The 288,358-nt window shown below is 37.0% G+C and overlaps 2 protein-coding genes across 3 annotated transcripts; one reads left to right on the top strand and one right to left on the bottom strand.

Moving 5' to 3' along the window:
* Positions 1-32,709: 32,709 nt before the first annotated feature.
* LOC150106835 (leucine zipper putative tumor suppressor 2 homolog) lies at positions 32,710-75,529 on the top strand. Of its 2 annotated transcripts, XM_090392746.1 has the most exons (4): positions 32,710-33,034; positions 64,727-64,947; positions 68,081-68,593; positions 73,093-75,529. In XM_090392746.1, the coding sequence occupies exons 2-4, from the start codon at positions 64,732-64,734 to the stop codon at positions 73,777-73,779; spliced, it is 1,416 nt and encodes a 471-aa protein (XP_090248872.1). In that variant the 5' UTR covers positions 32,710-33,034; positions 64,727-64,731; the 3' UTR covers positions 73,780-75,529. The 2 variants fall into 2 exon arrangements, with proteins under 2 accessions (XP_090248872.1, XP_090248873.1); XM_090392747.1 differs by lacking the exons at positions 32,710-33,034; positions 64,727-64,947 and adding an exon at positions 66,334-66,693.
* Positions 75,530-128,477: 52,948 nt separating this feature from the next.
* On the bottom strand, positions 128,478-254,691 carry LOC150106834 (uncharacterized protein CG3556-like). Its single transcript, XM_090392745.1, has 8 exons — positions 254,425-254,691; positions 236,342-236,552; positions 219,055-219,302; positions 197,074-197,231; positions 186,197-186,392; positions 173,850-174,045; positions 162,858-162,994; positions 128,478-128,718 (listed from the first exon to the last, which is right to left on the bottom strand). Exons 1-8 carry the CDS (start codon positions 254,501-254,503, stop codon positions 128,630-128,632), a joined length of 1,314 nt encoding a protein of 437 aa, XP_090248871.1. The 5' UTR covers positions 254,504-254,691; the 3' UTR covers positions 128,478-128,629.
* Positions 254,692-288,358: the final 33,667 nt, after the last annotated feature.

Genomic DNA, 288,358 nt, shown 5'->3' with positions numbered 1-288,358 from the left:
AGAAATAAAACAGCGGAGAGAGTTTTTTGGATAAAAACAAAAGCTGTGAAGAACATTGCCGATATTATTTTAAAAAGTTTTTTTTTTTGTTCATTAATTTCTGCACAAAATATTTAACACTGCAGTGTAAATAACACGATATGGCATTGTAAACGATCAACATAGAAAGGGAGATAATGTTTCGACTACTTTTTAAAGTTATTATTTGGTACCTGACCTAATCTTTAATTATTAAGGTTACTATCGATCGGATAGCCTATTCAATTTTTCCCAGTATCAATGACGCTTCTTCAGCTTAGGTGTCAGCCGAAAGGTGGCGTCGAACTGGTTGGTTGTCACGCTACAACGAGTTCACAACATCTGCACAGCGTTCAGATGCACAATCCCCCCCCCCCCTTTTTCCCTAACCTTTCTGGCCAAACACCAAATTTAACCGAGAATGTTGTTACCATGAAGCATTGAAGAACAGACACCCTCCTGTGTGTGTGTTTGACGTCATCATCAACCACACCTGTACACACGGTTTGCCGTCAGGGCATGCAACAGGTGTATAGTGAAGCCATGAAGCAGACGCACACGTCACGATACACTGAATACATCATTTCATTAAAGAGTTTAAGCTACACTGAACATTACCACAAGGGATCAGCTGGCGTACATTGTTTTACGGGGCTGTTAAGACACAACGTGCACGTGCTGATTTTTATCTCGTTAGGGACGGGGAAGGGTTCACTGCTCAAGCAGAGAGTGCCGTCTGACGTTTCATGTGGTTTATCTGACATACGGGCAACCGTTCGACACGCCCTCCGTTGTCCTGTCTCACTGAGCCGTGTTAACAGAGGAATTGCAGCTATGGCAACAAGATTTATTGGTGAATTACAACCAAATTAGCGATTGGATGGTGCATTTCAAAAACATTGAGGATTAAACTTGGATGATATCCCCGTTTATACAAGGAAATTGCTCACCTACAGTTTTTCAAGCGTGAATGCAATTGCAGACATTTCTTTTTTATTCTATTAGGAAACTTTCACCTATTTTTGCGACTTATCAGAGTCGCAAAACTTACTAGAATACAAAAAATAGGGCATTAGCCACTTCTTAAAGTTTAACAATTAAAGGTTTAGCAGGCTTAAAAAGAGCACACTATATACTTCCTTTCAAATTATCGCAACTTCCTGCTCATACAATTTTAAGCTCTTCAAAAATCTCCGAGAACAATGGATAAATGCTTAGTATTATGCAAAAATTCATTCCAGCTAATGATTTATCAATCTCTCCTTCCTTCCTTCAGGAAGAAACGGGAAAACTTCGTATTTTAAAATTTTAAAAGCTAGCACAATGCAATTCTTGGGTCCTCTTTCTCTCGTTTACAAAAAAAAAAAAAAAAAAAAAAAAAAAAAAAAAAAAAAAAAGAAAGAAAAAAGCTGATATTTCCACACACGACAACCAAACTATTAATTATACAGCAAACATTTGAAGCGTAGCTTCTTCATATACAAGCGAAGTGTTGACATTAGAAAAAAAAATTAGATTTCAAAACACTAAAATGCAGAATTATAAAAGTAATATAATAAATTGCATTCAAAATTCCTTAAACTAAAAAACACACTATAAGTACTTATTTCTAAAACTGTATATTTATTTTAAATAATCTACACATTCTTATAATTTATTCGAGTGTTTCCCATATTTATCCAAACGCAGCTGAAAAAAATAAATAAATAAAATAAATGAAGCAGACGAACGGAACGATTTCTGCAGACGAAATGTTACCTTCAGGTAGCTTATTCATCAACACGTCACTTTTAAGGAAAATGAGATTTACTTATCCACAAAAAACAAAACCGGTTGTCAGACAAGAGATAAATTTTGTTACTTTTATATCCATGATGTAATATTAGAAATTTCGTCACTTCTGTAGAAGGTGTATATACAATGTATGTCATGTCTTTTACAGAATGATAACTGCATTTTCTTTTTATGATTGTGTGTTAGTTTAGAAGGGAAAAAAATTTTTTTTTTCCTCTCTCCCTTTCTTCTGGATTGGTTATATCTGAGTTGTACCATGATGTTGTTTGCTTGATAATTTTGTAGTCGATAAAATAAATCCAGCAGCATATAGGATAAATATAAAAAAAATAAACATTCCCGTAGTGTTCGCCACGATTGATGGCATGCGTCTATTTAAAATACAAAAGTAAATACTGTTGCCTGTATATATAGATAAAAACGCACAAGAACGTTAATCCCTTATCAATTTATATCAGCAAACACATTCTTGAGTCAAAGTGTTAAAATGTCAGAAAAACAAAAGCGAAAATAGGAGTACACCACATTCGCAGCGGAACGAGAAACTAGTAGTTCTCAAGAACTGCAGACATGCTTCGAATAGCCATTTTAGGAATGCGTATCCGTTGCTTCATCATTGGCAACGCTTAACTGTCTAAAGAATTGCATTTCCTAGTGAACACATTCCAAAACAATATTTATTAAGCAAGAATACTGTACAGCTTCAGAAAAAGAAGATCTGCAAGACATCTGCCTTCCATATATTGGAAGGGTCACATGATTATGAACCAAGCGGTATATGTATTATATACAGGGGCGCGCCGGCAATATGTGCAATGTGTGCGACGCACACAGGCGCCAGGATAGTAATGGCGCCAAAGATTTCAGGCGAGGAGGAAATACTTTAAAAAAATATTATTTATTAATTATATCAAAATAAATTAAATTTTTGTTTAAATTTAAATTATATTTTATAGATTTGTCTTAAACAGATTATTTATAATCACTAATTTGTTATCATTCCTTAAGATCTTATTTTATTCTGATCCTAGTTCTAACAAGTAAAAACTTGAACTTGCGTGAGTTTACTGTTTATAGGATAACGCGCATTTGAATTTGTTTCATCTTGTTCACACTCGCATTTGCTCTAAACATATATAAGAAAATCTGCTGCAGTTTTTAACTTTATTCTCTATTCTGCTGTTATCAGCAGAATAGAGAATAAAGAAAAGCAGAGTATAGGCAACATCTTGCAATGCACCTGAATCGTCATGAGAAAAATTTAAATCATTTGAACAATTACAAAAAAATGGACAGAATTAATTACATCCTTAAAAAATAAAACTTGTATTGATCATTTGCAACAAACATTTTTAGATAATGAAAGGAAACGTTGGTATGAAGTTATAAAAAGAATAATTTTCGTAGTACAGCTTTTAGGCAAACAAAATCTAGCTCTTCGTGGTAAAAGTATATCGATCGTAATAAACTTTACGATCTCAACAATGGCAATTTTTTAAAATGCATTGAAATGTTAGAAAAGTTTGATCCTTTTATATCTGAACACACGCGACGTGTAGCTAATGATCCTGACTTTAAAAATATGCCCTCCTATTTAGGAGAGAAAATTCAAAATGAAATACAGTAATCCCTCGATTAGTGCGTCCCCGATTAGTGCGTTTTCGATTAGTGTGTCATTTTTTTTCGATACCGAAATTCGATTAATGCGCCTCTGAGATTCGATTAGTGCGCCTATATACATCTCAAAAATAAATGTTACAGATTTTAAAAATTTTCTATCTATACATTTTTATGGCTAACTATTTTAAAAATCACTCACCACAATGAAATAATTTAGTTACCAATTTAAAACATTTTACAAAGTTATTTTTAATGGCATACTACACTACTTCCATGTACACTATGTTACAAATTTTTACCGCCAAAATTTATGTCGTCTGCTATAGTACGCCCACAGATTCGAGACCCTTCGATACTTCTGCGCATGTCACAAAAAGGAGAATCCATTCCGATAATAGGGATCAATCTGTCTTCTGGGATGATTTGTGTATTATTACACGTCGGAAAATTAACTTCTCTTTTAGGCTCATTGTAGTTTTTAAAGTGGTAACTATTTTGCTTGTATAACAGTTTGAAAATTTTATCTATAAAGCACGTGATTTCGCGTGTTGGCGACCAATTCGTACGTCCTTCATTTCTTTCTCCCCTTCGATGATAACGTCCAAGAGTTAATTAAATCTCATTCTGAAGAATTGAGTGATTCCGACCTACTAAATTTAGATGCACAGCGAGAAGATCCCGAAGAATATGAAGAAAATTTAACCACTGATAGTCAGCCAAAAGAGATTTCACAGAAACAATTTGAAAATATTTTTCGTACAATCGAAGTTTTTAAGCAGCAATGCTTAGAGGCTGACTCTGATGAAGAGAGAAGCAGTAAAATTTGCAGAAGAGTAGAAGAGGCAATAAGGCCATACCGTCGGTTGTATGAAAAAAAGAAACAAATGCCCGCCAAACTATACGTTAGCTCAATTCTTTGTTAAGAAGCAGAATAATTAAATTTATATTCTGAATATGTTTTATTGTCTTTCAGCTTCATGGTTTTCCTTTAACTAGGCCCTGAGACATACATTAATTTTTTTATAAAAAAAAAAAAATTAAGGTTCAAAAAAGAAATTTGAGGAACGAATTATACATTTTCCGATAGGTTTTGTATTCGATTAGTGCATTTTCGATTAGTGCGCCTGTTTTAAAGAACGCACTAGGCGCACTAATCGAGGGATTGCTGAACTCACTTTATTGGCATCAAATATTCAAAATAACGTTTTTATAAAGTGTTTTTTTTTATTGGGGGGGATATAGGGCGCCAACTAAAGTTTTGCATACTGGCGCGCCCCTGTATATATGTAATTAATTTTTTTAACTTGGGGATACTGTATATTAGGATAACCAAGTAATTTTATATGCTTGGTTATTTAACTCCTAATCTCAAGTAAGCAAACAGTTAAGTTTGCACCTGAAACATAGTTCAAGTCTAAAGATGGTACAACACCAGATATATGTATATGTATATATATATACCGAGCTCAAAACTATTAGTGAACCAAACAGTATATATATATATATATATATATATATATATATATTACATTTTCCGATAGGTTTTGTATTCGAGTCCAAGAAAGTAGGTCCGTATAACACACTATTTCGGAAAGTAACACCAGTAAAATTTGGAACATGAGATGGCAGCAGTTGTCGGCATACTGGCGTTACTCTAAATCACTTTTTCTCATCAGGGACGATATCCTTCCACTAAGGGCAAAAATGAGTTTTGGGTGCGAATCATGTCAGCCAGCAATGCTGCCAGACGAAAGACAATGGAATTATATATACACTGCTTGGAAAGAAGTCACAGACACCATAGTATGAGGAACAAACAGCCATGGCGCCAAGCTTAATAAGATGTAGACCCTCTTTTCGCTGCAAAGAATGCAGCAATCCTACGGGACATACTTTCCACAAGCATATGATAGCGATTAATGGGAATTTTAGACCATTATTCTTCTAGGCATGTAATGAGATCCTAGACTATTATGGGGCGGACGTCCCTTGACCTCACCCGACGCTCCAGTTCATCCCGCAGATGTTCACTAAGGTTGAGATCAGGGCTCTGTGGAAGCCAGTCCAGTGTAGTGACGCACTTACAGTAGCCTTATGACAGAATACATTGTCTTACTGAAAGAGACAACTGTCAGTTCTGTAGAAAAGCTACACAGTCCAAAATGTTCAGATAACTCTCAGAATTCAATGTTTGTGGTACCACAAACAGAGGTCTGAGGACAAACCAGGAAAAATAAGACCATACTATCACTGCCACCCCTGAATTTCAAAGTTGGGGTTATGCACTCTTGTAAGAGACGTTTACTGGGCATCCGCCACACCCACATCCATCCATCTGCTCGGTAAAGGGTGTAGCGTGATCCGTCGTTCCATAGCAGGGCTTTCCAAGCTTCCACGTCCCATTGTACACGCTCTTTGTACCACTGAAGATGACGCTGCATGTTCGTCTGGGTAATGTAGAACATGCATATTGCCGTCCTACTATTGTTGTCAAACCTGTGTAGTGGACCCTCGGTTCCGAATGTTTTTGTAAAGATTCGTGTTTAAGTCAATGGAACACCGAATTCAGCGTATCGGCCGACGAATGGCGGCTTTTTACATATTATCATTCGTAGCACTCTACGGTCACTTTCGGTGAGTGTGGTGCGTCGTCCACTGCGGCAGCACTTGCAGTTGACTCCCCGCGCTTCCATCTCAACATGGTATCACTGATCACAACGCCTTTTTTTTTTTTCTTCTTTTTTTTTTTTAATATGATACTTAGTTCTGTAATGAGGAACATATAAAGTTTGGTTTCCTTGTTCATCGGAAGAGGGGAAAAAAAGGACTAACATCTCATCGATGAAGATTGGAATTTGTAAAGCCTTGTCTACATTTATCTAGATCTGTTGCGCAAGGGACAGTCATAAATGGAATGCCTGATCGTTTCTATAGAAATACATATCCAGCAGATGGATTTGTTTGCTTTCGTATGCTTCCATTGAACTTGTTTTTTTTCCCATGACCACTTCTCCAAGACAGGTCTTGTCTAGATGGATAACAACGCATTCTAGCCAGAATTTCGAAGAAAAGATCCGCGTTAGCTCCTAGATCTGGCGGTTGATGATGATGATGATGATGATGATGATGATCAAAAATGATTCAGTATACCCGGACACAGTTGCGCTGACTTGTGAGCAGTACCGGATTTACGTATAAGCTAAAAAAGCCACAGTTTAGGGCGCAATCTGCTGGGTCCTCAAATAAAAAAAAAAAAAAACCAGCTGATGTAATTTAAAACAGTAGGGGGCCTCTGGGTTTCGTATAGCTTAGGGCCTCAGCAAGTCTAAACCCGGCCCTGCTTGTGAGCATCATATTTCATTTATATCTGCTACAAACACGTGATTCGTTACATGGCACGATGCATCTTGCCCACCCATGGGGGGAGGGGGAAGTTCGTTGATTTCTTTACAAAGAATGTATATATATATATATATATATATATATATAAAACGATAAGCCGAAATTTGAAACGTTTTTATGTCACGTTTTTTGTCTCTTCATTGTTTTGAAACGGGTTAAGTCGAAATTTGAAACGTTTCACGTCCAAAAATGTGTTTGCCTTCATGAGACAACAATTTGTTGGACGTTTCAAAACAATGGAGAACCGCTTACCAGCCCGGAACTCGGGGGAGGTAGGTTCCGGGGGGGGGGGCAGAGCCCCCTAGTATATATATATATATATATAACCAAGTTTATAAAATAACTTGGTTATCCTAATATACAATATCCCCAAGTTAAAAAATTTATTACATATATATATATATATATATATATATATATATATATATATATATATATATATATATATATATATATATATATATATATATATATATATATATATATATATATATACTGCACTGTGTATGTGTGTATATATATATATATGTTAAAGATACCAAGCAATTTTAAACCTGGTTTTACTCCATTTCCCAAGTAAGCAAACAGACTAAAAGTCAAGTTTGCGCCTGCAATTGATGCAAGTCTAACTGATCCCACAGGTAGTGCAGGGCAACTCGTGGCAAAGGTGGAACAAGCTATACCATATACCATCGGAGATTAGCTGTGATCATACATTCTTGAATGTATGATCACAGGTTAGCGGATACGCTAACCACGCCAGGTGGTTAGTATATCCGATCTCTAGCCAAAAGGCTGCGGATTCGAATCCGGCAGTAGGCATGGATGTTTGTGATTGTCTGTGAAAGTGGTGGTGGTGGTGGGCGGTAGATGGCGTTGGTGTAGATGATGGTTGTAGTTGGTGGATTGTGAGTGGTGGAGGTGGAGAGGCACCTCCAAGCAGGAGACTGCTTGGAGGCGCCACATAACAATAATAATAATAATAATGCTAACAATGAAAATTTTTCTTTTTTAATATCGCCATTTTTAATATGATTCTGCTATCGATACCATCTATTCACTCCCTAATTTTTTTAGAGAACTGTCATTCATAGCTTTAGGCTACTCGAAGAAAAACATTTATACTCGTCATTTCAATTGGATTTACGAACTAGAGGAACTTCTTCTGAGCATTTCTTCGACCGGTTTCCGAGTTGATCGATCTGTGGTACTGGCAAGTAGGTGCTTTTCTCCGAGGAACCAGGGGTTTTAATCCCGTAGCTCAAGAAAATCAATATACTATTTCATACAATAATATAGTGGCAATAATATATTATACCTTGAGCCAGTTATCCGTAATTGGCTAAGGGTGGAGTTGACTGCTTACCAGTCTTCAAAAGTTAGTTAGCTAAACGGCCTAGCCTACTCCATGATTACTTAACCATCTACTTTAGAAATGAGCAAACGATGACGAAAGGAAAAGGTAAAGTAGCAAAGCATAATAATGAAAGATAAATAATGGTTGGAGTGCAGGAAATATTTAATGCGGATATTCACACGGAATTTTCCACTATGGAGGAAGCTAAGAAAATTATTTACACATATATACAAAGCGTAAAGAAATAGAAGGGGAAGTGACATATAAAGAAATAGTTTTTGCTTTGATAGGAGAAGCAATCACAGACCTGTCGATAATCAATTTAACAATAACTAGGAGTGACAAATTAATATTAACTGGCGACTCTCTGATAAGAGAAGCTGGAAATATAATATGCACAGAAAATATATGGGGCATGGATTAAGAATGTGATAGACTGAATTCCTTGCAAGGTACAAGAATGTATATAGTGATGTGTATATTGAGGTAAATGGTCGCCAACAAAGAATCTGAGTATTAAATGGTTTGCATCTCAAACCATCAAATATTCTGCCTAAGTATGATAGCAGGAAAAAAAAAAATATTATTACATAACACCTCCAGGGAGTTCAAAGACTCATCGAGGGAGGGTACCTACTCTACAACTCTGTGTCTCCACCAACTACACCAACGCCACCTACCGTCCACCACCATTAGTATTTTCACAGACAATCACAAACATCCATGCCCGCGGCGGGATTCGAACCCGCAGTCCTTTGGCTGGAGAGCGGATACGCTAACCATTCGGCCAACCAGGCCAAAAATGACAGCAGTTCTGTCAATTACTGTAGTTTAAGAGTGGAAAAACTGTTTAAAGAATTATGTAGAAACTGCTGCAAGTATGGGATTTATTTTGCGGAAGAAAGACAGCATGATACGAGCCTCTATTACGAGAGGAGGGAGGGGGGGGGGAAGTAAGCAAGCGGAAAGGGATAACACTATTTAAAAACTCAGTAACATCTCTATAGTACAGACAACAAAGGCGAGCGGGAGGATGTTTTGTTACTGATTAGTAAAAAGCTTGATTTTGATAATTGATAATTCTGATTCTATTATTGAACTTTATATGAGATAATAAATTAAAAAATTCAACTTTAAGAGTGGGGAATTTGCTTTAAGTAACCAACATTTTCGAACAGATCAAATGGGACAGAAAAAATAAATGTCTAATAACGGGATTTCAATTTCCCTGATAATGATATAAGATTATGAAATTCGTATTAGCAAGCTTTTTTCTGAATCTATCAGACGCATGTGTGTTTTGCATCACCATGCTACATACTGGATTCAGTATCACTCCTGAACTTTCTGATGTGATGAATTTCATACATTTCAGCACTGTCTTATATACTGTTCACTTGTCATTTTGCTTGACTTCTAAAGAAAAGCAGTCAAGTCAGCCAATATTTTTATTTTATACAAAATGTTTTACTTTTCTATCGTGGGGAAGGGGAGAGTTTCTGGCGTTGCTGAATGTCAAAAGGACATCAGTTTACAAAAAAAAAAAAACATAATAATAATAAAATAAAATAAAATAATAAAATAAAAATAAAAAAACTGACAGATTTAAATTAAAGAAGATTTAATTAAAACGAATTAATTAGACAGAAATAATAAAGAGACGCCAGAATAGTTTTGCCATAGGTATTACAAACTATAGCAGGTCCTCAGTTAAGGGGATAAAAATCCCTTATTGTTTTTCAGCCAGTAAGCGAAACAAAGATCGAAAACTACGATCTGAACGTTTCATGCCGACGAACTGTCAGCGTATCCAAGCGTAAGTGACCACTTGGTAGTGCTACACCACGGCAACTCGTTGCAAAGGTGGAGCAAGATTCCTCACTGTTCTTGATATTTTCTCATAATGTAAAACACACAGCTCTTAGGAGATGTAGTACTGTTTTACATTATGAGGAGAGGTCACTACCCAGACCGGTTTCAACCTTTTTTGAGGTCTCATCAGTGAGTAGCTAGACCTAGAATATCAGAGTTTAAGTGAAAAGAACTTACATACTTTTGCTATGCGATTGCCAGAAAAGTGTGTCACTATATTATATATTATAACATAGTATAACTAAGATGAAAAGCCAAACGGCTATTTACTAAAAACTTAGTTCCATTAATATAGCTGCGAGCCTCTACTGCGCAGTCGCAAGAATAATAGTGCATGAATATTATATATGTGTGCCGCTCTACTCTGTATAATGCAGTTCGTTCCTTCATTGTACAGTATAGTTGACCTACCTAAAATGGAGTCATGTTTACCGTTGACTGATTCTTTTTATTGTCAGTGCTATAGTCTAGAAATAAATAACAAATAAATAAGGTATTTAAAAACAAAAGGAGTAAAACAGTTAAAGAGGCTCATTTACTTTGATCATTATAATCTTATCGAGGGTCTTAAATTTTCAAAGTTCGATGAAACGGGATTGTGTTTTAAAATTTAATATGCCTGTTTTAAAATTCATCGCTGAAAATGCAGTTTCTATTTTCTGACTATTTTCATAGTTTTTTTTTTTTTTTTTTTTTTTTTTTTTTTTACGAATTTGTTACAGCAGTTGTATTTTATGTTTATTTGGATTAAAGTCTTGAAGACGTAGTGGATTTATTAAAAAGATACACAGATAAAATAAACAACAAACAAGCATAATCTTGAATGCGAAACGGTGACAGCCGGCCTCTAGTTTTCGATTTGTTCGGTTTCATGTGAGAAAAAGTTGCTCGCGTATCTATGACAATAATGCCATAGAAATTACAACTAAAACAGAAGTGGTTTTAGGTGGCAGACGATTTTCGTGAGCCAGTGTGAGATCACCACCGATACTATACGAACTTGTCTTATACCTGATTTAATACAGACCATCTTCTTGAGCATTCTAGTTCTAACTACTAGCTTACCGCCTAACCAATAATAGTATGACACCATTTAGATTTAGTACTGTGAATATTTAACTTCCGATTCTTGTTATATTCCCAAGATTTTTCAGTTATTTGTGTTAAAGCAAACATGGTCCTTACAACTGTATCCTAGGATGATCCTTGAGAAAGGAACGTTCTCTAATTCTGACGTTCCGTTTTATTTCCTTTTGGATACTACAAGAGATTTATTCCAATCATCTTCCGACAAAACTATTTGAATTTTGCAGTACACTCTCTGTAAAAGTTTTATACTTTCATATTTGAGAACTTCTATTCGAATATCATGTATTTCAGTAGCCTTTCCATATTCCAGGTTTGTGATGACTTTACCATCTCCTACCGAAATGTGCTTATAAGAATCTTGTAAAGTTTTAAGTAGTCTTCTATTACTGAATAGTTATCTGAGAATAGTCTGGATATCGTGAATATCCAGACTATTTTCCTATGTTCAGTTTTTTAATTATATTATTAAGCAGCACGTTAAAATGGTGGGGTTGAATGTTACATAATCCGGATATGATGAGACCAAATATGGTATTTTAAAGGTAATTTAGAAGTACAATAGCAGGGTAGGTGATGATTTTTTTATGCCTGCACTTTGTGTATATAATAATAATAATAATAATAATACATCTCAGGATGCAGAACATATAAGGAACTTTTTCGAACAGCAAGGAATAGAGAAGACTGGAAGATTCTGCTCAAGAGAAGACTCAACCCGTCTTAGACGGAAGAGAAGAAGAAGAAGAATTATTATTATTACGTCCTCCATGGAGTCGGCAGACTCTTCGTGGGAGATTCTCATTCACCTAACAACATATTTATCATACTGAATTAAAACCCTTAACACTCCTTGCAACAACATATTCTGGTAATGTGTTACATTCACTGACAATTCTCCATGTAAAAAATCTACTCCTCACACCCTCTTCACCACAATCTTACATAACTTCAAGGGATGGTCTCTCGTCTTCTACTCTTTTTATAATCCCTTTGGGATTAGTTCAATAAAATCCCCTCACTAACTTAAATAACAAATCGCGAATCTCATCGACCTCCTGCAGTACGGCACCGTCAATATAGTACACAGCCTTATATTTCTACACTCCAAAATGCAACACCTCGCACCTATCCTATCCTATTCTCTCAGCCACACGGCTGGTGGGTGTAGCTATATACAAGGGAGATGGTTATGAGCAAGGTGATTTCCCGTTGCTTTCCTTGCCGTAGTATATTTATGACTGTAGCGGTATGTGTTCAAGGGACCGGTTTGCCTGTTTGAGGGATGAAAAACCCGAGTTACAGGGAGGAAAAACCCTCCAGCTCCGTATGAGACCTGTTAACTCACCTTAATTTTATATTTTATCTGGTCGAAAGAGACCAGATAAAAGTTCCTCACGTCATAGACGGGAATCGAACCCAGGTCGTTCCGATTGAGCTCCACCTTCCACTTATTAATATTAAAACTAGAACCCCACTCCTTTGTCCGAGTTAAAAATGTATTCAAATCTTTCTCAAAATAATTAACATCAGCAGTGCTACTTATAATTCTCCCCAACTTTTCATCATCAGCAAACAGCGGAAGATCCCCAATCAGTCCAGATGATATCATTTACAAACAAGTTAAACAGCAGGGGGGGGAGCCTACCGGAGGGGTGAAGTGGCTTGAAAAGTGTCATATCTTGTCTCTAGTGAAGAATTTCCAGATTACCTAATCAATAGCAGATGGTTCTAATGTATTATAAGTTTCCGGTCTTTAGCAGAGATCATAAAAAAAGCACTATTATAGTATCTTCGTACTTACCTCTTGAAAGTACGTGGGAATTGAGGTGAACATAATCAGAGATGGAATAACTTATATACAAACACTGATATTTTAGTCTCATATTTATTACAATTTTTAAGGTAAACTTTAAAGACTAAATAAATAACAGAAGACACATTTACCAATACAGTTGATAAAGATATAGAGCAAACTTGAATAGGGTGAATGTCAACAAGTCTTGTGATCTTGATAGCATTTTTTACCTCCGATCCAAATGGATCCAAAATTTGCAGTCCAGAATTAACACCCATCTCATATGGTCTTTATCATTTTTGATACTCAAAACTCATCCAGCATTTACCTTAACAGCATGAAATCTCTCTCTCTCTCTCTCTCTCTATATATATATATATATATATATATATCTGCTTAAAATAATTTTTCCCTGAAAAATGAAAATCACTCCACAAGGGTAATTACTGTTCTTTTCTACGCTGTCTAATTCGTGCCTTTCTTCAGTTTCTACTCATCGAGACATTTTGACCTATCCAGAGACATCACGATCGATATATCCCCCACCCCAAATTTTTAAAAAAATTAATATTTGAATTTTCTTAAGCAATAATAGGTAAAATTCAGTATAGTATTAATATTTAGAAAATATTTTTTCAAGACTGTTATGTATCATTCCTATCCTATTCCTCTCATCCGTCTAGGACAGGTTGAGTCCCCTCCTAATGAGGGGTTACTGGCGTATTAATGCAGCCGGTTCATCATTCCTCTGCTGCATTCCCTAAGGGCGATATTCATGACTGTATCCGTGTGTGTGTGTGTGTGTGTGTGTGTTCACGGAGCCAGTTTGCGGGATGAAAAACCCCAGATAAACTCAGGGGGAAAACCCTGCTTTCCACGCCCAAGACCGGCTAACTTGGCTATGGCTGAGGAAGATCCTTAAGCTTCTCACCTCGTCGACGGGAATCGAACCTAGGACACTCCTTCCCCAGGTATATGGTTGCGAAGCGCATAGCCAATAGGCTAACCGCGCGGACATGTATCATTACGCCATAAAATTGTAAGTTACCAGCGAAGGGTGGGGAGAGGATTTAGTAGGGCGTGAAGATGAATAAAATCTCTTAGTGCTCCGGCACAACTTTAACTTTTATGTCGCCTTTATAATTTCTGATTCCTTTTATGGCACTCTTTGCGACTATTTCTCATATTTTTCAAGAGCTTCCAGAACAATTTGCCATCTTCATCACAAATTATACATGCACTCCTCCCAAATTTTTTCCATGACTTTGGTTCAGCTGCTTTGCTTTTTCCTTCCAGTTATCTAGTTCCGGTTATCTGGAACTAGGTAAGTCTTAAGAAGAGATCTTAAAAATATTTCGTAAGTGTATTGCACCAACGACATATTTTTATTTGTGAATTTTTACTTCTTTGTACTGCTCTCAAGTTTGTATTTGGAGCGATAATTTCTCACAACAAACTGATTGACAAGTTTTTTCTGGATGCAAAGGTCAGGTTAAGGATTCGAAGTAAAGCATTTTTAGGTTATATTTGTTTCTGTAATGAAGAAAACTATGCGGAGACTGTAGACACCACAATAAGAAGTCATAGGTGAACGATTCATGAAAGTAGAAAAAATGAGTTGATAAAGTTACCTGTTGATAAGTCTCGGGAGACCATCATTATAAATGCGAAGAATGGGCAGTCAATTGTACAGGCTTACTCAACCATGCTTGCTATGGCGCAGTTCTAGTGGGATCTTTAAACTTTTTTTTTTTTTTGACAGGCGGGTTGAATGAGAAATGTCTGCTTAGTTTTTTACAGGGGAGCAGATAAACACAACAAAAATTAACTGTTAATAAAATAAAAAATAGAACACCTTTAAACGTTTTCGAAGGCACCAAATATATAATAATATTCTCCTCCGAAACAATCTTAAAAAAAGTATCCGTATCTCCATCACGAAGAGTATCCCCCATATTGGCAAATCTTTATGAAAACCCTTGCAGTGCGACTAACCGATTTATACCATAATAATCTTTCTTCAAACCTTCATTGCTTTTTCAACCTCACAACAAGAGCTTATAGTCAAAAAACAAGGACATCTGATTGACCTCTTCTTTTCAATTCTTCATCAGTATGAAGAGAGGCTTTCAAGATTTCTCCAGTGTCTTTCTGTTACATCCCCCCCCCCAGATTTCTATCCTTCTTCCCACGCAGTTTCCATTTCTTTCCTTCCTCACGAGTTACTCTTGAGTAAATGATAAATATCTCTAACCTGAAACAACCAAGCTAAGCCTCCTTTATTTCAAATGGATTTCTTCTAAATTAAATTCTTGGATTCGGGCAGGCCTCCGAAACCATTAGCTTTGTTCTTCTTAAACCATTCAAAGCACAGTTTTTATTTATTTATTTATAAATGGTCACATTTTATAAACGTTTCTAGAAGAGTCTCCAGTGGTTGCCAAGCATCTTTGATTTACAGATCTCTAAATATCTACGCCAAGAAATATTGGGCTGAACACGCACACATGAAATTGTTTCATCCACTGATTGGGTTTCTGGAGAAAGCATTCTATCGATTGACGCCCACGTGCGAATTAAAGTCGTTGGACACGAGTGTACATGTCTGTTGGCACCATTACAGTGTAATCTGAGCGAGAAGTTGGAACTATGACTTACCTTTTCTCAATCCAGGAAATTTTCCGATATCCACTTAAAATTATATGCATCATCGAAATAGAAAAAGAAAATAAATAAATCCTCAAACTTAACATTTATCTAAAATGTAACTAAAATATTCTTTGAAAGTAGTTTTTTTTTAATTTATTTATAGTTTGTATATTAACGCTATCAATATAATAAAACTGTAAAATGTAAGTGAGTAAATAATGAAATATGTTCATATTTTTATATGAAAATAAAAACCAAAGTTAGAAATATAGATTGCCACCAAATCTAGAATGCAATGGAAATTAAGCTTTAATCAGTATTTCTTTATCATTATATCATGTATAAGGGTTTAGCAATTGTCTGCCGTTCTCTCTCTCTTCCCTGAAACGTCTCGATTCATTGATAACTTAGTTTCACAATTAGTGAAGGCTTAAAACTGTCTGGCAACCTTACCTCCAAACCGTTAATTAGGACTAAAGGAGCTCCGTCTACTTCCTTCGAGCAAGAAAAGGTTAGAGGATTTACTATTTATTTTATTTGTTCATTATACTTTTTATCGTTTGACTGTATGAAGATTTCCAGTTATAGTACAGTCAATAACTGTTTGATTTCAATTCATCTACTTATAATAGCTTGTAAGAAAACATCAGTTGTGAAAACTGTGATCATCGAATGATGCATGTAATTTTGCTATGAATAAACAGCAGCAATAGCAGCATAGAAACCTGTTTATGCTGCAGTTGAAATTAAGAGGGATAGAAAAGAAAAATAGCATAAAAAAGTTTTGAACTATCTTTAAGCTTGAAGAGAAGCTAAAATCTTTAATTACTTTATATTTCTTAGTAACAGCCTAGTATGATATGCAGAAAGCATTGACCTTAAATTTGAAGCCTATCCCGACGTTAGAATACGACAAATGAAACAATTCACGGCCAAGGATAGGAAAGGGATACTCATTTATCAAGAACTAATTGATTCCATTCAGAGCATATAAGCAAACTGTCGAGAAACTAAATCGAGCTCCCATATAAAAAATAAAAAAATTCAGGATCTTATCTTAGGGTAATTTAGATAATATTCAACTAGAATCTCAAGTTTTGTCACAAATCATAAAATACTTATTCTTAAATGTAAAATCTGCGAAACGTAATACTGTTTGACGCACTACTAACTATAGTGATATTTTTTATTGTCGTATCCGAAAAAGCAGCCAATTATAAGTCAAATCACACACGGGCACTAACATGTAATAAATGAAAATACATTATCAAAAATTGTAGTACTGTAAGTTAAATTTATGTGAGTGTTAAAGCGGTCAACAAATGCTACTATTATAGAATTTTGTGTACAGGTTGTTGTCATGATTTTCTTCAAAACTTATTTTGTTATGAACATGTATACTGATGATCAATAAAATGTGCTACTAGCTGCGATTCTTCGAAGGCCACAGAGCAGTGATTCTACTATTTATCTCCGCGTCCTTTTCATCACCTCTGCATGTCAGGAACTAATGTTTCGTGCCATATGTCAGAAAAAAAAATATTTCGCAATTTTTGTCCGAAATGTTCGTATTTAATAACATAACATATTTCTAAAATCATGAAATCTAATTAAGAGCGCCTGTGCAGGTCATTTTTAGATGAATTACATTCACAAAGCGAAGAAAAATAGCAAAAAAAAAAAAAGTGAATTGAAAATTTTAGTATTAAACTGAGAACATCGGCATCCTTCATGATTTCTGCATGCCCAACTTAACATAAAATGAAGACAGATTCAAAGAGTTGTTCGTTCTGATATGCAGCAACTTTTCCTCTAAGTATGCAAATGACTGAAAAGACAGTGAAACCAAATTTATCCTGGTTTCACTGTCTTTCGGACACCCAAAGTGGACTTGGTCCAATCTGACTTCTGTCGAAACTAACTATAATACAGTAATTTAAATAAACGTTGAATGGGGATAGAACAGAATCAGTTAGCTAGCGCTAACTGATTCTGTTCTTGAGCTCTGTTGCGATGAGCTCAAGGGATACGCTTTTGTATCCTTATTATAGGTAAGGACTATGAACTCTTACTCTTCCCTATGATAAGAGCTAACGATACGAATCCTCCCCCTTCTCTGTGAATTGAATATCACTTTTTTGTCTTTCTCATGTCATGTCACGAGAGAATTTTTTTTTCTTTCGAAGACTCAAACTAAGCCACTCTAATTAACTATGATGTCGGAAACGAAATCCTCCTTCACTCAACTCCTTGTCAATTAGCAGACCTGAAACGAATCTCATTTTAAGAACCGTGTCTCCTAGTTGCCTGGCAACGCACTTATATCCGCGATCTATTGGCAAGAGCTGTAACATAGTTGGTCACGCTTCACTGCTGTGACCTTTCGCTTGGCTAGTACGGCCTTGCATGCACGAAGAAGGCATGGAAATAACGTCGTGTAATTTCCTCGGAAACAAGAAGTGATGTAGCTGAACAAAGAAATTGCTGTGCAGATGGGGCCAACCCGAGTTGCTACAAATGTTGCGGTGATAAGTGTGTGGGTGTAGTAGATGTGTTACGCACCGTCACTATGATGATTAGGTACGTGAGAAGACGGGTTTTAGATCTATGACCAGAGTTCGAATCCTGTTATTATCGGAAACCTTGTTCTTTAGAAGAAATTGGGTGGATTGATGTAGTGTCCTGCCCTCGAATTCGGAATTCTTTTGCATCGATATCTTTGTATTTGTTGCAAACGGTCTTCTTACTGTCGTCAGTTTTGGTCGAAACTTGTTTTATACACAGTACCATATTTAAATTGAGGACTCTTATAAGGCAGTCTCTTACGAAAAGACAGCCTGTTTTTATGGGATCCTTAGTAAGATATGCTTATATTTACATATTTCTGTCATCCTTTAGATTAAATGTATGTAAGGATTATAACCTTTCATGGATGTCAGTCACATAAAAAATAAAAAAAATACTAGCCTAGTTGGTTGATTGAAGAGCATCTCAGCTTTCCAGTCCACAAGGGAAGGGTTCGAATCGCAGGATGGCGTAGATGTTTGTTAATGTCTTTAGATAATTGATGAATTCATCACCAGGTGCGATACTACCGAAGAGCTTTTATACAAGAGGCCTGAAGTGGTTCGTAAAAGTTCGATGATTAGTCCCGAGAGCAAGGTTTCTGGGTTATCTAACTTTTAGTCCACTCAGGATACTCATGTACTGTAGGCTGTAAAGCCTCTCGTGGGTTGAAGTATCATTAAAAGAGAGAGAGCTATCCCATATACACGTATAAAGAGAAGTTGGACTGATTGTTATTTTAAAATGTAATTTTTCTTTAATTTCCTTATCCTTATATTATCAATAATCAATACATATTTTTGCGAGCCACCGCAGTTCAGGGAGTAATGATGATGCTTTTTAGTTGGTTCATCTCCCGTCTAGAACGCAAAGAATCTTTACAAGGACTTTTCAACTGAGGATGAGTTATCCAGTCTTATGCGGAGGTGACAAGATTTTTCCTCTAAATTAGGGTTTTTTTCATCCAGAAAAAAAACAGCCAGAAGAACATACTCAATTAATTTATACAATACACTGGCCTTATGTTAGTTTCTTAGACCGTAATTTAGAATAATCCAACGTTATTTTTGGAGGATTCTGCAATTTACAGCGCATAAATTAAAAATCAAATTCATGATTTTAGGTTTAGTTATCTGTTTGAAGTTTAATTACGAAATTTAAGAGTTACTAAATGACCAAAAATAATTCTTTCTAATAATTTCATTATATGTTTTCAGTACGCTTTCTCGCAATTACAAAATGAATACAGATTATATAGACAGCAAGTCGAACTAAATAGACACAAGAGTTATTTGGCACATACAGGTAATGATTGGTCGATTAGCACAGCCTGTCCTGAAATATCAAAATATTACGTAGCTTAAAACAAATTACATTGACAAACTGCCTCTGTGCAGATGCAATTTATGACTAGAGGAATGTATAAATATGCAAATTATCCAGTTATGATTCCCACTTTGTAAATATGCAAATTCAGTTTGTTTAATTATTAGTATTTTATTTCTCACTTTTGTCTTTAAATTTACTTTTTTTTTCTCGCGTTTAAAAACAAATTTGCTAAAACATGCATGAATGAAGGGGAAAGGAGCTCCATATTCTTTCCAAGTACTCAAGGGACAGGGGAAAGTCAATCGGAAGTAAGGAAGAAGAAGAATTGGGTAATACTTGCATGTGCAACTCGACTCTAATAATCAGATAGATTGCACAAGTAGGAAAACAAGAGTTTGTTTTAGTTCAATTTTTTGATAGATTATTATTAAGTCAAAAGGGAACACAGACCTTATAGCCTAGGTCTGGTTATAATTGGTGCTCACTGAACAACAAATCAGTCTTTATATTGACTTTTTTTTTTCATAGCAAAACCTAAAATAAAAATAAAAATACGATATCATATTTTGCTCTGTTTGCAAGGTGACGTTTTAAGTACTAACTTTATCTCTATTAAGTGAATTATAAAACATAAACGATGTATTGTTAGTAATCAACTAGATTGCTCTAGTTACTAGAGCAATACTGACTAGCATAGTTGGCAGTACGGAGAAAGAAGCTTCAGTTAATATTACTGAAATCTGCTGAAACTTTTTAACTTACCTTGGCATTGAGTGTAGAAAGTTAAAAGAACAATTAAGAAACTTAATGACATAAGATCTCGAGTGCAGATGGAATTCAGGCAGAATTAATTAAGGCCGCATGAGATGGAGTGATAAGATTGTTTCCTGTACTGACTGAAAGTCTATGGAATTAGGAGCATGATCCAGAAACAAGAGGTCAGTTGCATAATGCTGTACAAGAAGAGTGATGAGGGCTACAAGAACTATTAAACCATTACTTTAAACTCTCACACAAGCAGGATTCTATTCAAGATTATTCTAAATCGAAGTGCGGCATGTCTAGGCTGAGATGGCTGAAGAAGTAGCAAGTTTAAGAAAGAGCAAGGCACCAGAGATCAGATCCTTTGCTTCAAGTAGATAAATCTAAAAAAGTATTGAGAAAATTCAGACTTCCTCTGGCGACATGCTTTATAGACCACTCAAAAGCTTTTAAAATGTAAGTCGATGAGAAACTGGGACTAAGGAAAGAAATGTACTTTCCTCAACAGATTATTAGGCTGATAGCTAACTTGTACAGCGAGGACAGATGCATAGTTAACTGATGCGATCAAGGTAGTGAAAGAGTCAGGCAAGTATGCTTATTTTCTCCCCAGATGTTCAGCATCTACGTTGAGGATATCATATCTATTATTGTTGACCCTTCTCTAGTTTCTGTTTTCAAGGTACCTGAAATATGATGATGAAACGATGAGATCAGTGATAGCAGATGACTTAAATTCGATCCTATTAAGCCTATGATTGCGGTTCTTGAAGGAAGAGCCAGAGAAGGCCCAGTGAAACAGGTGTATTCTAGTAGGGAAATGGGAAATATACGAGGAGATCAACAAATCTAATATCTAGGATCCATTACCAAGTGAAAGAATTGCTGTTCAGAAAAGGAAGAAAGAGGGAGACTAAGAATGGTCTAGATACCAGTCAGAGACGTAGTTAAAAATCTTGAAGGACACATTCATCGCTCAGGAATAAAAGTGAGAATTCTGGATGTAACTTTTTATAGCACTTTATCGATGCGAAAGTTGGAATCTAAGAAAATCTGATGGGAAAAATAATGCTGCCTTTGAGAACTGGCGTTAGAATAGAAAGTGTTACGTTAGAAACTGCTGAGGGTTTCATCCAATCAGACACAGTCTTAGACAATGGTGCACCCAGGGGGAAGGGACCCTGTTTCCCCCCCTCCCCCAAAGAAAAAGGAAAAAACACTAGAAAATTTTACAAAAATCTTTTCCTAATTAAAATTCATTTTTTTTTTTTTTATGTTGTGTCGTGTCTTCTATTTCTATACTACTTTTATGAATTAGCGATCATTGCAGATGCTCAGTCATAGGTCGTATGCGATGCGTAGTGTGTATTCTCAAATCGTCTACTCAACTCGCTCCCCCCCCCACAAAGATTAAATCCTGAGTGCGCTACTGGTGGTCTTAGAAAGGACTGGGAGGTCTTTGACACTCTTTAAGAAAAGTGATCAAAGAAAATTGAAGTATTTGGGGTACATAGAACAATGGAAGAGGACTTTTCAAAGCGAAAGAAGAGGACACAGTGTTGTGAAAAACGGGAAGGCAAAATTTCAGTGAGACGGATGATAATAAAATCGGGTTTTATGAGAGTTGGAGTTCCAAGACTGTTAAATAGGGTCACACACTGCGAGATTCGCGTGGCATTCAAATATCTGAACAAATTGTGGTATTTTATCCTTTGGTAGATACAATGCTGATAGTGCGGCATATCTTTCGTTATGTTATATCCGGTTATATCTTTAGTTGTTAATAATTGAACTAACCTGGCAGCCATATATTAACAACAAATAGCACTACGACCATAACACTGAATGAAAAATTACAAGATTAATATATATACTGATAATATTGTAAATGATTCGAAGGCAGGAGAATCTCTAGCATCTATTGATAATGCCAAAGAGAAGATGTAAGCTATGGCTGTATTCAAGAATACGTAATAGGACTGGATTGTGGACGGATGATAATGGTTATCCGTTGGATTCCACATTATCCAATGTTAGATTTTGTTAGTTCTGGATCAGATTTTATATTTGAAAATAAAGAATTGCAGGTCATATATCACAATGAGAATTCACTGCAAGAAATGGAGAAGCAAGAGACAATAATAAGAGGTTCTTGAATAATTTAAATAAGGAAGTTACTGTTCCTTTTTATAAGGTCTTGATATCCAGTGGCACATTGTTGCAAAACATCAAAATTGGGGGGGGGGGATTCAAATAAAGCGCTAATGGGACTGTACAAAATTCCTTTGATAGCCCCTCAAAAGAGGGAGCCCATCTAAAGTTTTCAAGAGCCACTGAAAACTCTGTGAGACGGTGGAAAATGGAAACAAAAAATCGTAGTTATGACATTATTTTGATGTTGTCACAACTGTACTGCTGGATACTGGTCGCCGGAATTTCGGGTAGAATGGAGAAAATTCAGGAGCTGATCAAAACTATGGAAATGTAACCACCAGGACAGATACAAGAAACGTGTTATAGGCAGAAAGGAGGGTGGAACATGAAAGAGATATACTCTGGTGAAGGGATCTTATAGGATTGATTCCAGGAGCAATTTTTGACAAGGTGGCAAAAGAGGTAATCTATAGAAGTTGAGTAAGATCATATAGCACTAGACTTACCATTTTTTTTTTCTTTTCGCGAAGATGTAATTTCCTTGATTATGAATGAATTTAAGGAGTCATTAGAGGAGCATATACAGATTTTATTTATGACTCCCTGCGAAAACCTATAGTGCATTAGTACCGAAGGATTTTATTTCTATTTTTTTTTTACTTTATATATATATATATATATATATATATATATATATAACTTGTGACTTTTACAGTGGTATGCAAGTGACAGTTAAAGAAAAGAAACTTCATGAGGGACTTCTTTTTTTTTTTTTTAATCGAGAACTGATCTCTCGTCCAGGAAAAATTCTTTACCTCTAATGATGAAGCAGCGGCATTTCTCTATTATTACAAGTGTACATGCCGTTACGATGAAAGCACAAGGACATCATTTAATGAAGTTGGCCTTTCCTCAGGGAGGAGCCAATCTTCAGCCATCAACATACAAAGAAAAGTTTAACTGAAAATAACAGAAACAGACAACACTCAAGGAAGAATGCCAAATTAAAATAACTATCATTATGTAATTAATATTGTATAATGAAATATTTGTAATAAATATCTCCGGCTATCTATCAATAAAGGATCACGTTAGAATTATATTATACATTTCGCTAAAACTATGCTATCCTGAGTGAGGGGGGGAGGGATATTAAGATCGAGTTGTTGATTTTCAGGCATATTAAACATTATAATCTCGTCCATCTTACTAAGCAAAAACAAACCTAATGTGACGCTGCTGTTATTTTTCATATTTCTTTTCTTTCTTTCTTTTTTTTTTTTTTAGGATATATTCTGGTTTGAAATTTTTGGAGACCGCTAATAATGGATGCTTTCAAGTGATTTTTATGCAACAGTTATGATTTCTTTTATACTACAAACAAAATCTGTGCAAAGGCAATAAGGAAGACATAACTGCTACCGGTATGCCAATTATCTGCTAGCTATACATTTAATGAATACAAATAATGACCGTTATGGGTTTTTGTACTGTGTAGAAACTAGCCCCAAGAAGGAACTTGGAGGTTTAGTGTGACATATAAACAAACTAACAACTTTTGCTTTTGGCTTCGTAGGTTGCTTAATATCTAAAGATATCAAGCTGTGTTATTATGTGAACAGTATGACTTAACTTCCGTGAGAAGGAAATTGTCTTATTACAGAGAGATCGTTTATATGTCGCTATAAAAGCATTTTTTTAAGCTTCACGAAGGTCACTCTTGTAACCTTGTAGTTCCAATCATCTGAAGGGAGTGACTATGATTAACCAGATAGTTTAGCTGAAATCCTGCTGTGAGGACAAGGATTCTTTTGTTAGCTTATTGCTGGAAAACTAGTAAAATCATGAAATTCCTCAAGAACAGTAACTAATCTCTAAAAGAATTGATCGTTGCTTTAAATAGGCAGCTTATGCAGATAAATCATTTCTGATCTCTAATCACCGTATTAGCGATGATATTATGCATACTGATGGCACTTTTTTTTTTTTTTAATTTCCCAGAACCATGATTCAATAACGAATTGGTATGTCTCTGAAGTGACTTATAATAATAGAACACCGTTTCTATGACGATGTTTGTTTCAAAATTTTGTCTCCATAATGAATAACGTCAGTTGATCTAATCTTGCAACGATGTTGGAGAGTGTATGGTGTCGGCTGCACTGAGTTTTTTCCAGTTCATATTTTTGCAAATACAGTACTCGCTGTACGGATCAAACCACTGGCCAGACCATGGAAAATGTCTACTGATTACAGATCATGTTGCGTTTTTTTCCCTAGAAAGAATTCAGAAGTTTAGCATACCCATGCTACAGCTTTGGTATAGGAATTTTGTTTTACCACTATAATCAGCAATATTCACGCAAACATGAACACAGTAGCATATGTTTTACTTTTCAATTAAGAAACAGAGAATGATAGCAAAACATCTGTCCAGTGGGCTTTTGTATTTTTAACGACTGCTTCATTCTGTATGATTCTCAAATTTTAGTCTTCCATCTCTGTAGAAAAACTTCAAGAAAAATGAAGTTATAGTTGTTGGATAAAAAGAAAGGAGATCGTTCTGTTCAGCTTCTAAAAACATATTTGACTGTTTCCCAGATTTATCTGTGCACATCGAGTTTAGATCTTAATTCTAGCTGCCCAAAATTCTGAGAAAGCGCATAAACCGAAAAAGAAACCAACGCTGTTTCCTTTTTCTTTTTTTTTTTTTTTTTGATATATGTGATTTTATACTATCATCTTCGGAGGCCATGCTTTGTTGAGAGTTTTCTCTTTACTCGTGGTTACAAATTCCAATCATTATATTTATACGAGTAAGCAAATTTATAATAGTTTAACTGACGAGTCAGAAAAAGGTGTTCATATATTTTGCTCACAGGGTTTAATTCTCAACATACTCAATAAATATCACTGGGTTTTTGAAAACAGCACTCATTCCATTTTTGTATATAATTCTAGCTGCATGTTTTAAAAGTCTATTAGAAATTTGATAGTGAAATTCGATTGAATGTTTCTCGGTTCAGTCAATATTCAGACAATATTAATTGTCAGCCTGATGGGATGAAACGCATTGATCCTGATTTTTAAACCAAAACTGATACCTTGGAAGAAATAATCAAAATTTTGAATAAAAATATGAATCAATTTTGGAAGTACGTGATTGCAAAATGAACTTTTGATACAAACTTCCTTCACAGTGTCATAGCATTCTACCACTGATGTTTTTCTTCTCACTCAAATCCAGCTGTTCTTTGTAAATTGCGAGGCATAAAATGTCTAGTACAGGCAACGGATTGGCTAGTTGCTGAAACTACTCCTGTCGTCTAGCAATTGTTTTGTTATAACGATCGAACGGAGTTGGGCCTACATTCCTAAACTTCCTGTTCATAGATTTAATTCATCCTGTTTGGTAATGTAACTTCCTGTTTGGTAATGTAAGTGTGAACAGTAGCAGAAATGCAATGGCCGGACAGATAGGAAGGCCGAAAGATGTCAACTTCCCGTTCGTTAATTGTTTCAATAAGGGAAGTGTACCGCTTCACACTTCACCGGTTGAAAACTTCTAGCTCATTATCTTGGCTGGTGGTGTTACTTTTTTTTGCCTCACTTTAATATCAAATCATTTCTTGAAAGCTTCTGTCTAGTTAGTAACAAGCTTGGCTCTCACAGGAAGCGTATAACCACACACTTGCGTGTTTATTTCTTGATGTTGCGTCCTCCACACATTTCATCTCCAGAAAAAATAAAAATAAAACAAAACATTAAGCCATCCGGGTGTCAGACAAAACTATTTGTAGTTAACATTCTGATACTATCGCTATTACTTTACATCATATATAATTTATGCCTTTTCAACGACTTAGTACTGCAGTGTGAAAAAAAAAAAAAAATCAGTATCAGAATCATAAATGAGGTAACTAAGGCCTAAGGCTAAACTCTCGATTGCTTGTATTTTCTAGCTGTTTGTTTTATTTTATTTATTTTGCGAAAGTTTCTGGAATATGAAAAGGGCATAAGTATCGTCAGTAACAGAGCAGGGGTGGATGGAGGGGAACACTGGATTCTCCAGTATCCTATCTTTTTCTTTTGGAATTATAACTTAAATATTTTAAATAAATTATATTAGCGAAATACATAAATAAATTATATTAATAAAATAGGAAATATTAAAAACCTATACAAAATTGAAGTCCAATCTCCACAGACTGGTTTTCATTTGTTCTTAGCATACTAAATCATTGCAAGATAGAGATAGCATGGCTTTTTTTCATATCGAAGAAAAGTCAGTATGGCGAAGCTTCTTCAACAAGGGACTATAATGACTGCAGTATGATACAAAACTGCTGGTATGTGTAAACCACTGTTGGACTTCAGGCGACTAGCTGATACAATTTGAACACAATTTATCCATCGTTCATTGCAGTTTTCTCCCCCCCCCCCCACACACACACACAAGTAAAGACTCACTCAAGGTTTCGAATTTTTGTTGGAAGAAGAAATTTAAGTATTATTTTTGATAATCGCACGCATGAAAGGTTCCATAGTACATATTAGTTTCTTGGATGGGCTAGAAAGAGACCAAACACGATTTTCAAGCAATTTCGCGTGGTGATAATCTAACATCGGCCGATGAAATTCATCTAATGCTTAAACAACTATGCATTAAATTATTATTAATTCAAATACAATTTCAGCGTTACCTTAAAGTTTCTTTTAAAAGTTAAAGAAAAACAAATTAAGACCTAAAGAATATGGAAACTGTTTCTACAAGAAACAGCTTCTCATAGCGTCAAATACAAGAGTTATGTTTTTTATTAATATTATTATTATCTTTTCCTTTCTTTAAGAGACAGAGGAGATGAAAAAAAAATGCAATTATAGATAAACCAGTTACACATGATTTGACATATTCGTATATGTCAAATATACGAATATGTCAAAAACAACTGCAAGTCTATAAACTACAACTAAAAAAAGAAAGAACGAACTAGAAGTTACAAGTAGAATTATTCGTATTTCACAGAATTCGATTAATTCTGCTTGTAAATTCTTTTTTGAACGGAGTTTTTGATTGAATGCAGTTATATGAATAAATACTTCATACTCTTTGGCTTTCTTGTACAGATAATAAACCTTTCCATTATGAAACTACCATTGTAGTCAATAAGGGACCAGAATTCCGTGGAAAGAAAATTTATAGTATTTAAGTAGCAATTTTCATTGTTAATATGATAGATGCGTGTTAGAAATGTTTCGAGAACTTCAGCTTGCTTAATGACAGCCATTAAGTCACGTAATATAGAAAGGGGCAGAGGATGGGGGGGGGGAATTACTGGTACTCATTACTTTTTACATCAGTAATCTTCCTTCTAGTAAAGGTAACCCGCAATTAATTTCATTTTGCTGGTAGCTACAACTCATTAACAATTACGTCCATTCTCCCCCCCCCTCGTTTTTAACATTTGCATATTATTCTATCTTTGCACGCCGCGGGCAGTTTGAAATCATTACCGAGTAAGCCTTCAGCTGTTTCCAAGCGCGCGCATTCTTCGGTCTTCTTTCCTTCCGCTTGTCCCGGAGATGCCAGGTGGTTCACATTATGATGTGTTGGGATCTCTTACGCACTTCCTCCCCGAACACTGTAACAGTTGCGACGTCCCCCGCTAACCGAATTCAAGCCAAGAACAACGAGAGAACACGACGCTTACCTGCTTGCTATTTTACCTGCGAAAATGTAAATGTATAGCGGCATATACTGCTCTGCGCATAAGTTGAATAGAGTTGTTGAACTGAATTTTCAACTAATGAAAATTCAGATGAACTGAATGTTGAACTAATTTTGCACACGTGGAGATTTCTCCAGGTGTGCAAAATTAGACCTTGATTCCTATTAAGGATTCCACATAAGCAGTTCCATTCCTCATTACACTGTTTAAAACGTCGTGTTGAGGTCTCTATCATTTTTGAAAGGTCATAACATATTTTTACAACTCTCACCCTTTTTACTGTCACCAATCACTCGTTCTCCTAAGAGTGGGCTGCATTTTATGGTTTCCCATGCGCTTTTTGGAACAAAACTGGGAAAAAAAAAATAATAAAATAAATATATATACAGGGTGTTCGGGATAAATTTGACAGTTTCGTAAGGAAAAAGAAAATCTTCTTTGTATCTATTAAATTTAATGAACTGACAAAAAAAACATTACAGGCAGAGTTAATTACAATACTATCAACAAGATTTACTCAAAATAACCACCATTAGCATCGATCACAGCTTCAATTCTGCTTCGGAACCTCGAACAAGCTGATGCTACAGTCTCCCTGGGAAGGGCCGCAAAAACTGTTTTAATTTTATCCATTAACTGGGCTTTTGTATTACTGGAAGTGCGATTGGTGTCTTTTTCAACTGCGCCCCATACAAAATAATCCATGGGGTTAAGGTCTGGGGAGTTTGGAGGCCAAACATTTGGACTGGTGAAGTCGTAGAAATTTTCAGACAACCATTTTTGACTTTTCCCAGAGGTGTGGCAAGGGGCCGAATCCTGCTGCCATACATACGGCCTACCATTGGCTACCCTTGTTATCCAGGGCTTGACTACAGTTAGCAACTCCACGAACAAAGCCCGAATTCCAATGCCAGGGTTCTTCAACACCTGTTCCTGCAGATTTGCGAGGAATTCTGCTGTACGAACGCAATCAGATCGTCTGCTAGGGATCTTTCTTCTTGCTACATCCTCGTAGTCACCATTGCAAGTCTCTAGTTCATGCCTGATTGTTTTTACTGTATTCAGGGAGCATTGGGCAGCAGTCGTAATATCCTTATTTTGATGGCGGGCACGAATCATCATGATACAAGTTATTCTCTTCCATGATTCAGGTGGGTTCCAGCTATCCATCCTTTCTGACATCTTGTATATGAATGAAGAAGGGTCCAAACTTTTAAATGAAGAGAAGTGTGTGTTAATACATGTAACTTACGGAAAAATATAATTAATTATAAATATGTCAAATTTATCCCGAACACCCTGTATATATATATATATATATATATATATATATATATATAAACAGAGCACTCTGGTTCAAATCCTGCCTAGGAAAAGATGTTAGAAAAGTTTCTAACATCTTTTCAATTTAAAATGAGTTAGCAGTCTCACACGGCAAGTTTTTCTCCCGGTCACTAGGGTGTTTCATCCTGTACAACAGGAGACTGACCAGAGAACCCATGCAATTTACAGGCATAATATACTGACCTCATAGCCTTAGATGCTTCAACCGTAATTTCCTAAAAATAAAAGAGAAAAATAGCCTAGTAGGATATGGTTGTCTAAGTTGCCAGAATTTTCGGCATCGTGACGCGAAATTTGTCCTTCGGTTCGAAATACCCTCGTTCGAATTCTATCTACGATGCCAAGGATTTATAAAGGGGTATTCCAATGAAGGCGAGATAGCCGTCTTCTCATACGAAAATGGAAGGGTTCCCCTGTAAACTTGGGGTTTTTCTTTCATTTAAATGCGTAACTAATAGATATAAATGCAATCAATCACCTTAGTTATTTTGGCATAACAACTTCCACACCGAGCCAAGTAGCTTAATTACGATATCGCGAAACCTAAAAATGTAGAAAGATGGGAGTTTAGTGAAAACTCAAATAAGCAGTTTTATTTTATATAATTCTCAAAAATCTAAGACATTAACTCTATTCAGCAAACACGAAGGCTGGATTCACCCTTGTAGACAGATCAAATTTTACTCTAACATTTTTCCACTAAAAGTATATGAAATTTTCTACTAAATTTATGTTCCATCCCTTACCATAAGTTTCACTTCATTTGATTCAAAAGAAGCTTGAACGAAATCTCGCCATATCTTTCAGTATAACAACAAGTATTCAGTATAACTATTTTCACACTGACCCGCCTAAAGGTGGGTCAGTGTGAAAATAGTCAGTCATCTTTTAAACATGTGCACAGGTGTGATTATCAGATAAAAATCACTAAATTTCTATGGATTTCAGCCTCCCGGAGAAGCACTATTGATAGCCAAGAAGGAAAACCTCAGAAATCCGAGAGAGAAAGTACCTATTTATATTTATGACATCACAGAAATGTTCTTAGTATCACTGCAACTTTGTTAGCATAGCTAAAGGACTCAACTGATAGTTTATACATTAGTAAAATAAAAGCAGCTGATTGGGAGTACAAATTATTTGGCAACGTAGTATACTTTAATATTAAGTACTAGCTCGATCACAATTAGAATGATCTTATTAGCGCAGACAGACGTCTCCATTGGCCATCTGCTAATCTACCTAGTGCGGTGCGAACAACAATAGACAGGAAGTTGTCCCCATTAGTGTGTCCTTCCACGAACGGCGTCTCTACCAAACGGCACGCGTAGCTTGTCACGAAGGTAAATGTGCAGAAGATCATGTGACCATGAACCTCCTCGTGAGCCGACCTGTACACCGAGATTGACATAAATGATCCCACGTGTCTCTCATGGACCTTAGTGATGCGTGTAGGTCGCGTCACGAGGATAATGCAGGGTGAGAACAGATGACGTGTGAAAATGCAAATGAAGCGGTAGTAACATTTTTTTTGGATCCAGTTCTTATAGTTGATCACATGTTATTTTTAACATCGAAGTGTGTTTCATTACGTATTCAAATTTAACAACTTTGCAATTTAACAATTTATTGCTTCATTATACTTTATAATGCACTGCACTTTTAAAAAAAAATTCCTTGATCTTATTCTCAAAAAGAGTATTTCAGGTCTGCGGCCTTTAACAGTACATACAGTAATATCCATTAGAAGTGTATATATGTGGTTGTTATTGAGCAGGACTTCTGGTTTTTGAATCCATATTATGTTGCATATCCTGTTTCACAAGTCAGGTCAGCACTGTCTTTTGGAGCGTGCACAAAAAATTCCTTAAAAATTAAATTTTTGAAAATCAAGCACCTGTCATCCATCCTACTGCCAATCCTCTTCGCTGAAGCAAATTTTATTTCAGGAAATAAAAAGAAAACATAGCAAATATCACTTATTTCCTTAGAGAATTAATTCCTAAATAAAATCTAGAAAGCTACAAAAGGTTTAAAATCCCATCTGAGATCCTGAGTAATTGGGTAACTATGACTTTTCGTACCCGCCTCCATGCAACTAATTCTAAAATTTCTATTGAACGCTTTCATTGTGCGGCGCCCACTAAACTCTCGACTTCTCTCGTTTGCTGCTTCTGAAAAGTGTTTAATTTTTAATAAAATAATGAACGATAAACAACATAATGATATCTACTAATATATCTACACACTGATTTTTGAAGTAATATATTATATTATATTTGTGAAGTATCGACAAATTACCTTTCTGATCTTCCTTTTCTTAATAATGATTATTATTTATCTACAAATTAAACTGCACAAAAATCGTTTGGTTGGTATCTTGGCGCATGAGTAGATGAGCTCAAAATAACACTCTAGCGGTAGAAATCTAAAAGAACACTGCGAAATAGGCAAACCATATACAAAACTTTTCATATTTGCGATAAACATAGAAAATATAAGAACCCGAGCAAAGAATTATAACCCAATCATTTATTATATGAAATTCGTGCTAGTTATAATACAGCACAGCAGAGACAATCGATACGAAAGAAAACAAACAAAACTTTTACAACTTAAAATGAAGTAGATCATGTGATACAGTAACTGCTGGAGTTTGAACTAGTTTTAAGATGTGGTCTTGCGCCATCGTCTATAAATTGCCGCACAATTAATATTACAACTGCGTATGTTGTCGGCATTGACGACTGAAGTACTGTCATCTTTTTTTATATTCAGTCAGAAAAACTTTTCATATTAAATAAACATCATACATAGTATTAGGGAATGTGTCTGCAACTAATATAATATATACTCAGTATTCATTTTACTTTATGTATTAAATATGAATACTGATTAAAATAAACTCATCCTTCTGATACACGAGTAGTAGCTGGAACAATTCTCATAAACTAGCAGTCAGTGAACTATAGATAGACAAACTAAATCCCTGTATATCACTAAACAAGCTACTATTGTTGAAAGACGCGCTTATCTCACGAACTCCAGAACTGTCAACAACAAACCACCATATGTGTCCCTTTGAAAATTAACCCGGTATTCTGGTTACATCCTGTTGAAACATGTAGACTTCTATCTCTGCACTCCGTCCGTTTGCAGGTTTTCCCCAGACGTCGTTAGAGGTCAGGCATGCAAGCCATTTCACTCAATTTACCCATCCCTTCCAAAGCAGTAATGGACTCGACCAAACGACCTTATCCGCGCTCTGCAACACCGCGAGCGACAGTAGCAGACGAATTTTCTCCGTTAGCTGGTAGCCTAGTTTTGTTGTGTGCAAGGTAGATGAACTAACGTCGGCTGGAAGATGGTGTTTCGGGACTAAGCCGGTTTATGAAGTGTAATGAAAAGGAAATTAGTTCTGATGGTGAAGTGAAGCCAAGAAAAATCTTTCATTTTCTTAATAACTGTCTATGAAAATAGAGTGAAGCGAAGTTCGGAATCGCTACAGTGTGTATGTGCGTGCGTGTAGGAAGTTAGCACTCAATATTTGATCAGGTAAGTTTGCACGGGGTGGTATATATATATTATATATAATTCATAGAAGTCGTATAAGTTTTAAACTTACTTGAAATCTTTTGTATAATACACCTTTCATATACTTTTTTTTAAAGATTCGAAAGAGACTAAACTTTTTTACAGTAGCGAATTACCACTCTTGTTTTCAATTTAAGGACATTTGGATTTTCTTTAAGAAAACTTTCCGCAGAGCCTCTGATATAGTTCTTTTTAGGCGGATGTGCTCTTAAATAATCAACTAAACGTTATAATTAAAAACTGCATGTTAATCAACTTTAGCCATCACTGAATAAACTTATACATTCCTAGCAAGGTTAGGCTTAAATGTTATACGTATATTCTACCGCACTGCGCACCAAGTTTTTCCTTTGGAAAGAAGTAGTTTTTGACTTCTCCATACATACACACATCAGATATTTTTGGGAAGAGTCCAATTCATTTACCCACCTTCTTTGAGTGTTTCTCTGTCAACAGATAGTCTTTTGAAAAGGTGACACTACACTGAAACATAGCATATCAGCATGATATGCTATGTTTCAGTGTAGTATCACCCCAGATGATAACACAATCGAATGTTTTAAAATATCAAGTTTATATAGCCTACTTTTGTCTCTTGGAAACTGTTACCAGCGTTGTAATTAGATGCAACATCCTGTTCATTGCGGTTTGTTATCTGTGTGGAATATTCCTAGCACTTTTCCTCATGTTTCGATGTTTGTTTGCATGGTATCACGTCTTCATGTTCTGTGTTAACTAGTCCAATTAAGAGATCTCTAGCAATATTTTTCTTTATTTAAAAGAGGGAAAAATATTATGACGAATCATATATATAGTATGATTTAGTGTCATATTCTTTCAGTCGAAGATTTTTTCGTCCCTTCATTATAAGTAAATGGTGGTGTCACATAATAATAATGATGACAAAATCTAATTGCTATTCTAAATGTAACAGCAGCTTGCTGTTGTGAGCTAGATTTCACGAATTACTATTGGCGTATATTTGCGTATCGACAGCAACACCCATATTTACTAGCAAGTGCATATACCAAGTGTTGGCGTAGCAGGTGTTTTCACGTGTAACAACAGCAAACTCATCGTGAATTGCAACTGTTGTAATGATAATAAAATACACAGATCAACTCATTATTTTGCACTGAATAATATACAGTTCGAATAAGATGAATTTATAACGCTAGCGCTCACGGGGCGAGAAAAACCACATGATAAATGGCTGCGTTTTTGAAATGAAAATAGAAAATATTATTTTTTTTTTTTGTAGAAAAAAAATTAACGATTAGACACAGTGGGTGGCGTGCAAGAAGTTAAGAATTTAATGCTACACTGTATCCAACACTAGACAGGTCAAGGTCCGTTCTGCAATGCCCAGCTTGTTGGTCGTCTGCAAACAAGCTATTTTGTAGATCAAGTCGCCTTCGTCACTTGGCCGACTGTGAATTGCTGGGAACAGCATGTTTGTACGTGTAACATTATGTAGTCGTACTAAACAGTGTTGACTGATATCTGATATAGCCAAAGCGCGTGTGTGTATATTATGGCTATAAAATGCACCAGAAAACATTTACTAGTACCAACGATTTAATAGCAATTCTGTGAAGTTTTACTTTAGCTCGAAAGATTCTCCTTACTGCCACGCTCCATTGATTAATATGTATTTACAAGAAAGATGAAAGCAGTAATATTTCATTTATATTAACAGAGTGGCTGATGAGACAGGAATTGATGTGGTTTGAGGTAGACGAACTGCAGGTGGTTTGGATACTGCAAAATCTTAATGTGAATTTTTCCATGGGATTATATGGGATTTCAGCACGTGTGTTGCGTGACTGGGAAGGGAATTGGCTTTATCCTTAACCAGGCTATTTAAGTCTTAGCATCGGCAGAGTTCTAAGAGAGTGGAAGGAAGGTAGAATAGGTTCACTGAATAAAGGTGGGGCTGAAACAGGTGAAAATTACACACCTGAAGGTCAGAATTCAATAATGAGTGGATAATAATTTGATACTTTTTTAGAGGACATATGTCTTTGTTAAGGGGACTTTTTGCCTTAGCAGTTTCTATAATAGTGACACTAGACTTGGATTAAAGCAATGTTTAAAAGCATTGGACAGAATACTACATGGGAATTTGTTAAGTAAGCTGAAGTGAATGGGGATGGATATTGGATTGCGAGATGGATAAGTGGGTAGTTGTCAGACGGGCATCAAAGAGTAGTGCATGGTGGAGTGGGGTCAAAGATCAGAAAGGTGTGCCACATTTGCCAGGTGGTATCTAGTTTTGCTGGCTGATGATGCTAAGATGAGAACAGCAATAGTAAATGAAAGTGATGTAGCGATCTTGCAAGATGACTTGAATAAAACAACATTGTGGACAACGAATAATGGCTTTCTTTTAATGAGCAAAATGTCAAGTCATGTACTTTGGATGGAAAAAGTTTCAATCAATGAAAATTGATTGAAACTGAAGTTTAGAGGCCATTTTGCAAAAATTGGCAAATCAGCACAGAAAATCGCTTGGATGCTTAGAAATAATATGCTGACAAAAAAAAAAAAAAAAAAAAAAAAAAAAACCTCTTTATAAGGCTCCGATATGTCCAAATCTGGACTATTGTGCTCAGATTTGCTTGATTGGGTTTCCTGGGGATGTGGAGGTGGTTGAGAGAATTCACAACCAAGTTGGTTTCGGGAATGTAATGAGGATAAACTGAAGATTTCTGGGTTATAAAATTTAGCAGATACACGGAAGAGAGGAGATGTGACAGAAACAAAAGTTGTGGAAAGGAATTTATAGAATGGAGGTGGGGAGGGGAATATTTTCATTATATGGCAGGGGGAGAAAGATCACGAGATCATCATTGGAAGTTGTACCTAGTCTAGCCATAAATACTGTTACAACTTGAACAGCGCATAAATCTTCAATCTATCAGTAAAATGATTTACTGATAGTTTTCAGCACATGTAAACCACATGTATAATGTGCGTCCCCCGTTTGCCTTCATGCACGCCTGAAGTCTGTGAGGCCACATATCGATGGCGGGACGCACAACATCCAACGGAAACGCTGCCACTGCTTGCTCCAAATCCACCTTCAGGCTGGCGTGTTGTTTCTTGCAGGCTACTCGCTCTGACAACAATTTGAAGTATAACGGATTCAGATCAGGACTTCCAGATGGTGATATGTGGTCGGCAGGGGCCGAGTCCTGTTGGAAGGTCCATTGCCTACCGTGAAATAGGGTGTTGTTTGGGGACCGTACCACAGGTTCCAGCACAGCGTCTTGATACACTTTGGCGGAGGTTTTGATACCTTTCTCGGAAATTCAATTTGGATACTCTCTGATACGTCACCCCCCCCCCCCCATCAAACCATCACAGACGCAGGTGATGACTTCTCTGAATCCTGGGTGCTATATCACGTGTTGTGCGATCATCCTTCATATACCCAATCGTTTTGGCGATTAAACGATTCTTCAGTGAAGAAAACCTGCTCATCTGTGAACAGGATATCTCTGCGCATGTTGTTCGCGTACCGCTGGAGAAATGCCTTTGATTTTATTATCCTCTGCCGCATAAGTTGTGGCATTAGGAAGTGTCCAGTAGAACGACGATAGGCTCTCACCCCCAGGTCATCAGTTAGTACACGCAACATCGTTCTCTGCGCAACGTTCATCTCTCGCGGCATCACTTTCTGCGTTCTCACACGATCACGGCGGAGGCGTGCTTTCACAGCCCTCACAAGCTGTTGCGTCCTAACGCAGCGTGCTCGACCTGTTCTTTGGAGGTTAGATTCTTCTGTATTGTTATAGCGGATAATAGTCCGATACACAAACATCCTACTGATCCTTTCAACACGCTACTTTTTAGCGTGTTGAAAATAACAGGTACCTGCATTCCAACCTTGTGAAGTGCTATTACAGCTACACGGTTCTCATAATCTTCCCGCTGCATGTTAATCCGTACAGCTGGCAAATGAGTGGAATGGACTGCCTGAAGTGGATGTCGGTGCCTCGTTGATGAATTAGTTTAAGGAGAGGTATGATAGTATTGTGTGTATAATGGTTAGTTTGTGCCTCCTGTGATGAGATTTTGGATGCGTTGTGGGAGGCATAGAAGTGTTGTGAATAATATTTGTGAGACTATCCGCGATAAGTGTTTGGATTTCATAGAGGTACCTTTTAATAATAACCACCGCCACGATAATAATAATTTGTTTTAGTTTATCGAATCTCTTGAGACTTGTCACTGGTGTTGCTCTCAAACGTAAATTGAATATGCGGTCTAAAACGATGGGTTTTTTTTTTAAACATTTTTAACGAAATCCCACACGTGAAAGTTGGAAACATGTAACACATTACTATTATTAGATGGGCTAAGGATCAGATAACAATTAACTACAAAACAACATTTAACTTGTATTTATTGATTTGCATTTAGGTTTTTATATCTGTGATAAATGATTTTCATTGTCAAATGTGAATATCGCATAGACATCAGGAAGAAAGTACTTTACAGAGGAGTAGGAGAATCGAGAAGAAGGCATGTGAATAGCCTTGGGCCACAGGCTTCTATATACTAGGGCCACTGCTTGAACTTGTATATTAATGATATAGGAAATGACCTGAGGGGGAGTATTTACTTGGTGTTGCTGGTAATGTAAAATTGAGTAGAGCAATTAATAGGATGATGAAGAGATCTTGCAGGATGGTTTAAAGAAACTGACAGTGTGGGCAAAGAAGAATAGCTATCAGTTTAATGTGGTAAAGTGTAAGGATTATGCATTTTGGGATGAAAAGATTAGCAACTTGGCTTCAGGAAATAAATGAGGATAGGGTTTTGGAGGTGATGATGAATCGCCTTTTTTTTTTTTTTTTTTTGCATATTGCAAAAGTCTTTAAAATAGCTCATAAGATTACCTGGTTACTGAAGAATGTTATACTACATATTACTGCTTACCAACATAAGCAGTAATATGTAGCATAACAGGCATGGAGGCTGTTGTTCTATTCTATAAGGATTTGATGCAATCCCATCCGTTGTGTGCATCGATCTGGATTTCTTGGGGGATGTGGAAGAAGTGGAGAGAATTCAGAGGTGAGTGACCAAGATGGTGGCAGATCTATGGAATGTGTCTTCTAAGGATAGATTTATGAATTACAGAAATTAGTTGAGAGGCGGAAGAGTCGGGGGGGGGGGGGGAATGATGGAGACATAAGTTATTTAAACGGTTTTTAGGATTGATGCAGAAGAAATTTTTCAGTATATGACTAGTATGATGAGAGAACAAGGTGTCATCTCTGGATATTGAGTAAGAAAGTAGTTAGCAAGAGTGTAAGGACTAGATTTTTTGCTTGAAAAGCGGTAAATGAAGTTGTGAATGCTGTCAGTGAATGAGTTCAAAGGGAAGTATGATAGTTATTGTAAGAATAATGGTCAGAAATATTAGCGTGCCGCCTGCGATGAGTCTGAGGATTCCGTGGACCTTCCCGTATAATAATAATAATAATATTCATTTATCATTGAATAATAGTGATTTCGTATTAGTGAACTGCGATACGACATGACAGTAAAACACAGCATTTGGAATGGAGTAAGCGCACAGTTTGCTGGCCACAAAACTATTTTAGGTTTATTTATTGGATCATGAGATGCTAACCCTTGGACTAATTAAGGCTAGTCGCAGATTCACCGCAGGGTTCCTGTCAAGTTTGCTTGACAGGAAGACCCATATCTTTATTTTTTTTTTTCCACTTAAGGACTTCACAGCTTGAGTTTCCCCTTTCGTTTCGTACGCCTATTTCGCTGTGTTTATACAGCTACTAAGATTGACCACTTGGAAAGATATGGTCGTTTAGAAATGCCAAGTAACTTTTTGTGTACCATTCTGGCAGTTAATATTTAGAGTTTGTATATCCTATTAAGCATACGCAAGTTAAGGAAAGACAACTGTGGGTTACCACTGCTCAGGGATCTTGACCTGCAATGAACAAATACCTCTCAGACTTAAGTGCGGAGAACAAGCATAAGAGATAACAAAATATGAACTGTTGACCTAATAAGATACCCCACGACTCTTAATACGATGTCAAGTGCTTTGCATTATGTGGAGGTTTTTTTGGAAGAAATGAAGTGGTGGATACCGGAAGCTTTTTAGAACGAAGAAAGTTGAGTCATTTAATTTACTTTCCTCATTGGGTAAAAGTATACATCTGTGCCGAAGATGGATTACTTCTTTCAGACATTAAAGGGGTATTGATATTCCATTTTTGAAAATGTTGCTGTAGGTAGTTACAGCGTGTATATATTACCTCGATATTTGTCAATATTTTTCATCTGTGAAGTAAAGAGGTCAGTCACTTCACTCATATAACAAACCAGATCTCTAATTTGCTTAAGTGTTGTCTCACATATTGCAAACAAATCTTCCTCAATGTTATGCAAACAGTTTTCGGAACAGAATATCTTTGTTTCTTAAGCTGCTTCACTTCTCCACCCTTTGATGATCTATGGGAATCTAACCTCAGCAGATCCAATCGTATAAATCACAGGCACGTACATTCTACCAGCACAGTTTTCTTCTGGGGACGGTTGGAAAGTTTAAATTGAGACGTGGGCGTCTGTTTGTAGTTAAACATGGACATTGAAGAATGATTGTGTGCTTGCGTATCTCAAACAATACCCCCTCTTGTCTCCGAAGTAAGTCGAAGATGACCTTTAACTGCACCAGTAGTGGGAGCCGTCAACGAAAACTAATTAATTGCGCATGATCCCGACAGCCAGTTCTGTGGGCAGGGCGGAAGAAACCCCGTAGTGCAAGGTGGAGAACCTAGGTCTGGTCACGAAATTACCTAGCAGTCCGCTTCGAGAATAGATATCAGGTCTGTCTTCCCATTATGTGGTAGCGTCGGTGTGTGGTGTAGGCCATCCGGTTTTGTGTGGGGGTGGTAATTTCAGCGGTCACCTTGTAAACTTGGACAGCTAGGCTTGCTGGGTTAATAAGCACGCGGTACTCTTTGGCGGGTAGACGCAATATCGGACATTCATTGCCCATTTAGCGGGACTAAAAAAAAAAAAAAAGAAGCTAATTCCTTTTATAAAAAAATGATTCATCATGCAATTTTTTGTATCGTAAACATATTCATGATAATAATGAATTCTCATCATTAGCAGAAACTTGAAGATGACATTTACACGTGATTATGCTGACTCTTTGCGATGGGAAAGGTCATCCGAATGCTTACAGATCTGGTAGCAAGAGTGTCGTACACATCCTGGTTAATATGCAGACAGACCTGTATTTTGTCGATAATTACAACCGTTAGCGAACGTTCGGGTATTTAATGGAGGCCAAACAGGGAAGTGCCCGTAACCAGGTGCCATAAGGTTTGTTTCCATAGTGAACATTAAGAACAAAAGTGGTGAACCGAATGCTTATAACCTGTAATCAAACAGGAAGTAGAGCAAGTCTGAAAAAAAAAAAAAATTAGGACATTAAGAAAACAACCCTTGTGATCTGAGTTGGTCAGCTCGGGGAGCACTTTTCGCCATTCTCAAAATGGGGAAAATCTTATTTTCAAAACAATAAATTCACCAAGCGAATCTGTGTGTGTGTGTCATGCTTCCGTAGTGTTGTGTAATCAGTGAAAATAATGGCTTGCAGCTATCCCTAACCCTTTTTTAGTAAATTGCGAGCTTACAAACCCGTGTTTCCTGTATGTGAAACTGTAAAGGACTCATGCTGTGATTATCAGAGCCCAACATTTACTTAGCCTTCCTGAGGCAAAGCACTTTTTTTTACCAAGTAAAAATAATACATAAGAGACATGTAGCAAACAAAAACATTTCCTAGTACCACGGGGAGGATGCAAAATGGAAGCTTTGTCGTATCCTGTTTTTGTCATGGTTAAATATTTTAAACTTGGATTTGTACAATGATCTTGGATTTCAGTTAGTAAGGCTCAATATAATTTTATCAATAATTTTTGTGATATTTATTTAGCTTCCATTGAAAACGAAATATTTAAATTATCAGTAAATATATGGAAATTTTCTATTTTATCAGATTTCCTCCATGCCTCGTTTTGGATTCGGATTCAAATTCCTCATAAAAATAATAACGGAAACATTCACTTAAAAATAATTTAACGGCATTCGACATAATATAATGCCAAACCAAACAATAACAACAACAACAAGAAAAAGTGTTTTGTTATTAGTTCAGTAAATCAAAACTGAATGTTAATCTGTTACTAATGAAGGCAACACATATAAATAAAGGGAAATGTAGCTTATCCAAAATTCTGGAGAGCAGTCCAGGAACGAGCTCTAGAAATGTGAGATTTTTTTTTTTTTTTTTTATCGAAACCTTAAAGTTATCACAGTAAAAAAAAAAAAAAAAAAAAAAAAAAAAAAAAAAAACTTTTTTTTTTGCTGTGATATCTTCTTATCTTAAAAATATCTTAGCAAGAAAAAAAAATTATTTTGTATTTTATTTTTTTTTTAATTTTTATTTTTAATGTGTGTGCTCTATTTTGAAAATGTTATTTTGTAGATGTGTTAAGTAATTGTTAACATCAACATTTGGATTGTCTGTTTTTAGACACGGATACAAAACTGCTACAGGTTCGAAATTTTCTCAAATTTATTTATCACCGTTTTCATTACTTTGGTTTATAGAATTTTCGTTGTAACATATTGGCAGAAAGTTAGCCTCCCCACCTTAAGAAAATGAAAACACATCACATTTTTTCATTGCAGGTTAGGCACAATGGCCTGCGGCCAAGTAAAGTGACATTGAGTTTCAATTTAAAACACTACTACTACTACTACTACTACACAATTTTTCCCAATTTTTTTTTTTTCACGCCATATTTGCTTTGTTTTTCTTTTGGTGAATAGTGCTTTATAAAAACGTGTCACTTCTTAAAAAAATGGCAAAAATAAATTCAAATAGTGATAGCCCTCTTTTCTCTTTTGCTAAAAGATCTAGTGTAGAAGTGCTACACGACACTGTGTAGTTCAGGCATGGTTTCAATGTTCCGTGGGCCGAATTCGGCCAGTGGTGCAATCCTGTCTGGTTTGAAGAAACATCAGCGCATTTTTCTAGTGTTTCTCAATATGTTTTTATTCACACACACACACACACACACACACACACACACACACACACACACACACACACACACACACACACACACACACACACACACACACACACACACACACACACACTGTCGTTCATTGGTGACCTGACTTGTGTGCTATATGGAGGAAAGTTTTGTGAAATAAAGTTTTCTTTATGAAAATAATATATATATATATAATATACATTTCAATCTCCTCCTCCTTCCCAATGTAATGTTTCTAATTTCAGGAAATTAAAATGCAAGAAATGTGGATTCTAAATACACATAAGTTGGTCATCACTGGTGGACACATCCCTTTCTTCAGATGTTTACTAATTGAAATTCTTTTCATCACTTTATTCTGTACAACACAGTATCACTTTATTTTTTTTATCTAGTGAATAATAAACTGTCAAGTATATCCTCTCTCTCTCTTTACCTTTTTAGTTCATACACAACTAGAATACGTTATGCATAGTGTTTCAGCTTCCTGTTTTTTTTTTTTTTTTTTTTATGTACTTCCATGTGACACGCCAATTTGTTTCCAGTTTGTTTAGGGATGCATACGGAGAAGCCCCCCCCCAAAAAAAAATTACTTGTTTATCTAACTTTTTTTCTTTATTTTATTTTAATACGAAGAAACTACCGGAACGCTTCTTATCTCTGACATTGCCCGTATCAGAAAAACATTTAATAAGTAGAGATATTAATCCGATTGTTGTGCAGGTGTCTCTAGAAATGCTAATTTAAATGCTTTACGAGTAAGATTCATGCGTTAAATAATATTTTTGCATGTGTAACCTCCAAAGCAAGAGTGTGTTAAAAAAAAAATAATAATAATAATAAAAGCTACTTTCTCTATTAGCTCGATTTCATCAGACCGCACATACTTTCAAGGTCATGCACATGAACTTACTTACGCTTCAGTAATTGTTGTCACTTGTCTACTGAAAATAATTTCTTTTATCAAAATGTAAGGTGCTTGATTTTCCATTTCTCAGTTTTAGAATTTTCCAGCCAACGTTTGAAATACAGTTTATTTATTTATTATCCTTTCGTTGAAAAGTTTCGTTTGAAGCTATGCTGAAACCGTTTTAAGTGTTATAAGTTTTAAGCCTTTCATTCAATAATTATAGATTAAAACTCAACGCTATTTCTTCTCGAAATCGAAAACTAAATGCTAACGTGCTTTACAGTGATCATGCATATAATATGATCATATACATTTATCATTCAATATATTTGCATGCAGACCGCTAAGCGACTATGAGATGACTCATGAAATATTTATCCAATATCAAGAAGTGGAAATTGTGCATAAAGGTAGCATAAATCCGAACAGTGGAAATTTTGAGTTTAAAATTGAGATGGGATTTTTTTCCATTCATTTCCATCTTCTACTCTTTCAGGTGTAAAAGAGTAATTGAATTTAAAAGAATATTGCGAGGATTATATATATATCCCGCCGTGGGCATGGATGTTTGTGGAAATACTATGTGGTGTTGGGCAGCAGATGGCGTTGGTGTAGTTGAGTAGGTGTCCCTCGATGAGTCTTTGGACTCCCTGGAGGTGTCACGTAATAATATATAATAAAATAAAAATCCTCTAACGCCTTTCATTCCCCAAAAGGAGTACATAGTCTAGCACTAGCTTTGAGGATGACGGACAGCCAGATTTCAGCCATCGCAAATTGACAACTGAGCTCAAGACTATTAGCGAATCAAAACTATCAAGGGAGAGGGTACTGCATATAACTGCTGCCATCTCCTAAACGGGAACGGGTGTAATTTCTAAAATGGCATGTTTTATGACCTATGGAGTTAAAACCCGATCTCCTGGAAAAACCGTACTTGCCTGTACTAAAGATCGAATTAATTAAAAATAAATAAATAAATAAATGTATGTCAGCCGGCTAGATTGGCCAAGTTATAAAATGAAACTTCGATTGAAATAATGGTATAACAAATGTATATATTGTATATAGAATTCATTATGATGTAAATAATTGCAAAAGTTTATGATAAAGTTGTTTAAACTGAAAAAAAAAAAAAAAAATTGGCCAAGTGGTTAGAGTATCCACACTCCAAACCAAAGGCTGCGGGTTCGAATCCCGCCTTGGAATCATTCGCATAAAATATGTGGTTGCTTTTGAGATATACATTCTCCCAAGATGGACTGGGTCACCACGGAAGATACACCAAATTCTGCTAAGGGAAAGGGGTTTTCTTCAACGATGAATAAAGATCAGAATTTATATCATTAAAACGAATGGGAGAACTTAAAGTTTAAAACATCGCAAACTGTTATAACTGCGCACGATTTGAAGAATACTTCAAGGATGGATGCGTTTTTATTGCACTTTACAACGGGGGTCAGAGACTGAAGACCACAGTTTCTAGTACTATCGTAGGAATAGATAACGAGATAAAAAATAGGCATTGCTTTGAATTGACGTTTCTTTCATCACTTGAGCAATTCATGCGTAGAAGCAGCACAAGTGAGGTAATATTTGGGATGATTTCTAGTTTTATGTTTTCATTCATATAAGATATCTGGTTGCTTTTTGAGTGATGAAAAATTACACAGGGTACATAGTACAGTACACTAAATGTTCCGACCTGCCGAATAAAGTTTCTATGGCAACTTTATTACGAAAAAGGATCATGATATTTATATTTTCATCTTTTACAAATCCAGAATCGTTCATATCAGTGATTCTGGATTTATTATATATAATCGTTAAATCATTTAATTTTTTCATGTGAACAGCTGTTGTAACATTGCCCCCCTCCACACATACACTTCTTTGTAAGTAGTAGTAACTGTGTTAGTTGCTTTTGACACATGGCAGCTAAAGTTTCGTTCCCAGCAACCCCTTTGAAAATTGATATATAGTGGCAAGTGTGCTTATATCGTAGCAGGTCTCTGGGGGGAATTGACGCAACCTTCATTTCACAAAATCAGTCAACCGTGTCAATAGTGGATCGCTCACACAAGTCTCTCACGCGTGCACAGCCCCTTACTCTTTGTTCATGTGGCTTGTTTTTACACCATGCTGTCCAAAACTTGCTCGGTTTTCGTACAGGAGACGACATATGACGGGAAGAGAACCATCCGATCACAGATTTGGTCTTCAGTGTACTTCTTGATGTAGGGGTGACTCACTTTTTTCCCCTCTCTCCTAAACCTTTTTTTTTTTTTAAATACATTTTTAATTTGCAGCCACACGAAGGCTTTTTTCTTTAGTATTAATTTTATAAGCGTTCATACATATACGCTCGGCTATGATTTGGTGCTACGAAAGTTTGGTATTATTACTTTTTAATATTATTAATATTATTTAAAATGAATTTCACAGCTTAGATCTTTAGAACAGAAATACGCCTAATGAAGAGAGTTTTCTTCTGCTTACTTGAGTAGACGCTTGCCTGCCTTAGTGAAGAATCAATAAAGAGCGATAACAAACAAGTGGTTAAAACATGCACTCTTCTTTCAGCTATTTTATTTTTTGGTCACTTAATTCGTCACTTGATATATAACCCCATCCATTTCAAACAGACGACACTGTTTTTTTTTTCCTGTTTTCAACGAGGAATTATATTTTACAATGTTAAAAAATCTCAGTAGATGGCGCGACAAAACGTATTTGGTGTTTATTCTCAAATGCACTAACTTAGCAAGAGTGATAATCGACTCACGATAATGTTCCCTAATGAGGTTCTACCAGTATTCTAATTACAAATCCTGCTTCCTGTTTTATTCTCTCTCTCTCTCTCTCTCTCTCTTTCACATACATACTGATCAACATCCGAGAAACGTCTGTTGTTAGAAGCAGTTAAAAGTCACTGGGAGGCCCAATCAAGAAAGAAGGGAAATATATTATGACACCCTCCTCCCACGAAACTCATTTATCACCAGATGCAAATATTCACTTGCGACAGGAAATTGCAGAAGGGAGAGGGAGGGTACTAAGTATTTTACACTTTGCAAGTGTGCCGTCTGTGACTTTCAGCTGTTAATGAAGGCTCCTGTAGTGGATGAGTTTGCCGCAACGATACAAAAACTATCACACTGTGCACTTCTCTAATTTGCGAATTAGAACAAAATAAACCTCAATGCAAACATTTTGCACATAATTCAATTTCATGGTTTTTTTAGTATATAGTTTGAATAATTACGTTAATACTCACATATTATTATTAACAATGCCAAAAACTGGATATACTGTATGTTGAAGTTGTTTTCAAAATTGAAAATATTAACAGTCGAATAATAAAATATTATTATATTTAATTAAATAAAATATACACGTGTGATATCATTTCTCGTCTCTGATAAGAGTGAAAAAATTCTGTTAAGAATTTATTTTTTATTAAGTATATCTAGAACCCATTAACAGATTCCTTCCTTCCTTTCTCGTTAATCATTTCTCCACACAGAGCGCTATTGTATTATAGGTCTTATGATATTTCATGTGAGTGGTTGATATAAAAAAAATGAACCGATAAAAGGTTGGCTTCAGCTGTGCCTATTCATATTCGTTAGAATAAAAGGTCACGTTCGCAGACTCGACTGTGGGCTCATGCTTCAAGACATTTTCATATTTGAATAAAGTTAGTTACTTATAATAATATACAGAGACCAGCTTTTCTTTAGGTTAGTTTACGTGACGTGTGAATCTCGTATATATTATGCCCGAGATTTTACTTCAGATAATCGATACCGTACTGTATTAATTTGCATTCGCTTTCTTCAAGCGTACGTGGTTTGCCGTCTTTTTAATCTTAAAAAAAAAAAAAAAAGTAACGCAAGCAAATGACAAACCATGCTTCATACGTTGAATCGTTTTTGTAGATGCACTATGAAATATTTACCGTCTGAAGGCTGATTATTAATCAGTAATGGTGTAGGTGGGACTGAATAATTGAGTTTCATATTCTGCTTGCTTGGAACATCTTTACGTTGGTGTAACATCACCAGGTGGGAGACTAACAGAGGCAAATTGATGTTTGTGTGAACGAATTACTAATGAGGAAAGATGAATTAATTTCGGACAAGACATCTACAGAATAGAAATTAGCACAGACGATATAAATTTCGTTTCTTTAGTGATGACTGCAGATTTATGAACCTTGAGTGCTTTTCTAGTAAATTAAATGTCCATAACTAGAATATCTTTATCTGGAAATATGGTTTTTTTTCGTTCGATCTCAGACAAGTAACAAGATCTTTTTTACTTTGTTTAGCAAAAAAAACTGAAATTAATACACGCAATTTACATACATAATTCACTAAACGAATTCGCAACCCTACTGTCTTGTGCTAATACAGGACTATTCAAAATTAATCAACCATGTGGGCTTTTCTTTTTTTTAAGTCTCGGAATGGCATCAATCAACCAGCCCACTACTGAACAGTGGCTTTATGTGCCAATAGAAATTGAAATAACTTCAATAACACGCAAACTTTTTAAGGCATGCGTAGTGGCTAATAATTGCAATCTGTGGTAAATAGATCTTAGTGGCAAAAAAATGAAAGGTTCTTTATTTATTATGGGAAGTCTGAATTGTAAAAGCTAGGCAAGTAATTGTAAGGGTAAAGGGTTAACACAAGTATTGCATTCTTTCAAGTACCGCTGTTAAGATACTTGAATTCAGTTTTTTTTGCTTTAAGCTATACAAACCAGATAAAAAATCGTTTAATCTGAAAATAACTTCGTCAAACTGAAAATAATTACAGGCCATAATTTGAGCTGTAATTTACCGAAGATCTGTTAAAAGACGTCATGCCACGTTACTCTCGTCTCATAACACCTGTTCCTCAGAGTTTGGCGACAGACGGACGTTCTTTCATGACGGTTCCTCTTTATTTCTGGACCACCCAGACATGGACCGAGTGGGTGGTACGAGCGGTGTGCAAGATGGACGCCCCTAACTAAAGTGGTCAGTGATAAAGGCATTTCTAGGTGAGGTGAACAGCAGTAGATTCACCTTGACAACAGGAGCTAATACTGCAACATGTCTGGAGGGGGACAACAAGAATTGACTTCCAGATCACAGCTCTGCCATAAGTCACCAATTGAGAACATAAATAATATTGCTTTTATAAGATCATAATATGGATATAGAGTTTAATTTCGTGAATTAAACACTTATTTCATGGTTTAAGTAAATTTAATCAGCAGATTTTCCCCTTTTTTTTAATTTTTACTCGGCACACAGCTCTATAGAATACCTGCATATTAGGATGACTCCGTGTTAAAGGTAGAGGATAGGTATCTTTGACATTTCCACATATAGTTAGTTAATTTTGTGAATCTTAATAAGTTTCAAATTTATAAAAGTGGATATATTTTGAAGGCACAGTTCGAGCAACGTGTGATACTCTGAATAATAAAATCAAGGATGCATCTAATTAGGTGCTAAATGCTTTTGAGCATGACACGAAATTTCGCGTACTGCCAGATGATACAATGAGCCAGCATGTAGAACATTTATAAATGGAGCGAGGAAACAACAGGATGATGTTGAGGACAAGGACGGTTGCATCCTTTGTTATCGGGAGGAGCTTATTATTGCCGGCCAGTATAAAACTAATTGGAGAGGTTACATGAAATTAACCTAATTGGTAAGTGGGGAACGCACACCTTTCTGTAGTTTTGAAACGGGTTCCTCCCACAAAGGTCAGAAGCTGTACAGAATCATTTAGTATGTGTAGGGAAAAGGGAGGAAATGATTTGTTGGTCTTTTAGATAAGGTCAAATAACTAAGGTTGTGAGGTATGTGTTATATGTGTGTGTGTGTGTGTGTGTGTGTGTGTATATATATATATATATATATATATATATATATATATATATATATATATATATATATATATATATATATATACACACACACACCATATATAACACACTGAGTTGTGTTCTGGCCGGTTTGCATGTTATGCAAAATGAAAACTCGATCATCTCCGTTTGCCACTGGTTAACTCATCTTCACTTTGGAAACTTGAAAGAAACCTGACGGGAATCAAAACTAGATCTTTCCATTCAAAGACAGTCATCACTAATGAAGACGTGGCTGGGAGGAGGATTTTTGCGATGTGTGACAGAACTGAAATGTCTCACTGAATATAGTTCGCCCACCGTTTGTAGATCTCTCCTTGGCATTTTGCCAAGAATAGTCGATTCATGCTGAAGGGGAGAAAGAAATGAAGGATGTACGAATTGGTCGCCAACACGAAATCACGTGCTTTCTTGTCTGTCGCTGTACTAGCTTGATTTTTGTTGTCGCTTTTTTGCATTATTTTTTTATTATTAATTTGCATGATGGATCCAGTACAGTCAACAAGTTCTGTTGTTAAACGTTTCAGTAGCTCTTGCAAAAGAATATTCAATAATGTGCTGACATTCTGCGAAAAAGAATCGTCTCCTTGTTCCCCTTTCTCAAGTCATAAAAGGTGCAAGTGCAATTGCGGGCGTATCGAGGTCGACTGTTAAAAGAATTCGTAGGAAATCAAAAGGTGAAGGTAAGCCAAAATTTAAATCTCCTAAAAAAAAAAAAGCGCCAGAGTAAAGAAAACCATCGAAACCGTAGCTTTGAATGATTTTGATGTAGACGTTATAAGAACTATTCACGAAATTTACGTGGTCGAGAAAAGAGTGTCAACTATTCCGAAATTGATTCCTGTGCTTAAAGAAAAAACTGATTTTCCTTGGAAAAGAGAAACTTTAAGGAAAATACTTTATGAAATCGGATTTTGTTTTAAAAAGTCCCAGAATTAAAGGAAACTTATCATGGAGCGAAGTGACATTGTTTTATCTAGAACGCAGTATTTGAGAGCAATAAGACGTTTTTAATTTAACTTATGGAAAATGTTGGCAGTCTAAAGAAGAATGTGGAGTGCTACAAACCGGAAATGCCTCGCGGCGCATAATAATTTTGTGTGCGGGTGGAGAAATGGTTTTTTTTTTTATCGAATTCGAACTTACTATACAAAGCCAATTACCATAGGCAAATGAATTCTACGATGTTCGAAAAGTGGGCAGAAGAAAAACTGATTCCAAGCCTTCCTAAAAATGCTGCTGTTATAATTGATAACGCTTCATATTCGATTCGATTAAACTCTATTCGATTAAACAAAGTTCCAAATTGGTCTAATAAGAAGTAAGTTCTTATGGATTGGCTCTCTGCAAATAACATTTCTCATTCTCCAGATATGCGAAAAATTGAATTGCTTAATTTGGTCAAAAGAAACTTGCCCATAACTAAACTATTTAAATTCGACACGATGCTCAAAGAGCATTGATTTCTAGCTTTGAGGCTACCACCATATCATTGCGATATTAATGCTATTGAGTATGTTTGGGCAGAAGTGAAAAGTTTCATTCGCCATCGCAACGTAAATGGAGATATTGACATGTCGAAACTTTTTAAGCTTTCAGAACAGGCGATTGAAAGTATTACAGTTCAAAGCTGGGGAAAATATTGCTTTCATGTCACCTCATTGCAAAATATGTATTGGGACAGAGACTGAATTATCGAAGAATTATGCGAACCTTTGGTGATCAGATTAAGTGAAAGTGATGGCGATTCGGACACCGATTCAGATGACTATGAAGATTAAAAGGATTTGATAATGGTATTTTTTCCAACCTTTTTTTGCATGGGTTTGTTAAAAGAGTCGCAACAAGTCATAAATAATTAATCGGTTTAAGGACATTAAAGTGTCTCACAGTTCTCTCAACTGGAAGTTTAAAATATCTAAGTTCATATGAAAAAAATTTCTGTTTTTCTATATAATTATTTTTATTTTATAGAATACTTTCTTAAAAATAAACTTAGTTAAATTTTTATTTTATGCTATACCTTTTTTAATTTTGTTAATATTCTACGTACATTTTTCCAACTGTTATACAAGCAAAATAGTTACACTTTAAAAACTACAATGTTCGTAAAAGAAAAGCTAAATTTTCTGATCTGTAATAATAAACAAACACATCCCAGGGTAATAGGGTAATCACAAATTGATTACCCTATTATCGGAATGGATTCTCCTTTTTCTGACATGCGCAGAAGTGTCGAGGGACCTCTAATCGGTGGCGAACTATACAAGGTGGTAACTTTTTTTTATTGAGTTTATAACTTTAAATATGAATATTATTTATACTAGCATCGAAGAATGAAAATATAAATTTATTCCGATGAAAGAGGTGTACTAGTTTTAAAACATTCTCTTTCATGCCTCCTTAAAGCAAGCATATCTTATCGAGGGGTGTGTGGATCATTAACTTTCGGGGGGAGAGGGAGAAGGAAGATAGTAGCTTTTTTTCCCAATTGTTAATCGAAACTAATAAAGAAACTAAAAGTATTTTCTTAACGATGAAAACATGTCGCTGTGCATTTATGACATATAGAGCGTGTTCTGTCTTGTCTGTAACACGTGCGACTTTTCAAGGTTACTTGGAGTGCAACCTTGATCACAAACCTTTAGCGACGTACGAGTGGTCATCCTCACTTTCTGTGACTTGTTCCATTGTCTTCACATAAATCATTTATCAATTTGACAGCACCAACTGAATGCAGTTAATCGCTTTCTGAGCCATCTGTGTAAATTTACTGCTTCCTGCAATAAAGAGTTGGATGAGTCGCTTACTCGTTAATTGGCGAACAAGGATTAACCTTTTAGTCGCGGTAACCTTTGGCCTGTAGGCAACGTGCACCGTTTCCTATTTGTCTGGAATAGAAGATGAGTCATCAGTTCGAATAAAAGTTTCAAGGTGGGAGAAGGGATATTCATAGTATAAAGATGCAGCACAACAGTTCTGAATGATAGCTCTTTTGGATATTTGTTTTAAATGTATGTAAGTACTTCTGTTGGTTGTTATATTCTCTGTGAGATGAATATTTACATATTATTACAACAGACATTTATTTCCCACTTCAAATGAACTAGAAATAGTTATCCATGTTGTGTTTGGAATAGTTGTATATATGCTGCTGTGTTAAGTTCTCGAAGTGCACTTTTTTTGTTCACTAATAGACAGATATACATAGAGTTCTGTTTAATTTCCTTTTAATATATAATAATTATTAGGAATATTATATATTCCTATATGGTTGTTGTAAACCTGTATAGTACATTAGTATTAAAATTACCGTGGGTTGATTGAAGATTCGATTATCCGGACACCTTTCTCTCAAGACCAAACAGAATTTTTTCAAGTCTTCCAGTAACTAGGATTTAAATATGTAAAACCAAAAATAAACTAATTTATTTCTATTTTTTATTTATTTATTTTACTGCATTGTATAAATCGTTGCACTGTTCTTAAATTTATTACTACGCGTGGGGAGAATCCTTACTCCCAGTAATGGCACTTGAACACATATGAATAGATAAATCTCCCAAATTCAACGTTAATTATAAAGTGTTAAGTATGCAAAAAACTGTTCGCTCATAGAGAATAATTTGATATTTTTCATTAGTTTGCTATCACAAGACAAATTAGCATTAGTTTGCTTGCAATAATACCAGTAATATGGTAGATGCACAATGAATACTAAATTGCAAATTATATTACTTAGACTATTTCATACGATGAACTTTTCATTTAATTCGATATCGAATTGTCCATTTGCATCAAAGTTAAAATCTGTGGTAAGTAATTTAAGACTGTATTTTAAACTTTTTTTTTTTTTTTTTTTTTTTTTTTTTTTTACGGCGATCCACTCGCTAACGCAAATCTAAAATATATTTTTGCAAGCGCAGTATCAATTTGTGTTTTATAGCCAGATTTGAACACTTGCACAAAATCATGTGTTTTAAAAAGCTACGAGATCTACTCTATTTTCTATTCTATTTCATCAAAAAATTCTGGTCGCCAGGGCCGGCTGTACCGACGGTGCAAGACGCGAATTTGTACGGGGAGACAAAATTGGCATAAACTATACGAAAAATAAGGGGGAAGTAGCAAAATATGCTACTGCACAGGGCGACAAAATTCCTAAGGACGGCCCTGCTGGTCGCGATCTGCTGTTTGAAAAACATTGGTTTAAGAGAAAGCAAACTATTCCCCTCTCCTTCTCCCCCAAAAAGTTGTTCTTCCTTCATCAAGGTTCGTTGGCAAAACGTATCTCGAAATAACTTCTGCTGCATGACAGTTACCGAGGAAAAGCAAAGGCAATAACTAAATTTCCCATTTTGCACACAATATACAGCATTCTCTGTTCGAATAAAAACGACATCCAGGTCTTTAGTTGGAAAAACCTAAACTGGAATTCCATCAGAATATGAGGTACATATTTCTATGTATTTACAACCGAAGATGAATTAGCATGTGTTTAGACAAAGATTTGTCAAACATTTACACCTCCTCCCCAATTGTATACACAAATTGACCGTAATAAAGTTGATTAGGCTTAACTCGCTTTACGACCTTAAGTGCCTCGGTAACAGTTCTAAATAATCCAACGACAGTTTCAGAGATGTTCAAATTTATTTACTGCTTAGTTCATGATCACATCTGAGTTGACCTGTTCAGCTCATAACCTGTTGCAAGTCGCGCTTGAAGAAATTTTGTTTGACCTGTTCAAGAACCTGCCCAGAAGCTCAATTTGCTATTTACTGTTCACTGCCACTTACGACTGGGGAAAAGTGTCGAAAAACAAACAAATCATGAGAAAGCAAGGCACTTAAGTTTCACTAGGCAATCTTAGATATTGGGTAAACATTTGCGATCCACTAGGCCCATGTGAACTTTAGTCGTGCTGGATATAATAAAGTTGCTCTATCACAATGTTAAGCGTCTTCGACAGCGAGTTTTCACCCCCCCCCCGCTTCCCCGAAAACGTTTGGACATTATTTTCAACGCCTCCCCCCCCCCCCCCCCCAAGAAAATCATTATAGGCAAAGACAATTGCCAGGAGCTTAAACAAATGAGCACTACATTAATTTAAGAAAACGAATTTCTGATCACTGGGGTGTTCCTTATCTGGAGAAAACGCCCATCTTCCATCATTTAGATCGGAATTGAGAAGCTTCGTTCAGAAAAAAAACACCTGAGATCTTGTGCCGTAGATCACCAATTATAAAATCTGCGACTGCATATTGATGGAGAACTTAAATTTCATGGAAATTGAAGTTGCGCATTCTTTGCTTCAGTGCCAAAGGAATTTTATAAACCATGGAATTTGAAGTACTTATACAAAAGAGCGAATAAACATCGTTTTCATTTGGAGAAGTGAGCCCTATATATTCACGAATTAAGTCAAATAAGTTTATTTGTGTGTACTGGTAGGAAATACATTCCATTGTTTTATAACGAAAGCACCTGCAATTGGTATATAAGTTTTTTGCTTCCACAAAATTGGGGATGTTGGTTTCTTTAATATCCCCCCCAATCCCCTCCGAATTTGTTAGCTCCCGTTAAATTTGGATCAACATTCTACAGAATGATGAATTAGACGAGCCTAGTTGGATTTATTAGTGCACCATTCTTTAGACCTTATTGTGATGGACTTGTTCGTGTACGGACTCAAGGATGCAGTTTATCAGCTACCATTAGTGGGTGTGGCTTGAAATTGCTGTGGTTGTATAATCGGACCATTAAAACTGTTTCTAGTTAGTTTGTTTTATCTATACTTTGCACTACGGAGCCGTTTAATAATGTTATCAACCTTAGAAGCTGTCAAGCTGCTACGAACTAGCCTTGCATAACTTGTACTGATATGTTTTATAAAGTATTATTGGATCAGAAACAGCGAGCTGTACACTATACTGAGGATGGAGAAAAGAACGAGGCAAGAAACGGAGTTCAATTTTTTTTTTATCGGAATAGTAATTTCGTCTTCTTTACGAGCACCTTCCAAACCATATAAAACTCGGGAGGGGAGGTACTGGGTTAATTCATCTCTGGCATGTGATATTTCAGCATCGTGCTTAATAGTTCAAATAAACAGAATGTATAAAAATCACTATTCAGTTAACTCCGTTTATCTCTTCTTTTATAATGATCCAGATTAACTTAAAACAACAACAACAACTTACGCCTTTTATTATCGAAGGGAGGTTGCCGATCTACGCCCTAAGTCGTCGCTGGCAGCTGAACAAAAAGCTATCAGTGATTTCATAGCCATCATGGATGAACGTGCGGCAGGACCATAGTCATTTTGTGGTCCTAAACCCTAATAAATATGTATTCTTGTCTGAAAGAGTGCGAGTTCTGTGGTCTATTTTCAATTAGGGATTCAAAAGCCGAGTTTTTGGAAGCAAAAAATCATTTTATCTTTTTCAAAGATTATTAGTCATCGGGTCATTCAGAAGACGTAATTGAATGGTGGTATCAGATCATAAAATATACACAACAATGCAATAAGCTTTATCCGTCTTGTTATTAAGATAATACGTCAGGCTAGCATTATCTTCCTTCTGTCAGAGGAAACAATTTGTGTTTTAGATTTTTGTTCCATCGGTTTAGTAGAGCAAAGAATATGTAACGGATATAGAGCTTTAGGGGCCCGACCAGTAGAAGCAAGAGCAATATAATATAATCTCGCAAAACTATTATATATGCGTGTTCTTTTGTTTCCAGCATAATTTTAAATGAAACCAAGATTCATTTGCAAAAAAGGTATATTTTTATTTTTTAACCTAATACATGTGTATTACAACTAATATCCATATTGATTAGCATTTAGCTGGCATTCACTGTAACTTGCTCGCCTTCCCTGATTAACGTTGACAAGCAGGGTGTAATATCATCGTATTTGATTTATGGATAGAAATATGAGATGCGATGCGATGAAACATTTCATTCATGTTTTATCTAACCTGCTACAAATATTGCGGACAGCCTTTTTTAATATCTGACGCACCCAACTCACGGAATATCTCAAGACCTATAGCATATCAGTGTCGTGTGCGAGCAAATACAATAACAAATAAGACGTCACTGCTATATCTGGTCGCCAAATATTTTGTGGGAAGGGGTCAGAACCGTTAGGCAATTTTAGGTAAATCGGTAAATTATGTAATGTTGTTTTTCTTAATTTTATACGTCCCAAGTCAGTGTGAGTGCCATCCATATGCGAATGTTTATTTTCCCATTATAAAAACTGTCATCACTATTATTACGTGACCCCCCCCCCCCCCCTAGGAATTCTTCGACTCACTGGCTATCGAGGAATTGCCATAATGACCGACTTGTATATATTTTTCCCCTATCGAGTTTTCCGGGAGGGAAAAAAAAACTGTTACATTGAATAAGACTTGTCACTTTCAGTTGAAAATGTCCATGACGATTTCGTCAGACTTGTACTGGATTCATTTAAGAGTATACTACTTAAAGAGCTGAGATTAACATCTCTAATTTTGATGTAGACCTAATTGCCACTTTCTTTCATAATATGATCCATATAGATGACAGATAGCGGATATAGTGTGCAGCCTTGTCTTATACTTAACATTACATAAAACCATCATTCTGTACATATTTAAGATTTAATTTAGCAGTTAAAATTTAGACTGTACTGCTTGTTACAAGGTCGAGTTTATATCACATAATTATAGCATTTTGAGTAGCTTTTCTCTGGGCACTTTACCATATGCCTTTTCCAGATCTGCAAAATTTTAATACAGATCATTTGTATATATATTCCCATGATTTCTCAACTATTTATATTTAAAGTGAAAATCTGATCTCGGCAAGTTCTCTGTATTCTTTCAGAGCATACGCTGATCTTCTTGGGTCCATTGTGAAGTTCTGATTTTTCTGTCTTTGCAGACAACTTCACTATATGCCTCCCTAGTTGAATCAGTTTTTTTCTGGATCTGCCACTGAGTCTCCAAGGTTCTTGTTTTCAAACTTTCATTTTGTTTTGAATAATATTTGTATATTTGAGTCTGTGGTTCACAAAAAGTATTGAGTTCTGAAAAAGAATCAAAGTTTTCATCTTTTGGTTCTTTTTAGAACTCAAAATATTTTTCGTTTCAATATGAAATTCATTATTATATTGCTCAAAACTAAATGGTAATCACTTCCTATTTCAAATCCTCTGTCTTTTCTTTTCTTGAACCAGCATGAAGATATCACTATCAACAGTAACATAGTTAGTGAGACTTTTGTTATTTCTTGTGTCTTTTCTTCTTGTGTATATCTTTATGCTGGAACATGGTGTTAATAATTACTAGTCATTGTCCTGAACAGATACAGCAGGTACTTACCATTATTATTAGCTTTGCTGTTTTCTTCAAATTTCCCAAAATATTTCTGTATGTCTGTTCATTTCCTAGCTTGTGCTGTTTAGATCAACAAAGTTCATTTCCTAGCTTGTGCTGTTTAGATCAACAAGGACCAATTTTTCCTTTACTTTATCAGCCTTCTCTAATGAATCGAAAAATTTCTTCTTCCTTATTAGAATTTTTATGGCACAAAGTTTTCGTCTTCTGTGTTTCAGTAACACCATTTATGCCATGTGCCACTTCTCTAATTGTTCTGCCCGTTCCAATTATTTTCGGTTGATAGTGCCTATCGCGAATACTTGCTGAGCTTGAGTACGAGTTTATTCCAACAGCTGACTTTGCCCTGCTTCCCTGACGAAAACATGACGACCCACGAGTATGAAATTTTATGAAAATCATACTGTATCATCATGTTGTTTGATTTAAGCCAATACCGAATACAGCCCACCATCGTTCGTTCATTTCCCAGATACTTACTCACGGAGAGTACGAATAATTGAACATTAAGTAAGAAGCTCAGGTCGATTCTTCGCATTCCTTAATATATAATATATAAAGAAAATTATGCAATTGATCTGCCATCCCAAACATTTTTATTGCCTCTTATTTGACTATAAGAAGAAGAAATCGTATCTATGTCTGTACGACTTGGAAAATATATTTTGAAACAGTGATGGAAAATCCCATTGCGTCAAGTACCCGAGCAGTGCTGGATCATTCCCCCCCCCCCCCCAGTATTTATTACTAAAGGACCTACTGTTTTTTCGAAAATTGTGATTTTCGAAAATGAACAACAATACCTTTTTTAGAATTCACATATTTATTTTGTAAAATTTTGGTTTGGACTTTCCGCGTGAATTTTTTAAGAGCCGCGTTTTAATATAATTTTTTAATATAAGCCGTGTACTTATATATTGGTTGTGTAGAATAATATTTATTTGAGCCAAAGGAACTCTGAAAGGAAAACAAAATTCTCTACATAACCCTGTTTTACACATTTACAAGGGCTGTTGACGATGTGTTGATTGTACATTATTAATATAAAAAGGATTGAATTTATCCAACTTTAATTCCATAATCCGATTATAGCCGGTATAATCCGAGTGGAGAGTGTCAACGCCCCCCCCCACCCAATGCGAACCCATAGCCAATAGACTATGGCAGTAGTGACGAACCTATGACACGCGTGCCAGAGGTGGCACGCCCGAGAAATTTGCTGGCACGTCAACGATTTACATGTGATATCCTTTTATATGTTTATAAATTATTCAGCCTTTTTTTTAAATTGTTACAATACATACAAGTTAAATTTTGTTTTACAGGAGAGAGCAGCTATGAAGACATGAATTTGATTGGTGCGGTATTAACAAAAGATCACGCGACCCAAAGACAAATGGAACCGACGATTTTTGAGTTGAAATATTAATTCTCTTCAACCGAATTCCATAATATCTACAACTGTCATAACAACATTCACTATATATTTCTTAGTTTTAAGACATTCACGACGGGGTGCCGTTTATTGTTCCCACAGAACTTCTCATTACCGGCGGGCTCAACTCACACAAAGTTTCAACCCATGATTGGTTTTTATTGCCTTGTTTGCGTTTGAGCTGGAAGGGGGAACTCACACAAGCATTATATGGCATGTTTCAATTCGTGGTAGAATTTTATTTGAAGTTAGCCTCTGATCTGTCATAATGACATCGAGAATTTCAAATGCAATCAAAGAAATACTTATTTCATGTAATTGAAAAATTGGACAATCCTTTTAGTTAGATACTGTGTTTCCGGTGCAACATATGGTTTTGCTTGCCTATACAGCGTAGTTTCTGTGAGAGGGTACATGTGATTCATTAGTTAGACGCCGTTTTTATTCCAGCTGTCTCTAATTGCACTATTTGTTGAGAAATATATTACACAGACTGCAAAAGTCTCTTCAGGGATACAATAAAACTTACCAGAAGTTAATTTAATGATGTTGGCCCGAGGAAACTACAATATTGTAGCATTAGTTCTGTGACTGATAACTAATTTAAATGCGTACTTTTATATTTGTCGACATGCTACACCGTTACATTAAGGGTATTAATACTCTTTATGATTATGCCATAATTAATTATTAATACTTATTTCGTAAAATAAATAGCCAGAAGGCTTCACATCGGCGATACAAAATTATATAAATTAAGTGGATATTAAATCCAACATTATTTCAAAGCCGACTACAGAAGCTATAGACGTTTCTTGCGAAATCTGACCAGACATCTTACGGGAATACAAATTTCCCACGAAAATTCTATAGTTACTGTAGTCGGCTTTGAAATAATGTTGGATTTAATATCCACTTAATTTATATAATATTAATACTTATGTTAGTTTAATGTATGAACTTTAAAAAAATGGGAATAGTATTTACGAGTAAGTTTGTTGGGACTTAGCCCTCTAATACAGTAAGAATAAATAAAAATACAGTCTATTGAAAAACAATTGAATTGAAACAATTGAGAACGACTGATCCTTAGGATTCCCTGACTTTTCCCTTTTCTAATCGTACGTGCGTTCATTATGCATTTCGCACCGCGCATCTGCCAGTAGGCAGAAATATGCAGCGGCAAGTGGGAATTATAAAGATAATTTAATTTAGGCATATAATAAAATGTTGATTTTTTTGAAACTATAAAAAATGCATTTGATTTAAGTTGTGAATTATTTTGCTACAGTTCTACCGAACATGGCTCGAGAAAATAAAAAACGAAAATTATCACAGTCAAGCATCAGAGAGTTCCAATGATGGTGGACTGAAGAGTATGGCATGATTAATAAAGACAATAAAGCAATATGCGTTTTATGTTCCGGGACAGTTGTGTGCAGAACGTTGTCTGTAAAACGGCATTATGAGACAAACCATAAATCGCTCCTTGAGAAAAGCAAGGACGAACAGAAAGAATTTATTGCTCGGGCAATTAAAAATAGGAATATCCAGTCAACAACCCTAATGAAATTTATCGGCAGTCGTTCAAATATAACTGCTGCTAGTTTTTTTTTTCCTCAAATGTAATTGCTAAACACGGGAAACCTTTTAGTGATGGGGAATATATAAAAGAAGCATGGTTAAAATGCGCACCAGTTCTCTTTGAAGATTTTGAAAACAAGGGAAAAATTATTCAAAGAATAAAAGATATGCCTTTGGCTAGAAACACGGTGAAAGATAGAATCATAGAAATGGCTAAAAATATAACTCATTAGCAAAAAACAGATATACAATCTTCTGGTTTAATTTCTCTTTGTCTTGAGAGTACTGACATAACTGGATCAGCTCGTTTAGCAATTTTTATTCGTTATTGTGTTGGGAATAACATCAAAGAAGAATTGATAAACATAATTGATAAGAAAAGGAATAGATATTTGCAACGCAGTTGTAAATGCACTTGCTGAAAGAGATATAGATCCCTCTAAAATTGTATCAGTAACTACTGATGGTGCTCGCAGTATGACTGGAGTGGAAAATGGGTTCGTCAATTTATTTACCAAATATATTGGACATTAAGTTCTGGGTTTTCATTGTATTATAGATCAGCAGGTTTTATGCGCAAAGGCTAGTTTCAAGAAGATATTCTAAGCATTATAACAAAATTGGTCAATTTTATATCGGCACGCGCTTTAAATAAACGAAAATTTATAGAATTATTAAGTGAGGTAAACTCGGTGTACAATGGTTTACTTATGTACAACAACTTCCGATGGTTAAGTCGTGGGAAAGTTCTTCAAATATTTGTTGAGTGTTTAGATGAAGTCAGACTTTTTTTTACATAATGAGAAAATCATTGAAAATACAATCAATTAATGAACGTCGACTGGCTTTCGAAATGAATGTTTTTTACTGATTTGTGTTTACATTTAAATAAATTAAATGTTAAACTGCAAGGTGTTAACAAGACAATCTTTCAACAAGACAGTTATTGTTAACAATAATTGTCTTGTTGAAAGAGATATTTTAAAATTACTAAACACATACTTCGAAGCTTGTTTCTCGCAACTGTACCTATGACGTAAGCCTGTACATACATATCGTTCAGGTGACCTTCACTGCTGCTAAGAACATCTAATCAAAGCATTCGAAGCTAAATTACCAATTTTTAATCGTGACGTCATTTCCAGTACCTTCCGATATTTACCAAATACAAAAAAAAAAAAAAAAGTCTGCAGATCTAGAATCCCATGAAAAAACTGATCAAGTTAACATCTATCGTTTACATCTAACAGTATTACTAAGGAGCAGTAAGACTGAATTTTATTATAGCATGGCGATAGAAGCTGTTCTGCGTTCTCTCAAAGGACAAACACGTCGTTTCATTTGCTTTCTTTTAGGAGAAGACTAGCTTAAAAACAGTTAATTTTGGGTTATACCATGAATGGTAATTTTCACAAAAGGAACAGGAACATTCGAAATTTATGAGTCTTCAATCCGATGAAGGAAGCAAAAGTTATCAGCAGCTGTCAACTTCATATCAATCGACAATTTCGTGTTGCTTTTCGTAAACAGAATATACATCTTAAAACAATCTCTTCCCCCCCCCCTTTTCCTTCCTCTCAGTTTTCTTTGTGTGTGAGAGAGAGAACCATGTGAGGGTTAGGGGCGCTGACCACCCCTGCGCAGTCGAAAATCCGGATATAACTTTTGACTCCTCAAAAACATTTACAATGCTGCATGTATTTATCGATACCGTGATTTTACGTCGTCTGTATACAAGATGAATCATCTGTTTGTCAGTACCTACATCAATATTGTTTTATATGATAGAAAACACTGTGGATGTTATACGTATTACTAACACTTGACATTAAAGATGAAAAGATAATGCGAAAAAGAAATTCGTATTTATTTACAGGTGTAATGATTCATGCATTGATAACGAAGAATCATCATATGATTGCTTTATGGTGGCCTAGCCTATACACTAATGAATGAATCGTTATAAAATTTTAATTGTATGCTAATTAATTAAATTTAACTAATTAATAACAGTTATTTTTATGCAATTGTGATTTAATACTGCATCTTTACGTTTGTTTATATTTTTCTCGACTGCGAATGGTGCCATGTACGGTCTGTGTAAGTTTTGATAAATTTTTATATAAAGTTTTTATAATAGATTTGTGTATATTTTAGTAAATTATAAAATAGACTAGTATCTACACATATTTTATGCATTAATGACATACCTAACTTTTTCGGTATTTCTAAGCTACGCGGTTCGTCTGAGTTTTTCAAATTGTAAATCTCCAAAATTTTTTCCAATATATTTATTGAAACAAATTCACGTATAAGTGGACCCGCGCAGTTCAAACCAGTGTTTCAAGGGTCCACTCTACTTAAGTATTACAAATTTAGCATTCATTCTAACTTCTATTAATGCTTGCGGATTTTTCGAGCTATGTTGACCATGAACTACTTGCTCAGTGGCCACATCGTATCGTATCGCAGAATCTAGAGGTGCGGGAGAGTTGATCTTTGTAAACACATACTTCGAAGCTTGTTTCTCGCAACTGTACTTATGACGTAAGCCAGTACATACATATCGTTCAGGTGGCCTTCACTGCTGCTAAGAATATCGGCTAATTCAGTGTCTAATTGCATTGGCTTTCTGACTGCACTGACAACAAAATTCTAAAAACAGCAGTTTGCACTAGAATGAGGGTATATTAGCACCCTACTGGATATCAGAATTGGCTCTTTTCTTCCATTTTTTTTTTCTTTTTCAGTCATGCGAGTTGTTTAAAAAGTTCTTGGCGTGCAAGGAATGCAATATTATATTTTTAAATTTATTTATTTAAACAGTGCTTTTCATAGTGATATCCTCCCAATGTGCCTGCAACTTTCTACAGAGATTTTGGAAAAGTGCCAGTCTAGGATTACGGCAGAACACAGTGCTACATTGCCTTGATTCTGAAAGAGGAACTAAGCAGTACTTCTTTTTGGAACCGAGAAAAAAAAAAAAGTAACAGAACAAAACGGATCTTCTTTCTGATCACTTGTCGACACATGACACTTTCATGTTGTAAGCGTTCAGACCTCTCGCGTGTGGAGTTAATATTAAACTTGATAAATCCTTGGAGGTATCATGTAATAATAGGCCTAATAAAGACTAAAGCTATAGAAATCAGAATGATTACTTAGTTTCGGTTCCTCAGCCGTTTTTATTTTTATCAGTTCGAATAAGAGTGATTGTAGAACTTGTGTCATCTTTTCCGACGTAGTTTTGGCACTGCTAAATGGGGGGGGGGGGGGGGAATTTCCTATGATTTCTGATCCTCGTAAGAGAATTTAACAGACATAATATACTATAGGTTCAGTTACTTGTAATTAACCCAATATATCATTATTTCTATCAGTCTGAAGGACTACAGATATTCCTAGCATTTATTATATTATATTATTTATTTATTTTTTATTATTATTTGTAAAAGCAATGTAAAATCTTTAGCCTTTCGAGGGCTTATTTCAGTAGAAGAAATAGTTATAAGAAAGCACGATCAGTGAACATGGAGGCATTTCACTTGCGAGATAATGAGTTTAACCAAAACTGTAGCTTAAGTTCGTATTTAAGTATCGTCTTCAGTCGCTGCTCATTAAATTACATATATTAAAGAGGTGGCAATGTTTGTTATTACGCATAGCAGGCAGATCGGCAGAAGAACACCCGCAGTTAAAAGACATAATATAATGACCTGCAGTCTTAGCCGTAATCCTAGTCATCCTAATAGTGTGAAGAGATCCAGGATACTCGTCATTTTCGATGGATGATCGTCGTTCTTTTTAAACCAGCTTACTACATCATCACCAAATTCATTTGCATTAATACATTTTATGATGATCAAGAAACATCTGGTGAAGTTCCATGTGTTGCCATTTTATCAATGTTTGCACACACGTTCCCAATTCTCCGACATCACGAAATGCGACTCGTGCTAAAATACTGACTCTACTGGTGGACGTGGACCATTCTGACGCAACACTAAACGCAGCACACTGAGTTCACAAGAGTTATGGTTTTCAGAGAAAGAAAGTTAGTTCCGGTACTGTTTTGATCAGACCTTCAACAATTAACTCCCCCTCCCCTCTTTAAAACCTGAAGCACAGATTGTTAGTAATCCTTGGGCCAATTTGGTGTGCATCTGGAGAAGTGCTTCAAAGCTAATTCTGTATACCGTATTTATTATTATTATCATTATTATTAGGATTTCTTACTGTCTACTAGTGTGAACTTAAAAACTATTTTTATCTCTTTAATAGCAATAATGCGTCAGCCGGTAATGGTAGAGACTGGCTGTAACAAACCATCAAATACAGATGACTCATCGAAAACACATCGCTCACCATCCACATGTTTGTCAAATATATGTGTTACGAGTAACCATGGCAATACGAATGATGAAGCCCACGTCTATGAGGAAATGGATGTTCACAACAGTCCGCCCAAGTTAGCTCCCGTTAGCGGAGTGTTTGGAGCACAGGTACGTACGTATTTTTACCCCCTCTTCCCTGTTGATAGTAGTGGGGGGGTCGGATGATTGGGGGGACATACCGGACCTCATTAAAGCAGGCACGCCAAAACTCTCGCGAACGAGTTATTATATAATCAACTAGACAAACCCGTATTTATAATTAACTATGATAAGTATTTTTTTTTCTTTTTGTGGTGACTTTAAGGGTCGAACACTCGAGTGACCTTCTGATGAATTAAAAAAAAAAAAAACGTATTAATTCGTCGGAGAAATTGGAAAATTTCTAAACTTACGAACTTCAAATGCAACAAATAATTGTAAAGAGATGAGATTACTGCAGGCAAGTTAAGGCAACCTTTACCACAGAGTTCATTAGAGGAACTTTCAGAATTAAACTAACTTGGTTTCCACTATTTCAGGGTTTGTGGGAGTACGTGAAGTTACACCTAGGAAGATTATAATAGGAAGAATAATGTATTTAATCTATTTATCTATGTAAGTAATCTATTTAACAGTCCTATCCTCTGTTGCATGAGAGATAGTGTATGATCGTTTATAACAATTGCTACTTCGTTTAATTTTAATGATCTATATTATACGTTATTGTGAAGAATTGGTTGAGCGTTTTTACGTAAAAAAGTAAATAATAAATAAAGAGTGAACTAGATTCCTAATTGGCTACTTATAGAAAAAAAACTGGAGTAATCAGGAACTGCTTATTTTATTATTTATTAAATAGTCTTTATTATGCATGGTAATCGTCGCCCGGTGTGAGACTTCCATTGCTTATTGGAGGCATGAAATGGCTTGAAAAAAGTCGCATATTTAGTTTCTGGATCATGGTAGCCGGGTTGTCTAACCCTTAGCCTATCTCATACTAAGACTACCTAAAAGCTAAAAAAGTCTTTTGTAGGTGGGAGTCATAAAAAAATAAAATAAAATACATAAATCGATTCACCGAACCGACTACAGCTGCAATGACTGATGAAAAGCGGGAAGAAACAGACTTGTCAGAGCTCGTCCTGAGCAGTTAAGTCATGTTTAAAAACAGTCACCAAATAGGAAGTTGTTGACAGTGTTTCGCGGTCAAACTCTCCCACGTGAGCAAGCAAAACCTTCTGCGATGCGGCCCAGCCAGCAAGCAGGTAGAGGAAGATAACGGACGACCTTCGCCATAAGTAGCTACTGTGGCTGCGGGCGCAAAGCGGCGAGAGTCCGTTCACGTGGTATTCGGTCCGACTTTCACACGGCCCTTTTCGTTCGCCCCTCGAGCCGACTGACGGGCCCAAAGGGCTGAATCTTCTCTCTCCACTGTGGGCTGTCACTTCCGCGGCCACTCCGTACTGCCTCCGGCCACGGCTGGCTTGAACACGGCGTTTGGCCGGCAGGCGCTGCGTGCGGAAGGGGAGGTTACTGCTGCGTTCCAGCTCTACAGGTTCCGGAACGCGACGTAAGAACAGTTCAGCTGGCGATACGGCACTACGTGGATGCTAGGGCAGGAGGCTAACGATAGGGAACCGCGCAAAGGAAACAGCCGATGTCGTTCTCTCGAGGTGTCGATGACCTCGGATATGGCTCACATCTGCGTTGGAGGACGAACGCACCGCAACTTCGTCTTTTCCCGTGGAGGGATGCCGGGGACTGATGTGGGCAGTTTCTTCAGTGTCGGAGTTGAGGACATTTGGAATTAGGCAGCGCAAGTGACACATCATGGAGGTGACAGTGTTGGCTTCGCTTAGGTTCCTGGCCGATCAGGTGAGGTGCTTTAGCTACGAAAGGTTGATGCATGTGTTTTAACACAATTTATACTTTGATGTTTGAATCGAAAATATCAGTTACAGGCCATCTATTCTTATTAACAGATCTGCTGTGGAAGTTTAAAATTTAAACTTTCTATTTTATTTAACTCCTACAAGCATTTAAATCGTTCCACTACTTGTGCTTTTTATATATCCGTTATCGTTCTATCGAACGAGAGAGAGAAAATAATTCTTCACGATGCAGTTTTACGTTATCTTTTCGTTTGCGCTAGCAATTACGTGTATTTTTCTAGTTGTACTCATTGTACTGAAATTTCTGTTGTAACGAATTCCCAGAATGCTCCATCTGCAGATAAGTGATTTCCCAGAAAAGTGCAAACCGGTTTGTGAAATCGTTTGCCATGTTTCAAGCTTGAAAGCAGAAAATAACGCAATTTTCAATCCCACGTAATAATTCCTGCCTCAGTTTTAATTTTTTTCTCTTCTCTCTAATTTCGTAATTTTAATTAATATTTAATTGCATAAGGTTTTAAAATTGTACTAGAATTTATCCCTGAATTCAGAAATGGTTCGCGGGCGCATTATTACTAAACTACTCTTAGCAATGTAGGTGGGAGCCGCCTAGAACAAGGGTCTTCCAACTGAATAGAGCAAGTCATACCTTCTCGATTAGGGAGGAAAAATAAATAATTATATTTATGTATTTGTTCTATGTTTTCATTATAAATTATAATTCAACTAGCGTTACACACGAACTAGTATTTGTCCATTCGGCCTATGAAAAAAAAAAACCCTTCTTATCCTTAAAAGTTCAGTGTATTAAATACTAGCGTTTTCACATACATCCTTGAGCTATACTTTAAGACAGAATACAATAATTTCAAAAGTTAGGGCTTAAAAAAGTCTCGCCTATATTCCCTTTTGAAAATAATAAAATGTGTTAGGAATTTGGTTATTTAATATAAAATTTATACTTACTTTCAGGTAGAATAAGGTTTAAGCATTGAAGTTCCCATTTCCTTCGACTGAATGCAAACACAATGTAAATTAAAGCATATTTGCGTAAATTCCATTTCTAAATCTGTTTCGTTTGCTCACACACATAGCACAAGCGCCACCTGGAATATTAAGACTTATGGAATAATTGCTTATATAATATTATATTGCTCTACATACTTTAATTAACAGAATTGTATAAAGAGACATGTACTCATTTCTTTATTTTAATTTACAAGTTTTTCATGTTTTATTGTAAGCTCAATTTAATTTTTAAAGATAAATAATATAATTTTTTGTGTCGAATACAATACTTACATAATAATATTCCTACTATTGCATAAAGCAATTGCTGAAAATTTTCTCTTTTTTTTTTTTTTTTCTAGAACAAAAGTGTAATTCGGCCAATTGCTTGCAAGCCTATGATGGCTTCGGTTATAACACACAGTTATTCCAGTCCTTCCTCCGTTACATCCCGCACCTCAACCCATCCCAGTCCATATTCTTCGGAGTCGGAAGCTCGGTCAGGTAGTTCATATAATTTACCCAGTCTGCTGGACGACGATCGCCCTTCCATGACCTATTCGGTAGATAGCTGCTTAAAGCTGTCGCACATGGGTTCTTCTCTTCAACTGGATCATTTCCCCGACACTCCTTCACTTAGCGATAGTGGTTTGGCCGATCTGGAAGCCATGCTGCGTGAAAAAGATTCCGAAATATCCTACTTGAGGGAAACGCTAGAACAAAACGAACAGGTCATCTTCAAAGTGTACGAAGAAAAAGAACAGAGTTGGCATCGTGAGATTCGCCGGCTGCGAGGTCAGTATGAAGCCAAACTAAGGAACAATCAGCAGAAGTTAGCCAAGGCGGAACACATGCTGGCAGTACAAAGCTATCAGGTGAGTCTATTCGATTGCGCATTAGCTGTGAAAATGGGCTGTTTTTAGGGGATTTCTTCCAGTTCACGATTCACTAATTCTGAATTGTAACATGTTTATCTCCAGGGCCGATTTGGATTTAAGCTAAGTAAGCCCACCTTAAGACTTTTAATATCCAGTAGTAGTTGACTTGACTGTTTTCTTCTCTTCTCATAGAAGGAAGGGGGGGGGGTCTCTTAAGTAGAACATAGCTTAGACTTTCTCAATTTATCTTAATCCGATCTTTATTGCAGCATACAACGATTTTGTCCCAGCGCTCAATTGCTCAATAAAAGTATACAATAGGTATTCTGTTTGCATTCATTTAAAAGAAAAATAATGCACACGTTCGACGTATAAGTCTATAAAGAACATGAAGTATTTCAATATTTCTTTTAGCACTGATTGCCATATCAAACTTTTGATGGCACATTTCCCATCATCCGTATGCCTCTGTCATTGATTCCAAAAAAAAAAAAAAAAAAAAAAAAAAAAAAAACCGTATCTAGGAGAACTGAATTTAAATTTGGCTCTTTATGGGAGGGAAGAAGGCAAGTACATTTTTTCTCCTTTCTTTTTTTTTTTTTTAACTCTCCTCTTTCTACTTACGGGAATGCATTCATCTTATCGGTATATACTAGCTCAGTAATGAATGTCACCTTATGCCTTCCTAATCTATATTTTTCTTTTTGCGATTTTAACGAACTCGTGAGCTACATACCAGAGGGGGTTATTTATAGTAGCTTATATGCAATGTAACCGCTGCTTTGAATGTTTTCATTTATTTTGACAGATTGTGCACATTCCTTGGGCCTGTTCTTAAATATTTATGGTCTTAAAAACGTTGATTTTGGATACTATGAGAGCAGAAAATTATTTTACATGAAAGAGAAATATTTTTAGACAGTGACTAGTTTAAATAAATAAATAAATTCTCCTTTACTTAGGTTCCAAAATAAGCTTAAAGTAGAAGTTGGCTAACTAAGGAGTGGGTGGTGACGGAAAACAGTTCGTGTCAAACTTCTTTACGTTTTACCTTTTGGGCTTTCCAAGTTTTTAAAGGCAATTTTTAACATTCTAATTCGAATCCTCGCTAGCATATCAGAGTATTTCTTCTTTTTTTCTTACTGTTTCAAGAATATACATTCTAAGTCACTCATCGCCATAAAGACGGTCGTGTGTTGAACTTAGCGAGAGATTTTTATATCGGATACATTGTATGCAGCCGAAATTCGCAATGGATGAATAGATTCATTAAACATTAATACAAGGCTTACCAGTGTGAGAAACCCCATTGATTTTATGAATTAACTTTGTCAAGCGTAGTACGAGATTTTTTTTTTTTTTTTTTTTGAGAGAGAGAGAGAGATGCTAATTGCTTATTAAATTGGTACGTTTTTGGAGTGTGAATAGAAACGTTCAACAGCCAGCCACTTCAATAACGCTCTCATTTCAAAATAGTACGTACCACGATGTAAGCTTTAGATTGTGTCTTACTATAGAATAGGCAGAATTTAGTTGATGCTGTCGTATCCTATATCTCTGACATGACGGTGATTGAATTGTTTTGCATTACAGTGACTAAGACTACGGAAGTCACCATTTGTCTGTTTTGTGGAATGAAAAAACCAGTTTATTGAAGGGAAAAATCCTGCCACCTCCTTATGAGACCAACTATCACTTTTGTTTGAAAGTCCTTAAAGTTTCTCACAGCCTAGATGGATTCGAACCCGGGTCTTTTGATTGCAAGATCTGTATCGTCAATATATAGGATTTGTTTATATTTTAAATTCAAATTTTATGTTAAATTGGTAAAACAAAAAATCTTTCAGCTTTTTTTTTTTTTTTTGTTATTACAAATTAGAGGTCATCCTTAAATGATATACGCTTTGTGTGTGTTATTGAGGAAGGGGTGGTATTCAAGAAAGTGTAGCACTCTGATAAGGAACAAATTTTAAACTACTTATTTGTTGGCCTTTCTGCGACTCTTCCGGTTTTCTCCTTAAAAACATAAAACCAAAGTTAAACACATTTTACATCTTTGTTACGTTTTCGGTGAACAAAAGGAACTGGACAAATTGTAGAATCCATTCTAATAAAAGCTAAATAAATAAGTATAATATTAATCAGCCTTCAAGGCTTTGTAAGTATCTGTTATGACCTACGATCTGCCCAAACTGATTTTCTTAAGCATAACATTTAGTATTACGTCACTAGTATTATGCTTAAAAATATTTTTGCGTGTGCTTCTGAATTGTTTTCCTTGTTTGCGGGATGAAAAATCCAAATTCCCCTGGTGGAAAAACCTTCCACCTTCGAATGAGACTGGCTAACTAACCCTTCCAGCAAAGATTCTTGGCGTCCTAGAGGATTCAAACGTAGTTCTTTTCAACCAAAGGATTCTCTCTAACCGAGCTACGGAGGCTCGGAGAGTTCATTATAACAATAATATTACAATTATTTAAGTGATATCACGTATTAGATTTTTTTAAAATTCATGTTTTCATTATTTAAAATTAGAATTACGCCTTCTAAGAGTTTTTTTTAGTAGTTTTTGTCTTTGTGGTTGTGGACAGAATATCTAAATGGTCTCTTTAGCCCAATGGTGTGAAATCATGTTATATTCACAGTCTAATGATTTTGAAATGTCCAGGTTACAAACACAAGAAACTGTCAACTTAAAATTGCTTCAAATCATTAAAAAAATCGGTTTATTATATATATTTGATTTATCTGATGTCAAAGTAGAAATAAATCATTTCTACTTTGAAATTATTTCTTCAGACACCAATCATAAAAAATAGCAATTTTTTATGATTGGTTTCTGAAAGTTAAAAAAAAAAAAAAAAAAGAACATTTATGGACATCATTAACACGGCACTCAGTCAAGAAATTATGAACCATGCAATTGTAGTATGGTGAATTGTTATATTTTTGATTACAGAATGTAACCGTTACTATAGAAACTTCGTGAAAACAACAACAAAAAAAAGCAGGAAGTCGAGGACCGTTGCTTACAAAATATGACATTCGGTTTACGGAAGGCAAAGTCAGCAAAATAATTGTAGGCGTAGTCATGGGGCAATGTTCAGTGGCCCAACATACATATGTTGGCTCTTGTGAACCTGACTGAGAATCATCCAAACCAGTTTCTGTTACTGGCCCGGGGGAAAGTTGTACCTGTTGGCACACAAACCCTGCATGGTCTTCTTTTGCTGTTCAGAAACATGGTGAAACTTAATCTCTAGAAATAATGTGCTATATTCTCGAAGAATGACTGCCAATCCACTGTGCCGCATTCTTGTATGGTTAGCAAATGACAGTCATTTGGCAAGCAATGTTATCCCAACTTTTTTTTTTTTTTTCCCCTGGTAAATAACACTGAGATTTCAGTGTTATTTACAATTGGTAGGTTAATGTTTCTGGTTTTGGTCATTACTATAAGCGGATTTTTTTAAAAAAACAGTGATCAAGACTCTCTTCCTCCCCCTTCTCCATATAACCTTTAGTAAATTCAGAATATTTTATTTTTTTCTATAAATTTTTAAAATTTTACGAGAGAGAAATGTTAAAAAAAAATAATATTTGAAAGCGACGAACGAATTGCTATACAGAAAATTAATTACTTCTTTTCAATCTATCGTTTATTTTCACTCTAAAAAGATTTTTAATAGCATACCGTTAAATGCAAGCGTTTCTGTTTATATGAACCATGACGGGCATAAAATGGACAGATGTAGTGAGGGGATTGTAAAGTAAACGTCCTCAAGGACGTGAGATAAACATTTTAGATCGATCTAGACGTAGTCCGTTTTTCTAGTCAGACTGGATAGGCATATAAAACTGGGAAGTCCAAATTTAGATGTTTATATATAGGATATACAAACAAAGAGTCATCTTTATTTGTATTTAATATATTTTATTTAAATCCGATTACGTACGTAAATTTAAAAATAAAATAATAAATACAGGTCTGTATAGTTCAGTGACGCTTGCATCCTCTGCGCTAGGCCGCACGAAGATAGACTTGTAAGTTCGAGTCTAGTCACCGACTTGAACTTTTTCTAAGCTTTTCTTCGACCGGTTCGTTAGTCGATCTCTGGTACGGGCAATCAGGTTTTTTTCTCCAGGAAAACTCGGGTTTTTCATCCCACAAACTCAAGAAAATAGACCGTAGAACCCACATTATTTCACAGTAACATATCCTGTGAGGGTTAAGTACCAAGAGATGGCAGCACTTGTTTGCTGGTATCTTCATCGGTGGCTGCCTATAATTAGTGATAGACACGAGCTAGTTATTTCTGATTGGCTACCGGTGGCAATTGAACTGCTCACTCAGTCGCAAAAAAGCTGGATAGGGTTTAAAGGCCTCGCTTACTCCCTATGAGGAAATAAATAAAAGGCGTTAGCTTATGCTTATTGTTATTATTTATAATAATAATTTTTTTTTCTAATTTGTCTAATTTTCAATTTTATTTTAGATGCAGCAAGAGAAGAAGAAATTACAGACAGAATTGGAACAAACTCGCCAGGAAAAATCTGCGGCTGATGTGTTAGTACAACGGTTACAAGAAGAACTGGTCTTAGCTCGTTCCCAACTCGAAGAAACGGAATGGGCGCTGTGTCACAAATCGGGAGAGATATCATTGTTGAAGTCTCAACTGAAGGACTCTCAAGGGGGCGAAACATCTCGCGTCAATGAAATGTTATCTCTTAGAGCTCAGCTGAAGGAATGTCGGCAATTGGCCGAAGAAAAGGACAACAAAGTCGTCGAGCTTCAAGAACGAATGACCAAAATACAACAGGATGCTTATCATACCAAACAAGAACTAGAAGGCTTAGTGCAAAACTTACAATCACAAGGGCGAGAATATCTTGTCGAAAGAGATGACAGAAACAATTTAATCATCCATCTGAAACAAGAAGGAGAAAGGATGCGTCTGGACCTTGCCAGCGCACGCAGAGAATTGGAGATGACTCGTGAAGACATCGAAGAAGAAAGAGTTCAGTGGCTAGAAGAGAAAGAAAAAGTGATTCGCTATCAGAAACAACTACAGCTCAATTACGTACAGATGTACCGTAGGAACCGTGCATTGGAAGCCCAGATTCAGCAACTGACCCAGGGAACCACAACACCAGAAAAGAAAAATACCGAATTTCACTGCTAAACATCTAACAATGAAAACGGCAAAATAGTGAGCTGTGATGGAATGGATAAAGGGACTATTTAAAAAAAAAAAATGTCGTCAGGTGCTTATAATTTAGTCATATTATGTGTTAAAATATTGTGATGTCATCGTTGTGATTTTACTGGAGGTACAAAACATTCTTTTTTTCTAATTACTATAATAACTTCATAAATAAGTAGCTTATTCGTTTTTTTATAATACAAACATACTGGATAATTTCCTCCTTTCTAGGTAAATATAATTTGCATGATCGAGATCTTAACCGCTTTTGTAATCTAAACTTCAGTTTTAATATCTATTCTCTTCAATTGAAATGAGATACAATGTGGTGCCAAAAATTTTGAGGGCTTAAAGATTTATATTTTGACCTTGTTACTAAGTGCTTACTATTTTTTAAAATAGATATCAGATTATCCTTCGTTTACAAAGAATTTTAAAATTAGATTTAGAATTTGCAAACCGGTGAACGTATTTTTGCGTATTTTCTGCTTGTTAACCTAGTTTTGTAATTTTAAAATAGGAAATAAATTTCGGTCAATTAATTCAGATGTAAATTGGCTATTGTATTTTCTTTCGTGACTATTGTTTTAAAAAAAAAAAGTGGTTGGAATATGGGATCAATTGCTGTTGTCACTATTACACGGTGGATAGTTTATAAATGCTATTGTACACTTGGAGTGATAGTGGTGCCATCTGCTGGAACTCTAAAAGACTAATATTTACACAATACTTGCTTGATAGTTCATAGATTCTTGAATTTCCCCCACCCCTCCATTCTGTATTATTTTATTACATAATTCTGTGAATTTCTGCTTCTTACAAACCATTTTTACTACTTAAAATTTTAACTCTTGGACGTCTGCATACTTAGAATAACTAGCTTATCAAGTGTATAAAATGGTAGCCAAAACTTAGAAAAAAAATTATTTCTGAAATTCACTTACTAGTGCTATTTTTTATTTTTATTTCATTTATTTTTTTCGATGACTGATAAGTAGCAATATCTAAAATCCTACAATTCAACTATTTGTAAATATCAGTAATTTTCTGAAATATAGGTAAAATCATTATTCAACCATAATTACGAGTATTTGTATAATTTTCTCCTCTAGAGGCTTTGTATTTATTTGCTCATGTATGTACATATTTACTGAAGATCTATTAGTGTTCTAAAATATCTAATGTGAAATGTATGCTGCTTTGTTGGTATATTTGATGGTGTTTGTCATGTCATGTTTTAATGACCTGTCATCATATTACATTGTATATATATAGTTACAACACTGCTTCAGCAATAGTGTTTTTCACTGAAACAGGAAATACCTGTTTGAATAATTGAAAAAAAAAAAAACATTTTGGATGTGATTGTTATTTTATTTTTATTTTTTTAAAATCAATCGGAGGTCAGACTTTTGCAACTATAATTCTGGGGATTTACACTATATAAGCATATGAATTAAAAATGATAATAAAAAATATTGAATAAGTTTGATTAACTATGGCAGTCAGATGAATGTGAAGTATTTACACAAGTATGTGAATGTCTATTTAAAAAAAAAAAAGCATTTGAAGCTTATTGTGGTCTGAAAATATTATATATATGTGTGTATATATATATGTATATATATATATATACTTGCCATGTATTAAGCTATCAATTCAAATAGCCCTTACAGACAAAATGGATGTTTAAATGTAAAACAACAAGCTACCTCTGAATAAATTTAGTTTATTACAAGTACTGTATTTAATGGTTTTTAAAAACAAAAAAATTGTAGTTAAAGCCTCTGGGTTCATGTGCCAATACTAATAATGTAAAGATGCCAAGAAATTATATTCTTGGTTTAATCTTTTATTCAAGTTTAAGCAAACAAAATTTGCATGTGAAGTAACTTCATGACTCAGTAACTAGTACATAGAGGCTGATGACTTCACATCACTTGCCTTAATTATAAAGGATTAACCACGCTACCAGCCAAGACTTCTATAGACATCAAGGTTATCATGGATGCGAAGTGCATATTAAAATTGTAATACCATTGATATTACATTGAAATATATGATGGATACGAAGTGTACGAGGATGCGTATTTGATCCATAATGGCCAGTAAGGTGATTAAACCAAGAATATAATTTCTTGGCATCTTTAATTTATAGTATAACCAAGTGGAAAAACTTTCAAAATACTATAACATATTTGACTGAACAACTGCAGTGCATACTAAATATGCTATATATCATTGTTATTGCAAATTTGACTGAACAACTGCAGTGCATACTAAATATGTTATATATCATTGTTATTGCAAACATAAATGTAACACTTAAAATTTAGTCAACATAGAAAATATTAAACAAATTTCACTTGACTACTTAAAGGATACAGGTATTCTTCTAAAATTAAAGATGCAAATATTTCTTGTAAGAGAAAGTAAATTTAGTGTTGGTAATGTAGTATAACAGATAAACTTGGATATTTAATGAACTATTCTCGTGCCTATAGACGAGGAGGGTGGAGAAGAGCGATCGACCGTGAGATACGGTGATTAATACCCTTGGAGGGTAATGGATGTCAATGAAGTTCTAACTGAGGCTCGATTTGCTGTTACCCTCCTGCCATGATCAGAGCTTTAATAGCTCAATAACATCTTATTCTTACACTGTCCTGTACAGATAATGGGGAAGATGAAAAGCATTCTTGCTTCGCCCCTTTAAGCCAATCCTTATAAGGACTATAAGGTATCTGAATGGTTTGTAGATTGAGTGAACTGCAGTACGGATGTGCGTGATGATGGTAGCTCGCGTATATTAGTTTCACGTTTTGATTAGTGATATTTTTGGATTTTTGAATGATATATAGAGGTAAGCGTTCTTCGTTTTGTAAAATTTAATTTGCTATTGCTTCGCGCATTTAGCTAATCGCTCGATATTGCTGGCAGTCCTTTGCATCTGTGATATCCTCTACAGAATTTCTGCTGGCAGGTCTCTAGACCTGCGGGATTTCTACTTGCACTCCTATGCAAAATTCCCCAATCACCACCCACTAGATTTAACAACGAACAGAATAGACATGGATAACTTTAATGATCTTCTGAAGCATCTAAACAAAGATCAAGTACTAAAACTATTTAAATTATTACTTAAAAAATTCGGTATGGAATGGCCAGGTTTCCTAAACCTGTACACACAACCAGATGAACCCGAAGAAACCAGATGAACCCGAAGATATCGAGGATGAAGTTGAAGAGATCAACAACACGACCATCTCCCTACCTGAGAACCACAGTCAGGCAGACCTCACAGAAGAACACACGAATAAAAGACGCAGAATAAAAGATGATCATATGGAAAACGAAACACCCTCATAAACAGTGCCGGAAAAAAAGGAAAAGGTCCCCCCGGTAATTCTTCGTGAAAAAGAAAAATGGACCACAGTTGCACGAAACCTGAGAGAACATAACATCGATTACTCCTAGGCCAGAAACACCGATGAAGGAGTAAAAATTCAACAGTCGCAGACTACAGAGGGATAACAAAAATAATGGACAACAACAAGCTACAGTACCACACTTTTACACTAAGCAGCGAAAGAAATCTCAAGGTTGTACTCAGAGGTGTCACTGAAGGCATTACCTCCAAGGAGATCGCGGCAGACCTCACCCAGCAGGGTCTAACACCAATAACACCAATCAAAGTCAGCCAGATGCTCAGATCCAATAAACGACCGATGCCATTAGTATTAGTTGAGATCCAGAACATACAAAGACGAATTTACGACATAACCGCGGTCTGTGGACTTAAGATAACAACAGAACCACTCAGGAAAAGGGCATCAGCAGGGCAATGCCATCGTTGCCAAAAGTTTGGCCATGCCCAAAGACTATGCAAAGCTGAGTTCAGATGCCTGAAGTGTGGTAAGAAACATCGAACCATTACATGCATAAAACCAAGAATCACACTAGCCAACTGTGGAGGTCCCCACCCAGCAAACTACAAAGGATGCAACCACCACCCCAGAAATCACGGAACTACAAGACCCATCCAACCTCCCCCAATCTGGACCACTCAAAGCATCTCAGCTGCAAAGTTATCAAACCAACAAAACCCTATCCATAAAAGTCAGGAAAGGGCTCAACCTCCCACCAAGATCTATGCAGAAGCAGCCCACCCAATACAGAGAAATCAAATAGGCTCCAACATCACAGCAATACTGACTGCCTTGCTAGTCACAATGCTGCAGGAATTCAGCAGAACAAACCCAACTCCATCATCCTCCACAAAGAGATTCCCGCAAGGAATCCATTCCATACTGACAGCACTCAACAGTGAATAAAACAAAAGTAAAACCCAACTCACTTCTGATTGCAGCCTGGAATGCCAACGGCTTCTCCAGCAAAACACTAGAACTACAGTAATTTGCACTCAGATACAACCCTGACATAATAATAATCAACGAGACCCACCTGAGACCCTCTAACAACCCAAAAGTGAGAGGATACACAATGTATACCGAACCCATAGACTCAGCACCAGAGGGAGAGGCACTGCCATCTATATCAAACCGTACCTCCACCATAATGCCATATCCAACCCCAGACTACCAACCTGGAAATTACAGGAATAAGAGTCCACACAAGCAATGCAGGAAGCCTCAAGATCAAGATATATGCTGCCTACAACTCACCAAGCAAGCCTTTACTGACAGCAGACCTGGATGCTGTCCTTGGCACCACAGACCCCACCATCATAGCAGGAGACTTAAACGCCAAGCAAGCACACAGCCTGGTTCAGCATCACCAACAACAGAAGTAGATGCATGCTACTCAACACTTAACTCAGTTGTGGTAGCAGGACCCACTAAGCACACTCATTACAGCCCTCATGGCACATCAGATGTACTTGACATAGCTATCCTTAGAAACAGTTATCAATACCAACTAGAGACGATCAATGAACTATCATCTGACCACAACCCAATCCTGATCAAACTTGGCACGCAAGACCAACTGCCCCCCCCCCAGCACACCTTCATATCATGGGATAGGCTATCCAAAATCCTACCAGAATACATTGGCCCTGTACCCATCATCCACAAAAAAGAAGAAATAGATGAAGCAGTAAGCAATCTAACAAACCAAATCAAAAAAGCACTAGAAGCAGTCACCAAAACCAACCACCCAACCAGACAACTCCCAGAAAACATCATGGACCTCATCAGAACAAAAAACAAAGCCAGGAAAAGATACCGCAACACAAGAGCCCCACAGGGCAAGAAAACACTGAACAACTTGAACAACCAAGTCAGAAAAGCACTTCAAAACCACAGGAATCAGGATTGGGACAATAAACTGTAATCACTCAACCCAGAAGATCAAACAATATGGAAATTTCTGAAGATCCTGCACACCAAACACAACCCTCTACCCCCCATGCAAACTGCACATGGAAAACGGTGCACACTGATACAGACAACTCAGAAGCATAGCAGAAATAGAAAAACAATGCAGCCCATCATATGACAACATAAACATCACCCACATATATATAAAGTCCACCAGCAGGTCAAGCGTACCTTAAGACAGACCACAGACAAACCAGACAGCATCAACCCACTACTCCAATGGAAATAACCAACATCATAAAACATCTAAACAACAAAAAAGCTCCAGGTCCAGATGGAATTACAAACAGAATCATCAAACTACTTCCTCGAAAGGCTATTGTGCACCTGGTTAACATCACCAAAGCAATACTGAGGATACAACACTTGCCCACTGCATGGAAAACAGCCGACATCATATCAATAAAAAAGCCAGGAAACAATCCGCAACTACCACAAAGCTACTGTCCGATAAGCCTGCTTTCCAACCTAGGAAAGATTGCTGAAAAAAATTATCCTCTCGAGACTACAAGAAAAATCAGACCAATTAGGAATAATTCCAAACAAACAATTTGGCTTCCACCATGTACACAGCACAGTGCAACAAATACACAGACTAGTGGAGCATATCACTCAAGGATACAACTGGAACCTTCACACAGCTACAGTCTTTCTGGATATTGCCAAGGCCTTTGACAAGGTATGGCATCAAGGATTACTCTACAAACTCATTCAGGCCAACATTCCAACAAACCTTACCCATCTAATAAAATCATACCTCACTGACAGATCCATGCAGATAAAAATAAATGGCACCATCTCAACTAGGTGCCAAATCCTGGCAGGAGTACCACAGGGATCCATGTTGGCTCCTTTTCACAATCTACATGGCCGACATTCCACAGAACCTGAGGACTACCATCACAGTCCTATATGCTGATTACACGACCATAATGACAAGATCTCTCCGTCCACACATGGCGATCTGTTGTCTCCAGGACATCATCACAAAGCTAGAGAAATGGTTCTCAGACTGGAGGATACAAGTAAGCCCCGTCAAAAACTCAGCTATACTATTCACCAGACACAAAGCCTTCATCCAAGATGACATTCAACCCCTCAGAAAAAAGATACCATGGCAGACAGAAACCAAATACCTTGGAGTACAGCTAGACAAAAAGCTAAATTTCAACAGCCACATCAAGCTCATAGGCACAAGGACATCCAGAACCATAGCCCAACTCTATCCCCTGAACTGCAACAGCAAATTGGATACATGCAACAAGCTGTTACTATATCAGATGGTAATACGACCAGTAATCACATATGCATCCCCCAGCATGGAGTCGCACATCCAAATCTAACATCCTGAAACTACAGAGGATACAAAACAAATGCCTGTGGATGATCTTGGACGCTCCATGGTTTGTCAGAAACACGCAGATCCACAGAGAAACCGGAACCCCAGACATCTATTCTCTCCTTCATGACCATGCGGAAAAGTTCTTCAGCAAGGCACACTCTCATCCCAACCCACTAATCAGACAAGCTTCCAGTTATAGTGAACATGACTATCACAAACATCACAAACATAAAAGACCCAAGGCAATCCTGCTCTCAGCAGAACAGAGCTAACTCCATAGTTCACATAGTGCGAATATAATGCTCCCCCCCCATCAAGCTTCTTGACACAAAGGGGAAAACAAAAAGCATTTTATGCTTCACCCAGCAAGCTAGTAACGTTGCTGTTGGTATCACTTTCGGGGTCTGGCTCTCACTGATGCACCCTAGCATGGAAGGGAACCCTTTCCCTCAGATATGAGCGACTCTAGTTGGAGACAGGTCTCTGAGTGGTGGTGGTGGTGGGGGGGTGGAGTCTGCCATTGGGCAGAGCCACTGCTAAGGGTTCCTCTTTGTGGCAGGGTGGGCATGTCACTGAGTGGAATCACATATGAGTAGAATAATCCTTTGGATTGTTTGCATCTGCTGAGATTAGAGTGATCTGGGAGATTGCCTGAGATTTTGGAGACTTCCCTTTACTTATATAGTGAAACTGGTCTGGGTAATAGCCCTTCCCATAATGCATAGTATTATACATGTCTGTATTGATATGTGCTTTGCATTATGGGATACTAAGGCAAGGGACGTGAAGTCATTAGCTTCTATATACGAATTGCCCAGTCCTGATTTTATTTCAGGTGCAAACTTTGCTTACACTTGGATAGAGGATTAAACCAAGAATATAATTTCTTGGCATCTTTAATTTATGGTTCCAGAGTAGTCAATCCCATAAACTCAAGAAAACTGACTGCAGAACCCACATTATTTCAGACAGTAACATATCCTCTTAGGGTTAGGTACCAAGAGATGGCAGCACTTGCTTGCTTGCCTCTTCATCGGTGCATCTATAATTAGTGATAGACATGGGCCAGCTATCTCTGATTGGCTACCAGTGGAGACTGAACTGGATAGGGTTTAAAGATCTCACCTACTCCCGACAAAGGAATAAAAGGCATTAGCTTATTAAAGAGTAGTCAATCTCATAGCTATATTAAAAGATGTTTATAAGAATGCAGTTGCAGCAGTTAGAATAGGTGATGATTTGGGGAAATGGTTTAAAACTAGCAGAGGTACTAGACGGGGGGGGGGGGGACCCAATATCACCATGAATTTTCATCACACATTTAGAAAGAGCAATGGATAAAATGAAGGAAGATGCAAAAGGAATATCAGTGCATGGGATGAGAATTAACAATCTGAGGTTTGCAGATGATATTGTTATTATTGAAAAAGGCAAAAGAGAACTACAAAAAACATTGAAACTGTTAAATTAGGAAGGGAAAAGATTTGGACTTGTCATGAACTTGGAAAAAACAAAGACAATGGTAAACATACAAACTTATTGTTTTAATACTGACCATATTGTAATGCGTACAAACATCTTACATTCTTTGCATACCAGTTTCGCTAGCAAACTGTCTAGCTTTTCTTTTTCAAGGTGTTGATGGAAAAGCATAAAAATACTAGTAAATGCAAATTGAAAGGAACGTAAAAACATTGTAAACAATCTAGTAGCTAAGGTTACACGTCGCGTGACAGATGAGAAGACTTATTGTTCTTATTCATTATCACGCATGAGTGCTTGTTGTAAATGCATAATGTGATTACTGGCTAGCTGTAGTTCAGATGGATTTAGGGAAAGGATCAGGTTTTTCCACAAACTGTTCAGAATAGTACCTTGATTTCTGTTGAGGTTTCCGCCAGTTATTAACACTATTGTGGCTTCTTTGAATAAACGATGTCTGTAGTCATCATCCAAATATGGCATGGAACTGTTTTGCCACTCTATTGTGTGGTTAGATGTAAAGAAATGATGTGCTAAGCCAGAAGAAAACTTCTGTTGTGGTTTACATTACCATGTTCTTTTTGTCTGATCTCAAAATACCGTGAAGTTTGTCCAATGTAGGCAAGACCACAGGAGCAAGGAATGTAATATACTCCTAGATATTTGTAGAATGGTACCTTATTTTTTGGGGATCCTAAAACCTATCTGATGCTAGTGGTTGGTTTGAAGACAAACATTTAGAGATCAGACAAAAAGAACATGTTGGTGATGTAAACCACAACAGAAGTATTTCTTCCAGCTTAGCATATCATTTTGTTCATGATGATGATCTCTGGCATGGGCAAGTGGTTTTTTCCTCCAATAAACTTGGATTATTGGAGGAAAATCCAATAAACTTGGATTTTTCATCCCCTAAACTCAAGAAAATCAACCATATAGCTCACACTATTTCAGACAATAAATATAGTGCGAGGATTAGGGACTACGAGATGGCAGCCCTTGTCATCCCAACTCTCTTCACTGGATGCTATGTATAATAAGTGATAGCATTAGGCTATCTCTGATTGGCTACCAGTGGAGACTGAACTGTCCCCTAATTCTCCAAAGTTAGATATGACTAAAAATGGCCTCGTCTACTCCCTATAGGGAAATTAAAGGTATCAGCAGATTTAAATAGTAGTTCTAGTTGAAAGCCCTGATGCACCTTCATTTTCATTGAGTTGATGAAATAAATAAGAAAAAATAATATGCAAATAAAAATAATAAATTCTGGCTGTAGTTGGTGGGTTGAGTGGTGAAGGAGTTGTAGAGTAGGTGCTCTCCCTCGATGAGTCTTTGGACTCCCTGGAGGTGTCAAGTAGTAATAATAATAATAGATGGCATTGGTGTAGATGATGATGATGGCAGTTGCAGTTCGTTGTAGTTGATGGATTAGGTGGTGGCTTAATCCATCAATCTATGGAAACAGAGAGCTGTAGAGTAAGTACCCTCCCTCGATGAGGCTTTGGACTCCCTGAAGGTGTCATGTAATAATAATAATAAGAATGAAAGGATAGAATTCCTTTAACTAATCTTTTTTTTTTTTTTTTTCTTTTGAAGAGAGCTGGTAACCAGTCTCCATTTTCAGCCTTTGCTGGTAGTGAGCCCAAGCTATCATAATCTTTTCTGAAGGAGTATAGTACATATAGTACATATGGTGTATATTTTGGTTATACAGCTAATAATAATAATAATAAAATAAGTCACACTGCTCATAAAATATGTTGTAGTGCCTCCATAGCACAATTAGCAATTAACAGAAGGTAGGGACAACCTTTTGATGATGATGAGAGGAATCTTTATGTGAATTTTCTCCTGATAACTCAGGTTTTTTTTCAGCCTGCATATAGAGAAAACAGCCAGAGAACACATGCAGTTAACAAACAAAAATACAATTCTGGAGCATTAGATGGCATAGTAAGTAGATAGTTGATTAGTGTGCACATAGTGCACACTAATCAATTACATGGAGTCCTTGGACTCCATGTAGTTGCAATGGAGTCCAACTACATGGCAATGGAGTCCAAGTACATTACTACATTAGTTGGCAATGGAGTCCAACTACATGGAGTCCTTGGACTCCATGTAGTGCCACATAACGATAAAATAAATATAAATAAATCCACTAACAGCTTTTATTTTCCAAAGGGAGTAGGAAAGGAATAATAATAATAATAACAACAGAAGCCTGTGGATATCTGGTTAGTAGTATGATGACTAATCTGATGGTTGTAATAAAAGCAGTGAATGTGTCATAACTGACAAAGCTGAATGTGAAAAAGCTTTGGAACAGTACTGTTTAAAGAAATAATGGACTATAGACCATACATAACAACTAAATGGCACTGGCTCTTAGAGAAAGTGTAGGAATTATTATTGACAAATTAATGAGGATTAAAATTTAATTTATACTTTTTTTTTTTTTTGCATTTACATTCAGACAAGATGCTAATCATTCAGGCTGTGGAATTACAGCAGAAGAAACTAAGGCTTACAGTTGGAATTGCAGCCAAAACAACTAAGGCTTACAGTTAGAAATGCAGTCGAAGCAATCCAGTGTAAGACTCATTACTCCTGAAATGTCTTGAAAACATTTCATGTTTTGTTTCTAGTGCAAGGTTTCTGGAGTATGATGCCCATGTATTATGGCTGTTGCTTGTGTTCTAGCCAGTTTGACTGTTTTGTCAGATGAAAAAGCTCAACTTCTTAGGCTGGGAAACTTTGCCACCTTGTATGGACCTCTAAGGTTATGGAAAATAACTTTGGAGGGAGACTCAAAGTGTGACTGTTATCTGGAAATGATATGAGTTTTAAGCTTTTTTTTTTTTTTGGACTTTCAGTTTCAAATAAGTTGATAATTTGAATGCTACCATTTCTAGCTGTAGCATAGACAGAAAATGAAGTAGAAGATTTCAATGAGAGTTCTTTAAACCATACACTTTATTTTGAATTAGAAGAGCAGTGACACAATTCTTGTCAAAGGCTTAGATAAGAGGTAATAATTTGAAGAGTGAAATTGGAAATACATTCTTAAGTGCCTAGAAGTATTTTAGTGATTTGTTCAGCACAGATGCAAATAATAATCCATCTAAGAAAAGGAAGTAGAGTTATCACAGTTATCACTTGGCACTCCTATAATGCCAGGACAACCAAAAGACAAGCATGGATGAGACAAGTATTGTCAGGTGAGAGAAGAAATTGTTATATTCTTGTTTTATATTTTATATATTGTTTGTGGTCTGTGTGACTATGTGACTGCCTTATTGTTATATCTCTAACTGTCTTTACTTTAACTTTACAGTTAACATAAATTTTTTTGTATCAATTAATATCAGATATTCGTTTTTGCCGACAAATTTGTATTGATTAAAGACTGTGCCAGCCGGCAACTAAATTTTGATACATTATCCAAGAATACTTAAAGAAAATGTAGGGATCATGAGGCATGCAGTCGTGGTCCCGATTCTCATACCACTATTGGTTTTCCCCTTAATGCACGGTACGTAAGTTTTCAAACGGTAGCTCAATCCACAGAAAGGATGACAAATTCATTTGATTGTATATAAAGAAACACATTCATTATGGCACAAAGACAAGTATACATGTTAATCAAATCCTTAATCTTAAAAGAGTCTGGGTTCCCTTTACTCAATTAATCACATCCAAAGCTTCTATGTTATAGTCCCTTACTTGACATAAATTTCTCACTTCTATACGTACATCTATTCTCAGACTCTTATAACTAAGTTACCTAATATTATCACACATGTAATATTGCATATATACACAAGACAACTCAATAATTCTGACATGAACTTCTCTAGGGTAATACTTCTTATTCTTACTTAATCCTCCCTTCAAAAATTTTAGCTAACATTTAATTACATTCTGACCATATAATATTACTGTTCCTAAATCACACAAACAGTTCGGGCCTCGGCCTCCTGTTCGCCTGGAGCGTAATATGCTTTCTTCTCAACCGCAGACAAAAGTGTCCAAATCGCAGACTGTTCTTATAGCACCACACGGAAATAGCACGTTTCCTTAACTTCTTCTTCCTTACTCCACAGTTACTTTAATCCAACATTTAACATAAGAAAATCTTACACTTATCGTTCTTGCCTTGCTATTCCTTTGTTTCCATACGAACCAAAAACACTCATACACAGATTTGAACACTGACGTTGATCTCATCAGTGGGTCTTTCTTCTTATGGATCTGAATACATTGTAGTTGCAGCCTTGGCCCACGTAGCATACATAGCAAGGGGGGGGATTCTTGCTGCACGTGGTGGCAAGCTCTACACAGCTCTCCGACAGGAACTTAGGTGCCGACGAAACCCAGAGACAAGAGACAAGAGAGCGATTCGAATCCCTGCCGAAACCTTTATACCTCAAAACAGCTCCCTCACTTGGCGGTGTTGTCACGCATACGGCAACTGCCGATTGGACGCCGTGGCCACGGACTGTTTTTACATGGCTTAAAACATGCTCTAGCTTATACATATTTACTTGGCAATTTATACATGATTATATATTCTTATTCATTTACAACTATTCTCTATTAAACTCATGGGTTATTTTAACACTGTTCAGAGCTTACACACTTGGATATTTACATGTTCTTGGGACATTAGTCGGTACATTTCCTCCGGAGGCATAAGCATGTCCTTATCCACTCCTTCTGAGATAACTTAATGGGTGGGGAAAAAAAAAGGCGACTCATCATTTTTTTCCGACACAACAAAATCAACACTAAGGTGTGATATGAACTGCACTGGGATCAAACAACATTAACAGAATACAGAAATAACAGAAAGATCCCTCATGAGGAAGAGATGAAGAATGTTTGAGGGTGGTTAAGATTATATGCCATTCTGGTATGGATATGAACAACTGATGAGAGACTGTTGGTGATAGCAGATTTTCCGACATCTCTACCTGCTGGATTGGTGTTATTTCAAAAGGAATGTCTGTTGGAGTTGTGAAAATTCAAATCTCCAAGGAATATGAGTTCATTAAGAAAGATGGACTGGGAGAAATTAACATTTAAAGAAAGGAAATAAAAAAAAAGTTTAGAATGGTTGGCAGTATTGAGCAAAAGACAATGAATTTGAGAGAATGCAGCAGGGAGCTTCTCATTCAAAGATTGCAAACAAGAGACTCTAAGTTGGACACTACCTCGAACATGGAATAATTAACAAACATATGCACAAATGTCATCTTTGAGATGAAAACAGACAAAGGGTGTATAATTAATTTGTCCAGCTTGGCTGACCAAGTAGTTATCATACTTGCTCTTCAACCCTTAAGGTTCGAATCCTGCTCTGGGCAAGGATATTTGCAGATGTCTTTAGGTGTGAGATTAATTTTATTGTAAGACTACCACTTGCCTCATTAGTGTGGGCCTGAAATGTCTTGAAAATAATGTTCCATGTTTTGTATCTAGTGAAAGGTTTATGGATTATTAAACTGCAGTTCAGCATACTCCCAACTATGGTAGCTTAAATATTGGTTCGAGCATTTTATACTTCAAATGTTTATACTAGTTAGTTGCAAATCATGCCTTCTTTCTTGGCCATCACTTTTAGACCAGACTTTTCGTGACAAAGTGGAATATGAATATCTTTGCGATGCTTGAGAAAATTTGTATAATGACTTACACTTGTCATTCCCCCTCTCCATTCTTTTTTTTTAAATACATTATAGCATATACATTTTACTACAATTATTGTTTTCATTATTAAGTGCACACAAACAATATAGCAGCACCTGTTTTAAGAAAACATTATAACTAGGTAGTGTATATATTTTGATTTTAGTTTTTAACTAAATAAAGGTATGTCTAAACCCAAGAATATTTCACAATTGAAATTCTATTATTATTAACATCTGACCCATGGAGTTGGAGCTCATTGTGGGGGGTACACACACACTATTGCACACAGTGCTTATCCAACTGTGCCTTAAACTGATTCAATGTGTCTACATTCACAACACACTCAGTCAATGCATTCCACTCACCAACCCCTCTCCATGCAAAGAACCTGCTCCTCGCTCCTCTACTCACACTCTCTTTATACAGTTTCCAGCGATGGCTTCTTGTTCTACCCCCTCTCCCATTCTATGAAAAATCTCTTTCATGTCCACCTGATAACAACTCCTGATTAGCTTATATGTCTCAATCATTCTCTCAAAATTCTATGATTTTGCAAAATATGTTTCTCCATTAAGATATACACCATTCCAATGAAACCAGAGGTTTCAGGCGATCGGTGAGACTCTGTTAAATATGATATAGTCATATGGTTTTTTTATTTGATACCAGCCTGTTCAGAACAATTTTTTAATTCAGCCTAAAAAAATATAAATAGCACAATACCTAGAGGTATACAAACATACAAAACTTCAGTGATGCAAAGTTTTGGGGTATGCTATAAGTGCAGCTGATGGTATAGCTCTTCAGCAGGATTTCAATAGGCATGTAATTCAGTTTGTTAAGCATCAAGTTTTTGAATTTGGAGGTAACAATGGAATGCTGTGTATTTGAATGCAGAAATAAACAGATAATTGTTCTTCTATATAGGACCTGCATTCAGCTACTGTGTACAGATTTGGTTACCAAACTCGAGGTTACTCCTCACTGCTTATAAGGCAATTCCTTGATTCTGGAGAATCAAGGAATTGGTTGTGGAACTGCAGACTTGTAAATTTTGTTGCCTCAAAGAAGCTAAGTCTACAAGGCCAGTGCATTGTTTTAGTTTGTTCTTAGTTTGCCTGTTTTATGGATGATTGCCAGGAGGATACCTCTTCACCTCCATATTAGTTGAAAAAAAAAACTTTATAAAGGTTCTTTGCATTAGCATTGAGTGAAGGATGACTTAAGATAGCATCAGGTGTTTGGAATGTTGAGATAGAAAGAATGTTCATCATCATGATCAAATTCCTGACATGTACCCTCAAGGGGTGTACAGGATATGATAGTACTACATGAAAAACTTACATCATTACTAACTTCCTATCTACAATTTTCCTCCAAATCAATCTCTTACTTGTCAAGACTCCAATATTATCAGATCTTATATTTCTATCTTCTAAGGTACTTTTTACTGTATCAATCCACCTATATATTGGTCTTCCTCTGGATCGTTTTTCTTCCGATCTCACAGAGAACACTTGTTTTGCTAATCTTTCCTCTCCTATTCTGTTTAAGTGACCATACCACCTGAGATTAACTCTGCTAACACATTCCTCAATGCTAATAATGTCAAGTTCTTTCATAATATCCTCATTTTTAATATGATATTGCCATTGATGCCATCTGTTCATGCTCCTATCTTTCTCAGGACTCTCATATCTGCAGTATCTAGTCTTTGGTCAAGTGTTTTATTTCTAACCCAGCTCTCAGATCCATAATTTAAAATGGGTTTGAACACTGTCTTGTATTCAGCTAATTTAGTGTTTTGACTAATTTCTCTCTTATTCCATATAAATTTCTTCAGTTGACTTCCTACCATACCAGCTTTGTTGATTCTGTTGTCTATTTCCATATTTAATTTACCATCTTCACTAAAAATCGTGCCTAAGTAGCTGAAATGTTTTACTTGTTCTATAGGTTCTCCATTCACAATGCAGTTGATATTTTTAATGTTTCTGCCTATTTTTATTGTCTTTGTCTTGTTATTGCTGACCTTCATACCATACCTATTACAATAGTTATTCAATTTAGTAAGAGAATCTTGCAGACTTGTAGTAGATTTATTTAGAAGTATAACATTATCTGCATAAAGCAAAGAGCTGACATTAACATCTGCAATTTTGATATCAGGTTTAATACCACTTTCCCTCATAATATAGATAATGAATAACAGAGGGGATAATGTACATCCTTGTCTGACACCAGATTTAACATTAAGCCATCTTACTGTACTTCCTTCAATTCTAACTGCTGACTTACAACTCAAATAAAGACTAAGTATTGCCTGATATAATGCCCCAGTGACACCATATAACTGTAGGGTTTTGAATAGCTTCTCTCTCTCTCTCTCTTGGTACCTTGTCATATGCCTTTTCCAGATCTACAAAACTTAAATACAGATCTTTGTTATATTCCCATGACATCTCAACTATTTGTCATTAAGTGAAAATCTGATCCTGACAGCCTCTATTTGGCCTGAATACAGCTTGTTCTTCACCAAGCTTCCCTTCCACAATCTTCCTCCCAAAGAACTCAAATAAAGAATGTTTGGACGGACACACACACACACACACACACACACACACACACACACACACACACACACACACACACACACACACACACACACACACACACACACACACACACACACACACACACACACACACACACACACACACACACACACACACACACACACACACACACACACACACACACACACACACACACACACACACACACACACACACACACACACACACACACACACACACACACACAGAGAGAGAGAGAGAGAGAGAGAGAGAGAGAGAGAGAGAGGGAAAGTCAAACAAACGTACATGATAGAAATAATTTGGCAAAGAGTTTATATTAGGTTAATTCAAGACAGAATATTCATTGAAGAAGAAGCAGTAGTTTTTTGTTTGTTTGTTTGGAAATAAGCAATTGAAATGCATTGCTAGTGAGAGTGAATGAGTTAAAGGTATAGTATAATGCACTTGCAATAGATAGTGGTTTCTCTCTATGATGAATCTCGAATCTCCTCACTTTGAGGAGATTCAAGATAATGCTATACTATAATACTATAATTACAACTTCATAAAAATTATCATTATGGCTTTAATTCCTCATTTGATCTGCATTGTTTGAAATAGGGGCAGAAAGTTTTTTCACTTGGTTACAAAGTAACCAAATGTTCAAGTGTAGATAAAATTCCTCAAAAGAATAACAACAATAAAAATATATGGTGCACTGCAATAAAAACTGCAGGCCATATAAAAGTACTTTATTATATCTTTTAAAAACACTCATAAGAGTATATCTATCCGACTCTGATGAATAAGATGTTGTTTGATCAGCTATTCTTTGATGATCGTTTGTGGTATTGGAGATATTCTGTAGCATATTTCCCAAGATTTGCTACCTGGATACAATAAGCTATATATAAACTGGTGTTCATCTGTCTTCATTGATGAAGATATTTAAAAGTGGTCAAATTATCATGCAAGAACTGTAGACTAATCATTTATCATTCACGTTCATTTATACCCCACCCTTCTGAAATCTGTTTTTGTATGCAAAATTAAATTAACTTTACATAGGGAAGAGAAGAATTATCTCAACCATATTCAATTTGAACATGTTTGGAATAATTCTTCTCTTCCCTGATTCAGTGATGATGTGATGTACTAGAAATTAATTATTTATACCTCCACGTGCGACATGCCAACCAAAGGGCATTGTTACCTTACTACACTATAGTGGTAATACAAACTCATACTAAGATTTCTGAAATCAGTCGGTGTGATGAAATCATTTGGTAATAGCAAACTAAGTACTAAATTCCTTATCTCTGATGTGATACGAGGGGGGGGGACTTAAAAGTTCTGATAAACACCTAGAACAAAAATGATATTAAAGCTACTTATATAACCACAAGAAAGAACATATCTTAAAGCCCTTTAACTCCCATGTTTCATCAAATTGTAATAATTTGTTCTTTTTCTTTTAGGATATATAAGAAGACATGTCAGAGGTTTTGAAGAAATTTGAAGACACAGAGGTGCGGGAAAGAAAAGTCCATAACTGAGATTCACCAAACTTTGTGTGACTGTGCCCCAGCATATCCTACAGTTGCCAGATGGGTGGCCAAGTTTAAAACTGAGACAACAGATGCCTCTCAAAACAGGAAGACCTCCCATAGTGATCACAATTGGAAACATCAATGCAGTGCATACCATGATCCTTGATGATAGACGATGACAGATGTTGTAAATGATCCCTCACTAATTTCTCCAAGATCTCAACAACTACTGATGGAATGTCCACAGTTTGACACTTGCAGTCTGCTACCACTCACTCTTATGCAATGGAAGAATATGCCTTTTTCTCTACCTCCAGGATACTGCTGTATCAAGAAGGTAGAGGGAAATAACTATCTTACCTTCTTTCTGTTCCTTGGGTACCTTTCCCAGGGCCAGACTTTCATTGAAAAGCTAGGTCAATGGAGCTGTCAGTTCTCTAGCACATATTCTCAAAACCTATGGCAAAATTCCATCCAGTACCATTGCTTTATTGACAACCAGAGTAATCTGTTAAAACTAGGGTTTATGGAGCACTAAAAATTCACAAACAAGGTACAGCCTTACACCCAATTGTGGACAGTATAAATAGTCCTACATACAAACTGGCTAGATATTTAGCTAAGCTACTAGCCACTCTCACAAACAATCCTCCCTCCTATGTCAAAAATTCAGCCCACCTAAAATGCATCTTACAACACCATACCCTACAAAGCTCAGACTTAATAGTAAGCTTTGATATCACCTCACTATTCACAAATGTACCACTAATAGAAACCCTCAATCTACTGAAGTCACACTTCCCCCCCTGATATATTTGAACTATTCAAATTCACAATACATGCAGGATATTTCACATGGAAAGGAAAAATATACAAACAAATAGATGGGACAGCCATGGTGGGACACCCCCCCCACCCAGCCAACTTTTACATAGAACACCTGGAAAAACTAGCAATCAATACAGCCACTCTCAAACCAACACTTTGACAACGCTATGTTGACGATGTGCTTGCTATTTGGCCACATGGCCTAGAGACATTGGAAACATTCTTAGCGCATTTAAATAGCCAACATCCAAAAATCCACTTTACAATGGAACTGGAAGCTAATAACTGTCTGACCTTCCTGGATACACTTATCACACGTCTTCCTTATCATTTGGAAAGATAAAGGAGAATAGTGTGACAGGAAGGGTGGTCAGTGTGTTGCCTAGGTATGATTGTGGTGAAATGAGGCGGAGAGCAAGGATTATGAATGATATTCTGGCTGAAATGTGTGAGGAGATGGGAGTACAGTTTGCTAATGTGTGGAATGAGTTTGAGGGACGAAGTGAGCTGTATGGGAGCGATGGACTGCATTTGAGTGGTTATGGTGTGAGTCGCTTGGAGAGACTGCTGCTGGAAAGTGGAGAAGTGAATAGAGAGAATGAATCAGATCGAGAGGGGAGTGATATGGAAGAGCAGGAGAGTAAGACAGGAGAGATTGAAGGAGTGGAAATGAATGGGGAAGTGAGTGGCATGAGTATAGAAAATGAGAGAATGGGTGTGCAAGAGGAGCAGGGAAAGGGGGAGGCTCAGGGTGGACAGGGATACACAGCGTGAGAAAGGTGGATGCTCCAAGAGGAGGTGAGAGCATGTGTAGGCAGGAAAGTAATGGGATGATCAGGGATCAAAAGGAAACAGATGGAATTGCAAAGGGTTCTAAAATGAAGAAGCAGAAAGAGAAATGGCCCCAGTCCAGCATGGAGAGATCACATCGAGTGAGTGGTATCAGTGGAACTAGCTGTAGATCCAGAAATGAGTTGTTGTGTTTGTATACCAATGCTAGAAGTATAAGAAACAAGGCAGATGAAATGGTTGCACTAATTGTGTCTGTGCACCCAGAGATTGTCGGAATAAGTGAGACATGGTTAGATGAGGATGACATCCTGACAGGAATAGAGATGGAAAGGTATGATGTGTTTCGTGAGGATAGAAGGGGTAAAAAGGGAGGGGGAGTGCTATTGATGATAGAGAAAGAGTTATGTCCATACAAGGTAGAGATGCAAGAGGGAAATGGGGCCAGTGGTTTTGAGGCAGTATGGTGTGAGATAGAGGTGAATAGAATCAAATACTTGGTGGGATGTTGTTATAGACCTGGTAATGTGGATGGTGGTGATAGTGAAATGTATAGTCAAATAAGCCAAGCAAATAAGAAAAGGGTGATCATTATGGGTGATTTTAATTATGGCAATATAGACTGGAATGAAGAGATAGCAACTGGAAGTAAAGAAAATGAGTTTCTTGAGTTTTTGAGGGATAACTACCTCAGACAGTATGTAACAGAGGGCACAAGAGGATTAAATGTCTTGGATTTGGTCATCTCATCGGAGGATGTAATTATCAATGAGGTATCAAATCATCCACCAATTGGTGAAAGTGACCATGAGGTGATTACTTGGGTGGTTGCCAGCAGTGCAAGGACCCCTGTGAAAAAAGGGTATATGTGGAACTACAAGGGGGATGATTATGAAGAGCTCAGGAGACAGCTTGCAGATGTAGCATGGAATGAGGAGTTAGCTGGAAAAGAGATCAATGCAGCTTGGGGGATTTTCAAAAAATATTTAGTGGATGCAATGTCTAAATGTATACCACGGAGAAGGTTAAATAAGGTAGGTGTGAGATGGATGAATAAAGAGATTAAGCATGCAATACAGAGAAAAAGGGCATTGTGGAGGCAGCATAAGAGAAGTGGAAGTAACCAATTTCATGAGGTCTACAAAGACCAGGCAAGGAGGGTGACTTGGTTGGTGAGAGTAGCTAAACAGAGGTATGAACAGCAGTTAGCTAATGAAGCTAAAAAGAATCCTAGGGAGTTCTTTCGATATGTAGCCAGCAAAAGAAAGAATAATTATGGAAGGATGACATTGATTGGAGGAAATGGTATAAAGACAGCTGTTGCAGAATGTGTGGTGGAGATACTTAATGAGCAGTTCATAAAGATCTTTCAATCTTGTGAATGTGACTTCATGGAGAGATTAAGAGCAGTTGATGATGGGGAGGAGAGACTGACTGTACGTGAGCAAGAGGTGTTTGGGGAGTTGAGTAAACTAGATGTAAATAAGGCTGTGGGACTTGATAATATATCACCGCGTATTCTGAAGGAATGTGCCAGAGAGTTGACACCTGCCTTGACATATTTTTTTAATACAAATCTTGCACTTGGTCAAGTCCCTAAAGAATGGAAGGAGGGCAAGATTGTGCCACTTCATAAAGGAGGTGATCGAACTCAAGCATCGAACTATAGGCCTATCTGTGTGTCAGGTGTTATGGTTAAGTTGTTGGAGAAGCTTGTGAGAACTAGGATCCAGAGTTCGGTTGCCAACAATGGTATAATCTTTGATGGACAGCATGGATTTGCTAAAGGGAGGTCGTGTTTTAGTAATCTACTTACTTATTACAATAAAGTGACTGCTTCCTTGAACAGAGGAGAAGGATACACAGTAATATACTTGGATTTCGCAAAAGCTTTTGATAGAGTACCTCATGATAAGTTGACAGTCAAACTAGAGCAGATGGGGTTGTATATTAGATTAGTGCATTGGATTGGAGACTGGCTATCTGATAGGTATCAACAAGTTGTGTATGGGGGTGCAATATCCAGGAAAAGGAAAGTCACTAGTGGAGTGCCTCAGGGATCTGTTTTAGGGCCATTACTATTTAACTTGTATATTAATGATATTGGCAAAGATTTGGATGGAGATATTCAGTTGTTTGCAGATGATGCAAAGTTGGGACGAACCATAAAGAGTAGTGAAGATGTTGTGGCCTTGCAAGAAGACTTGAATAAATTGAGTGATTGGGCAAGCAAATGGGGATGTGAGTTCAATGTTGCAAAATGTAAGGTTTTAAAATTTGGAAAACAAAGATGGGATGCAGAATTTATGCTTGGTGAGAATAAATTTTTGGAAGTAGAGGAAATAAGAGATCTGGGAGTGATAGTGGATAAGGATCTAAAATTTAGGGGACACATCGCCAAAATTGTGAAGACAACACAAAGACTTCTGGGAATGATGAGGAGGACACTGACGTGTAGAAGTAGGGAGATTCTTGTTCCATTGTATAAGGCTTTGATTAGGCCACACATGAACTATTGTGCCCAGATTTGGTCACCTGGTTTTCAGAAGAATGAAGAGATGTTGGAAAGGGTCCAAAGGCGACTGACTAAGGTAGTTTCTGACCTCTGGAATGTCGAGTATGAGGAAAGATTGAAAAGATGTAATTTGCAGAGTCTAGTGGAGAGAAGGAAGAGGGGAGATATGATAGAAACCTACAAGTTGGTAAGGGGTTGTTATAGAATCAATGGTGGAGAAGTTCTACAGAGAATAGTGGGAGATCAGGGGAGAACCAGAGGTCTTCCCTGGAAACTGTATAAAGAGGGTGTGAGTAGGGGAGTGAGAGGCAGGTTTTTTTCGTGCAGAGTTGTGAATGATTGGAATGCCTTGCCTGAGAGTGTGGTGTCTGCAAGGAGTTTGAATGTGTTTAAGACCCAGTATGATGAGATGTGTGTGAGATAAAAGGACCTCCTAGATGAGTCTTTGACTCCATGAGGTCTTGTTTAATAATAATAATAATAATAATAATAATAATTTTCAGTTTTTAGAAAACTCACATATACAGGGAGATATTTACACAAACAATCACACCATCACCCTTCTCAACAATATGGCATTTTAAAAACGCTAACCCACAGAGCAAGAGCAATCTGTTCCAATGACAATGCTCTTGCTTTTGAACTGGCTCTCTTACACCACACCTTCTTGGCCAATGGCTGTAATCCCCATAAGATAAACAAAATACTAAATGCCCCTAAGAAACCCCCCCCCACTATCCACCACAGAGAACTACAACAAAACAGTCACCATCCCATACATTAAAGGCACATCCGAAAAGATTGCAAGAATTCTTAATAAACATGAACTACGCACCACATTCAAACCGTGTGGCAAATTAGCAACCCTTATCCGCTCACCCAAGGACAGCATTCTTCCTCTATCACATCCAGGAGTCTACGAAGTACCCTGCTCATGTAATCAAGTCTACTACAGTCAAACAGGAAGAACTGTGAACATCCGCATCAGCGAACACAAAAGATACGTCCAGCATTATCACTATGGCAAGTCGGGCCTAACAGACCATGCTCTGGATACCCCTGCACAGAAACTCTTACAAGTCAGAGAGATTGTTCTTAGAGGCAACAGAAGCCCTGAAACACACTCCAAATCTCAACAAATATGGCTGCTTAAATTTGCCTAAAATCTGGGAGACAGTCATCTTAAGAAAAAACTAGTACCGGTTTTTTCTCTGTTTAGGACTCTAGTCTTATGTGATAGCTGCAATTTTTTTTTTTTTCAGATAGAGGGCACCAAAATCAGGACTCTAGTCTTTGTGTTGCTGCTACAATTTTGTTTAACTAGTCCGTTGATTACACCATGTTGTTACAGTCTCGCGTATTGTGAAAAACTGTGTTTTGTGCTCTGAAGATACTGGTTATATCACCAGCGAAATATCAGCAATAAGTTAATAAAGTAATTATTTACTTATTTTTTGTTCTAATATATACCGTTAAGAAATAAAAACGGAGTACTCTGTATTTGAAACACACTCTCTTCTTGCATTTCTAAACCTTGAACCTATCCTATCCCTCTAGTATTAAAACCTACTTCTTCAGGGTTGAACTACTCCAATAAAGTGTTCACGAATAACTCCACTATGTCCTTTGCATCAGTCATTCTATTCCTATTTTTATACAACAATGTCGTTCTTCCACAATCATTTCTCCTTCCTGGCTACAGTGAAAAAAATTCCTTACAATTTTCTTTGGATCTCAGGTCCAATCTCTTCTCATATTCCAGTTTTGCCTTCATTACCATACTAATCACTCTCCTGACCTGTCTTATGGTCTTCATGCATCTGCATTCCACCCCTCTCGTTATATTTCTTTCATAACCACTTTTTTACCAGCAGTTCCTCTTTGATATTGTTTGTCATTCACTTTACACAAAATTGTGTTCTCTTCGTCACAGCAATAGCACGTTGTTCATACAACGTGCTATTGCTGCTAATAAATATTATTATTATTATTATTATTCAGGCCTCCATGGAGTCAAAAGACTCATCGTGGGAAGTCCTTCCTAAGAAACATAAAGTCTACTAAGACTCATCGAGGGGAGGCCCCCCCTGAGAAACACAAAATCTATCATACCACTCCTTAAATCATTGACCATTCTCACTTTCACCACTCCATCAGGCAATGCATTCCATGGTTCAACCACCCTCCATGCAAAGAAACCACTCCTCACCCTCTTGCAAACAGTTTCCTTTCGTAACTTCCAGGGATGGCCTCTTCTCATCACTCCTTCCCATTGTTCAACCAAGCAAAAGAACTCCCCAGTGTCAACCCTGTAACCACCTCTCAACAGTTTAAAAGTCTCAATCATATCAATCAACCACCAAACTCTGCAGTACACATTCCCTCATAACTAACATGGTATAGTCCTGAAACCATCTTTGTTATCTGCCTTTGTACCCTTTCCACACTTAATTTATTCCCTTCAAATCCTGGGGACCAAATCTGAGAACAATAGTCTTGGTGTGGTCTGATCAGAGACTTATACAACGGAATGATAACCCTTTTATCTCTGCAGGTCAGTGTCCTTCTCATTATTGCAGCAATCCTCTGTGTTACCTTCACCACCTTTGCAATATGACCTCTAAATTTCAGGTTTCTATCAATCATCAACTCCAGATCTCTTGTCTCCCCTACTTCCTCCAGTATAACTTCTCCCATAGAGTATGCAGCTTCCCTTCGATGTTTCCCAAACCTCAAGACCTTACATTTTGCTGTATTAAACCGATAGCCCCATTCATTTGTCCATCTATCTAGCTTATTCAAATCCTCTTGCAGGGCTACCACATCTGCACTATTACTAATAATCCTTCCCAGCTTTGCATCATTCACAAACAACTGAATATCCTCTTGCAATCCACTCACAATGTCATTGATATAAAGGTTAAACAATATAGGTCCCAGTACTGAGCCCTGTGGGACCCCACTTGTAACCCTCTGCCTCCTTGAAACTGTCCCACCATACACAACATATTCCTTCACAAGTTCTGAAGCACTGATGATATCTCACCCTTCCAATTCCTCCCTCCATGGAACTGCCCCAAGTTGATATCTGAGACTATTATAATCACTTGCTTTATAATTCCGCATACATTCCTTTCTCTTTGATACTCCTGCATGTCTATTCATCTTCCAAGATGAATAGACATTCAGGAGAGAGTGACACATGGTCACTCTCTCAAATTAGGGGCAGAGATGCCATCTCAGTTATAATCAGCTCTTCTGATGCTGTGACCAAATCTAAATTTCTTGAACCTTGTGTTCCTTCTACTACATGTTGCCTAAGACATTTGTCCTGCAAGAATTCCAAAATTCCATTCCTTTATTACTGCATGCAGTTCCTCTTCCCAATTGATATTGATGTAGTTAAAATCTCCAATAACAACCATTCGTCTTTCACTTACCAAGCTCAACTGCCTAAACATCTCCTGCTGTTCATCCTCTATGTTCCCTGGTTTGTAGCAATGGCCCAATAAATATCTTGTCCTGCTCATCTCTACCTTATACTTTCAAAACCATTAGTGCTACTGTCTTCCAAACCCTCCACTCTGAGAGGACATAAATCATCACTTATCATAAGCAGTACTTTGCTACTGCGTTTTCCCTTCCTATCATTTCGAAAAATACTGTACCCTGTTACTAACAGAAAATCATCTTCTGATATACTAACAGAAAATCATCTTCTGTCAACCATGTCTAAGAGATTCTTATAATCTTTGGATAGTCTGATGCTATCAGGGCCACCAGTTCATCTCCTTTATTCTGGATACTTCTGGAATTAGTATTCTGGAATTAGTATATATCTCTCACCTGCCACATAAAGAATCAAGGCATTGTCACCGTTTCTATACCTATCATTATCTCCTCCATACTACACTGGATTCAGCATTACTCAATGTATTCCCCCTTCTCTCAATCACCTATTTCCACAAGAATCCACCCTGATAATTCTAGTTTACCCTGCATTGACACACTGTCTTATTCAGAGAACTGCATTCTTTCCTATGTCCTTTCTCATTCAAATGCAAGTCATCTCTCACATACAGTTCCTCTCTGTCCTCAAAGGCCTTCAAAGTATCCATGTATTCCTAGCCTCTCTTTTGACACATTCTGGCTATTATACCATTCATTACTGATGCTCTTCTTTACAGTTCTGCATTATCATACCTGAGCAGCACGCACGCACGCGCGCGCGCACACACACACACACACACACACACACACACACACACACACACACACACACACACACACACACACACACACACACACACACTATCCTTCCTCTCTCAGTGTTCTTCTATACAAGCTCAAGCATGAACCTCAGCTCCCTTGACATCTGATTCACACTGCCTCGCAAGTCATTTGTGCCCACCATCACAATAATCTCATTCATCCTTTCACTTTGCTTAATTGCCATAGTCACACTATCTATTGTTCTTCCAGGCAAACACTTCTCAGGCATTCTATCTTGCACACCATGGATCATCGAGCCTCCATACATTACCACTATGTTTCTTCTCTGCATCCCTCACACTCTCTCTCTCCTCTAACATTTTTTTTTGTTCCCCTACTTACCTGTTGTCCTGTCAGCTCTCCATCTCTGGTTCCAGTACTCTCTTGCATTTTTCTCATTCCTTCTCTTTTACTGGTTCTCCTAGTCTTCTCTTCTATCATTCCCATAACTCTCTAACTCCTACTTGGATTCACTTTGCATTTATTGTTTCCATTCACCTAATCTCTTCTTTCACACTTCTCAACTCATTCCCAAGACATTCCTCTTTCAGCGAATCTATCTTACTCTGCAAGCTACCTATTCTTGCTCACCATTCATCCTCCCATGTAAGACCATCTTCAAAAATTTCACAATGTTTCAAACTTACCATACTTCCTACTTTTATTTTTTCATCCACATTCTGCTTATTATCCTCACCCTTGATCACGCTACTTGTCTCTCTCTCGGTCAATATTCTCCCATTTCTGATGTAACGCTGCCGAGGTCTGTTACACTAATATCTAAATCACAAAGTTCTTCCCAATATATGCACTTCCCAATCTCTCACCTGCCACATATCTAACTGTTGGGATGTATACATACTGCAAGCACCACATACCACAAAATCCTGTAGTATGCATGTCTAATGTAATTATTATTAATATTATTATTATGGTATAGTATTGTTATTAGTAGCAATTATTATGTTATATTTAAGGTAGAGCTTGGGGAAGTTACCATAACAAGAAGTATCATACCATATCATAGGAGTCTCTTTTGCCTTGATTAGAAAATCTTTGAAAAATTCAGAAATATTGCAGCATTATGATACACTAACCACTGGGCCGACCTGGTTGGTCAAGTGGTTAGTGTATCTACTCACCAGCCAAAAGCCTGCAAGTTCAAATCCCGCTATGCGCTTGGATGTATGCGATTGTCTGTGAAAATACTAGTGGTAGTGGTGGTGGGCAGTAGATGGCGTTGGAATACATACCTATACTTCAAGTATAGGTATGTATTCCTGACTGCATGCCTGGCCAGTGTTTTTTACCATTGTACTGTCATCACTGCTTGTTTCATTTAGCAATTTTTCAAAGTAATTACTCCACACTTCAAGGATATCTTTTTCTCTGTTTTCATGCCACTTTCTCATCTCTAACTCCTTTAGCACTCTTTCCTACATTTCTAAGCTTCTTCAACAATCTCCAGAATATTTTGCCACCTTCTTGATATTTATTTTCTATGTTCTTGCCAAAGTCCTCCCATGACTTTTGTTTAGCTAGTTTTACACAGTGTCTAGCTTTCTTACATTTGTCTCTGTATTCTCTAAGAGCACAAGCTGGCTTATTTGCCAGGAACTTTTGACATGCTTTCTTCTTTTTCATCACTGCCTCCTTAACTTCCTGTGTCTACCATGGAGTTCTGATTTTTTTTATCCTCGAAGACAACCTCACCACATGCCTCTCTGGCTGAATCAATCAGGGTTTTCTTCAAGGTTTGCCACTGAATCTCCAAGGTTTGATTGCTGTTCTCAAACTCTCATTTTTTCTTCAATAATCTTTGTATATTTTAGTCTACAGTTCCCATCTGAGAGCTGCTCAACTTTTATTCGCTTTAAAACTTTCTTACATGTCATTCTTTTCAATATGAAATTCAATTTTATCCTGCTCAAGACTAAATAGTGATCACTTCCAATTTCAAGTCCTCTGTACATTCTGGTGTCCTGCACCAGGGAGAAAACATCACTATCAACAATAACATAGTCAATGAGACTTTCTTATTCCTTGCCTCTTCTCTCCATGTGTATTTGCACACAGTTTTATGTTGAAACATGGTGTTAGTAATAACCAGTCCATGTCCTGAGCAGAAATCCAATAGGTATTTGCCATTATTATTAGCTTTGCTCTTTTCTCCAAATTTTCCCAAAACATTTTTGTATGTCTGACAATCATTTCCTACTCTGCTATTTAGATCAACAACAAGAACCAACTTTTCCCTTTTCATTGTATCAGTTGCTTTTCTAAAGTCTCAAAAAATTCCTCCACTTCTACCTTAGTAGAACCTTCTGTGGGACCATAGGCACAAATAAGTCTCATTGTCCAGTTCCCCATTCTCATATTTACCCACATCACTCTACTAGAGACTGCCTGCCATTCAGGAAGATTAGCCTCATATTTAGTGTTGAATACTATGGCTACTCCTTCTTTTCCTTGATTGTCATTGCCTGAATATAACATTTTGTTTATTGCTCAGAAAGATATCACCAGTTTTTGTCTTTTTTGTTTCAGTCACCCCTATTATGTTGATCTGGTACTTATCTAATTCCTCCGCTAGATCCATTTCTTTGCCATGCAGGCTTCTTATGTTGATAGTACCGATCTTTAACTCTGGTGATGTTGAGTTGGGGTATGTTTTCAGATTTGTTCCAGTAGCTGACTTTTCGCTGTTAGCCCTGGTTCCCTGGCGAAAACAATGGGGGCCTTGTTTAACCGGGCAACGCTCCCAACCGGCACAAAATTTTGTCATGTTGTACCATCATTTTGTATTTTGGTTTAAGCCAATAAGAATACAATTTGGTCGGCTAAATTCCAAATTGACAGCTCATCCTCGTTTGTTCAGCTCATATTCCAACTTATTATTATTATTATTATTGTTATTATTATGCAACTATTTAACTATTTAAATAACGTTCCTAGACTTTTATAAACCTTATTTAAAATGAGAAAAAATGAAATTATTGCATCAAAACGTAATTAAATTAATATCAAAATAATATTATGAGGTAATATTGACCACGCATAATCTACGTCTTGGCTATGGGTTAGTCACAAGGGGATGGGGGGAGGGGAAAATGGTTCCATTGTAAAGGTGGCTTGAAGACTGATGTAGTTAATTACCGACTGATCAGCATTAGTGTTGCCAATTTAGCTCCTTTGGAGCTAGATCTGGCTCTTTTTTTCTTCCCTAGCTCCAAAAATTTTAATCTAGCACCTCGCTCCTTCAGAACTAGTTTCAGCTCTTTTTAGTTGTTTTTATAACTTACTGTTAAAGAAATTGTTTTCTTTAACAGTAGTTTTCCAGATGTTCACATTTGATAAAGAATTGCATTGTACGTTTGATACGAGCATCATACACGTTTCAAATTCATGATGACGTCAGTCAGTCACGTGGCCCAACAGTCTGCCATTTTGTCGATTTAAAGTTGATAGAACCGCTACAAGTTAGTCTTTGCACAGTGTTCTGGTTGGTAGTTACGATAGCGAGTGGGAAGTTTTCAAAGACTGATCGTAATTCGTTGCAGTAAAAAGTTGTAAACCCTTCTTCAAAAATGAACAAAGAGAAAAATAAAGCTTACAAGCAAAAATTTAGGAGGGAGTGGTTGCAAATGGGAATGTTTAGTAAATGGATTTGTGAAGTTCCTGGTGACGCTACAAAAGGCCACTATAAGTTTTGCAGATGTGATATAGCTGCTAAATATTGCCAGCTTGTAAAGTATAGCGAAACTAAGAAATATCTTGCTGCAGTTCCATATAAGGCTGTTCCTATTACAAATATGCTTGTGAAAAAGTCTGATGAGACTGCGAACTTTGAAGGTAGGTTAGCATTATTTCTTTGTTGTCACTCATCATTCAACAGTTGCGATCGTCTAGTAGATCTTTGCAAAAATATCATCCCAGACAGTCAAATTACCAAAGGTAAAAATGCTCCGAACTAAGTGCTCTGCAATTGTGAAGAATATTCTAAGTGAGCATTTTGAAGAAGGTCTAATTGCGGACATTGGAGATGAAAATTTCAGCTTGCTAATAGACGAATCGAATGATATCACAGTGAATAAGATTTTAGGAATGGCCATCATTTATTATAACAGGAAATTCAACAAAATTATGCATACATTTCTGAGCATGGTGGTTCTAGAAAAGTGTAAAGCTAGTGGTATTTGTGGCTGCACTGAAAAAAGCTCTCTTCACCAAGAAACTGGACATTAAAAATCTCATTGCAATTGGTACAGACAATGCCAGTGTTATAGTTAGTGTCAATAATGGCATTTATGAACAACTGAAGGCATATATTCCCTCCTTAAATTTAATTAGATGTGTATGGCATTCATTACAACCAGCTATGTCTCACACCTGTGGAGAATCTCTCCCAAGAAAATTAGAATTTTTAGTTGATGAAACATAAGTGGTTTTCACATTCTTCTTCAAGACAAGCAGCATACAAAGAGCTATATCAAGCTATCAACGAAAAATATGCTCCTCTGAAAATTGTAAGTAATTGTGCAACAAGGTGACTCTCCATTGAACCTGCAGTAGACAGAATTCTCAGCCAGTGATTGGAGTTAAAAACTCACTTCGAAGTCGTGAGTGTGACTGAGAAATATTACAAAGCTCAAATTTTGTGGGAGATGTACAAAGATGAAAGGAATCTGTTGTACCTTTTATTTTTGCATCCTGTTCTAGTTCAAGTTCAGCAAGTTAACAAAATTTTCACATCTAACAGTGCAAATAAGATGAGATTATTTGAAGACCTTTCTCGTTTGATTCGCTCTATTGCTAATATGTTAGTGCTACCATCATCCACAGTCGACTCTCTAGAGTCAGAGATTGATGGCTATTTGGATGTCAGTCCAAATCTTGGTTACAGATTTGAAAGAAAAATTTCAGAGTTGATGATATAAAAGAAAATAACGCAAAATGATGAGCGAAATCTTAGAAGTAGAGCAAGACAGTTTCTTCTTGGTCTCTTCAAACAGCTTAAGCAAAGGTTGCCTGAAAACTTGAATATTTTAAGAATGATGTCTTCTTTTTCTGTTGACAATATCCTGAAACATATAAAAGAACCTGCTACTCCCATCTTAGAAATAATGCTGAAAACAGAAAAAGATGTTGCTGCTGCTGCTGAATACAATACCATCCACTTAAATAAAGGGACAAATATAGAAAGCTATTCTCGACTGAAGTACAAGAATATAAAGATGCATCTGGAATGGATCCATTTAAAGAAATTGATCAGTGTGCAATAAATTTATTAATACTGCCAAATTCTAATGCGGAAATTGAACGAAATTTTTTAGTTCCATGAATGTAGTTCAAACTAAGTTAAGAAATAAGATGGAATTGCCAATGCTGATAGCTATTTTGTCAGTCAAGTATGGCCTCAGGCATAACAACAAGTGATGTACATGCTATCATTCACCAGCATCTACACTGAGTAATATTGGAACGATGGCCACATATAATATAATAAAGCTGAAAATCTAAGTGAAAACGTGGGTGAATTAAGCGCAGAAGACCACGTGGAAGATGTATTTAGCCACTTATATGCAAGTATCACTTCAACTTAAATACAGTAAGTAACTTAAAAGTATCAGCTACTACTTTTAAAAATTTAGCTTCAAATTTTTTTTTTAACTCTTTTTTAGCTTTTTTTTAAAGATTTAGCTGTTTTTAGTAATTTTCATTTGGCAACACCATTCAGCATATTAGAACACACGCAATTTACAGACATAGAATACTAGTTGTAGTGGTGGTGAAGGTGGGTGGTAGAATGGCGTTGATGGAGATTATTCGTATTAGAGGCTCGGTGTACTGTTTGAGACAGTTGTAAGTATCCCTCCCGCGATGAGTCTTCGGACTCCTTGGAGGTGTCAGGAATAATAATAATAATAATATCAGGAATCGTAGTCACGGTACTGGAGAAATTGGTGAAGAGCAAAATACAGGATTGGATAGACAGAAATGGGATACTATATGGGAGGGAAACATAGTTTTGTGAAGAGTAGGTCGTACCTCAGTAACTTGTTCACGTTTTATACTATAATGACAGCTGAGTTGGGTAAAGGTAATGGGTTTACAGTGATACTGCTGGATTTTGCAAAAACATTTGACAGGATGGAATTCTAATCGGTAAATTACAGCAAATGGGGATGGATATAAAGTTCGTCAAGTGGATAAGGGATGGTTGATGTAGAAATACCAGAGAGAAGTCTATCGAGACTAGAGTTCGGTAGCAGGCCTGTGACTAGTGGTATGCAGCAGGGCTCTGTTCTTGAGGCCACTGCTGTTTAATTTCTTTATTAACGATATAGGACCTGAAAGGAACTATTCAGATGTTTGCCAATTGGATATAAAGTTCGTCAAGTGGATAAGGGACGATTGATGGAGAAATACCAACGATGAATCTATTCAGGACTAGAGTTCGGTAGAAGGCCTGTGACTAATGGTATGCAGCAGAGCTCTGTTCTTGAGACCACTGCTATTTAATTTGTTTATTAACGATATAGGAAAGGATCTGAAAGGAACTATTCAGATGTTTGCCAATTATGCAAAATTGGGTAGAGCAATAGTTAAAATACAGATAATATTAAAATTTTGCAAGATGATTTGGATAAACTGGCGGTCTGGGAAAAGGATAATGGATGTCAGTTTAATGTGTCAAAGTGTAAGGCTATGCATTTTGGGTGGAAAAGGTTACCAGCTTTCTACTATATTGATGGAACTACTCCAGGAAATTGATGAAGCCAGGATTTGGGTGTGTTAGTGGATAGGGAGTTAAGGTTTAAAGGACATATTGTAAAAGTGGCTAAAGTAGCTCAGGATACTGACAGGCAGAGATCAGCAGGTTATTATACTTCTTTATAGAGCCACTAACTACTGCTCACAGATCTGGTCACCTGGATTTCTTGGGGATGAGGAAAAGGTGGGGAGGATCCAGAGAAGAGTGACCAAGTTGGTATCACGTCTATAGAATTTTATGAGGACAGGTTGAAGACTGTCAGTTTACAAAAATTGGTTGACAGAAAAGCAGTAATATGATGGTTTTATAGATTAATACAGAGGAAATTTTTCAAAATAATTCTGGAGGTTGGAGAACTAGGGGCAATCCTTGAAAATCGAGTAAGAGTGTAGTTAGAAGGGCTGTCAGAAATAGATTTTTGTCCTTGGAGATGGGGAATGAGTGGAATAAGGTGCCAGTCTGTTGTGTGTGTACCATGATTATGAATGAGTTCAAAGCAAAGTATGATAGATATTACACAAATGTTGGATACAACTTGTGTCTAGGACCTCAGAGTCTAAGGACTCTATGGAGCAGCCCACAATTTTTTTTTAGTTTTAAAGTCGTTCCAACTCCTGTTTTAAGTTGAAAGTGTTCCAAAGTAACCCTACTTATCACGCCGAAGACAGTGATATAAAATTCAACGAGATCGGTTAAGAAGAAACCAAATTTTGAAGTGTTGAAAAGTGAACAGAGAGGACCATGGTCAACAACGAGCAAAGAACAAAGGACGTCGCCATCTTTACAGTCAGGCAGTGTATAAAATGCCTGGAGGATTTATCGTCCGACGGAAATAATATAACTTCCACGAAATGCAGTAGGATTCTACACTTAAAATGTGCCGGCTTTTCAGAAACAACCGGGCAACATAAATACATGTGTATAAATCCGATGTAACACGCGAGGAATGGAAGTGTGTACTCTGTAGGATGAGCAAAGAAATGCACTTAAAGCAGCCACCGATTATTCTGGGGGCAAAATCAGATGACGAATTGAACAGACAAAAAAATGCAGGTGAGTCCTATAATTTTAACTCTTTAAATATACTAATAGAAAACGGTCTAGAGACCATAAAAGCCAGCTTAGTAGATCTCGTGCAAGAACTCTTTAATAAACAGAACGAACAAATAACAAAGAAATCTAGCGAATATGAAGATTTGGTAAAACATAATATATTAGCAGTGATAGAAGTGTTGCAAACGGTAAAAGACATTAAAATGAACATTAACGCACTAAATGACAGATGAAAGAGACATCCGAACTCTGTCAAGAACTTCATTCTCTAAAACTACAATACGAACGTTTAAATCAGCAACAACATAAAGATCTTGTCATAAACGGTCTTCCTGAAACGGCACCTACAGAAAATCTCAGAGACGTGGTTTTAAAATTAGGCCATGCAATTGATATCCCCTCTGAGGCTTAACGACATAAAAAAAAAAAAAATCAGCTAACGCCTTTTTATTCCCGTATATACGGGAGTAGGCAAGGCCATTTAGCCCTATCTAACTTTTGGAGACTGAGTGGGCAGTTCAATCTCCACTGGTACCCAATCAGAGACAGATGGCCCAAGGCTATCACTAATTAAGCGGTACGCAGTGAAGAGAGACGGCTCAAATGTGCCGCCATCTCGTGGTCTCTAACCCTAACACAATATATTTAATGTCTGAAATAATGTGGGTTCTACGGTCGATTTTCTTGAGTTTACAGGACGAAAAACCCGAGTTTCCGGGAGGAAAAACCTGCTTGCCCGTGCCAGAGATCGACTAACTCGGGAACCGGTCGAAAAAAGGCTTAGAAAAATTTCCTCTAGTCGCCGACTAGACTCGAAACCAAGACTTCCTTCGTGCGGCCTAGCGCGGTGGTGTGCAAACGCCACATCCACTGAGCTACACAGGCTCTGGCTTAACGACATTCAGACCGTAAATCGGATTCCTAGGAAGAGCAAAAACCAAGGCTTGCACACGACCTGCACCAGTCATAATTCCTCTTATGAGCAAGTCCACAAGAGACAATCTCATAAAAGTCAGCAGGAAGAAAAAACCAGTTGCCAAGGACTTGAACGCACAGCAAGACAATACACCAATCTTCCTATCCGAATATTTAACACAAAATATAATAATAACACGAATAATAATAATAATAATAATAATGCAATCGTAATATAATATATGAATATTACAATGCAATAATAAAACATTTTATTATTAAAACCTATTATTATTGTTAAAGATGCCAAGCTATTTTAAACCTGGTTTTACTCCATTTTCCAAGTAAGCAAACAGACAAATAAGTCAAGTTTGCACCTGCATGTATTGCAAGTCTAGGTGACCAGTAAAGTAGTACGTCTAGGCAACTCGTGGTAAAGGTGAAATAAGCTCTGATCACTATTCTTAATATTTACCCTTAATGCAAAGCCCATCTCCTTGAGGAGATGTATGATGCTATGTATTAAAGTAAAACCAGGTTTAAAATAGCTTGGCATCTTTAACATATATTATACCCAAGATAAAAAATTTCTGCATCTATCTCTCATCCTGAGATTTTTATTTAAGGTCAAAGCATCTTATGGTAACTTGATTTGGTAAAATACTTATAAGCTCTGTATTACTGAACCTTGGTATTTCTAAGCCTGGCTCCCACTGATGAGACCCCAATAAAATTAATTAATTTTTCAAGGAAAATTAATTTTTTCTTTAAGCACAGGAATCAATTTTGGAACAGTTGGCACTCTTTTCTCGACCACGTAAAATTCGTGAATAGTTCTTCTTATAACGTCTACATCAAAATCATTCAAAGCTACGGTTTCGATGGTTTTCTTTACTCTGGCGCTTTTTTTTTAGGAATTTAAATTTTGGCTTACCTTCACCTTTTGATTCCCTACGAATTCTTTCAACAGTCGACCCCGATACGCCCGCAATTGCACTTGCACCTTTTATGACTTGAGAAAGGGGAACAAGGAGACGATTCTTTTTTGTAGAATGTCAGCACATTATTGAATATTCTTTTGCAAGAGCTACTGAAACGTTTAACACGTTTAACAACAGAACTTGTTGGCTGTACTGGATCCATCATACAAATTATTAATAAAAAATAATGCATAAAAGCGACGACAAAAATCAAGTACTAGTACAGCGACAGACAAGAAAGCACGTGATTTCGCATGTTGGCGACCAATTTGTACATCCTTCATTTCTTTCTCCCCTTCGGCATGAATCGACTATTCTTGGCAAAATGCCAAGGAGAAATCTACAAACGGTGGGCGAACTATAGTAAAGTAAGTCAAAGTGACATCAGTGAGTCTGACTCCATGAAGTAGCCCACAATAATAATAATAATATATAAAGCAATCGTAATATAATATATGAATATCGCAATGTAATAATAAAAACATTTTATTATTAAAAACGTTTATTATTATTATTATTATTATTATTATTATTAAGAGGAGTGTGCTGAGGGTTGAGCAGAGTTCACCGTGGTCACTAATGAGCATAGAACAAAGGACGTCGCAAAATCTTTACAGTTGTCCAAGGGAAGAAAGGTGAGCTATGAAGTGCAATAAGTGCTTGAAGGAATTATCGTCCGAACGGAAGTCATATAACCTGCAGGAAATGCCTTAGGAATCTTCACTTTACATGTTGAGTCTCAGAAACAACATGGCAACACAAATCCAATGCCCAGCGAGAGGAATGGAAATGCCTATACTGCAGAGAGAACAAAGAAATGACGCGACCCACGACGCAACTGATTACGCCGGAGGCAGAATCGGACGATGAACTGAACAGACAAAAAAATACCGGTGAGTCTTATAATTTGAGTTCTGTAAATTTATTACTAGAAAAAGGTTTAGAAAATATAAAAGCTAGCTTAGTAGATCTTGTCCAAGAACTATTTGATAAACAGAATAAACAAATAACCCCCCAAAAAATTAGCGAATATGAAGAGTTTGTTAAATTTAATAATTTAAAAGTCGAAGAAGTCTTATAAACGGTAAAAGACATTAAAACCAGCATTAATGCACTAACTGACAAGCAGCACAAATTGATAAAAGACACATCGGAACTCCATCAAGAATTCCCTGAAACTATAAACGAAGTTTTAAACCAACAACAACATAAAGAAGACCTTGTCATGAACGGTCTTCCAGAAACTGAATCCACAGAAAATCTCAGAGAAGCAGTTTTAAAGTTAGGACATGCAATTGACATCCCCCCTACAGCATAATGATATTCAGACCATAAATCGGATTCCCAAGAAGAACAAAAATCAAGGCTTGCCACGACCCGCACCGGTAATAATCTGTCTGACAAGCAAGGCTACAAGAGACAATCTCATAAAAGCCAGAATGACTGAAAAAAACCAGTTGTCAAGGATTTAAATGCATCGCAAGACAATACGCCAATCATTTTTTTTTGAGTATTTAACACCTTTCGATCAGAATCTTTTGAACTAAGCAAGAAACGAAAAAACAGAAAACAAGTATCAATTTTTATGGATCAAAGACGGCAAAATATTCTTGAGAAAGTCGCAGACTTCAAAGTCTATACAAATAAAAAGCTCGGAAGATATAGATAGGTTGCCAGAGTGAAAAAAAAAAAGACTCCAACTTAGTTCAATAAGATCTCAACACAACAAAAATGAATGTGAACCATCAGATAGATGTAATTACACCAGAATACATCAGTAATTGTACTTTCGAATTGCTTGATGGAAACAACACACAGTACAAGCAAGAGGTCTCTCAATCTTGCATATTAACATCAGGAGCATCCGAAAACATTGGTTATTGTTACAGGCTTATCTGAGGAATTACAGTGATATTATTGATTCTAACAGAAGTATCCATAACTAGTGACGAAGCGACTGCTTTCCAAATTCCAGGCTTCCAACAACATAGATCATGCCGCCAAACAAAAAGATGGGATGGAATATTAATATTTATCAAACAAAAATTAATAGCAAAAGAAACGGAATCAGTTTGAGCACGCTGAAACCCTTTGCCTCGAAATCACTAATACCACCAATAGACAGCACCCCATAATACTAAATGCTATTTACAGGCCACCAAACCTAAACATTATAAAATTCTTGTACGAACTCAATTGCTGGCTTTCATGCCAAGAAATATGCTCAACCAAATACCTAATGATAATTGGCGATATATACATAAATATTGCAAACGAAAACCAGAACAACACTGTACAATACCTAGACATGCTATCCATGTATAATCTAATACCAACAATAACATCATGTACTAGAGAAGAAATATTCGGAAATACTATCACTGCCTCCTGTCAAGATCATATAAATGTCCAAGCACCACCAAACGGTTACACTGCATCAGTCATAAAGTGCAAAGTAGCAGACCATTACTTCACCGCTCTAAACCTGCACACCAAGACAATATCCGTGCAATATCCCACAGAAGAAAAGCGATAGAAAACAATAATAGACGAAGAAATAGTCAACCACGAAATAAGAAAAACAGACTGGGAACACCTGGCATCAGATTCAGCAGATGTCTTATACAACAACATTAAACTCACACTGGAGGAAATATATAAAGCTACAAAGCAAGTCAGAATTCATTCAAAAACACAAAATCTTTGGATAACACAAAACGTAATCCTAGAAATACACAGAAAGGACGCTTTATGGAAAGAATTAAAGTGATATCCAAATAACACAGCTTTAACAAGGAATCGTCTTTAACACAAATCGGAAATGCAAAAAGAAGCTACTACGGAGACAAAATAACCTCTGCACAAAACAACATGAAACAAACCTGGCATCTGATCAACGAGATGCTAGATTGTGTTCCCAACACCACCGCCTCTGAAACCATGAAACACAGCTTCATGAAAGACGCAAAACCTATCCAACAACTAGCAAATGACTATAACCAATTCTTTGCAGATTCCATCCAAGAATTGCACAGAAATATTCCCCCAATCACAAAATGTGGCCCTCCACTTGGACCACAATCAAATCAGACATTATGGTTTCCAACCATAAAAGAAGCAGAACTTCTCTCTGCAATACATCAAATCAAACCAAACAAAGGCCCAGGAATTGATGGTATAAGACCTAAAGATATAAAGCAACATGCAAATAGTTTAAGTCCTATCCTACTAAAATTAATAAATAAAATATTTAAAACAGGACAGATACCAAGTATGCTAAAGACCGCCATAATCACACCCATATACAAAGATGGAAAAAGAAATTTAATCAGCAATTACAGACCACCTATAGCAACATTACCAATTATTAATCAAATTATGGAGCGGATCATACTGAAGAAACTCACAGCATACACAGAGACCTTTCATATTATCCCCAAAACACAATATGGTTTTCAGAAAAATAAGGAAACAACATCTCTCTTGGAAGACTTCGCAGACGTAATTAATACCGCCTTAGACAAAAACAAAATTGCCATGGTAGTATTTATTGATCTAACTAAAGCATTCGATACACTTACACATCGAACCTTGTTAGAAAAGCTGAGGATGTTGGAATAGACGGGCCTCTTCACAAGTAGTTTACAAACTACCTTCAAAATAGAAAGCATATCACACGTATTGGATTAAACCGAAGCAGAGCCCTACCAGTAACCTGCGGAGTACCACAGGGAGCTGTACTCTCCCCAACTCTATTCAACATTTACATGCACGATATTAATCAGCTACCACTCAAAGGTAAGATATTCCAATATGCAGACGATACAGCAATAATATCCATCCACAATAACGCAAGCATAGCCCAAACAAATATGCAACATGACATAAATCTGATCATAGACTGGCTCATGAAAAACTCCATACACCTAAACTCAGAAAAGACAAAATTGATGATATTCTGAAATCCACTGACGCGACCAGTTGATAACAAATATATAACCATCCAAAATCCACTTTCCAACATAAAAAAACACACAGAACAGCAAAACCACTACAATCACTCAGGTTGAAACAATACGATACCTTGGAATTTACTTCGATGCAGATATTAACTGGAATAGTCACATAAACCATCTACACAACAAACTCTAAACAATAACCGGCAAACTCTACAGGTTAAAAGACATAGTTCCCATACGCCTAAAAACATTAATATACAAAGCACTATGCCAAAATATACTAAGATACGCTATAACAACGCATGCTTTCTGTGCACCCTACAAATTAAATAGATTAATGTCGCTACAGTACAAAATGACAAAACTGATCTTTTTGGAAAAAAAGAGAAAATAACGACCTTATATATATTGCAATGTCAGAACACAAAATACTGACAGCAAAACATTTATATCACTATGCAGCTTTGCTAAAACATTATTTCGATGCCAACTACAGGACAGTCAGAAATACATACCGTATAACAAGACCTCAAACAACTAATTATATCACATATAAATACAATAATCACTACGGAAAGGCCACGCGAAACTTTTACATCCCAGACATGATAAACAAATTACCTTTTGAATACAGAAACCTTGCAAACTACAATAGCCTGAATAAAGCTCTAAGGAAATACTATGAACAAGAAACACGCCCCCAAATATCATACAAATTTACAAACTTAATGAAACACAATATATTCGTTCAGGTTTTACATTCCAAGTTATTGTGTGTGTGTGTGTGTGTGTGTGTGTGTGTGTGTGTGTGTGTGTGTGTGTGTGTGTGTGTGTGTGTGTGTGTGTGTGCGCGAATTTCTCAATCATAGAAATTTCGTAGCTTCCCAACACAGCAAAAAAAAAAAAAAACAATAAATAATAACCAACTGGCGTCATCCTCAGATAAGCTTCGAGGATGAAAGCAGAGAAATTAGTTCTCATCCAAGATGTATCATATGTAACCAAATGCATGTAATGTACGTATCACATGTAAACCAATGTATGTATTATATGTAAACAAATATAAGTAATGTATCATATGTTATGTATGTAATGTATGTAATAACTGTAACAAAAGTAGGCAATATAGAGTGATTATATCCATTGATATTGTATATATAGAGTGTAAAATTGCAAAGAAACATCTGTAATAATCATCATTAGGAATATTATAATAATATACGTTGTAAACAGTTACTGTTATTATACATACATACATACATCTTCAAGGCCCACTCTTCCTAATTGGGTTGTGGGGGCAAAAGCTGCAAGAGGAACTTCCAATGGTCACGATCCCCTGCCACCAAGCTCAGGTGTGTTCTGGTGGGATTCCCAAACGTGTCCACCCAAGGTTTTGGATATAGTCTATCCAGCGAGTCCTTGGCCTTCCACGTGGCCTCCCACCCTCTGGCTTGGCAAAGCGGGCCTGCTGAGGGAGCCTCTCTTGTGGCATTCTGACCAGGTGCCCGTACTAGCGTAACTGTGATCTCTCAACACAGAGAAGCAGCAGTTGAGTATTGAGGGTTTCCCGAATTGCAGAGCTTCTGACTCTGTCGAGTTTTGTCAGCCCCGCAATTCCTCGAAGGAACCTCATTTCAGCTGCTTGGATTTGTGTCCACATTCTTTCGGTCATTACCCAACTCTCATGACCATAGGTGAGGATGGGGACATAGACTGTATTGAAGACAGCCAGCTTTGCCTTCTGGCTTAACTTCCGCTTCAATACTACCGAATGGCCAAGCTCCCACAATATTGAGCTTGCTAATCATTGCCATCAAGTCCCTGTATGAATGCCCAGAACTCTGGGCATTCATACAGGGACTTGATGGCAGCTAATAGTTGACCATCCACTCAATACTCCTGTACTACTTGCCAAAGCTTATCCCGAGGAACCCGGTCATATGCCTTCTCCAAGTCCACAAAACATGTGTAGACATTCTTGGCATATTCCCAAGATTTCTCAAAGACTTGCCTTAAAGTGAAGATTTGGTCAGTTGTGCTTCTACCAGGACGAAAGCCACATTGTTCTTCCTGGAACTTTGACTCAACTATGCTCCTGCACCGTCTTTCCAAGCACTTAGCATACACTTTCCCGGGCAAGCTGAGCAGAGAGATGCCACGATAGTTACTGCAATCCTTCTGGTCTCCCTTCTTAAAGACTGGTATTATTATGCCTGTCTGCCATTGCTTTGGTGCTCGCCCAGATATCCAAGCAGCCTGACACACTCAAGTCAGCCAGAGAACACCATCTCGATTTAAGGCTTTTAGCATTTCGGGCCGAATTTCATCATCGCCAGCAGCCTTGCCCGATTTTAGTGATTTTATTGCTAAATGGACCTCTTCTGCTGTGAGACTAGTCATTGCCCTGATCTGCACCTCTTGGATGTCCACAACTGCTGGGCCACCCGGGTTAAGAAGGCTCTCAAAGTATTCCCTCCATCTGTGAAGGATATCCTTCTCGGTTGTTAAAAGTGCGCCATCAGAGGCCTTAATTGCCCTTGCTGTGCACGATTTCCTCTCTCGAAGGCGGCGGATGGTCTGCCAGAATACTTTGTTCGCATTTGCATAGGATGAATCTAATCTTTCTCCAAAGGATTCCCAAGCCTTCTGCTTTGCAGTCTTTACTGCCTTAGCAGCAGCTTTTCGTGCCTCAGCATACCGCAAACGCATCTCAGGTAACCTGACTCTAAGCCATGTTAGGTAGGACTCCTTTTTTGCCCGGACAGTTTTTTGGACTTCTTGGTTCCACCAAGGTGTCCTTTTCTCACTGCCCGTTGCCAAGCTGAGCCGCTTTCTGCCACACCATGAGAGTGCAGAGGCAGTGACAGCTGTTCTGAACAGCTTCCATTCCTCCTCTACATCTGCAGTATGCTTGGGAATCTCTTTGAACCTGCAGGAAATGTCATCTGCAATATTCTTCCTCACAGTCTCATTTTCCAATGTCTCCCATTTCACGTGGTATAGCTGCTTAGGCCTACCAGCATTGACGGTAGCATCTGGTTTCTGAAGCCGTAGAGTGCACACAACAAGGTGGTGGTCAGTTGACAATTCTGCCCCTCTTCTCACACGAACGTCCAACACCGAGGAAAATAGGTCTGCTGAGACTATAAAGAAGTCAATCAGAGACCTTTGTTCTAGTGTATCCCTGTACCAGGTATACTTATGGACTTCTCGGTGCTGGAAGAAGGTATTCATTATGGACAAGCTGTTAGTACAGCAGAAGTCCAATAATTTCAACCCATTCACGTTAAGGTCAGGGGCACCGTTCCTCCTAACCACACCCCTCCATGTCTGGTCATCTGTTCCAACATGTGCACTGAAGTCGCCCATTAGCAGGACTGATTCCATGTCTGCCACCCTGTCAAAAGCAGCATCCACTTCCTCTAGGAAGGCAGAGTATTCTGACTCCAGATTAGGTGCATAGGCTTGCACCACAGCCAAATCATGGTTTTTCATCTGAAGCCTTAACACACATACCCATCCCCCCAATGGGATCCACTCAGCAACAGTCTGACAGCTGGGGGCTTGTGAGTATCCCCACACCCGCCTGAGCAGACATTGTCGGGCTCACACCAGAGTAGTAGAGCTTCCACCCCTTATCCAGGTCGACAGTTCCAGAGCCTCTCCTCTTGGTTGAAGAAAGCCCGACTAAGTCTAGCCGGTAGCGCTTGGCTTCCTCGACCAGTTCCAACTCCTTCCCTGTCAGAGAGATGTTCCAGTTGCCTAAAGCCATAGTCTGGTGCCATTGTCATTGCCATTTCCGTCCTTTTGCAGAACCATTTCTTTGCACTTCCCCTAAACACCTCCCGAAACGGGTAGCGGGCCCATTGATGAAGTTCTCTAGCAGAGTGCTGAGGAGTGGTGTCTAAGGGAGACTGTAACATATTTTTCGAACGGGTCCCTCTGCCTAAAACCTGAATGTGTCCCTTAGTAACCCGTGCAACGGACGATGCGGTATGAACATTTTTTGATGGCCTGATCATGTTACAGTGTTTGATAATGTCCTGTTAGCACAAGACGAAACGACATAGAAAAATAGGAAAGATTCCCCTCGAATACTCTAATAGCATTCGGGGGAAGGAGCAAGAAGAGAAGAAAGAAAGAATCAAGGGAGGAAGAGGAGGGACCAGTCTACAGATAATATAACAGATGTATATTACATGAAGTAAGGCATGGTCCAGCATCAGGTACCTCGGGTTTGCCACACCCATACTCACTAAAGTGAACCCCCGAGGATACTGTTATTATTATTATTTAAAAAAACCTTTATGTACGAGAAAGTATTTGTTATGCATAATTGTGTTCCTATAATGTATGTAATTTATCTGAGAAATAATAAAAAATGTTAAGAGTAGTAGTAGTAGTAGTAAGGTAAGTCAAAGTGACATCAGTGAGTCTATGGACTCCATGAAGTAGCCCACAATAATAATAATAATAATATATAAAGCAATCGTAATATAATATATGAATATTGCAATGTAATAATAAAAACTATTATTATTATTATTATAATTAGTAGTAGTAGTATTACAGTGGTGCCTCAATGGAGTGGAAGACTCATCATGGGGAGTCCACTCTATACATAACATCAATATATTTACATCATAACATTAAAATCTAAAACACTATGCAGGTATAATCAAAGCCTTTTGATTATACCTGTTGAAATTTCAAATTCATTCATGTATCTTGCACTTCTTATTCTCTCTCTCTCTCTCTCTCTGGCAAAATATTCCATTTGCTTGCCACTTGCCACAAGATAACTCAGCTCTTCACAGAAATCTTGTTTAACTTTCATGACCTCTTTTTCTCTTCCATCATACCATGAAGTGAAACATTTCTCCTGCAAAACTCTCTCATAAATTGGTCTTTATGATGTTGAACTATCCCAACCTGTCAGAGACCCTACAACCCAATGGTTACTTAATGTTGTCTCCTAGTTAGGATCCAACAGTCTTGAGATCATCTATTCACATATTATTATTATTAGCAGTAGTATTACTATTAGTATTAGTATTATTGAATGGGCACCTCCATGGAGAATGAAGACATTGTATGAGACCCAAACTCCCCATTAACAAACAAAGCATTCACAACGCTGGCAACCCATTTCACTCATTGACAACTCTCCAAGTAAAAAATCTAGCCCTCATGTTTCTACTAACCACACCTTTATTCAACTTCCAGGGATAACCCCTTATTTTGAACCCACTAGCCAAGTGATGAAATATTTCCCCGGGATCAATCCTATCAATCCCATTAAGCTACCTAAATGTTTCTATCATATCCCTTTTTCTCTTCTATCAACAAACTTCTGCAATTCACACCCACCCGCAATCTATCCTCATAGGTCACATTCCACAGAACGCTCACGATCTTGGTCACTCGCATCTGAATCTTCTCCACTGCTTCTTCATCCTTAAGAAACCCATGAGACCACATCTGAGTACAGTAATCCAGGTGTGGACTTATCACGGCCTTATAAACAGGAATAACAACTTCTTCATATCTACTTGTTAATGTGTTCTTCAATAGCCAAGTAATCTTATTGGCAACCTTAACAACTTTAGCCATATATCCACTAAACTTTAACTCTGTCTTCTAGTAGCAAGGCTTATACGTTGGTTAGACATAACTGGTAATTAGTTTACGGAATTAACAACGCAAATGAAGTATATTAATTAAAGGTAACTTTAATGAATCACTTCTATATTTTGGCAACGTCACATTGCCATCTTCAGGAACATAAAGATATGGTATTTGCACTCAGGAACTAACACTCTGTCTATCACCACCGCTAAATCTCTTGCCTCATCTATTTCCTGGAGTACAGTTCCATCAATGTGGTACACATCTTGTAATCTATTTATCGCAAAATGTAAATTTACATTTCTCAAAATTAAACTGACACCCATTATGTTTTGTGTATATGAATTATTTGTCTGTTTTAAATCGCCCTGCAAGCTCTCCATATCAACTATTACTTTATTTAATTAAATATTATTCTACTAAATTTCTCATAATCAGCAAACTATTGAATATTTCCTTTCCTTTCAGATTATTTCAGTATTATATAATAATTATAATATATATTATTATATTATAATATATATTATTATATTATTATAATATATATATTAATATATTATAATATATAATACTGAAATGGATATAATTATATCCATCACAATGGATATAACACTGGTTATGTGGATAAGATATTCAAGGATCAGTCCTTGGTCCATTGTTATTCGATCTGCATATTAATGACATTGGGAAGAATTTGACTTGTGACATACAATTGTTTGTTGATGATACAACGATGGGTAGTGGAATCAGGAGTGCTTCTGATATTCAGTACTTACAGAATAATTTGAATTGGCTGGAATTGTAGGCATGTGAAAATGGTTGTCATTTCAATGTTAATAAATGTAAAGTTATTCACTTTGGTGTGATTAGATATCCAATGTCGTATTATATTGGTGGGTATAATAAATTTAGTTTAATCCTTTATCCAAGTGTGAGCAAACAAAGTTTGCACCTGAAAGTACCTTCAGGACTGGGGTAAGGTGGTACAACACCAGGGAACTCATTGCAAAGGTGGAGCAAGCTACCAACACTCCTATCCTGGTAGCTTGCTCCACCTTTGCAACGAGTTGCCCTGGTGTTGTACCACCTTACCCCAGTCCTGAAGGTACTTTCAGGTGCAAACTTTGTTTGCTCACACTTGGATAAAGGATTAAACTAAATTTATTATATTCTACCCAAGTGAAAAATAAACTTTCAATATATTGGTGGGATTATGTTTGAAGAAACTGATAACTAGGGATTTTGGAGTTTTAGTAGACAGGAAGTTGAAGTTCAAGGGTCATCTAGCAAAAATTGTAAATACAACTCTGAGAATAATGGCATTGCTGAAACAAACCTTGATATGTAAGGATAAGAATGTCATTTTGCCTCTTTAGAAGGCCTCAATAAGACCTAACTTGGACTATTGCATGCAGGTCTGGTCTCCTAGTTTCCGTGTCTATTCTGATACAGTAGAGAGAGAGAGAGAGAGAGAGAGAGAGAGAGAGAGAGAGAGAGAGAAGAGAGAGAGAGAGAAAGAGAGAGAGAGAGAGAGAGAGAGTTTCCAGGAGATTATAATCTCCTGGAAACTCCGCTTTATTAAGGGTCGAAAATCCTTAGTTTTCTGGAGAAAAAAAAACACACTTTCCATGCCTAAGTAGACACTTTCAAGGAATGGCTAAGAAAAAAGGTTTGTCTATTCAGCAACTACATTTAATTTCAGAATGCCTTTCTTCAGGCGGCCTAAATTTACGGTTATGCATTTTCAAAACTATGGGTTAGGGGTAAGTGTTATAAGCTTGTATTGCTTGAGTCCAAAGCGTGACTGAGGTTATTGGTTATGGGAGAAAGGCTGATATGTCCTTGTTTTTGCTGTTATCAGTTTTCAATGGGGTGGTCTACTATAGGCTTAAAATTTTCTAATTTCCTAGATTGATAAATGGAAAAGTATGAAGTATAAAAGTATTTGCCTTTTAAATGGACATGAATGGGATGTCACTGTTCTCGGAAAAGTAAGAGAAGAGACTTTACATAGTTTAAACAGAGAGTTGGTTTAGGACATTGTTAATGAGGTAAAATGAAGTAGGGATAAGAAAATGAATTGAGAGCGTACAAAAAAAATGGAATTAATAGAAGTAGAAAGAAAATTTAAAAATAAGATATAAAATAAGAGTAAAAAATGAAAAAAAAAACAAGTATAAATAAAACTAAATAAATAATGAAATTAAATAAATCCTCTAACACCTTTTATTCCCTAAATTAAAAATAAAAATAAAGTAAAACTAAAAATAAAATAAATAAATAAATAAAAAGAATAAAAATTCTGAAATGCTGAGAAACTTATGATATGAGAGGGATAAAAAAAGATAAAACAGGAAAACTTATTGTGATATTAAGCACTTATGATTTTTTATTAATACTATTCTCAATTATGGATTAACTCTGGCACAGTTGAACAAGTTTCCTGTTCTTGCAGGATACAAAATATTGAGAAACAACAAATGAAATTAAACAGGGAATCCTCTGTTTAATTCACGATCAGTTGAGAACCAATTGTACAGAGTCCTCATATATCATTCATCTAGAAATGGCTATAAGGGTTTGGTGCAGATGATTTATACTCACAATTAGGTTTACTGGAATGAATACAGCACAGAGAAATAATAAATACACGGGTTTAATCATTCAAGTATTTCGTATCTGTCACAGAGACATCTTCTGGAAACAACATAAAAATTGTAATAATACACATATTTTGTATTACGAAATTGTAATAATACACACAAAAATACAAAAACAGCAAGTGGAAGATGTTGTACTAGAGGCCTAAAGTCACATGAGGGATCGCCTATGAGTGTGAGTGATGATGGGTAGCCCTGTTGGTTGAATTGAGAGATATAAGAATTAATCTTTCCCAAATCAGTGTAAACCTAGCAAAACCACACGTATTGATTAGGTTGTTTTAAAGTCTGCTGCTGATTATACAATGGTCTTTCAAGTTTATATCCGCTGTGGTGAAGAGTAGTAGTTTTTTTTTTAATTCATTTGATTCTGTGTAAGGTGTCTATGGTCAGCTAGACCTGATTGACCATAGTTATGGCAGCGAATGTATTTCTTGTGTTCCGCAAGGTGGATGTTGACAGATCTCCCAGTCTGTCCGTTATATGACTAATTGCAAAACAATTTGTAAACACATGGAACAGAGAGGGGGAGGGAGGAGTCAGTTTTTAGAAGAGTGGATAAGATCAGCCAACTTCAAATGAAATTTACAAGCAGTGCTGAGATTATATTTCTTTAAAGTTCTGACTTTTTTTCTGAAGTGAATTCTAATTGCATTACTATAATCGATATGTTGGGAGGGATGTAATGGAAGTGATGGGAGCAATAACTACTTTGTTAATCTTATTGGCAGTATAGCCATTGAATAGGAAAGCACAGGCTCTTCTAACTTCTAGCGAAGTTAGAAACGCTTGGAGGCTCTGAATACAAGGGTTTTATACCATATTGTTGGGAGGGGATGATAGGAAAATGTATGTATGCATTTACAGAAAACCTACCCATATGAATAGGTCTTCTGTAAACTGCAAAAGAAAAAGTACCATTGGGAAGATGTCTAATTAGAGTGTCTAGAAAAAGGCAGGCTATTGTTTTCTTTTTTCTATAGTGAACTAGATTCTGCGGGTGCTGACTGTTGAGATGGAGGAGAAAAGTGTCTAATGTGGTTGAGCCATGTGCACCATGAATGTATTTTAGCCAGAAAGAATGTTTAAAAATGGTAGTAGTAAAAGTATATTTTTCAAACTGCTACATATAGAAATGGAGAGAAACTGGCTAGAGGAGAGAATCGATTACTGTGCCCTCTATCTGTTTATATATGATGTCCTTCCAAGTGAATTACTCAGTATGGATGACTAAACTAAAGAGGTCAGTCATGTCAGGGGAAAAAGATTTTTGTCTGAAATGGGCATATTGGTAAATAAAGAAGAGGCATCGAAAATAACCATGATATCAGTATTGTTTAATTTAAGGATTAAAGAGACGTTTAGTCTAAAAAAAAAAATCTAAACTTAGAATAAAAAAAGTAAACGAATCTCACAGTTTACTATTACTTCATATTCTGATGATATCTTCTGTCGTGCAGCTCACGAACTGAACCGTAGAGCTTTCGAAACGCAGTGGGTATGTACGATGTATTTTGGTTGGAAAGACCTTGGTTTGAATCTCATCTAGCACATGAATAACTTATAAGGGGTTTTCAATTGAAATTGCCGGCCTGGTTGGCGTATCTCCAGCCAAAAGGCTGCGGGTTCGAATCCCGATGTGGGCATGGATGTTTGTAATTGTCTGTGAAAATACTAGTGGTGATGGTGGGGGGAAGATGGTGTTGGTGTAGATGATGACAGTACTTGCAATTTTTTGTAGTTGTTGGAGAAAAAAGAGTTGGAGTAGGTGCTCTCCCTCAATGAGTCTTTGGACTCCCTGGAGGTGTGATATAATAATAACAAACGTTGAGTTAGCATGTCTCATACCAGGTAGAAGGGTTTTTCTTCCCATAAATTTGGATTTCAATTATTTCAGCAAGCCTTTTTAGTTCCAAATGTTAATATATATTTAAATAACTGAAATTTGTGGATTTCGCGAACTTCTAGTTACTAATGATCTCATGGTACTGTCTACTGCACTCATTTTCATTCCATTAAAGACTTTCATAAATCTTTGTGTAGAAACCGATAGAAATAAAATAATTAAACTTATTGAATTTTTAAATTATTACGCATTTATTTATTTTTTGAATAAGATTTCTTTCCTTGAGGTCTCCATCTACTGAAAACATACACTGGTGTCCAAACCCAAATGACGAACTACATTTTTACCTGTATCTGAAAATATTTTCATGATTACAGCCAAACGTGGGCATAAATTTATTGCCAGCATATTAATAAATTATATTACACAAAAATGTGTTATAAACTTCGTACAAATTAAATTGCAATACATTATTGGCAAAACTTACAAATTTCATAAGGACATAATTAAGGAATTAATGTACAGTGCTTACAGAAAACTATGCAAAAACACGTTTCAGTATGGAACATGTTTGCTCCTAACTGCGATGCAGCTCTCACAACCTCGTACCATGCTTAGCACCAAAGTGATTCAGGAGTTCTTGAAGCAAACTGGCCCACACCTCCTGCAGAGCAAGGATAGTTTGTTTGTTTGTTCGATTAAATTAATATCCTCGGTCTCCAGAAATGTGTCCACTGCTCATGTACGATGTGGTGTGGAATTGTCTTCCATAAAAATGAATTCATCGCCTACAGCACTGCGTAACAATCAAACATGACATCGATAGAACCTTCGTTGCAATATCGTTCATCAGTCATAGTCCTTTTTTTCCAGCACTTGTAGTTCAGTGCGTCCATTAAGTATAATGGCTCCCCACACCATGACCCCAACACCACCGTATCTATCCCTTTCAAGAACATTCTCGAGATGGTAAGCAGTACCACTTTCAAGAATAAGGAAAGACTAAAACGACTTTAATCTGCAAAGAGTGCATTAGCCGATTGGTGTCTTGTACAATTTTTATGGATACAACACCAATGAAAATATGATCTACAATGATCAGGGATAAAGGAATGGAGACTACAGGCCTTCGGCGCATAGGCCTACTTGTCGCAGATATCTTGGTACAGTTTGTCGAGATATCTGCATACCTTCACTTGAATGGAGTCGACTTGCAAGCTGACCTGCCATGGTCCATCGATGACATTTTGCTGTTATAACCAAAAATAGGTCTTCATGCTCTGTCGTAGAGTGAGGGAAACTGCTTAGTAAACGTCTGGAACATATTCCATCGGTTTGAAAAGGTGTCCAGAGCCTCTATACAACAGTGTGTGTGAGATTTCAAACTTTCTGGCAATATCAGTAATTCTGGCCTTCTTCAAGCTTTCCAATAATTCTTCCCTGTGTGAAATCATCTAGATGATGTCTGTGAGACATTACAAATCATTCAAGATTGCAACTTTATTCCTTCAAGCAAAGATCTTCCTTCAAACACACCACATGACCTCTTTGCGCACGATTCGAAAATTTGAACCTGTACTCGCTTTCCACTCAAAATCATAAGCTATAGAAATTACCACAAGCTGATTCATGTGAATTTGCTTGTAATCTTTAGAAATAGTGTTCGTCCTTAAGTTTTGGATAGCAGTGTAAAACACAATAAATAACAATAACGGATTTCGTTAATAATAATAAGTGCAGACGCTAGTGAAAGAAAACTAATGTAAACTGAAATATAAAGTTTTAAATTCTTTTCTTAATTTTTGTTACTGAAAATCGCTTTTATTTATTTATTTTTTCATAGTAAAATATTTCTATATTCTTCCTTTTTTGAGTTTTGGAGTTCACCATGGAGTTCTAATTTTTCTAACCATGCAAACAACCTCACCAAATGCCTGGTTGACTGAATCAGTCAATGTTTTTTTCACTTTTGACAGTGGGTCACCATAGGTTGGTTTTGTTTTGAATCTCTGTTTCCCTTCAGTAAAATTTGTGTGTTGCTATCTACAGTTCACCACTAAACCATCTTAATTTTGATTCTTTTTAAAGCTTTCATAGATAATTTTCTTTGGAATATGATACTCATGGTTTATATATATATATATATATATATATATATATATATATATATATATATATATATATATATATATATATATATATATATATATATTCACCCAGAATTGTTTCAAAATTCACTGCCAGAGGCGCTGTACCAAATGTAAATATAGTAATTTTTCTATGCGTGTAAGGAGAAAAGTGACACAAACAACACATTTTTATTCACTTCCAATGGCAGAACTTCAATCTTAATTTTTGTTACTAAAAATCGCTTTTATTTATTTTTTTTTTCATAGTAAAATATTTCTATATTCTTCCTTTTTTGATTTTTGGGGTTCACCACAGAGTTCTAATTTTTCTAACCATGCAAACAACCTCACCAAATGCCTGGTTGACTGAATCAGTCAATGTTTTTTTCCATTTTGACAGTGGGTCACCATAGGTTGGTTTTTGTTTTGAATCTCTGTTTCCCTTCAGTAAAATTTGTGTGTTGCTATCTACAGTTCACCACTAAACCATCTTAATTTTGATTCTTTTTAAAGCTTTCATAGATAATTTTCTTTGGAATATGATATTCATGGTTTATATATATATATTTATTCACTGCCAGAGGTGCTGTATGCTGTACCAAATGTAAATATAGTAATTTTTCTATGTGTGTAAGGAGAAAAGTGACACAAACAACACATTTTTATTCACTTCCAATGGCAGAACGCAGCTGGTCAGAATTTATGTATTACACATGTTTTGAGTTACACCGTTTTTCAGAGATGGCAAATTATTAGGATATATCTAGATAAACCCAGTCTTTGAGAAATACCCAGAGCCAGAAGTCACAGGGAGACAGAACAGGTGAACAGGGCAGCCATGCAGTGAGAAACACACAGGAGGGGCTTCATTCTGCATGAAAATGACTGAATTCATGTTTCTGGGGCACAACAAAATTGTTTATCATATCGTGATACTGCTTGACAGTAACTCAGCAAGTCACAGGACCTGAATCGCAAATGTCTTCAAAGAGGAATAATCCAATGATAAACGAAACTATTATTATTATTAACCAAGACATCATGGAGTCAAAGACTCATCTGGGAGGTCCTTTTATCATACATGGCTCACTGAAATGTTCTGCAGACACCACACTCTTAGGCCAGGTATTTTAATCATTCACAACTCTGCATGAAAAAACCTGCTTCTCACCCAACCCCCCATCTTATACAGTTTCCAGGGATGACCTCTGGTTCTCTCCTGATCTCCCACTTTTTCTGTAGAACCACTCCAACATTGATCCTATAACAATCCCTATCATATCTCTCATCTTCCTCCTGTCCGCCAGCCTCTGCATGCAAATTGCATCTTCTCAATCTTTCCTCATAGCCAATATTCCAGAGGTTAGAAACTACCTTAGTCAGTCGCCTCTGGAACTTTTCCAACATCTCTTCGTCCTTCTGAAAACCAGGTACACCAGACAGTATTTTGGGTGAATGTAAAGAAATTTGTTGGATTGCATGCAGATTTTGTATAGCCCATACCTAGTAAATGCAGGTATTCACAGCTCCATTCAGTGAAAGTGAGCCTCATCTCCTCACAAAATCCCACGGCCACACAGTGTCCAGTTCCACTCGAGCATGAAATGTTAAAGTGAATGTCAGTCGACTTTCAAAGTCCTGCTGGCACAACTCCTGTGTCAGGGTTATCTTGAATGAGTAGAAATCCAGAATATTCCATAGGATTTTCCAGACAGTTGTGTAAGGCATATTCATGTGTCTTGATACAGAACCATAAAAATAAAGTACATAAAATATGAGAATATTGAGAATTCATATATTGCATTGCAGTAATAAGCAGATAAAATAGCACATAATGCATTATGTGCTATTTTATCTGGTTTAACATTAAGATTGTGAATGAAATGGTGAAATAATTGACTAAATAACATATTATTGATTAGGACCTCCATGGTGTTGTGTGACTTCATGGATAGACAAGTCTGACAACACAAAGTCTCTCATACTCACCTTAAAATTGTTCATTATTCGTGCTCACACCATCCTTTACCCATATTACCATATAATAGATCTCTCCAGTGTCAATTCTATAACTACTTTATTTTTTAGGCCATCCTTTTCATCTTCTATCCATCAAACTCTGCATGCTACTTCTCTTAAGTCTATCCTCATAACATTGTACAGTACATTGTAAAGAAATGTAAATACTTACAATAAATGTTAAATAAGTACATTGGATTTTTACGTAATGTATCCATCTTAGTGTGCTTGCATGTTACATTTGGTCATTTTCTTCAAAATAATCATTCATTCATTTATTCAGTTTATTACAGTATCTTACTTTTTATAAAGTGTAGTACATAAAATTTCAACTCCAGCAAAAAGAGCACAAGTTTTCTAAATTTTAAAGAGGAATTTTTGCCCATTGTTTTAAACTATATCTATTAACATATCAGAGATGATCCATTGTACCTGAGTCTGATAGAGATTTATACCAAAAGATAATGTGATCATTATTTTTGGGTATCAGTTGAGAAACACCTGTAAAGTAACCAAATATAAAATTAAACATTTTGGTTGTAATGCTGTATTAATATCTGTGGAGATTTTAAATATAAACTGCTCAAATTTAAAATACAAAATATAGCTGTATCCAGAATTATATACAATGATACACTGACATATGCAATTTTACAGTTTTGCTTTGCTTTTTGCTGTTTTGTGTAGTTTGCTATACATTATTGTTTTCTGGTTCATTCGCTTGTCTCAAACATATACACTTAAAAAAAATGGTATGCTTTGGAATTCAAATTCACGCTCAGTGTGATACCTTCACCAAAGATCAATCCAGCGATCTGTGTGTGTGCGTGCGCATGTGCATGCACGCACGCACACATATGCTTGCTTTCTTCTTATTGTTATTATCATGTGACATCTCAAGGAATCCAAAGACTCATCATGGGAGGCTACTTCACTACTAAATCTTTCAACTACATGACACTACCACCATCAACACAGCATCACTCACTGCCCACCACTAGTATATATATTGTGAGAGCGTATGTGTTCTCATGGCCGATTTGCTGGTATTGGAATGAAAACCGGAGTCTCTGGGAGAAAAAATTCTGCTACCTCTGAATGAGATCATCTAACTTTTCAAATGAAAAAGCCCATATAAATATTTCTATCATCATTATAAGAATCGAACTTAGTTCTTTCCAGTTGAAGGGTGCAACGTACTGTCATTCTTCCAATTGAACTACGGAGGCACCAGAAAAAGTCAGCGACTAGAATTGAACCAAGGTCATTCTTCAGGGAGCCTAGCACTGAGAGTGCAAATGCCACTTCCACTGAGCTATACGGGTTTTGATTTAAATATGCATTCCTTCTAATTTAGACTAGTCCTGATTCATTATCAAGATACATAATATCAAAGAAAATGGAAGGCTAAAGTGATCCTAATGGAGGATTTTATTTATGCAAATTTTTTTTAATACCAGTCCTACACATGAGAGGTCACAAACTATAACACAAGAGTGCTGTATGTAACAAAATAATTACCAAGAAGGTATGTTTTGTGAAAATTTTGTGAATCCATACCAGGACAGGTTTTATCATTAGGTGAACCTAGGCAATCGCCTAGCGGTGCTAAGACTTCAGGGCACCAGATTTTGCTTCATAGTTCGGGGAAAAATTACAACCTTCGAAAAAAATTAGTAAAACCTTGATTAATAATAAAAAAATGAAATAAGTCAAGCCGTCCTAGTGCTCGCTGATGAGCCTACATTATTTTCACCTTTCTCTATTTCTTCCACTCCCCTGCTCTTTGTATACTTAACCTCAAGTGCAGAGATTTTTCCTCCTGGAAAATAAATAACATTAAAAAAATAATTTTTTTTAATGCTCATAATGATATTATTTTTATAAATATCCACATGTGTAGGTGTACGTGTGCTTGTGTGAATATGACAAAATATATATAGAGAGAGACAATGTATAGGGGCACCTAAATTTTCTTTGCCTAGGGGCATCAGATACCCTCACACCGGCCATGGGTCATACAGTATTCAATGGAGAAAACAGGATGAGCAAGATTGTTCTAAAGAATAGAAATAGATGAGATGAAACAAGAGGAAGAGCATTTGGTTTGGCAAATATGTAGCTCAATTGTGTACAGATGGCAACTTGCAGCTACTCTTGCTTTTGTATATTTAGAGGAAAGTGGAAGAATGATGGTGTCTCTTTTGGAACAACAAAAATACCTGGCAAAAACAGAATGTCTATGAGAAAGTCACTGGATTGAGTCTGTGCACACTACCATCTGCTCTCTATTAAGCAGATGTCATCCTCTGGATAGCATTGAGCATTATTAGGGAGGTTTTTCATATGCTATCCTTTGAGAACAGTATTCTAAGACTTTGGGAATTATACAGTGTTATGAGGTGTACTGGTATGAATTAGTAATGCCTTGAACCAAAGTTTATTATTATTTTCCTAAGATCCCCATGGAGTCAAGGACTCATCTAGGAGGTCCTTTTATTATACCCACAGTTCATCATACTGCACCTTAAACACACACTCAAATTCTCTGCAGACACCATCCTCCCAGGCAAGGTATTCCAATCATTCAGAACTCTGCATGCAAGAAACCTACTTCTCACACCCTCCTTATATAGCTTCCAGGATGACCTCTGGTTCTCCCATGAAATCTCACCATATTCTGTAAAATCTCTTCTTACCAACTCGTAGGTCTCTGTCATACACCCCTCTTCCTCCTATCCACTGGAATCTGTAAATTGCATCTTCTCAACCTTTCCTCATATTCAACATTCCAGAGATCACTGACTAAGATAATTTCTAAAGTCTTAGAAATTATCTTAGTCAGTTGTCTCTGGACCCTTTCCAACATCTCTCCATCCTTCTGGAAACCAGGTGATCAAATTTGTGCACAGTAATCCATGTGTAACCTAATCAGAGCCTTATACAATGGAACAAGAATCTCCTTATTTCTACAACTCAGTGTTTTTTGCATCATTTCCAGAATTTTGAAAATGTGTCCCCTAAATTTCATATCCTTATCGACTATCACCCCAAGATCTCTTATTTCCTCCACCTCCAACAATATATCCACCAAGCATAAATTCTACATCCTATCATTATCTTGAGATGCTGAGAAGGCTATAGATGTGATGCATTTGTGTCAGGAAATGTAAGTCAGCCCGAAAAGAGACATCTGATTTTGAATGGTGATGTGAGTATTATTAAAGGCAAGGAATAGTTAGACTGAGTTGGGTTGTTTGGAACTACAGTCAAAACAAATAAGGCTGTTAGGTCAATATATTGTGTTTGTTCCTCTGGCCTGTTGTGCCTATTCAACAGTATGCAAAAACTTGAGTTTATAGAAGGAAAATACTGCCATCTCCATATGAAGCCAATTAACTTATCTTCAATGGAAAAACTCATAGAGAAGTTCCTTATAGGATTCAAATCTAGGTCTTTAAAACCAAACAAAAGCCCTGGATCATCAAATGTGCATAAGGGAAACTGAGGTGAGATCTGTGTAGAAAATTTTTTCAAATGGTTATAAGTTAAATTAAACTTGCCAAGAAATTATATTGAAAGTTTATTTTTCACTTGGTTAGAGTATAATAAATTTAGTTTAATCCTTTATCCAAGTGTGAGCAAACAAAGTTTGTGCCTGAAAGTATCTTCAGGACTGGGTTAAGGTGGTACATCCTTAACCCAGTCCTGAAGATACTTTCAGGTGCAAACTTTGTTTGCTCACACTTGGATAAAGGATTAAACTAAATTTATTATACTCTAACCAAGTGAAAAATAAACTTTCAACATCTTTCTCTAAATCCAGAGTAAATTATTAAAAAACGGTGGCACACCAATTGGCAATTCCTATAGGTAGAGATGACCTGCTAATGCTTCAGCCTGATATCTACACTTGGGCCTGGCTCCCACTGAAGAGACCCGTTTTCAGCGGCCCCGAGAGAAAGCTCCATGTTCCAGTCTTCTTTTGGATTCCAGTTACCAGATCCCGAGAGAGAGAGCTCCTACTCCAGTATTGTTTGGTAAGAACCCTTCTAGTTTTTTCTTTTGTTGGTTTTTATTTTTTGCGGCCTCGTTCCAATCGGTGCAGGTCCGTTTTAGGGTATTTCCTTTCGGGGACTGAAATTTGCTTTTAAACAATGTCGAAAGAATTCGACAATGTCGACATTGTTTAAAAGCAAATTTGCTTTTAAACAATGTCGAAATTCTTGCCAAGAGTTCGTACTCTCGGGATCGAAATTGACCCAAACATCGACAAAGCGACGTTTGTGAGCGCTCTTCTCAAAGTCGTCAAAGCAGAAAGTATTTACGGGCTTACCCCTTATGGGGAGGGGGGGGAGTAGATTCCAAATAGTAACAAACAACATAGAAACAAGAGAAATGCTCCTTAAAGGCGTAGAATGTGAAGGGAAAAAATACCTACCCTTCCTAGTCGGGAGTATTTTAAAATCCGTAAAAATTGACAGGTTTCCACTCGAATATCTAGAGAAAGGGGAGGAAATCATTAAAACCATTTTCTTCAAGTGGGGGACTGTCCGAAACGTAACAATCGGACAAGACGCGGATATCCCAGAGTGGAAATCAGGGGAAGTGAGCATTTCAATCGAGATGAAAACCGAGGTTCCCAACTTGATTTTTTTAGGCTCAGCAAGAGTAATAGTCAATTATCCAGGCGTAAGAAAACAATGTTTTCGGTGCACCGCTTTGGGTCACCTTAGCGCTCACTGCCCGAAAAACAACACATGCCGCAACTGCTTATCGACAGAACACACATTGAATCAATGTGAGTCACCATGCCGTAAATGTGGGAACACATCCCATAAAATAGACATTTGTCCTAATAGGACCCTTGCAGAAAGAGCAGGAGGCGCCATAACACCTGCGGCAGTAGCCATTCCTAAGCTCACAACACAGGACTCTCGAGCTACCGGCCAAACAGTAAACGAACCACAAACAACTGAACCAGAAGAGTTTCCAACCGCCAGCTATCGCAACGACTACATTAGGAAATCGGGCAATAACTGGGAGGAACGCAGAAGGGAGAATTAGGAAGAAAAAGAAACAGAACACTAAGAAATCGGAAGGCAACAATGACAGCACAGAAACAGGAAATGGAAATCAACACCAGTACAACTAAACGACCCATCACGCCGGAAGAAGAAGGAGAAATGAAACGAAATAAACAGGACACTGAAAGCCAAAAAGAAGCCTCAAGTTCAGATGAGGATGAGGAAGGAAATGAGATAATGTCGCGAAACAAAACAGAAAATGAGGAAGAAACCTCATCAGAAGAAGAAGACAGAGAGCAAGGAAACAATCCAGAAACTAAGGAAGGAACAGACTTTGTTAAAAGCAATACTCCAAACGGCTCTGTCATTCTGAAGAACTTTAAAGGATCTCCTAAAACGACAGAAAAACTATTTCAGATAATGACCACAAAAGGAGAGCCAACTTTCTTGTTCTTTAAAAGGAGCAATAGACTCATATGGGGAGAACTCTATGTAAAGGATATAGCCAAGGTCGAGCCCCAGCAACTGGACGGTCACCTGGACTTAACAGAGGAAGAAAAACAACACCTATGCGACACATTGAAGTCGCTGACACGAGTAGATCTGGAAAAGAGATACCCAGGGATAATGAAGGAATTTGAAAAAAGAACTTTACCAGTAGATACAAACACCGGTTCTTCTCACCCCATTACAAAACCGGTAAAAAGAAAAGAACCCCTATATGAATATTCGAATGTAACAAAACGAATCCTATTCTATCTTAGGAATAAACCCGAGATAAAAAACAAAGTCCACACAGCTGTACAGGAAAAGGGAGACGTGGCCTTGCAATGTGAAGGTAAGCTAGAGAGTCTTAGAATATGGCTGAAGTTTGGAAAAGTCACTTACGACCGAGCGGAATGGAATGAATGCTTGAAGAGAATATGGCAACTTAATGATGAAGAGTCAGTACACGTACTCACAGTGATGGAAAACGTGATAAAAGACTATGAGGAAGCGGTAAGAGATAGCAGGGCAAATATGACTTAAAAAAAAAAAAAGCCCCTTCTAAGTTTCTTGGTTCTGTTTCTGTATGTTCACGCTTAATCCACATAGGAGGGGGCAGACCTGAGAACCCGAGCGGCGAAGGCTTACAGCGAGGCGGTGCAGCTCCTTGCGGGCTGCATCACTCGGGCCAGGCTCTTCCCCCGTTCTTGCAGTACTTTTCTGTTAATTCACCGACTTTTGTTGTTTCTGTTTATGTGTGTCCTAGTTCTTTTGATTTTCAATTTATGTGTGTCTTCCTGCATTTGTTTTTTTTTTCACTTCTTTCATCTGCCAGACATCTGAAGAGGTGGCTGGCCGGAGAACGCGGAGGAGAACGGATGGAGGGAGATAATGTCGGAGATCTGCTTGGTGTTGGCATTTAAGTCAGGCCAAGTAGATCGACTGAGGCCTCCTTTAACTATCTACTACTATCCACTCTATCTTTCCTCTCCTCTCTCACTATCAAGCTGACTCTCAGCACAACTTTTTTTTAAATCTAAAGAGGCCAGTGATAGTGATGAAAGGCATGAACTCCCATTCTACCTCAATAAAGGTCGAAACTAGTCTGGGTAGTGGCCCTTCCCTTAATGCATAACATTAGACATATCCGCAAGGAGATGTGTTTTGCATTATAGGAGATACTGAGATAGGAGTGTTGGTAACTTGCTCCACCTTTGCAACGAGTTGCCCTGGTGTTGTACCACCTTAACCCAGTCCTGAAGATACTTTCATGCGCAAACTTTGTTTGCTCACACTTGGATAAAGGATTAAATTAAATTTATTATAAGAAATTATATTGTTTAATCCTTTATCCAAGTGTAAGCAAACAAAGTTTGTGGGTGAAGTATTTTCATGAGCAGGCCACTTGTATATAGAGGTTAATGACTTCACATTAATTGCATTAGTGTCTCAGAATGCAAAGCACATACCCTTTCAGGTGTATATAATGCTGTGCATTATGGGAAGTCACTACACAGACCAGTTTCAACCTTTATTGAGGTCTCATCAGTGGGAGTCAGATCCAGAAGAGATACCAAGGATGAAGTAATGCAGAAGTCATATATTTCACATATATACAAGTAGTGAAAAGACACCGTAGGTGTCTTACCTATAAGGGGAGACACCTACTGTGTTATATACATATGAGACACACCGTTATGTGCATAATATGAGGGTGGTCTGAAAAGTTCTTGGCCTAACAATGAAACGATGAATTTATAATTCATTTTTTCATTGTATGGTAAGCTGAAACTGAAGCTTTGCAGATAGCTGAACACATTAGCCCTCCTAAAACACTTCTGGAATAATAATATCATCCCAAATTGTGTTAATTTAAAGCACTGCTTCTAATCCCAAAAGGCTCTCCACATATACAGATGCACTAGCTTCACTCTTCTACCTGAACAAATTGCTGCTCTACTACCTGACACCAATGAAGCTATCTGCACACTAGAAGAGGAGTTCATTGCTTTACTGTTCGCTAACCTTTGGATGATCCTTACAGATGTCTCCAACACTTCAGCGGCCAAAAAAATTTCAGAAAATAAAGTGCTGGTACCTCAACAAGTTTGCCAGCCTATTATTATTATTATGTTACACTTCTAAGGAGTTCAAGGACTAACTGCAGAAGGGCACCATGCTCTGCTATATGCAACCATCATCTCCTTTACTTAATCCACCATTTACAACAATGACACTACTACCACCAATAACAGTTTTTTTTTTTTTTTTTTTTAATATTACCACACAAAAAATGTCAGAAGACCTATATGCAGATTAGTGCTGTGTCTGGGTAAAAGGATAAGTAGAAAGGAGGAATCTGTTCATTTTGTGAGTTTTGAAATGGACTGTAAAAGGATGTTGGTTAGCAGTTGCTCTTGTTCTAATGAGTTGGAGGAGAATGGAGGAATAATAGTGGCAAATTCAGCAGAGCATTTTCCACGAAAGTATCTGTGGAAAAGCCATAGGGTAGAAACTGAACGTCTCCGAGAGAGAGATTATTGAAGTGGGTATGTGAAAGAAGGATCATTAATTAGCCAGAATGCCCTTTCCTGGATAGAATCGAGCAATTTTAAACAGGATTTTGGCTAACCACCCACTGAAATATGGAAGCAATATTCCATGGCTGGATGAATTTGGGATTTGTATACAGTTAGCAACTGTGAAGGTGTGAAGCAGGGTATCTGGAGAGTTCAAGAAAAAATAGTTAATCAAAAGCGAATTCATCGAAAAGGCAATTAATCGAATGAACAATTCATCGAACGACAATTCGTCGAAAATGCAATTCTTAGAAAAAATAATTCACCGAAAATTTTAACTTTTCGAAAATGTTATGATCAAAGTGATCCACTTAGAACAAAAACTGAACCCTGCAGAGTGAGATAGCAATGCTACTTTGATATGGAATAATTATAGAACAATATGATTTCTTATTGTCTTTCTTGTCCGATAACTGTTTCATGTCTGTTCATGGGACTAATTTGCATGTTTCCGGGAGGAAAAGCCCAGCCTACGCAGGCTCCATTATTATTATTGTTACTCGTAGTAATATGCGACTTCAATATAGCAATTATTATGGGATGAATTTCACTCAGATTCGCTATTACAAGAAAATGTCGAACCAGTGTTCGACATTTTCTTGTAATAGCTATATTCAGGACAACAAAGAAATAACGTGTCCAAATTATGTATTACAATAATTCTCTGATTTAGTGGAATTAGTAGAAGTTGTTGGTACAAGAAGAGTACCGACACAGTGGCATAGCCAGGGCTTTTGCCGCCCGGGGTGGTCCCCGAGTTTGTCGTCCTTCTCAATACACACCAAAAATGTCAAAAAAACGTATAGTATTTCTGACAATCTGAGGCTTAGTCACCGTCATCACCACTGGTCAGACTGGCCGGCGTTTTCGACGCAGCTCCCTAATCGCCATAAACTCCCAAACGTGCAACAGTATGATAGATTTGAGGGGGATAGTAAATCCCGTATTATTTTACAGCCGGGTACGAAACTGGGAGATCGAAATCTAAGAGTTTCATGCCGAAGAACTATCGGCGAGTCCAAGCGTAAGTCATCACTTGGGTAGTACAACACTATGGCAACTCGTGTCAAAGGTGGAGCAAGCTCTGTCACTATCCTTAATATTTTCTCATAATGTAAAACGCAGCTCCTAGAAGATGTATTACTGCTTTACATTATGAGGAGAGGTCACTACCCATACTGGTTTCGACCCTTATTGAGGTCTCATCAGTGAGCAGGTAGAATGGGAGTTCATGTCTTTCATCATCGGCGTGTCAAAGGTGGAGCAAGCTTCGTCACTAATACATCTCCTAGGAGCTGCGTTTTACATTATGAGAAAATATTAAAGATAGTGACGGAGCTTGCTCCACCTCTGACACGAGTTTAGTGTTGTACTACCCAAGCGATGACTTACGCTTGGACTCGCCGATAGTTCTTCGGCATGAAACTCTTAGATTTCGATCTCCGAGTTTTGTACCCGGCTGTAAAATAATACGGGATTTACTATCCCCTCAACTTAATTTATGTTGCCGGAAAAATAGCCTCTTGGCTCTTTATAGTATGATAGATTTGTTTAAATCTAGACTCTAGACCAGGGATGGGCACTTTTTTAAGTGTGCGTGCCAAAATCGCCAAATCGTTGATACAAAATTTTCTCAAGTGCCAACTGAAATTATGGGGAACATATTATTATTTGGTGTCTTTTAAGTATTGGGAAGATCTTTTCAAATAATGAAAAATCACAGTAGAATGGTAAAATCAAAGAATATTGTAAGAGTGATTATTGTAAGTCATGTAAGATTGAATGAATGTAGAAATTAGTGACGGAATTTTTATTTAAAAGTCCTTCTACCCTGTTGATAGCGTGAATATTTTTTATTTGCATTTAAGTGTAATTCAAGCTGCCATATAAAGCCGCACTTTTTAAAGACGAAATTTTTAACATCGCCAAGAGTAAACAATAATTCTGAATTTTTTTTTTTATAAAGATCAATCAGACATAAGTTTTTTCAAGTTTTTCCAATATATTACAGTGCACAATCTCATAATCGTTTTATTTGACTAAAGCACAGTAAAAGAAAATAAAATTAAAGATATAATTTTATTACTTCTTAATCCCTTACGAGTAATGCATAAAAATTACAGACAAAATAAATTGTTATTTTACCTACACCATATATTAAATAGAATATATAAATTAAATCTTTACCATTTTTAGCAGAAAACATCAAATCAAAACTATAAATAAAAAAAAAAAAAAAAAAAGAAAAATAATGGACATTTTGTTTATTTAGCATCACTAATGCCTAGGGTGACCATACGTATCGTTTGGTCACCCTACGGTCCAACGGGACAGTATCATTTTTTTTTTTTCATATTTCCCGGCCGTCCCGTCGTTTTAACAAAAATGTCAGTTTTGTCCAGTTTTTAATAAAAACTATAAATATACTTTAATATTGGTCAATCGTAAATTATTATTCATAACCTATAATCGTATATCAATATCAAGGATATCAGTAATTTGTATAACCATGGAATCGCAGAACGTCTCAGACGCGGCGTCTGTTCTGCTGTAGCATAGCTTTTGTTTTGCCTGTATGCTAACCGGTGACTTTGTTATTCAATGCTAGTGGTTTAAATTTCATATTTTTTTAAAGGTTTTAAGCAGAAGCGGCGCTAGGGTCTTTGGCGCCCGCATGCAATTTCTATCTAAGCGCCCCTGTAACGATCCGGGCGTGTGTAGTTCTGCAGGCACGAAGGGGGGTCTCCCGGACGGCAGCGCCCCCTTCGTAGCGGCGCCCACATGCACCGCATGCTCTGAATGCCCCACTTCCTCCGGCTCTGGTTTTAAGTCTTAATTTTTAAAGCTTTAAGTCTCTCCTTGCAATGTCAAAGAGGCGAAACTGCAGTTTTAAAGACGATCCCCAGAAAGAATTGAAATTTATTAAACTGGACAAGCTGTGCAGTGATAGAACAAAAGCAGTATGCCAATATTGTAATGTCCATTTTTCCATTTCTCATGGAGGCAGAAGCAACATCAAACAACATCCACGTAGCCAGAAACATAAGGATGCTGAAAAGACTCTGGCTTCAGCTAAAAACATCAGCTCATTCATGGTGAGACATGATAGTGAAAGCAATAAAATTGCAGGAAGTGAAGCTCTTATTGCTTATTATACTGTGCGTCAAGGCCAAAGTTTTTGAGCAAATGATTGCTTGTTGACATTGATAAACGTTTTATCACCATACATATTAGGTGACGTAATAGAGGATTTGAATACAACAAAAAGCATTATAGTCAGTTTAGATGCATCAAACAAAAAAAGACCATTGACCATTGACGTTACTGACAGGATGGGTGAAGCACAAGTGCTTTTCATATTCCCCTTTATCTGTAATGAGAGTTATTTGGGAATGGGAGATTTGTGAGCAATTAAGCTCGCCCTCTGAGGGCAGTAGTGTTAGCTATGATCAGTTGAGAGAAGAATAGCCTTCGGTCTTTTGTGTTTGTAGTAATCAGTGTCATTGTAATTGACAGCTTGCACGATTAGTGGGTTTGAATGTGAACTTGACTTCACGAAGAATTTTTCTGCAAGATCACGAAGAAGAGAGATGTATGGAGTGCCGGTTTCTCGGTGAATTTCTGATGAACCACGGTGCATCCAGGATTATCCTAAGGCATTTGTTTTGGATTCTCTGTAATTTTGAAATGTTTGATCTTGAAGTGTGACTCCATGCTGGTGAGGCGTAGGTAATGACTGGATGTATTACCATCCAGTAAAGAAGCAATTTATTATGTAGGTTCAATTTGCTTCTGCGGTTGATCAATGGGTAGAGCTGAGCTATGACTTTGGAAGATTTGGAGCAAACGAGATTGATGTGTTTGTTGAAAAGGAGTTTCTTATCCATCAATACCCCAAGATATTTGGTCTCTGAATGCCATGGGATCTTTTGACCAGAGAGCAGGATGTCTTCTTTGTTGCAGATCTTTCTTCTTGAAAACATCATGGCTGAGCTTTTGAGGGGGTTTACTTGAATTCTCCAGTTGGTGAACCAGTTTGCTAGCTCATTGATACTTCCTTGGAGTCTAGTGATTGCTAGGTGAGGGCTGAGCGATCTAGCTAGAATAGCGGTGTCGTCGGCATAAAGAGCTGTAGTAGTTTTTGGGTTGAGAGGAATATCTGCCATGTAAGTTGTGAAAAGTATTGGGGCCAGAAGAGAACCTTGAGGTACTCCCGACAGGATTTTGCGCCTTGAAGAAATTCCGTTGAGTTTTACTTGCATGTATCTTTCATTGATATATGAATATGAGTTTCACTAGTTTAATTGGGATATTGTTTTCAATTAGTTTGAAGATAAGGCCTTGATGCCAGACCTTATCAAAGGCCTTGGCAACATCCAAAAATACAGCAGCAGTATGAAGGTGCCAGTTAAAGGCATGAGTGATATGTTCTGTTAGTCGGTGAATTTGTTGCACCGTGTTGTGAGCTTTGCGAAACCCAAATTGCTCATTTGGGATTATTTTCTGTTGGTCCACTGCTGATTGTAGTCTTGATAGGATGACCTTTTCTGTTACTTTGCCAAGACAGGAAAGAAGACTGATGGGCCTGTAGCTTTGGGGAAGTTGTGGGTTATTACCAGGTTTTTTCAGAAGTATAATGTCCGCGATTTTCCAATCAGAGGGAAAGTATTGGAATCTTAAAATGGAATTGGTAATATTAACTAGATGAATTATGGCTTTCCGTGGGAGTAGCTTTATTATTCTATTGGTAATGCCGTCAGGGCCGGGGGCCTTTTTATTCTTCAGATGGGAAATGATATTTATTATTTCTGTTGGAGATGTGGGGGTGATGGTTTCTAAATCATCCTTAGGCTGACTTAGTGCATTTCTAACTTTACAATGAACTTTGTAAATAAGATTGATATTTAAGTTTGCATAAGATGGGCTGCATTGATTTTCCAGATTGTCAATTAGGGCTTCTGCTTTTTCTTCATCTGTGTGTGCAACTCCAAGATTAGTCTTTAAAGGGGGAAGTGGTTGTCTTTTGGTATGAAGAGATTTTACAAACTTCCACATGGAGTTATCTTCTGGGTTGAAACAAAAGACATCAAACTTTTTCCAATTGTTGTGTGGTACTTTTTGCCAAATTGTGGTGTTCAAGACAAAATTATACTTTATTTCCTTACCTGGTAAAACATTCGACCTACAGTGTTGAAGGAAGTGCCAAATTTGCCTTACAAAACAAAATTGTTGTTTTGTGTGCAGATAACAAGAGCACCAATTTTGGTAGTTGTAAAAGACTTGGCAAAAATAACGTGTGGTAAAAACTTGAAACTGAACTGAAGAGACAGTTATTGGTATTGGTTGTGAGACACACATTATACACAATTGTCTCCAATGTGCTATCGACTGTTTATCAATATATACAGTCAGAGTTGAAGAACTGAAAAAACTTTTGACTTTACAGGAAACAATTACGCTAAATTGTTAGAGCATGTAAATAAAAGATTTTTGTCCCTCGATCCATCAATTGACAGAATTTTAAGCACATCTGATGGGCTTCGTTTTTATTTTCTTTCTCAAGAAAAATGCCCTGTTATGTTGCGAAAATTGTTTGAAGATCCCTGTTTGAAATTGTTGTCATTTGCAAGAGATCAAGTGTCTACGTTCCAAACATACAGTAGCTTAATTGAAAAAGATAATATTTCAGCTACAAAAGTGGCCATGAACAATGAAAATCTTGTAAATAATTTACAGTCCGGAACATAACCCCCGTCCTGTTTTTGTCATTCCAATATCCCGTTTTGGTCTCAAGGAAATATGGTCAGCCTACTAATGACAGATACTTTATATCAGGTTTATATTTTTTAACCTGTAGAGATATGCATGCGCTACTAGTTTCATCTGTAAGACTACTCCTGTTATGAGACTTAACAAAGTTCATCACTGACAACAATGATTCAGAAGAATATGTAGATTCGAAAATGGATAATAATGCTGTTGCAAGGGTTTTTAAGCATACAAAAGTTTCAGGAAAAGCATTCCAAGTTCTTAGTACTTCTTTTTCCACACTTCTCTCTGTTACTCCCGTCTCTAATCGACCCTTTTCGATATTTTCCAAGTCAACTCTCAGGTCAACAAATTTCTGCCTCCAAATTGAGCTACTTTGAAAACCAATCAACTGCATTTCAAAATCATCCATATTTATCCACGAAAACATCTGCAAGTTTATTTGAAGATGTTTTCGTGTCCTGTAGTTTAAGGTTCAAGTCATTTAAATGTTCGTAAAAATCTGCAAAAAACATCACTTTACAAACCCACACGATGTCATACATTTCTTTATAACACATTTGTTGATTAGTCAAAAAGAGATTTATCTCATCCGGGCATTCAACAAATTGTTTTTGAACAAGACCTCCACTAAGCCAAAGAACATTGTTGTACATTATTAGTCCTTTGTACACTGTATCCACCTCATTCAATAGATTCTGAAATTCTTTTATTCAAAGCACGTGCAGAAATGTAATTAACAACCTTGGTTACTGTTTGCATCACTTCTTGAAGTTCCTTTAGGCCAGCGTTTGCACATAAAATTCTCCTCATGTAGGATGCAATGAAAACCTCTCAGTGGATGACCAACATATTTTGCAAACAGATTCACAAATCCTGCTTCCTTACCAATCGTGCTGGGCGCACCATCTGTTGTGACGGATACCACTTTTGAAATATCAGTTTGTCGAATAGATATTTCGTTCATAACTGCTTTAGATATTTCAACCTCACTGATATGCTCAGTAGTGTTACAAGGTTAATCCTCTCTTCGCATACTTTGTCACCCCTACAAAATCAAGCAAAGATTGCCAGCCTAGCTGATGATGTAATGTCTGTGCGCTCATCAACACAAATAGAAAAGAACTTACATGAAGCCAAATCTTTCGTTAATTGTTCTGCTGTATTCCTTTCCAACTTAATTATTCTATCCTTAATTGTTTTTCTACTCACAGACAATTCTTTAATGCGCTGAATAATTTTTACCTTTTCTGAAAGAATGTCCAAAAGGAAAGGAGCACATTCTAGCCATGCTCCTTTAATATACTCCCTCATCACTGAGTAGTTTTTCCATGTTGGGCAATAACTTTTGAAACCTCAAAACTAGCAGCAACTAAGTTGGAACCAAACTGAAATAAATTTCATCAATATCGGACTGTTTTTTTAACATTCCGATATTGATGTCCCCTTTTCGTCTTGTTCAGTTCACGAGAAATTAATTCTGTTTATTCTTGCTCACTTTTATTACTTAATTTCTTATGAACAGTTTTAAAATGTCTCTTTACAGAAAAAGTCTTACAACAACTGATTCGGAACATAAAATGCATACTGCTTTATTATCTTTCTTAATCATGCCAAATTTTTCAGTCCAGACTCGGAAAATCTCATCATAATCACTCTCTGCATATACCAACCAAGTTTAAGCAAACCAAAAATGAGTACAATTATAAGCTGACCTACATACATGCAAATGAAAGTGAAGGATACGCATGCAATCTAATCACGTGCAGATAACACTTCATAATCCTGAATATCGATAATACATTTCACATAGCTTTAAAAATAACTTACTGTAATTACTCGAATATAACTCGCACCCCTGATTTTACTTTACGAAAAAAGAAATTGAAAAGTTTCGGGTATACCTCGCACAGGAGAAAAAGATAAACACGTTTAAACACGTTTCAGGGCGATAGTAACTTGCTTCCTGTGGTAAATCACACGCCCTCTCCAGTAGCCAATAGTGACTGCAGACCCCAAACAAAAGCAGGTCGTTTTATTGTATCACTGAATAAGGTACAGCATGGCTCCCTCCCCACCAGGATAGGGGTGACAGGGCTCTAGCCTGGGGGCCCGGAATTAGGGGGCCGTCTTGTTGGGTCGGCCAGTTAATTGAGACTAACAAAAGACAAAAAGAAACTTTATAAAATAAGAATGAATATGTGCTGAGAGGGACTACTAGATTTTGCAATCGTTTCCAACCCATTATCCATCTTTTCATACTTATGGTTAGGCTTCTGAACTTCCCATTCGAAAGGATTTACTTTAGTTTTCGTTTTTTGTTCGCTCGTCTCCCTTTCTATGCACGCCGTCGTTTCAATGCCGACGCTGCCCCGATGTCATCAGCACACTACCCTACTGGTGCGCATGATACGGATGATGAGAGAATTTTATTTTATTCATAAAAGAGAAACTTTATTTGATAGTTTTAGTTGGCTAAGTTGATCTCAAGAAACTGAAAATTTTCTACAATTTTTTTTTATTTGAGAAGAATTTGTCTTATTTGAATTAAAATTTTGCTAGTTAGTAAGTAAAAGAAAATATAAAGCTTTTTTAGTTATGCTTTTTTTGTATGAAACAAACTTAATTTTTTTCCCCAGATCATACAAAATTGAGATATTAAAAATATTTAAATAAATTGCTCTCAAGCAAGCAAAGGCGGGCTAGTTAAAATAAATAAAATCCAAATGTCTGATTCAAAGTACAAACATAAGTCCGGAGCTCAGAAGAGGAAACTTAAATCCGAGAGAGAGAGAATCGAAAGCATCACGAGGTCATCAATTCATAACTAAATTTTTAAAATCTGAAAATGAAAAGGACATAGTTCCCAGTACTGATCATAGTGAAGTTGGTGATAATGTTTGTGACACTAAAATCCAAACAGAATATCAGTGTCAAATCGAAACTCATAAAGCAGTCGAAAGTCAAGCGACTGTTACATGTGAACCTCTTGCAACGGAAGAAAAGGCTGCAAGTGAAAAACCTGCAGGAGTGACTATGGAAGAATATGATACAGTTGATGTTTCAGTTGCAGGCCCTATTGAAAAATCTGATATAAAATATGATGACCCTAGTATTTGGCTTAGAGTAATCTCAAACAACATGCGGCAAGAGACAGTACGAACTATCAGCTTTCAAGTAGTCCAAAAGATCTTAATGGTATGAAATTTCAAGATTTTTTGCTCTAAATGAAAACGAAAGATGAAAGAACAAGAACATTTTCCAAGAGAATGGTTAACATTGTGTGTATCGAAAGAAAATTTTTATTGTCTACCATGTCGTATTTTTTGTGACTCTAATAACAAAAACTTAAGCAGTTTAGCCCAAGAAGGATTTTCGTCTAGAAATAAGCATTAGAAAAAGTTGTATGGTACGTTGCCTCTTCACGAAAATAGTGCCAAACACAGAAAACAATATATGGCTTGGAAATCCCTTTTGCAGTCATTGAAAGGACATGGAATCGATAAAGACTTACAACTACAAATTCAGTATGAAACAAATAAGTGGAGAGCACTTCTGCAATGTATTGTAGATGTAACGTTATTTTTATCATCCAAAGGTTTGGCATTTCAAGGAGAGAACACGAAGATTGGAGACGTTCATAATGGGAATTTCTTAGGTATATTAGATATAGCCAAGAACGACTTAATCTCCTAGCAATTTTGTGCATCAAAAATGATTTGGCTAAGCTTTTGTGTTATCATTTAAACCAATTGATCCTAAACCCTGTAGAGCAAAGTTGTCCTTTGCTCTACAGGGAGTTTCTATAGGGAGGGGGACATGTGATTCATTAGTTAGTGCCATTTTTATCCCAGTTGTCTCTAATTGCACTATTTGTTGAGAAATATATTACACAGACTGCAAATGTCTCTGTACCTCAGGGGCCCCACATCCTGAAGTGGTCCCCCAGGCCAGGATTTCTGGCTGAGCAACAGGTAGGGAGTCAGCCAGAAATCCTGGCCTGGGGGACCACTTCAGGATGTGGGGCCCCTGAGGTACAGAGACATTTGCAGTCTGTGTAATATATTTCTCAACAAATAGTGCAATTAGAGACAACTGGGATAAAAATGGCACTAACTAATGAATCACATGTCCCCCTCCCTATAGAAACTATGCCATTTAGGCTCAAGCAAAACCATATGTTGCACCGGCAAACATGTGGGAGTCTATCCCCCCAGCTCAAATGCAAGGCAGCAATAAATATAAACTCAAAGTGTTAAAATTCGTAAACATGTTAAAACTAAGAAATATATCGTGAATATTTTAATGGCAGTTTCAGATATTGAATTCAGTTGAAGAGAATTAACATTTCAATTCAAAAATTGTCGGCCTGCTTTTATGTTTGACTCGCATGATATTTTGTAAATACCGCACCAATCATATGCACATCTTCATAGCTGCTCTATCTTTACTGGCCTAGTACCAAAGATGTCTGTTCGTTAGTCATTCGTGATGGATTGTTCATTAAGTATCTCAAGTCTTGTAAATTACTGGTAATTTTTGCTTGGAATAATGGGAAAGAAGATGGCACTATTTGGGTAGGATGCACACAAGGAAACTGCTCTCTAGGCAGGAAATAGCAAACGCGGTGCGAGATATATGCGGGGATTTTATGAAAAAAAAACTGAAAACTTTAGTTTCCGAAAATCCCCACATATATCTCATACCAAAATTTTTAGCTTTAATTTTGGGGAAAAAAAGTACGAGTTATATTCGAGTAAATATGGTATGTTTATTGCAATGTAAAGGAAATTTGCTTTTATATCTAATAAGTTAAACATATTAATTGACAATAAATACTTCCAATCCATATTTTAATGACTTATGATTTAATAAAATCCAAATCCACATATATACACACTTTAGAAAATGGACACGTTCTTTGCGAAACATGAAAAGATATATCAAATGATGGTAAAGAAGACACGCTACGTCTGGCTGCCTGACGAATGATGCAACAACTGAACTGTACGAAAATTGTACATTAGTATATCGTAGAGATAGTTGGCTTGGAAATAGGACCTTTGTTTCTTATTACTTATTATTACTAAAACAGTTGGTAGGGTTTGCTTCTTTATTGTGCTTTATCTAACATCAACGAAGATGGTGGATATGTATTTATTTATTTAATTATTTTTTAAGGTAAGCCCTGGGTTGCGTGCTGGCAAAAAGTCATTGGTGTGCCACGTTTGGCATGCATGCCAAGGGTTGCCCACCCCTGCTCTAGACTACCATAGATAAAGAATACAATAAATATGTTTTCAACGGTTTCGATAACGCCCCAAATGATATAAACGTGTAACGGATTAAAAAAAAAACTAATGATGAATCAGGCATTTTAGCATTTTTAGGGTAAAAACGAAATTATGCTTGTTAATTGTTATACACGCATCAAAAGGGTTAAGCAAAAACCCTAATATAATATGGAACCGCAGAATTATTATTATTACCGTGACCCTAAAACCTTGTCGATGGCGTTAGTTATACGCAAAATTAGAAGAAGGAAAAAAAAAAAAAACACGTTTTCGCAAATGTGTACTGACTGTGTGATACCTGCTGCTGAGACGCAGTCACCACAGTATAAGCCATAAAGCAATCGCCTTACCATGCGTTTTATTGTTTTATTTTTAAGAATTTAATTATCTTATGATAGGGAAATGTAACGGTTTTTGTTATATTTATATTTTGTTTATTTTAGTTGTAAGTATAGTTTTTAAAAACTAATTATTAATTAAGTAATAAAAATTAGTAATTTAACATAATTTGATAGCTAATTTGACATACTAATTTGACAGCTTCTTGCTGTCTGCACGGTTCAGTTCTAAATGAATCACTTTTATCATAACATTTTCGAAAAAAAAATTAAAAAAATGATATAAATTAAGTGGATATTAAATCGAACATAATTTCAGAGCCGAATACAAAAACTATAAAAGTTTCGTATTTGAAAGTTGACCAGTGAGCTTGTGGGAATACATTCGCCGCCATATTACGAGTTTCCCTAGCTGAACCTAATAACAAGCACCCCACCACTGAGCAGAACCGCTTATATTCCAGGGAAAAGCACCCACTGATAAGTCCCCTCTCACTGGCCACGCTGGAAGCTCAAAATGCTCTCGCAAGGCAAACTGCCCGAAATCTAACCCTCTTCACCAGGAACCAGATTCGGAAGAAACCTAAGAGAGCAAAAACTCTTAGTACTAAGGGGGGGGGGGGGAGGGGGAAGCTGTTAACTTTTGTGGCTGGATGGATCTCAATCCCGTGGATTATAATCCCTTCATCTCTAAGAGGCAGGTTTAAATTAAGAGATTATTGAGCACCTGGCTGACCCAATTTAGGGTGGTGTGTGAATGCTTGTACCGATGAGCAGAGTTGCTTTCGGGCATTTCTGTTTCCACCTGTCGTTTTCATCGTAGTTAGAAGATTCTTGAATGAGTTGATTGGGGTGAATAGCTGCTTTGATGAAATATGTAGAGACAGTTTCACGGAAAAACGTGGGAATATCCTGGATGTTAGAATCTCGATGGAGGAGAGCATTCCTGACAAACCATGGAGCATCAAATATCATACGGAGACACTTGTTTTGGATAACTTGTAATTTTTTGATGTTGCTGGGGGGAAGTGTGACCCCCAAGCCGGTGATCCGTTTGTTAAAGGGGATCTGATAATTGTTTTGTAGATCCTTAGCTTGTTTTCGATGCTGACTTGGCTTCTTCGGTTGAAAAGAGAGTAGAGCTGTGCTATTGCAGAATTTGATTTGTTGCGGTATACGATGTGAGGGTTAAAACTGAGGCGGTTATCTATTTGTATGCCTAGATATTTGGATTTCCATAGAATAGTTGTATTGAACAGTTTGACTTCTACCTAGTGGGATGCTTTCCGTCTTGTAAAAAGTATGGCGGTGCTTTTTGTCAGCACTGACATATATCCTCCATTTCTTAAACCATTTTTCCAGGTTAGTTGCTGCGTTCTGTAATCTCTGCATAGCTAAGTGCGACCTGAGAGATCTGTCAAAATTGCCATATTGTCCACATAGTAAGCCATGGTGGTGGTTGATGCCGTGCTTGCAACGTAGATGTTGAAAGGCAGCGGAGATAGTAGTGAGCCTTGGGGTACACCGGCTGTGATTCTTTTCATAGTGGATTTGAGTCCACGTCGCTTAACTTGGAATTTCCAATTTTTTAGGAAAGAGTCAGTGAGTTTAGTAAAGTATAGTGGGATATTAGCTGTTATTAATTTGTAGATAAGGCCTTTGTGCCATACCTTATCTAAAGCTTTGGCGATATCGAGAAAGATAGCTCCTGTGTTTTGCCTCCAGCTAAATCCAGTTGTTATAAACTCTACTAATCTGTGGATTTGTTGAGTTATGCTGTGACCAGCATGGAATCCGAACTGCTCTTTCGGGATAAGGCTGCTATTGTTCACCTCATCTTGCAGACGGTTGAGAATAGTTTTTTCCGCAATTTTCCCTACGCAAGACAAGCGGCTGATGGGCCTATAATTCTGTGGGAACAGTGGTGGTTTATGAAAGAGAATTATATCTGCTTGTTTCCATCGAGTGGGAAAGTAACCGAGTCTGAGCATTGCGTTTATGATGGCTACCAGATGCATAACTGCTTTATGTGGAAGCGCTTTTATAGTTTTGTAGGTAATCTCGTTGGGTTCTGGAGCCTTTTTTGTTGTTGAGTTTCTTTATGATGGTATAAACTTCCTTAGGTGAAGTGAAACTAAGATTTTCACGGCTGTAGGGATGACGTAAAGTGCAGCGAACATGCCGGTGGATTTTCTCGATGAAAAGCAAATTCGCATATGTGTGTAGTTAGGCCTACATTGAAGCTCCAGGGCATCCGCAAAAGCTTCAGCCTTCTCATCATCTCTGTAAACTATGCTTCTTTCGCCGTGGATAGGCTGTGTGTTGGAACGATCCGTGCGGAGAGCTTTAGCCAATTTCCACAACGAGTTATCCTCAGCTTTTAAGGAACACAGCTTTCTTTCCCACTGTTGAATCATCGTCTTTGAGAGTATAGCAGACTAAATTGGTTGCCCTATTTAGTTCTTGGCGATCTTTGGGAGATAATGTATTGTGATAATTATCTCAATAGGTTTGTTTGACAGCTCGAACACGTAATGGTGGAGGCAGTAGCCAAGCCAGCATGAATTGTATTTTCTAGATTTTTAACTGCTGCATCGATTTCTTCGCAGGAGATAGTTGGTACGGGGCCTATAAGAGTGCAGAGTGAGACATTGAGTTTGGTGAAGTTTGTGCAGGTTCGATTGGGGATGAGTTCTGGATCCCCTCCTAGGCTTAGTAGTATTGGGTTGTGATCTGAGCTAAGGTCGTTAATCACATGTAGCTGAAAATGATGAGAGGTGTTCTTGAAAATGGCTATATCCAGCACATCAGGACTGCCTCGCGGTCCGTAGTGCGTCGATTCGATTGGTCCTGCAACAATGATGTTTCTTAGCAAAGAAAAGTTGTAAAGAATCATCCCATTATTATTGAAACTTTTACTGTTCCATAAGGGATGTTTAGAGTTGAGATCTCCCACCACAATTGTTGCTTCATTAGTATCAAGCAGTTGGGAGAGATTGGAGGTTAGGAGATGTTTGCCTGAAGCTTTATAAACTGAGTATAGCTTTAGGGTACCTGCGTTATTGGTGTGGATTTCAATGCCAGTTTCTTCCATTTGTTGTAGTCGTTTTCTTTATTTCATTATAACGGATGTTTTTCTTGACAAAGATAGCTGTGACACCGCCTCTGGCATTAAGCCTATCATTTCTGAGAAGAGAATAATATCTGAGTTTAGGGTGTCGCAGGACCGAAGATGTGTCTCACTAATTAATAGGATATCAATTCTAAAGTGGTCTGCAAACTCCTGTAGCTCTAGGAGTTTGTTACTAAGACCGTTGGCATTCCAGAATGCGATCTGTATGGAGTTAGTTGGGATAGTTGGATTATCCATTAAGCATTGAGAATAAGACTTGGGTATTTTTCAGGAACTTGATTGTATCATTCTGATTGGGGTTAGTTTTGCTGAAAGCAGTTAGCATCTCCCCTAAGGTAGCAATTAGAGTAGCTGTAGAATTTCGATTGCTTGGAGCGGGTTTTACCGGTTTTGTGCACAAGGTAACTGCTTCGGCGTTAGATCTTTCGGTTGTAGTCTGCAAAGGGTTTCCTGCTGCAGTAGGTGTTGTACATTTTTGTGATTTTGGAGCTCCTGATTCTCTAGCTTTCAGAAGGTTGGCTGGGTGGCATGTGCAGCCTTTTGTAGTTCACCGGATGCGGGCCGCCACAATTTGCGCTCTTAGCAGGAGTAGTACGTGGTTTAGAACATGTGTGAGTGGAATGTTTATCTCCGCATTTGATACATCTGTACTCGGCTCTACAAAGTTTCAGCGGTGGCATTGTCCAGCAGTTGTTTTCCTTCTAAGTGGTTCAGTCTTGATTACTAGATTACATACGGTCTTGAGATCATAGATCTCGCTCTCTGATCTTTGGTGCTATCCTATCTTTCGGCTGAGCCTCTGTTTCTGTCATTGTTTCAGCTTCTGTAGCTGGAAACTCCTTCTTATGCTTCTTTCTGCTGATCACATGATAGTCTGTAGAGTCATCTGAGTCCACTAGGGGGGCTGGCCGATAGCTGTCGACATAATCTCCCTGGTGTTGTCTTGAGAAGCGCTGGAGAGAGGGTCAGTAGTCCTCTGATTCGACTTCAGTAATCTGGTGGATCTCTACTCTACCCAGCCATTTGGTGTGAAGTAGATTTCCAACATGCTTGAAAACTGTAAAGAGTTCCTTAAAGATTAGGTCATCATATGGGGTGCTCATGGTTAAGCCTAATCTGTAGCTCGGTGGGCGTTTCACGTGGAACAGGACCTACCTTGTCCCTTCCTACCACCAAGTGTAGACCGACAGTGGAAATCTCTTTCTTAAAGGCGGAAGTCTACAGCTGGGCACAGGAGTGGGCCTGAGAATATTTCAGTGAAATAAAATCTTACCTTGCATAAAACTGAAAAAATGCTGTGGTGAAGATCAATCACTATCACGCTCAAATCCAACTAAATTTTCTTCATAATCACTCAGTCAATCTCTAAAATTTTGGCTCCAAAGTCATTTTGTACTCCACAATATTAACCCCTGGTTGACTCAAATCAGCAAAAAGGCTCGAAGCATCCGAGAGGCGTATTTTCCATAAGCGAACTCTCAGTCGGTGCGTAAAGTATTTACTAAAATACAGAGCCAAAAGGCTTCAATTTGGCGATGCAAAATTATATAAATTAAGCGGGTATTAAATCCAACATAATTTCAGAGCCAAATACAGAAAATATAAAAGTTTCGTATTTGAAAGTTGACCAGAGAGCTTGCGGGAATACATTCTCTGCCATACTATGAGTTACCCTAGTCGAACCTAATAGCAAGCGCGCACGTATATTCACCTACTGTTGGTCGATTTTGATTGGTATGGCAGTGAATGTATTGCCGCAAGCTCTTTGGTCAACTTTCAAATACAAAACTTTTATAGTTTTTGTATTTGGCTTTGAAATTATGTTGGATTTAACATCCACTTAATTTATATAATTTTGCATCGTTGAATTGAAGCCTTTTGGCTCTTTAGGATTTTGGATTGTTTTTTCGATGAACTGTCTTTCGATTAACTGAATCATGGAATAAATTTGTTTCTAATTTAGAACATGATTTATATAAAATAAGACCCAATGTATATAAGACTTTGAAACACCTAAATGCAGATACCAAAGAAAACATAAAATTAAACACTGAATTGAAATTAGAAGAATTTCTAAATTACTACACAGAACTGTGGACAGACAAATATTTTAAAAAAGACAACTGGCAAACAATTAACGAAAATGAAAAGGAAATAACTGAAGAAGAATTAGAAATCAGCCTGAAAGAAACAAGAAACGGAAAATCACCTGGAGAAGATAAGCTAGGTTCAGAACTATATAAATACGCAGGAACAAGATTCAAAGGAAGACTCTTATTATTTTTAAATAAAATTTACTCAACTGGTATCCCCCAATAGAATGGAAAAAAGCAATTGTGATTCCTATCTTTAAGAAAGGTAATAGAGATGACCCTAAAAACTATAGAGGTATCAGTATACTAAATTCATGTTACAAAATATACAGCAGAATCTTAAATAACAAACTAATGAAATATTCCGAAAACTTTATTCTAGAGGTACAAAATGGATTTAGAAAAGGACGATCATGTATAGACCCAGCCTTCTGCCTAAAATTAATATAGAGAAAAGAAGAGAATATAATTTAGAAACACATATTGCATTTATTGACTTTGAAAAAGCATTTGACAAAGTTAAAAGAAACATATTATTTAACATATTAAAAGAAAGACAAATACCAAATAATATCCTAAAAGCTGTCACAAGTATATATGAAAATAATCAAATACAAATAAGATTAAATCATGAGCTATCATATACAAGAGAGATAAACCAAGGGGTCCGACAGGGATGTCCCCTCTCAGCAACTCTTTTTAATATCTACTTAAATAAAATAATAATAAAATGGAGTAAAAATTTACATCAAGGAATTAAACTTTCACCTACAGTTAACTTAAACACTCTCCTCTTTGCAGACGACCAAATAATAATTACAAATTCTGAAGATAACTTACAGAAAGCTATTTTAAATCTAAATGAGATATCCAAAGATTATGGTATGATAATATCAACGGAAAAATCAAAAACTATGGCCTTTAAAGGACAAGATCCAGCAAGAACTAAAATAGTATTAGATAACAAGATCTTAGAACAGGTGAATTCATTTAACTACCTAAGATGTATGATCACTTATGAAAATGAAAAAGATATAAACATAAAAATTGCAAAATATTTAAAAATAACAGGAGTAGTTAACTCTATATTTAAACCAAACCTAGTTCAAAAACAAACCAGGCTAAAAGTATACAATACATTAGCCCTACCAGTCTTAATGTATGGAAGCGAAATCTGAACAATAAAACAAAAGGATAAACAAAGATTAACAACAGCAGAAATGAAGTTTATGAGAAAAACTGCAAAGTATACCCTATTTGATCACAAAAGAAATGAAGAAATTATGAAAGAATTAAACCAAGAACCAGTAATAGAAAAAATTAAAAAATATAAACATAAATGGATGGAACATGTTCAAAGAATGAAAACAGAAAGATTACCAAAACAAGCCATTAGGAAAAAGAAAACCAGGAAGTCCTCTTAAACGATGACTTCTAAGGCGGCAGGCCATACTAGGCCTAAATCCTTGATATGTATGATGATGATGATGTCTTTCGATTAACTGTAGTTCGATGAATTTTCCTCAACCTTTTCCTTGAATTCACCCAAGCAGTGTCTTGGGTGAAAAAAATACACCAAGTTTGTTGGTAGCTACAGAAGTGGGTATGTAGCTGCCAAAAAGTGTCAGGAGAGATCAGAGGTAGGTCAGTCCAAGAAGGGAAATCTGATGGTATTTGGATATCTGGGTATTGGGGGTTCGACCGTGAGATGTGGTGATTAATACCCTTGGAAGGTAATGCTGTACCAATGAAGTTTAACTGAGGTTCGGCTGTTGCTGTTACCCCCTGGGGCGCTGAGATTCGAGAGTTATGAGTATGCTCTCTTAAGGTTTTTGCCTTAAGGGAGCAATTTGAGTCTTTTTTTTTTTCGTGATATTTTTGTCAAACTTCAGAATGAAGAAAATAGGGATATGACAATAAACAGCGAGGTTGTACCAGAGAATCGTGAGAGTGTGAATGATAGTATTAATGGTTTTACAGAGAATAAAAAAGATGAGATAGATGCAATGAGTGAGATTGTGTTGTTGAATGGTGTGATACAAAGGGCAAAACAGCAGCTAGAGCGTATGAGCAAAAGTCGACTGAACGAACGAACCAATAATAAAAAGTATAACAGGAAAAATAGGCGTATGAGTGTAAACATGAACAAAATGAAGGATAGAGTGCTGTATGGAGACGCGTTAGTACGAGGTGTGTTAGTAGAGGATTTGACAAAATCGTACCAACCTGGTGCGACCATAAAGGATGTAACTGAGTCTATTAGAGAGCAAAAGGAAAGGGTGAAAGAAATGATTGTTGTGGCAGGTACGAATGATTTGAAAGGAGATAAAATGGAAATGATAGAAGACCTGAATGAATTGTTTGAGGTAGCAAAAGAAAAGAGTGAGAGAGTTAGAATGACTAGTCTTTTGCCACGGTATGACAGTGAAATGTTTAAAAGGAGGGCCATAATTGCGAATGACTTTATGCATGTGTTATGTATGACGAGTGGTGTGGAATTTGTGGATGTGTGGAGTAAGTTTGATGGGCGAAAGGATCTATATAAGATGGATGGCTTGCATTTGAATGGTTACGGTGTAAGGAGACTTGAGAAAGTGTTGCTGAATGTAATGGATGTGCAAATTCAGGGAAACTAGATTTATTAAGAGTGGGGGGAGTAGATATACAGTCCTTAGGGAGTCAGTTGAATGTATGAATGAATATAATATGACTGAGCGAATAAGGACAGCAAATCAGAGTGGGATAGTTAATATAAGGCATCAAGGTAGGGTTGGGGCTAATGGTCTTAAATTCATGTACACTAATGCTAGGAGTATTAGGAACAAGAAGGAAGAGTTTTTGGCCATGGTTGGCACTTCCAGACCACAGGTTATTGGTATTAGTGAATCATGGCTGACTGTAGATGATATAGCTAGTGGGATTGAATGTGATGGGTATAGTGTGTTCAGGAATGATAGGGAGAATAAAATGGGGGGGGGGGGGAGGAGTATTGTTGATGATAGCTGATGAGCTCCAGCCAAGGAGAATAGAAGTTGAATTGCAGGATAGAGAAAAGAGCACATTTGAGGCCATTTGGTGTGAGATTGTGGCTAGCAGAACTAAATATACAATTGGGTGCTGCTATAGACTAGGTGATGGAAAAGATGGTGGTGACAGTATGCACAAGCAAATAGAAGAAATGAGTGGAAGGAGGGTAATTATTATGGGAGATTTCAACTATGGTCGCATTGATTGGAGTGAGGAGAGGACACACAGGAGGAAGGAATTGGATTTTATGTGGTTATTAAGGGATAACTATCTGCGACAGCATGTAATGGAAAATACTAGGGGTCAGAGAGTGCTTGACCTAGTAATTACATCTGAGGATTTGGCTGTAACAAATATGACCACATTGCCACCAACTGGTGAGAGTGGTCATAGGGTCTTGACTTGGGAGGTGGCTAAAGGTGTGGAATTTTCAATTAAGACAAGGTACATGTGGAATTATTGGGCTGGAAAGTATGACAAGCTTAGGAGTTTGATTGGTTCAGTGCCATGACATGTACAACTGCAAGGACTAGAAGTTGATAGTGCATGGAAGGCAGTTAAGAAGTGTTTGCATGAAGCAATGGCTGACTGTATACCTAGAGTCCGAATAATAAATCAAGTAGGGGTTAAATGGATGAATAACACCATTAAGCTTGAGCTGCAAAAAAAGAAACAACTATGGAGGGAATTTAAGGAGAAAGGTGACCGGCAGGCACATGAATGGTATAAAGCGCAGGCCAGAAGGGTAACGAGTGTGGTAAGAAAAGCAAAAATGGATTACGAAAGAACATTGGCCATGCAGGCTAAAGAGAATCCTAAACAGTTTTTTAGATATGTAGCAAGTAAAAGGAAAAACGTACATGGCAGAATGATTTTAAAGAATGCCGATGGTAGGGAGGTAACTGAATCAGTTGATATAGTTGAGTTACTGAGTGAGCACTTTGCAAGTATATATCATCCAGGTGGTGACATTGCAGAAACGAATAAACCAGTAGATTATACGGGAACTGTGGTGAATGAAGTGGAGGTGAGTAGTCTATTGCATAACCTCAATGTCAAATACATCCGTGAGATTGGACGGTATACCAGCTCGTGTCATACAAGAAGCAGCTAAAGAATTGTCAGTACCCTTGACCATTTTGTTTAATTTGAGTCTCGGGTCTGGGTTAGTCCCGAGGTGGTGGAAAGAGGGGAAAATAGTTCCACTACATAAAGATGGTTCCAAGACTGCTGTTGTAAATTACTGACCGATTAGCATATCAGGAATCATTGTCACGGTCTTAGAGAAATTAGTTAAGAAAAGAATACAGGATTGGATAGATGAAAATGGGATATTGTATGGGGGACAAAATGGTTTTGTGAAGGGTAGATCATGCCTCAGTAACTTGCTCATTTTATAACGCGGTGACGGCTGAACTGGATAGGGGTAATCGGTTTATAGTGATACTACTGGACCTTGCCAAGGCCTTTGACAGGATACTACATGGAACCCCAATCAGTAAACTGGAGCAGATGGGGATAGATATAGGGTTGGTGAGATGGATAGGAGGGTGGTTGAAGGAGAGATACCAGAGAGTGGTTTATGCAGGAGTGGAGTCTAAAAGACGGCTTGTGACTAGTGGTGTGCTGCGGGGCTCTGTTCTTGGATCACTGCTTTTCAATTTGTTCATCAATGATATAGGAAAGGATTTGAGAGGAAGTGTTCACTTGTTTGCTGATGATGCAAAGTTGGGTAGAGCAATTGTGAGTGCACAGGATGTCAAAATTTTACAGGATAATTTGGATAGTTTGGAGGACTGGGCTAGGAAAAATGGATGTCAATTTAATGTGGCAAAGTGTAAGGTTATGTACTTTGGGGTGAAAAGAATAGCAGCAGTATATCGCATTGGTGGAACCATACTGCAGGAGATTGATGAGGCCAGGGATTTGGGAGTGTTGGTGGATAGGGAATTGAAGTTTAGGGGGCACATTGCAAAAGTGACTAAATCAGCTCATCAAATCACTTGGCTTCTGAAAAATACTTTAACATGCAGAGACGAACAAGTTGTTCCTCTATATCGAGCCTTGATAAGACCCCATCTGGACTAACGTGCCCAGTTATGGGCACCAGGGTTTCTTCGTGATGGGGAGAAAGTGGAGAGGATCCGGAGACGTGACCAAGATGATAGAAGCTCTGTAGAATGAACCTTATGAGAATAGGTTGAAGATTTGTGGGTTGCAGAGATTGGACGATAGGCGAAGGAGGGGTGATAGGAGACATTCAAATTACTGAAGAGTTTCTATAAGATTGATCCAGAAGATATTTTTGAAAATATGACTGGTGGTGGGAGGACTAGGGGCCATGCATGGAAGCTGGGCAAGAGCGTGGTTGTCAAGGGAGTTAGAGCTAGGTTTTTTACTTGGAGAGTGGAATAAGCTTCCAGAGTCTGTTGTGGGTGCTACGACCGTTAATGAGTTCAAGGCAAGGTATGATAGATACTGTGTCAAAGTCGAATAGTTGTTCTTGACATGATGTTAGGGCCTCCCTCGATGAGTTTGTCGACTCCTTGGAGTTGCCCGGAACAATAATAATAATAATAATAATAATAATAATATTGTTGAAGGTAAGGGGGAGGGATGCAATTTCTTTCTTTGGGGAGATATGACATGACTGAATTTTGGTGGCATTGAAGTCTACAGAGTTGTCCTTTCCCCATTGGGATATAGCTGGGAGATTGGAGTTCAAGCCATTAGTGTTCTAATACTTGAACACTACAAGATGTGTCCAATGAAATGAAGGAATGGAGTATACCGTCTTCAGCAAAACTATGATATGATTGGAAGTCTGTAAGAGCAGATCATTTATATTATTATTATTATTTGAAACTTCCAATGAGTCCAAAGACTCATCGAGGGAGAGTGTGCCAACAGCATCGAACGATTAACCCCTTCCAACTACTAACCACGCTCAAACTTGCTTAACTTTTACCATGAGCCATTAGCAGCAGAGGCGCTACCAATCGACCAACCTTTGCTACAAGAGGAAGAGAGTGGGCAAAATAATGGAACAGTAGGATACTCTTGCAGTGATGGGGAAATCTCAGGAGAGGAAACAGTTCACCATGACTTGTAGTGAGCAACCAGTGAGAAAGTTGGTGATCCAGTTACAGAGTGTGGAAGGCAGACCATAGGATGGCAGTTTGCTAAGTAGGCCTCAGTGCCAAGAGGTTTCCCAAATGTTTCCATGGCTTGAGTTCAGAGGTGATGGTGAAAGCTAGATCAGCTGTAGATCATAAATGGCAGAATCCATACTACCAGTCACTGATTAGTGAGTAGGTCTCTAGGTGGTGCAAGAGTTGGTTGTTGATGACCTTCTCAAGAACTTTAGAAAGACAGAAGTGAAAGCAATTGGTTGGTAATTCATTGGTTGACTTTTATCATCTTTCATTGGGTTGGACTGGATGTGGGCCTGTTTCCATATTGCAGGGTTGAATAAGATATTTTGAATAAGATAGATTGAAGAGGCAATACAGAACAGGCATTAGTTCTGGTGTACAAATTTATAACCCAATAAGTGGGATATCATCAAGACCAGATGCCTTATTTGTGTTCAGGTTATTAAGGATTGTTTGGATTTCTTTCTGGCAGAAGCTATGGATGGCATGGAGAGAGACAGAGAGCAGTTCTTGATGGAGTGAAGGGAACTTTGTCATCAAAGTAGGAAATGGAAGAGAAGACTGATTCCAGTAAGCTGTCCTTGTCTTTAAGTGAGGTAACTACCGTACCATCTGGACGTGAGAGTGGTGGAAACCTGGGTGGGTAAAAGTTGTACCTAATGGCCTTGGCAAGAGACCAGAAGGAGGGACTACCATTTGGGCAGGAGGTTAGTGTATAGCATTTTGCCCTTTCAAAGTCTGATTTGGATTTGGTGATGATTCTTTTATAGCTATTGTGAGCTGCTGCATAGGCAGAGTGAGCAGCTGAAGTTTTCATCTTGAGCCATTCATGGTATGCAGTTTTTTCTTTTACTGTGTTGGTGCACTATTTTGACCATGGCTTGGATGGTGGTTGTAAATTTGGAGTGGAATACGGGATGAGGATGAAGGTATTCATTCCCATGAGAATTATTTGTGTTATTTGGTCTGAGCAGGTGTCTGAGTTAGAAGAACTGAAGCAGTATTCAGACCATGCAAAGAAGGAATAGAAGTCACAGAGATAATCCCACTTGACACCGGTGTAGTGTCAAAGGACACAAGACTGAGAACTGACATCCACAGTATATCTGGAAGGGAAGCTTGTTAGGAAGAGGTCAAGTGTATTGGCAAATTGGGGGAGAGGAGTGTCAGGTATTCTGGTAGGGAGATTGATGATCTGTGATAGGTCATTGCTAATGACAAATACCTCGGCATCCCTGCCTGTTTGATTGGTGAAACTGGAGAAGGGAAGCCAGTGTAGACTGTGGATGTTGGTCCCCAAGAAGGATGACCTCAATATTAGGGTATTTCGACTATAGAAAGTCCAGCTTTAGTGAGACAGTTTAAGAGGTCAAAGTGGTTAATGGAGTTTGGAGAGTGAATGAGAAAACATAAAAAAAGGGCAGGTTGGTTTGGGAGGGAAATATCTTTGGCATGGTATGTCATTTCTGGTGAATGCACAAGTGCCACCCTTGTGACAGAAAGAACTGTATAATGTGAATTTTAGGCAGCTGAGGTGGAAGTTGTTAAGGCTGCAGTTGGAGTTCTGATATGAATAGTAATTCTAGTTTAGAGACTCTAGGCGACAGTACACATAGTTTATATTGCTGTTGAGGCCACAAATTTTTGTGAAGTGGATGCACATTTTTTTTTTTTTGGTAAGAATTAATGATAATGGGTTGTGTGAAGGATTTTTTTTGGATGAATTTTTGTTGTTTTTTATGTTTTTTTGGATGGATTTGTTTTATGATTTTTTAATACTATTTTTTATAGAAGAATTATTGTGGTCTGCAGTAAAGTTGCATTTTTTTGAGTTGTGATCCATTGTATGTGGTGAGAAAGAGATTAAAAGGAAATGGGGCATGCAGTGAGAGATTACTGACTCACAAACAATATACCACCCATGCAAAAAGAACTCAGTCTCCTGTCCACACACATGGCCTCGACAGTTACCCCTGAAGCCACTGTATTTGGTCTCCCTCCAGTCATGAACTAGCAAAGTAAGAGGCTGTAGGAGGTGATGCTAGCTGATCAGGAGGCCTCCATATTTTACTAACTGGTTCAGTCCCATGCACTAACACTAGTTGCCAGTCAGCCTGCAGAACCATTTCACTGCTGTATCCTCACATGGGAGAGGGATCTGAGCCCCCTATAGTATGATTGGCATGTCATTGAGAGTATCACTCTCACTGCATGTGGGAAGAGAGGGGGGGGCACAGAAACCAGAACCCTTGCTCTAGTGACCAAACATGGCTGCAGCCACTTCAGGTCTTTAATAAGCAAGGTAATGTCTTTCAGTGTCTGGTATTTCACTGAGCGATGAAAAACATCTACCACATAGAAGTCTGCAAACCGTGTGCATTCTCCTGGCCAATTTACCTGTATGTGCAGGATGAAAAACCTAGTTTCCAGGAGAAAAACCTTGCTACCTCTGTATCAGATTAGCTAACTCATCTTCAATTGAAAAAGCCTGTATAAAGATACCTCCAGTCACAAGAATTGAAGTCAGGTCTTTTTTCAAATTGAAGATTTGCAATGTTCCATTGTTCTTCCAATTGTGCTATAGATGCACTTAAAAACTATTAAAAATCTCGGACGTCAAGCTTCAACAACCTCAAGAAAACACCATAGTTAACCTATCTTTCATTATCCTCAAGCCAGACATCAGTGTAACATGTGGCAGAAGAACAAAATCTCAGCTAGTAACTAGTAATGGGCCACAATTTATGTGCTTGAACCACTTTGGTTTAATTTGTAAAATAATGATATTGGGATTGATTTGAGAAGGAGGAGAGAATATTTATCAATTTCTCCTGCCTGATACTCCTCATGCTGATAAGGGCTAACTTGTTCTTTTGTTACCTCCTCCATAACACCTTCTTTCTCAGAAGTTCCTGGATAGTTCCATAATTCATCCATTTCATTCCTACTTTATCTATCCTCCCAACCTTAGGAATACGATCTGATGCTGATTTAAATAAATTGCTGTTGTGGGTAAAGGATGACGTGTATTACATTCATGGTACTACATTGCAGGAAATTGATGAAGCTAGGTAACTGGTGGTAATGGTGGACAGATTTGAAGTTCAGAGGGCACAATGCAAAAGTTGGTAAAATAGCTCAAAGGATTACTTGAATGTTGAAAAATACACTAACAAGTAGAGATAGGAAGGTTATTATCCCTCTTTACAAGGTTATGATTTGGCTACATAATAACTTGAGTTTCTCGAGGATTAGGAGGCAGTAGAGTGGATTCAGAGATGAGTGAGCAAGCTGGTGATGAGTCTGTGAAATCCTCCCTATGAGGATAGGTTGAAGGTGTTCTGGTTACGAAGTTTGTTGTTGGCAGAAAAGAGGAGACATGATAGAAACTTATAAGTGATGCAAAGGAAAATTTTTAATATTTGACAAATAGAGAGAGAACCATGGGTCAATTGCAAAAGTTGTGTAAGAGTGTGGTTGGTTAGGGTGTGGGAACTAGATTTTTTGTATGGCGAGTGGTGAATGAGTGGAATGGATTACCAGAACTAGTTGTGAGTGCCCTGACAGTGAATGAGTTTAAGGAGAAGTATGATAGGTTTTGTGTGTATATAAATGTTAGTGTGGATCTACCACAGTGAGTGTCTGGACTCTCTGCAGATACTGTATAATAATAATAATTTATATCATATAATATTTGGGAACTTTAAATATCACATCTCCAATATAGAATTTCAAATACCATTATCTGCAAGCTTGGGTTTTGAAGTTACAGGATTTTGAACATATAACATCCAGTAAGCATTTTGTTCAATATTATTTGCTCTTCCAGAAATAGTATGCACAAAAAAGTCCAAATAATATTCTTTTGCTTCAAACCTATGATAAATCAGAAAGAAACATAATAAATTGTTTTAATATTCACAAGAAGTTATATTTACTGTCATTTATATCAAGCATAAAAATCAAGTTACAAGGCATATCTGAATTATATTTAATCCATTACCATCTTAGTTAATCCTTTAGGTATTTGTGTATTGTAAAAAGAAGAATTTAATATGTAACATATGAAAAGAGGACTTTAATATGCCTATTTAATATGCATGTTAAATATCTCTGTACTTGCTTCATTCAGTTAAATTTAATTAAATTCTGTTTCTTTACAAGTTTGATTTAGATATGATTTTTCATCCCCAACCTACAAAAAAATTTATTTGCAGTGAGGGGGGGGGCTATGAAATTTTTAGATGTCCCTGATGTCTGTTTTTGTAAGAATCTTAATACTTTCGTTAGGTCCACTAAGCTATCTACATAATTCTATTTTGTGAACATATTACTCAAATCAATAGAATAAGAAGTTGCTGCCATATGAAATAAGAAGTAAGTATTATTATTATCCAGGCCTCCATGGATTCAAAAGACTCATCATGGAAGGTCCTTCCTAAAAAACACAAAGTCCAAAGTCTATCAAGACTCATCGAGGGGAGGTTTCCCCCCTAAGAAACACAAAGTCTATCATACCACTCCTTAAACTCATTGACTGTTCTCGCTCTCACCACTCCATCAGGCAATGCATTCCATGGCTCAACCACCCTCCATGCAAAGAAACCACTCCTCACCCTCTTGCTCACGGTTTCCTTTCATATCTTCCAGGGATGGCCTCTTGTCATCACTCCTTCTCGCTGTTCAACCAAGCGAAAGAACTTCTCAGTGTCAACCCTGTAACCACCTTTCAACAGTTTAAAAGTCTCAATCATATCACCTCTCCTTCTTCTATCCACCAAACTCTGCAGTCCACATTCCCTCAGCTGATCCTCATAACTAACATTGTACAGTCCTGAAACCATCTTTGTTATCCACCTCTGTAACCTTTCCACAGTTAATTTATCCTCTTCAAATCCTGGGGACCAAATCTGTGAACAATAGTCTAAGTGTAGTCTGGACAGAGTCTTATACAACGGAATGATAACCCTTTTATCTCTGCAAGTCAGTGTCCTTCTCATTATTGCAGCAATCCTCTGTGTTACCTTCACCACCTTTGCAAGATGTCCCCTAAATTTCAGGTTTCTATCAATCATCAACCCCAGATCTCTTGTCTCCCCTACTTCCTCCAGTATAACTCCTCCCATAGAGTATGCAGCTTCCCTTCGATGTTTCCCAAACCTCAAGACCTTACATAATCCTCTTGCAGGGCTACCACATCTGCACTATTACTAATAATCCTTCCTAGCTTTGCATCATTCACAAAAAACTGAATATCCCCTTGCAATCCACTCACTGACAATGTCACTGATATAAAGGTTAAACAATATAGGTCCCAGTACTGAGCCCTGTGGGACCCCACTCGTAACCCTCTGCCTCCTTGAAATTGCCCCACCATATACAACTGTTTGATACCTATCGGACAGCCAATCCTGAATCCAGTTGATCAATCTGACATCCAGACCCATGTGCTGCAATACTGTATTACCTGTAAAGTGTAAAATTATACATTACATCAAAATATTTTTCTGATAAATGAGATATTATCACTTGCACATTCGAAAAGAAGCCATTAGTTAGCCATCATGACACTTCTGTTCACTAACCTTTCCAAATGTGTAATATTGTGCACCATTCAATGACATTATTCTCTCTGAAAATAAAGAGAGAATTCTTAAATTTAGTATCCAGCACATCTTTCAATACTTGGAGCCACTAGCAGAGGTGCACAGTCTTTTTTATATTATTATTACCATTAGCAAATTTCCATGGGATTAACAGACTCATTACCAAAGATCTTGCTTAACCTGCAACATTTTGTCTAATAAATTTAGTTTAATCCTTTATTATTATTATTATTATTATTATTATTACGGGTATCTCCATGGAGTCAGTAGACTCATCGCGGGAGACCCAAACTAGCAAAACAATATCTGTCATATCTCTTCTTGAATTCATTTACAGATGAAGAGCTCACAACAAAGTCAGGCAATGAATTCCACTCATTCACCACCCTCCAGGCAAAAAACCTTGTTCTGACACCTTTGTTAACCACACTCTTCTTTAATTTCCAGAGATGACCTCTTGTTCTTCCATCACTATCACACAGCTGAAACATTTCCCCTGCATCAATCCTATAAAAACCTTTTAGTAATTTGAATGTTTCTATCATATCCCCTCTTCTTCGCCTATCAGCCAATCTCTGCAATCCACAAGCTCTCAATCTATCAATGTAGGGAGCATTTTTTATATCACTCACCAACTTGGTCACTCTTCTCTGAACCCTCTCCACAGCCTCCTCATCTCCAAGGAATCCAGGTGACCAGACCTGAGCACAGTAATCCAAATGTGGAAGTATCAATGCTTTATAAAGGGGAATAATAACCTCTTTATCTCTGGATGTCAGTGTGTTCCTCAACAACCAAGTAATCCTATGTGCAATCTTGGACACCTTAGCAATGTGTCCTCTGAACTTCATCTCCTTATCTACCAATACCCCTAAGTCCCTAGCCTCATCAATCTCTTGGAGTACCTTTCCATCTATGTAGTACACAGCTGGTAATCTTTTAATCCCAAAATGCAAGAGTTTACACTTTTCCACATTGAACTGACATCCATTTTCTTTTGCCCATTTTACCAGCTTATTTAAATCCTCCTGCAAACTTTCAACATCAGCTTGATTTTTTATTGCACTACACAACTTTGCATCATCAGCAAACAACTGAATATCTCCCTTTAAGCCGTTTCCTATATCATTTATATACAAATTAAACAACATTGGCCCAAGCACAGAGCCCTGAGGCACACCACTGGTCACCTGCCTCATTCTGGACTCGGCTCCTCCATACACCACCTTATGGTATCTCTCCCTGAGCCATTCTCCTATCCATATCACCAATTTAATATCCATTCCCATCTGCTCCAATTTGCGTAACAGTGTTCTATGGGGTATCCTGTCAAAAGCCTTAGCAAAATCCAGAAGTACCACTGTGTAGCCAGTTCCTTTGTCCAACTCTGATGTTATTCTATTATGGATAGTTAATAGATTGCTAAGGCAGGATCTACCTTTAACAAAACCATGTTGGCCTCTATAGAGTATCATATCCTGATCCACCCATTCTTGAATTTTGTCTTTAACCAACTTTTCCAATACTTTTACCACTACTCCTGAGATGGTGATTGGTCTGTAATTCAATACTGCAGTTTTAGAGCCACCCTTATGCAAAGGAACCACTTTGCCTAACTTCCACTCCCTAGGGACCATACCAGAGTTCAAACTTAAATTAAATATCCAGGTAAGAGGGGTTGACAATTCATTTGCACATTCACGCAACACCCGAGCTGATATTCCATCTAAGCCTACCGCAGTGTTTGCATTTAAGTTTCGCAATATATTTAATACCTCTGATTCTTTAGCTTCAATTCTCACATTAGGTATTGCTATAGGTATAGAGATATCCTCACTTGGGTGATAGACTTTTGAGAAGTGATCACTCAGTAACTCGACTATTACATCTGATTTTGTCACCTCAATACCATCAGCACCCACTAAGGTTATCCTTCCGAAGTCATTCTTCCTCTTACTTGCCACATAGCGGAAGAACTCTTTGGGATTACCCTTGATCTCTTTGGCTAAGGTCTTCTCATAATCTGATTTAGCTTTTCTTACTATGCTGGTAACCTTCCTAGCTTGAGCCTTGTACTGCTCATGGGTATCCTGATCGCCCTTCTCCTTGTAAATTCTCCATAACATTTTCTTTTTTTGTAGTTCAAGCTTGATACTACTGCTCATCCATCTAATGCCTGCCTTGTTTGACCTCCTGACCATGGGGACACAATCTGATATTGCTTTCCTCAGATACCCACTGATTTTATCCCAAGCACTGCTAACATCTTTCCCTTGCAATATGTTCTGCCATGGGATGGCTGCAAGCTCACTCCGAAGCTTGTTATAATTGCCTAACCTATAGTTTCGTACATACCCCTTCTTAATAGAAAAATCCACAGATTTTGCAACCTTCCAAGTCAATACCACATGATCGCTTTCACCAACTGGAGGTAACGAGGTCACCTTACTTATGCACATAACCTCTGAACCAATAACCAGGTCCAACACTCTCACACCACGTGTCCCTTCAGTTACGTGCTGTTTCAAGTAATTATCTCGTAGCAGATGTATGAACTCCATTTCCTTTTTGCTACGTGATATTTCCTCCTTCCAATTGATATCACCATAATTAAAATCCCCCATAATAATCACTAAGCCTTCACTCATTGCACTAAGTTGCTGATGCATGAATTCAATATCTCCCCCTGTACTCCCTGGCCTATAGCAGCATCCAACTGTATATTTGGTTGCGTTGGTCACTATTTCGCACCAGACTGCCTCAAATGAACTCTCATTCACATGTCTATCATCATGATATACTACTTTCTTTGGCTGCAACACATCAGCTATCATCAACAGTACTCCTCCTCCTGTTCTATCTTCTCTATCCTCCCTGAAAATACTGTACCCATCACATTCAATTCCAGTGACCACATCTTCTGCTGACAGCCAAGTTTCACTAATGCCTACAACTTTTGGTGAGATTTCACTGACTAATGCCAAAAATTCTTCTCTCTTATTTCTAATGCTTCTAGCATTGGTATACAAAAATTGCAGATTCCCTCTAGATCTTGTACCGGCTTTAGAACTGATATATAAGTCACTAACTACCGTAGTCCTATGCCGATTTTTTCCCCCTCTCTTCTGCAATTTATTCTGCCTGTAAGGATCAATAAATACACAATCAGTGCTAAAGTTTCTCTCTCTTACACTCAACCTTTTCAATATTAGTTTCCCTGCCCAATAACTTCAACCTGTTCAGAAAACAATAACTTCTTCAATCTCTTATGTCCTTCCATGTTAAGATGCAGTCCATCTCTAGCATACAACTGCCTTTTTCCTTCAAACACACTCCAAACATCAACAAACTCCAGACCTCTTTTTCTGCACATTCTTGCAATCATATCATTCATTATCATTGCTCGTCTACTTAACTCGTAATTGTCAAAACGAGGCAGCACACACACTATTCTCCCATTGACACTTTTCCTCTTCACAATATCTAATAATGTTCTTAAATCTTTTCCTACCCGATTTATACTACCTCTCAGGTCATTCGTACCCACCATAACTATCATCTTGTCTGTTTCATGCCCTCTCTTTATTGCTAAAGCCACTCTTTCTATTGTACCATCAGCCAAGCACTCCTCATGCATACCACTCTCCATACCCTTAATCATAGAATCACCATATATTTTACCACTATTAACTTCATTCAAGTTCACACTCATGGACTCATTCTCTACACTATTCAGCATGAAAGTGTATCCAAGTGTAAGCAAACAAAGTTTGCACCTGAAAATATCTTCAGGACTGAGGTAATGTGGTGCAACACCAGGTAACTCAGAGCAGCAAACTTTGTTTGCTTACACTTGGATAAAGGATTAAACTAAATTTATTATAGTCTAACCAAGTGCAAAATAAACTTCCAATAGCAACATTTTGATGTAAGAAAAAAAAATCTATTCAGCACACTGTTACACAACTTCCAGAGATGATGTCCCATTTATCCCCCACCCCCATAAAATTCTATGAAATCCCTTCCACAACCTAAGTACTAATGATTAATAATAAAAGCACTAATGACATAAGAATTCAGAGAAAAAAAAATGCAATTTTACTTGCATTCCCCTCACAGCACAAAGAATAGGTGGTCAACACCTGAATCACTGAAATTGATCGTCACTTAAAAGGTGACGATCAATTTCAATGATTGAGGTGAACATACCTTCCATTCTAAATTTTGCATAGATAAAATCTGATTTTATTAATTAAAAGTGTGTAAATTCTATGTTTTGCTCTAATTGGGTTGAATTGAAGATAAAACTTTTCCCTGTGTGAAGAAAGGAATTTCTAAAGCACAGGCTACTCATAGCCAGAGGAAATGAGCTGACAGACAGAAGTAGAAAAGATCTTCAGCTGTTTCAAAGTAGTTTCACACATTACAGAATGAATTGTCAAAGTTGTAGTGCTGGCATTTTGGCCAAGAAACAGGGAGGGAACTATATATACCCTTCATGCAAGGTCACAACATGTTTGGTAAAACATCACACCCCAGCATCTTTGTTCCTATCAATACATCATAATCTTTCAACCAAGTTTCACTTATAGCAATGATTTTGGGACAAATCAGTTCAATCAGCCCCAAATTCTTTCATTTTATTTCTACTAACTCTAGCATTCATAAAGAGAGCAATTTATTTTTTGAGTATGTAACTGGCCCAACTATGCCATCTCATTCTTTTTGGACCTCAACTCTCTCTCTCTCTCCTGTATTATGGCCTGTTCTTTTTTTTTCTAAACTGAACAGCACATCCTCATGTATCTCAGGTCAGTCTACATGCATACATATTGACCATTCTTTTTAACACACACACACACACACACACACACACACACACACACACACACACACACACACACACACACACACACACACACACAAAGACATCAAAAAAATGGAACAACAACAAAAGAATTCTTGCCAAGCATCAGAAGCAGATTCTGGCTGAAAAGACATGCCATTTCTCCAGGTTTAACCATGCTACTAACAGGACATGGAAAATTAAGACACTACTTACACAGATTCCATATCCTGCAATCGCCATCATGCATTTATAGTCCACACCTTCAACAGACTATTGACCACATACTCTACGCCTGTCAGCTACCGGATTCCATCTGGATGCCCCTAATACAACATGTCATCACTTCTGGAGACAAGTGGCCAGTATCAAAAAAGAGACGTATCGAAAAGTATTACTCAGAATTAATTAAATTTGCCAATAAGATCAACTTCCAGTGCTTGTAATCTAATATAAATTACTGATATTGTGTGAATTATATGGTGTTAATTTAAATGTAAATATGAATATTGATATAAAAATATAAATGTTAATCAGTACTTGTAAGCTACATGTAATATAAGTATATTGAGCATGTAGGAATAAATTACTTTCTGGTAGGGTTACTATTGGGAGGAAAACGTACACACGCACGCACACACACCTAAAAAGAGGACGATTTCCTTCAATATGGAAACACTCAAAAATTATACCTATAATCAAACCAGGAAAAGAAACATCAGACGAAATTAACAAATACAGACATCAGCCTCATAAACGATGCTGGTAAGGTACTAGAAAAACTTCTAATAAACCGAATAATGCACTACGTATTCCCAAGAAACTTATTAAGCAACAATCAATACACATTCAGACCTCAGCCCAGCACAGTAGATGCAATTATGGAGGTGAAAGAGTTTGCAAAACACGGTCTACAGCAAAAAAAGACGTACTACTGATCTCACACAATGTACAAGGAGCCTTCGATGCTGCATGGTGGCCAGCCATAATCAATCAATTAATAGATTTAAAATACCCTGAAAACTTACTCTACCTTACAAAAAATTATTTTTCAGACAGAAGAGCAACTATGACACTAAAAAGCACAACTGTAAAGAACAAAGTCAAACGAGGCTGTCCGCAAGGTTCCTGCTGTGGGCCAGGTTTCTGGAACAATCAGTACGACTCGCTGTTAAGACTTCCTGTCACTGCTGAAATAAAAGTCATAGCCATCGCCTATGATAATGATTTGGGGATGCAACGGCTTACAGTTAGACGTAACGGCCAACAAAGAACTCTTTAAAATTGCAGAGTTGGCACGCTAGAAGAAATAAATAGCACCAAGTCTAAAGTGATGCACATCTCACGAAAAAAATCAAAACAACCTGTAACAGTCTTCCTAAACGGAGAAGTTCCCAAGGTAGCCAGCGAGCTAAAATACCTAGGAGTAACAATAGACGAAAAATTCACCTACACAAAGCACATCCCATATGTTGCCGAAAAAAGCTTACGAATTGTAAACCTCCTAGCTAAGTCGGCAAGGATTAAGTGGGGATTAGGCCAACGAGCACTGAAAACAATATATACCAGTGCCATACTACCACTGATATCTTATGCTGTACCTGCCTGGAAACACACTAAAATCAAAGATAAACCGACAAAAACTAAACAGAGTTCAATGCCTTATAGCCATAAGCATATTAAAGGATACAGGACAATATTATTATTATTATTATTACATGACACCTCCAGGGAGTCCAAAGACTCATTGAGGGAGGGCACCCACTCCACAACTCTCCGCCTCCATCACTCCACCAACCGCAACTATCTTCATCGTCTACAGCTAACCACCACTACTAGTATTTTCACAGACAATCACAAGCATCCATGCCCACGGCGGGATTCGAACCTGCAGTCTTTTGGCTGGAGAGTGGATACGCTGACCACTTGGCCAACCAGGTCGGCCATATCTTTCGAGGCAGCTTGCATTATTGCAGCCCTAACACCAATCTGCCTCAAAATACAAGAATTATCTCTTATATATGAAGTCACTTCCAGAAGATATATCGAAATTACAACATCGATCCAAATTGCTACGAATGTCTGCTTCACTACAGTAAGTGGCCTCACTTAGCAAAGAAAACAAATATTAAGGAGAAGGAAAGCTCTGAACGTGACGAATTCCAAATATACACTGACGGAAGCAAAACTGAAAGGAACATTGGTTGGTCTTTCACTGCATACAACAGACAGTCCATTATACAAGAACACTGCTCTAGACTGCATCCTCTCTGTTCCAACAACCAAGCAGAACAACTTGCTATAGTTCAGTCACTTACATATCTCCAGGAATTAGAACTCAACACCTCTCAGCAAAAGACAGGAACAATTTATAGTGATAGTAGAAGCACTATATTGCATTGATAGAACAGACAAGAAATCTGGTTCAAAATTTCACTCTAAAGGGATGGGAAATCAAGTTCTGCTGGGTGAAAGTGTATACTGGAATAGCAGGAAACGAGAGAGCGGATCAGTTGGCTAAAGAAGCAGCTAGAAACAAGTTACCAGAAATTCTCGAAATCTGCTATAAAAACACTTGCAGAAGAGAAAAGCCTAGACATATGGGAAGAAGAATGGAAAACATCAAAAAACGGATCAACAACAAAAGAATTCTTTCCTAGCACCAGAAGCAGACTCCAGCTGAAAAAACGCCATTTTTCCAGGTTTAATCACGCTACTAATGGGACACGAAAAACTAAGACACTACATACACAGATTCCATATCCTGGAATCTTCATCGTGCATTTCTGGTCCACACCTTTAACAGACTGTTGACCACATACTTTACGACTGTCAGCTATTGGACTCCATCTGGATGCCCCTAATACAACACGTAATCACTTCCGAAGACAAGCGGTAAGTGTCAAGACAGAGACTTATCGAAAAGTATTACATAGAATTAATTAAATTTGCTAATAAAATCAACTTCTAGTCCTTGTGATCTAACATAAATACTGATATTAAGTGAATTATACTGTATAGTGTTAATATATGCATATATAAAAATATAAATGTAAATATGAAAATTGATACAAAAATATAAATAGAAATGTTAATCAGTACTTGTAAGCTACATGTAACATAAGCATTGTAATGCAACGGAGCATGTACGAATAAATTACCTCCTTGCCCTTTTAATCTCATCTTAATTCCTGAAATCTCTCATTCACTTTCGACTCTCTCTTTCTTTCTCTCTTTGAAAAATAGCTTCTTTAGATGGCTCACATCAAACTGATTCAAGTGCAGTCCATCATTTTATTTCGATCACTCTCACACTTGAGAGTGATTGGAATACTCATTACTCTCACACTTCACTTTTCTTACTACACTACTCCTCAACAACTTACTATTTGGAGGAAAATGCAAAAACACAAACACACACACAAATTGCCTTCTAATCTCCATGCTCCACTTCGCTGTATCATTCTGTCCACTCCCGGTGCTCCCAATTTCCCTGTCCAACTTGCATATCTGTTTTTCATTCTTCACTCGCTCCCTTGATGGTCTCTAATTGCTCTGCTATCCCTGTCCATTCACAATCACTTCTTCAGTTCTCTTGCCCTTTTAATCTCATCTTAATTCCTGAAATCTCTCATTCACTTTCGACTCTCTCTTTCTTTCTCTCTTTGAAAAATAGCTTCTTTAGATGGCTCACATCAAACTGATTCAAGTGCAGTCCATCATTTTATTTCGATCACTCTCACACTTGAGAGTGATTGGAATACTCATTACTCTCACACTTCACTTTTCTTACTACACTACTCCTCAACAACTTTCTGATATCTCTCATTACATTTTCTCTCTGTCTATCCAAATGGATGTTCTACCACCACTAATTAACTGTTTGCCTACTTCTTATATTCAAAGTCTCAATAATCCCCCCCCCCCACACACACACAACAACTTCTCTCCTGAAAAATAATTCTTGTGCACTCTCTTATTTGCTATAACTCTAATAATAGAATCCTCATACATCATTTCTGAATTAATTATTACCTTTTCCTTAGCAAAATGTTTCCTCTAGCAAGCAGTTTTTATCAGTTCAATATGATAATTTATTAGATTAATAATATAGTAGAATTAAGGAAACTAGATAAGAATTTCCACTTCTTAGCTATATTAATATTAATAATTGAATTTTAATTTCTATGAAATTATGATTAAAATTCAAATATGGTAATTGAGTATCAACTTATTCCACTATTTATGAAAGAATGTACACTAAAATTAAAAATAGTACCTAAATCTGCTGTCATGCTTTTGAGCAATGTCCATTACATGTAAAAAAGTGTCATTTTCATTTACTGTGAGAGAAATGGTATAATCTATTATCATAGCAGAACTGTTACTAATAAGAGCATCATCCCAAAGTGAATATGTAATGTTTATTTTTCTCATTTGGTCAACTTCCATGCTGTTTTCTTCTTCTTGCATATCTAAATACAAATAAAATGAAAATAACATTAGATCACTTTTTTAAATATAAAAATTGTAAGAAGAATATTAAAGTACTCATTTTAAAGTACACACTAAAAAACACCAATAGTGACACTAATGGTTATGAAAGCATATGGCGTGAGATATAGTGGGCAAGAGAGGATATTTAGTTGGGGTGTTGCTACAAGTTAAGGAGTACAGAAGGTGGGGAGCAGGAAATGTTTAGGCAGTTGAGCTTGGCAAGTGCAAGTAGAATGATTGTTATGGGAGATTTTAACTACAGCAGTATAAGATGAGAAGAGGAAAATGCATGGAAAATAAGGGAATGGAATTTCTAGAATTCTTGAGGGAAAAATGTCTTAGGCAACATGTAATAGAGGGAACAAGAAGTTCAAGAGTTTTGGATTTGGTCAGAGTATCAGAAGAGTTGATAATAACTGAGATGACATCTTCCCCCCCCACCCCCAGCTGGAGAGAGTGACCATGTGGTATTGATATGGAAGTTGAATAGACATGCACGAGTATCAAAGAAAAGGGAACATAGATGGAATTATAAGGTGGGTGATTATAATAGGCTTAGATATCAACTTGGGACAGTTCCATGGAGGGTGGAATTGGCAGGCCAGGATATCATTAGTGCTTGGGAAATGGTGAAGAAATATTTGTTAGCGGCAATAGTAAGCTGTATGAGTGAAGAGAACACAATTTGGTATAAAGTGGATGACAAACAATATCAAACAGGAACTGCAGGTGAAAAAGAGATTATGGAAGAGATATAAGGAGAGGGGTGGAGAGCAGATGCATGAAGAATATAAGACTAAGGCCAGGAGAGTAACTAGTATGGTGAAGAAGGCAAAACTGGAATATGAGAAAAGATTGGCACTAAGATCCAAAGGAAATCATAGGGAATTTTTTAGCTATGTGGTCAGTAGGAGGAGAAATGATTGTGGCAGAATGACATTGTAGGATAAAAATGGGAATAGGGTGACTGATGCAGAGGACATATTGGAGTTGTTCGATGAGCACTTTATTGGATTTCATCCTGGAGAAGAAGGTTTTAATACTAGAGGGGTAGGGCAGGTTCAAGGTGCAAGAGGAGAGTGTCTTCCAAATATTGAGTACTATGGGTCAGTAAAGCTGTGGGACTCGATGGTATTTCACCACAGGTATTAAGAGAATGTGCTGAAGAACTGACAGCTCCTTTGACCTGGCTTTTCAATGAAAGTCTGGCTACGGGAAAGGTAGTGCCATTGCATAAGGGTGTTAGCAGACTGGAAGTGAGTAATTTTAGTTTGTGTCATCAGTAGTTGTTAAGGTCTTGGAGAAATTACTGAGGGACTATATACAGTGCTGGGCAGATGAGGGTATTGTTATCTATGAGAATTAACATGGATTTGTTAAGGGGCACTCTTGCTTAAGTAATATGATTACCTTTTATAATGACATGAAAAGAGCGGTTCATGAGGGAAAGGCATACACTGCCATTTTTTTGGATTTTGCAAAGGCATTTGACAGGATGCCACATTATAAGATGATATTTAAGTTACAGCACATGGGTTTAGATTTTGGGTTAGTCAACTGGATTGAGGATTGGCTGTCTGATAAGTATCAGAGAGTTGTGCATGGTGGGGCAATATCAAGGAAGCAGAAGGTTACAAGTGGGGTTCCAGAGAGCTCAGTACTGAGACCTGTATTGTTTAATCTTTATATCAATGACATTGTCAATGGATTGATCTGGAGTTGTGGTGAAGGTACTAGAGCGAGAGAGATTGATGAGAAATAGGATACAGATATGGGTTAATAATAGCAGTATTTTCTGTGGTTATCAGCATGGGTTTGTTTAAAGGGAGATCATGTTTTACTAACTTATGTACTATAACAAGGTGACAAATACGTGGAAAGATTGAGAAGATGTAATTTGCAGAGTCTGGTGGACAGGAGGAAGAGGGGGAGATATGATAGACTATACAAGTTGGTAAGGGGTTGTTATAGGATCAATGCTGGAGAAGTTCTACAGAAAATAGTGGAAGATCAGTGGGAGGATCAGAGGTCATCCCTGAAAACTGTATAGAGAGGCAGGTTTTTTTCATGCAGAGTTGTAAACAGCTGCATATCACTGGTTAAACTCATCCCAATATCATGATTGGAATGCCTTGCCTGGGAGGGTGGTGTCCGCAAGGAGTTTGAATGTGTTCAAGGCATGGTATGATGAGCTGTGTGTGTGATAAAAGGACCTCCCAGATGAGTCTTTGACTCCATGAGGTCTTGGGGTAATAATAATAATAATAATAACTGCAAGGGGAGATTCAGTTGTTTGCAGAGGGAATTGACCTGCAGTGGGACCTGTTAATAAAAGTTTGTCAACAGGAAAATATACCTGAGGAATGGAGGGAAAGTACTCTTGTAACCATCTACAAGAGTAAAGGAGATGCACAAGACTGTAAGAATTACAGAGGAATAAAGTTGATATCCCACACAATGAAAATCCTAGATAGAGAGGGTTCTTGATGGAAGACTGAGGAAGAAGGTGGAGATTGCAAAGGAGCAATTAGGCTTCATGCCTGGTCGATCGACGACAGATGCTATTTTTGGGCTACGGCAGATGATGGAAAAGTTTTGAGAGAAGCAACGGAAGCTGCATCTGGTATTTATTGATCTGGAGAAAGCATATGATAGAGTGCCAAGCCAAGAAGTCTGGAGGTGTCTGAGGGAGAAGAAGGTACTGGAGAAATATGTCAGGCTGGTGCAGGAGATGTACAGAAATGTGAAGACAAGAGTTCGGACCTGCCTGGGAGAGACAGAAAGTTTTCCAGTGACAGTTGGCTTGCATGAAGGGTCAGCATTAAGTCCGTTCCTGTTTAATATTGTGATGGAGGTAGTGACGGAGAAGGTGAGAAGACGTGCCTTGGACTATGTTGTATGCAGATGGCATCGTGCTGTGCTCGGAGAGAGAGAGAGAGAGAGAGAGAGAGGTATGAGACTGAGCAGAAGTAAGACAGATCTGGAGCTGGAAGGAAATGTCATCAGGAAGGTCAGTGACTTTAGATACTTAGGTTCAACAATGAAAGAGGATGGTGAGGGTGAAAAGGAAGTGGGATGCAGGATAGAAGCAGGATGGAGGAACTGAAGAGAGAGATGGCTGGAGTCTATGCGATAAGAGGGTGCTGATTAATCTAAAAGGCAAAATCTACAGGACAGTAGTGAGACCAGCTATGACGTATGCTATGGAAACTGTGGTTCAGAGGAAAAAGGTAGGATGGAGGTAGCAGAGATGAGAATGCTTAGGTGGATATGCAGTGTGACGAGAAAGGATCGTCTGAGAAATGACTATGTAGGGGGGACGGTGAACATTACGAACTTAGGAGCAAAGATTCAGGATGCAAGGTTGAGATGTTTGATCATGTGATGAGGAGGGAGGAAGAGTATGTGGGAAGAAAGGTCATGTAGATGGATGTGCAGGGGGAAGAGGAAGTGCAGGTGGCCAAAGAAGAGATGGAAGGAGATGGTGGAGTAGGACTTAAGAATGAAGAACTCAGATGTGGCTACAGCCCAAGACAGGAGGTTGTGGAGGTGACTCACTACAAACAGCGACCCTACTTAAGTGTGACCAGCTGCAGCAGAAGAATTCAGTTGTTTGTAGATGATGTGAAGCTGGGAAGGGTATTAATAATAGTACAGATCTGGCAGCCCTGCAAGAGGATTTGAATAAACTAGACAGATGGGCAAATGAATGGGGTATTGGTTTAATGCAGCAAAATGTAAAGTCTTGAAGTTTGGGATACATCAATGAGAGGCCGCATACTTGATCAGAGGAGCTGTACTGGAGAAAATAGGAGAGACAAGTGATCTGGGGTGATAATCAATAGAAAACTGAAATTCAGGGGGTGAAGGTAACCCAGAGGATTACCCAATACTGAGAAGGATGCTGACCTGCAGAGATAGAAGAGTTATCATTCCATTGTATGAAATTTGGTCCCCAGCATTCGAAGGGGATAAATTAACTGTGGAGAGGGTGCAGAGGCAGATAACAAAGATGGTTTTAGGACCGTACAATGTTAATTATGAGGATCAGCTGAGGTAATGTGGAGTGCAGAGTTTGGTGAATAGAAGAAGGAGAGGTGATATGATCGAGACTTTTAAACTGTTGAGAGGCAGTTACAGGGTGGACACTAGGGAGTTCTTTCACTTGGAGGAACGGTGGGAAGGAGTGATGACAAGGGACCATCCCTGGAAGTTACAAAAGGAGGCTGTGAGCAAGAGGGTGAGGAGTGGTTTCTTTGCATGGAGGGTGGCTGAACCATGGAATGCAGTGACTGATAGAGTGGTGAGAGCAAGAACAGTCAATGAGTTCAAGCAGTGGCATGATAGACTTTGTGTTTCCTAGGAAGGACCTCCAGTGATGAGTCTCTTGACTCCATGGAAGCCTGAATAATAATAATAATAATAATTATTATAATTTTTTTTTTTCAATTTTGGACCTTTGTATGAAGGACATTCTCAGGAGCAAATACAACAATAAAATATTTGCTACCTGCTATCACAATCAAGGTAAAAAAAAAAAATTAAATCATTTAAAAACGTTGCTGAATAATGATTGGATTGATACCCGAATTCTCATACAAAGCTTGGGTTGAGTAATAACTATAGTGTTTATAAATTTCAGCATGAGAAGATAGTTAATTATTATGGTTCTGGAATGAATTATTGGTTGATTAATGTGCAGCATGATCAACAGTTTGTCCTTGTTTTATTAACATTCGGCTTACATTCTTAAACTAGAGTATGAACACTCTAGTTTACAAGAATGAATATAAAACAACAGTTTTATTACATAATAAAAAATCATTTAACACTGATTTAGACCGATACCTAAACTGTAATATATTCATAGGCTTAGATTTGGTAATTACTAAGATACTCTAAAAGTCCTGGGGTGAGTCTGCTAGTAATCAGCATGGCATAATGCACAGTTTTACTCTTTCTGTAAGCCAGTGGAATTCTGTTAACATTCTTAAATAGTTGGCATTTAGTAATGTAGGATTCTAAACATTAAAAGTCTGAATCTTGATTGGCTCTAACACCTACAGGCAGGTACTACACAGATGCATTCATAGAAACTATTTAATTTTTGATGGCATGATTCATAGGTTAATTGCCTATGAGATCATGGTTTGGACTGGAAGCTTTTAGGGAAGAGAAGATGGAGGAGAGGTGCATGTGGCTTCATATTTGTCCAATGTGAGTAGCCCAGAACTTTTAGAATTTGAGACCATCATTTCTATTCATGCTGTAAATTATACATACATATATATATATATGTGTAGAAAGTATTTTACCTCGGGTATAATAAATGTTAACGATACCAAGCTATTTTAAACCTAGTTTTACTCCATTTCCCAAGTAAGCAAACAGACAAACAAGTCAAGTTTGTGCCTGCAAGTGTTGCAAGTCTAGATGACCCAGCACGTAGTGCAAGACCAAGGCAACTTATGGTAAAAGTAGAATAAGCTCTGATCACTAATCTTAATATTTACCCTTAATGCAAAGCCCATCTCCTGGAGGAGATGTATGATGCTTTGTATTAAAGGCAAGGGTCACTACCCAGACTGGTTTCGACCTTTATTGAGGTCTCATCAGTGGGAGCCAGGCTAGAAATACCAAGATTTTAGTAATACAGAGCTTATAAGTATTTTACCAGAACAAGTTACCATAAGGTGTTTTTACCTTATTAAATAAAAATCTCAGGAGGAGATATAAATGTAGAAAGTATTTTACCTTGGGTATAATAAATGTTAAAGATACCAAGCTATTTTAAACCTGGTTTTACTCCATTTCCCAAGTAAGCAAACAGACAAACAAGTCAAGTTTGCACCTGCAAGTGTTGCAAGTCTAGCTGACCTCGCACGTAAAGGTAAAATACTTTCTACATTTATATCTCCTCCTGAGATTTTTATTAAAATAAAAGATTAAAGATTAAAACCATAAAGAGTAGTGAAGATGTTGTAGCCTTACAAGAAGACTTGAATAAATTGCGTGATTGGGCAAGCAAATGGGGATGTGAGTTCAATGTTGCAAAATGTAAGGTTTTAAAATTTGGAAAACAAAGATGGGATGCAGAATTTTAATTTATGCTTGGTGAGAATATATTGTTGGAGGTAGAGGAAATAAGAGATCTGGGGGTAATAGTGGATAAGGATCTAAAATTTAGGGGACACATCGCCAAAATTGTGAAGACGACACAAAGACTTCTGGGAATGATGCAGAGGACACTGATGTGTAGAAGTGGGGAGATTCTTGTTCCATTGTATAAGGCTTTGATTAGGCCACACATGGACTATTGTGCCCAGATTTGGTCACCGAATTTTGAGAAGGATGAAGAGATGTTGGAAAGGGTCCAAAGGCGACTGACTAAGGTAGTTTCTGACCTCTGGAATGTTGAGTATGAGGAAAGATTGAGAAGATGTAATTTGCAGAGTCTGGTGGAGAGAAGGAAGAGGGAGGAGATATGATAGAGACCTACAAGTTGGTAAGGGGTTGTTATAAGATCAATGGTGGAGAAGTTCTACAGAGAATAGTGGGAGATCAGGGGAGAACCAGAGGTCATTCCTGGAAACTGTATAAAGAGGGTGTGAGTAGGGGTGTGAGAGGCACGTTTTTTTCGTGCAGAGTTGTGAATGATTGGAATGCCTTGCCTGAGCTTGTGGTGTCTGCAAGGAGTTTGAGTGTGTTTAAGACACGGTATGATGATGATGTGTGTGTGATAAAAGGACCTCCCAGATGAGTCTTTGACTCCATGAGGTCTTGGGTAATAATAATAATAATAATAATGCATACACCAGCCTTATCTTATTCAAATCCTAACCAACTTATTCAAAATCTTGCATACCGCTGTAGAAATACTCAACAGCCCCCAAATTTTGACACATTATTTGTTTTGTCATCACTGTTGTATAGATGCACTACCATCCTTTCATTCAGTGAGTACATTGTTGGTCAATTCCTTTATCCAATTCTGTTGGATAAGGAGAATAGATTAAGCAACGGACCATTCTATTATAAAAGATGAGCAGATTACTAAAGTAATACCTATCTTTAACTAAATCATGCTCTTCTCTACAGAGAATCATATTGCTATTTATCCACCTTTGGATATGATTCTTAACCAGCCTTTTCAATATCTTGATAACCACATTAGAGATACTGATTGGTCTATAATTTGTTGCAACCACAGTATTAGCTTTACTCTTTTATGATGAAACTATCTTGCTCTCCTTCAAAACATTACTTCATTTCAGACAAATTATGGAGTCTACAACTGTGTTATAAATAATTACTTTAATTTCTGACATTTTGACTTTCATATTAAGGTCATCATCTGGAATATACACACCTATATATACACAGAGACAAGCTATGTTACATTTCAAACAATATGCCAAAGAGGCAATGATTTGATCAACAGTTATTCTACTTGCCTGCCCTCTATTGGAAAAAAATTAAAATAAAATAACTACATCAAAGCTATATTCTATTTATAGCATCATCAGAGAACAATTTCATATAGATAGTTTTATTACAGCAAAAGTGGTGTTCCTGATTTAACATGAGAGTTGCTATATATTAGAGTTAAGATCCTGGATTACGTACAGTCCTATTTATAATTAACTCTTAGATGGAAAGGTTATGCGGGTAGAATATGTGCCTTCCATATTCTTGAGATTTTTAGACCATTGTTATTGTTAAGATTAGGGTGGTTGATAAGAATTTCACAGGCCTCCTTAAATTTACGTTCATACCACGTTTCGGTGTGATGTAAACAATAGGTGCCTTTCCAGTCAATTCTATGTACAGTATTCAGGGCATGATTAGAAAGGCTGGATTTACCATAGTTATTAAATTTAATGTGACATTTATGTTATTTTTTTCTGATAGGAATTGCGCATCCTGTTTCATCTATATAGGGCAAATTACAGGTGCAATGAATATGGTATATTCCAGAGAGTCAGCAGAGGAAGTAGATTCTTGGATGAGTTGAGTAAGTTCTATAATTCTACAGGAAGTTTAAAGGTGGCATTAAGATTGTATTATTATTATTACATGATATCTCCAAGTAGTCCAAAGATTCATCAAGGAAGGGCACCACTCCACCACCCAATCCACCAACTACAGCAAACTGCAACTACCATCGTCATCATATACACAAATGTCATCCACTAGTCACCACCACTAGTATTTTCACAGACAATCAAAAACATCCATGGCCATGGTGGGATTTGAACCTGCAGCCTTTTGGCTGGAGAGCAGATACACTAACCACTCAGCCAACAAGGCCTTTTCTGTAGTATTCTGTTTATTTTATCTGATATCCCTTTAAAGTATATGGAATGGTTACAGTTTTATTGTAGTTTATTTTTTTTTTAAGTGAGATCTTGTGAAGAAATTTGTTGAATAGTATTTTGGCTGTAGCCATTTTTCAGAAAGGTATCGCTGATAACTCTTAATTCATCTTTAAGTGCTTGTTCACTGGAGCAAATCTCCAAAGACGTGTTTTTTAGTGAGTTAATGACACCTAAGACTATTACACTTTTTTTTAATATAATAATTTGTCAAGTAGCTTTATTTTATCCTCCTACATGTTTCGCCAATTTTTCTATTGGCATCCTCAGGGAATACAAACTAGTAAGCTAAAATGAAGGTTACAGACTAGGTTATAACTGATGGTTCTAATTCATACAAAAAATTGGTATTGTGCGTGACAATGTGTGTGTCTCGTTAACGTGATTTATTCGTTATGGTTCATGACGTAATTGTTATGAAAGTTCATTTCTTTGATGTTTAATGATCTGATAAAAGTTTTCCAAATTTCTGGTAAAATTAGACCTTGATTCTTGTTTAGGTTTTCAGTTTTACGGGCGACTGTAGCTGCTTCTTTAAAGATTCTTGAATGGTAGTTATCTTCTATGTATGGCATAAGGCTCTTATCCCACTCAATGTGATGGTTAGTAGAGGCAAAGTGGCATGAAAGGTCTGAAATGTTTTGTCTGTTATTTCTGACATATCCTATGTGTTCTTTCTTTCTCGTTTCAAAGCTTCTAGAGGTCTGACCTACGTAACTAATACCACATGAGCAAGGTATATTATATACTCCAGAGTACTTGTAGAATGGGTGAGGATCTTTTGGTGATCTTAAAAATTTCCGAATAGTGTTGATTGGTTTGAATGCCACTCTGATCTTATGTGGTTTTAAAAGGTTAGCTAATTTTTTGGAAAGGTTGCTGACAAAAGGAATCGTAATTGTACTGATGTATTGGACGTCATCATGTTGTCGATGTGGTATATCAGTAAAGAGAATCTTGTTGTAGAGTCTTTTTGGGTAACCATTGAAATGGTTACCCAAAAAGACTAACCATCACATTGAGTGGGATAAAAGCCTTATGCCATACATAGAAGATAACTACCATTCAAGAACCTTTAAAGAAGCAGTTACAGTCGCCCGTAAAACTGGAAACCTAAACAAGAATCAAGGTCTAATTTTACCAGAAATTTGGAAAACTTTTATCAGATCATTAAACATCAAAGAAATGAACTTTCATAACAATTACGTCATGAACCATAATGAATAAATCACGTTAACGAGACATGCACATTGTCATGCACAATACCAATTTTTTGTATGAATTAGAACCATCAGTTATAACCTAGTCTGTAACCTTCATTTTAGCTTACTAGTTTGTATTCCCTGAGGATGCCAATAGAAAAATTGGCAAAACATGTAGGAGGATAAAATAAAGCTACTTCACAAAGATTACATAAAAAAAAAGTGTAATAGTCTTATGAATAATTGTCATGAAAAAATTCAACATTAATGACACCTAGTTTTTGTGTTGGATGGTGGTAGGAGTTATGTGTATATATTGGCCAGAATGTGTAGACTTCTGGTAAACAGTGAAGTGGAAAGACTGCCAGAAGGAAGACATGTGACAAGTGTATCTAGAAAAGGAAGTGTGTTCTCAATCTCAATTGTGAATTGTATGCATTTGTGTTGTTTGTTTAGGTGGCTGAGGAAACTGCCTAATGTCTAACAGCCATGGGACCAGATAGCGAAAAAAACTGTCAGTGTATCTAAGCTGGACTTTGGGTTTTAAAGAGCAGCACGTTGCTTAAAAGCTTTCATAAAAAAGTTAGCAATTGGGGGGGGGGGGCCTAACGATGAGCTCATGGCTGTGCCTTCTTTTTGTGGTGAGTAGAAAGTGTTTTGCCACACAAAATATCCAGAATGTAGTACATGTGCAAAGAATGCTGTGATATCAGGAGGGAATTTGTTCTGTAAAAGAAGAATTATGTCATTGATTGGGACATTTGTGAAGAGGGTAGAGATGTCAAAACTGACTAATAAATCACTTTTTTCCAGTGTGATGTCTTTAGTTTTGTTTACAAAGTGATGTGTGTTTTTAATATAGGAGGGGGAATGACCTAATAACTTCTTGAGTGTTGACACTAGTTTCTTGGCTAGATGATAATTGGGGCTGTCTGTACCTTCAACAATCAGTTGGAGTGGTATGTCCTGCTTGTGAATCTTGGGTAAACCGTAAATAAATTCTTGGGGAATGAGCATAGTATGGAAGTAGTTTTTTTTAACTGTATCCTTGGGCCAAGAAGTGACTGATTTAAGTAAGTTTTCTGTTTTCTTTTTTTTATCTGATTAATTGGATTTTATCATACTTTTATCTTTTATCTATAGTTAACAAGTTGATAGGTGCTGTTGTCTGAGACTAATTGATTCTAAAGGAAAGGTTTCCACATTAGGAATCACATATGTGCTGAGACTCTAGCTTCTTTCTTAATTCAATTTTGTCTTAGTCATCCAATCTCTGGACCTGCTTTTTTATAATGCTCTTGAGTCTTCATCACTCTTCTCATGATATTAGAGCCACAAGATTTCCTTTCTTTTTAAGCAGCTTCTTCTTTAAAGTGTTAATTAAAGGAGTTTCAGGTGTGGGAGATTCTGGAACAAATCTCTCCCACCCAGTCAAAGTGACTTATAACACACCAGAGAGCAGGTCAGTGTTCATAATCGCTGTGAATAACATGTCTGAAGGTACCACCATGTCACATGTACAAGCCAGATCTCACTTCAACTCATCCTTCAAACTCATTCCACATATTAACAAACTGCACTCCTTCTTCCTTGCACATTTCTGCTAGCATATCATTCACAATCTTCACTCTATCCCTCAATTCATCAATATTTGGGCAACACACTAACTACCTTTCCTATCATACTTTTATCCTTCTCAATAACCTCTTGATATCCAATCTTAAGTGTTCTTTGTTCCCAGTCAAATCTTTTGTCCCTATTACCACTACTAACTCTTTTTGCTCACTTACTCCTCATATCCAATGCCTCAATCACTCTATTCATTTTACCTCCAGGAAAACAAACCTTGTGTACCTTCTCATTTACTACACCTCTAATAACCAAGTCCCCCATACAATACCACTCTCAGGTATTTCGTTACCTCTTTCATAACAATATCATTTATTTTCATCATTTTCACTCTTCCATAGATATCTCAAAATTTCACTCCACATCCATTTCATCTCTTGCCTCATCTTAACTAACTTAGCTTTGAAATCTTGCATCACATTTTTGCTTCATTCACTCTCTCAATTTTATCGGCAGCCATACACGCTTGTCCGCAATCAATGCTACTCACCACCTTACCTTTAATTGTTTCCCGCTACATTCATATCGCTTTTGTCATTCTTACCATCGACTGCTAAGTTCATCAGATCACTCGTTCACTTTTCAAAACTTTTTTTACTATTATTTCGCTGCTCTTTTACACTATCCCTCTTTGCTATCAGATGAGCACTCATCCTCCTTGTGGCATTCTCGCTACTAACACTTTCAGTTGTCAATACATTACCACTCATCAATTCCTCATTCAGATCACACACACACACACATCCTCCTTCCATTCACCTTAAATATCCATAGTTTATCTACATAATAATGAATACGTATAGCGCACCTCACATTTCATGAAACAACCAAAATCAAAATTAAATTCCTGCAAAGACAAAGCCCCACCATCTTTCATTCGCTAGTTACAATTAGATGCAATGAAAATAATGGTTTTCACTTACTGGTTTTTCCTTCATATTTGCAGTTGCAGTTCATATACCTCACATCAAAAAAACTCTGACCTGATAATAATGGAAGGATGAGATATGTAATACTGAAGTCACCAAATGATCCATCTTCCATTTGCTGAGACATTAAATAATTAAGAGTTTTCTGGGATTTCCAGCCATCCCCTTTATCCTTCGATGCCAGAAGTGCCTATCAATAGGATATAAATCACTTTAAAAATTCTTGAAAATGTAAAACCGTTATCATCGTTATTAGTATATTAAGCAAAAGTGTAAGGAATAGATTTTTTTTTTATATATAGATTTCAGCATTAGAACATTTCAAAAAGAATATGGTGAATGCATGGACAGTAAGTGAATTTAAGGCATAGCAACAGGAAAGAGAGCAGACTTTCCTCAATAAACTGTATAACTTCATGAAGATCTTAAAGAGATAGTATAAAAATTTTTTTGCATTTTTCTCTTAAGGATATTATATACTGTATATATATATATATATATATATATATATATATATTAGCAATTAGGTGTCACATGTTCATTCTAAAATAGAGATATTCCAATACTTATTTTAACATGATATATGTAATATTAATGTCATCATAGAACATTAATATTAAGAATTTAAAATTTACATTATAAAAATTTACTCTGTATGTATAAAAAACTACTCGCACAACTTTCAGAGATGGGCTCTTGTCATTGTTCCTTCTTTGTTCTACTCTTTGATAAATCTTCCTCGAGTCCATCTGGTAAATACCCTATCAGATTAAATGTTTTGATCATACTGTTGACCTCTTTGGTCAAGTAGATAATGTACTTTTTTTCCAACCAAGAGTATGTAGATGTGGATCCCATGTTGGCATGGATATTTGTGGTCTTCAAGTGGCAGATGATGTTTGTTGCCTGATGTGAGGTCACGACTTTGCTTATTGGAGATATAAAATAGCTTGAAGAAATTACAATATTTGGTCACTTAGAACTGCACTCTACCCATGTAACTAAATTACAGTACTTCTGCAATGTTTTGAAAATGGGATTCACATCATACTTAAAAATAAAATAATCACCTCTACATGTGGAGCAAGATCAAGGAGGCAGAAGGTTACAAGTGGGATCACACAGGGCTCAGTACTGGGACCTGTATTGTTTAACCTTTATATCAATGACATTGTCAATGGATTGCAGGGAGATATTCAGTTGTTTGCAGATGATGTGAAGTTAGGAAGGGTTATTAGTAATAGTGCAGATATGACAGTCCCGCAAGAGGATTTGAATAAACTGGACAGATGGGCAAATGAATGGGGTTATCAGTTTAATGAAGCAAACTGTAAAGTTTGGGATACATCGATGGGAGGCTGCATACTCGATTGGAGGAGCTGTACTGGAGGAAGTAGGGGAGACAAGAGATCTGTGGGGGGTGATGATTGATAGAAAATTGAAATTCAGAGAACATATTGCAAAGGTGGTGAAGGTAACCCAGAGGATCGCTGCAATACTGAGAAGGACTCTGACCTGCAGAGATAAAAGAGTTGTCATTCCATTGTATAAAGCCCTTATCACACCACACTTGAACTATTGTTCTCAAATTTGGTCCTCAGGATTTGAACGGGATAAATTAACTGTGGAAAGGAAACACAGGCAGATAACAAACATGGTTTCAGGACTACAATGTTAGTTATGAGGATCAGATGAGGGAATATGAACTGCAGAGTTTGGTGGATAGAAGGAGAGATTATATGATTGAGAGTTTTAAGCTGTTGAGAGGTTGTTATAGGGTTGACACTGGGGAGTTTTTTTCACTTGGTGGAACAGGGGGAAGGAGCGAGGACAAGGAACCATCCCTAGAAGTTATGAAAGGAAGCAGTGAGCAAGAGGATGAGGAGTGGTTTCTTTGCATGGAAGGTGGTTGAATCATGGAATGCATTGCCTGATAGAGTGGTGAGAACACAAATGGTCAATGAGTTCAAGGAGGTATGATAAACTTTGTGTTTTCTAGGAAGGACCTCCCACGATGAGTCTTTTGACTCTATGGAGGCCTGAATCATAATAATAATAATAATAATAACCTATCAAAATCTGCAGATTGCATCCTTAACATCCCTTATACTATTTTTGTTATCTCCCTCTGTAACCTTTCTCTTACATTTCTTCATCCCTGTCAAATCTGAGTGACCAGTAGTCTAGATTAGATCTAATGAGAGCCTTATCTTGTTGAAAGTTTTTTCACTTGGTTACACTATAAATTAAAGATGCTAAGAAATTATATTCTTGGTTTCATCCTTTATCCAAGTGTAAGCAAATAAAATTTGTATGTGAAGTGACTTCACAACTGGACTACTTGTGTATAGAGGCTGATGATTTCATATTAATTGCCTTAGTATCCCATAATGCAACATACATATGCTTATGGAGTGTATAATGCTATGCATTATGGGAAAGGTCATTACCCAGACCAGTTTTGATCTCCATTGAGAGTGGAGGTCAAAATAAAGTAGCCAAAAGGTGTCAAACTTTTTTACTAAAATACTCTGGATCAGAGATAGATGTTGAAAGTTTTTTCACTTGATTATACTAAAAATTAAAGATGCCAAGAAATTATATCACTTCTGGGTCTGGCTCCCACTGATGAGATTTCAATAAAGGTCGACACCAGTCTGGATAGTGGCCCTTCATATTATGCATAGCATTATACATGTCCATAAGGATAAGTGTGTTGCATTATGGGATACTAAGGCAATTGATGTGAAGTCATCAGCCTCTATACACAAGTAGCCCAGTCGTGAAGTCACTTCACTTGCAAACTTTGTTTACTTATACTTTGATAAAGGATGGAACCAAGAATATAATTTCTTGGCATCTTTAATTTAGAGAGCCTTATCTGGTTTTTTCACAGGTAGCATTCATGTGAAAAATAAATAAATAAGTAAATAAAAATAAATAATAATCCTTCCATCTTTTATGTTCCAAAATCTACAGATTGTATGCCCTTAATTTATCATACGGTACAAAGTGCCTTAGACGATAGAAATATAAGATCTGATAATGTTGGAGTCTTGACAAGTAACAGACTGATTTGGAGGAAAATTGTAGATAGGAAGTTAGTAATGATTTAATTTTTTCATGTAGTACTGTCATATCCTGTACACCCCTTGAGGGTACATGGCAGGAATTTGATGATGATGATGATGATGATAATTTATCATAAATTTCAATATTCTACATTCCTGATACCATTTTTGTTACCTGCTTTCAAATTTCTATCTGTCCTCTGTAGAGTTTCTTCATTCCTCTAAATCTGAATCACCAGATCTGAGCAAAGAAGGTCAGATGTGATCTGGATCTGATCAGGGATCCAGCATACCCTTATGCTAGTAATAATCTTTCACAGCATGGAAGCAATCCTCTGGTTTATCTTCACTACTTTTGCAATGTACCCTGAATGTCAAATTTCTATTTGCTATTACATCAAGATTCCTTATATTCTCCAATATAGTTTTCTACCAAAATATATTCAGCCTTCCCCCTGTATATCCCAAAGTTCAAATTTTAAAGTTAGCTTCATTAAACTGAGATCCTCAGACATTCACCTACCTTTCTTGTTATTAAAATCCTCCTTAAGAGTCACGATATCTGTACGATTATTATTAATCCTCAAAAGCTTCACATCATCTGCAAATAACAGAATATCTTCATATAATCAAATATCAATATCACTGACATATCATTCACAGTACTAAGGTCTGTTGAACCTCACTTATACCCATTCTTCACCTAACTCTTTGATATCTGTCAGACAGCCAATTCCCAACCCAATCTACTGCTGTGCTACCTAAATCCATTTATTGCAACTTTTTATTTGGAAACCTATCAAATGCCTTTGCAAAATAAATTTTAAAAAAATTCCAGTATATAACCGAGTACTCTGGATACCAGTAAAGCTGTTGGACTGGATGGTATTTCACCACAGGTTTTGAGAGAATGTGCTAAGAACTGACAGCTCCATTGACCTGGCTTTTCAATAAAAGTCCGGCTGTGGGAAAGGTACCCATGGAATGGAAGGAAGGTAAGATAGTGCCACTGTATAAGGGGCAGCAGACTGGAAGTGTCTAATTATAGGCCTGTTTGTGTGTCATCAGTAGTTGTTAAGGTCTTGGAGAAATTAGTGAGGGACTATATACAGCATTGGGCAGATGAGGGTAATGTTATCTGTAAGAATCAACATGGATTTGTTAAGGGGTGCTCTTGCTTTAGTAATATGATTGATTGCCTTTTATAATAAAGTTATAAGAGCAGTTGATGAGGGAAAGGCATATACTGCCATTTTTTTTGGATTTTTCAAAGGCATTTGACAGGTGCCACATGATAAACTGATATTTAAGTTGCAGCACATGGGTTTAAATGTCGGGTTAGTCAAATGGATTCAGAATTGGCTGATTGATAGGTAACAGAGAGTTGTGTATGGTGGGGCAATACCAAGAAAGCAGAAGGTTAGAAGTGGGGTTCCACAGGGCTCAGTACTGGGACTTGTATTGTTCAACCTTTATATCAATAATATTGTCAATGGATTGCAAGGGGACATTCAGTTGTTTGCAGATGATGTGAAGCTGGGAAGGGTTAGCAGTAATAGTGCAGATGTGGCAGCCCTGCAAGAGGATTTGAATAAACAGGACAGATGGGCAAACGAATGGGGGTATCGGTTCAATGCAGCAAAATGTTAAGTCTTGAGGTTTGGGATCAGTGGCGCACCCAGGGAGGGGGACAAGGGGCCCTGTCCCCCCTCCAAAAAAAAAGAAAAAGGGAAAAAAAAAACACTAGAAAATTTTCCAAAAATCTTTTCCTAATTAAAATTCTTTTTTTTTATTTATTTATGTCATGTGTTATATTTCTATACTACTTATGAATTAGCAGTCATATAAAGTGGGAATACCCTATAGCTCATGGGAATCCCAGCTGCTGCTGCTGTGAACGCAAGGCGAATGAAGTAGTGCTCTTGCGGACGGAGCACTACTTTGTTTTCCCGAGTCGGGCCAGAGGAGATCATGGGTATCATGTATTGGCAATCACTGCAGATGCTCAGTCATAGGTCATATGCAATGTAGTGTGCATTCTCAAATCGTCTACTCAACTCGGCACCCCCCCGAAGATTAAATCATGAGTGCTCCCCCCCCCCCCCCCCCCCGATTAAATCTTGAATGCTCAGCCCCCTCCAAGATTAAATCCTGAGTGTGCTACTGTTTGGGATCCATCGATGGGAGGATGCATTCTCGATTGGAGGAGCTGTACTGGAAGAGGTAGGGGAGACAAGATATCTGTTGGTGATGATTGATAGAAAACTGAAATTCAGGGAGCATATTGCAAAGGTGGTGAGGGTAACTCAGAGGATTGCTGCAATACTGAGAAGGACACTGACCTGCAGAGATAAGAGTGTTATCATTCCATTGTATAAGACCCTGATCAGTCCACACTTAGACTATTGTTCTCAGATTTGGTTCCCAGGATTTGAAGAGAATAAATTGACTGTGGAAAGGATACAGAGGTGGATAACAAATGTGGTTTCAGGATTGTACAATATGAGTTATGAGGATTCACTGAGAGAATGTGGACTGCTTAGTTTGGTGAATAGAAGGAGAGGTGATATGATCGAGACTTTTAAACTGTTGAGAGGCAGTTACACGGTAGACATTGGACAGTTCTTTCACTCGGTGGAATGGCAGGAAGGGGCGATGACAAGGGACCATCCCTGGAAGTTATGAAAGGAAGCTGTGTGCAAGAGGGTGAAGAGTGGTTGCATGGAGGGTGGTTGAACCTTGGAATGCACTGCCTGAGAGAGTGGTTGGAGTGGGAACAGTCAATGAGTTCAAGGAGTGGTATGATAAACTTTGTGTTTCCTAAAAACAACCTCCGACAATGAGTCTTTTGACTGCATGGAGGCCTGGATAATAATAATAATAATAATAATAATAATAATAAATTACTGTAATGAACTACTCTCATTAGATTATAAAAGGTAACTAGATTATGGAAATAAGAACACAAATTCATGCTGATGTTCATCAGTAATATTACCATCACATGTCCAATTCTATATATGAGCTCTTATTAATTTTTCCAAAATCCTAACAACCACAGAAAAATTACAATCCAGTGTACACTTTGATGCCATTTTAAAACCACCCTTATGCAATTCATTGTTCAGCATTATGGAGACAAATTACATTCTTCGAGTACTTCAATTAAAATAACATAACATTCAATGTTTTGACCTTATATCAAGATCACCATAGGAATATATATAGTATGATATAGTAGAATATAGAATATAGTAGAACTATATCAGTGACTATCAGTATCAGTTAGGGTTTAGTTTCCTATAGTCCTGTTATTTTTAAGTCCTGTTTATGGTCTGAGGACCACTGGTTCAGTATCAGTTTCTATTCTTCCTGGTTTATATATCTAATATATATAAGTTATTTTTGCTTGAAAAATTGTTGGAGTTCTTTTCAAAATGTTATGTAGGTTGCAGATGCACTATCCAAATCTCTTGTACTTCCAAAAATTATTCCTGCAAAGATTGGGTTGATGGATTAGCATCTCGCAGGCTTTTTGGAATTTGCATATATGCCACAGATTTGATTTGAAAAGCACCCACTTTTTAAATAGTATATATACCAAGTATGATGCAAGGAGTGGCAATGGGTGCCTTTCAAATCATTCTATGACATGTTTGAAGCGCATGATCAGAAAGGCTGAATTTTTTGTGATAAAGGAATCTGATGTGTTGTTGAAGAAAGGTGGATCCTTAGAGGAGCAGAGTATATTTTTTAATTTTGTCATAGATGTGGCCTTCATGTTGTATTTTTGCAATATTTATTTTTCCAATATTCCCTGAATATAAGGGATGGCTATAGCTCACAAATATGCTCACCCATTCACCAGTGGTGAGCAGATTCTGCCAGTTGGTGAGTAGCTGTCAAGTGGACAAATTAGATTATTTTTTAGTTAATAAAAAATAACTTTCTAAACAAAATATTTTTTAAATTTAAGAAAACACAGAAGAATATGCATATCACGAGGGCCATGCTAGTAACAAAAATTAATGTAATAAATTATTCTCCACAAAATCATTGTTGTTTTAGCTGGTCTTCCTGTTAATATTATTTATTGACCTGTTCTTCTTGGAAGGATTGTCACACAAAGGAGTATGCCAAAGAATGATACAGCATTACTGTTCACTTTGTGGAACTCCTATCGACTTATTAGACATAACGAGCCTCCATAGCTCAGTCAGTATAGACAAAGCCCTATGGTTGGAAAGACCTGGGTTCGATTCCCATCTATGAAGTGAGGAAGCTTTATCTGGTCTCTTTCGACTAAAGGTGAGTTAGCTGATCTCATACAGTGTTTAAAACCTGAGTTTCCAGGGTTTTTCCACCTGGAAACTCAGGTTTTTCATCTCTCAGAACAGGCAAACTGGCCCCATGAATACTCACATGGATCTAAAATCATTAAAAAATATATATACTTAATCCCTTCATCAGGAGGGCTCAACCCCCTCCCCCCAATGGATGGGGAGAAAGGGGGAGGAGGAGGAATCCCACATGAATATTATTATTACTATTGGGCATAACATTAAAACATTGGTGTGGTTTGGGTGAGTACATTTTTTATATTTTTTTTATTTTTATTCTGTGGTGAGTAGGATTTTGCAAAATTTGTTGAGTCCTGGCCTTATTTGTAATAATTTTTTATTTTTGATTGTCTTTTTGTGAAGGAGTCTGTGAATTGTTTTTCTGTTGTAGCCATTTCTTATAAATGTTTTATTATTATTATTAAACAATAATAATAATAAAACATTTATTATTATTATTAAACAAGACCTCATGGAGTCAAAGACTCATCTAGGAGGTCCTTTTATCTCACACACATCTCATCATACCGGGTCTTAAACACATTCAAACTCCTTGCAGACACCACACTCTCAGGCAAGGCATTCCAATCATTCACAACTCTGCACGAAAAAAACCTGCCTCTCACTCCCCTACTCACACCCTCTTTATATAGTTTCCAGGGATGACCTCTGGTTCTCCCCTGATCTCCCACTATTCGCTGTAGAACTTCTCCACCATTGATCCTATAACAACCCCTTACCAACTTGTAGGTCTCTATCATATCTCCCCTCTTCCTTCTCTCCCCTAGACTCTGCAAATTACATCTTTTCAATCTTTCCTCATACTTGACATTCCAGAGGTCAGAAACTACCTTAGTCAGTCGCCTTTGGACCCTTTCCAACATCTCTTCATCCTTCTGAAAACCAGGTGACCAAATCTGGGCACAATAGTCCATGTGTGGCCTAATCAAAGCCTTATACAATGGAACAAGAATCTCCCTACTTCTACACGTCAGTGTCCTCCTCATCATTCCCAGAAGTCTTTGTGTTGTCGTCACAATTTTGGCGATGTGTCCCCTAAATTTTAGATCCTTATCCACTATCACTCCCAGATCTCTTATTTCATCTACTTCCAACAATATATTCTCACCAAGCATAAATTCTGCATCCCATCTTTGTTTTCCAAATTTTAAAACCTTACATTTTGCAACATTGAACTCACATCCCCATTTGCTTGCCCAATCACTCAATTTATTCAAGTCTTCTTGCAAGGCCACAACATCTTCACTACTCTTTATGGTTCGTCCCAACTTTGCATCATCTGCAAACAACTGAATATCTCCATCCAAATCTTCGCCAATATCATTAATATACAAGTTAAATAGTAATGGCCCTAAAACAGATCCCTGAGGCACTCCACTAGTGACTTTCCTTTTCCTGGATATTGCACCCCCATACACAACTTGTTGATACCTATCAGATAGCCAGTCTCCAATCCAATGCACTAATCTAATATCCAACCCCATCTGCTCTAGTTTGACTGTCAACTTATCATGAGGTACTCTATCAAAAGCTTTTGCAAAATCCAAGTATATTACTGTGTATCCTTCTCCTCTGTCCAAGGAAGCAGTCACGTTATTGTAATAAGTAAGTAGATTACTAAAACACGACCTCCCTTTAGCAAATCCATGCTGTCCATCAAAGATTATACCATTGTTGTCAACCCAACTCTGGATCCTAGTTCTCACAAGCTTCTCCAACAACTTAACCACAACACCTGACACACAGATAGGCCTATAGTTTGATGCTTGAGTTCGATCACCTCCTTTATGAAGTGGCACAATCTTGCCCTCCTTCCACTCTTTAGGGACTTGACCAAGTGCAAGACTCGTATTAAAAAAATATGTCAAGGCAGGTGTCAACTCTCTGGCACATTCCTTCAGAATACGCGGTGATATATTATCAAGTCCCACAGCCTTATTTACATCTAGTTTACTCAACTCCCCAAACACCTCTTGCTCACTTACAGTCAGTCTCTCCTCCCCATCATCAACTGCTCTCAATCTCTCCATGAAGTCACATTCACAAGATTGAAAGATCTTTATGAACTGCTCATTAAGTATCTCCACCACACATTCTGCAACAGCTGTCTTTATACCATTTCCTCCAATTAATGTCATCCTTCCATAATCATTCTTTCTTTTGCTGGCTACATATCGAAAGTTTTGCTAATTATCTGAAATTCATTTTTCAGATAATTAGCATAAATTTCAGATAATTAGCAAGTTAGAGCTCTATTTTTGAGGAGGATGCTAATGATATGTAGTTTTTGTGATGGATGGTAGTATGAGTCTTTGTGCATGTATGTGTATGTATTGACTCGAGTAGGTTTACAGTAAACAGCGTAGAACAGACAACCGAGTGATGACATGACAAATGTATTCAGAAAAAGAAGTGTTTATTATTGTTTTCAATTTCACCTCCAAATTGAATGCATCTATGTTGTTCATTCAAATGGCTTAGGAAACTGTTTAAAGTTTGGCAGTCATGGGATCAAATAGCAAATATATCATCAATGTATCTTTAGCTAAAACTATAAGTTTTAGAGTTACTGATCTAGAGGAGCTCATTGCTTAGAATATCCCATGTAAAAGTTAGCTGCGGGGGTGGGGAAAGAAGAATGGAGAGATAGTCATACCTATACATTTTTTTTTTAAGTTGAAGCAGTTTTGCCATATGAAATAACCAATTAAGAGAAGAACTGTGTACATGAAAAGGGCAGTTATGTCAAAAAACTGACTAATACATTTTTGTTGTCAAATATGAGGTCTTTAATTTTGTTTATTATGAAGTGTGTGTGTTTTTTATATAGAGGGGGGGGGGAGGAATGACCTGCCAATTCCTTGAATGCTGACACTGTCATATTCTGAACTTCAATTCCTTATGGACTCAGTTGCAAGACTTTCATTAAACATCTAGGACTAGGTCAATGGCATTGTCAGTATCTTAGCACATTCCCTTATAATGTGTGGTCAAATCTCATTCAGTCCCACAATTATGTTGAACATCCAAATTAAGTATCCTAAATATGTCAATTGCATTCATTCACATCCAATCCTCCAACTCTCTCTGTCCCTATAGAAATGAAACTTACTCCAACCTACAAGACTAAAGTCTATATGAGTCTATTATAGATCCGTATAGGTATATATGAGAAAGATTAATTTACTAGCTGAATAAATAAGACATCATTCATGGAGTAAAAGATGAGAGAAGGAGATAATAACAGGTCTAATCTGGAACGAGCTCTAGAGCACATCACAATTATTTAAGGAAAACTTATATTTTGTAACATATATTTTCATTATTTAAAACTATAGTGAAAGTAGTAAAAATTATGACTGAATTAGAGATATATATATATATACAAATTGTTGTTACAAAATGATACATTTATATAAAATTGTATATTTTTACTCACATGCAGAATTAAAGTTGTTATATAAATATCACCAAAACTGCCATCTTCTTGCTGTAATTTTTTAAAATTTTTCAATGGTTGATATAAGAATTTCACAAGGTATTTTTGATGATGACGAGCTGCACAGGATAATGCTATAACTGCCATAGCTTCTGTTTCTATATATATAATAATAATCAACAACATTATACAATTTTTATACATATTTTGAAAAGATAAGAAACACATAATGTTGCTATTTATTAATTTTCTGATATCAAGTTGAGAACATAGTCATTTTTAATATACATGTTGAAAAGTGGGAAACAATTAATGCAGTTTTAAACAAACAGCATGCAGATAAAAATAGAAAAACAAAATCTTAGCCCACCCATGGTTCAAATGTACTATAGGTTTACAAAAACCTTTCATGGGTGGGAGCCACATAAAAAAAAAAAAAAACATAAGATACTTTCCATTATGCAGAGGTTAAACATATTTTGCTTGTTACCATAGTTTCTAAATTATTTCAGAGCTTCAAGCATTGTTCATGCCTTTTTAAGATGTTGTTGGTTGTTGACTTCAGAATCAACACACACACACACACACACACTCACATGCACATGGTATATAAAAGAATGTTTATTGGATAGAAGGTATAGGTGAATCTTGGAAGTTTATTTTGCACTTGGTTAGACTATAATAAATTTAGTTTAATCCTTTATCCAAGTGTAAGCAAACAAAGTTTGCGCCTGAAAATATCTTCAGGAATGAGGTAAGGTGGTGCAACACCATGCAACTCCGATCAAAGGTGGACTAAGCTCTCATCACTCCTTGTCTCAGTATCTCCCATAATGCAAAGCACATCTCCTTGCAGACATGTATACTGCTATGCATTAAAGAAGGGGGCCACTACCCAGACCGGTTTCGACCTTTATTGAGGTTTCGTCAGTGGGAGGCAGACCCAAACGTGGAGATACTAAGGCAGAAGCAATAGGAGAGGTCATATTTACCTATACAAGTTGCCAACAGTATAGGTAAATATCATATTTACCTGTCCTTGTGGACATGTAAATATCCACAAGGAGATATCATATAAATAAATATTCTTTTATATACCATATGTATACATGTCCGCAAGGAGATGTGCTTTGCATTATGGGAGATACTGAGACAAGGAGTGATGAGAGCTTGGTCCACCTTTTGCTCGGAGTTGCATCAACTTACCTCAGTCCTGAAGATATTTTCAGGTGCAAACTTTCTTTGCTTACACTTGGATAAAGGATTAAACTAAATTTAGTATAGGTGAATCTATTTAGTGGTTCACTTTGACAGTGTATTTAATATCAATTTAATACCATTTAAATTATGGTATTATCAGGAGAGGAAATGTATAAGGGAGGGAAGGAGGGGGGTGAAGATTGCAGGTAGTTGAGCCAAGGCAATAAAGAGTCATAAAGTTTGAGATTCTGGCTTATTTATTACATTAATGATGTAATAATTATGGAGAATTAATGATGCTCTTGACTGTTCAATGAAAATGTTTCAAAGTTGACTTTAATGGCAATCATAAATCAGCATAGGTGAGCAGCATGAAACATTTCAGCTGGAAAATGAAGTTTTGTTTTGAGGGATTTTCTACAGTGATACATTGTGAAAATTGCATTATGTGTACATCCAAAAATCAGAAAGAACTTTTTTGGACTATGAGTTAAATGAAAAGACTGAGGGTATTAGAGAGCATAAAAAAATGCAATAATAGACTGGGGTACTTGAATTAAGAGAATAATGTGGCTCAGAGTAAACAGAAAAAGGGCAAAAAATGTGGTAATAGCAATGAATAGTGGTGGAAGAACTTAAGCAAGAGTTGGTAGGATTGAAGAGTGAAATGAAGCATCTAGAAGATGAAATTGGAAATTTGAAGAAGTGATGCAAATAAAAAGTGCAAAGAAGGCAGCAAGGTGAAGAAGGTCAATGGATGACCGTGCAGCAGCAGCTAAGAGAGCACACAATTTCAAACATATAGCCAGCCTGGTTGGCCAAATGGACAGCATATCCGCTCTCCAGCCAAAAGGCTGCAGGTTCGAATCTCGCCATGGGCATGGATGTTTGTGATTGTCTGTGAAAATACCAGTGGTGGTTGGCGGTAGATAATGTTGGTGTAGTTGCGGTCAGTTGATGATTGAATGGTGGAGACGGAGTTGTAGAGCAGGTACCCCTCCCTCAATGAGTCCTTGGACTCCCTGGAGGTGTCAAATAATAATATTTTCCAGGTAGCACAGTGGGCATCAGAATTAATGGTTGTATTTTACACCTGGAAGGTGGGAAAAAGAATATTGAAAAGGATTTCAGGAAGTGGTTAATGTATTACTCAGATATGACAATAGTAAGTTAAGAAGACAAAAAGAGATATAATGAATCTTGTGATGGCTGAGATGTGTGAAGCAAAAGATGCCCAATTTGTGAATGCATGGAATGAATTTGAAGGGAAGTTAGAATGGCTAGAATTAGACAGGATGCATTTGAATGAGTCTGATATTGGATATTTGGAGCAAAGTGCTGTTAGGTGAGAGAGAGAGACCGAGGAGAATAACTTGGTAAAACTTGGTTAACGAGGAGGAGGAATGTAACTGATAGAAATTGAAGGGTATAGCATATTTCAACAGGATAGGGAAGGTAAACATGGTAGTGGAACGATACTCATGATAAGAGATGAATTGTGCACTCTCAGGATGGAGAATCTCAGTGGAAATAACACCAATGGCTTTGAGAGTATATGGTGTGAGATGGATGTTTATAGGATAAGATATTTAGTGAGATGTTTCTACAAACCAAGGAATATAGATGGTGACAAGCAGGAAATGTTTAGGCAAATTAGTTTGGCAAGTGAGCAATCATTATAGAGGACTTCAACTATAGTGATATAAACTGGGCAGAGGAGACAACATGATGTAATAAGGGAACTGAATTTTTGGATTTCTTGAGGGACAACTGTCTTAGGAAGCATGTGGTAAAGGGAACAAAAGGATTGAGAGTTCTGGATTTGGTCATAATATCAGAGGATCTCATTGTGACTGAGATGACATACTTGTCTGCCATTGATGAGAGTCACCATGTAGTCCTGAAAAGAATTTATATAGAATTATAAAGAAGGCAATTATCACAGACTTAGAAACCAACTTACAGCAGTACAACAGATGAAGATGAAAGAATTTAAAATAAGAGGAGTTGTTAGGGCATGGGAGATACTTAAGAAAAAAAAATTGTTGACAGCAATGATGGACTGTATACTATGAGTGAAGAAGATAACACAAATTTGGAGTCAAATGGATGACAAAAGGAATAAAAAGAGAATTGAAGAAGAAAAAGAGATTATGGAAGGCATATAAAGAGAAAGGGTGGAGAATGGTTCATGAGGAATATAAGGCTCAGGCAAGGAAAGTGACTAGTATTGTAAGAAGAGAAAAATTAGAATAAGAGAGGAGACTAGCACTGCAATCTAAGGAGAATCCCAAGGAGTTTTTTTTTTTTTTTTGCTCTGTGGCAAGTAGGAGGAAAAACGACAGTGGACGGATTATCTTGTTGGATGGAGATGGGAATTGGGTGACCAAAGCAGATAACATAGTTAAGCTATTTAATGATCACTTTATTAGAGTGTTTCATAGAAGTGTTAGAAGTGAATGATGAGGATGTATTTGGAATATTGAGTATGCTAAATGTCAATAAGATGTGTATGTGTGTGTGTGTGTGTGTGTGTGTGTGTGGGTGGGTGGGAGGGGAAACTAGATGGAATTTAACCATGTGTTTTAAGGGAATGTGTTATGGAATTAACTGTGCCATCAACTTGGCTGTTCAATGAAAGTTTTGCAATGGTGCAGGTAACTAGAGAATGGAAGGAGGGTAAGATAGTACCGTTGCATAAGGATAGTGATAGACAGGAGGTATCAAACTATAGGTTTGTATTTCTTCTGTAGTTATAAAGATTTTGAGGAAATTGGTAAGAACTCATATACAGAATTGGACAGATGACAGTAATATTATTTATGCAGGCCAGCATGGATTTGTTAAAGGGTGCTCTTGTTTTAGTAATCTGGTTACCTTTTACAACAGAGTGACAAGAGCAGGGGATGATGGTAATATATGCACTGTCTTTTTTTTTTTTCCCCAAGTATTTGAAGGGTGCCACATGAGAAGCTGATTTTTAAGTTACACCATATGGGTTTGAATATCAGGTTAGTGGATTGGATTGGTGATAGACTGTCTGATACATATCAGAGTTGTATTTAGGGGGAGAGAATCAGGGAGTAGGAAGGTTACAAGTGGAGTTCCACAGTGTTTAGTCCTGCGACCATTACTGTCCAATCTTTATGTGAATCATATTATCACAGGCCTACAGGGAGATGTTCAGTTGTTTGCAGATGATGTGAAGCTTGGGAGAGTTATTAGTAATAGTGTTGATGTTTTGACTTTTCAAGGGGATTTGAATAAGCTGGAAAGGTGAATAAATGATGAATGGAGGATATCAGTTTAAAGCAAATAAATGTAAGGTTTTAACATTTGGGATCCACAGATGGAATGCTGAATAATAACTTTGTGGAGTTATACTGGAAGAAGTGCAGGAAGCGAGGGATCTCGGGGTGATTATTGATAGAGATTTGAAGTTCCAAGGACATACTGCAGAAGTTGTGAAGACATCGAACAGAATTGTGACAACATTGAACAGAACATTGACCAAGACAGATAAAAGCGTGCTGGTCTCATTATATAAAGCTTTGATTAGACCACATCTGGATTTCTGTGCTCAGATCTGGCCCCAAGGATTGAAGGCAATGAAAATAAGCTTGGAGAGGGTGCAGAGATAGATAAAAAAAATGATGTTAGGACTGTACAACTTTGATTATGAGGGCATGCAAATTGCAGAGTTTGGTATTTAAGCAGATATTTAAGCCATTAAAGAGTGGTAGGAGCATGGAATGCATTGTCTGAGAGGGTGGTGAATGTGCAAACTGCGGATGAGTTTAAGGAGTGGTACCATAGACTTTGTTGACCTCTCACGATGAGTCTTGTTACCCCCCTGGAGGTTAGGAAAATAATAATAATAGTAATAATTATTTAACTAATTATATGAAGAGCCAAAGGCTTCAATTCGGTGACATGAACTTATTTAAGTTAGGGATATTGCATCCCATATTGTTTCTTAGCTGAATAAGAAACTCAAAGAGTTTCATGCCGAATATAGAAACTATATAAAGTTTGGTGATTCCAAACGTAAGCAAATACCTGGATAGCAGCACCTGATCCCTTTGGTAGCGCAAACTGAGGCAACTCATAGAAAGGGTGAAGCAAGCTCCGATCACTATTCTTGGTATTTATCCATAATGTGGACTTAGTTCTTAGGAGCTGTATTACTGTTCTACATTATGAGAGAAAGTCACTACCCAGACCAGGCTCAACCTTTTCTGAGGTCTCATCAGTGAGTAGGTAGACCAAGTTTGTAGCGAACAGAACTTATATCTCTTCTATGAGAATTACCAAGAAGGTGTCCTAATAAAAATTTTTTGAGACCTTAAAAAAGGTTGAAACCGGTCTGAGTAGTGACCTTCTCTCATAGTGTAGAACAGTAATACAACTCCTAGGAGCTAAGTTCACATTATGGGTAAATACCAAGAATAGCGATCAGAGCTTGCTCCACCCTTTCTATGAGTTGCCTCAGTTTGCACTACCAAATGGGTCAGGTGCTGCTATCCAGGTATTTGCTTATGCTTGGAATCGGCAAACTTTATATAGTTTCTATATTCGGCATGAAACTCTTTGAGTTTCTTATTCGGCTAAGAAACAATATCGGATGCAATATCCCTAACTTAAGTTCATCGCCGAATTGAAGCCTTTGGCTCTTCATATAATTTGTAATTTATTAGCACACCTTCTTGGCAATTCTCATAGAAGGGATGTAAGTTCTGTTTGCTACAAATTTGGTATTAACTAGGTCTACCTACTCACTGATGAGCCCTCAAAAAAGGTTGAAACCGGTCTGGGTAGTGACCTTCTCTCATAATGTAGAACAGTAATACAGCTCCTAGGAGCTAAGTTCACATTATGGGTAAATACCAAGAATAGTGATCGGGCCTTGCTCCACCCTTTCTATGAGTTGCCTCAGTTTGCACTACCAAATGGGTCAGGTGCTGCTATTCAGGTATTTGCTTACGCTTGGAATCGCTGAACTTTATATAGTTTCTATATTTGGCATGAAACTCTTTGAGTTTCTTATTCGGCTAAGAAACAATATGGGATGCAATATCCATAACTTAAGTAATAATTATTATTATTATCCTCACTCTTTGCCTCAACTTATCATTGTCATACCTTGGCAACCTTTTCTACGACTGTCTCCTTATTCAATCTCCTTAAATCCTCCTAATATCCATCCTTACATTCTTCTTATGTTCAACCAAATCATTTGTATCTACAGCCACTAGTAACCCTCTTGCTCAATTACTTCTCATGTCCAAATCATCATTTATCTTACTCCTGGAAAACGGATATTGTAGATTCTTTCATTTACAACACCTTTAATAACAGAATTGCCATACATCTCCATTCTTGAGGCCATTTGTCACCTCTTTTTTCTCTACTTTCTTTCATTCTATCCATTTACACTCTCATTCCTTTCCATCAAGCATCTAATTGTATTACACATATTTCTCATTTCATTTCACATTCTGATTAAGTCATTTTTCAAATCTTGCATCCTTGCAATTGCACTGTCTATCACTCCTGCAGTCTCATTCCCTCTTATTCTAATGTTCCTTTCTTATGCTTCTACATTGTTGCTTACTTTCATTTCCTCATTTCTACTTTCTGTTGCTTACACAGTCTTGCTTGCTTTCATTCTGTGATTCATATATCTTTAGCACCTGCAACTATGCTAGCTTTTGTTCCATCAGTCTGTTTCGCATTCACTGATAACTTTTAGTCCAACAAAACACCATAGATCCATACCTTTTCTTGACTCCTGTTCAGCCACTCTACAAAATATATCCTCCAATTTCCCCATTTATACATGCTGCACTCATGACAATGAACCATTCTCAAAAAATCTGTGTCATTTATTCCATTTTATCTTGTTTGTACCACCATTTTGTTTTTTTGTATAATGCAAGCTTCAAAATTTAGTTGAAAAAAGTGAGCAGCAAACTCACAAATTCCTACTATTAAGCAGTCACACTAAACTATCAAAAATAAACAATGTTCTACTAAAATAAAATCAGTATTGCCAGTAAATACATAAAATAATACTTTTGCCAAAGTTCTGTTGCTTAGTGGACCTTCTTTATGAGAAGGAAAACCAACTCAAAAGTTACAAAGAAACCATCAGATTATGCTGAGGATAACTGAATATTTAAAAAGAATGTGTAAATATTTATTATATGTATAGATTCATGTTAATCATGTTAATATCAGGTGAAAAAGATTTAATATAATAAATAATGAGGATGTTCTTTATGAATCAGAATCAAAAAAATTTTTTTGAAAAATATTTCATAATATAAGATAATGGATTCATGGATTATTCTCAAGTAATTTCCCGAGCCTATTTTGGTCACCAGTCTACTGCTGATTGGAATAAAACCTGCTTACAACCTTCTTAGAAATTACCTTCAAAACAGAAAACAAATCACATACACTGGTTCAACCAGTAATAAACTTACCAGTAACCTGTGGAGCTGTTTTCTCCCATTCTATTAGACATATATATGTGATATTAATCAGCCTCCTGTCAGAAGCAAAACATTCCAATATGCAAATGATACAGGTATGGTATCTGTGTGAGCAATGGCCAAGTAAACATGCAATATGACATCAATCTGGTCATAACCTGGCTCACCATAAACTCTGTCAACCTAAACTCTAATAAGATAAAATCAATGATAAAGGCATGCTATTGATGATAGAGAAAGAGTTATGTCCATACAAAGTAGAGATGCAAGAGGGAAATAGTGCCAGTGGTTTTGAGGCAGTATGGTGTGAGATAGAGGTGAATGGAATCAAATACTTGGTTGAATGTTGTTATAGACCAGGTAATGTGGATGGTGGTGATAATGAAATGTATAATCAAATTAGCCAAGCAAATAAGAAAAGGGTGATCATTATGGGCGATTTTAATTATGGCAATATACACTGGGATGATGAGATAGCAACTGGAAGTAAAGAAAATGAGTTTCTTGAGTTTTTGAGGGATAACTACCTCAGACATTATGTAACAGAGGGCACACGAGGATTGAGGGTCTTGGATTTGGTAATCTCATCAGAGGAGTAATTATAAATGAGGTGTCAAATCATCCACCAATTTGTGAGAGTGACCATGAGGTGATTATCTTGGTGGTTGCCAGCAGTGCGAGGACCTCTGTGAGAAAAGGGTACATCTGGAACTACAAGGGGGGGGGTGATTATGAAGAGCTCAGGAGACAGCTTGCAGATGTAGCATGGAATGAGGAGTTACCTGGAAAAGAGATCAATGCAGCCTGGGGGATTTTCAAAAACTATCTAGTTGTCTAAGTGTATTCCAAGGGTGAGGAGGTTCAATAAGGTAGGTGTGAGATGGATGAATAAAGAGATTAAGCATGCAGTACAGAGAAAAAGGTCATTGTGAAGGCAACATAAGAGAAGTGAAAATAACCATTTCCATGAGGTCTACAAAGACCAGGCAAGGAGGGCGACTTGATTGGTGAGGGTAGCTAAAGAGAGGTATGAACAGCAGTTAGCTAATGAAGCCAAAAAGAATCCTAAGGAGTTCTTTCGATATGTAGCCAGCAAAAGAAAGAATGATTATGGAAGGATGACATTAATAGGAGAAAATGGTATAAAAACAGCTGTTGCAGAATGTGTGGTAGAGATACTTAATGAGCAATTCATAAAGGTCTTTCAATATTGTGAATGTGACTTCATAGAGAGATTGAGAGCAGTAGATGATGGGTAGGAGAGAGACTGACTGTAAGTGAGCAAGAGGTGTATGGGGAGTTGAGTAAACTAGATGTTAATAAGGCTGTGGGACTTGATAATATATCACCACATATTTTGAAGGAATGTGCCAGGGAGTTGACACCTGTCTTGACATATTTTTTTAATATGAGTCTTGCACTCGGTCATGTCCCTAAGGAGTTGAAGGAGGGCAAGATTGTGCCACTTCATAAAGGAGGTGATCGAATTCAAGCATCAAACTATAGGCCTATCTGTGTGTCAGGTGTTGTGGTTAAGTTGTTGGAGAAGCTTGTAAGAACTAGGATCCAGAGCTGGGTTGACAACAATGGTATTATCTTTGATGGACAGCATGGATTTGCTAAAAGGAGGTCATGTTTTAGTAAACTACTTATTTATTACAATAAAGTGACTGCTTCCTTGGACAGAGGAGAAGGATACACAGTAATATACTTAGATTTTGCAAAGGCTTTTGATAGAGTATCTCATGATAAATTGATAGTGAAACTAGAGCAGATGGGGGTTGGATATTAGATTAGTGCATTGGATTGGAGACTGGCTATCTGATAGGAATCAACAAGTTGTGTATGGGGGAGCAATATCCAGGAAAAGGAAAGTCACTAGTGGAGTGCCTCAGGGGTCTGTTTTGGGAGCCATTACTGTATAACTTGTATATTAACGATATAGGTGAAGATTTGGATGGAGATATTCAGTTGTTTGCAGAAGATGCAAAGTTGGGACGAACCATGAAGAGTAGTGAAGATGTTGTGGCCTTACAAGAAGACTTGAATAAATTGAGTGATTGGGCATGGAAATGGAGATGTGAGTTCAATGTTTCAAAATGTAAGGTTTTAAAATTTGGAAAACAAAGATGGGATGCAGAATTTATGCTTTTGAGGATATATGGTTGGAGTTGGAAGAAATAAGCGATCTGGGGATGATAGTGGATAAGGATCTGAAATTTAGGGTACACATAGTCAAAATTGTGAAGACAACACAAAGGCTTCTGGGAATGATGCGGAGGACACTGACGTGTAGAAGTAGGGAGATTCTTGTTCTGTTGTATAAGGCTTTGATTAGGCCACACATTGACTATTTTGCCCAGATTTGGTCAACAGGTTTTCAGAAGGATGAAGAGATGTTGGAAAGGGTCCAAAGGTGACTGACTTTCTGACCTCTGGAATGTTGAGTATGAGGAAAGATTGAGAAGATGTAATTTGCAGAGTCTGGTGGACAGGAGGAAGAGGGGGAGATATGATAGAGACCTACAAGTTGGTAATTGGTGTTGCAGGATCAATGCCGGAGAAGTTCTACAGAAAATAGTGGGAGATTGGGGGAGAACCAGAGGTCATCTCTGGAAACTGTATAAAGAGGGTGTGAGTAGGGTAGTGAGGGGACAGGTTTTTTTCGTGCAGAGTTGTAAATGATTGGAATGCCTTACCTGAGAGTGTGGTGTCTGCAAGGAGTTTGAATGTGTTCAAGGCACAGTATGATGAGCTGTGTGTGTGATAAAAAGACCTCCCAGATGAGCCTTTAACTCCATGAGGTCTTGGGGTAGTAATAATAATAATAATATCCAGAAACCAGGTGAGCCAGCCAGTTGAAACAATATGGTACCTTGGAATTTACCTTGATGCAGATATGAACTGGAAATAACCACATAAATCACCTACAAAACATATTCCAGATAATGGCAAATAAGTATACAGGCGAAAAATCTATATCTGTTTTCATCTAATGCCTTGTATATTATGTGCAGATTGTGCAGGAATGGTGTGGAGTTTGTCGATTTGTGGAGTCAGTTTGATGGAAGGAAGATTATATTATATTATATATTGTAAATGATTGGAATGCCTTGCCTGAGAGTGTGGTGTCTGCAAGGAGTTTGAATGTGTCCAAGGCATGGTATGATGAACTGTGTGTCCAGTGGGTCCAGGCAACATAGAAGGTAAGTGGGAGAGTGATCACATGATGTCAAATGTAACACTGCAGTTTCTTAACTTTAGTGGGATAAGTAACATAAAGTATAAGGAGGGTTGCAGAATGAAGGGGGTGTTGCAATTTATGTATACTAATGCCAGACATATATTCAGAATAAGGTTGAGGAGTTTTATGGCATTAGTTCAACTTCACCAAATGTTATAGGCATTAGTGAGATTTGGCTGACTGAGGATGATATAGTTATAGAAAGAGAATGCAAAAGATACAGTATCTTCAGAAAGGACAGAAGGAACAGGATATGGGGGAGGAGGAAGGATTTTACTTTTTTTTTTTCATTTTTTTCATATGCGTATCAAGGATTTAGGCCTAGTATGGCCTGTTCCGCCTTAGAAGTCATCGTTGAATCGTTTAAGAGGACGTCCTGGTTTTCTTTTTCCTAATGGCTTGTACTTTAAGGCTTGTTTTGGTAATCTTTCTGTTTTCATTCTTTGAACATGTTCCATCCATCTATGTTTATATTTTTTAATTTTTTCAATTACTGGTTCTTGGTTTAATTCTTTCATAATATCTTCGTTTCTTTTGTGATCAAATAGGGTATACTTTGCAGTTTTTCTCATAAACTTCATTTCTGCTGTTGTTAATCTTTGTCTTTTTGTTTTATTGTCCAGATTTTGCTTCCATACATTAATACCGGTAGGGCTAATGTATTGTATACTTTTAGCCTGGTTTGTTTTTGAACTAGGTTTGGTTTAAATATAGAGTTAATTACTCCTGTTATTTTTAAATATTTTGCAATTTTTATGTTTATATCTTTTTCATTTTCATAAGTGATCATACATCCTAGGTAGTTAAATGAATTCACCTGTTCTAAGATCTTGTTATCTAATACTATTTTAGTTCTTGCTGGATCTTGTCCTTTAAAGGCCATAGTTTTTGATTTTTCCATTGATATTATCATACCATAATCTTTGGATATCTCATTTAGATTTAAAATAGCTTTCTGTAAGTTATCTTCAGAATTTGTAATTATTATTTGGTCATCTGCAAAGAGGAGAGTGTTTAAGTTAACTGTAGGTGAAAGTTTAATTCCTTGATGTAAATTTTTACTCCATTTTATGAGGTTAAAAAGAGTTGCTGAGAGGGGACATCCCTGTCGGACCCCTTGGTTTATCTCTCTTGTATATGATAGCTCATGATTTAATCTTATTTGTATTTGATTATTTTCATATATACTTGTGACAGCTTTTAGGATATTATTTGGTATTTGTCTTTCTTTTAATATGTTAAATAATATGTTTCTTTTAACTTTGTCAAATGCTTTTTCAAAGTCAATAAATGCAATATGTGTTTCTAAATTATATTCTCTTCTTTTCTCTATTATTAATTTTAGGCAGAAGGCTGGGTCTATACATGATCGTCCTTTTCTAAATCCATTTTGTACCTCTAGAATAAAGTTTTCGGAATATTTCATTAGTTTGTATTTAAGATTCTGCTGTATATTTTGTAACATGAATTTAGTATACTGATACCTCTATAGTTTTTAGGGTCATCTCTATTACCTTTCTTAAAGATAGGAATCACAATTGCTTTTTTCCATTCTATTGGGGGGATACCAGTTGAGTAAATTTTATTTAAAAATAATAAGAGTCTTCCTTTGCATCTTGTTCCTGCGTATTTATATAGTTCTGAACCTAGCTTATCTTCTCCAGGTGATTTTCCGTTTCTTGTTTCTTTCAGGCTGATTTCTAATTCTTCTTCAGTTATTTCCTTTTCATTTTCGTTAATTGTTTGCCAGTTGTCTTTTTTAAAATATTTGTCTGTCCACAGTTCTGTGTAGTAATTTAGAAATTCTTCTAATTTCAATTCAGTGTTTAATTTTATGTTTTCTTTGATATCTGCATTTAGGTGTTTCAAAATCTTTTACTAATGATAACAAATGAATTAAAGCCAAGAAAAGGAAATACATCACAGGAACAGGGATTTAGAGGTCAGTTCTTGAAGCTATTCATGTGAGATAGAAGCCAGCAGGACTAAATATGTAATTTGTTGCTGCTATAATCTAGAGGGATATAATAGAGAATGTAGATAGCATACATTCACAAATTAGCATGATAAGTATAGGTCAAGTAATTATTATGGGAGATTTCAACTATGGGGACATAGATTGGGAGGAGGAATGGTCACAGGCAGGGAAGGAAATGGAATTTATATAGCTACACAGAGATAATTACCTGAGGCAGCATGTAATGGAGGGAACACGAGGTTCAAGAGCATTGGATCTGATCATTGCATCAAAGAACTTAACTCATCAATATAGCTATACTACCTCCACTTGGAGAAATTGATCATGTTGTCCTCACCTGGAAGATTCCAGACATGTAGAATTTTCTGTTAAGAATAATATATGCTGACTTACAAACCAAGTGATTATGACAAGCTGAAAAGTCCGTTTTCAGAAGAGCCATGGTATAAGAATTTGGAGGGAAGAGATGGTGGTGCATGGGATGTAGTAAAAGGGTATTTGAAAAAAGCAGTATCTGAATGTCTGATTGTATACCTAGAGTCAGAAGGATAAATTAGGTAGGAGTTAGATGGATGAATTGCTTCATTAAGCAGGACTTACACACAAAGAAAAGGTGTAGAGGAATTATAAAGAAAAATGTTATCAGCATGACCATGAGCAGCATAAGACAGGCAAGAAGGGTGACCAGTATGGTAAGGCCAAAGCTAAGCTATGGAGGAAAGCTAGTTGATGAAGTCAAAAGAAATCATAAAGAGTTCTTTTGCTAAGTGGCAAGTAAAAGGAGGAATGACTATGGAAGGATGACTTTAAAAAGTGCTGATGGTGGAGAGGTAACAGAACCAAACCAAATAGGTGAATTACTGAGTGAGAATTTTGCATGGTTGGTGGTGACATTGCAATGCATTGTGTGACATTAACTGATAGGAGAATAGAGATTGAAGAAAGGGAAGTGCTTAAAATATTGCAGAATTTCGATGTGAACACAGCCATGGAATTAGATGGCATATTGACTCATACATTACGAGAATGTGCAAGTGAATTATCATCTAGTCTAGTCAAACTATTTAATTTAAGCCTCGGTACTGGGAAGAGCCAATGGAGACAGAAAAAAGGGCAGAATAGTCCCAATGCATTATTATTATTATTATTAACATCTGACCTCCATTAAGTCAGAGACTCATCGTGAGAGATACACACTATTGCACACAATGCTCATCCAATGCTTTAAACCGATTCAATGTGTCTGCATTCACAACACACACACTCAGGCAATGCATTCCACTCATGAGCAGGAGGTATTTGAAAAAATAAAAGATTATTTATTTGAGGTATTTGAAGAAATAAAAGATTATTTATTTCTTCAAATACCTCCTACTCACTCACAATTAAGCCATCCTCTCCTATGTCCTCTACACTTACGTTCCTCATGATTCCACCTTGATTAGGATGAAACATCCTTATAAATTGATCATTGAATACCTCAACAATGTTGAGGCACCAGTTATCATTCTACCATTTTCATCCATTAACATCATCTTACCATGATCATTCTTCCTTCTACTTACCACAAATACAAAAATCTTTCTTCAGGTTTTCTTCACCTCATGCATCATAGGCCAATCAGAATCTCAGGAGCAGTGATTAAGGTATTGGAGAAATTGGTGAAAATTCGAATTCAGTATTGGGTGGATAGAAATATGATACTCTATAAGGGACAACTTGGTTTTGTTAAGAGAGGTCTGGCCTTAGTAATGTGCTTATTCTTTATATTCAAGTGACAATGGATTTGGATAAGAGAAATGGCTACTCAGTGATATTGCTAGACTTTTCAAAGCATTTGACAAGATTCTATATAGAATCCGATTTCATAAATTGGAGCAAATGGGGATGGATATGAATCTGGTGACTCTCTCAAAACACACATTGATATATCATGCAAGTCCTATAGTATTAACATCAAGTTTGCTCAATTCTCCGTATACTCCAGCTCACTCACCATCAGTCCCTTCAACATCCTTCCCACTGCACTCAAGTTCTGCACAATGTCATATTCATAAGGATGAAATACCTTTATCAATTGGTCATTTAATATCTCAGCTATATCCTCAGTAGTGGTTTTTACTTTCTACTATTTTCACATAGAAATATCAACCCTCCACAATCATCCTTTTTTCTATTCGCCACATATTAAAAGAACTCCCTGAGATTTTTTTGGTCTCATTAGCTAACTCAGTATTTCTCAACGTTTTTTGGATCATGCCCCACCTCAATGCCTCAAAGATTTTGATGCCCCACCTTAACGCTGATAGTTGAGTATATCAGTAATGAGGTGACGAATGCAACATATTTTCTAATTGCCCCCAAAACATTCAAATTTTCTCCCCTGTGGAGCGTATGCCCCATGTTAAAAAACACTGAGCTAACTACTGCTCATACTTCACTTTTATTATCCTTACCAAACAAGTCACCATCCTTGCCTTCTCTCTGTACCCTCATGCAACAGATTATCACTGCTTGTTATGCCTCCATAATGCCTTCTTCCAGAGTGTATGCCTCACCTTTCATTCATCCATTTCACACCTATTTTATTTAATTTTCTGATCCATAGAATACATTCAACCATTACTTCAGCCATATGGTTTTGGGAACAAACAAGATGATACCAACATTATTTGTGCCACAATGACAGCACATAAAACAGGCTACCCAATTATGGATGAATGATTTAAGTGGACATAAGGAGGATGTGAGGATGAATATCAGGAGGCTCTTGAGAAGAGTGAAAGATAACAGTGCAGTAGGCAAGGTTGTGAGTGTGATGCCGAGGTATGACGATGATGAGATGCGATGGAGAGCCAAAATCATGAATGATATGCTAGCGAAGATGTGTGAGGAGAAGGGAGTGCAGTTTGTGGATGTATGGCATTTATTTGAAGGAAGAATGAAATTACACAGGCATGATGGGTTACATTTAAATGGCTTTGGAGTGATTGTACTAGAGAAAGTGTTGCTGGATGGAAGTACAGTGTGTGAAAGTAGAGTGTGTAATGCATGCAAGAGATCAGAAGAAAGATATGAAATGAAAAATCAGGAGATTGGTACTGAAGAGATAGAAGTGCTTGGCAGTAGAAACAGTAGTAGCATGAGAGATGAAGAGAGAACAGGAATGCAAGAAGAATAGGGAAATGGGGGAAAGCTTGGGTGGACAGGGAGACATGACATAGGAAGCGTGGAGATTGAGAGTGGCAGTGAATGTGTGTATGAAGATGGAGTATATTGCAATGCAGGTGAGGAAGTTGAGACTGAGAAGATATATGCAGTAAGAGGTGATAAAGGTGACTGGGCAGGTGTGGTAGGGAAATCATAACCAACACATGGCATGGATAGGACTGGTTACAGACCTAAAAATGAACTGCTGTGTTTGTTTACAAATGCCAGAAGTATCAGAAATAAGAGGGATGAAATCGTTTCAATGATTGAGTTTATTCACTCAAAAATCATTGGAAAAAGTGAAACATGGTAGAATGAAGATGATATCATAACAGGAATAGAAATGAAAGAATACAGTATTTTTTTGTGAGATGGAAAGAGGAAGAAGGGAGGGGAAGTGGTGCTGGTGATAGCAGGGGAATTAAATCCACATAAGGTAGACATGAAAAAGAGAAATAGTGGCAATGATTATGAGGCAGTGTGGTGTAACGTGAAGGTTGAGAGGAAGACATATTTAGTTGAGTGTTGCTATAGGCCTGGGAATGTGGAAGGTGGTGATGAAGAAATGAATAAACAACTTCGATTAGTGAACAAAGAAAGATTAATTATTATTATGGTTGATTTTAATTCTAGCAGTATAGATTGGAATAAAGAGATAGCATTAGGGAATACAGAAAATGAATTTCTTGAGAGAGATATCTATCTCAGGCAGCACATAAAAGAGGATGTGTAAGAATCGAAACATTTCATCAGAGGATGTAATTGTGAGAGGGGTTTCACATTTTCCTCCAGTTGGTGAAAGCGATCAAGAAATTACCACCTGTTTTGGGGCTAGTTGTGAGAAATTGTGAAAAAAGGATGTATGTGGAATTATAAGGCTGGTGATTATGACCAGCTTAGGAGACATGCAGCTATAACATGGAATGACGAGTTGAGCGGTAAGGAAATAAATGCTGCATGGGAACTGACAAAGAAATACATTAGAGCATAAATGTGTGAATGTATTCTGAAGGCCAAAAGGCTGAATAAAGTTGGTGTAAAATGGATGAATGTGGAGCTTAAGCATGAAATCTGGAAAAAGAAGGTACTCTGGAGGCATAAGATGAATAATGGTAATAATCAGTTACATGAAAAGTATAAAGAACAAGTGAGGAGAGTGACTCAGTTAGTAAGAAAAATAAAAGTTAGAGTATGAGCAGAAATTGACAAATCAGGGGAAAAAAAAATTAGTGTAAGACTATTACACTTTTTTTATATATAATCTTTGTCAAGTAGCTTTATTTTTATCCTGCTACATGTTTTGCCATTTTTTTCTATTGGCATCCTCAGGGAATACAAACTAGTAAGCTAAAATGAAGGTTACAGACTAGGTTATAACTGATGGTTCTAATTCATACAAAAAATTGGTATTGTGTGTGACAATGTGCGTGTCTCGTTAACGTTATTTATTCGTTATGGTTCATGATGTAATTGTTATGAAAGTTCATTTCTTTGATGTTTAATGATCTGATAAAAGTTTTCCAAATTTCTGGTAAAATTAAACCTTGATTCTTGTTTAGGTTTTCAGTTTTACTGGCGACTGTAGCTGCTTCTTTAAAGGTTCTTGAATGGTAGTTATCTTCTATGTATGGCATAAGGCTCTTATCCCACTCAATGTGATGGTTAGTAGAGGCAAAGTGGTATGAAAGGTCTGAAATGTTTTGTCTGTTATTTCTGACATATCCTATGTGTTCTTTCTTTCTCGTTTCAAAGCTTCTAGAGGTCTGACCTACGTTACTAATACCACATGAGTGAGGTATATTATATACTCCAGAGTACTTGTAGAATGGGTGAGGATCTTTTGGTGATCTTAAAAATTTCTGAATAGTGTTGATTGGTTTGAATGCCACTCTGATCTTATGTGGTTTTAAAAGGTTAGCTAATTTTTTGGAAAGGTTGCTGACAAAAGGAATCATAATTGTACTGATGTATTGGACGTCATCACGTTGTCGATGTGGTATATCAGTAAAGAGAATCTTGTTGTAGAGTCTTTTTGGGTAACCATTTAAAGAAAGTTCTCTGGATATTGTGGTTAATTCCGTTAGTAGGCCATCCTTGTCTGTTGTATACTGTATAGCTCTTTTCTTGAGACTATGGATAATGCTAAGTTTCTGAGCTATGTGATGAGCTGAGTTGAAATGGAGGTAACGTCCAGTATTTGTAGGTTTTCTGTATACAGATAGGTTGATACTATTATTGGTTTGTTTCTTTATTAAAATGTCCAGGAATGGCAGTTTTTTATCTTTTTCCATTTCTAATGTGAATTTGATGGTATTGTGGAAACTATTGATTTGGTTGAGGTAATTCATTAGTTCTTCTGTCGTATGATCCCAAATGATAAAGATGTCATCTACATATCTGTACCAAACTTTCGGTTTTGGAATGATCTGGGTTAAGATTTTTTTCTCTAGATCTTCCATGAATAAGTCAGCAAAAGGGGGTGAGAGGGGGCTACCCATAGCTAATCCAGTGAGTTGTTTGTAGATCGTTTTTTGCCAAATAAAATAGAAGTTAAACAGTGATTGAACAAAGTAGTGATGTTTCTTGGGAACAAGTTGTCTAAGATGTTGATGACTTCAACCACTGGAATGTTAGTAAACAGAGATATAATGTCCAGGCTTGCTAGTATATCCTCTTCAAAAATAGGGATGTTTTTTATTTTATCTATAAAATGTTTTGATTTTTTAATATAAGTATCCGAGACGTGAATGTGTTGTTGTAAAATCTTCGCAAGATACTTGGACAGTTGGTAAGTGGGAGAATAGATTCCATCAACTATTGGACGTAACGGTATACCTTCTTTATGAATTTTTGGAAGGCCATACAATCTAGGAGTTAGTGGGTGCATTGATTTTAGCTTTTTTATAATTTCTATAGGACAGTTATTCATTCCACGTAATAATTCATTGGTGTCATTATGGTTTTATGTGGTAGGATCGCTACTGAGAACTTCATATACAGACCTGTCAGATAATAGATTTTTAATTTTTTCTTCATAATCTGAAGTATTTAATATAACTGTATTATTACCTTTGTCGGCTTTGAGTATGATGATATCTTTATTATTCCTTAATTTGAGAAGCGTTCTTTTTTCCATTTGGTTAGAGTTGGTGTTAGGAGATCTTGGCGGAGCTGAAAGGATTATGCTGCTTTTTAATCGTAAGTCATTAGCTATTGGAAGTGGTAGTAATGAGAAGGCTTTTTCTAAGTTGCAGATGAACTCTATTTTAAGAATGACAGTGGGTTTTAAAGCAAAATTGAATCCTTTTTTGAGGATAGAGATCTCAGGTTTACTTAAAACGTGTTTAGATAGGTTAATTATCACTTGGTTATCTGGTAGAGACGGTTTGCAGTTGCCATGATTATCATACAGCATATTGAATTTATCAATTTGTGTCTTTTTGCTGTGATTAAATGTTTAATAATTTGATAAATTTTTGATAAGTTTATTGATAAATTCAATATGCTGTATGATAATCATGGCAACTGCAAACCATCTCTACCAGATAACCAACAGGAGAGGATAGCTTAATTGTGAATGAACAGGAGGTATTTGAGGAAATTAAAAAAACCTTGATGTCAATAAGGCAATGGGATTTGATGACATATCACCACATGTCTTAAGGGAATGTTCCAGGGAATTGACAGTAGCATTCGCGTGCCTGTTTAATAAAAGTTTTGCAACAGCACAAGTTCCAAGAGAGTGGAAGGAGGGTAAAATTGTTCCACTCCATAAAGGTGGTGATAAGGCTGTAGCTTCAAATTATAGGCCGGTATGTATATCTAGAGTTGTGGTGAAAGTACTTTCTCCAGTACTTTCATATCAGGTTGATATGAATGTACTGGAGAAACTGATGAGAGGTAGGACACAGAAATGAGTTGATAACAGAACTATTCTTTGTGGTTATCAGCAAGTGTTTGTTAAAGGGAGATGATGTTTCACTAACTTACTTATGTACTAAAACAATGTGACAAATACCTTGGACAGGGGAGATGCATATACAATGGTGTACTTGGATTTTGCAAACGCTTTTGATAGACTGCCTCACGACAAGCTGTTAAATAAATTGAAACAGATGGGATTGGATAACAGGCTTCAGAGTTGGATCAGTGACTGGCTGTCAGATAAGAATCAGAAAGTCGTATATATATGGGTTAAGTATCCCAAAAGACAAACAGCAAGGTCAATAGTGGTGTAGAGCAGGGATCAGTTTTGGGACATTGTTGTTCAATTTTTATGTTAATGATATTGGGATGGGTTTAACTAGTGATATGCAGCTGTTTACAGATGATGCAAAACTGGGGAGAGCAATGCAGATTCAAGCAGATGTTAAAGGAAGTAGAGGAGATTAGAGATCCTGGAGTGATGGTGGACAAGGACTTGAAATTCAGGGTCCACATTGCACAAATTGTGAAAACATCACATCGGTTAATGGCAATCATGCGGAGGACCCTGACATGCTCATGCATGTCAGGGTCCTCCGCATGGATGAGCAAAGAGAGGTTACGATGTCACTATATAAGGCCTTGATCAGGCCTCGTGGATTATTGTGCACAGATTTGGTTGTCAGGTTTTCATGGGAAGGATCTAGAGGAGATTCACAAAGGTGGTCAGTGGTGTTTGGAATGTGGAGTATGAGGACAGATTGAGAGAATGTAACTTGCAGGACCTTGTGAATAGGAGGAGGAAGGGGATGGATATGTTTGAGACATATAAGCTAGTCAGGGGTTGTTATCAGGTTGATATGAAGACATTTTTCATAAAATGGGAGAGGGGGAGGTAGAACAAGACGGCATTGCTGGAAACCGCATAAGGAGGGTGTGAGGTGAGGAGTGAGGAGCAGGTTCTTTGCATGGAGAATGATTGGTGAGTGGAATACATTGCCTGAGTGTGTTGTGAATGTAGACACGCTGAATCAGTTTAAAGCATGGTTGGATGAGCATTGAGTGCAATAGTGTGTACCTTGCACAATGAGCCTCTGACTTCATGGAGGTCAGATGTTAATAATAATAATAATAATAATTATTATTATTATTATCATCACAGTATCTCCATGGATGTTAAGAGAATCATTGCAGGAGGTCTGCTCTAGGTCTCACTATCCTGCCTTAAAGTTATTCAGTATCTGTATACCAACCCCACTCTCAGGCACTGCACTGTACTTCATTCATCCATCATTCTCTATCCAAAAAACCTACTTCCTACTGTCTAGCAATACCTTGGGCAATTTCCTGCAATGAGATTTTGTCCTTGTCTTTTCCCTTTGTCCTGTTATTATTATTTGAGGGAAGATAGTATATATAAATGAAAAGAAGTTGGCATCTATATAGAGTTACAAAATGTGTGCATTATGCAGGGATGGAATCGGAAATTTTGAGCCTGAAAGCTATGTTTATTTAAGAAGCTCCAAAATTTTTAGTAATGCTGCATTAAAATAATTCCTTTAATTTTCAAGGGCAATCTCAATTTTGCTCTTGAAAATTTTTGAATTCATGCAAATCACTTTTCTTGTAGCACTTTTTTGTGGTTCATTTTGATACAATTTAATTTATCATCCAATTCAAATAAAACTTCAAATTAAATTCTTTTTTTTTTTTTTTTTAGGAAACACCTCACTACTTAAACACCTCCTGTATAAGTCCAGGCAGTGATTGTACATAACATGAGAAAATTCTGAAGGTGTTAATTTTATTACACTTTTTAAGTGACATTATCTCATAAAATAAATTGAAATAATTTGTAAAGTGATATTAAATATACAAAACGTTTTATTTGATTTATCTCATTCAAAGATATGACAGAAATTTTTTACCTTTAGTTTCATTCTGATTTTTCAAAATGCTATGGAGATGCTGAATTTGGTCTTTGGAGAGTTGGTAACCAACACTACATAGTGTTAAAGAGAGAAAAGCATATTCATATTCTGAGGTAATCTGAAAGTATTTTGTTCTGGAGATCAAATTAATTCCATGGAAATTATGTGGCTGCTGACATATGCTTCTGAGGGCAGCAATATATTCAGCCATTTGAAGAGCACTTGCAGTTTTGTCATAACAATGCCTTTTGAATAGAACAAAATAAAACTGAATAGAAAATGTTTAAATACGTATACTACATAATGAATACTACAGTCCTACTGAAATAACATCATAACACTGAATGCATACTTTAGATATAAATAATATGCATGTTTTAGTAAAATTTGGATTAAATGAACTGGAAAGCAATTCTTAAAATTTTTTAGAAGTTCCTTTTAATATCTAAATAATAATAATAATAATAATAATAATGATGATGATGATGATATCATCTTATCTCATCTTGGCTAAGTGCCTTGACTTCATATAAAACTAATTAATGTTATGATAGGGCTAATTCTAGTTATATAACCTTCTATTTCTTTTAATTGCCTATCTTCCCTGTCTAGCTTTTCAGCTTTGCAGGACAGAAAACTCACCACTGTATAAGATAGGCTAACTCACTTCCAATTGAAAAGCTGTTATGAAGCATCCATGCATTCTAGATCAAAATAGAACATGGATCTTATATAGAGGTTTTTCACTTGCCACCACTCATTTCCAATGCATTCCACTCACTAACTCACCATGCAAAGAACATGCTCCTTACTCCAAAGAAAATGCTGTACATTACTAATTAAACCCATCCCAATAGCATTAACATACAAAATGAAGAACAATGGTCCGAAAAAATGACCCCTGCATCACACCACTAGTGACCTTCCTGTTTCAGGATACTGCATCCCATATACAACTTTCTGATACCTATCTGACAGCCAGTCATGGATTCATCTCAGAAGTCTGTTATCCAATACCATCTAATTCAATTTATTTAATAGCTTGTCATGTAGGAGCCTATCCAAAGCTTTTGAAAAATCCAAGTATGCCACTGAATATGCATCTCCCCTGTCCAAGATATTTGTCACCTTGTTATAGTACATAAGTAAGATAGTAAAAATGGATCTACCCTTAACAAACCCATGCATTTAACTACAAAGAATACTACTGTTTTCATCCCATTTCTATATCCTACCTCTCACCAATCTCTCTAATACTTTCAACACAACTCCAGATATACAGATTGGTCTATAATTTGGAAGCCACAGCCTTAACACCACCTTTATGGAGTGGAACAATTTTACCTTCCTTCAACTCGCTTGGAACCTGTGCTGTTGTAAGACTGTTATTAAACAAAAATGCCAATGCTACTACCAATTCCCCGGAACATTATCTTAAGATACATGGTGATATCATCAAATCCTATCATTTCCTCAAATACCTCACTCATAATTAAGCCATCCTCTCCTATGTCCTCTATGCTTAAGTTCCTTATGATTCCACCCTGATCAGGATGAAACACCCTTATAAATTGATCATTGAATACCTCAACAATGTTGAGGCACCAGTTATCATTCTACCACTTTCATCCATTAACATCATCTTACCATGATCATTCTTCCTTCTACTTGCCTCATATTTAAAAAAATTTTCTAGGTTTTTTTCTTTCCCCGATATGTCAATTTTTGCTCATAGTCTACTTTAGTTTTCCTTACTAACTGAGTCACGGTTACAGGAAAATTCATCAAAAGACAATTCGTCGAAAATGCAATTCATCGAAAAGCAATTCACCAAAAATTTTAAATTTTCGATAATGTTATGGTAAAAGTAATCCATTTAGAGCAAAAACTGAACAATGCAGACAGCTTCTTGTACCAACAACTTCTACTAAGTCCGTTAAGTCAGAGTTTTTGTAATACAGTACATAATTTGGACACATTATTTGTTTGTCGCCCCGAATATAGCTGAACTGCAAACTGGAACGGTCGACATTTTCTTGTAAACGTTTCAAATAGCGAATCCGAGTAAAATTCATCCCATAATAATTGCTGTGTTGAAGTCACATATTACTACTAGCAACAATAATAATGAAGCCCACATGGTTCAGTCGGTAAAAACGAAGCCATTTAGTTAGAAAGACCTGGGTAGTTGGATTCCATTTATGCATAATTTTTATCAGTCCTGTTCAGCTAAAGGTAAGTTAGCAGGCATAATATGGATGCAGCTGGGCTTTTCTTCTGGAAACAGGCAAATCAGTACCATGAACAGACATGAAACAGTTATCGGACAAGAAAGACTATAAGAACCATATTGTTCTAGAATTTTTCTCTATTAAAGTAGCATTGTAATCTCCTTATTCACTGTTCAGGTTTTGTTCTGAATGGATCAATTTTCTCATAACATTTTCGAAAATTTTAAATTTTCAGTGAACTGTTTTTTCAATGAATTGCATTTGCGACGAACTGTCGTTCGATGAATTGCCTTTTCAATGAATTGTCTTTCCGATGAACTCTCCGGATACCCTGAGTCACTCTCCTGGCTTGTTCTTTATACTCTTCATGTAACTGATCATTACCATTAATCATCTTATACTGCCTCCCAAGTACCTTCTTTTTCCAGATTTCATGCATAAGCTCCACATTCATTCATTCATTTTAAACCTACTTTATTCAGCCCTTTGGCCTTTAGAATACATTCACACATTTATGATGTAATGTATTTCTTTGTCAGTTCCAATGCAGCATTTATTTCCTTATCGCTCAATTCCTCATTCCATGTAATAGCTCGAAGATGTCTCCTACGCTTGCCATAATCACCAGCCTTATAAATCCACATGTATCCTTTCCCCATAGAACTCCACATATTGCTAGCTATAATCCAAGTGATCACCATCACCAACTGGAGGAAAGGAGAAACCCCACTCGCAATTACATACTCTGGTGATATGATCAGATCCAGAACTCTCAATCCTCTTGTGCCCTCCTTTACATGCTGCCTGAGATAGTTATCTCTCACAAACTCAAGAAATTCATTTTCCTTATTCCCAAATGCTATTTCTTTATTCCAATCTACACGAGCAATGTATAACTGCATACCAAGGGTTATCTGAGTAACTAGAGTAGAAGTGAAATGGAGGAACAGTGAAATCAAGCAAGCTGTATTGGAAAAGAAAAAGGTATGGAGGAGGTACAAGACAGTTGGTGGTGACTGGATCCATGAAGAGTATAAAGTGCAGACTAGGAAGGTGACAAGCATGATAAAAAAAGAAAAGGTGGAGGAGATTGGCTGGCCAGGCCAAGGTTAACTCAAGGGAAGTTTTCTGCTATATGGAAAGCAAGAGAAAGAATAATTATGGCAGGTTGACACTAGTGGATAGTTACGGCAGCAGAATAACAGTTGCAAAGGATATAGTAGAATTACTAAACAAGCACTTCATCAGAGTATATCATGCCAGTGTAAACGAAGAAGTTCTATATATAGAAGGAAGGCAAGCATTAGGAGAATTGGAAGTGAAAGAATCCAAGGTGTATCAGGTAGTGATTGGGCTGAATGTTAATAAGGCTGTCAGAATGGTTGACATATCACCCCTTATTCTCAAAGAATATGCACAACAGTTGGCTATGCCCTTGACTTAGTTATTTAATGAAACTCTTGCAGTGGGTAGGGTTCAGTAAGGAGTGGAAAGAAGACAAAATAGTACCACTCCACAAGCATCGTTCTAGGGCAGAAGTTTCCAATTATAGACGAGTCTGTATAACTGCATGGTCAAGGAATAGAATACAGGATTGGGTTGATGGACATGCATTCTTTATTTTGGTCGGCATGGATTTGTAAAACGGTGGGTCCCGTTTTAGATTTACTTCCATTTTATGGTAAGGTAGAATCATATACACTGATATATTCTTGGACATTGAAAAAGCATTTGATAGATTACCACATGATATGTTGGTGTACAAGCTGCAGAGGATGGGAATATATAGTATATTGATTAGATGGATTGGAGAATGGCTCATTGAGCGATATCAGCAAGTTGTGTGTGATGGGGCAGTGTCGCAAACAAGGCAGTTAACCAGTGGCATATCCCAGGGATCTGTTTTTGGGACACTGCTGTTTAACTTGTTTGTAAATGACATATCATATGGACTGACTGAGATCATCATTTGTTTGCTGATGATGCAAAGTTGGGGAGAATTATAAGCAGCACTAATGATGCTAATTCCCTTCAGGAAGATTTGAATAGGCTTTTGGCTTGGACAAAGGAGTGGGGTTGTGATTTTAATATTAATAAGTGCAAGGTGTTGCATTTTGGAGTGCAGAAATATAAGGCTGTGTTCCATACTGAAGGTGCTGTACTACAGGAAGTGGATGAGATTCGAGATTTGGGAGGATAGTTGACAGTAGACTGAAGTTTAGAGGGCATATTGCAAGTGTTGCAAAGTCTGAACATTGTAGTGCTGCTATGATTAAGAAGTACTCTAACATGTAGAGATAAAGGAAGTGGTTGTGCCACTGTATAAAGCACTGGTCAGACTACACTTAGACTATTGTGCTCAAATTTGCTCACCTGATTTTCAGTGTGATGTGGAAACATTAGAGAGGATCCAGAGACAAGTGACTAAGACAAAATCAGAACTCTGAAAGGCTGGCTAGAGAGAGGTTGAATAAATGTTGATTGCAAAGTTTGGTGGATAGGAGGAAAAGTAGTGATATGATAGAGACATTTAAGTTAGTGAGAGGATTTTATCAGATTAATCTAGATGGGATTACAGATAGAGTAGAAGGCGAGAGGGGGAAAAACCAGAGGCCATCCCTGGAAGCAGTGGTGTAGCTAGAGCTGTTGTCGCCCGTGGCAGTCCCTGAGTTTGCCACCCTAGGGAAATAAATTAAAACACTATGTTTATTTTTGAAGTAAAACTTTAATTTCAACATTCTAAAATGTTATTTTTCTTGCTTTTCTGTTAGAAAAATCGTCGATGACATTGGCAAAGTCTATTTCATAGTAATTTAGGTAATTCTTAATCAATTTTAATTTAGAAAAACTCCTCTCACAACTAGCAACACTTACAGCAATTGTCAGGAAAATTCGCAGTAGTACTACAATATTTGGAACTGAGTTCTCGAGACTGTATTTTAGAATTAACTGCAAAAGTTCAAAAAGGTTCAAAGCACCGCTCGGGGTGGACCACCCCTTCTGAACCCCCCCCCCTCCCCCAGCTACGCCACTGCCTGTAAGTTATGTAAGAATCTGGTGAAGAGGATGGGGGATGTAAGAAGTAGATTTTTTTACAAGGAGAATTGTCAGTGAATTGAATGCATTACCAAAATGTATTGTTAATACAAGTAGTGTTAAGGATTTTAAGATTCGGTATGATAAATATGTTATCAGTTGAATGAACCTCCCACGATGAGTCTGCAACCCCCATGGAGGATGCAATAATGTTGGTAAAAGAAGATAAAAATAGTTTCTTGTTTATAAAGTCAGTTTAGTGGAGGGCTGTTTTAATATTAGCAAGATATGATATATTTCAATTACTAAATATTACAAAATATTTGGTAAAAATAAATAAATTGGGGAAATGAAAATACAAATCATCAATCCAGTGTTTTTATCATAACAATGAATGCAATGAAAGCTGTTTTCATGATGTATGCTGTCCTTGATTCAATAGACGGGAGAAAAAGGGAAAATATTCTGTATTCTGACAGTCATCAGAAGAAGACAGATGAAATGGTTCAGATATGTGGGGGAGGGCTAATGGCATAAAAGCAAGCACTAGAAGGAATTGTTCTGGGATCAAGGGTTAGGGGCTGACCTCAATTAAAATGGACTGATAACATCAAAAAATGGACAAATTCCTCCCTTTCTCAACTGACATCAAGAAGAAGAGACTGAGATGATTGGAGGAGGCTAAGAACATCACCTACCAGCCATGAGTGACCCAATGGTCCATTTAGGAGAGAAAGAAAGAAAGATGCTGCCTCTAGGCATGCACTATTTTGCTGTTCCTAAATTCAAAAATTCAAGAAAATACATAAAATTAAAAACAAAAAATGGTGTTTTTATGGTTGAGATACAATTTTGTCAGTTTTTGCTACCCTGTAAACTTGCTGCTCCTAGGCACTACCTTAGTTGTTTAGCTTGTTATGACAGCCCTGATGATGATGAGGACAATGGAATGATGATTTGTATTTATATTGCTTCTATTTATTGCTCATACTGAGCTACAGAGGCTCTGACTGGTATCAGGAGTCTGGAGAATTTATTTATTGGTATTAGACCTAATACAGAGAGTCGGGGGAAACTAGATTTTGATGGGAGGAATGGTGATAATTTGTGGGTAAGAGCTAATGTACACAGCTATATTAATGATGCGAATATACTTAATAATGGAGGTGATTATGATGAAAAGATAATTGTGTGTTCATCCGATTCAGACTTATTAAGTGTGTCTAAGGATGTCTATACAAGTGAAGCATTAGATATGAACAGACTACAGAGGAGAGCATACTTTAAAAAATCATGGAGATAACTTATTATGTCTGTACACAAATGCCAGGAGGATAATGAACAAAGGGATTGAGTTTGTTGCCTTAGTGAACATGATGTGGCCTTATATGATCAGCATTAGTGACACCAGTTCTCTCCGAAGCAGATGTAATAACTGATATTGATGTAATGGGTGCAGTATTTTTATGAAGGATAAACAGGATAGGAGAGGAGGAGTGTGCTGTTAATAATATTGTTGATTTAAGTCCAGTTAGAATAAAAAAATAAAATAAAAATAAAAACTATGACAGCAATATACTGGTAACAATTTTCTATGTCACAGAGTTTGAATCTATATGGTGTGAAGTGGAATATAACAAGATCAAATAGGTGTGGTGTGGCTACAGCAAGAAACATTAAGCAGAAATTATTAAGAAAAGGTAACATGGAAGGAATACCATGTGCATTTGGATGATGTCAGTTATACACAAGCTGAGTGTGAGTACTCGGCAAGCTAAAGATAACCCAAAAGAATTCTATTGTCATGTTGCAAGTAAAAGAAAATAAATGTGAAAGAATAACTCTCATCAATGCAGAAGTGACTATTGAGTGCCCATTTTGCTAAAAACTATCAACCTGACGTATGCAACACGGAGCACAAGGCTACTTCTACAATGGGGGAAGAAACTCGGGTGTATGAGGGGAAGTTAATGCCAAATTCATATTCAGTTTATGCAATAAGGACTGATGGGATATCGGCATGGATGCCAAAAGAGTGTTCAGTTGAACTGGTTATTCCTTTGACCAGGATATATAATTTGAGTCTCAGAATAGAGATGATTCTGTACGAGTAAAAAGAATATATAATAATCCTATTGCACAAGGATGGTGCAAAGACTGATCTAACTATTGATGTATCAGTATCTGGAGTGAAGATGAGGATTTTGGAAAAGTTGGTAAGAAATAACATATAGAAATGCATTGACAAAGAAGCTGTACTTTGCAATGAACACATGGACTTATTAAGGGCAGGTCATGTTTGAGTAAACTGCTCACATTTTATAATGTGGTAGTTGAATTAAACAAAGGAAATAGAGACACTGTGATCTTCAGTATGAACCTATAGAAATGAAAACCGAGATGGCAATAATTTATTTATTTTTTACATATTCCATGTACTATTTTGATAAAATATGTCCAGACAAAAGGAGTCTACACAGGTGTTTATGTATAATAAATTTAGTTTAATCCTTTATCCCAGTGAGAGCAAACAAAGTTTGCACCTGAAAATATCTTCAGGACTGAACATAGTGTTGTACTATCTTACCTGGGTAAGTAGTACAACACCAGGCAACTCGTAGCAAAGGTGGAGCAAGCTACCAACACTCCTATCCCAGTATCTCTCATAATGCAAAACACATCTCCTTGTGGATATGTATACTGTTATACATTAAGGGATTGGCCACTACCCAGACTAGTTTCGACCTTTATTGAGGTCTCTTCAGTCGGAGCCAGGCCCAGAGTTGGAGATACCAGGCAGAAGCAGTACCAAGGTCATATTTACCTATAGGAGTTGCCAAAAGGTTTTGCCGCCTTTTTTTATTAAATTACTCTGGATTTAGAGAAAGATGTTGAAAGTTTCTTTTTCACTAGGTTAGACTATAATAAATTTAGTTTAATCCTTTATCCCAGTACTGGGATAAAGGATTAAACTAAATTTATTATAGTCTAATCTAGTGAAAAATAAACTTTCAGGTGTTTATGTATTTTGAGAAACCTGCCTAAAATGAAAGTTACATTTTTCAGAACAAGTTAGAGATTACTGGTTTAAACTTATGGTACTTGTATATAACAGGTAGTCACTGCACACACTGTTTCGTGTGTGTATGTGATTTTTAAGTGTTTGTTGAAATATTATGACTGCTGGAAAACACTGGTACTTATCAGTATTTATAAATTTAAATATTCTTCTTCTATCTTACGGAATCACTCAAGTTGCCCTTTCAGTCAAGTCCAGGATGTCCATTCCAACTAAGATATTTTGGATATTTTCCAACATTGCTGTCACCTTGCCATACATTGCTTTTCATAAATCCTCATCTTGAGCATGTATTTTGCTAATTCTCATGCATTTTTTCAACATGTCCAAGAAATCAGTCTGCAAGCTCTGATTTCATCAGTTAGTAATTTGGGTCTATAAAGTGGTAGAACGTCTTCTTCAATTCGCCTGTTATCTCTTACTGGAACAAAGACTTTTTTGCAATATTTCATTTTCCAAGAATTGCAAGCATTTGTGATAAATCTAAATAAACACATCTGAATGTTTCAGTTGTTGATAAGTCTTAAATAAAAATAATATGACCTTGACAAAAACATTCAAAGAATTTTCGTTCTTTGAACAACAGCACTTTGTTTTGCCCATATACAGGGTAACCATAATTAAAGAGGAAGTGTTTAGAGCCTCGTAGCGAAAAACCTATCGGACGAAATTCAATCAAAGTGGGTTTTTATTTACAGAGGATAAAAATTAGTACGAAATCTGCACACCAGGAGACATTTGGCGCTATACGTCTGTGATGTTTGCATAATCTCACTGTTTCTACTGACGAGTTGGTGGATATAAGGAAGACCGAATCCGTAATTCCGATAAAACTCAGTGCTAAGGATCTCACCTTAGCGGAACATGCGTTGCTAGTCAAGCTTTACAATCGGCAATGCGGTAATGCTAATGCCCCACTTCGAGAATTCCAATTCCGGAGTTTGGAGATTAGGAGAAAAGGACCAATGACAATAACAAATCTTAGAAAAATGATTTTACGATTTAAAAATAGCGGATCTTTAACAGTGAGGCCAGGACGAGGGCACAAACGGATTATTCCTTAACAAGTTGACAAACTTGCAACTGCCGTCGTGGAACACGGAATGAATAACGCACAAGGGTCCAGCTGTGCTCAGGCAATATCAAGGCAACTGGTTATGCCATTCTCAACTGTGTGGAAAATCGTGAGTCAAATGCTGAGGTTTTTCCCCTACAAGATCTTTCATACTCAAGCTTTGCTTCATGGTGATGCGGAAACTCGACTGGAGTTTGCCCTGACGTGCTTAGCTCGAATGGAGGTGGATGATGCATGGCCGTGAAAGATCTTGTGGAGTGACGAGGTACATTTTTATCGAATAACCCTCATGTGTTCAATCAGATACTTTACACTCACCCAAAGTCACAGTGTGCTGAGATTTCACTGCATCGTTTATTATCGGTCAGTACTTTTTCGAAGAACTTTGCCCGACAGGACCAGCAACTTGTACTGTTTCTGCTATTATGTAGTGCAACTTTCTTGTTCTGTAACTGCAACGGTGAAGATGCTTTGATTCTACTATGTATATTAATATTCATGCAGGATGGAGCCCCACCTCAAATGGATTGCCGGTACAGCGAATGTTACGAAAACACTTCACAGAACACACAATGATTTCGTGCATTTCCCACAGCATAGCCACATCGTTCGCTTGATCTCAACCCCTGTAACTTTTGGTTTGGAGGCTACCTGAAATGCGTGGTGTATGAAGGACATGTTCCTGAGTTAGCAACTTTGAAAGAGAGAATAACGCAGCATGTGACACAAATTGCCATTCATAAAATGCAGTTCTTAGAACATCTGAAAAGAGGACATATTGAACCACATCTGTAAGTTATATGAACACGAAAATTGATTTGTTGTCTCTTCTAGCCATTACTGTTCAGCTTCCGACGCTCAGTCGGTGTAGACGAAGATGCTACTTGATCGGAAAGACCTCAGTTCGATTCCCGTCTACGACGTGAGGAACCGTTATCTGGTCTCTTTCGACTAAAGGTGAGTTAGCCGGCCTCATACGAAAGTAGAGAGTTTTCACCGGAAACTCGGATTTTTTTATCCCTCAGAACAGGCAAACCGACCCCGTGAACACAAGGATTTACAGCCATGAATTCTTACAACAATATGTGCAAGAGATAGGGTCCTCGCCACATGTCGTAGTTAACCATGAGTCACATCACGGTAGTCAACCTCCTGGATAGGAGTGGTATGTGAATGAGGGAATCCCAAACCATGCACTTATAGCACTAAATGTCCCAGTAACATAATTTTGTATTTTTTTTAATCTTCTGTAAATCAAAACCCATGTTCCAGAGTATACTTCCACCAAGATTAGTTGAATTTCGTCCAATACATTTTTTGCTAAAGGGGCTGGCTCTGAACACATTTTCTTTAATTATGGCCACCTTGTATATTATTTGTATGAAATAGGGTGAGTTCTACGGTCGAAGGACAAAAAAACTCTAGATGCCAGGAAAACAACCCGCTTGCTCTTGGCAAACATTAAAGAACTCACAGACTGTTCAAAGAAGCGTTAGAAAAAGTATTTGTACTCTGTGACTTCAATCGAACTGAAAAAGCTTCTTTTAGGCATAATGCTTTTTTATTCCCATAGGAAGTAGGCAGAGTTTCTTTAGCCCTAACGTTCTGCAAATCTGTAAGCAGGAAAATTTCACTTTTCAGGCATTACTGATAGTGAGATTGAAGATCTCAAAAGTCGATGCTTTCAGGAGAGAGATTTCAGTTATTTTATGACTCCTAAATCCTAACAGGTATATATGCTATTAGTAGTATACAGATATCGCCGTGTAGTAAGAAGTTGTGGGAGATCCATTATTCACATACCAGCCATAATCCACACAATAGCTATCATACCTCTCCTTAAACTCATTCACTGATAAGCACCCACAACTACCTCTGGTAACCGATTCAAATCACCACGCTCCAAGCAAAAAATTTATTCCTAACACTCTTACACAATTTCCACTGGTGACCCCTTTTTCTCTCCCTTATTGACATTTACTGAAAAAGTCTTCATGCCCATCCTATAAAACCCCCTTTAATAACTTAAATGGTTCTATAATGTCTTCTCTTTTTCGCCTATCAGCTAATTTTTCCAGAGAACTATGAAAAATTTTGTCACTTGCCTCTGAATCCTATCCACAGCTCTTTCATCCGTATCCCACGAAATCTGGGAGTCCAGTCCAGAAGTAGCTTTATTAAGGCCTTATATAGGGGAAAAATTGATTTGATTATTTTTGCAATATGCCTTCTAAACTTCAATTCTCTGTCCACAATCAAACCCAAATCACTAGTATCACCATCATGCAGTTCAGTTCAATTAATATAGTACACAGTTTCTGATCTCTTACCAAAGTACATCACCATACACTTGACTACAATAAACCGGCAACTATTTAACTTAGCTCATAGTGGTAGTCTAAATCTTCTTGCAGTATTGCTGCATCACGATCATTAACCATTGCTCTTCCCAGTTTAGCATCAACAGCAAACCATTGAGTATTTCCTCTCAAATTATTTTCTATATCATTAATATAGAAATTAAACAACAGAGAACTAAGTACTGAGCCCATACCACCTAGATGGACCCCTGCAAATTCTACTCATTAATTCAACGATCTGGTTTATGCTACCTCCCCACTATCATCACTTTTTAAAGTCATTCTTCTAAGTCATTCCTCCTTTTACTTAGCACATTGAAAAATAACTCCTTAGGATTTCTTTTAGCCTCATCAGCTAGATTTTGCCATTAATTAGCTTTGGCGTTAATTACCATACTGGTCACCTTTATTGCCTTTGCCTTATACTGGTCATGGGAATGTTGATAACGTTTTTTTTTTATAATCCCTTCACACCTTTTCTTTGTGTACAACTCCTGTTTAATGAAGCGATTCATTCATCAAACTCCGACCTGATTTATCCTTCTGACTCTTGGTATAGATTCAGATATTACTTTCTTCAAACACCCCTTGACCATCTACCATCTTTTCCCCACAAGTTCTTATGCTATTGCTTTGCTAAAAGCTGACTTCTCAGCATGTCATAATTACCTGCTTTGTAATTCCACATACTATATATCCTTTCTTAATAGAAAATAGAAAATTCTTCATGTCTAGCTATTTCCCAGATCAAGGCTACATAATTGCTTTCTGCAAGTGGAGAGAGCGTAGCCTGATTGGTTAGTAATAAGTTCTCTAATCAGATCCAGCACTCTTGAACTTCGTGTCCCCTCTCTCCAGTATATGATGTGTCAGGGAATTATCTCTCATCAGCTGTATAAATTCAATTTCCATCACTGCATGTGACCATTCCTTCTCCTAATGTATAGTTGAAACCCCCCCCATAATGATTACTTGTCCTGTGCTCATGGTAATTAGCGAATGCATGTTATCTACATTTTCCCATATGCCTCCTGGATTATAACAGCAGTCAGTTACATATTTAGTCCTGTTGATCTCTATCTCACATCATAACCTCAAATGAACTGCTCTTTGAATCTATGTCCCCTGAGGCTTCTACTTTTTTTTTTATTTTTGCTTCAATTCCTCTGTTATCATTAGCAAAACTCCTCCCCCATCCTATTCCTTCTGTCCTCTCTGAAGACACTCGCATTCTATCCCTATGATTATATCATAGTCGGTCAACCACCTCTCACAAATGCCGATAACTTTTGGCCATATAGAGCCTGAGGTACTATTGTATTTTAGTTACCCATGTAAGATGTGCACAACTCAAAATTTTCTCAGTTCCGTTACCTCTTACGTTTAGTTACAAGGTAACAGATTACCTTGTAACTAAACAACATTACCTTACTTAACTACAATAAATAATCTTTACACAATTCGAATCCAGAGGTCGTTTAGAATTTAGTAATACTTTTATTTTACAGATTTATAAAAACAGATTAGTTACTTTTGTTGGGGGTGGGGGGAGATTAATTTCTTGTATGCATAAGGCAAAATAGTACACAACCATAGCCGGCGAAGGTTGGTCGATTGGTAGAGCCTCTGCTACTAATAGCTCAGTTAAGTAAGTTTGAGCGCGGTTAGTAGTTGGAAGGGGACCAATCGTTCGATGCTGTCGGCACACTCTCCCTCGATGAGTCTTTGGACTCCCTGGAGGTGTCAAAATAACAAAAAAAAAAAATATTACTTGCTAACTGATTGGTCGACTCGACAGATAACGCTGTTCTTCAGTCAACAGATTGTTGGCATCCATGGATATTTGCAAAAACCATTAAGCAGTATACGATTTTAATCACTCGGCGTGAGATCATTACCAACACCACCCTGCTCATTGAAAGCCTGATACGGCTCGGAAAATTGCTATGGTTTGGTATAATTTCTAAAGCAGGAAAACTGGATTGTGCAATCCTTAGTCCATTCACGTGCACTTTATTCCTTGATAGATAAAAATAAACCCTCAGGATTTATTTATTTATCCAAAGCAACTGTGTGTGTGTGTGTGTGTGTGTGCGTGCGTGCGTGCGTGCGCGCACGCGCGCGCGTTTTCCTCCCAATAGTAACCCTACCAGGAGGTAATTTATTCCTACATTCTCCATTGCATTACAAAGCTTATATTACATGCAGCTTATAAGTACTGATTAACATTTCGATTTATATTTTTGTATCAATTTTCATATTTACATTTAGATTTCTATATATACATATATTAACACTATACAGTATAATTCACATAATAACAGTATTTATGTTAGATCACATGGACTGGAAATTGATTTTATTAGCAAATTTAATTAATTCTATGTAATAGTTTTCGATAAGTCTCTGTCTTCACACTGGCCACTTGTCTCCGGAAGTAATTACGTGTTGTATTAGGGGCATCCGGATGGAGTCCAATAGCTGACAGTCGTAAAGTATATGGTCAACAGTCTGTTGAAGGTGTGGATTGCAAATGCATGATGGTGATTCCAGGATATGGAATCTGTGAAGGTAGTGTCTTAGTTTTCCGTGTCTCGTTAGTAGCGTGGTTAAACCTGGAGAAATGGCGTGTCTTTTCAGCCAGAGTCTGTTTCTGATGCTAGGAAAGAATTCTTTTGTTGTTGATCCGTTTTTTGATGTTTTCCATTCTTCTTCCCACATGTCTAAGCTTTTCTCTTCTGCAAATGTTTTTATTGCAGATTTCGAGAATTTCTGGTAACTTGTTTCTAGCCGTTCGTTTCTAGCTGCTTCTTTAGCCAACTGATCCGCTCTCTCGTTTCCAGCTATTCCAGTATGCGCTTTCACCCAGCAGAACTTGATTTCCCATCCCTCTGTAGTGAAATTCGAACCAGATTTCTTGTCTTCTATCAATGCAATATGGTTGGTCTTTTTTATGCCGTCTATAGTGCTTATACTATCGCTGTAGATTGTTGCTGTCTTTTTCTGAGAGGTGTTGAGTTCTAATTCCTGGAGATATGTGAGTGACTGAACTATTGCAAGTTGTTCTGCTTGGTTGTTGGAACATAGAGGATGCAGTTTAGAACAGCGTTCTTGTATTATGGACTGTCTGTTGTATGCAGTGAACGAACAACCGACGTTCCATTCGGTTTTGCTTCCGTCAGTGTATATTTGGAATTCGTCACTTTCAGAGCTTTCCTTCTCCTTAATATTTGTTTTCTTTGCTGGGTAAGGCCACTTGCTGTAGTGAAGCGGACGTTCGTAGCAATTTGGATCGATTTTGTAACTTTCGATATATCTTCCGGAACTGACTTCATATATAAGAGATAATTCTTGTATTTTCAGGCAGATCGGTGTTAGAGCTGCAATAACGCAAGCTGCCTCGAAAGATATTGTCCTGTATCCTTTGATTATGTGTATGGCTATAAGGCATTGAACTCCGTTTAGTTTTTGTCGGTTTATCTTTGATTTTAGTGTATGTTTTTCCAGGCAGGTGCAACATAAGATATCAGGTAGTATAGCACATTTATATATCGTTTTGTGTTTGTGTGTGTGTGTGTGTGTGTGTGTGTGTGTGTGTGTGTCAGTCAGTCAGTCAGTAAGTCAGTGGCAGCCCACCACTGACTGACACACACACACACACACACACACACACACACACACACACACACACACACACACACACACACACACACACACACACACACACACACACACACACACACACACACACACACACACACTGCATAAGCACTGCGACACTGCAGCACCCCAAGGAAAAAATGGAAAATTTAAATTTTGTTTGTGTTTATAAATAATAACAATGCTTACAACATTATATAAATACAATACAACATGTTAAAGGTTACAGTTTATGTTTCGACATTGATTGAATAGTTAATAATTGGAATGGTTCGATTAACGCTTTAGATTATGAAACAAATACACGGCAATCTAACGCAGTGTCCATATTATCACATTCAACCAATTGCAGCTAGACTTGCCGATATGCACTTGCGCTTCTCATTGCACGTAACTGGTGAATCTGACACTGCTCTTTGGGCAGTGTATAGTATGCTTGCGCGCGTTATTTCTGTGAGATACGAAAGGGTGAACTATTTTTTGTAATCTTATTTTATTTTGTTAAAATAACATATAATTATTTATTTATTATAGATACAAGGCTGAATTATGACGAATGTCACTGTTGAAAATATGAAAAGAATTATATTTTTTCAATTATGGTTACACGAAACAAATACACTGCGATCTAACACAGTGTGAGAATGATCGCGTCAATTGCAGGTAGACTCGCCGATTTTCGTTTACACTTGACATTGCTCTTTGGGGTGTATCATATGCTTGCGATCGTTATCTCTGTGAGATACGAAACTTTTGTTATTGGTGTATGTTCGTGGTAAGGGTGAAATATTTTAAGTAAAGCAATTTTTTAACATGTAAATTCATTTATTAATAAATTTGTTACTGATTAAGAAAAAAATATTTTTTTAATTATTTTATTTCATATATGCAGCATCCCACTTAAAGTTTCCACTGGCCCCACTGGTGTGTGTACAGGGCCGTCGCGAGATTAGATCGCGCCATGAGGCAAACAATTACATATTGCCCCTGATGGATTATAAAACAAAATATAAAAAAATCTCCAATTGCTATTTTGTTTTTATTACAAGAGAAACATGAATGCAAAATAACCACATAATAATATTAATTAAACGTTTGCTCTCCGGGAATATCGCACAATAAAACTGTTTATAAGCTCTTCTAAATTTAAATTATAAGCTGTGTCTGCCTCTATCAATATAGTTGCTAGACCAACAAATCTTTCTTGGACCATTGCTGTTCGCAAATAATTTTTAATCAGTTTAAGCTTGGAAAAACTTCCTTCCGCACTTGCTAAGCTAACAGGGATTGTTAACAATATCCTGAGGACAGTGGTTACGTTGGGATATATTTCTACAAGATTTTGGTTATATGTATGATAAAATTTGGTGAGGACCACTTTTCTCTTGTATTATTTTTGAGAGAATTTTTAATTCTTCAAATAAATCTATTGCATCTACATCAGATGTAAAATATCTTGTTGCCCTAATACAGTGCCTACCGCAATATGGCTGAACGAGCGCCCTTAATTAAACCGCGCCGTGAGGCAGGCTGCCTCCATCCTGTCGACGGTACTGTGTGTGCGTGTGTGTGTTTCACGTGTCCATGGAGCAGCATGACATGACAGATTTAAACTGGAAAAAGGCGATGAAAAACATCGCCTTTTTCCAGTGACATGATAGCTAACCCGAAAGAAAGCTTATACGTACTGAAAATTAACATAATGAGTCATGGAAGAAAACTGAGAATATAAGAAACACGAGCGCTCTCAATGGATGCGAAATTAACTTTTCGGTACATTAAATGCAGAAACATGTCTTTTTTAAGCTTTTAAATAACAAATAAATAAATAACGAGTTATTACCTTTCTAAAGTCAGAGCTACTTCTAGTTCAAGTTCTTTCATAGTCAGGTCAGAGAGAAAATTCATGCACAACCTTTTCGAAAACGATAGTGCAATAATAGCCTTTGCTGTGTTAGTGTCATTCCATCCTCCCCTGTGATTTTTTTGAGAAAGTATCCAGTTCTCTGCAAGCTCTCGAATGTCACTGATATTTTGATTTATGTCTTGCATATCTGAAATGATACAATATAAAATAATCACGATTTAATTTTCCCATAAAATGACAGATTCTTTATGCATTTTGCCAAAGCAGATTCTTTTTGGAAATGGAAAAAAAAGTGAAAATGTTAATAATTACATGTCACGTTTGAAATGTCAGGTGAGCATTAGCATTTACTATAATTATAAAAGCTAGATTATAAACCCATTTTTAACTTATGTTAGGCTATGAGATTAGAGATACCAGTCAGTGGGATCAAAGTTGTTGGGTAAAGGGAACGTCTATTGTTTAGAGACTCTAGTTAATTGCGTAACCTGATTTTTCATAGCAATGTGTTCACTGTGATGACTATGGGAACTCCTCAGGATTCTGACCCTAGGTCACTGCAGTTTAAAGCAACTCTGTGGAGTTCGCGGCTAGTTACGATTGGACGATTTAATTGAACAACTATAAGTAATATTATTGTATGAAGTAGTATATATATAGTTCTGTGGTCAATATTCTGAGTTGCGGAATTAAAGAACTATAGTTTAACGGGCGCGCACGCGATTGAGATAGAGATAGATAGATAGAGAGAGAGAGAGAGAGAGAGAGAGAGAGAGAGAGAGAGATAGCCTGTACCAAAAATGGGCTCAAACGTTATAGGCGGTATCAGAAGACTGCACAATCAACCCGTAAATATGTGAAATAGAGTTATATTTCACTTATTTACGGGCAAAGCCGTTTCAGCTCTATCTAACCTTTAGATACTGAGGGGAAGTTCAATCTCCACTGGTAGCCATTCAGAGATACGAGGGGGGGGGGGTATGGAAAGTTCTAATAAACACCAAGAACAAAAATTAATTCATTCATTTCTTGTTATATATCTTAAGAGAAAGGATATGTTCTAGAAAAAAAATTTTATATGAAAAAAAAATTATGAACAATTTTTACATGAAAAATGGTAACTTCTGTGGTTTGATGAACCTCAATCCCATGGATTATTATCCCTTCATCTCTATAAAAAATGGTTTAAATTAATGAGAATTTATCGAGCACCTGGCTCACCCATTTTAGGGCAGTGTGGGAGCGTCTGTACCGACGAGTAGAGCCGCTTTCGGACGCTTGTGTTTCCACCTATCGTTTTAATCGTAGTTAGATGACTCTCGAATGAGTTGATTGGGATGACTAGCTGCTTTGGTGAAATATGTAATGGCAGTATCACGGAGAAACATGTGAATATCAGGAATCGCAGCGTCTCGGTGGAGGAGAGTATTCCTGACAAACCACGGAGCATTTAATATCATACGGAGACATTTCTTCTGGATGACTGTAGCTTTTCGATGTTGCCAGGATGGGTGTGACCCCAAGCCGGTGATCCACAACTTAATGTGGGTCTAGTGATTGTTTTGTAGATCTGTAGTTTGTTTTCTGTGCTGACACGGCTTTTTCGGTTGAAAAGAGAGTAAACTTGCATAATTGCGGAGTTTGCCTTGCTGCAGGCATAGTCGATGTGAGAGTTAAAGTTGAGGCAGCTGTCTAGTTGAATACCTAAATATTTGGTGCCGGATTTCCATGGAATAGTTGTGTTGAAAAGTTTGATTTCTCCGTAGTGGGATGCCTTCCGTCTTGTGAAGAGAATGGCAGTACTTTTGTCGGCATTCACAGCTATTCTCCATTTCCTGAGCCATTTTTCCAGGTTTGTTGCTGCGGTCTGCAAGCGCTGTGTAGCTAAGTTCGGCCTGAGAGATCTACTCAAAATTGCCATGTCATCCGCATAACAAGCTGTGGTGGTTGATGTCATGTTAGGGGCGTCAACAAAGAAGATGTTAAAAAGCAGCAGAGAGAGCAACGAGCCTTGAGGAACACCTGTAGTGATTCTTTTCAAAGAGGATTTGAGTCCTCTCAACTTGACCTGAAATTTCCGGTTTTTTAGAAAGAAGTCGATAAGTTTGATAAGGTAGAGCGGAACTTTGGCCATAAATAATTTATAGATGAGGCCTTTGTGCCAAACCTTATCAAAGGCTTTTGCTACATCCAGAAAAACAGCTCCTGTATGTTGTCGCCAATTGAATCCAGTAGTGATAAATTCGACCAGTCTGTGAACTTGTTGTGTAGTACTGTGCCCGATTCGAAACCCAAACTGCTCTTTCGGTATTGTGTTTTTATTGTTCACCACATCTTAAAGTCGATTGAGGATGATTTTTTTCTGCAATTTTTTCCAAGCATGAAAGGAGACTGATGGGTCTGTAACTTTGCGGTAAATGAGGCGCTTTTCCCGGCTTATGAATGAGGTTTATATCTGTTTGTTTCCATCGGGTTGGAAAATAGTTTAGTCTGAGTATTGCATTTATGATTGCTACCAAGTGCATGACAGCTTTGTGCGGAAGGGCCTTGATTGTTTTGTTGTCAATTTCATCTGGGTCAGGGGAATTTTTGTTATTATGCTTCCTAATGATTGAGTAGACCTCTTTAGGCGAGATGGGACAGATATTTTCACGGCTGCTAGGCTGCCGGAGCGTAGTACGGACTCGACGGTGAATTTTTTCTATGAAGACCAAATCCGAATGTGCATAATTAGGATTGCACTGAAGTTGAAGAGCTTCAGCGAGGGCTTCTACCTTTTCATCGTCCCTATAAACTATACCACTTTCTCCGTGAATGGACTGGATATTGGAACGGTCCGTGCAGAGAGCTTTTGCCAATTTCCACAAGGAGTTATCTTCAGTTTTCAGGGAACAAAGTTTTCTCTCCCATTTTTGATTTCTGTGATCTTTTAGTGCATAGCGAAGTAAGTTTGATGCTCTGTTCAGCTCTTGGAGGTCTTGAGGAGATATCGTGTTATGAAAGCGACATCTGATTTTATTTTGGTTTCTGATTAGAGCAAGGATTTCTTCTGGAAGTAGGTTTATTTGAGCTGGAGTGGAAATAGAAGAGGCTGCAGTTAAGCTAGATTGAATTTTGCTTTCCAGGTTGTTGACTGCTGCATCAAGTTCTTCACAGGAGGAGATATTCGGCACTGAATCCATGATAGTGTTGATTGTAGCCTTGAATTTTGTGAAATTAGTAAATGACTGACTGGGAATAAGTTCCGGATCCTCTCCCAGTTTTAAAAGTACTGGGTTGTGGTCCAAACTGTAGTCGTTAACTACTTGCAACTGGAATTGTTGAGATGTGTTTTTGAATATGGCTATATCTAATACATCGCGCCTGCCGTGTGTTCCATAGTGTGTTGGTTCAAACGGGCCTGCGATGATAATATTTCTCAGCTTAGCAAAATTGTGAAGGATTTTTCCGTTGTAATTGGCACACCTGCTATTCCATAAGGGATGTTTTGAGTTTAGATCATCTGCTACTATTGTTGCTTCCGTAGTATCAAGAAGCTGAGAAAGATCAGAGGATAGCAGAGGTCTGCCAAGTGGGTTATAAACAGAATATATTTTTAAGTTGCCTGCATTAATGGTGCAAATTTTTATGCCAGTTTTTTCCAGATTAGTTGTAGGAATCTTTTTAACCTCATTATAACGGACGTTGTTCTTGATAAAGATTGCAGTACCTCCACCTCTGGCATTAAGTCTATCATTTCTAATTAACGAGTCATTTCTTAGCTTGGGATTATCACAGGGCTGCAGATGGTTCTCACTAACTAACAGGATATCAATTTTGTAGTGGGCAGCAAATTCTTGGAATTCTAGAATGTTGTTGCTGAGTCCATTAGCATTCCAGAATGCAATCTGTATAGAATTTATTGTGATGGCCGAATTATCCATTAATCAATGAGAATATGACTTGGGTATTTTTGAGAAATCTATTTGTGTCAGGCTGGTTTGGATTTGATTTGCTAAAAGCTGATAGTATTTCTCCCAAAGTGGCAGCAAGCATTGCAGCAGAGTTTTGGCTGCTTGGTATGGTTTCTGCCGATTTGTTGCGTGAGGAAACTACAGAGGCATACGATTTATCAGGTGTAGTAACCCGCACTTTAATTTCCGATTCAAGTTTTGTGACTCGCTTCTGAGTGGACGGGGCTGCTGCATCCCTAGTCCTTGTCTGGTTAGATGGGTGGAGCGAACAGCCCTTGTAGTTGGTTGGATGTGGGCCGCCACAGTTAGCACACTTAGCAGAAGTGGTTCTTCGCTTGGCACATGTATGCGAGGGATGATTATTTCCGCACTTTACACATTTGTATTCCGCCCTACAAAGTTTCTACGCATGACCATACTTTTGACAGCGATGGCATTGTCCGCGGATGTCCTCCTTCTGAGGGGTTCAGTTTTGATAACCAAGTTACAGACAGTCTTAAGGTCATAAATCTCTCGTTGGTCTTTACTGATCTCCACCAAGACCAAAGGCATGGACCGCTTATCTGCTCTGTACATGCGTGATATTTTTATTGGTGTTAATCCTTCTTGCGATTTGAGATCAGTGGCTATTTCTTCAGATGGTATGGTTTCTATCAAACCTCTGATGACCACCTTGAGGTTTTTTTTTCACTTTTAAGTTGAAAAGTGTGATATGGGACTTTCAATTCATCTAAATGTCTGGTGAGCAGACAGTAGTCCGATGCACCTTCAGGCTGAATCCGGACTCCATCAGTGTTTTTTGCTGAAATGAATTTGATGTTGTTGTTTTTCATCAACTCAGTGATTGATGACAATCTTTCATTGGATCGTAAGATCACTGGTGGAATTCTCTCTTTAGGCTGAGTTACTGTATCCGTCTCTAATATACTTTCAGTTTGTGCTGTAGTGTCGATTGGTGTTGCTCTCTTTGAGGTCTGAGGCAGCATTTCAGGTTCTAGAGACTCCTTCTTTCGCTTCTTCCTACTGACTACTTGAAAGTCGTCATTATCCTCTAGTGTGTGAATATCAGCTGATGTGGTATTTTCTTTGCTGGAATCTTGAAGAGAGTCAGGGGATTGGCAGTCCTCTGATTCAACTTCTTCTATTTGGTGAATTGCTACCTTTCCTGGCCATTTCCTTTGCCTGCTGCAAAGGAAATGGCCAGGAAAGGTAGCAATTCACCTCCTACTTGTTTGCAGATTGCTAATAGCTGCTTGAAGTCGAGATCATCATATGGAGAGTCCATAATTTGGCCTGAGAGAAAATAGCGGTTTCTCGGGTTTCATGAGAAATCCTGTAGACTGAGAGTCCACTAGCTAATCCCGTAGACAGCTTAGAGTAAGCGTCTACCAGCAAAAAGATAGTTTATTATAGGTTACTATCCTAAAAACAAGGAAAAAGGAGTTTCAGGAACTTACTTGGCCACAGTGCAAAGACCTACCTCCCTAAAATACCATTCATCCACCACTGGTCCATATTGCGGGTGGGGCCTGCCGGCCATTAAACCTCTGCATATTTCATACAAAGAGGGAAATAGTAGGTCTCGAACTGTGTTAGTTCCAGTGCAATGAGAGCTTCTCGAAAAACCTTATATAAAATTCAACTCGGCAGAGTCTAAAGGGATACGTCCGATCACGATCAATGCAAAAGCAAAACTCATAAATACATGAAAAATCTTTTTTTTTGTTCTAAGTATTTATTAGAACTTCCCACACTTTCTTCCACCCCTTGTATCTGGGCTAAGACTATCACTAATTATACACAGCGTCCAGTGAAGAGAGGAGGCTGTCATGTGTCGCCATCTGGTAGTAGTCCCTAAATGTAACACTATGTTTGTCTGACATAGTGTGGGGTTTTACAGTTGATTTTTTTGAATTTCCAGGGAGAAAAAAATCCGCTTCGAATTACAAAGTACACTTTTGCATGCAGATGATGAAATATTATTTGCTGATACATTTGCTAATATACCTTGGTAAGTAACGCATTTGGATTTGAGAGTATCCTTTGGTTGGAAAAAGTTGTATTCGAATCCCGTCTGTGATGCAAGGAACCTTTATCATGCCTTGGCTTTTCAATGAAAGGACAACTGGTCCAGTGAATACACAAATGTACAGATATAGGATGCTATTGGACAAGAAAATTTACGGAAACTATATTTTTCTATAATAATTAACTAGAATAATAGAATTCCCGCCATAATAACAATTGACTTGCGGGAAAACACAAGCACTTTGCTACTATGAAAACAGAATATCTGATGAAACAATACTTATGGAATTTAAAAAAAAAACAAAAAAAAAAAAACAGGACCATATAAAGAGGCAGAACAGTTTTCTATAAACTAATAACAGAAGGAAGGAAAAATTTTAATAATCTTGGTTATAATAAGTTACACTGAAGAAACAGATCTAATACATAAAACTGCTACATATGCAAAAATGGTCGAATATGGTTAATGATATTTTAAAGTCAAATTTACCTGGTTTTTCCTTTCAGTCGTTTCCAACAGTAGGTGACTTTGTAGGCATTGGCCACAAAGTATTCCTAGTGAGATTTTTACAGGGTGGGTCACCCCAGCCCCTCCAATTTATCCGGGCTAGAGACCGGCATATGGCTGGGACGTATTCATGACTGTAATATGTGTATTCGCATGGCCGGTTTGCCTGTTCTAGGGGACGAAAAACCCGAGTTTCCTGGTGAAAAACCATAACTTGAGACAGGCTAACTCACCTTTAGTAGAAGGAGACTAGATAAAAGTTCCTCACGTTACTGACAGGAATCAAACCCAGGTCTTATCGACCAAAATGGCTTCGACTATACTGACTGAGCTACGGAGGCTCAGTCAAATTTAAGCGAAACAAATATAGCACATTGTTTTGTTTTTTGATTTTTTTCTAAATTTTATTTTATTTATTTTTAAATGGAACACAGTGAGTTGGTATAATATTAATAACACTAACGTTGGAAAGCTCACGTAAATTATCTTGATCTTTAATTCTATGTTTCATAGGCATCGTCAGTACAGAAATGGAATAGTAAATTGTAGAAATAACATGCCATCTTTACCAAACGAAGGTCTTTAGAATAAAGCAAAAATCCTTCGTTTAAAAGAGTAGGTTTCTTATAGAACATTTTTATAAGGAAACTTGTGAAACGTTACTCCATTGCCTAAACATAAACAGATCTGATATTGCACTTTTATGTACTTTAGGGAAGATGGTACTTTTTCACTCTACTGATTTTTCCGAGAGAATTTGCTTAATTATACACGCACCAACACAAGGAATATATAAGGATCATTTTAAGGAAAATGGAGAATGGACCAGGTTCACAGCATTCCCTAAAAGGTGCATTCCGTTAGTAGGTATCTAACTGGATACTAAACGATGGAGGGTAGGATAACAATTTGAAATTTATTCCACCAAATTGTATTCTTATTGGCTTAAACCAAAATAACGTCATCGTACGAGGGTAGTCTGAAAAGTTCTCGGACTAACAATGAAAAAGGAATTTATAATTTCAAAATTATTATTATTTTTTCAATAAAGACTAATACATTTATTCCAGCGAAGTAGTAGGGGTCTCACTTCTGACCAGATCAAGATCAAGATAAGATAAGGAGAGTGGGCGTGGCTTCCTGACGTCATTGTGAGTGACGTCATGAGTTTGGAATTTCCACGTGGGCAAGTGTGTGAATGGCTTCAGTTCTTGTGTTTTGGTTCGCGTATGGGATTATGGGGGATTTTTTTGGTTCGCCTATGGAATTATGGGTGATGATAGAGATAAGGATTCGTGTTGTGATTGGTGGGACAGTTTAAACCAAATGCTTCCGGTGTGTGCGTGGCTTCCTGAGTTTGGAATGTTTGGAATTTCCATGTGGGCAAGTGTGTGAATGGCTTCAGTTCTTGTGTTTTGGTTCGCGTAAGGAATTATGGGTGATGGTAAAGATAAGGATTCGTGTTGTGGGTGTGTGTTGTTTTCAGATGTAGATACGTGACGTCATTTGTTATTTGTAAATAAATGTCGTCATTTGTAAATAAGTGACGTTGTTGTTTTGAATGGAAAGGATGATATTAGTGGATAAGAAATCGTCTCGTGATTGGTGGGACACTTCTGACAAGTTCAAGATAACATTAGGATTCGTGACGTGAATGTTTGTTGTTATTGAGTTTGGAATGATAATTTAATTTAACTATATTCTATGTCACACAAACATACAGTTTTTTTTTTTCTTCTATAGATGGTTGTACTAATTTTCCAATACATTTTGGGTATTTCTTTCCTGTTAAAGTGTGGGAATTCTTAGAGAAAGTCGTGATGGCTCTCGTGTTTCGAGTTTTTCTGAATAATTAATTATATACTTAAAAAACCTGTCCTTAAACACACATACACACACACACATATACATATTAGATATAAAAAATCGCTAATGTATCCATGTTGATACTCTAATATATACCCTATGATTATTCTTATGGAAAAAAAAAAAACTATTCAGTATTAGAATTACGCTTACCAAAAACATACGAGCAGTTGTTATGTTTAAGTTAAATGTGACACACATCTGTCATTGTCGTCTGTGGGAATTCTTAGAGTATGTCGTGATGGCGGGTGTGATTAGATTTTTCTGAATAATTAATTATATACTGGTGTCACTCAAACATACGGTTTTTTTATTTTTTTTTATTTTATATAGATGGTTGTACTAATTTTCCAATACATTTGGGGTATTTGTTTCCTGTTAAAGGGTGGGAATTCTTAGAGTAAGTTGTGATGGCTCTCGTGTTTCGAGCTTTTCTGAATAATTAATTATATACTTAAAGTACCTGTCCTTAAACACACACACACACACACATACACATTAGACATAAAAATCGCTAATGGGTCCATGTTGATACTCTAATATATACCCTATGATTATTCTTATGGGAAAAAAAAAATACTATTCAGTATTAGAATTACGCTTACCAAACAACATGCGATCAGTTTTGTTTAAGTTAAAAAAGTACTTACAGCTTTCCAGATGACTCTTCTAAATACGAATATTCCAAAATAGTTCAATTTTATATCCACAACACAAACACAAAAACCACAAAGAATGAAATTTCTGTAAATACTGTAATCTGAACTAGTTACTTCGTCCTTTTGGATTACAGACCGTAGATGCTGTGGTTTCGTCATTTGCAATATCCTCCAGCGAGCGGTTTTCTTCAAAGGGGATGACATGAGTCACATCCGTAAATTGGGTAGCATTTCCTCAAGTTTGGATATTTCTCAAATAATTACATATGACTAAGGACTTAGTATCAAGATGTTTGAATAACACATATCCTAAAATTATTCATTCTTCGTTACCGTCGGGATTCATTGGTGTTGTTAATTAATGCTTACATTTAATTTTAATTTAGAGTAGTATCCGATTGGTTGTCTGTATTAATTCTTTCCCACTTGGGAAAGTCTATGCGCCGTTTTGTTTATGGTAAGTGTTATTTCCGGTTTCGAATTCCGATTGCTGTTAGAGTATGGAATTCAGACAAGTGAAATTTTTATTATTTTTTTTTCAATTGATTCGTTATTTTCTGTATTTTACTTTTACAGATCATATTCTAACAGAATAACTGAGCATACATAAAGTATATGAGAATTTATTTCCAACACTGTATATTTCTGATTAAGTCTTACCTTTTAAGGTATCTATCTTATCCGGTCGCCTTTTGTTGTACGTAGGTGAGAAATCGTGTGTTTTGTTTTGAACTCTTGGTTTCCGTTGTGAAATTACCAATATAACTATTAATTTTACCTTCGATTCCTTGTGCTCTTAACCTATTTCTGTAAGTAGAATTTATTTGTGAATTATTTTCCCACACTGTTAATTTTCATTCATTAACCTTGTTTGTAGATAACGAACAAATAAGACTTTTAATTCAATGAATCAAAAAAAAAAAATTCTCTGGTTACTTTGTGGCATGAAATTTCACAAGGAAAAAAAAAAAAAAAAGTTATATTCCTTCTTAAATTTGTATAACACATATACGACACCCAATTTGTTCATTTTAATTTACACATTTTATTGAATGAAATATTATTTACAAATTGTATTTACTGAATCTAACAATACGGAAAATAAATAAATAAACTGAAAAATACATCAAAGGTTCTTCCCAGACTTGTGGAATTGCCATCACATGGTTTTTGACAATGTGACTCTCATCTGAAAGTTAATTTTTCGTTTGGCATTCGTTGGGAATTTATTATTGTAGTAAAATTAAGGGTTGTGTATTTATTTCTTTGAATCCAATACGCATACTTCAGAGAATTATTAAAAGCACAGAATCTTTCGTTATGTTTCCAAAAGCATTTAAAAGTACACGTTATGTTTTCTCATTTTGGGCATCCAATTTCATTTAAATCAAGAACAGGCCTCCCTATTAACTTCGTTAATGTTTTTGATTTTTCTCTTCCTTTGGCAAGTAATATATGATATTTACATGTTGATTCTATCATCCAATTTCTTAGTTTGGCCAAAGATAGTGAACCAATTTCCCACTTCAGCTGATGGTTATATTTTATTAACCAAGAATTCTGTTTTTTAACTCTTTCAGGTAATTCTTTCTAACTACAAGGTGATTTTGTCATATATTACTTGCCAAAGTAAGAGAAAAATCAAAAACATTAACGAAGTTAATAGGTAGGCCTGTTCTTGATTTAAATGAAATTGGATGCCCAAAACGTGAAAACATAACGTGTACTTTTAAATGCTTTTGGAAACATAACGAAAGATTCTGTGCTTTTAATAATTCTCTGAAGTATGCGTATTGGATTCAAAGAAATAAATACACAACCCTTAATTTTACTACAATAATAAATTCCCAACGAATGCCAAACGAAAAATTAACTTTCAGATGAGAGTCACATTGTCAAAAACCATGTGATGGCAATTCCACAAGTCTGGGAAGAACCTTTGATGTATTTTTCAGTTTATTTATTTATTTTCCGTATTGTTAGATTCAGTAAATACAATTTGTAAATAATATTTCATTCAATAAAATGTGTAAATTAAAATGAACAAATTGGGTGTCGTATATGTGTTATACAAATTTAAGAAGGAATATAACTTTTTTTTTTTTTTTTTCCTTGTGAAATTTCATGCCACAAAGTAACTAGAGAATTTTTTTTTTTTGATTCATTGAATTAAAAGTCTTATTTGTTCGTTATCTACAAACAAGGTTAATGAATGAAAATTAACAGTGTGGGAAAATAATTCACAAATAAATTCTACTTACAGAAATAGGTTAAGAGCACAAGGAATCGAAGGTAAAATTAATAGTTATATTGGTAATTTCCCAACGGAAACCAAGAGTTCAAAACAAAACACACGATTTCTCACCTACGTACAACAAAAGGCGACCGGATAAGATAGATACCTTAAAAGGTAAGACTTAATCAGAAATATACAGTGTTGGAAATAAATTCTCATATACTTTATGTATGCTCAGTTATTCTGTTAGAATATGATCTGTAAAAGTAAAATACAGAAAATAACGAATCAATTGAAAAAAAAATAATAAAAATTTCACTTGTCTGAATTCCATACTCTAACAGCAATCGGAATTCGAAACCGGAAATAACACTTACCATAAACAAAACGGCGCATAGACTTTCCCAAGTGGGAAAGAATTAATACAGACAACCAGTCGGATACTACTCTAAATTAAAATTAAATGTAAGCATTAATTAACAACACCAATGAATCCCGACGGTAACGAAGAATGAATAATTTTAGGATATGTGTTATTCAAACATCTTGATACTAAGTCCTTAGTCATATGTAATTATTTGAGAAATATCCAAACTTGAGGAAATGCTACCCAATTTACGGATGTGACTCATGTCATCCCCTTTGAAGAAAACCGCTCGCTGGAGGATATTGCAAATGACGAAACCACAGCATCTACAGTCTGTAATCCAAAAGGACGAAGTAACTAGTGCAGGTTACAGTATTTACAGAAATTTTATTCTTTGTGGTTTTTGTGTTTGTGTTGTGGATATAAAATTGAACTATTTTGGAATATTCGTATTTAGAAGAGTCATCTGGAAAGCTGTAAGTACTTTTTTAACTTAAACAAAACTGATCGCATGTTGTTTGGTAAGCGTAATTCTAATACTGAATAGTATTTTTTTTTTCCCATAAGAATAATCATAGGGTATATATTAGAGTATCAACATGGAGCCATTAGCGATTTTTATGTCTAATGTGTATGTGTGTGTGTGTGTGTGTTTAAGGACAGGTACTTTAAGTATATAATTAATTATTCAGAAAAGCTCGAAACACGAGAGCCATCACAACTTACTCTAAGAATTCCCACCCTTTAACAGGAAACAAATACCCCAAATGTATTGGAAAATTAGTACAACCATCTATATAAAATAAAAAAAAATAAAAAAACCGTATGTTTGAGTGACACCAGTATATAATTAATTATTCAGAAAAATCTAATCACACCCGCCATCACGACATACTCTAAGAATTCCCACAGACGACAATGACAGATGTGTGTCACATTTAACTTAAACATAACAACTGCTCGTATGTTTTTGGTAAGCGTAATTCTAATACTGAATAGTTTTTTTTTTTTTTTTCCATAAGAATAATCATAGGGTATATATTAGAGTATCAACATGGATACATTAGCGATTTTTTATATCTAATATGTATATGTGTGTGTGTGTGTATGTGTGTTTAAGGACAGGTTTTTTAAGTATATAATTAATTATTCAGAAAAACTCGAAACATGAGAGCCATCACGACTTTCTCTAAGAATTCCCACACTTTAACAGGAAAGAAATACCCAAAATGTATTGGAAAATTAGTTCAACCATCTATAGAAGAAAAAAAAAACTGTATGTTTGTGTGACATAGAATATAGTTAAATTAAATTATCATTCCAAACTCAATAACAACAAACATTCACGTCACGAATCCTAATGTTATCTTGAACTTGTCAGAAGTCCCACCAATCACGAGACGATTTCTTATCCACTAATATCATCCTTTCCATTCAAAACGACAACGTCACTTAATTTTTTACAAGTTTACAAATGACGACATTTATTTACAAATAACAAATGACGTCACGTATCTACATCTGAAAACAACACACACCTACAACACGAATCCTTATCTCTAACATCACCCATAATTCCATACGCGAACCAAAACACAAGAACTGAAGCCATTCACACACTTGCCCACATGGAAATTCCAAACATTCCAAACTCAGGAAGCCATGCACACCGGAAGCATTTGGTTTAAACTGTCCCACCAATCACAACACGAATCCTTATCTCCATCATCACCCATAATTCCATAGACGAACCAAAAAAATCCCCCATAATCCCATAAGCGAACCAAAACACAAGAACTGAAGCCATTCACACACTTGCCCACATGGAAATTCCAAACTCATGACGTCACTCACAATGACGTCAGGAAGCCACGCCCACTTTCCTTATCTTATCTTGATCTTGATCTGGTCAGAAGTGGGACCCCTACTACTCAGCGATGCTCCAGCGTCATTATCCTGTCCCTGTAGTGGTTCTCAGTAAGATCTGCAAAATACCACTCTGCAGCTGCAATCACCTCTTGATTCGAAGAAAAATGCGGAACAATTTTAGTTTTGGGAAGAGGTAGAAGTCAGAGGGAGCCAAATCTGGGGAATAGGTTGGATGTTCCAACAATTCATAGTGCAGATCCCTTAATTTTCCCATTGCCAAAACACTTTTGTTAGCAGGTGCATTGTCCTAATGAAAGATGATTGTTTTCTTCTGCAAACCGGGTCTTTTCTCACAAATATTTTCGTCTAGTCTGGTTAAAAGATCAGAATAATATTATCCGGTTATTGTTTTACCCATTTCAAGATAATTAATGAACAAAATGCCTTTACCATCCCAAAACACCGATGCCATGACCTTTTATGCTGATGGAACCGACTTTGTCTTCTTGGGTGCTGAACAACCGGCTTCTGTCCACTGATTTGACTGCTGTTTGGATTCTAGTGTGTAATGGTGAATCCAAGTCTCATCCATAGTAATAAATCGACGCACAAAATCAGTTTTATTCTTGTTAAAACGCTCCAAGCTCTGTTCAGAGATTTTCATGCGAGTGCATTGTTGATCTGCTGTGAGCAAGCGTGGCACCCATCTTGCGCAAAGCTTTTTCATTTGCAATTCTTCATGCAAAATATATCCTACACGTTCTTTTGAAATGCCTATAGTCTTGGCAATTTCACGCCCTTTGATTCGTCGGTGATCCAATACCATGTCATGCACTTGATCAATGATTTCTGGTGTTGTTACACTTCTTGGATGTCCTTCACGTTGATCATCTTCAAGGCTGGTACGGCCACGTTTAAATTCGGCAGTCCATTTCTTAATTGTCCAAAACGAAGAAGAAGAATGCTTATAAACTTTTATGAACTTCGAATTAATTTCTTTTGGCGTTAAACCGTCTTTTACAAAGAATTTTATCGCCGCACGATACTCAATTTTATCCATTTCAAGGGATACTGACAACACGTTTTCTTCAGGCAGTTGTAGAAAACTACTTGATAGAATGATTTACAATTTCATATGGATGCTTATGACAGATGTACCAACTTATAAAAAAATCTTGCCGATAGTGTTGCCATCTATGGTCAAGGCCGAGAACTTTTCAGACCACCCTCGTACAACAGGACAGAATTTCATGCTGGCTGAGCCGTTACCTGGTGGAATGAGGTCTCGTTGTTTTCGTCAGAGAAGACGAGCAAACAGTGAAAGTCAGCTACTGGAACAAATCCCAATTGAACATCAGGAGACTTCAAGATTGTAGATTTCAAATGGAAAAGCATCAATTGAAAAGAAACGGAACTAGCAAAAGAATTGTATAATTGCCAGGTTGCAATAATGAGTGTTACTGAAACAAAGAACAGAATAACAGGTGAAATGTTTCTAAGCAACAAACACCAGATGCTATATTCTGGAGACAGTAATCAGGGAAAAGGAGTAACTATAGTATTCAACAAAAAAATACCAGGATACTTTTGTTTTCTTGAATGGCACACAATATCAAGTAGAGCGGTGAGGGCAAATATCAGAACAGGAAACAGAGCAATGAAAGTTATTTGTGTTTATGGTGCCAGAGAAGGTTCTTCTAAGGAAGAAGTGTGGAATTTTATGCTGTATTAGAGAAGGCAGCTTACAGAAAGAAAAAAAAGGCAACGTTGTTTCGTGTTGCAGATCTAAACAGCAGAATGGGAAATTATTACCAAACATACAGAAATGTTTTGAGAAAATTTGAAAGACCAAAGCAAATAATAATTGTAAGTACCTGCTGGAATTCTTTGGACACGGATCGTCATTACTAACACTAGGCTCCCACATAAAGATGCACAAATTCACATAGAGAAAAGACACAAGAAATAAGGAAAGTTTCATTGAGGATGTTATTGTTAATGGCAATATCATTTTGGTTAAAGACACAAGAGTATAGAAAGGATTTGAAACAGGAAATGATCAAATCATTTTGTTTTCTGCTGCATAAAACTGAATATCATATTGAAAAAAAAAGTGTGCAAAAATGTTTAAAAAAATCAGAGTTGAGCAGCTTTCACAGATGTCATCAAACAACAAATATTATTCAAGAAAAAATAAGGGTTTGAAAACATGAACCAAACATTGGATATTTAGTCAGACCATGAAGACAACATTAACTGATTCAGCCAGAGACATGTGGTGAGGTTATCTGCAAGGTGTGAAAATCAGAACTCCATGGTGAGCTCAGGGTGATAAAGAAACTGCAATCAAAAGAAGAAAGCATATCGAAAGTTACTGGAAAATAAGTCAGCTTGTTCTCTGAGAGAATACCGAGAAAAAAATGTAACAAAGCGAATCACTGTGTAAAAATAGGTAAAAAAAGTCATAGGACGATTATTATTATTATAATTACGGCTATTTTGCCTGCTTCAGTTTAGGAGTGACGTAGGACATAGGACGACTTTGAGAACAATATAGAAAATAAATATCAGGAAGGTGGCAAAATATTCTGAAGACTATTGAAGAAAAAAAAAAACAATAACAACTAAGAAATAGAGGAAAGTACTGTAAAAGGAATCAAAGATGATACACGTGAAATGAAAAATGGAGACAAAGATATCTGGAGTAATTATTACTCCAGACTCTAGATGTCTGGAGTAATTATTTTGAAAGTTTGCAAAATGAAACAGGCCGTGACAACAGGTGGTAGAAAACATTTAATAGGAATGGGATCAGGAGTACATATCAATACGTCATGTAGACAAAGCCATCAAAAACCTGAAATGTGGTAAAGATATTCGACCAGAAATGCTGCAATGAAAATATAAAAGTTTGACCTTATCAAAAGATCGAGTTCCAGATGGAACACAGCTCTCATGGTATCTCAAAATACACTACCATGGTACTGTATCCTGAATAATGAACCTATAGAACAAGTAAAACATTTCAGCTATTTAGGCACAATTTTTAATGAATATGGTAAATTAAATATAGAAATAGACAAAGGAATCAGTAAAGCTGGTATGGTAGAAGGTCAGCTGAATAAATCTATACGGTATAAGAGAGAAACTAGTCAAAACACTAAACTGTTTGTATACATGTCAGTATTCAAACCAGTTTTAACTTATGATCTGAGAACTGGGGTAGAAATAAAACAGTTGATCAAAGACTGGAGGTCAGAGATATGAGAGTTTAAGAAAAATTAGGGAGATGAAACAGATGATATGAAAGGCAGCATTGTATTAGAAATGAGGATATTAAGAACAATCTTGATATTTTTAACATTCAGAAGTGTAGAAGCAGAGTTAACCTCAGGTGGTATGGTCACTTAAACAGGATGGGGGGGGGGGGGAGGAAAAGTTAGCAACACAAGTTTTTTTTTTTTTTTTTTTTCTCTTTCCAGGATGTCAAGAAAGAGACCCACAAGAAGACTCAGATGTAGGTGGATTATTAGTAAGAAGTTCATTACAAGACCGAAATGTAAGTTCTGAAAATAATATTGACAATTGAAAATAATAATATTGGAGGAAAATTGTTGATAGGAAGTTAGTAATTATATAACCAGCGCACCCTCTCCCTGAGGGTACATAGCAGGAATTTGATTATTATGATGCTGTTCCATTTCTATATTGAAGATAGGTGAAACTTAGGCAAAAATTTTACAATTAAATATCAAAAGCGTTACATGAGTTTTCCTCTTTTTTTTTTTTTTTTTGTTACTAATCGCGTTATGTCGCATTATATGAAAGTGAAAGATGGATGAAAAAAAAAAAAAAAAAAAAGACCGAGAAAGAATGACAATAACATCGGCAATAATGTCTTTGAGAAAAATGTGATACGCTAAACTGGATACAGAAAGAAATTATACGAAAACTTCAAAATCCACATACAAACTATAGATAATGACAGAAAAAAAAAAAATACTGGATTCAATATGTGATAAGTAAGAGGGTACCACATTACAAAATAAATAATTTTGGTTAAGGTCCATAGATTTATTTAAAAAATTAGACAAACTTCTACATGTTTTGCTGGCAGCATCGCCTGTAGAAGGGGCGGGGAGAGAGAGAGAGAGAGAGAGAGAGAGAAACGGTTATTGAATTGCCACAATCTTTTTGTATTGTTCTACGATGCTGTCAGATAATTTCTGGCGAACTTCGAATTTTTTAAAAAGAAAACAAATAACTACATGGAAGAAAATATTGTGATACAATATTTGAGAAAAACATGACGCGATGGAAAAATGAAAACTAGCCAGCATCGGATAAATACAGCGAATTTACAAATAACTAAATGCACTTGATTGAAGAAGACAGCTACACATATGGCCACATGTTAATACATAAAAAAATAAATAGTAAAAAAAGAAAGTCTTTAAATGTGCCATAGTTTTAAAATATCTTTAATTATTTAGTTTAATTAATTATCATTAATTCACTTCGGACTGAAAATAAATATTTTTAAGAAAATTTTCCAAGTGATAAAATTACTTACCAAAAATTGTCGAATATACACTGGTCATGCAAAAAAGGTATATCGATACAATATGTAAATATACTGATGGGATATCCATTATAAACACTTATAAAATGTTTCACAATGGTGAATTCAGTATTAAAATTTTTAAGTTCAGGTTCCTTTAATAAAACTAACTGAAAGTATGTTTCCAAATAACGAAGAAGCGGTTTTGAAAGTGGCGTTTATAGATCAATAATCGAGTTAGAGACCTTTGACCACCACAAGAGTTTACACAAAACTTGCAGTAACATAGTTTCAGCTGAAGTCCACCTCCTGTGCTGTTTCGTAACTTAAAACGCTAATACGAAATAATCGGGGGGGGGGACGAATAAATAAACATTCAGCGAAATCTCATAAAACCATATCAATTACAAAGAGCATCATTCACATCTGTTACATTCATGAAGGGCACCAGGGGGCGCAATGGTGTAGGCTCGTTTCTAGTGTACACATCTTTAAATTAAAAAAATTATATTTTCTGTCTGTGTAATTCTCAGTTTGAAGTCAAGCGTGTTTATTTTGTGTCGAGTATTTTTGCATTTGATATAATTGGTTTGTATTTGGTATCAGATTGTATGATTATGCATCGTTGTAGTTAAGCCTAATCTCGCTATTGTGACAGCGTATGGCTGGGTTTTAGTATACTTCCTTATAAAGTGAAAAATGTCGTTTTTTTTTAAGTGTGTAATACTCTGTTAGATCTTTTTTGAAGCTACGTGTGTAAATCTTTGTGTTAGATATTTTTGGGTTATTCACATAACGATGTGTTTGATAAAGCATTTTGAGAATAGGTTTTTTTTTATTTTATTTTTTTTAAAGTACTTTAAGTAATTAATTCGTTAATTTCATGACTCTAGTTGCGATGATGATGATGATCAGGAAGTGGATCACTTTTATGACCAAATCAATAATACGTAAAACACCTAAGAAAGTATTTCTAATAGTACAAGGGAATTGGAATGCAAAAAATCGGATTAAATATAGGAAGGGATTTTATCCCTTTTGCTGGCCCTTTTGCATTAGGAGAAACTAATCACAAGGGTATGAAACCGATAAAATGTGCTTGGTAGGATGATCTCACCATAACTAACACATTTTCCCACATAAATGGTCACGAAAATGGACCTGGATCAGCCCGGATGAAAGAATCGGACGGAATCAAATTGATTATATATTTATAAAAACTAAACATAAAATCTGTATAACCTCACCAAGAACTAGATCTTTCCTGGTGCTGACATTGAAAGTGACCATAATTTAGTCATAGCAACATATATGTTGAATTTTGGATTTAGATCCATGAGAAAAATAAGAAGACAAAAGCTTGCGAAAATGAACATGGATCTCTTCGGATGGAAGAACACGGAATCTAATCCATTATGTATTTATAAAAACTAAATATAACCTTACATAACTCAAATCAAATACCACTAAAGAATTATTTTAAACAAATTTTGCTTCTGCTCTTTCTGAAATCCATTCTTACTCTCTTCATCCTGATACCTCTTATCAACAATTTTCAAGGAAAGTTATTGAAGCAACTGAAAATATTATAGAAAGAAAATGCAGTATTAATAATCCTTGGATTATTCAAGAAATATTACAACTTTGTGATGAGCGGAGAACATTCCAATCAATTCCGCAAATTGGGAACAACAGTGAACAGTATAATTATCAGAACAGGCAGATTAAAAAGGAGGTAAAGTTTGCAAAACAACAACAACAAAAAGTTATCCAAAGAATGCAAAGAAATTAAGAATAATATTCAAAAGAATAACCGTACAACAGCATACCAAATATTAAGAAATTAACAAAGCATTTTGTTCGTATGAGCTAGATAATTCAAGATGACGATGGAACAAATATTACTGATCCTGAACAAATATTGAAAAGATGGTATGATTATTCAAGTAAGCTATTCTCATGTGAGGATAGATTGGACTAACGAAATTTAGAGGGAATTGTCCCAATGATAACAAACAACAGTGATTACCCTATACTTAGAGAAGAAGCAGAAAGAGCCATCTTAAGATCAAAATTGGGAAAAACAACAATAATTGACAATGTTCTAATAGAACTACATAAAAAAAGGGAAAAACATTGTTAGTACTCCACAAAATTTGCCAGCAGGTATGGAACACGGAGATCTGGTCAAAAGACTGGCGCACAGTTGTTCTTATTCCCATTCGAAAAAAAAAAAAAAAAGGACAGTAAAAAAGTGCGATAATTTTATGGCAGTTTGCTTTCTCAGTTAACTAACTAAAATATTTTTGGACAACTTATTCTCACGTATTGAAGCAAATATGGAATTCAATTCTTCAGATTTAAAGGCTGGATTTAGAAAGACCAGAAGTACAGCTAATCATATTTATGCTCCATATCACAGGAGAAAAATATGTAGAACATAATAAAGTAATGTGCCATAATTTTATTGCCCTACAAAAAAAAAAAAAGAGAAAAAAAGCCTTTTCCTCTATTTGGCATGATGCCCTTTGAAAAATTCTGCAGCATTACGGAATAGACAACAAAATAATACCACTGATTGCATCCCTGTACTCATCTTCTAAAATGATGGTTGAAATCAACGTGGATTATAGTATTCTATTTCCAGTGGAGTGCGGAGTGAGACAGGGGTGCAAGTTATTCAATGACAGTTATTTAACTGTCATTGAATATGTTGTTAATAAAGCCCTGCAGAATTGATATTGGAATGACAATATACGGAAAAACAATATTCCATCTAAAGATTGCTGATGATATTGATTTTCTAGCGGAGAACAAATCAGGTCCTCAGGAAATCACACAAAATTAGCTTCTACTCTTAAAAAACATGGTCTTAATACCAAGTACCCAAAAATGTGAAATATCTCTACTTCTGACCAAGAAGAAAGTGCTGTAGAAGAAAATGAAAAATTTCACTTAAGGATACAACCAGAGAAGACGCTGATAGTTTAAATTCCTAGGCAATATCTTTAATAAAGATCGAAGATTAAGATTCCAAGTAACACAATACACGTAAAGACAAGTGACCCAAATGTCGCTCCACCACAGTTAATCCGTTAACGGTTCCAGGGATTAACGCTTCTGCCGTTAATCCGTTCAGGGATTAACGACAGAAGGGATAATTGCATGATAAAAGATAGAATGGCGATAAAATTGTGATCCATAAAAATACTCGGGTGATCTGGCTATTTCATCCACCTCAGCCGAAAGGGAGGTTAATGAATTGGACACAATTAGAGCAATGAACTCTTCGGCTATACCAGTGATCTGATACACAGAAAATGTTTCAAGCCGTTTCGCAAGAATTTCTTCTAAAAACAATAAAGCAATAGGAAACAAATTCGACTACAAAAAGGAACAGCAAACTAACCGATATGTGCGATTTAAAAAAATAAACCCTTGTATGATTAATTTCTTCGAGATATGAGGAAAAATTTGAGGTGAACAAGACGTGGCAATGGCTACAATATGGATATATTAAAAAAGAAGCAAGAACAGGCGTTATAAACTAAAGAAATTAAAGCAAACATTTTGAAAATCAATAATAACAGCAAATGCAGATGATGCGATCCATTCCTTCCATTTCTGGCATCGCAGAACCCATTTACTGTTGCTAATGTAAAACCGGTGTTCTTGTATTCTCTTTTCCACAGAGCGTCCAGTTTGTTCAAATTAAGAACGATTTCAGTCACAAGGAACTTGGTAGACACCAAAGAGAGCTAGAGGAGACCGTTTATCGTTTAAAGATGGAAATCATGCTGATAATTTGTTGATAGGAAGAAAATCGTTCACTAAATTGTATTTCTTAAGAATTCTGGAAATGGGTTCTATGATGCCAGAAATAGATCTCATCATCTGCATTTGCTGTTATTATTGATTTTCAAAATTTTTGTTTTAATTTCTTTAGTTAAAACGCCTGTTCTTGAGCTGCTAGAATAAAGCCTTTTGTTTCTTTTTTTTAATATATCCATATTGTAGCCATTGCCACGTCTTGTTTAGCTCAATTTTTTTCCTCATATCGCGAAGAAATTCAGCATACAAGAGTTTGTTTTTTTAATTGCACATATCGGTTAGTTTGCTGTTCCTTTTTGTAGTCGAATTTGTTTCATTCAAATTCAAATTCAAAGACTTTATTACTTTTAGAAGAACTTCTTGCGAAACTGTTTGAAGCATTTTCTCATTGTATCAGATCACTGGTATAGCCGAAGAGTTCATTGCTCTAATTGTGTCCAATCCATTAACCTCCCTATCGGCTGAGGTGGATGAAATAGCCAGACCACCTCCAGCGTTTTCATGGATCAAAACCTCATCGGCATTCTACCTTTTATCATGCAATTACCCCTTCTGCCGTTAATCCCTGAACGGCAATTTTAGAGCCGTTAACGGATTAACTGTGGTGGGGCGACATTTTGGTCACTTGTCTTTACGTGTACTGTGTTACTTGGAATTTCTGTTACTGTCCTACGAAATTTGACCATTTTTTGATGCACAAATGTTTCTTTTGCTGCACAGAGTTTTATTTTTAAACATCCTCTAGTTTTTATATTATGAATTTAATATTTCAGAATAAGTATTTTATTTTGCAATTATAACTAGGCTGTTTTTTTTTTTTTTGTTCTTTGGGAGGAGTAAGGTTTTAAAATGTTGCCCTATAGATAGAGTGAGGCCCCAGCTTGCGCCTAAATGCTGTCCTGCTTGTGGCAAGGAAGGGAAACGGAAACCACCTTGCGTCAAATATTCCTAATAATTAGTTACAACCCTCTCAAAAAGAGAGGTGGCCACAGTATTAGGATACACACGTTATAGCTTCTATTCACTCGGCTTGTACATTTTAAAAAATAATAATTATAGTGAGACTAGGAACACTGAGAAAGGTATGATAAAAACTTTAATCAAACATAGACGACTTTTTCAGTGTGTAAATAACTACAAAAGAACTGGAAAAATAAGAAGTTAAAAAATATGGACTTCTCATATAAAACAAATTCCCAATTTGTTTTATATGAGATTTCAACGGGTGTCCGCGTGGCAGGTCTAACGTGAGGCATACGTAAGTGGCTACTGACTCGAGAGCGCCAGAATTGAATCGTTGCGCTGTGAGAGTCAGGCAAGCTGTAGCTTAAATTATTGTTCATATGTGATGGGCCCAGAACTATTTCTTTTGATTCTAAGATATGCCTCTCTAGTTCGTCACCGCATTTATGGATAGTGGTCGTAAGGTTCCAGTCTCTCTGGTGTTGGCGCTCTTCTAGATTACAGTTAGTGGATAAAAGAACATGACTGGAGAGGGCGCTCACACGGGTTCTCTTGTAAGAGATGTCACGTTGATGCTCCTCAAGACGTAGTGAGACAGACTTATCTGTTTTTCCATAATAAGATTTACCGCAGCAGCAAAATGAGTTTGTAAACTCCTGAAAATTGAAGTTTAACTCAGGAAAGAACGAAGTTTTGGTAGGATGGTGAAGTAAGTTCTAATGTTGAATTTCTTCATAATTTTCGCCAGTTTTGGTGATAGAGAGCTTACAAACGGCAACGGAATGTGTGTAATAGGATTGAAGTTATCTTCTTGCTGAGGTTGTGGACGTGGATATAGACGTTTAGTTATGCTTCGAGATGAATAGCCATTGTTTAAGAATGTGCTTTTGAGTTGGTCAAGTTCTATTTGAAGTTCTATTTGAATATATATATATCATGAAGTTCTATTTGAATATATATATATATATATATATATATATATATATATATTGTGGTGCGATTGCAATATCCCATACTTTGGTCAAACAAACAAATCTATTGAACAACGGATAGAAGAGCATAAGAGAGACATCTCTTATAAAAGATCTCATGCAACTGCGTTATCCAGTCATGTTCTTTTTTCAAATAATCCTAATGATGACCAACAAAGCCATTCCATTTGCTGGAATAGATCAGAAAATATCTTTCGCTGTGATGATGAGTTTGAGAGAAAAATTGTAGAATCAAGAGAAATCCTGCTGAACCCGGTCCACTTAAACAACAATTTAAGTTATAACATCCCAGATAGCCATGCTGCAGTTATTCAATATTGGCGTTCACGTGAACCTGCACGCACAATTGCAATAAACAATGGCACGCAGGTTGGAACAACTTGAAAAAATAATTTCCTTGTAATTTCCAGTTTGTTTAGATAATTCAATGTTTATTAGTATTCCTTTATAAATACCTGAAGAAGGCTGCTATATGCCGAAACTAGTAGTAGTATTTATCATTAAAATCTTTATATGTTATCTCGGTTTTATAGTCATTAAATCTATATTTTTTTTTCAAATGTACAACAACCGAGTAAAAGCTGATCACCACACACACACACACACACACACACACACACATATATATATATATATAGGGATGCAGCAGAGGAGTGGCTTGCCAGCTGCATTATTTCGCCGTGACTCCTCATTAGGAGGAGACCCAACCCGTCTGAACCATATGGAAGGGATATATATATATATATATATATCCCTTGGAATCGTAGAAACAGATCAGCGTTGTCTTTACTTTTGACTTCTCCAAGCGACTTTTTTTCGGGTGGTCCTCTTCTGGTGGTCTCCACTCAACACTCTGTTTCGGGCTCATACTCAAAACACCACGTTTCGTCAAGAATAACGATCGCTTCAAGGAAGTTTGAGTCCCTTACTATCGTTGTTATTTCTGCTTGCGACGACCAAAAATTGTATCGAAATTAACAGTGTTAATTTCGATACAATTTTTGGTCGTCGGTTAAGTTGTGGGGAGCAAATCGCGAATTCAATTTACGAAGGCCCAAACTCTCGGTCAAAATGGTGGGCACAGTTTATTTTGGAATCCCCAATTCATCTTCAATCAATCTCACGGATGATTTCGGATTTTCTTTGATGAAATCACGCACTTTTTGGATGTTAACTTCGCTCAGTCCAGTTTTTGGACAGCCCAGCTTTTCGTCGTCCGCAATCAAATTTTGGTCGTCGGTTAAGTTGTGGGGAGCAAATCGCGAATTCAATTTACGAAGGCCCAAACTCTCGGTCAAAATGGTGGGCACAGTTTATTTTGGAATCCATAATTCATCTTTAATCAATCTCACGGATGATTTCGGATTTTCTTTGATGAAATCACGCGCTTTTTGGATGTTAACTTCGCTCAGTCCAGTTTTTGGACAGCCCAGCTTTTCGTCATCCGCAAGCGTCTCACGACTACTTTGAAATCGCTTAAACCACTCGTAAACTTGAGTATGGGATAAGCATTCATAACCGTATGCTTTTTGAAGCATTTGATGCGTTTCGGTAAAACTTTTACCAACTTTAACACAAAAGTCAATCGCAGCTCACTGTTTGAAACTCATTTTCCCGCCGTTGGTCAAAACACACTACCACTCTTGGCACTATAACTTGGCTTCTAATGAAACAAATGTCATAAGCAGTTGATATAACACTAATGAAGGTTGCCGCTTTCGACAAAAAAAAAAAAAAAACAGGTGGCGCCGCTATTTTTTTCTATTTTCGAAAAGTTCGGTTTCTTTTTTGGACAGACGGTTTATATTTGTTAAAGAGTCCAATAAATTTTATATTTGGTTTTAATCCTTTTCCCAAATAAGCAAAACAAAGTTTTGCGCATGAAATATAAGCACATCTACTGTAAGTTACTTGTATATAGACGCTAATGACTTGCCTTAGTATGTGTCCCATAATGCAAAGCACACATCTTTCAGGTGTGTATATAATGCAATATATAATGGGAATAATGGGAAGGGCGACTACCCAGACCGGTTTTGACGTTCATTGAAGTCTCTTCAGTGGGAGCCAGACCCAGCAGAAATACCAAGTTTGAAGTAATGTAGAAGTTATATATCTCATATACAAGTCGACAAAAGGTGCTTGATCTTCTTAATAAAAGTCTCTGGATGAGAGAAAGATGTAGAAAGTTTTTTACCTTGGGTGTAATATACGTTAAAGATACCAAGAAATTTTATACTTGGTTTTAATAATTTTTCCGAGTAAGCAAAACAAAGTTTTGCTTACTTGGAAAATTTTTTGCGCATGAAATATATTCACGTCAGAGCTACTTGTATATAGAGGCCAATGACTTAATATCGCTTGCCATATATAGTTCCCTTTCAAAGCATTTAGAATCAACATTAAACTAATATTCATCTTCATGGTGTAAAATGATAAAGGATGCTTTAGAAACAAGACAAGTTAGAAATTTCATTATGAATGGACTTAACTGTCTGTTTTCCCTTCATGAATTATTATTATTTTGTTTTGTTTTGTTTTGCTTCACTTTATTTTCAACATTCTTGACTGGATTACAGACACTTTCTTTTACCTTTGTAATCCCCTGCATTTTTCTATTGGGCGGGGATAATATGAAACTAGAAGAAATTATTAGGAATAGACAATTTTATGAATAGACAATTTTTAAAACTGATATTCTGTTTAACTTCTATCAGCCTGTGTAGCTCAGTAGAAGTGGCGTTTGCACTCTACAGCACTTGACGGCACGATGAAAGGCGTTCGAATCTAGTCGCCGACTAGAGGAACTTTTTCTAAGCCTTTTCTCGACCAGTTCCAGAGTTAGTCGATCTCTGGCACGGGCTAGTGGGTTTTTCCTTCCGGAAACTCGGGTTTTTCGTCCTGTAAACTCAAGAAAATCGGCAGTCGAACCCACACTATTTTCAGACATTAAATATATTGTGTTAGGGTTAGGGACCACGTATGGTGGCACTTACTAGCCGCCTTCTTCACTGGATGCCGATTAATTAGTGATAGCTTTGGGCCAGCTATTTCTGATTGGCTAGCAGTTGTTATGTCGTCCTATCTTGCTAATTGATCCATTTATGTTGGTTAGTTGGATCTATTCATATTTCTTTAAATTCCGTTTTTATTTTGTTAGATGCTGATTGATACTGATCCGAATATAAGGAAATTTATATTATACTGCACCACCCTATAATCAGATTAGTCTATATAATACAGAGGAATCAATCATCAACTAACTTTTGCAATCTCCCTTTATACAGGCCGAGGTTAACCCCCATGTTTCATCAAATTGTAATTTGTTCTTGACAATTTGACTAAATTACAATTTGATGAGTAGGATATATAAGAAGACATGCAAGGTCGATTGGTAGAGACTCTGCTACTAATGGCTCGGTTAAGTAAGTTTGAACGCGGTTAGTATTTGGAAGGGGTCAATCGTTCGATGCTGTTGGCACACTCTCCCGCGATGAGTCTTTGGACTCCCTAGAGTTGTCAAATAATAATAAGATGCACCGTTGTATTGGACGAATCACATTTTTCATGTCGAATTTTTGTAAAAAAACCATTCTTCACAGTATAAGACGCACAAATTATGCATCACATTTTTTATGTAAATATTAATTTTTTTTTATTTTAAATTTTAATACGTGTATTATCCGTTTATTAGATAAAAAAAATTATTCTTAAAAAATCGTCAAATCATTAAAAAATCTAACATATAATAATGCACGCATGGATAAATCATTTCTCTTCATAAATCTAAAGCACCATGATTTAAAGCGCCTCTATAAATCAATATTATTTCTTTCTGTTGCCAATAATCTTGCCTTGTTGAATAATAATAATTTTTGTAGATACGCAACCAATCTTCTTGGCTCCATTATCCAAGTGTTTAATTCATTTTCAATTTCTGGCTATTTTGCCGGTTTTCTGCAGAGATTGCGTTTTTTTAGAATTTGCTTCTTTTAATTGCTGCACTTATTTACTCCAAGTTCGTATCATTTTTGCTGTAGGCGAAGGCCGAAAGTGCCGCTATGCTGCCCTATTGTCATTATTTTTTGCACACTCAATCACACAATGCTTAAACACAATCGTCTATGTCTGTGCTTCGTAGAATCCATGGGTTATAGAAAAATAATGCCTGAAATAAGAGAGCCAAAAGCTTCGTTTCGGCGATGCACAATTATTCAAAATTAAGTGGATAATGAATATAACATTAATTCAAAGCTGAAGAGAGAAACTACAAGAGTTTCGTGCCGAATATAGAAACTATAAAAGTTTCGGCGGATCCAAGCATAAGCAAACCTTTTATGACAGGGGCAACTCGTAGTAAAGGTGGTGCAAGATCAGATCACTATCATTAGTATTTCCCATTCGGCATGAAACTCTTGTAGTTTCTCTGTTAAGCTTTTAAATAATATTGGATTCAATATCCACTTAATTTTGAATAATTGTGCATCGCCGAAGTAAAGCCTTTTGGCTCTCTTATTTCAGTAATTCTTGGTGACTTTTGTGATGTGACACCTTTTTGGCAACTCGTATTGTAAAGTATATAAGTTCTGCATCACGACAACCTGAGTATTAGTGACTGAGACCGATTTTAATGTGAACGGCCGTATTATTTTAGACCGAGCCTGATTAGTTTGTGCACAAGGTTTTTCACGAAACCCGTGCATTGCACTGGCGCAGGCACAGTTTGTTTCCTACTGTCTCCTCCTCTGCATGAAACATGCAAGAGGTCTAATGGCTGGCAGGCCCCACCCGCAATGAAGACCAGTGGTGGATTTATGGTTTTATTTAGGGAGGTAGGATTTCAATCTGTGGCCAAGTGATTTCGTGACACTCCTTTTCCCTATCATAGGACAACTAAGAGTGTCTACGGGATTTGTAACTGGACCCTCAAAACTCCACAGGATTATCTTTAACCTGCTCGGGACACCTGAGCAATCTCTACTCTTTCTCCATCTGTGTCTTAACACATTTCTAAATTATTGTCATGGCAAAACTTCTGAATGAGGCCAAATTCGAGGAAGTATACATGGAATTTCTCAGACTAGGAAAGCTTCTGAGTGATAATTGGCCAGGAAAGGTCAAGCTCTTTGACACATCCCCCCCCCCCACAGCAGTCACAGAGGACAATATGGATGACATAAGTGAAGAGCCCACAACTTTGAAGCAATCAGATTTTGCACTCTCCCCAAGTATGGAAGATGCTACATCCCAAGACTGCAATTATCATACCTTGGAAACAGATACAGAGTTCCAAATGGTCAAAAAGAAGAGGAAAATCTCAACAAATATGGAAGAACCTAAAACAACAGGGATAGAAATGGTCCTAAAGAAAGGATTCCACCAGTCATATTAAGGGATAAGGATAAATGGATCCCTGTCTCGTCAGCCCTCAGAGAACAAAACATCTCATTCTCATGGGCCAAAAACTCAGATGAGGGAGTTAAAATACAATTTACTACTGTCATGGTTTACAGAGAGATGACCAGATTTATGGACAATTCTAATGTCCAATATCACACCTTCACTTTACACAGCGAAAAGAACCTGAAGGTAGTTCTACGTGGGATAGCTGAAGATGTGAGCACTGATCTCTCCAGAGAGGGCCTTAAGATTTCAACTGAGCCTCTTAGGAAAAGAGCATCTTCAGGTCAGTGTCATAGATGCCAAAGGTTTGGACATGCCCAAAAATTATGTAAGGCAGCCTTCAGGTGCTTGAAGTGAGGCAAGGGACACCAGACCATCACATGAAGCAAGCCACGCACAACTCCAGCATGCTGTGCAAACTGCAGAGACCACACCTCGCCAACTACAAGGGATGCCTTTCCAATCCAAAAAATCGAGGATCAACTAAAGTCAATCTTGCTCCTCCACGTAACAACGTTTTAAGCAACCAAACAGATCGTCCTCCAGTTCGAAACACCTCGCCTTCAACCTCACAGGAAGGATCAACCATGACCAAAACATATGCTGAGGCTGCAAGAACTAAGCCTCCTACATCTCTCGAGCTAGAAAGCTCCAACATAACATCTGTTTTAACAGCCTCGCTTGCCACCATGCTGCAGGAATTCAGCAAGACATGCCCCTCAACATCTTCCAGAAAGAGATTCCTGCATGGCGCTCAAAACATTATAACAGCCACCTGTCACGAGTAATAAATTCAAACCGAAAGCTCTTAAGATAATCGCATGGAATGCAAATGGATTGATGAACAAGGTTTTGGAACTTCAAGAATTTCCAACTCGTCTCAGTGCTGATATCATCTTGATTGTTGAAACACACCTACCACCAGCTAATAACCCAAAAATCCGCGTATACACTATGTACAGAAACAACAGAATTGGCACAAGAGGTGGAGGCACAGTCATATATATTAAGAGTTATTTGAATCATAATACAATAGACAAACCCCAAACAGTAAACCTGGAGGGGACCAGTGTGGAGGTACATACCTGCAATTCTGGGAGTCTCAAGATCTATGCTGCTTATAACCCTCCGAGCATTCCTCTGCTGACAACAGACCTGGACTCCATACTTGGTCCAAATGACTCCATAATAATAGCAGGAGATCTCAACTCAAAACACACAGCTTGGTACAGCTCATCAACAAACACCAAAGGTCACACACTTTTCAACTTTGCAATGCTAAACTCTGTTGTTGTGGCCGACCCTACCATCCCCACCCACTTCAGCCATTCAGGTAGCTCGGATGTACTAGAAATTGTCATCTTTAAAAATTTAAGATACCAATTCAAATTGGAATCAGTTAACGAATTATCTTTTGACCATGGTCCCATAGTGCTTAATTTAGGTTCATCAGATCAATTTTCTCCTCTGCACGCATTCATTACCATGGGACAAGTTAGCCAAGGTTCTTCCCGATCATATTGGTCCAGTGCCAAATATCAGTAAAAAGGAAGAGATTGACACAACAGTAAATAACTTAACCATACAAATTCAGAAAGCAATAGAATCAGTCAGACAATCCACTGTCTTCCACCCAACCAACCATATCCCTGAATAAATCATGGAGCTAATCAGAGCAAAAAATAGATCCAGGAAGTGATACCAGATTACCAGAGCCCAAAAGATAAAACTATTGAACAACCTAAACAGGCAGGTCCGGGAAGCTCTTCAAAAACACAGAAACTATCAATGGGAAACCAAATTGGCTAACATCAATACTGAAGATCATTCTGTATGGAAATTCTTAGGAGCAATCCGCACCAAAAAGAAACTCATACCCCTATACAAACCAAGAAAGGGAAAGTTCACAAAGATGAAGAGAAAGCAAGCACTAGTAGATAACCTAGAATCTCAGTGCAATCCATCTTATACAAATATAAATATCAACCTTATGTACAAGATTCATCGTCATGTTAGGACACCCTTAAGACAGAACACTGTTAACTCCGAACACATCACGCCTACAAATCCGGTAGAAATGATAAATATCATCTCCCATCTAACAGTAAAAAAGCTTTAGGACCGGATGGCATAACCAACAAAATAATAAAACTACTTCCAAGAAAGGCCATAGTCCATCTCATCAACATTACAAATGCCATCTTTAGATTCCAGCATTTCCCTACTACATGGAAAACGGCCACAATCATTCACATATCACTGCATTATATGCAGATGATACTGCACTGATGGCAAAATCACTAAGATCAGCCTCGGAAAGGTGAGAAAGTGATCCTCTCAAGATTCCAAGCAGAAACAGATAAGTTAGGAATTTTGCCTAATGATTTGGCTTCTGTAAGGCCCATAGTACAGCTGAACAAGTGCACCTGCTGGTAGAAATCATTACTAAAGGTTTTTTTAACTGGAAACTCAATACAGCTGCCATCTCATCGACGCAGAGAAGGCGTTTGACAAAGTATGGCATCAAGGCCTTCTCTACAAACTGGTAAAATTTAACTTGCCAGTCAAGTTAATAAAAATAATACATTCTTACCTGAAAGACAGATATATGCAGGTCAGGGTCGGCGAAACGGTTTCGACCAGATCCAGGATCTAGGCAGGCATACCTCAGGGATCTCTTCTGGCACCTCTCCTGATCTCAATCTATGTAGCAGACATCCCTCTGAACCCAAGAACAACATTCACTGCATTATATGCAGATGATACTGCACTGATGGCAAGATCACTAAGCCCAAAACTGGCAAATAAAAGACTCCAAACTAGCATACACATTTTAGAAAAGTGGATGGTAGACTGGAGGATCCATGTTAACCCCCAGAAAAGCTCAGCTATATTGTTTACTAGAAAGAAAATCCATACCATGGAGGATATTTATTTATTGGGAGTAAAGATTCCATGGCAGACTGAAGTTAAATATCATCGTTATTGTTATTATTATTATTATTATTATTATTTCGGTCAACTCCAAGGAGTCGACAGACTCAACGAAGGAGGCCCTAACATCATGTCAAGAACAACTATTTGACATTCACACAGTATCTATCATACCTTAACTTGAACTCATTCATGGTCATAGAACCCACAACAGACTCTGGAAGCTTATTCCACTCATTTACCACTCTCAAAGTAAAAAACCTAGCTCTAACACCCTTGTTAACCACATTCTTGCCCAGCTTCCATGTATGGCCCCTAGTCCTCCCACCACCAGTCCTATTCTCAAAAAATATCTTCTGGATTGATCTTGTAGAAACCCTTCAGTAATTTGAATGTCTCAATCATATCACTCCTTTTCCGCCTATCAACCAATTTTTGCAACCCACAAATCTTCAATCTGTTCTCATAAGGTTCATTCCACAGACCTGCCACCATTTTGGTCACTTGTCTCTGGATCCTCTCCACCTCCTCCCCCATCAAGAAGAAACCCTGGCGCCCATATCTGAGCACAGTAGTCCAGATGGGGCATTATCAGGGCTCGATATAGAGGAACAATAACTTGTTTGTCTCTGCTTGTTAAAGTATTTTTCAGTAACCAAGTGATTTGATGAGCTGATTTAGCCACTTTTGCAATGTGCCCCCTAATCTTCAACTCTCTATCCACGAACACTCCCAAATCCCTGGCCTCATCAATCTCCTGGAGTACGGTTCCACCAATGTGATATACTGCTGCGAATCTTTTCACTCCAAAATGCATAACCTTATACTTTGCCAGATTAAATTGACATCCATTTTCCCTAGCCCAGTCCTCCAAAATATCCAAATCATCCTGCAAAATTTTGAGATCCTGTGCATTCACAATTGCTCTACCCAACTTTGTATCATCAACAAATAAATGAACAGTTCCTCTCAGATCCTTTCCTATATCTTGGAGTGATTCTTGATAGTAAACTCCTATTTAGCAAATATATTAGTTGCATTACCTCAAAGGTATCCAACGTCTTAGCACAGCCCTTCCCTATCATCATCAGAAAAAAGTAAACTGGACACGCAAACAAAGTTAACAATTTACAAGATGGTAATTCCACCGGTCATCACTTACGCATCCCCAGCGTGGAGCCACACCGCGAATTCAAACATTCCAAAACTTCAGAGACTACAGAATAAGTGCCTGAGGATGAATTTGGATGCCCCTTAGTTTATAAGAAACACCCAGATCCATAGAGAAATCAATATCCCTTTTATCTCTTCCCTTCTCCTAAATCTAGTTGAGAAGTTCTTTACCGAGACAAGTAACCATCCAAACCCGTTAATCAAGAAAGCCTCGGAATATAATGAAGCAGAAAATTACAAATATAAAAGACCAGTCTATCTTAAATTCAGCTGAACACAACTAAATTCACTGCCCTCAATGAACGAGCATATAGCTCACAAACATTCCATTCAAAGTTCTTTCATAACAAGACAAATGGAAATATGAAAGCAATTTTGCTTCACCCATCTAGCCAGAAATGTTAATGTTAACCTGAGTATTTAGATCTTGGTCATGAGGTGATTTGAGTTTTAAAGCGATGATGTCTGACGTTTGGGATTTTGATAGTTGATATAAAATGTGATTCAAGGAATTTTGACTAGAAAATTTACTAGAAGTAAATAGTTTTACTACTATAATTAATCGGTTTATTTTTTAAAGATGTCCAAAGAATCAACTAAGTAGGTAAGTCAACAAATTTCAAAACAAGGGCGATACGCTAGGCCTATTGCAATTAGTATCGCCATTGTTTTATTGCTTCATTTACTTCATTAGAAACTGTCTACTTATTATTGTGGAAAGGGAAAGTCATGTCCTGCTCTACAGAACAAGGCTTAGTATAACCATGGATGCACCGTACGAAGAACTTAATTTTAAAGAGCTTCTGGCAATATTTAAACACGTAGGCAATCTGCTTCCTACAAAATGGCCAGGGAAAGTTGTAGTTCATGAAATAAAAGAAGTTGATACAGATGACTATCAACTCACAGAACTTCAAGACAGCGCTAGCGAAATAGCAACAACTGCTGAGGATAATCTCCTTATTGACCACACCGATTATCAGGAGGTTCGCGCTCGCAAAAAACGCAAAACTGCAGCCTCTGAACCACCCAATGCAGATGAAATGGAAGATGGCCCTGTCCCGGACTCTCCTACCTCCTCAAAGGAAAAGAATAAATGGATGTCGCTAATGACTACGATGTACAACTTACAGATCTCATACAGACTAGCGAAAAATGTCACAGACGGTATTAAAATTCAACCCAGGACAGTGATGGATTATCGACGGTTAACCTCTGAATTGAATACCAGAGTTATTCAGTACCACACTTTTTCACTAGGATCAGAAAAAACCTCAAGGTAGTTATCAGAGGTGTATCTGAAAATGTTTCCACAGAAGAAATCACTGCAGATCTACACTAACCAGATTTACCACCGTAAAGGTCAGCAGAATGACCAGAAGAGACAGGACTCCAATGCCACTGGTATTAGTAGAGATTAGGCAAACCCACAAGCACATATATGATCTGACGTCCATCTGTGGACTGAAAATCACTATAGAACCATTAATGAAAAGGGTTTCAACAGGGCAATGCCACAGATGTCAGAAGTTTGGTCACGCCCAGAAAATGTGTAAGGCTGAATTTAAATGCTTAAAATGTGGGGTAGGCCACCCAACAAATACATGCTGTAAGCCAACATCCACCCCAGCTATATGTGCCAACTGTGGTGGTCCTCACACTGCCAACTACAGAGGATCCATCCAAGAAATAGAAAATCAGAAGGGACATTCTTTTCCTCTCTTAGCACACCTACATCAGAGATTACTTCACAGTCTCCTAAAGATCAACATAAAGGGTCAGAAGCCGATCTGCTGAAGTCAGAGGCTCTAAAAGAACAACTCAAAAACAACAGTCTAAGACATATGCGGATGTAACTCCCCCTAAACAGACATCCCTGGAACAGCCAACATCACATCCAAATCTGACAGCTATCATTACCTCTTCCTTGGCAAATATGCTGTTGGATTTTATCAGATCCAACCCCTCACCATGCTCTACAAATAGATTTCTGAAGGACACACAAGTCATTATCTCAGCGCTCACTCATGAACAGAAATAAAATAAAACCAGATTCTTTAGAGATCATAGCATGGAATGCGAACGGATTAAGAGGTAGAATATTGTAGCTCCGGGAGTTCGCCCAAAGGCGTCAGTCAGATATACTCGTGATAAATGAAACCCATCTCCGACCATCAGATAATCTCAAAATAAATGGATACCAGATGTACAGAACTGACAGATTATCCTACAGAGGAGGCGGCACTGTTATTTACATTAAAAATTACATCAATCATCACTCTATAAATATTTCATCTACCATTAATCTTGAGATTACAGGCATAGAAATTCCCACGTGCACAGTGGGAGAACTAAAGATTTTCGTAGAATATAATACTCTGCAAAAAACATTACTGTTTTCAGATCTGAACGCTGTACTGATCAACAGGGAGGCTGTCATCATGGCTGGAGACTTAAACGCCAAGAATCCTATCTGGAATAGCCGTTCCACAAATAAAAATGCTCACATCCTCGCTAACTACTCTGGATCCAACAATGTGGTTGTGGCAGGCCCCACAGCGCCTGCCCATCACAACACGGTCGGGCTGATGTACTAGACATAACTATCCTACAGATGTAAGACTCCAGTAGTGTAGTAACTCTAAATGATCTTTCTCCTGGTTTCCCATTCTATTAAAGCTGGGAAACCAGGATAACCTGTCTTCCCCCCCACACACACACTCATTCCTTGGGATAAGCTATCCAAAGTATTCCCAAAATATATTGGTCCTGTACCATTCATTAAATCTACAGAGGAAATTGAAACAGCTATAAAGGATCTAACTAAACAAATCAACACTGCCGTTGCAGCAGTAACTATTTCCAGACCTACCCCCCAGATCTAACCACTTGCCAGAAGACATTATGAACTTGATCAGAGAAAAGAACAGAGCAAGAAAAAGATATTACAACACGCGAACACCTCAAGATAAAAGAATCTTGAACAGATTCAACTCTGCAGTTAGAGATATCCTCACAGCGCACAGAAATCAAATTGGGGAAGGAAAATTGAATTCTATCTCTCCTGACAATCACTCCATATACAATTTTATCAAAAACATCAAGAATAAAAACAAACCTCTTCCTCCTCTCCAAACAGATGCTGGCCTTATCCATACCGACACAGACAAAGCCGAGGCAATAGTAACATCTCTAGACGAGCAATGCAAACCCTCATATGATCATCTCGAATTCAATCACACATACAAGGTTCATCGACATGTCAGATCTTCACACAAACTTTCTGTCACATGCACTAGTTAAATTGCACTCACATCACCACTAGAATTATATGACATAATTAAGAAGCTTAAAAACAAAAAGGCTCCTGGACCTGATGGAATCACAAACAGGGTGATAAAACTACTACACCACACAGCTATTGTGCATCTGAATAACGTTATAAACTCCATCTTACACTACAAATATTTTTCTTCCCACTGGAACCTAGCAGATATAATTCCAATCCATAAATCTGGAAAAGACCAGCGATCACCTGAAAACTACAGACCAATTAGCCTCATCTCCAACCTAGGCAAAATTGCCGAGAAAGTCATTCTCACTAGACTGCAAGAACTAGTGCACAAATTAAACATTCTTCCTGAGGAGCAGTTTGGATTCCGACAATTTCACAGTACCACATAACAAGTATACAGATTGGTGGAATATGTTACCACGGGATTTTGCTGGTGTCAATGCACTGGGGCTGTTTTCCTTGACATAGCCAGTGCATTCGACAAAGTCTGGCACTATAGCTTGCTATATAAAATGATAACATCTGGAATACCATTGGAAGTGATTCACCTGATTAGATCATACCACTATGATAGGCGCATGCAAGTTAAGTTAAATGGCACACTCTCCATACAAAAACGCATCTTGGCTGGTGTTCCCACAAGGATCACTACTGGCACCAACTCTTTTCTCCATTTATATGTGTGACATTCTGCACAACCCACTGTCATCTATCAAAGCTTTATATGCAGATGATACAGCGATATTACCCAGATCTTTAAAACTGCCCAGCAATCAAAAGACTGCAAGAAAATCTACTGATAATTGAACAATATTTCACCAAATGGCGACTCAACATAAATCCTCAGAAAAGCGTAGCTGTACTGTTCTCCAGAATATCAATGCTTCCTACTGGACATAATCTACTGTTTAACACAAAAATCCCTTGGCAGTCTGAGATCAAATATCTTGGCATATTGTTGGACAGAAAATTGACTATCAGCTCCCATAACAAGTCTCAATGTTTAAAGACATCAAAAATCATTGCACAGCTCTATCCTCTAATAAACAGAAACAGCAAATTGAGCACCAGAATCAAACTACTTATATATAAATTGAAGATTCGTGCTATACTCATCTATGCTTCTCCGGCTAGGAGTCATACTGCTAAAACCAATATCCTCAAACTATAACGTGTGCAGAATAAATGTCTCAGAATAATCCTGAACGCACCATGGTTCATACACACTGTGCAACTTTACCGGGACACAGAAGTCCCCTATATTTATACCTTCATGCAGACTATAGCAACTAAGTTCTTTTCAATAGCATCTGTGCATCCTAATAATCTAATTCAACTAGCTGCAAATTACGACGCAACAGATTACACCAAGTACAAAAGACCAAAAGATATTTTAAACTGCGACCTCAATGATTAATCCTCAGGTCCACGCAGGGCGAGCAACAGGCTCATTAACATTTTCCCTCATCAGACAGCAGGGAATATGAAAAGCATCTGCTTCACCCTTTAAGCCAATAAAGTTGAAAGTTGAACTTGGTATTAATTAGGTCTACCTACTCACTGATGAGACCTCAATAAAGGTTGAAACCGGTCTGGGTAGTGACCTTCCCTCATAATGTAGAACAGCAATGCAGCTCCTAGGAGCTGGATTGCTGTTCTACATTATGGTGGGGGGTGAGCCTGCCACTGGGAAGAGCCAATGCTGAGAAGTTCTTCTCGGTGATAGGATGAGTCTGTCATTGAGTGGAACATTTTTATTTTTAGCCTGATTCACCTATACAAAAGGTTGAAACGGGTCTGGGTAGTGGCCTTCCCTCATAATGTAGAACAGCAATACAGCTCCTAGGAACTGGGTTTCATATTATGGGTAAATACCAAGAATAGTGAACGGAGCTTGCTCCACCCTTACTATGAGTTGCCTCAGTGTTGCACTACCAAATGTGTTAGGTGCTGCACTATCCAGGTATTTGCTTAATACGTAGTTTCTATATTCGGCATGAAACTCTTTGAGTTTCTTATTCGGCTATGAAACAATATGGGATGTAATATCCCTTAACTTAAATAATTTCACGTCGCCGAATTGAAGTCTTTGGCTCTTCATATAATTAGTAATGTGCTTATTATATTTCTTTGCGCCATAAAGATGCCTTGTGATCAATGCGAAATATTGGCTTGATAATCTAATTAGCTAAATAAATATCGTTATTTGCCTTTAACAGGGGCGGATTAAGCTGGCTGGAGATCCCGGCGGAGAAATTTACGGGGTTCCTAAAAGTGTTTTTATATGTATATGCTACAAAGAGAACTAGGTCTTCACTATAACAAAAAATTAAATACATGTAATGTGTGATTCAATATTTTTATTATAGAACATTGCAAGAATTTTTTTTTTATAATAAACTCAAGCATAAAATAGAAAATATAAAAAGCAAAATTACAACAAAATAATAAAATATTTTAAGAAAAAAAATATATTTAAGTTGGAGTAAAAACTTAAATAATTTTTTTTCTCTAGCAAATTCATCAATTATTTTTCGACGTATCGATATCATTTAATACTTCTTGTTTCATATACGAGTACAACAGCGCCATATGAACCTTTCTTCTAATATCGTATTTAAGTAGTTTTTTTACCCTTTTTAAGACAGAGAAAGATCTTTCTTCCGATGAATTGGAAATAGGAATAGTCAAAAATAAATAAATAAAAGTAAATAAATAATTTCTACATTTGGAAAAGTTTACATTTCTCTTGCAGCCTGGTATACTTATGTGGCAGTATTGAATTTGCTTTTATCTTAAAAAAAAAAAAAATCAGCTAACGCCTTTTTATTCCCGTATACGGGAGTAGGCGAGGCCATTTAGCCCTATCTAACTTTTGGAGATGGAGTGGGCAGTTCAATCTCCCCTGGTACCCAATCAGAGATAGATGGCCCAAAGCTATCACCAATTAAGCGGTACGCAGTGAAGAGAGACGGCTCAAATGTGCCGCCATCTCGTGGTCCCTAACCCTAACACAATATACTTAATGCCTGAAATAATGTGGGTTCTAAGGTCGATTTTCTTGAATTTACAGGACGAAAAACCCGCTTGCCCATGCCAGAGATCGATAACTCGGGAAGCGGTCGAAAAAAGGCGTCGAAAAATTTCCTCTAGTCGCCGACTGGACTCGAAACCAACTCTTCCTTCGTGCGGCCAAGTGCTGTGGTGTGCAAACGCCACATCCACTGAGCTACACAGGCTCTTTCTTTTAAAAATAGCAGGAACTGTTCCAGTTCATCATCAAAATGCGTAGCACAATTGAAACAACAATAGTACGTTCCTCCTTTGGTTGGTAAAAGCCAAGTTCGATTCTCGACGTTATGAGAGGAACCTATATAGGGCTTTTATTATTTTTTTTTTTTTCTGAGAAATTTTTGGCATTGGTTAGTGCAACCCTGCCAAAACTGATAGGCATTAGTGAGACTGGCTAACAGCAGATGATGTAGGGATTGAATACGAAGGGTTCAGTATTTTCAGGGAAGACAGGATAGAGGAGGAGTACTACTGCTGATGATAGCAATGAACTACAGCAAAAATAGGAGGCAGGAGGAAGGATGGCTGTCCATTTGAAGCAATCATTTGAAGCAGTCTTGACTTGAGAGATTGTAAAACATGAGGAATATTCCGTCAAGAAGAGGAACTACAAGGCAGGTGATTATGAAATGCTTAGGAAGAAGCTTAAATCTGTATCATGGCATAAAACATTGCAGGTAAGGATGTCAGTAGTGCATGGGATAAAGATAAAGGTCATCTATAGGAAGTAGTATTAAATTGTATACCTAGGGTAAGGAGGTTTAATCAGGTAGGAGTTTGATGGATGAGTAATATCATTAAGCATGAGCTGCAGATTAACCTTAATGAGTGATGATGGTCACGAGGAGACGGATGCGGATAAAATAGTTTGAGTTACTGAGTGACCACTTTGCAGGGGTATATCGTCCTAGTGAGATTACTGCTTTAACCTATATGACAAAACACTAATGTGGGAACAGAGGTGGGTGGATGAATTGGAGGTTCTTAGGATATTGCAGAAACTCAATGTAATACAGCTCTGGGATTAGATGGGATATCAGCTAGGGTTTTGCAAGAATGTGCAAGGAAAATGGCAATGCCTTTGACTAGGCTCTTTAATTTGTCAAGGAAGTGGAAAGCGGGCAAAATAATTCCTTTGCATAAGGGAGGTTCTAAGACTGTAGTAACAAATTACAAACCAATCAGTATATCAGGCATGGTGGTAAAAAGTACTAGAAAAATTGGTCAAAAAGAGAATTCAAGAATGGATAGATAAAAATATGATATCATATGAGGGTCAACATGGCTTTGTGAAGGGTCGGTCATGCCTTAGTAATTTACTAACTTTTTATAAAAGAGTAACAGCTGGGTTGGATAAAGAAAATAGTTACACGATGATTTTGCAAAGGCATTTGACAGAACACTGCATGGAACTTTGTTATGCAAATTAGAACAAATGGGGATGGATATGACACTGGTTAAGTAGATAAGAGGGTGGCTGCTGGACAACTATCAAAAAGGTATATGGAAGGGCAGAATCGAGGCAAAAACAAGTAACTAGTGGTGTGCCACAAGGTAAGGTTCAGTGTTGGGACCATTGCTGTTTATTTTGTACATAAATGATATAGGAAATAACCTGAAAGGAAATATTCCGTTGTTTACTGATTATGCGAAATTAGGTAGAATAATAGTTAATCAAAGTGATGTGGAGAGCTTGCAGGATGATTTGAATAGGCTGTCAGTATGAGCAAAAGATAATGAGTATCAGTTTAATCTCGAGAAATGTAAAGTTATGCATTTTGGGATCAATAGATTACAAGCTGTGTGTCACATTGATGGCACTGTATTCCAGGAAATAGATGAAGCTAGAGATTTAGGGATGGTGGTAGACAGAGAGTTAAAGTTTAGAGAACTTGTTGCTAAGGTAGCCCATAAGATTACTTGGCTAGTGAAGAACACATTAACAACTAGAGATAAGGAAGTTGAAATTCCTCTTTATAATGCCTTGATACACCCAAATCTGGATTACTGTGCTCAAGTCTGTTCTCCTGGGTGTCTTGGGAATGAGGAAGTGGTGGAGAGGATTCAGGGGAGAGTGGCCTGTGGAATATTTCCTCTGAGGGTAGATTGAAGGTGCATGGATTGCAGAAGTTGGCTAATAGGAGAAAAAGAAGGAATATGATAGAAACATTTAAATTGCTTATAGGGTTTCATAGAATAGATGCAGGGTAAATGTTTCTGCACTTGGCTAGAAGGACCAGAACAAGAGATCATCCCTGGAAGTTGAATAAAGGTGTGGTTAGTAGGTGTGTGAGGACTAGATTTTTTTGCTTGGAGAGTTGTGAATGAGTGCAATGGGTTGCTAGAGTCAGTTGCGAGTGCTTTTTCTGTTAATAGGTCCGAGAGGTATGATAGATTGCGTGGACAGACTGGGTCTCCTGCAATAAGTCTTTGGACTCCAGGGAAGTGCCCGTATATAATAATAATATCTATATTGTTCTTTTAATTTTTCCACATGGTTCATTTTTTCTGGATTAGGCATGCTTAAATCAAAGAATATTTGGCCCCAATCCTTCCCCCCCGCGAGCTTGGAGCCCCTGTGAGGCGGATCAAGCAGGTCCGACACCTGCTTGATCCACCTCTGGTCTTGAGAGTTTTTTTTTTAACCAGGACAAACATGGGTAATAATTAATATCCAAGCAGATAATCAAGATTAGTGCTTCTCCTTGAGTCATCTATATTTCCAGGCAGTCCAATTTTTTTTTTTTTTTTTGGTCTGAAACATTCATGACTAATTAGTTTACACCATTCCTTGGAAAGAAAATATTTAGTAACTAGTATAAGAAGCCTAAAGGCTATTTTACCGGCGACATAAATTAAGTTTAAGGGAGATGGTAAATCCCGTATTATTCTACAGCCGGGTACGAAACTCGGATCGAAATCCATCGTAATCCTAGAGTTTCATGCCGAAAAAACTATCGGCGAGCCCAAGTGAAAGTAATCACTTGGGTAGTACAACACCAGGGCAACTCGGAGAAAGCTCCGTCACTGTCCTTAATATTCTCTCATAATGTAAAACGCAGCTACTAGGAGATGTATTACTGTTTTACATTATGAGAAGAGGTCACTACCCAGACCGGTTTCAACCCTTTTCGAGGTCTCATCAGTGAGTAGGTAGACCTGGAATATCAAGGTTTTAAGTGAACCGAACTTACATACCTCTACTAACGAATTGCCAAACGGGTGTACTTATATATTGTTATTACTACTATAAGAAGCCAAATGGCTATTTAACAGTGACGGAGCTTGCTTCACCTTTGCTCCGAGTTGCCCTGGTGCTGTACTGTCCAAGTGATTACTTACACTTGGGCTCTCGCCGATAGTTTTTTCGGCATGAAACTCTAGGATTACGATGGATTTCGATCCGAGTTTCGTACCTGACTGTAGAATAATACGGGATTTACCATCTCCCTTAAACTTAATTTATGTCGCCGGTAAAATAGCCTTTTGGCTTCTTATAATAGTAATAACAATATATAAGTACACCAGTTTAGCAATTCGTTAGTAGAGGTATATGCAAGTTCGGTTCACTTAAAACCTTGATATTCCAGGTCTACCTACTCACTGATGAGAGGTGGATGCTAGATAGATATATATGAGAGGCTCTGTTTGGGATGTTTTCGCCTGTATCTGAGGAGGGCCACCGCCGAGATTATGGCTCTGGCTGGTGGTGTGGTGAGCCTGCCACTGGGTAGAACCAACGCTGATAAGTTCTTCTCGGTGACAGAGTGAGTCTGTCACTGAGTGGAATGGTCTTTCGGCCACTATTGAGAGGTCTAGGGATCGTCCTAATTTTTAGAGAGGTCTTTACTTAAATACACCTCAAAAAGGGTTAAAAACCGGTCTGAGTAGTGACCTCTTCTCATAACGCAAAACAGTAATACATCTCCTAGGAGCTGCATTTTACATTATGAGAGAATATTAAGGACAGTGACGGAGCTTGCTTCATCTTTGCTCCGAGTTGTCCTGGTGTTGTACTACCCAAGTGATTACTTACACTTGGGCTCGCCGATAGTTTTTTCGGCATGAAACTCTAGGATCGCGATGGATTTCGATCCGAGTTTCGTACCCGGCTGTAAAATAATACGGGATTTACCATCTCCCTTAAACTTAATTTATTAAATAGTATTTGTGAGAAAATTAGTATTTTTTTATTTGTTTTTTAGGCTTGGTGATCAACTTCTCAGATGGAAATGACGTAGTGTCTCCTCGCACTCCAAGACAGTAACAATATCTTTTTTATACAGACATTGTTACTGTCTTGGAGTAACAATGTCTGTATTCTAAAGGTGAGGAGATTAAACAGGGTAGGTAAAAAAGGAATGAACAGTGAGAATAAAGATGAATTCTGAATGAAAAAAAATTAGAGGTAAGAGCATAAGACTATCTCTTACATGAAGATGAACTTCAGTTTAGGAAGATGAATCAGTTAGTAAAGAAATCGACCAGATAAGCCTGAAAAATTTCGATGTGATCAATTGGAGAAAGAATAATTATAGAACAATATTACTTCATGAAACTAAACAGTAGACCATAACTATCACAAAGAACAGTTGAGATATTTAAAAAACAGTTCATCTTTGAAATCATGACATCATATAGAGATTTGAATACGGAGAATACTGGCCATTTGGAGTAATGGCCAAAGCAACTACTACTATGAAAGTAATGTATTATCTCTCAATTGTATATTTTTCTGGCCAGTTCTGTTTTGTAGGATGAAAAACCCGAGTTTACAGGAGGAAGGCCCTACCATCTTTATGGAGAGAAATGGTAGTGAATGAATGGAAGTTGTAGGAGCAAATGGGAAACTCAATGATATATCAATCAATGCATGTTTTAAGAGAATGTTTCAGCAAGTTACTGTCAAATTTGATATACAAGATCTCATTGGCAGTATCCGAAAGAAGCAGAAAGAGAATAAGATTGTAATACTTTCCAAAGGGATTGATAAGGTAAGTCTTAAATTACAGTTGAATCCTCTCCAAAAGTTGAACTAGGATCGAGGAATGGATCGAAATGAGGATTCTGTGACAGACAGCATATATTTGTTAAAGGAAGAACATGTTTTTACAAATCTGCTTATGTATTACAACCAGATGAGCAATGCATCTCCTAAGGGCAATACATATCGCCATGCTGCATGGTATAATTAAATTGGGACAATTTGTGATTAACGAACAGACATCAGAGAGGTGTATATGGTGGAATGGAATCTAGGAGAATGATGGTGACTAGTAGAGTACCTCAGGATTTAGTACTAGAGCCACTACTCTTTTATTTGCATATCAGTGACATTGGGAAAGATTTAAGATGGGATATTGTTTGTTCTGATTATGCAAAACTGGGGAGAGCAATAGTTGATAAAGGTGATGTGGATATCCTGCAGGATGACTTATGTACTCATCATATTGATGAGGCTAGGGACAATGGTAGACAGATAGTTGAAGTTTAGAGGGCATATTGCAAGAATTAGTAAAACGACACAAAGGATTACTTGGATGTTGAAAAACGTGCTAACTAGTAAAGAAGTTATTATCCCTCTTTATAATTATCCATCTCGATTACCGTGCAGAGATTTGGTCACCTGGGTTTCTTGGGGGCCAGGAGGTGCTAGAAGATTCAGACAAGTGACCATGATGGTGACAGGTCTGCAGAACACTCCCAACAAGGATGGGTTGAAAGTTTGTGGGTTACAAAGTTTATTCAGTAGGCAATGAAATTTTTCAATATCTGACAAATACAGAACTAGGGGCCATCCATGGAAGCTTGTAAGAGTGTGGGTAGTAGGGGTGTACAGACCAGATTACTTGTGTGAAGAGTAGAATGAATTGCCAGAAATGGTTGTGTTCCCTGACAGTGAATGATTTCAAGGAGAAGTATGATAGATTTTGTGTATGTTTAATTTGGGTCTCCCATGATAAGTCTACAGACTTCATGGAGATACTGTAAAATAATAATAGATCAGCAAGTTATATTATCCAATAGGTGTCAGTAGGTTGTTTGAGGGAAAGAAAAAAGTCACTACTCGTGTGACTTAGAAGTTTGTTAGGACCACTATTGATTAACTTATTGGGAAAATAAATTAAACATGCTAAAAAACTATATTCTTGTTTAATTATTTATCCAAGTTTGCACATGAAGTTTCTTCACAAGCACACCTCCTTTCAAGTGTATAGCTCAGTGGAAGTGGCACTTGCATCGTTTGCGCTAGACCACCCCAAAACAGACTTAAGTTCAAGTCTAATTACCAACTTTGGAAACTTTTTTAAGCCTTTCTTCAAGTGGTTCCAAAGGTAGTCGATCTCTGGCATGGGTATGATTTTTGTCTCATAAACTCAAGAAAAGTGACCGTAGCACCCACATTATTTCAGACAGTAACACATCCTGTTAGGCTTAGGTACCAAGAGATGGCAGCACTTGTTTGCCCATGTCTTCATCAGTTACTACTTATTAGTGATAATCAAATGCCAGCTACTGGTGGAGAATGAACTGCCCACTCACTCTCCAAAGAGCTATACGGGGTTAAAAAGGTCTCGTCTACTCCATGTAAGGGAATAAAAGGCATAGATGATGATGATGATTATTATTATTATTATTATTATATATATATAGTATGATAATAATATCATCATTACACTGTATTTATATTACAAGATTCCAGAAGTGTGTGTATACATAAATAAGCCTAGTCGTGAATACTTCAAGCACAAACTTGGAATTGCTTATACTTGGATAAGAATTAAACAAGAATATAATTCATTTAATAATTTCTTTCAAGATTAATTTAATTTCAATTAAACATGAAAAAACTTTCTACAATTAATGGGAATGGTTACGGGGGAATACTCATAAAGTTGTTTATAGATTAAAGAAGTTGGAGAGAACTATGGAAAATGAAGCAGTTTTACTGCTTCATTTCCCATAGTGAATTGGCAGTCCCACACACCCACTCTGGGTGTGTGGGACTGCCAATTCACTATTGTGATGCATAGTTTTGAAATTTTGAAGGCAAGGATGAGCAGCAGTGTATTGGACAGGATTTCTGTTGGTGGTTGTGGAGATAAGGGACATAGAAGAAATGGTAAACAATTACTTGAAAATTAGGGACCACATTGCTGGAACTGTGAAAAACACAATGCCCTGATTCAGTCAGGTATGGATTACTGTGAACAGCTTTGGTAGCCTAATTTCAAAGGAGGATGATGATGATGATAATTTGGAAATAATCCAGAAATGAGCGTGAAGATAAGATGAGGGAATCTGCAAGCTTCTGTCATTATTTTCCCCATTACAGGTAACCCTCGATTGACAAATTCACTTTTACATGCTTCTCCCCACCACACACACCATCTATACCTTACTATGCACTTGGGTGCAGCACATTACCTCATATCTGCAAGTTCACAATTCATTGCTAATTTGAAGATTAATCTTAAAAAGAGGTATGTAAATGTTGGTATGATACACTTCTGGTACTGCTGTTTCTATGTGTATATAATTTGTTACAGGTTTAATTTGTACCATTATTAAACATGTCAATAAGACCGGTGAAGGAAATTCACAACAATGAGAATATACCAACACATAAACAGTGATATGTTGTTATCAATTTGGATGCAAATTTAACAATCACACAAAAACTGAAGTCTGGTTTTAAGATTGTTGAATTTAAATATATAAGATCAATCTTTAAAGATAAGGATAAAATTTAAGATGTGGGTGAAAATGTTACTGCTTTCTTGGCAAAGAAAATCACTTGGAGTGAAACCATCTGAGAGATAAATTGTATGGATTGATGATTTGAATTATAAACTGATACCAGTCAACATGCAAACAATACAATTTTGTACACTGCATTAATACAAGAAGAGATAAAATATCAATCAATGAATAATAACAGTCAAAAAGACGTGGAAAAAAGCCCCCCCCCCCCCTGCTTATCATGGAAATTCGCTTTACACGGATTTCTTGGAATGTATCACTTTTTTTTATTTATTTATTTTTATTTTATTTCTCAACATCTTTTCTCTCCTTTCTCAGAATTAGATTTAAGTAATACATCTTAAACACAAAGAATTATAAAGAACACACCATTGAAAAGGTGTCATGCATATGTGCAAGGAAAGGCTAGAGGTGCAAAGTGAGCCAAGAAGAGAATCTGATCATGTATGGAGAACTGGATATTATCAAGAGTAAGGGAAAATGATATCTTGTAAAAAAGAAGATAGCATTAGAGTTCGCAAGATAACCCTTGCCCCACAATGATCAGAGTTTATGACACTGGTTTTGGAAAAATCCCGAAGATGCAAATGATTTTGCATCACATCATTTAAGATGGTTTGATGTAAAAATGAGGTGTGAGACAAGGCTGCACATTATCCCCATTGTTATGCATCATCTATACGGATCCATTATGAAGAAAAATGGCATTAGGCCTGGTATCAAAATTGATGTTCAACTCAAGCTCTTTACTTCATGCAGATGATGTTATACTCTGGATGCACAAGCATGCAAGATTCCCTAACTAAAGTGAATAAATTTGCCATAATAAATTTGGAATGAAAACCAGCAACTAAAGACAAAGATATGAAAACTACAGGAAAGTTGAAAACATCATCTGCATCCTGAATGGAAAACTAACATAACAAGTGAAACATTTCAGCTATTTAAGCACAGTTTTTAGTGAAGATGATAAATTAAATCAAGAAATAGACAACAGAATTAGCAAAAGCTGTATGGTAAGAAGTCCAATGAATTAATTTAAATGAGATAAAGGAGTAATTAGTGAAAACACAAAATTAGCTATATACAAGAGAGTATTCAAACTAATTTTAACTTCTGGATCTTAGATAAAACTTGGCAGGATATATGCCACAGTGAGTTCAGAGAAAAATTAGATGAGTGAAAAATGAAAATGAAGAGGAAGGAACTTGATATTGTTAGCATTCATAAATGGGTGAGCAGAGTTAATCTCAGGTGGTATGGTCACACAGAAAGGAAGAGGAAAGATTAGCAAAAAGAGGTATTTGTTGTCCCAGATGGCAGGAATAAAACTCAGTGGAAGACCTAGACCTATGTTGACTGATACAGTAAAAAATACCGTAGAAGACTGAAATATAAGCTCTGACAATATTGGAGTCTAGACATAACAGATTGATTTCAAAGAAATTGATCGGAAGTCAGTAATGGTGTAAGCTTTTCATGTAACTATCATAATATCATTTACATCTCCTCCGAATACATATCAGGAATTTAATGATGATAGTTGCCATATGTCAAGGCTAGATAATTGTAAGGAGACTTCTACATGGCCTATAAGGAATGCAAGAGACCCGACTGGTGCTTCTGGCCAAAAATCCAACTTCACATTCTTGTGATGTGTACCGATAGCAGATATCCACCTGGATCCTGAATAAGTTAGCATGTAGTAATAATATGAGGCTTAATGGACCAAAATGTATTGTTTTCCTTAGATCATACATGAGTTATAAAACAATTAAACGTCATAGATGCTGGGTGAGAGATGGTTTGATCACACAAAGCTCTAACTGTTTTTGTTGGTAAATCAGGATAAACCAGCTTCTGAAACAACTTCGGCATGAAGCTAAAATGGCTTCAATGGGTGTCTATTTCAAGTTGTCATGATGGCAAATTTTAAAATGAAAAACTGCAAAGTGTGAATTGAGAAAGTACTGCCACACTCTCACAAAATGTTCCATTACTTGCTGAAAAAAGTAGAGGAATTCTTTAATTTATTAGAGAGAAGGTAACTGGCAAAAGAAAAACTGATTCTTGTTAGAGACTAAAGTGCATGTAGAAAATGAATCACAAACCCACAGAAATGTTATAAAATACTAGTGCTACTATTAGCTGTGCTTCTGTTTAGGAGACAAACTAGTTATCATTAATACCATGTTCCAAATGCACATAAATTTAACATGGAGAGAAACGATAAGAAATAGGAAAAGTTTTATTATTTTATTGCTGAAAGTGATCTGATGTATTTGGACTGTTCAGGATATGAGTACACAGAGGGATTTGAAATAGAAAGTAATTTATTAAACAAGAAATAATCTGCATTTAGTTTTGAACAGGGTACATAAGGAAAACACACACTGAAAAGAAAAATGCATAAGGAATGTTTTAAAAATAATCAAAGGTGAACAAGTGCTCAGATGTGAACTGTACAGTTAAATATATAAACATTTAGTAGAAACAAAGTAACAAAGTTTGAAAACAAGAACCAAACCCCCAGAAACCTAGTGACAAAATCTGAGTTACATCAAACAATCTTTTTGTGCTTCCCTCAATTCTAAAAGCTTGTCTCTGGGCATCATGTCATGTGTCTTTTTCAGATCTACAAAACTTAAGTACAGATTGTGCAAAAATAAAGAGGTACTAGTTCCATTGTATAAGGCCTTGATCAGGTTTTATATGGATTATTGTGCACAAATTTGGTCTCCTGGTTTTCATGGTGATGAGGATATATATTGGAAAGGGTCCAGAGAAGAGTAACTAAGGTGGTAACTGGTCTGTCTTTGGGATGTGGAACATGAAGACAAATTGAGGGGATGCAGTTTGCAAAGCCTTGTGAATAGGAGGAAGAGAGGGGATATGATTGAAATATTTAAGTTGGTAAATGGTTTTCACCAGGTTAATGTGGAAGAAATTTTTCATAGAATGGGGGAAGGGGTAGAACAAGGGGACATCCCTGGAAGCTGTATAAGAAGGGTGTGAGCAGTGGCATAAGGAGTAGCTGGTAAGTGGAATGCATTGCCTGACACTGTGATGAATACAGATACACTGAACAAGTTTAGAGCACGGTTTGATGGGCTTTGTAATAGTGTGCCTCCTGTGATGAGTCTGCTGACTGCATGAAGGTCAGCTGTTGTTAATAATAATAATAATAATAATAATAATAATAATAACAACAACAGATCCATGCTGGATTCCCATGATTTCTCAACTGTTTTGTTATAAGGTGGAAATCTGATCTTGACAATCTGTTTGGCCTGAACCCAGGTTGTGCTTTGCCAGGTTTCTCGTCTAGAGACTTTTCTCTAGTATGCTTGCAAAATCTTACCTAGAACACTTAGTATAGAAATTCCTCTATCATTCTCACATTCAGTTTTAGTTCCCTTTTTAAAGAGCAGAACTATCAAAAGCTCTACTCCATCATTTGGAATTCAACCTTCTGACCATGCTTTCTGAATTATGCAGTGTAGCTACTAAAGAACTTTTATACCTCTATATTTGAGTATTTCTATCAAATATCTATTCCAGCTGCCTTTCCACATTTCAGGCTTTTGATAATTCTTCCAATCTCAAGTAATGATATGTACTCCTGTTAAATCTCTTCGATATTTTCTACTACTACTATTCTGTCACTGCTTGTTTCATTTACCAGTCTTTCAAATGATTCCTCCAGATATCTAGAATATCTTTATTCTCAGTTTTCATGTCATCTTTATCATCTTTGATTCCTTCTACAGTACTCTTTCCTCCATTTCTAAGTGTTTTCAATAGCCTCAGAACATTCTGTCACCTTCTTGATATTTATCTTGTATATTCTTACTGAAGTCTCTGTTTAGCTACCTATAGCTTAGGTATCTTACATTTTTCTCTGAATTCAATTAGGGAATGGGTTGACTATCTGCTATGAACTTTCGGTATGCTTTCTTCATCTTTTCCAGGAGTGCTTCATTAGCTTCTAGTATCACCATGATGTTTTTATTTTTCCCTTTTTGCAGACAACTTCACCACATCTTCCTCTCTCTAGCTGAATCAATGTCTTCTTCAAAGTTTGCCACTGAAACTCAAAGAGTTGGTTCTTGTTTTTGAACTGTTCACTTTTTCTTGAATAACATTTGTATATTTGAGCCTACAGCTTACCAGTAAAGCCTACTCAACTAATCTTTTTAAAACTTTCTTACACATTATTATTTTCTACGTGATAATCATTTCCAATTTCAAAACCTGTTTATACTCTTGTATCCTGAATTAGCATGAAGATATCACATCACCATCAACAATAACAGAGTTAATGAGGCCTTATTCCTTGTCTTCTCTCCATGAGAAATTGTGCACATCTTTATGTTGGAACATGGCTTAGTAATGACTAGGCGATATCGTGAACAGAAATCCAGCAAGTCCTTATGATTATTATCAGACTTGCCTCTTCCTTCAAATTTATCCAAAACTTTTCCATATGCCTAGTGGGATTCATTTCCTACTCTGCTGC

Source organism: Typopeltis vanoorti, chromosome 5, assembly GCF_054136105.1.
Source record: "Typopeltis vanoorti isolate ZY-2024b chromosome 5, IOZ_Tvanoo_1.0, whole genome shotgun sequence".
Classification (NCBI taxonomy): domain Eukaryota; kingdom Metazoa; phylum Arthropoda; class Arachnida; order Uropygi; family Thelyphonidae; genus Typopeltis; species Typopeltis vanoorti.
The sequence above is the reverse complement of the archived record's forward strand: the minus strand, read 5'-3'. Positions and strand labels throughout refer to the sequence as shown.

Coding starts and splice junctions, on each gene's coding strand:
- LOC150106834 (XM_090392745.1), bottom strand. CDS start 254,503: ATGGATATCCCATCAGTATATTTACATATTGTATCGATATACCTTTTT. Junction 197,232..219,054: donor AAATCAGAATGAAACTAAAG/GTAAAAAATTTC, acceptor TTATATATATAG/AAACAGAAGCTATGGCAGTT. Junction 162,995..173,849: donor AAGCATGACAGCAGATTTAG/GTACTATTTTTA, acceptor GATTTATCATAG/GTTTGAAGCAAAAGAATATT.
- LOC150106835 (XM_090392746.1), top strand. CDS start 64,732: ATGCGTCAGCCGGTAATGGTAGAGACTGGCTGTAACAAACCATCAAAT. Junction 64,948..68,080: donor GCGGAGTGTTTGGAGCACAG/GTACGTACGTAT, acceptor TTTTTTTTCTAG/AACAAAAGTGTAATTCGGCC. Junction 68,594..73,092: donor TGGCAGTACAAAGCTATCAG/GTGAGTCTATTC, acceptor ATTTTATTTTAG/ATGCAGCAAGAGAAGAAGAA.